The sequence below is a fragment of the Cetorhinus maximus genome, chromosome 2, assembly GCF_964194155.1.
Source record: "Cetorhinus maximus chromosome 2, sCetMax3.hap1.1, whole genome shotgun sequence".
Lineage (NCBI taxonomy): Eukaryota > Metazoa > Chordata > Chondrichthyes > Lamniformes > Cetorhinidae > Cetorhinus > Cetorhinus maximus.
This window is the reverse complement of record NC_135880.1, coordinates 132,588,490-132,876,074: the sequence shown is the minus strand read 5'-3', so window position 1 is coordinate 132,876,074 and position 287,585 is coordinate 132,588,490. Positions and strand designations below refer to the sequence as shown.

The 287,585-nt window shown below is 41.4% G+C and overlaps 1 protein-coding gene across 3 annotated transcripts; it reads right to left on the bottom strand.

Moving 5' to 3' along the window:
* Nucleotides 1-123,358: 123,358 nt before the first annotated feature.
* On the bottom strand, nucleotides 123,359-281,783 carry mllt3 (MLLT3 super elongation complex subunit). Of its 3 annotated transcripts, none has more exons than XM_078569575.1 (11): nucleotides 281,527-281,783; nucleotides 281,014-281,197; nucleotides 214,808-214,890; nucleotides 211,651-211,794; nucleotides 198,954-199,529; nucleotides 169,056-169,137; nucleotides 164,362-164,476; nucleotides 156,404-156,506; nucleotides 149,834-149,905; nucleotides 135,629-135,700; nucleotides 123,359-125,805 (listed from the first exon to the last, which is right to left on the bottom strand). In XM_078569575.1, exons 1-11 carry the CDS (start codon nucleotides 281,536-281,538, stop codon nucleotides 125,674-125,676), a joined length of 1,575 nt encoding a protein of 524 aa, XP_078425701.1. In that variant the 5' UTR covers nucleotides 281,539-281,783; the 3' UTR covers nucleotides 123,359-125,673. The 3 variants fall into 3 exon arrangements, with proteins under 3 accessions (XP_078425701.1, XP_078425720.1, XP_078425710.1); XM_078569594.1 differs by having other exon boundaries at nucleotides 281,551-281,688; XM_078569584.1 differs by lacking the exon at nucleotides 149,834-149,905.
* Between the last annotated feature and the right edge of the window lie 5,802 nt (nucleotides 281,784-287,585).

Here is a 287,585-nt window from a genome sequence, read left to right as displayed (position 1 = left end):
CTTCTGAAATATCGTGATGGCGTGCAGTGACATCAGGACACACGCCCGACGTCATCGCACGTCATTTTACACGTATGCGTGTCTGGCCTGCCCCCGCACGCCAACTGTGAAATTCTGCCTCAGGACTGCAACATTGTATCTATCTCTCATCCTGTTCCATTGGACATGTCCTTTAAACTGCAGCCATTGTAATTCTAATCCGCAGTCCAACAGAAAATAAAAAGATATGTTCCTTACAATGTTTATGTGCCAATCTTTCTTTTGCTTTCTATGAGATTTTAAAAAGCGAATGATAAAACTTGGTTCGTTAGGTGTGAAAATGTTGCAAGGTGATTGATTGCACAGCCTGCTTGATGACGTTACTTTTGCTGGACACCAGAGATGCCCTATAGCTGAAGCCAGAGTCAAAATAACGTTAGGGAAGGTGAAATCCACATGGCAGGATGTGCTAGATCTTTTTGGGCATTCTTGTTCGAAGTCAGTGGCAAGCACTGTCACTTCATAGCTGATTACAAAATCCAAACCATTGGACTGGATTTTATGTTCCCTCGCTGGCAGGTTTGAAGGTGGGGGGGCACATAAAATCCCGCTGCCGCCTACCCACCCACCCCAACCCAATATTATGCAGGGCAAGGCGTTGGTCCTATTGAGAAACTTCAGTGACCAATTAATGGCCACATGAGGGCCTCAACCCACTGCCCCCAGTATTTTACCGGGTAAGAGGCCCATGCCATGTGAGAAGCCTGCCACCTTTAGCTGCATGGGCTGGTGTTGCACAAGGGGGACGGACCTCCTTTGCAGGCTCTCTAGGCCATCAGAGGCAGGTCATACCACCTTTAGCCCTTCTGCCTGGCCTCTTGATCCTGACCCCTGCCCCACTCCCCTTGCTGAGACCCCCAATCCCTGAGCTACTCAGTGTGGTGGGACTGCCTGTAGTTCCAGCTGTGGTCAGCTGCTCTTGGCTGGCACTGTTGGGACTATAGAGCTGCAGGACGTCTGATTGGCCAACAGCTCACCTAAGGCGGGACTTTCTCCTGAGAAAGGGATAGAAGTCTCACCTTAAAGCAATTAAATGCTGCTTCGAATGTTAAATTGCAACGGGGCAGCCATCAGGATCATGGGTGGGCTCCCCCAACATTTTAGCCAGTGGAGCTAAGACTGCAACACCCTGTAAAATTGTGTTCAGTAGAATATTAGATACTTTGGGCCGGATTTTCATGGTGCTGATCAAGGCCAAATGGATGCGGGATTGGAAAAGATTGGGTGCCAAGCAAGCCCACCAGGATTCCATCTTTGTTTGTGCCCTCGGCCATTTTCACAAGGGCAGGAGAGAGGGTGGGCCCTGGAACTCACCCGGTCCTATGAAACAGGCAACTGACAGTGTTCTGGGCTCATTAAGAGCTTATCTCCAGTAATTTTTTAATTTTCATGGAGGCGGCCAGACTTTAGCAGCTGTCAGGTTTTATACCAGCTGCATGGAGTTATTAACCATGGATTGGAGGTGGGAGGAGTTTAAAAGGTAAGTAATATGGTTTGCCTACTTTACAGTTCATCATTAAATGTTGTAGCGTGAGTTGTACCTGTGTTCATTAAGGTGAGTTATGACAATGCTGTGATTGGAAGACGTAACTCCCCCTTGAACAATGTGTTTGCCAGATTGTTACTTCTAACAACTGACAAGCTGTCAAGTAAAAGATCAACATTGTGTATATGGAATGGTCTTCAGATAAGTTAAAAATGTCCATTTGAAGGATAAAATGGTAGAGTGCATTTCACACTATTGAAAGGGTAGCCTACTATGATAACAATGTATAGATATTTAATCTTTTTCCATTGCTGTTATGTATTCAGTCCAGACATCTATTAAGATAGCAATTCTGAAGTTTGCTTCTTTATTTGGGGAGTTTCATGGGCTCTTGGCTGCAATCCAACTGCCTAATCATATTAGAAATGCTTGATTTTGTTTACACAAATGGTGTGAAGAGTTTGTTTGTTTATTTTTATGGGCTATCCAACGGCTTCCAACTGTTATAATAGAGCTTATGAGTTCTGTTCATAAAGTGGATAGTAGGTGAGGGTGATGGGGTTGAAGGAGTGTAGGGGTAGAGGAGGTGAGGCTGAGGGAGTGAGGGGGTGAGGGAGTCAATGTAAGGAGATGAGCCGGTGAAGGGGTGAGAGTATGAGTGTGTGGTGGGTAAGGGTGACGGTGATGGGGTGATGGGGTGAGGGAGTGAGGGGTTTGAGGGGTGTGAGGGGGGATGAGGGTGAGGGGAAGGGGGTTTAAAGTGGTCAGAAGGTTCATAGATGAGCCACTGATGCATCGGGAGCTGAGGTTTTTTTCGAAATGGAAGCGGGCCTTTTAACCTGTCTGCTCTGAACTGGGCCTGCCTCTATTTCCACCTCAGATGTGGCAGGCTCATCTCCAGGCCAATTAGAGCCAGGATACCTAAAAGATCCCATGTGTCAGCAGTCTCAAGACAGGCAGGATTGCAACAGTGGGATTAATACCATCACCTGATTCCCACCTCAGACATGAAAATCTGGCTTCATTTCATCTTCATTCCATCAGGTTAGGCTTAACTTGAGCAAGGGATTCTGGCATGCAAGTACAGTGTGCTAACCTACTGCTCTGCCCAATCCTGAAGCAGTCCATGTCCAAATGCAGCAAGACCTGGACAATATTAAGGCCTGGGCTCACAAGTGGCAAGTAACATTCGATCCACACTGGTGCCAGACAATGACCATCCGCAACAAGGGAGAATCTAACCATCGTCCCTTGACATTCAATAGCATTACCATCGTTGAATTCCCCCACTATCTGGGGGAATTGTAACCTGGGGGTTACAATTGACCAGAAACTGAACTGGACTAGCCATATAAATGCTGTGGTTACAAGAGCAGGTCAGAGGCTGGGAATCCTGTGGGGAGTAACTCACCTCCTGACTTCCCAAAGCCTGTCCACCATCTACAAGGCACAATTCAATAGTGTGATGGAATACTCTCCACTTGCCTGGATGAGTGTAGCCCCATCAACACTCAAGAAGCTGGACACCATCCAGGACAAAGCAGCCCACTTGATTGACACCCCATTCACAAACATTCACTCCCTCCGCCACCGACGCACTGTGGCAGCAGTGTGTACCATCTACAAGATGCACTGCAGAAACAAAGGCTCCTTAGGCAGCAGCTTCCAAGCCCACAACTGCTACCATCTAGGACAAGGGCGGCAGATGCATGGGAACACCACCACCTGGAAGTTCCCCTCCAAGCCACTCACCATCCTGACTTGGAAATATATCACTGTTCCTTCACTGTTGCTGGGTCAAAATCCTGGAATTCCCTTCCTAACAGCACTGTGGGTGTACCTACACCACATGGACTTCAGCGGTTCAAGAAGGCAGCTCACCACCACCTTCTCAAGGGCAACTAGGGATAGACAATAAATGCTGGCCTAGCCAGCAAAGCCCACATCCTATAAATGAATAAATAAAAATTTTCTTTGAGACATATTTTCAACATTTTTACATATGGATTTGTTCCTTCTAACAAAGAATATGTTGAAATAACGATAAACCTGAAATAAGTTCTGTGATAGTATTCACGTAATTTGAGAACCCAGAATGAAGTGTGTCTGACGTTTCATTTAATTTGGACTTGAGTTTGTTCTCTTTACAGCAGGCTCCACTTTAACAGGCAAATCAACACATGTGCACAGTTCTTTGAAAAAATATGTAACAAACACTGGGTGTAACTTCTAACTGGCCTCTGGGGTTATTTCACACACCAAACAAAAAATCATAATTAAAGGAAAAATGACCATGGGCATAATGTTTTCAGTGTAAGTTACCTACTCCCATGTGTGTTCCACATCGTTAACTTTAATAGCCTCTTTTCTTTGAACAGCAATACTCAGCTGAAGAGCTTCTCCATAGAGCCCAGGAGACGACCATTTCATTCAAGCGGATGTGAAGCAGACTCTGTTGAATGTGAAGTTGGTGGATCCTCGAGAACACTGCCCACCAGCTAGGGCCCTCAGATACCACAGGGGTGTGCCTTAAGCAATACCCTGTTCACAGCTGGGTCTGCAGTGAGACAATTCCCTCCCATTGTCAGTCTAGCAGATGTGACCGACTCATGGGCTAAAAGCATGGTGTTTTTTCCAATATAAATTGTGAATAATAAATAGATATGAAATACACTATTGATTTTAAGATCATATTTGAAATATTTACTTATATTTAGGCTGTGTTTATTTTTTGATAATACACAGGTAAGGTACAAGGGAACATAGCTAAAGCTTAGATGGAATATAATGGCATATCTCAGAAAAGACAGATCATAAACAGAGTTTTTGAACTGAGTGCAGTTTATCTTTTTACACATTGATAAGGTGTTGTGTATGTCTCTTACTGCAAGCTTTATGGTGTATTCAAAATAATAGTTCATGCTGGTCTAGGGTATAGGTGCACTGAAGGTAGGTGGGTGATATTATAATATTTTTGATCGTCTTGGTGCCAAACCAAGCGATACATATAAAATATGCAAGATCCATATAGAATAGCCCATTAGTTGATTGTTTAAAAAAGCAGCAGATTCTATACTCCAAAGCCATGCATCAATTCACATGCACAGGATGGTGTAGACTGATGTACATCTGTATTGACATGGAGTGGGAGGATATTGGTTTGTATTTCAGATTTCTCCACACAGTGAATGCCTAACCATGGCCCAGCTATCAGCTGGATGAACTGGATTCAGGCCAAGCACATCAGGACAATGAAAGAGTGAGGAAACATCCGGAGAGACCAACAGGGCTGGAGAGGAGAGCAAATAAAGGTCGAAGCAAAGAGAAAGATCAAATGAGAGCAAATCGTCGAGAAGGGGTTCGTGGAGCAATAGAGTGAAAGAAAGCAAAAAGGAGTGCAAAGAAGAGGGTGAAATAAAAAAAGAAAGTGAAAGAACAAAAGCAAACTAGTTGATTATACAACAATTAGGGTTTGTTTTCAGTTTTTTTGCTGCTTTAATGAGGGAAAGATGTCAAGGCCATGGAGATGGCTCACAAAAGATAAAGGGAGATGATGCCAGGGAAGCTTTGGTTATAAAGAGAGACCCAACAACCTAGGGCTATTTTCTCTTGAACTGTGAAGGTTAAGAGGAGCTCTGATGGAGTACCCCAAATTGTGAGGAGCTTTTGTTTAAAACAAAATGCATTATTATTTATTATAGTGTAAAAGAAAGAATAAAAGTTATTTATTGCATATTTATCCTATGCATGTCACCACAACATAATTAAGATTCAGTTTCAGACCCTGATGCTTACGAGCTGTGGTCTCAGCTACTTGTGTTCATTAATTTTTCTTTGCTTCATGCTCTTAACTATAAAATTGAAAAAAAAAAGACACAAGGAATGCATCAGTGGAGTTCAAAAAGATTCACAAAAAATTTAGCATATTTTATTGAGTTCCATAATCCAGCTGTTTATAGTGTGATAACTGGTTTAATTCTCAGTGGCAGTGGCAGACTTTCTGTGCATTCTGATTGGAGCATTAGTGCTATACTAGTTCAAAGCTAACTGTGGTTGTTTAAAGGGGCGTAAACTGCTCAGTGTGTGTTCTTTTAACCCAGTTCCTGAAAAACCCGCTTCAAAACCTCCTATGTTGGTTGCCATGGCAAATTTGCTTTGCAGGAGAAATGATAAAAGCTGCAGTGTTAAACTTCAACTACGCTATTGCTTTACAATTTAAAAAAATCAAACATGGTTGATGATCAATGAAATAATTGCACTTTTCTATTTGCCTGGCAAGCTCCTTCATAAGGCAATTTGTCACAAGTATAACAACTTAAATTAGGGGGATACCTGTTAAAATAAAGAAAATTTAATTCATTCACTGGGGGTGATCAAGGTGATGAGTGTTTAATATGTACTTTCCTATACTTAGGTTTACTAATTTTTGAATGGGGTAGGGAGAGGAAGATTTACAGTGACATTTCCCTCACATCTCAAAAAGTTCTAGCCGTAGTGCCGAAAATCGCTATGGTCTGTATCCAGTGGTTATAAATATAGTTCCCTTTAACAAAGTCCTGCTTCATAGCCTCTAGCATCTGCTCTAGCATCTCTAACTCTTTGAACTTTCTGCTCTAGTTTTATCACGTTAAATACAAATCAAATTCCATAATGTACATTTGGAAAAAGATACATTCATTCAATTGTTCTTAACCCCGAACATGAAGACTTTATTCATAGAATCATACAGCATAGAAGAAGGCCATTTGGTCCATTGAGTCTATGCCAGATTTGTCCCCATTATGCAGTTTTCACTCCAGGATAAGTTGAAAAACACAACAAAGGTACCAATCTGCCTCAGTTTTGTGAAGCTTTACAGAAAACCTTGGTTGTAGTTTCAGGCTAAGCCATTTATAGTGTACCTGAATATTTCTAGTTTAAATGCATTGTCCCAGGCCGTCCAGACCACTGGTTTACAGTAACTGAATAAATCAAGTTAGACATTTTATAAAATGGTGATTTCAGGCTTCTGCTTCTATGATTGAATTCACAGTAAACATGAATGTTGTCCATACAAGGACAAATGCTCATTTACCATGAAAAACTGATAGATGTTAATAAACATTTCATGATTTCACTTTGAACATTATACCACCAAAAATCAATTATGAAACATTAAGAAAAACCTAAGGCACCTAAATGTTTGGTTGTGTGGTATTTAATGTTTTATTTTGTTACAATTTGTAGTTTACATCCACAATGAGTGTTCAAATTTCTTACTGTCCATTACTTTTACTTCTTCGTTAATAGATCTCCTATGGCATTGCTCTTGGAGTGGTAGAGGGGTGATTATTTCACAATAGGGTTGTTTATGCTATGACGAACAATGTATATTTTTTATATTTTTGTGATTATGTTGTCTGTGTAGAAAGCTGTGGGTGTGTGTCCAGGGTTAATTAAACAGGGGGAAGGTTACTAGAAACAGGTTGTCTATGAGGTCTAAGAGATGAAAGGTTAAAGGTGTTCGGTTTGTGCATTTGTAATGAGAGGTTATGCTGGGTTTGAGTTACAAGTAAATAGTTTGGATCTGACATTTTCATTGTCAGATAAGTGGAGAAATTGGTTTTCAGCTGTTGAATTTCAAAAGGGAGCTCAGAGGTGACAGAGATGATTTGCATCTTCCAGGGGTTCCATGAGTAAACAAGGGAAGGTATATATTAAATTTTATTGACCTGAAAGTAGAGGCGAAATAGAAAATATGAAAAAATTTTATATTTGGAGAAGTTGAGTTTCAAAGAGGTGTTTATGGAGGACAATGGAACCTGAGATGAAAGGGGGAAAAGATATTTAGGGAAAGGGATGTTTAACTGTTTAGCTGTTGCTGTGGAGGAGATGCCCACTGATGACAGCTTCTATGTGCTAAAGTACTGAAAAGCTAAGAAATATTTAAATTGAAGAAAGCAACTCAGTGCACAGCCAAGAAAATCCTCGTTTTAGGAAACAGTTTGTTTCTGAACCGCCTTTTGGAATTACACATCAAAATGGAAGTGTCTGAGAAGTTGTGAGGCACCTTTATTAAAGCAACAATAATTCCTTCACTTGGGTAATAGTTACTGGATTTTTATGGTTAAAATCTATAAAGGGTTGTTGCCATAAAGGTAGTTTAATTGTGTACTTTTAACCAAGCATGTTTTCTGGGGGTTGTTCTGTAAGACTGTTTAAACTGTGAAACTTTTATCTTGTGTGGTTATGTTCTTTTTTCTTTTTAATAATTTTTTAATTTTTAAAATTCTAAAGGTGTTAGGGGAGTTCTATGCTCTTGAGGTCAGTAGCTCTTCCTTCTCATTTTCACAATATAAAAAAATGTTTATGTCAGCAAGAGAGACTTCACCTGGAGTCTGGCTTGCTCAGCAATAACATCAGCTGTGGTCATAACAATGTCATCTAGAGAATGACATCCAGACCACTAATTCGAGATTCACTGAATAAGTCAAGTTAGATTTTTATTTATCCCTTTACCCACATGCATTACATTTCTATCCTTTGCATCTTTATAATTAAGAATGTACAGCAAGGTGTTATTTAAGATGCACCAAGTGGAGGTTGATATCTGGTGTTTAGCAATATTGTTGTGTGTGAATAAATTTTACCTGTACTTCATGGGCTTTGGTAGCAAAGGGAGATGGTCCTGCGGTGAGAGTCCTGGGGCAGAATTTTACATTCCGTGGACGGACATGCGTCCAACCTGATTGGGTGTAAACTCACGCGAGATGACGTCGGGCGAGTGTCCCGATGTCATCGCGCACTCACGCGATATTTCGTTCGGCGGGCACGTACAAAAATTGGAAGCACGCCTGTCGACAATTAAGAGAGCAAATAATCCCATTAATAATGCAATTGTCTCCGATTTTTCATGGCCCATCCAACCTTACGGTTGGCGGATGGGCAAATTGGCCAGGCGGCCATTACATTTTTCATCAAACCTCATCCAAGGGCGGGATGAAATCTCCTTTATGAAATAAAATAAACATAAATATCTGTGGACAGCATTTTTATGAGGCATATTTTCAGGGGCCTCATTGTAATGCATGGACATTTTATTGTAGCTTTTTAAACCTTCATTTAATCATTTGAAGGTCTGCAGTTCCCTGAGGCAGCTGTCTGCCTTCAGGGAGCTCTCTCGCAGCGCTTGCCCACGCCCATGGTGACGTCATCATCCCGCCCTCTTCCCGCCCCCACCCCAGCAGTGCTGAGCTTTTCAGCGCGCGTTTCATGCTGGCTGGCCATTAATTGGCCAGCCAGCGTGAAATCACATTTGGGGGCCGATCATGGTCAGTGGTCTATTTCCCAGCCAATCCCAGGCCTGCCAATCGTGCGCGCCCACCAAAGGTAAAATTCAGGCCCTGGAGCTGTCAGTACTGGTTTGTTTCTTAACATTGAGGTGAGGTTTGATCCTGCGTCTCTGCGAAAGGGGTAATCTGAGGTTTGCCAGGATTCTGGAGGGCACAACTGCGTTTGAAATGTAAGATTTGGCTCTCTGGTAGATTCTGAGTTTCTGTCAGCAGTAAGTGAGAAGAAGGGTGGGGCATGAATCTGACAGAAAGATTGAAATTCCATGTCTGCAAATACTGATATGTGACTTTCTAAGAGATCACTAAACATGAAATTTGGTGTTAAAAACAAAAAACTGCGGATGCTGGAAATCCAAAACAAAAACAGAATTACCTGGAAAAACTCAGCAGGTCTGGCAGCATCGGCGGAGAAGAAAAGAGTTGACGTTTCGAGTCCTCATGACCCTTCAACAGAACTGAGTAATATTAGGAGGGGGGTGAAATATAAGCTGGTTTAAAGTGGGGGGTTGGGGGAGAGAAGTTGTGGGGGGTGGTTGTAGGGACAAGCAAGCAGTGATAGGAGCAGATAATCAAAAGATGTCACAGACAAAGGAACAAAGACGTGTTAAAGGTGGTGATATTATCTAAGAGAATGTGCTAATTAAGAATGGATGGCAGGACACTCAAGGTACAGCTCTAGTGGGGAAGAAACGGAAAGGGGGTGGGGATGGAGGAGGGAGTTCAGGATCTAAAGTTGTTGAATTCAATATTCAGTCCGGAAGGCTGTAAAGTGCCTAGTTGGAAGATGAGGTGCTGTTCCTCCAGTTTGCGTTGGGCTTCACTGGAACAATGCAGCAAGCCAAGGACAGACATGTGGGCAAGAGAGCAGGGTGGAATGTTAAAATGGCAAGCGACAGGGAGGTTTGGGTCTTTCTTGCGGACAGACCGCAGGTGTTCTGCAAAGCGGTTGCCCAGTTTACGTTTGGTCTCTCCAATGTAGAGGAGACCGCATTGGGAGCAACGAATGCAGTGAACTAAGTTAGGGGAAATGCAAGTGGAATGCTGCTTCACTTGAAAGGAGTGTTTGGGCCCTTGGACGGTGAGGAGAGAGGAAGTGAAGGGGCAGGTGTTGCATCTTCTGCGTGGGCATGGGGAGGTGCCATAGGTGGGGGTTGAGGAGTAGGGGGTGATGGAGGAGTGGACCAGGGTGTCCCAGAGGGAACGATCCCTACGGAATGCCGCCGGGGGGGTGAAGGGAAGATGTGTTTGGTGGTGGCATCATGCTGGAGTTGGCGGAAATGGCGGAGGATGATACTTTGAATGCGGAATGCATTTTGCCTCTGCATTCAAAGGATCATCCTCCGCCATTTCCGCCAACTCCAGCATGATGCCACCACCAAACACATCTTCCCTTCACCCCCCCTCCCCCCCGGCGGCATTCCGTAGGGATCATTCCCTCCGTGACACCCTGGTCCACTCCTCCATTACCCCCTACTCCTCAACCCCCACCTATGGCACCTCCCCATGCCCACACAAAAGATGCAACACCTGCTCCTTCACTTCCTCTCTCCTCACCGTCCAAGGGCCCAAACACTCCTTTCAAGTGAAGCAGCATTCCACTTGCATTTCCCCTAACTTAGTCCACTGCATTCATTGCTCCCAATGCGGTCTCCTCTACATTGGAGAGACCAAACGTAAACTGGGCAACCGCTTTGCAGAGCACCTGCGGTCTGTCCGCAAGAAAGACCCAAACCTCCCTGTCGCTTGCCATTTTAACATTCCACCCTGCTCTCTTGCCCACATGTCTGTCCTTGGCTTGCTGCATTGTTCCAGTGAAGCCCAACGCAAACTGGAGGAACAGCACCTCATCTTCCAACTAGGCACTTTACAGCCTTCCGGACTGAATATTGAATTCAACAACTTTAGATCTTAAACTCCCTCCTCCATCCCCACCCCCTTTCCGTTTCTTCCCCCTCCCTTTTGTTTTTTCCAATAATTTATATAGATTTTTCTTTTCCCACCTATTTCCATTATTTTTAAATCTATACCTTTAATGCCCTGTTAGTCTTTCCACCCCACCCCTACTAGAGCTGTATCTTGAGTGTCCTGCCATCCATTCTTAATTAGCACATTCGTTTAGATAATATCACCACCTTCAACACCTCTTTGTTCCTTTGTCTGTGACATCTTTTGATTATCTGCTCCTATCACTGCTTGCTTGTCCCTACAACTACCCCCCCTCCCAACTTCTCTCCCCCACCCACCCCCCACCATGAAATTTGGTGTATTGTGACTGGTTTTTGGACATGTATCACTAGCTTGGGTTTTTACCTCTGCACTTGCCTGTCTGTGATTTTACGCCCATTCACTTTAATTAGAGTGAGGGACAGGGCAAGGACATAAATCATATGCTGCCCTCTGTGCCTCTCTGCTTCCAAGTGGTCTAATTACAAACTATTAATAAAACATAATTCAACTCATTTGTTTCTTTAAATGTAAAAAATATCTCAATTTAAGATAAGAAAAAACACATACCCTCTCTGTTGCAGTTTTTGGCAGTGGTTGGCAATTAGAATGTCTAAAACATAATCCAAGTGATTTTAAGAGTATTTGAGGTTGTTTGCTTCAACTAAAGTGTGTTTTTTTTTTAAAATCAGCCCAAATAAATGAGTAAAGAGAAACTGTAGAGTAAATTTTCATACTCTCACTTGGGCTCACAGCCATCTGACAGGATGATAATACAGCAGCGCTCTAGATTACATTTGAGGTCTGACAAGTTTACATAGGTAGATTCCATTATAATTTTGAGGTTATGTTTTTTTGTGCAAAAAATTGTTGCAAAAGTCTGATGAAAAGTTTGAAGTTGGGTTTTATAGACAAGATGTATGCATAACCGTAAGACTTTCAATAATATATCAACATAAATGGATTATTCAAATAAAGATGAGGAAAACCATTTGAGCCACGGATTATCCATTCAGAAAGACTCTACAATCTCACCTGCAGCAATTATTTAGAAGGATCTTCTTGGTGGTGGCCTCCAGAAGTCCCTTTAAGGACTGTAGGTTAAGTTGTGTATAGATCTGGAAATCCTGGATGCAGTAAGTCCGACACCTGTTGCACTCAGGGCAAACCAATTCCTGATATGAGTCCTAAAGTATATGTTAAGCCCCTTATTAGCAAAGACAAGAGATCTAACGGATGTTTGAGGTGGCCGTCAGGACTCTTCTGCAGAAGCCGAATCAAGATGAGGCAGTATTTTACAGGGTTTGTAGGCAGGTGGGCCTGTAAAGTTCCTCATATGGCATTCCCACTGGGCTCCTGCCCACCCCGACCTCTCTGCGATTTTAGAGTGGGACAGGTGAGGCTTCGATTGTGTCAAGACAATGAAAGAAAAACATTGAAATGCACCCGGAAATATTGGTCTTTAAAAATAAGACCTGAGTTTTCAAAAAAATGCACACAAGTCACTGGTTGGAATGCTGCAGGGTGACTCCCTAAAAGGTAATGGAACCCTACCCTGTTGCTAGACAAGGTACTTCTAAAGACATCCAGAAACTAATTGCATCCTCTGGTAGGGACAATGGGACATGTTAGGAGGTGAGTTTTTTTTTTATTCTTTCATGGGATGTGGGCATCACTGGCTGGGCCAGTATTTATTGCTGATTTGCATTTATCATCTCATCAAGAAAACCTGTGAGCAATGCCCAGACGGATTTGTGAATTCACCTCCCACTTGGAATATACAAAGGAGGGGTTAAAAGTGAGCTGAAAAGCTGCCCCAGTGTCTGTCTGTTGGTGGGTATCCTGAGAAAGAGCAAGTGCTGGAAGTTTGACTCAGAAGTAACAGCCACACACACAGTACCACTGCAAATCACCATTTTGCAGGTATCTCGATCTCTCTCCCTTTCTACCGAATTCAACAATACTGGAACCTCGAAACCCACGATCGTCTACCGGAGCCAATTCTACTGGAATCTCGAATCACAATGTTTGCAACGCAAAGTCCAATCAGCTACTCCCCACGAGTCAAGGACTTGCTCTGATATATACATAATTTATATGTTCATTTACTTCAAGCTATATTCTTACTTTTAACCCGTATGACCATATATGCATGTGTTTTATCCTTTCTTACCTTTAGTAGTTAATAAATTTACTCTTACCTTTAACTCAAGAAAGTCTGATCAAATTGGTTCCTTCAAAACCTGAACGATTGGGTCTCGGATAAAGGTATCCACGAAAGGGACCTTTTTAGATTAACTCTTGTTGTGACCAACAGAAGGGAGGGAGGGATGCTGAATAAAGACAGGGAGCCAGTTCATTCCTCCTCACCTGGGGATAACAATTTGGGGGTGTTCCAGCCAGGCGGTGATGAATTGAGGGGTCTCGCCTGGATCAACAGCTTTAAGGAACCTCACCTGGGGCTGGGTCGTAACAAATTGGAGCCCTCGTCCGTGATTTGAACGAATTGGGGGCTCAGAGTCTGGAATATTTTCTCCCAAAGGCGAAATGAATGAATTAGAGGGGGGAAAGTAAGTTGTCCTTTTGAAATCAATTTTTTAGAAACTGCAAAATGACTTTCTTGAGTCTATATTACTGAAGTGTTAAAATGTCCACTCTTGATGCCAGTACCAGTACTAGCAGAACCAGAAGAAGTTACTTTTGAGGATCAAAAGGTTCTGACCCTCGAACGAGGCTGTTCACTGCATTTAAATGTTTATACAGAGAAAAGCCAGACTGCAACACACTAGCCCTACATGATGTGGATATGGGAGAGGCCCCTCCCAAAAGGCAATACTCCTATCGTCTAGGCCCAGAAAAGCTGGCCCAGGTTTGGGAGGAGATTAACTACATGCTGGAGCACCAACTAATACAGCCTCGCAGCAGTAGCTGGAGCTCCCCAATTTTGCTCGTGCCCAAGCCGGACGGCTCCACAAGTTTCTGCATTGACTGCCGAAAAGTTAACACAGTGACCCGAGCCGACTCCTACCCGATACCCCACCTGGAAAACTGCATAGATAGGGTGGGTAAAGCAGCCTACATTACAAAGATAGATTTACTCAAGGGATACTGGAAGGTTGCTTTGACAGCCCATGTGAGGAAATCTCCACCTTTGTAACTCTGGGTGGGTTATACCCTTCGGACTCCGAAACGCCCCAGCTACCTTCCAAAGGCTGATGAACTAGATAGTAGTAGACGACCTCTTAGTGTACAGCAACACCTGGGAAAACCATGTAGAGCAACTGGAAGCCCTCGCCCAGAGAGTACAGTCAGCTGACCTAGTGGTCAATCTCATAAAGAGCGAGTTCACTAAGGCTAAAGTGACCTATCTAGAACATGTAGTAGGTCAAGGACAGATACTGCCCAGGGTTGCCAAGGTACAAGCCGTAGCCCAGTTCCCCATTGCCACCACAAAACAGGAAATCAGGAGGTTCTTGGGGATGTGGGGGCTCTACCGCAAGTTCGTCCCAAACATTAGCACACTAGCCTCCCCGCTGACAGACCTACAACAGAAAAAAGCAAAGGCAGTATGGACCAAGAAATGTCAGACAGCTTTTGAAAGGCTGAAGGCCATTTTAATAGGTGAGCCCATGCTTGCAGCCCCAGGCTTTAATGAAGCATTTAAAGTAGCCACCGATGCAAGTGACATCGGGGTAGGGGCTGTTCTCCTACAGAATGAAGTATCCGGAATAGAGACACCAATCGGGTACTTCTCTAAAAACAAAGAACAAAGAACAAAGAAAAGTACAGCACAGGAACAGGCCCTTCGGACCTCCAAGCCTGCGCCGATCATATCGCCTGTCAACTGAAACATTTTGCACTTCCAGGGTCCGTATCCCTCTATTCCCATCCTATTCACGTATTTGTCAAGCTGCCTCTTAAACACCACTATCGTACCTGCTTCCACCACCTCCTCTGGCAGCGAATTCCAGACACTCACTACCCTCTGCGTAAAAAACTTGCCCCGCACATCTCCTCTATAGTTTTCTCCTTTCACCTTAAATCTATGTCCCCTAGTAATTGACTCTTCCACCCTGGGAAAAAGCTTCTGACTATCTACTCTGTCCATGCCACTCATAATTTTGTAAACTTCTATCAAGTCGCCCCTCAATCTCTGTCACTCTAGTGAGAACAATCCGAGTTTCTCCAACCTCTCCTCATAGCTAATAACCTCCAGACCAGGCAGCATCCTGGTAAACCTCCTCTGCACCCTCTCCAATGCCTCCATATCCTTCTGGTAATGTGATGACCAGAATTGCACGCAATATTCCAAGTGTGGCCTAACCAAGGTTCTATACAGCTGCAGCATGACTTCCCAGCTTTTATACTCAATACCCCTGCCAATGAAGGCAAGCATGCCATATGCCGTCCTGACTACCTTATCCACCTGCGTTGCCACTTTCAGTGACCTGTGGACCTGTACGCCCAGATCCCTCTGCCCGTCGATGCACTTAAGAGTTCTGCCATTTACTGTAACAATAACAAGCATCAGAAATGGTACTCCACAGTAGAGAAGGAGACCCTGGGTTTATTATTGGCCGACACTTTGAGATATATGTCCAAAATGGGTACAGAGAGACCACCATCTATACCGACCACAATCCGTTAACTTTTGTGGAAAAGTTTAAGACCCAGAATGGCAGGTTATTCTGTTGGAGCTTGTTCCTCCAGCAGTACCACTTAAAAATCACCCACATTCCTAGAAAATCAAATGAGATTGTGGATGCCCTGTCCAGAATTTAATGCAGCCCAGTTAGAACCAGGAAAGTTAAATTGACCAATGCTAAAAGAATGAGCGTCTGTATGAGAGTGTTTTGTTGTTTATAAGTTTTTCTCTTTTTGTGAAGAAATGAGAACGAATCTCATTTCATTCTGGGGAGGAGGAGAAGTGTCATGATAATGAAAGAAAAACACTGAATTGCGTCCGGGAATATTGGACTTTAAAAATAAAACCTGAGTTTATAAAAATGCACACAAGCCATTGACTGGAATGCTGCAGGGTGACTCCCCAAGAGGTAATGGAACCCCACCCTGTTGCCAGACAAGGTACTTCTAAAGACATCGAGGAACTAATTGCTCCCTCTGATCAAGACAATGGGACATAATAGGAAATGAGTATAATTTCATCAAGAAATCCTGTGAGAAATGCCCAGACAGATTTTTGAATTCGCTTCCCACTTGGAATATACAAAGAAGGGGTTAAAAGTGAGCTGAAAAGCTGCCCCGGGGTCTGTCTGTTGGTGGGTGTTCTGAGAGAGCAAGTGCTGGAATTTTGACTCAGAAGTAATAGCCACACACCAATAACCTTGCAAATCACCATTTTGCAGGTATCCTAATCTCTGTCCCGCTCTACCGAATTCAACACTACTGGAACCTTGAAACCGACTATCCGTCTACCGGAGACAATTCTACTGGAATCTTGAATTGCAACGGCTCAATCACCTACTCCCCATGAGTCAAGGACCGTTCTGTTTACCTCTTTTAAAAAATACATATACTCACTTAATTCAAGCTAAATTCTTACTTTTAATTTGTATGGCTGTATATGCATGTGTTTTACCCTTTCTTGCCTTTAGTAGTCAATAAACTTATTCTTATCTTTAACTCAAAAAAGTCTGATCAAATTGGCTCCTTCAAAACCTGAACGATTGGGTCTGGGAAAAAGGTATCCGGAAAGGGATCCTTTTTAAATTAAATCTTGTTGCAACTAACAGAGGGGGTGGGGAGTTGGGGTTGCTGAATAAAGACAGGGAGCCAGTTCATCCTTCCTCACCAGGGGCTTAACAATTTGGGGTGTCCCAGCCAGATGATGATAAATTGAGAGGTCTCGCCTGGATCACCAACTTTGGGGAACCTCACCTGGAGGTGGGTTGCAACAGTTGGCACACCTACCCTTTCCCCAATTGGGGCTCTTAAGTGGCCAATTAATGACCACTTAAGGGCCATTTCCCACCCAGCCTCAATTTTCAGGCTGCCGGGAGCAGTTCAGAGATGCGGGAAAGCCTGGACAATGACCCTGCTCAGGCCTTGAGCAGGAAGGTAGGGTGGGAGCCTCCATAAACAGCCTCTTTTCAACGTTGGGCACCCACACCCCACAAGGTCTGCTTCCTGTGAGTGCTCCCTCCATCCCCCGGCCTCTCCAGTTCACCCACACCCCTCTCTGACCAGCACCATGCCTGCCCAGGACTAGCCTCCACACCCCCCTGCCCTGAGACCCCCAAAGTTACCTGGTCCTGGACTCCTGGGGACTTAGACTCTGGGACTGCTTGCAGTCCCAGTCCTGTCCACTACAGTTTCTGGCACTGCTGCGGCTAGGGAGCTGCAGGCCAATCAGATTGGCTGACAACTCTCTGAGATGGGACTCCCTCCTGACTGAGGGACAGAAGTCCTGCCTCCAGCAAATTAACATTCCTTGAATGGCTTAATGGCTGCAGGGCAGCTAGTATAGGTGGCAATGTCTTTTCAAGGGATTGAGTCTTATTTTGTCCCTCATTTTTTTTAAATTTAGTTTAGTTGGTTTCATCAAAAGAAAAGCACTGGGTGTCTGGTGTTAGAGTGGGGTATTAAGCTCTGTAATAAGCAATAAACTGTACAGGCGGCGACGCATTGACTCCTCAGATGTCAGGAAGAGAAACCCGGCCATCGTAACAATTCTGGCTATGGTGTCAGAGGTTCCCAACATGGAAATCTTGCCACCGTAATTTCATATCCAACTTGTCCAAATTAATGGCAGGCAATAGCTGACAAGTTGAGTTAGCAACTTGAAAACATGTACAAATCTTGAACATTACACAGAAACATGTATCTTGTGCTCTGAAACCTGTGTAGAACTCAGGTTAGACGTACCCTTCCTGTGCTGCCAGTTCACTATAAATGTAAAATAACATTTTCCTAGACAAATCTTATATTACTGCAGACACTATAAACATTGTTCATTATTTGAAGAAAATTCAAGAAGATTAGTAATCACTTAAAGAACTTGGCTCCCTATGGAGTAGCAACTATTTTCTCTTTCATTCCACATTGGTTTACTCCAGATGAATGACTTAACATGACACATCTGATTAATTGAATGGAAATGTTGGCAGATAAAACAGCAGACCAGCAGTGGGAAATACTTAAGTATGACATGGATAGACTACAAACTAAAAATATTTGAACCAGGGGTAAAGCATTTGAGACAAAGGACAGGCTTAGGTGAATAAGACTAGGTTAAAATTAAGCCTAAAAAAAAATTAAGTTGTGCAATCAAATTAAAGTTAACAATGCAGACCAAACCCAGCAGAAACACCAAAGGCATAAAAGAAGAGCAAGAAAAGGAGATTACAACATTAAAAGACTGATGGTCAAATCAAGAAATTTTGTGAAAACAGCAAAGGCAAGAGGACAGTCAAAGAAGGGGTGAGGACAGTAAAAACACAAATAAGGCAGCCTTTATAGTGGTGGCAGGATGAACATTGGAGCTACTTAACAAATATTCTACAGTTGCATTTACTAAAAAGGGTGAAGGAAGGTTTACAGGGTTGCCAGAAAAGTACTGTTCCTGTACTGTACAGAAAAGTACAAGAAGTTCCCCTCAAAGCCACTCACCATCCTGACTTGGAAATATATCGCCGTTCCTTCACTGTCACTGGATCAAAATCCTGGAACTCCTTCCCTAACAGCACTGTGGGTGTGCCTAAACCAAATGGGCTGCAGCGGTTCAAGATGACAGCTCACCACCGCCTTCTCAAGGGCAATTAGGGATGGGCAATAACTGCTGGCCCAACTAGCGACTCCCACATCCCATGAACGAATTTTTTAAAACTCTCAAATATAAAGGCTAAATACTGAGGTTGCCAGAAATCTGAAGTGAAAACATAAAATGCTGGAAATACTTAGGTCAGGCAGCATCTGTGGAGAGAGAAATAGAGGGTAGGATTTTGGATTTTGGGTCAGGACCCCTAAGTCAGAGTCAAATGGGCATCACAACCCATGTATGGGGAACAGTGACCAAGCAGAGAAAATCCTCAAATTGGCCAATTAGTGACCAGTGAGCCAGCTCGCCATCCAATCAAGGACAGCTGGAGGGCCTATAGGAGGGCCTCCACCACTGAAGAAGCAGCAGATTCACTTTTCAGATAAGAGAAAGAGGGTGTCTTAAGGTGGAGATGTTCTCTCTTCCACTTATTAAATTTTAAATTAAAATAGACTCAGCAGCCGGGCCACCGTTGTGAAGTATCTGCTGCCAGGAGACCGCCTTGGAAATACATCGCTGTTCATTCACTGTCACTGGATCAAAATCCTGGAACTCCCTCCCTAACAGCACTGTGGGTGTGCCTAAACCACATGGGCTGCAGCGGTTCAAGAAGGCAGCTCACCACCACCTTCTCAAGGGCAATTAGGGATGGGCAACAAATGCCGGCCTAGCCAGCGATGCCCACATCCCATGAATGAATAAAAATAGTAAAAGCAGCTGGACTACCTGCTTGGCGTGGGCCTCCCCCTGCCCCAGATAAAAGCCCAGTTGGGATGAGACACTTAAGGGCCTCAATAGGCCCAAAGGTGACCAAGCAATTCAATGCCTCCACCGCACCCCTGTAAAATGGGAGACAGATCAGAGGCAGGCGGGAACATGGCAGGCAGGTCACAGGAAGCATTTTACCACCTTCATACACGCCAGATTGGGGGCGTAAAATCCAGCCCACTAACTCTTTCTCACCACGGATGCGGCCTGACCTGCTGAGTATTTCCAGTATTGTCTGTTCTTATTTCAGGTTTCCAGCATCTGTAGTGTTTTGCTTTTGTAAGTAGAAAATAGATTGATGGGAACAAAGGGCAGAATCGTCCCAGATTTGCACTAAGTGTGGGAGCAGGTGGGGAAAATGACGTTTTACCTGCCAGCCGCAATGGCAGCTTCTCTCACCATAGGATCCCAAACCCGCCGCATTAATCATGCATTCCAGGAAAACACACCATTTCCATGGCGAGCTGGCTCTCATTCGCCCGCCCACGCCATCACCTCACTGCTTCATCACGCCAGGCACCATACTTAAAGTGCAGTCTCACATGCGCCCCTCAGTGCTTCCAGCCCACGACTGCTGCACAGAAGACAAGGCCCCGAAAGGCAAAGGGACTACAGCCCCAAGGTTTAGTGATGCGTTCCTCGAGCACCTTTTGCTGTGGAGGCCCACCGTGATGCCCTCTGCCCTCGCTCTGACCGCAGAATAGGCAGCAACATCACCAATCCAGCTTGGGAGGCGGTGGCAGCAGTGGTCAGCACCAACGGCCTGCAAAAGAGGACAACCACCCAGTGCCGCAAGAGGATGAATGATCTCCTTTCCACCAGGGTACGTCACTTTTCTCATCACTCTCAACTCACACATTCACAGGGCCCTCACTCACTGCCAGTTCAAGGGACATCACCATTCACTCTCTCACACACACCTTCATTGCCCTCATCCCATCCATGGGACCAATCACCACCCACACATGCCAGGCACACTTATCATCTGGCCTGGCAGGCATCCTGATACACTCTCCCCATCTCTATTCATGCAGAACAAGCTGGCACACAACAAGAGGGAGAGGTCACAGATCAGTGGAGGAATGCCTAAAATCAAGGTCCTTATAGACTAAGAAATCACAGCTATCCAGCAGGCTGGTGATGACCAGGACCGGTCCTGTGCTGACAATGAGGTTGGCGCTGCTCTACCAAGTGAGGATCCAGCAGTGCAACATCATCAGATGATCATGCTGTGAGTGATGTGTCCTGTTTCACAGGTCACTGCCATGCACTAATTATCTCTCCTTGCTTTCACAGTTACATCTGGGAAACAGCCAACGGAGTCCACAACCTGGGGCATCCAATCAAGCCCTGAAGAAACATCTGAAGAGGAATATAAAGGCACCCTCCCTGAAGTCCCCCACACCCTCCACCAGCGCAGACACACACACCTCGGTGGGACCTAGCTTTAGAGTAGCCTCAGGGTCACAATCTGGCGAGTACATCGCACTTTCTGATCCAAGGCCAATGGTGGCAGGGACTACCCAGATCCCCGGCACTCGGAGGACTGCCGGAGACCAGATATTTGCTGAGTCCGAGTCAGGTGACGAGCCTCTGGACTCGGTCATACCTCAGTTGCTGGAGCTGCAAAGGCAAGCTTGGGAACATCAGGAAGGGATGTCCGCTGCACTCCTCAGATTGCAAGGCACGATGGTAGAATCCGTTGGTCTTCAGGCTGAGGTGTTAGTGGCAACATGCCAACGCACTGAGGCCAACACTGGTAGGATGGCGACCACCATAGAAGCCTTGGCCCAAGATGGCGCTGCTATGCAGGCTGAACTCCATCACTGACGCCATAGTTGGCCTCCAGCGGTGTAAAGGCAAGAAAGGTGCGGGGCAGCACCATCTCACTTCAGCTTCCCCGTCTCCTCAAGCGGCCATTGCGCACTCATAGGGAGGGGATCGGCAGGTGCACACCCTGGAGCATCCGCCCAGGTGACTCCGGGTGTGTCCAACCCATCCGAATCCCCTATTCCTGTGACCCCAGCAGCTCCTGCTCCACAGGCCGAGGAGGGTGCCACTGCCACACATCAGGACCCCGAAAGCAGGCTGAGGCCCCCCAGGTCTCGGCCCTCCAGAGGATGCCCGCCAAGGTCATCACAGACAGGACATCGCAGTCAGCAGACTGCCTCCACCTCCGCTGTGGATGATTGGGGAGCACCAAGACGTAGCTGCAGCATTAGGAAAGCTAAGAAGATGTAGTTGCACAGCCTGGGCCCAGGTGTTAATCACTTGTACCGACTGTTCACTATTGTCAATAAACTCCCAAGAATGTCTCCCTGCCTATGGCTCCTTGTTCTCATGATCAGTGTTCATGTCTCTCAGATGCGAAACCTTTCTGCACAAGATAAAGACGGGTGTCTCGGTCCAGGGCCCCTTCCCTGTGCTCTGTGCAGCCTTCAGACCAAAGTGATGGTCCGGCCTCTCAATCCGTGAACACATTACTGATGCCTGCACCTCGATGGTGCTTGTCATTGCTGCCAGGATGTCGTGGGCAGGCGCCACAGAGTTCCATCATTCTCTCTGTGTGCTCTCAGCACCTTTAAGGTGGGGCTGGCCCCCATCTCTTCAGTACCTGTGACCACTAGTGCTGTGCTCCTGAAGGGGTCAGGTGCTGAAGGCGGACAAAGGATCAGATGCTTCTAAAGTTTCATGGCTATGTCTCTATGATATGACCCTCATCACAGAGCATAAGTGAGTTGCCCTCAGCTAGACAGATTCTCAGAGGCTTTGTGAAGATCTTTGGAGTGTCCTCGCTGCATTTCTTCATCATCCTCCTGCAATCAAGTGACTATTAGGGCCTCCACTGCATCTCTATGACAGGAGCATTATCACAGAGGGTACATGCACTGCCATAAGCCAGACTAGAGTCAAACGTTCACAGATGCAATGTGAGGATCTATGATGTCTCCTCACTGCATGTCATCATCATCCTTCACAAATCTAGCAGCTATGAGGGCTTCCTAAGCATGCTTGCCTCTCCTGGCCAGTGTGAACGCCTCATCTCCATCATCATCGCCTTTGAGGACCTGCTCACCCTCATCTCCATCGACATCCTCCTCATCGGAGGAGACGTGCAGCTCCCCCATCTCCTCCTCAGCCAGCTCGTCTCCCCATTGCATTGCCAGGTTGTAAAGGGTGCAGCAGGCGATGACGATGCGTGACAACCTCTGTGGACTGAATTGCAGGCCTCCACCATACCGGTCCAGGCACTGGAACCTCACTTTCAGCATCCCGATGGTTTGCTCCACCAAGTTGCCAGTTGCAGCATGAGCCTCGTTATACCGTCGCTCTGCTGCAGTCTGAGGCCACCACGGGTGTCATCAGCCAGATCCTCTGTGGGTAGCCCTTGTCCCTGAGGAGCCACCCCTGCAGCTACTGTGGACCCTGGAAGATGTCAGGGACCTGAGACCTACTGAGAATGTAGGAGCCGTGGACACTGCCTGGAAACTGTGCGCAGACCTGCAGGATGCGTTTGCGGTGGTCGCACACCAGCTGCACATTCAGCGAATGGAAGCCCTTGCAGTTGACCATTTGTTGCACCACATGAGTGCAGTTGATCACACCCTGCACCTGGGGGAAACACAAGATCTGGGCAAATCCAATCACCCTTGAATCCTGGCTCTCCTGGTACCGGGCGAAATGCACAAAGTTGTGTTGCCCTCGTGAAGATGGCATCCGTGACCTCATGGATGCATTTGTGGGTGAAGGTTTGTGAGTTCCCACAGAGGTCACCTGTGGAGCCCTGAAAGGAGCCACTGACATAAACATTGAGCGCCATGGTCACTTTCACGGCCACTGGCAGTGGATGCCCTCCATGGCTCCGTGGCGCCAAATCCTACAGTAGTTGGCAGATGTAACCGACCAGTTCCCTAGACATGCGCAGTCTTCAACGACACTGGTTCTCAGTCATCTGCAGGAATGAGTCTATAGACCCCGGGTCCAGCTAGACGCTGACCACTGACAGCTAACTGTGACTCTTCGGCGATGTCTGCAGGAGCCCCAGCCACCCCTTCTTCCTGAGGGTACTGCTTCTCCTTCTGCGCAGCCAGGCATCTCTGTCACTCTTTTCTCTGTCGTCTTCAATCTCTGTGAGCCATGAGGCATACAGCTAGTTCACCAGGCTTCATGCTCCTGATGTACTTCTCCTGCAGGATGAAAGAGAGAGATGTGTGGGTTAGCTTGGGTGTACCAAGAAGCTGTCTTGGTTAAGTCTGAAGGCCACTTAACACATCCTAGAGAGTGCTGGCCACCACTTAGATGGCCAGAGTTTAGTGCGCTGCATGGCTGCCCGAAACCCCACCCACCTCCAACCTACTCCATCTGACCGATTGGTGGCAGCTTTGCCCATTGGACTGCATGCTGTGCTCTCAGCTCTGGCACAGGCATTCTCCTAACCCACGCTGCAAGGCTGCACTGTTAGCCTGAACCATGGGGGAGATTGGTCCAAACCGGGATGCTGACATTGCTCCATGGCCAGCTTTAGCAAGGAGATTGTATAATGTGCCCAGTTGTCCAATTGTTCTGCAGTCCATTAAAACGCTCATTAGTTTGCAGTCTGTGCCAGAGGGGTGAAAAGCTCTGGAGCACTTGATGCCTCTGCGTTGCTTGAATGCGCAGATAAGCTAGAGGCCTGTATACTGTATAAACTGTATAAACCACTGGTTTAACTGTATAAAACGCTGGTTAGGCCACAGCTAGAGTATTGCGTGCAGTTCTGGAATCCGCATTATAGGAAGGATGTGATTGTACGAGAAAGCGCAAAGGAGATTTACCAGGATGTTGCCTGGGCTGGAGAGTTTTAGTTATGAGGAGAGATTGGATAGACTGGGGTTATTTTCCCTGGAGCAGAGGAGACTGAGGGGGGAAATGATTGAGGTGCATAAAACTATGAGGGGCATAGATAGAGTAGACAGGAAGGAACTTTTCCCCCTGGTGGAGGGATCAATAGCCAGGGGGCATAGATTTAAGGTGAGGGGCAGGAGGTTTAGAGGGGATGTGAGGAAGAATTTTTTCACTCAAAGGGTGGTGGGAATCTGGAACTCACTGCCTGAAAGGGTGGTAGAGGCAGAAACCCTCATAACATTTAAGAAGTATTTGGATGTGCACTTGCGATTCCATGGCATACAAGGCTATGGGCCTAGTGCTGGAAAATGGGATTAGAATAGTTAGGTACTTGTTTGACCGGCGCAGACTCGATGGGCTGAAGGGCCTTTTTCTGTGCTGTAGACCTCTATAGCTCTATGACTCTATGACCCGACTCCACACATGTCAACGTGGCTGCGTATGAACTGTCTCAGCTGCAGAGGAATGGTCACTTTATGCAAGGTTTCCTTAATGCGTGGCTGCTTCTGTCCCCCCCACCCCGCAAGTGCTTGTGCACTACCTTCAGCCACAGGGCAGCCCTTGCCCCACGCCCAATGCACCTCAACCTTGAACCAACTGGCGACCCTCGCAAGTGCTGCACAACGTTACTGTGCACTCACCTCCGGGTTCCCCTCAAAGTGCAGCCCACCAAGTGCACGCCTTTTATGTGCAGTTGTGAAAAACATCAGTGCGCAATGACGCCGACGTGGGCGGATGGTCCAGCGGGATGGGGGTGATTCCGGCGGAATGGGGGTGATTCCGGTGGGATGGGGGTGATTCCGGCGGAATGGGGGTGATTCCGGCGGGATGGGGGTGATTCCGGCGGGATGGGGGTGATTCCGGCGGGATGGAGGTGATTCCAGTGGGATGGGCTTTTAACAATTTGCAGATGTATTACTGTGGGGTTCCCGATTTCTGACATTGGGTAACGCAGCCCACCATCGACAAGCTGAGCAGACGATTGCAAACTGGTTTCAGGACATCGTTAAACCGATTTCTGGCCTTCTCACCATAGTGTCCGCTCACGCCACCAAGCATGCCCGACACCAGTGAGCACGGGAAATTCTGCCTAAAGAGTCAGAAATAAGGACAAATAGATGTTGCTCTGATTGGAGAAATGTTAAAAGTGGAATGCTGCAGAGATCAGTGCTGGTTCTGGTCTCTTGAGGATCCTCTATTTTGGTGCCATACCTTCACCTGCCTAGGACCAAACTCTAATTCCCTCCCTAAATTTCTCTGCATCCCTAGCACTCTTTCCTCCTTTAAGGTCCTTAAAGCTACTTCTTTGACAAAGACTTTTGTCATCAGCCCTATCATTTCCCTATGTGGCTAAGTGGCAACCTTTGTTTGATAATGCTCCTGTGAAGTGCCTTGGAATGTTTTACTATTTAAAATGCTGTATAAATGCAGGTTGTTGTATCTATTAATGATTTGGACTGGAGCATAGAGAACAGCAATCAAAATTGTGCTGAGGACACAAAATTAACAGGTTTGGTAAACAGTGAGGACTCTCAATGACTTCAGGAAGACATAGCAGATAAGTTAGTGGGATGAGTAGACAGGCGGTAAGTGCAATATAATATGGATAAGTGTGAGTAATACATCTTGGAAGGAGAATAAAAGCGGGGGTGCTAAACTGAAAATGGGAACAGCAATGATGATGCAGGATTACCCTGTGTCCACTGCTTCTGATGCTGGGTGACTGTAGCATCATGGCAATGTTACTGGACTAGTAATCCAGAGGCCCCATTTAATGGTCCGGAGATATGAGTTCAAATCCCACCACAGCACCATGGAATAATGGTGCCTGTGACATGACTGATTATCTTAAAAGCCTATCTGATGCACTAATGCCCTTTAGGGAAGGAAATCTGCCATCCTTACCCGGCCTGGTCTAGATGTATCTCCAGCTCCACAGCAATGTGGTTGATTCTTAACTGCCCTCCAAAATGGTCTGGCAAGCCAGTCAGTTCTATCAGAGCTCTCCCACAGATTAGTTTAACAACAGCCTGTCATTGTCATACTCACTGCATCATAACTTACAGCAAAAATCTGGGACTCCATCACCATTCCTGGGTATGTCCCGTACCAATGGCAGGCTGACCCACCAAGAGGTGGTGGCACAGGGCATGCAGTAGGGAGGGAGTTGCCTTGGGAATCCTCAACATTGATGCCAGACCCCATGAAGTCTCATGGCAGCAAGTCAAATATGGGAGAGAAATGTCTTGCTGATTAGTACCCACTGCCCTCCCTCAGCTGATGAATCAATCCTCCTCCATGTTGAACACCACTTGGAAAATGCACTTAGGGTAGCATGGGCAAAGAAATGTATTCTGGGTGGGGGACTTCAGTGCCCATCATCAAGAGTGGCTCCACAGCCTCACAACTGACTGAGCTGGCCGAGTCCTGCAGAACATATTTGCCCAGGCTGTGCATGCGGCAGGTGGTGAGGGAACCCACAAGAGGGAAAAACCTACATGACCTTGCCCTCACCAACAGTGCTGTTAGGGAGGGAGTTCCAGGAGTTTGACCCAGGGACAGTGAAGGTACGACTATATATTCCCGAGTCAGGATGGTGAGGGGCTTAGAGGGGAACTTCCAGGTGGTGGTGTTTCTATGCATCTGCTACACTTGTCCTTCTAGATGGTAGTGGTCATGGGTTTGGAAGGTGCTGTCCAAGGAGGCCTAGTGAGTTCCTGCAGTGCATCTTGCAGTTGGTACACACTGCTGACATTGTGCATCAGTGGTGGAGGGATTGAATGTTTGTGGATGGGGTGCCAATCAAGTGGGTTGCTTTGTCCTGGATGGTGTCAACCTTCTTGACTGTTGTTGGATTCTCTCTTGTTGGAGATGGTTGTTGCCTGGCACTTGTGTGGCATGAATGTTGATTGCCAGTTGTCAGCCCAAACCTGGATATTGTCCAGGTTTTGCTACATTTGGACATAAACTGCTTCAGTGTCTAAGGAGTTGCGAATGGTGCTGAACATTGTGCAATCATCAACGAACATCCCCACTTCTGACCTTATGTTGGAAGGAAAGTCATTGAGGAAGCAGCTGAAATGGTTGGGCCTAGGACACTACCCAGAGGAACTCCTGCAGTGATGTCCTGGAACTGAGATGATTGACCTCCAACAACCACTACCGTCTTCCTTTGTGCTAGGTATGACTCCAACCAGTGAAGAGTTTTCCCCTGATACCCATTGACTCCAGTTTTGCCAGGGCTCCTTGATGCCACACTCAGTCAAATGCTGCCTTGATGTCAAGGGCAGTCACTCTCACCTCACCTCAGGAGTTCAACTCTTTTGTCCATGTTTGAACCAAGGTTGTAATGAGGTCAGGAGTTCAGTGGCTTTGGCAGAACTCAAACTGAGTGTCAGTGAGTAGGCTATTGCTAAGCACTGTTGATGACCCCTTCCATCACTTTACTGATGATGGAGAGTACACTGATGGGGCAATAATTGTCTGGGTTGGATATGTCCTGTTTTTTGTATACAGGACATACCTGGGCAATTTTCCAAATTGCCAGGTAGATCCCAGTATTTTAACTGTACTGGAACAGCTTGGCTAGGGGTGCGGCAAGTTCTGGAGCAAAAGTCTTCAGTTCTATTGTCAGCATATTGTCAGGGCCCATAGCCTTTGCAGTATCCAGTGCTTTCAGCCATTTCTTGACATCACTTGGAATGAATTGAACTGGCTGAAGACTGGCATCTGTGATGCTGGGGACCTCTGGAGGAGGCCAAGATGGATCATCCACTCGGCACTCCTGGCTGAAGATTGCTGCAAATACTTCAGCCTTATCTTTTGTACTGATGTTCTTGGCTGCCCCATCATTGAGGATGGGGATATTTGTGGAGCCTGCTCCTCCAGTGAGTTGTTTAATTGTTCACCACCATTCATGACTGGATGTGGCAGGACTGCAGAGCTTAGATCTGATCCGTTGGTTGTGGAATCACTTAGCTCTGTCTATCGTTTGCTGCTAATGCTGTTTGTCACGCAAGTAGTCCTGTGTTGTAGCTTCACCAGGTTGACACCTCATTTTCTGGTATGCCTGGTATGGCATGCCCTCCTGCACTCTTCATTGAACCAGGGTTGATCCACTGGCTTGGTGGTAATGGTAGAGCAGGGGATATTCCAGGCCATGAGGTTAAAGATTGTGGTTGAGTACAATTCTGCTGCTGCTGATGTCCCATAGCACCTCATCGATGCCCAGTTTGAGTTGCCAGATCTATTCGAAATCTATCCCATTTAGCACGATGGTAGTGCCTCACAACATGATGGAGAGTATCCTCAATGTGAAGGCAGGACTTCGTTCATACAAGTACTGTGCGGTGGTCACTCCTACCAATACTGTCATGGACAGATGCACCTCCGACAGTTAGATTGGTGAGGACGAGGTCAAGTATGTTTTTCTCTCTTGTTTGTTCCCTCATCACCTGCTGCAGACCCAGTCTAGCAGCTATGTCCTTTAGGACTTGGCCAGCTCATTCTGTGTTGGTGCTAACGAGCCATCCTTGGTGTAGATATTGCAGTCCCCAAGGGTGCATTCTGCGCCCTTGCCCCCCTCAGTGCTTCCTCAAACAGTGTTCAACATATTAAAGCACTGGTGCACTGATTCATCAGCTGAGGGAGATTGGTACGTGGTAATCAGCAGGAGGTTTCCTTGCCCATGTTTGACCTGATGCCATGAGACTTCATGTAGTCCAGAGTCAATGTCAATGTTCTCTTCTGACTGTATACCACTGTGCCACCACCTCTGCTGGGTCTGTCCTGCTGGTGGGACATGGCATACCCAGGGATGGGGATGGTGGTGTCTGGGGCATGATCTGTAAGGTATGATTCCGTGAGGATGACTATGTCAGGCTGTTGCTTGACTAGTCTGTGAGACACCTCTCCCAATTTTGGCACAAGCCCCCATGTGTTAGTAAGGAGGACTTTGCAGGGTCGACAGGGCTGAGTTTGCTGTTGTCATTTCTGGTGCCTAGGTCAATGCCGGGTGGTCCATCCGGTTTCATTCCTTTTAAACGTTTTAGCATTTTGATACAAATGAATGGCTTTCTAGGTAATTTCAGAGGGCAGTTCAGAGTCAAGCACATTGCTGTGTGTCTGGAGTCACATGTACACCATGCCAGGTAAGGACATTAGTGAAGCAGATGGGTTTTTCCAGCAATCAACAATGGTTTTCATGGTCATCATTAGACTTTTAATTCCAGATTTCTATTGAATTCAAATTCTACCATCTGCTGTGGTCCCCGGTGCATTAATCTGGGTCTCTGGATTACCAGTCCAGTGACAATACCACTACGTGACCGCCTCCCCCACATGGGATCTCTATGGTGACCGTAATAAGTTGGGGGATCATCTGGGATTTTGACTCCACAAGATGAGACAGATACTCTGGGTTTGATCAGGGTTTAAGTGAACAAGATTTCACAATGATTTTTGCTGCGTTTATTGAAAAGTTAAAATGGCTATGTCTGTTGCTGAAGCTTTCCTCAAAAGAGAGAATTTGTCTGTGGGTGCCTTACAACAGTTAACAAAGGTTACTTTAAAAGCAATGGCAGAAAAGTTAGAAATAGAGTTAAAAGGAGGCACTAAGAAGTCAGAATGAGTGTTGGTTCAATGCCTGCGCCTTGAGGAAGAGAAGGCTGATCAAGATACAATGCAGTTCACTTAGCGAGGATTCAGTTCCAGATGACGTAACGTGAATTAGAAAAAGAAATGAAAAACTTAAACTCAAAAGAGCAAAGAAAGAAAAGGGAAAGGAAATGCAAAAACTTGAATTGAATTTCAAAGAGTGAGAGAAGCCAGGAAATTTGAACGGGTTAAAAAAAAAGGTTTCGATTATGTGAGCAGGGTCTAACAGGCAAACTTGAGAATGATTCACATTTAACTCCTGGTTCTGAATTTTGCATTCGTTGGGCGTGCGCAATCGGTGGGCCCATGAATGGCCGGGAAATGGGCCCTCAACCACGATGGGCCCCCATCCGTGATTTCACACTGGTTGGCCAATTAACAGCCAGCCAGCATGAAGCACACCGGCTCAGCACTGCCGGTGGGGGCAGGAAGAGGGTGGGCGCCAATGTCACCGCGGGTGCTGGTGAGCACTTCCACTGAGCTCCCTGAAGGCAGACAGATGCCTCAGGGAGCTGCAGATCTCCAAATAATAAAATAAAGCACAAAAATGCTGCAAAACATGTCCATGAGCACAGTCAAGCATCTAAAAGCATACCTCATAAAAAACAGTACCCAGATATTTATTTTAATTTTATATCCCAACAGAGATTTCATCCCACCCTTGGCTGAGGAAATGGTTAAAATGTGAATTCCGCCCACCCGTTTGCCCATGCGATGAGCTAAAAAATCACATGGGCAACGTAAAATAGCAGCCAATATGCTTTTTAATGACCTTCATCGGCCCTTTAATTGTTGGTGGGCGTTGCTCCCACTCCCGCGTGCTCCCGCCGACCTCCATGTTGCATGCGTGGGTGATGACGTCGGGAAGCACACCCAAAGTCTTTTCACGCTATATTACATGCGTTCGGGTCAGGCACACACCTGACTTCAGAATGCAAGATTCGGGTCCTGGCTTTGAATTGACAAGTAATATTTGCCTAGTGCATAAATTCAGTGAGGAAGGAGTTAAAATTTATTTTGTAATCATTTGAGAAAATTACTCCAAAGTCAGAGTGGCCACGAGAAATTTGGAATTTTCTATTACAAAGTGTTTTGGTAGGAAAAGCATTGGAGGTTTATTCAAACCTTTCTGATGAACAGTCTGCAGATTATGATACAGTTAAAACTGCTGTGCTCAATGCATATGAGTTAGTTCCAGAAGCTTAAAGACAAAAAAATTGGAAGTCTGGGGCTGAATTTTCCTCCTGTTGAGGGGGAGAAGTTGATGGGCGGGCACGTACGGGCGCGCTTCCGATCGGTGGCCCCGATCGGAGGCACGGCACCATTTTACATGGGCGAGCCAATTAAGGCCTGCCCAGCGTGACATCCGCAGGGGAGCGCTATGCGCTCCCTGTGCGAGCAGGGGGATTCCTAAAATCAAGAGTGCACTCTTTCACGCATGGGCACAAAAGAGCGCACTCATCTCCCTGAGGCTAAGTGCAGCCTCAGGGAGATCAGCTCTTAATGTGAAAAAGCTCAAAATAGAAAAATAAAATTTCCCTAACATGTCCCCTCATGTGACAATGTCACATGAGTTGGGACATGTTCATAATTTCCAAAGAAATTTTATTAAATTTTTTTAAACCCTACATGAAAACTCATCCCACCCGTGGATGAGGTTTCATGCTTTTTCTAGTTCGCACCAGGGCTCCTGGCCTGCCCGCCAACCTTAATGTTGGACGTGCAGGTCCACTAATTACTTTAATTGCTCTGTCAATGGCCCCATTTGGCCATTGACAAGTCGGCGGGCGCGCAGCTGATTTTGCTGCGCACCCGCCTTCCTGAAAATTTAAATGGAGTGCGATGACGTCAGGAGTTCTGCCCGACATCACCGTGCGTCATTTTACACGTTGGCAAGCGGGCCCCACCCCCACTCACCCACTGTAAAATCCAGCCCCTGAGGTAGAGACAAGATCTGACTTTTGTGGAATTTTCTGGAGAAAATAGAAATGGAGTTTGATCGATGATATAGGGCGATGAAGCTTGAAGCTTGAAGCTTGAAAACCAGAGGTGTTATTAATGGAGAAATTTAAAATAGTATTCTTTTGGGAACCAAGTCCCACCTAGAAGACCGTAAAGTTTCTAAAATAAGGGGAAACGGCAGTTTTGGCTGATTGTATGCATCCCACAAACACATGGATGGCAGCAAACTTTTGTTTGGAAACCCACACAAAGTGGAGAGACAAGGGAAGTGATGGTGAACAGAACACTAATTACCCTGAGGGGGATAGTAGAAATGAAAAGACAGATGCTTCTCAGAGTAGTGAAAGAGATAGCATGGGAGATAAAAATGATTCAAGGAAACCAACATGTTACTTTTGCTATAAAACAGGGTATGCAAAGGCAAACTACCAGGAGTTGTAAGCAAAGCATATAACTTTTGTGGGAGTCTTCAGTGTTTCTCCAGAAAATCCTGTACTTGTGAATGAAGCTTATGACAAATGGATACGATCTAATGGATTTACAGTGGGTGTTAATCGGAACATAAAAGATTATGGGAGTTTTGTATTTGAGGGTGAAGAAACTCCATTTTTGTTGGATAAGGGAGCCAAAAAGATTGTTATTCTAAGAGATACAGGGTCGTCTCAAAGCTTGATGCCAGCAAAAGACATGACTTTCTCTCCAAAGAATTTGCTAAATAAAAGTCAATTGATACAGGGTATTGATGGAAATTGTTCCATTGTGCATTAGTCAGTGGGTCTGTTATTGTTGCAATGGTGTCAAAATTACCTATTAATTATGTCAATTTCATATGAGGGAATGTCCTCGCAGGAGATAGAATGCTGCCATCTCCAGGGCTGGTAGGCAAGTCCATTAAAACTAACACTATACTAAAGAAATTAGGGACTATTTATAATCCTATTGTATAAAGTACTGTTTTAATTAAAGATGTGTCCAAAGAATCAAAAGCTAAGACTTCTGTGAGTAAAGAGACAATAAAACCTCAGATCGATAGCAAAGAGTTAAAACCAGCTGGAAACTGATTGGACCTGTCTCAATTAAACTTGCCAGCAGACTGAGTCACATATGTCAAAACAGAACACAGCAGCAGAATTCCAGGCTAATGGACAAACAAATACAGAAATTGCTTGAAACCAAAATAACTGACGTTGTTACTGTGGAACTATGAGGACAGGTTTGAGTCCAAGAGTGGAAAATTAACCTTCAAAATGAGGAAACTGTGGCTCTGGCTCAGAAGGAAATGGACAAAGCTCATGCTGTGTGGGAAGGCGAAAACAGAAAGAATGTAAAAGAATGCAAGAGCTGATTAAAAAAGAATATCAGGATTTTTCACAGGAACATCAACGTTACATCTTTGCGATTCTTAAAGCAGCGAAGGGAACAGAAAAAAGATGAATCAGATGATTAGCTAGCTGAAACTTTTCTTTAAATGTAGATTTTAAAGAACTTCTGAAAGTGAAGGGTGATCCAAAGTAAAAACAAAATGCTGGAAAAACTCAGCAGGTCTGACAGCATCTGTGGAGAGAGAAACGGAGTTAACGTTTCGAGTCCGTATGACCCTTCTTCAGATTTCCAGTATCCATAGTATTTTGCTTTTATCTTAAGGGTGATCCAAAGATTGAGTTAGAAAGTCAACACCCTGACAACAATGTAAGATCTGGGTTTTAAGGAAATACAAAAGGAAATACAAGAACAAAAGAATTCAGAGGCTAAAAAGCATTATAACAGAGAATAACATCCTGGTCCACAATTTACACCTGCCAGCATTCAAAAGCCAGCGGGATTATCAGAAGTCAGCAATGTTGTTCTTGACAAGGTTAACCAAACCAGGCCAAGGATAAAATGGTCTAACCAAAGCCATGGAAACAATGTGAACTTCAATCATCATGAGAAAGGAGATTTACTATGCCACACCTCAGAAGGTAAAGCCCCTATGAGAGAAACTCATGCATATGAGAAGAGGAACTTAAAACTGATATAAAGTGAACTTTAAATATTAATTGTTACATTTATTTGGGTGATTCAAGTTAAACATGATGATGCTTCTAAGATGGACTGTTTAATAGAAAATGTGACAGCATGGAGGAAAGAATATTATTTGTACTGTTTTTAGTAAGCTGGCTGTTAACTATGGTGATGGCTTTTCATTCTTTAGAGAGGTGTTACAATTATAAGATTTAAAAGATTCTTATGTTTTGGGACTGTGTCTTTTATTTAAATTAAAATGAAGGGATCACGTGACCTGTTCTGAAGCCTTCTTGGCAGCAAGCCTGAGTGGTTTGATTTTAGAGATTAAAGGCGGCCCAGATTGTTTTACTGGGAAGAAGGTGCAATGTGTATACATTTGGGGACAATGGCAGTTGTCTGTGAGCAACAGATGATAGACTGAGAGTCTCCAAAGTCCCAGAAGAGTGTGGAGAATGTCAGGTTGTAAACAGTTATGCTTTAAACTGTCCATTTACTTCCAAGATAAAAGGAGTTGGAGTCTCAAGGAAGCTAATCAGCGTTTCTACCTGGAAACAAGGTCCATGTAATTCAGATTGCCATGGAGATGTGCTTTCAAAGGGGAAATATTTGAGATATCCCTGGAAACTCTCAGACAAGGTTGGTCTGCCAGGGTCTTGGAGGGAGAGTAGCTGGAGGCCAAAAGCTTCTGTGGTTCACTGTTCAGGAATGCAGGTGGGAACTTGCACTCAGATTAAAAGACTAAATTTGTTAGGAGTTAAAATGAGGCTGGAAGATTGGCATTGCGTTAGTTAGAGAGACAAGTCTCCATGAAAACCTGCACCGGGAAAGACAATCCTGGAGTTAAAAGTTTCCAGGCTGAGAAAGATAAAGATTGGAAGTAAACCCACATGAGTTAAGAATTGGACTAGTTCCGGGAGAATTGAATATCTACTTAAGGGTCACTGTAACATGTACCTGATAGTAGGTTTTTTTGCTTGTATTAAAAAGTTCTGTTCTATAGCTTAAGCTGTAAGTTCCCTACAAAAGTGATGTTTAGTCGATAGTGCTTTTACAGCTTTGTTACAGTAAATGTCTTTTAAAATGTGAAATCTTGTTGTGTTATTCATTCAGCTATGAACTGGAAGTTCGAATTTCTTTTTTAAAAGCTATTGGTCTCTATGGGGAGTGTAGCACCTTGTGGAGACAAAGTCCCATCTTCACACGGAGGATACCATCTATCTTGTTGTGGAATAGAATCAGAACAGATCTAGTGGACATCCATGAGGCGCTGTGGGCCATCAGCAGCAGCAGAATTGTATTCAATCACAATGGGCAGAATTTTGCCCTTGGCGGGCGGGCGGGCTCCACCAGCTCGGCGGCGGGTGGACAGCCGACCCCCGCCGCTGAAGTGGGCCCTGCCGTCATTTTAAGTGGGCAGGACAATTAAGGCTCGCTTTGCGGGCCACCCAATGGGAAGCGCTATGCTTCCCCAACTGAAAGTGCGCTCTTTCGCACATGCACGTGAAAGAGCGCACATCTCCCTGAGACTAAGTGCTGTCTCAGGGAGATTGCTGAAAGTTTTTTAAACATCAAGAATAGACAAATAAAAAATTTGTTAATATGTCCCCCTCATGTGATGATGTCACTTAAGATGGGACATGTTAATAAAAAGGACATAAAGTTTATTAAACATTTTTAAAACGGACACAAAACCTCATCCTGCCAGTGGATGATGTTTCATGTTTTTTCTATTCCCAGCTGGGGCTCCTGGCCTGCCCGCCAGCCTTAAGGTTGGATGAGCAGGGCATTTAATTAGCTTAATTATCCTGTCAATGGCCTCAATTGGCCATTGACATGTCGGCAGGTGGACAGCTGATTTCGCTGTCCGCCCACCTTCCTCAATATTTAAATGGACCGGGATGACAGTTCCTCCCGATGTCATCCCATGTCATTTTCCCGTCGGTGAGCCGGCCCCGCCCCCAAATCGCCAACAGGAAAATTCAGGCTAATCTGTAACTTCATGGCCCAGCATATCTCCCACTCTACTATTATCAGCAAGCTAATAGTGCAATGTGAAAAATTGCACAGGTATGTCCTGTCCACAAATAGCAGGACAAATCCAATTCGGTCAATTACCGGCCCATCAGTCTATTCTTGATCATCAGCAAAGTGATGGAAGGTGTCATCGACAGTGCTATCAAGTAATAATTATACAGCAATAGCCTGCTCACTGATTCTCAGTTTTGGTTCTGTCAGGGCCACTTGACTCCACACCTCATTACAGCCTTCATTGAAACATGGACAGAAAAGTTGAATTCCAGAGGTGAGGTGAGAGTGATTGCCCTGGACGTCAAGGCAGCATTTAACCCAGTGTGGCATCAAGGAGCCCTAGCAAAACTGAAGTCAATGGGAATCAGGAGGAACATTCTCCACCAACTGGAGCCATATCTAGCACAAAGGAAGATTGTTGCAGTTGTTGGTGGCCAAATGTCTCAGCTCTGGGATATCTGTCTCACTCGCACCGAATGCCCATGACCCCATGAAGACGATGGACATTTTTACTTTTTAAAGAGGCTATTATGGCACAGCCGATCGTAAAGGCTGAAGTGTTCAAATCCCAGAGGGAAACTTGAAATATCTGTCATAACCTATTTTTGCAATTTGTATGTTTTGAGATGTAGGCTTTGAATTCAGTTGTAATAAGACCACCGAGTCTCAAGAGATTTTTTATAAAACCAAATTAAACATTTATTAATTGTTAAGAATTTGTTAAGAAAGATTGTAAACACATACATGCATCTACAAAATTACTACTGTAATAACTACCAAAATCCCCTGATTTATCTGACTCTCAATTATACCCCTGTAAAGGCAACAGTAAATCTCATAGACTTAACAGACCTCTGGCAAAGCACACCCTGGACAGTCACATTCAAAATGAGTTTCTTTCAGCTCTGGGTCCTCACAGACAGACTTGAGGCTTACAGGCTGGAGGCTTCTCACACTTGTTGGATCTTAGAATGCATCTACCTTACACATAACCTCCTTTATCCTTTATACATATCTTTCTCTTTGAATGTAAATTTTCCATTGTATCACTTTGTTTTTAACTTTACCTCTTCTAACAATAACATCCTTTCATCCCACCAATTTTATTAGTAGACTGAAAAAATAAACACATTGTTTGACCTCTTCTAGCTAACTGTAAGATTTCACCTGCAGTCTTGAATGGTTCCTTTTAACAAATTTACACTTTACCTTCTACCCTCCTTACCTTCACCTAATCAATATCTCACAAGTACTAAACGTCAAAACACACAGACTAGGTGGCTTTAATCCAATTAAAACACACACATAGACACAGGCCACTAGAACTCTATTTTTAAAAATAACTTCCAATAACATTATAGACATTAATATCTCTTCATGACAGAGGCAAAGGATTTGGACAATTCATCTCAGCAAAAAAGGCCAGGTGACTTCTTTTGTGGTTTCTGTACAGATGAGGACAAACATGTCTGAGCATACCTTTGGAAAGGCATTACTATGTAAATGACCTTAGCGGATCTTCCATTGAAGAGACTTAAATTAACAATGACTGCTAGACTTGTTGCCCCAGGAAGATAGAATTACAAATAAAGATATCTCGGATGCTATTCATGGCTGGAATATTGATGGGTTATCACCCATCTTCTATTGTGTGGCAAATTGCTCAGCCATCAACCCATTGTGTGGACAAGGGAAAACATTGATACTGTTATCACATGACAGAAACTAGCTGAGATGGCAAATATCTCATTTATTCTAAGAAAAGGCCAGAGAGGGCTAGTCTGGGATATGAAGGCCAGAGGAAAGCCACCTTGCCCATCACAAGAAAGGACACTGCCTGAAAAAATACGCCATGGGCAGAGAAATGGGGCTAATTAACTTTACCAGCAATATTTCTTCACTACAGACGCTGCGCCACAATTACAACTGAAAAGCCAGAAACCTGTTACTGCTTGGAGTACCATTGTGGAATCATCACCAGAAACCTTCGACCTTCATTTTTATTTCTTCAGTGAACTAAAAGAGATTTTCTAGGCCTGCAACATTTCCAATCTCCATCTTGAAGGATAAGGTCTTACTGATTTTCTCAAACTCTTTTTAAAGATATCAGTGCATGCTACCCTTTTTTATAATTATCTTTTGTGTGTGTGTATGTCTATGTAAATAAGGAATGGGTGTTTGTTGTGTACATTTTTGTGTTGTAATAAATGTACATTTACCCTTCCTTTTGATTTAAACTTACTAGAAAGCCAGTTTTTTGTGGCTTCTTAAAAGTCACAGCACTCAAAGGGTTGAAACACTTCTCTAAAAATACATCTTGCTGTGGTCAGTTGAGAGGTGGGAAAAAGGGAGAAATTATTCCACATCTCTCCCCGGTCTGTAACACATCACAGCAAGAGTTGCTCAGGGTGTCCTAGGCCCAACCATTTTTAGCTGCTTCATCAATGACCTTCCCTTCATCATAAGGTCAGAAATGGAAGGTGCTCGCTGATGATTGCACAAAGTTCAGCACCATTTGCAACAGTAGTAGGAAACATGTGGTTTCTGTCAGAATTCCCAGAGAGGAAATGCACATCCTTGCACAGTAAACAAAGGAGTCCATTTTGAGCATGAGTGTCATGATGCCTCAGGCATTTGAGCTAATGACCACCTCCATTGAAAGAGTGGCCACCCTCCTGAACAGTCAGATACGACAGGTCACCAAGTCCATGCTGACCAACATCATTGACCTGCACGCTATTGCTGCCAGTTTACACAACACTGATCAAATCATCAACTTGGTGGCTAAATACCAAACTGACATGCAGAAAGTATTCTCCAGCTCATGGTTAGTAGGGAAGTGTTGGTGGGTCCTGAGAGGGAAGAGGGAGAAAGGGTTGATGGCAGTGGGGGCTCTTCTGAAGGCACTCCCACTGCTTATTCCTTGTTCTCCTCAGACAGAGCCATGCATGCTGCCTCCTGTCCCAACGACTGAGTCTGCCCCGCATAGGCAGTCCTGGGCATGGCCAGCATAGGCTCCAAAGCTCAGAGGATGTCCACTACATCCATTTCAATTGTCAAAGCAAGGCAAGGAGCAGCCTGCCTCTAGCTCTGCTGAAATCATAAGTATAGTGCCAGGTAGAGTTATAGAAAGCATTAGGAGAAAATGATCTTTGTTGCACAAACAGAATCACTAGGGCACTTATAACATTGTTAATGTTCCATTGTTAATGTTCCATTGATGCTCTTGATTTGATTGAAAGCCATGTGCTCGCTGTACCTACTGCTCTCTGGTGAGAGAGAATTAAATGTAGTCAGGTCTCTTTGAATAGAGAGGGTCTTTATGCAGCAGTGGACGGCAAACTGCGAGATGTTGCAAATACTTCCAGCTCTAGCCTGGAAGGATTCAGATGCAAAAAAGTTCAAGGCCACAGTCACCATTACAACCACTGACAATGCAGTCCTCGGCCTGTTCTTTAGTGACATACAGATGTCTCACACACTATTCCTCACTAAGTTTCAGGTAGGAGAATTGCTTTCTTATTACCCTGGGTAGATATGGCCTCCCCCACCTCCTCTTTGAAGCTTGCCCTGTTTTGCATGCCCTGTGCTTATTCTCCCAATTATGCTGCAATCTAAGGGGAATGTCTAATGCTGCACCCATGTCTGATTTGTGCAGAAACCTTGAGGTCAGGACCCAAGTCCTTCAGCACCTGCCACACCACTCCCTGCAGACTTCTGCAATGTTAAACAATTCTAGAAAGCACCAAAGACTTGGACAATCATAGCAACTGCCAGGAGAAATCAATCAACAACTAACTTGAAAATAGTTGATAATTCCCTTAAATGGCTTTGGTTGGGGGAGGGGAGGGGATCCTTTCTGCTGCTGAATGTGTGTCAGATGTGCGCGATTAAGAGGTGGCATTAGCTGGAGCGTTGATCTCCAAAGTGGCAGCACTGGCATCAAATCAAGTTGCACGCCGATTGATGTCCTGATCTCCCTACTCCACATATTTATGATGGATGCTCCCTGTCGCTCACAAACATGGCAGCCAATGTGACTTACACCAGAAGTGTGCAGATGTGTTGTGGATGCTATTTCAAACATCTAAGACAATTTATGGCACTTAAAAAGTGGGCTTCATGTGTCTGAATTTTGAGTCCAAAAGTACACACTCAATTGTGAAATACTGAAGAGTATGGATGAATAGAAGCAAAGAGGGGTTCAAATACCTAATTCCCTGAAAGTGTGTGTGCAGGTCAATAAAGCCACGATAACACTCTAGGGGCATGGAGTCCAAAAGCAAAATAGTAATGATAAAGTGTACACAATATTGGTTTAATCGCAGTTGGGCTACTGTGTGCAGTTTTGAGCACTTTATTATGGGAACAACATTAAAGCCATAGAGAAACTAGATTCACCAGAATGATACCAGGGATGGGTAACTGTAGTAATAAGTATAAACTTGCGGTACTAGGACCATTTTCACTTGAGCAGATATATTGGAGATTTTTAATACTATAAAGGATTTTGATAGTGAATGAATACATTTCAAATTATTACTAAGAAAAAGAAGAGCAATTTCTTTACACAGAGGATTATTAGATCATGGAATGCTTGAACACAGAGTGGCTAAATCTGAGACCATTGCATGTTAAGGAAAATTGGATAAATGTTTGAAGTAGAATGATTTCTTTTGGATTGCTCTAAGAGCAGACACAAAGCCAATAAGTGAAATGGCTGCCATCTGCCACGTAATTATCTATAGTTTCTGCAATGGTTATAGAAAATGGTGGTAGCCAAATAGTAACTTTTTCCTTAAACTCAGGCCCCACTTGATTAAGGATTTGCAGATGAAATTACACATGAGCTGGCCCTCTCTGTTTCCGCTCTTCCATCACTTGCTCTACTTACCTGGACTCTGCGTCACCTGATACCCTGGGTGCCTGAATTTCCTAAAGTTGACATATCTGAAATGCTGTTGGTACAGGTGTTGTGGGTGACACTGACTGCTGTGAAGTGTTAGTGTCAGGGCTTCCAAGTGGACCTGCAACTTCGGCTTCAGAGATGCCAGTAAAACAGAAAAACCTTGCATGTCAATGGAGGCTGAGCTGCAGCCCATGAAGTATCATCAACATGATCAATTTTGTATTTTTAGTAGCTTGTTGCAACATGAGTACCAGATGTTTGTAGACAAATGAAGAGTAACAGGAAAAGGATGATATTAGCCCTGGTCCTCCAGGAATCCTCTGGCCTCCCGAGCATGGAGGGTTGTCCTCCTTCAGATGCCAGAACATTCTAGGCAGTGTGACAGAAGGCAGAAAATAGAGTCCACCATTTGTATCCACCATTGAGACCAAGAAGCAACTTTGCTCAACATTCTCTGGCACAAGCAAGTTCAGCGAAGTTGCTTGTTGTCATGAAGAGATTAATGTCTATAATGTAATTGGAAATTATTTTTTTAAATGGAGTTGAGCCATGTCTATGTCTATGTGTGTGTATGTGGATGCGTGTCTTAACTGGATTAAAGCCAGCTAGTCTGAGTGTTTCGATGTATAGAAAGAAGTAGGTTTGAAATGGTAATTAGATAAACATGGAGAAGTTTAGAAATATAGGAGTCAAGGGCGTACATTTACAATTGTTGAATAAACCATTCAAGACTGTGAGTGAAATCTTGTACCTAGCTGGGAGATGCCAAGCAATGTGTTTATATTCCTGATAAAATTAGTGGGATGAAAATGTTATTGTTAGAAGAAGTGACATTAAAAGCCTAGGATACAATGGAAAATTTACATTTGAAGGAAAAGCTAGGTATAAACAGAAAGGAGTTTGTGTGTTTAAGGCAGAGGCATTTAAGATCTAACCAGCCTGTAAGCCTAGAACTGTGTCTGCAAAAGAACCAAATTGCAAGGAAATTCATTTTGAATTCTTAAGGTCAAATATGCTTTGCCTGGGGTCTTTTTAAAATCTGAGTTTTACTGTTCCCTTAACAGGGGTGTAACTGAGAGTCAGATTAATTAGGAGATTTTTGTTGTTATTATAGTAGCAATTTTGTAGGCATATGTATGTGCTTACAATTTTTCTTGTATTAATAAATGTTTAATTTTTATTAGTTTTATAAAAAACCTCTTGAGACTTGGTAGTATTATTATTCCTAGAACAATAGAAACTAGGAGCAGGAGTAGGCCATTTGGCCCTTTGAGCCTGCCCCACCATTCAATATGATCATGGCTGATCCTCTATCTCAACACCGTATTCCCACTTTCTCTCCATACCTCTTGATGCCCCCAACATCCAAAGATTTATCAATTTCTTTCTTGAATACACTCAGTGACCCGGTCTCCACAGCCTCCTGTGGTAGAGAATGGCTGCCATCTGAGTGAAGAAATTTTTCTTCATCTCAGTTCTAAATGGCCTGCCCCGTATCCTGAGACTGTGGCCCCTGGTTCTAGACCCCACCAAACCAGGGGAAACATCCTCCCTGCATCCAAACTGTCTAGCCCTGACAGAATTTTATACATTTCAATCAGATCCCCTCTCATTCTTCGAAACTCTAGTGAATACAGGCCTAGTCAAACCAATGTCTTCTCATACAACAGTCCTGCCAACCCTGGTATCAGCCGAGTGAACCTTCGCTGCACTCCCTCTATGGCAAGTATTAGGTAGGGAGATCAAAACTGCATGCAATACCCCAGGGCTAGAATCTTCGGGTCGACGGGCAGGGGCAGCGTGCGCCCCGACGTCACGGCACATCATTCCGATTTTCAGTTCGGCAGGCGCACACCGGAGTCGGCTGCGCACCCACTGAACTGTCAAAGGCCTATTAAGGCCATTTAGATATCAATTAAAATACTTAACGGAGCTGCCCATCCAACCTTAAGGTTAGCGGGGAGGCAAAGAGCCCAGGCAGCCTTCACGTTTTTCATGAAACCTCATCCAAGGACGGGATGAGGTTTCATGAAGAGTTTATAAATTGAATAAAAGTTTTCATTAAATTTCATTGACATATCCCAGCTCTTGTGACACTGTCACAAGAGGGGACATGTCTTAAAATTTTTTTCTTCTTTATTTAAATTATTGATAATGAAACTAATCTCCCTGATGCAGCTCTGTGCCTCAGGGAGGTTTCTGCGCTCTTTCACGTGCATGAGCGCAAAAGAGCGCAGGCCCTGACTCAGCCTACTCCCCCCACCCACACAGAGAGCGCTCAGCGCTTCCGGGTGTGGGTCATGCTGGGCAGGCCATAATTTGCCTGCCCACGTAAAATGGCGGCGTGCAGTCGGTCGCGGGTGGCGATCGGCTGCGCACCCGCTCCCGCTCAGCACCCCCTGACAGGGAGAAAATTGGTTTCACCAAGGCCCTGTATAACTGCAGTAAGACGTCCCTACTTCTGAATTCAAATCCTCTTGCAATGAAGGCCAACATACCATTTGCCTTCCTCATGGCTTGCTGCACCGCCTATTTATCTTCACTGGCTGGTGTACAAGGACACCCAGATCCCTTTGAACATCCACATTTCCCAATATATCACTGTTTAAATAATACTCTGCCCTTCTGTTTTTCACACCAAAGCGTATAACTTCACATTTATCCATGTTACACTGCATCTGCCATGTGTTTGCCCACACACACAAATTGTCTAAATTACCCTGAAGCCTCCTTGCATCCTCCTCACAACTCACAACCCCGCCCAGTTTTGTGTCATCAGCAAGCTGGGAAATGTTGCATTTGGTTCCCTCATCTAAGTCATTTATATATATCATGAATAGCTGGAGCTGAAGCACAGATCCCTGTGGTACACCACCTGCCACCCGGAAAACTGCCCATTTATTCCCGCTCTCTGTTTCTGGTCTGTCAACCAATTCTCAATCCATGCCAGTATATTACCCCCAATCCCATGTGCTTTAATTTTGCCCACTAGCATCTTATGTGGGACTTTATCAAAAGCCTTCTTGAAATCCAAATACACCACATCCACTGGTTCTCCCTTATCTATTCTACTAGTTACACCCTCAAAAAACTCCAATAGATTAGTTAAACATGATTTCCCTTTCATAAACCCATGCTGACTTTGTCTAATCCCGTTAATGCTTTCCAAGTGTTCTGCTTTCACATATTTTATAATAGACTCTAGCATTTTCCCTTCTACTGATGTTAGGCTAACTGGTCTGTAATTCTCTGTTTTTTCACTCCCTCCTTTTTTAAATAATGGGGTTAAATTTGCCACCTTCCAATCTGTAGGAATTGCTCCAGAGTCTTTAGAATTTTGGAAGATGACCACCAATGCATCCAATATTTCCAGGGCCACTTCCTTTAATACTCTGGGATGTAGGTTATCAGGCCCTGGGGATTTTTCAGCCTTTAACCCCATTAATTTCTCTAGCACCATTTTTTTACTAATACTGATTTTACTTCAATTCCTCCCTCTCACTAAACCCTTGGGGCAGAATTTTGCCATCAGCGAGCAGGGGGCGGGGCCCGTTCACCGACGCATAAAATGACGCGGGGTGACGTTGGGCGGAACCCCCGACGTCATCCCGTCCCATTTAAATTTTCAGGAAGGCGGGCCCGCAGCAAAATCAGCTGCGGGCCCACTGACCTGTCAATGGCCAATTGAGGCCATTGACAGGATCATTTAAATAATTAAAGGACCTGCCCATCCAACCTTAATGTTGGGGGGCAGGCCAGGAGCCCTATCGGCAACTAGAAAAAACAAGAAACCTCACCCACAGGCGGGATGAGGTTTCATGCAGGGTGTTAAAAATTTTAATAAAGTTAATCTGTAAATTATGAACATGTCCCATCTCATGTGACATTGTCACATGAGGGGACATGTTAGGGAATTTTTCTTTTCTATTTTGAATATTTTTCAAAGTGGAAGCAATCTCCCTGAGGCTGCACTTAGCCTCAGGGGGATGTGTGCTCTTTCGTGTGCATGCGCAAAAGAGTGCACTCTCGCTTTTAGGGAATCCCCCCCCGCCCGCACACGGAGCTCCCGCCAGATGTCACGCTGGGAGGGCCTTAATTGGCCCGCCCACATAAAATGGCGCTGCGGCCTGCTTCACTGGCGGGGATCGGCTCCCCACCCGCCGGAGATTGGGCCAGGCCTGTCCGCCCGACAGGCAGAAAATTCTGCCCTTGGCTCCCTAACATTTCTGGGAAATTATTTGTGTCCTCTTTTGCGAAGACAGAACCAAAATATGTGTGCAATTCCTGTGCTATTTCTTTGTTCCCCATTATAATTCCCCCCCATCTCTGACTGTAAATGACCTACGTTTGTCTTTGCTAATCTTTCTCTATTCACATATTTATAGAACCTTTTACAGTCAGTTTTTATGTTCCTTGAAATTTTACTCTCATACTCCATTTTCCCTTTCTTGATCAATCTTTTTGGCAACCTTTGCTGAATCCTAAACTGTTCCCAATCCTCAGGCTTGCTGCCTTTTCTTACAATTTTATATGTCTCCTCTTTGGATCTAATTCTATCCCTAATTTCTTTTGTAAGCCATGGTTGTAAGCCTGTTTTATTTTTGCGCCAGGCAGAAATGAATAATTGTTGTAATTCATGCATACGTTCCTTAAATATTAGCCATTGCCTATCCATTGTCAACCCTTTTAGTAAGGTTCCCCAATCCATCATTGCCTCATACCTTCATAGTTCCCTTTATTTAGATTCAGGACCCTAGTTTCGGATTCAACTTCTTCGCTCTCCATCCTAATGAATAATTCTATCATTTTATGGTTGATTTTCCCCAAGATTGTGAATTAATCCTTTCCCATTGCACAGTACCCAGTCTGGGATAGCCTGCTCTCCCGATGGTTCCTCAACGTATTGGTCTAAAAACAATCACGTACACACTCCAGGAAATCTTCCTGCACAGTATTATTGCTAGTTTGGTTTGTCCAATCTATATGTAGATTAAAGTCACCCATGATTACAGTTGTACCATTATTGCATGCATCTCTAATTTCCTGCTTAATGCCTTCCCCTACATCTCCATTACGTTTTCTGCCCCTTGGTATTTCTTTTCTCCGCCCAGATTCCACATCATGATTTTCCAAGCCAATATCCTTCCTCACTATTGCATTGATTTCCTCCTTTACTAGCAATGCTGCCCCACCTCCTTTCCCTATTTGTCTGTCCTTCCTAAATATCCTGAATTCAAAGCCTGCATCTCAAAACATACAAAGTGCAAAAATGAGTTATGACAGTTGTTTCAAGTTTCCCTCTGGGCTTTGAACAACTCAGCCTTTACCATAGGTTGTGTCATAATACTTGTATTATGTGCAAGGTGCAAACTGAATGTAGGCTGTTCACTGAATTGGCTCTGCCATTTGTTGCTGTGTCCCACAGGGAGTACAGAATTAGAAGGAGTAGGCCATTTTACCCACCGAGCTACTTCGCTATTCGACAAGATCATGGTTGATCTGATTGTGGCCTCAACTCCACTTCCCTTCTGCCCTATAGCCCTTGGCTCCCTTGTCAATCAAAAATCTGTTTAACTTAGTCTTGAATATATTCAATGACCCAGCACCCACTGCTCTCTGCGAAGAGAATTCCGCAGAGTAACCACCCTCAGAGAAAAAAATGACTCCTTATCTCAGTCTTAAATGGGAGACCCCCAACTTTTAAACCGTGTCCACTAGTTCTAGACTCCCCCCACAAGGGGAAACAGCCTCTCAGCATCCACCCTGTCATGTCCCCTTGGGATCTTATATGTTTCAATAAGATCACCTAACCTCTAATGGGTATAGGCCCAACCTCTCCTCATAAGACAACAGCTTCATCCCAGAAATGATTCGAGTGAACTTTCTCTAAACTGCTTTTGTAACCTTTCTTAATTAATTAAGCCTCACTTATTTGATCCTCCTTTCCATGGGCGTAAGGACCCGTGTGCTATTCAAAGTGATGGATGCCGAATGTGTCCAAGGGGACCGTTGGGGGAGGGGTTTGGGACCAGCCGTACTATCTTCTGGCGACTCATCACTAGTAGTGTGGACAGGAGCCGCTGGAGGCCTCAGATGGGCCACTGTGGTTGGGGTGCGGCATGTGCGTGCAGACTACATTAGCGAGCTGCCCCAATAAATGCTCTTATGTGTTTTGCAGGCAAAAAGTCACCACAATGCCCGGGAGCGCCTGAGGACTGGTGGTGGGCGCGCCCTCCTCCAGTGCCTCATCCCATTCGAGGAGCAGGCCATGGAGCTGGGCAGGAGGCAGGAGGCCAGGGCGACTGGGGGTGGCGAGCTGGGGTCCAGAGGGCAGGTATTTGAGGTCCACAGTCCCATCCACTCTGTCTGCCCACGATCCAAACCACTAATGGTTGCTGCAATCGTTAATGCTGAAACAATGCTCATTCACAGACTGAGACATTCTGACGTTTGGGTCATACAGGAGGGACCCTCGTCCCCTTGAGGAATAGCCTCTCCACCACCTTCCAAAGTCACCTTATCCCATTTGTGACCACTATCACCATGGTCTCCCATGCCATTGGATTGCCGCTGCACACCCAAAGACTTATTCCATTTTCGGGGTTTGGGACCTCCTACACCCTTTCAGCCAGTGCGCCCCACATTACTTTGTCCAGAAGGTCCTCAGCACCTCATCTCATGGCACTCAACTTAAATTAATGCCACCACCTTACTCATCCCTGCGCTAAGGGGAAATGTTGCCTTCTGGCCACCCGGTCTATACTCCTCCTTACAGAATGAAGGGCAATAATATGACCTCGCAATCTCCTGAGTTCGGCAGAAAATGACACAACTGTTTGAAATGTTTCCTCAGCCGCGCAACTATCCAGGCAACAATGCATCCACATCAGGCACCCCTGCTCTCTCCCCACTCCTATGGTTCATAACATGCCATGTGGCATTCATGAGGCCATCTGACCAGCCTGTTTGCATGTGTGTTTAATGCTTGGGGCCCATCTTGACTCATTTGGACCTCACCAATGTTCTTCTTTTAAGGGTCTTTAAGGGTGAGCTACTTATGAGGGTGGGGGGGAAAGGGATGAAAGGTTGAAGTGAATGCACGCTAACTTGTTGTTAATTTCAGCATCACCACCAGAGCGACCCACACATCCTCAACGCAGCCCCCCCTCCACACCTGAGGGGCAACATGTGCAACTTGCAGCACATCATTTCAGCCAGCCAGGCACCAGCGCAGACACACACAACTCGGTAAGGACTTTACCGTCGGCTAGTGTCCCGGGTCACAGTGGAGAGGGCACATCACAATCGCTGAAGGAGATGGTAGGGGCAGAGAGTGCTGATGGCTCCAGCAGCTGGAGGGCTGCAGGGGACTAGGCACATGCTGAGTCCGGCAACAATGATGTGCCTCTGGAGTTGTCCCCCTTGCAGCAGCTGCAGGACAGGCGGCAGGAAGTGCGTTTGCATCTGGCAGGGTTGCATGAGGGAGTGGTTCAGTTCCTCTCTGCGATGGAGGAGTCCAGGCAGAGCGCACGTGAAGGTTTAGCCCTCAGAGCAGAGTTTCAGGCTTCCTCCAATGAGAGATTGGCGACTCTCATAGAGAGGGGTTTCCATCAAATGGATCAAAATATGATTGGGATATGCTCTGACCTGCACGCCCTCACAGCGGTACTGGCCACAGGTGATGTTTTCCATTGTGGGAGATGTTGCGGACACCAAGCGCCGGCACTCGGTGCCCATGCATCTGTGGTGAGCAAGAAGGTAGATTTGGACCTCACGTCGGCACAGCAGCTGCCTGTCGTCACTGCAGGCTCCTCTCAGGGCGCTCCGGATGAGGGCAGCAGCTCCTCCGCCCCTCTGCCAGTGACCGTTGCTTCCGTTGAGGCTGCGACAACTGGGAAGGTGTAAGTTCAGGAACTGGCCACCCCCTCCCAGGCGGGGCCATCACAGGCTCCACGGGCCAGAGGACGCCCGCCAAGGTAATCGAGGCCAACAGGACAGCAGAGTCAGTAGGCTGTCTCACAAGCCACTCCGAGCGATGGGGCGGCACCTAGACATAGCACCCGGAAACGAAAACACAAGGCACCTTAGGCACTCCCCGGGTATGTCACTGGTAATTTTGTGTTGGCCTTAGAATGGGGACCCCTTTTTGTAACATTGTTGAATAATCATGTGGGCTTTAATTGTGGACAGAATAAAGTCCACCTTTGTTACCATGGCTGAGCGTCTTTTCATTGTGGTGCTTTTTTCATTTTCACATAATTATCATGAGTGTTTGAGTGGACATTGATGTTTCTGTACTAAGGCCTTATTTGCAGCTGATCAGGTGGAAGAGGTAGCACTTAAGTGCCACATGTGGAAGTGCCAGGCAATGCTGGTCCTGCTGATCCATGTATGTGGAGCTATCTGAAGGTTCTTTGGATTAAATTGTCCCAGGTGTCCCTGCCTCCTTGGTGTAATAGTGGGTCGGCGTGCTGCCCCTCATCATCGCCCTGTGCATCCTCATCCTCTGAGGCACTGCTGGATTCCTCATGTGCAGCCTCATCCAGGGGGTCAAGTCTTCATCGTCAATTGCATCCCCCCCTTCCAACGCAAGATTGTGCAGAGCGCAGCATGCTACCACTATCAGAGAGACGCGATCTGGAGGGTACTGGAGTGCGCCCCCTAAATGGTCCAGACAACGGAAGCACATCTTGAGATGACCAATGGCTCTCTCCACCACAGCCCTTGTGGTGCCCTGGCTCCTACTGTACCACTGCTCAGCTTCTGTTCTTGGATGGCGGAGAGGCGTCATGAGCCACCTTCGCAGGGGATAGCCCTTGTCACCCAGCAGCCAACCATCTAGCCGAGCCGGAGCACTGAAGAGCCCCAGCACCTGAGAGTGTCTGAGGATGTAGGCGTCGTGGGAGCTGCCTGGGAACCTTGCACAGACTTGTAAAATCTGCATCCTATGATCGCACACTATCTGCACATTCATGGAGTGGAAGCCCTTCCCATTGACAAAGGCACCGGGCTCACCTGCTGGTGCCTTGATGGTCACATGTGTGCAGTCTATTACACCCTGGATGCGGGGTAAGCCAGCAATGGCCGTGAAGCCTCTGGTTCACTGTGTCTGACTTGCCTGGTCACAGCAGAAGTGGATAAAGGTGGATACCCGTCTGAACAGAGCGTCTGTAAACTGCTTGACACAAGTGTGGACAGCTGATTGTGAGACACCGCAAAGATCACCCACCGACCCCTGGAAGGAGCCAGAGGCATAGAAGTTGAGGGCAACTGTGAGCTTCAGAGCCGCTGGCATGGGGTGTCCTCCCACACAGTTAGGGGAGATCTCAGGGCCAATCATCTGACAGATATAATTGACTGTCTCCCTTGAGAGTTGGAGCCTCCTTCAGCATTGCACGTCAGTCATATTGAGGTAGCTGCTTCGCTGCCTGTATACCCTGGCAACAGGATGGTGAGGTCGTCTGTGGCCCCTTCCACCTTGGACAACCTCTTGGCCCTGCGCCCCTTGTGCCTGCGCCTGGACACCCAAAGGTGGCTCCCCTGGAGGCTGATTGTTCAGTCCTGTCCTCCTCCTGATTCTATCCCTCTCTTCCTCCTCAGGGGAGCTGCCTCCACTGGAGGGGTCAGAACCCATAGCCCCAGGCTAAATGGAGGCATCCAGAAAGCTGCAAGACCAAAAAAGAATGCTGTCTTCAGAATGCTTTCACTTTACACAAAAACCTTTTGGGCATCGATGAGAACGACTAACAATCATACAGGTATGTTTTAAACACTTTCATCAATTATAACTTCATGAAAAACATGAACAACCCCTCTGAGTCCACATATCCTGACATTGCAAAAGTTTTCTTAAATAATCTCCTACCTGCCTCCCCATTGGGCCCGTGCGCTGACCTGAAGTTCACACGAACCCCTCAAAATTGTACACAATTGGCAAGTTAAGGGGCTTAATGAACCCTTCAATTAATGGTGGGCGAACTGATCCCTCCTGCCCACCAAAATATCGCAATGGCGTGCACTGACGTCGGCACGGGCTACGCCATCTGCACGTCAGCCGGAAAATTCTGGCCTTGGTGTTTGTGGGGGGAGGGGGGGAGGTCATTTTTTCTTTTACAAAAAAGCACAGTTGCTTCTTGGTCTCAATGGTGGATACAAATGGTGCACTCTATTTGCTGCCTTCTGTCACGCTGCCTAGAAGAATGTTTTGGCATCTGAAAGAGGCCAACCCTCCATGCTACACTTCCTGCCAGAACGTCACAAAAAGAAGTCTCAGCAAATAGAGCCAAGAGGAGAGGGATGAGTAGCATCATAAAAATAAAGAGGATTGAGTATCAGAGAAAAATGGTCAAAAAGTTAGATAGTTGAAGTTTATTCCCCACTTAAGTTTTAATTAGCTCTGGCCTAGTGAAATATGGACTGGAGGCATGCAAGAAAACAAAGGAGTAAAAGTTCTAAATTGAAGGTAGACAAATTTTACAAAACTGAGAGGTGAGCTGGCGAGAGTGGACTGGCTACAGCTATTAGAAGGAAAAACGGTGTCAAATCAGTCAGAGGCATTCAAAGGCAAGGTTCTACAGGTCCATTGTGGACATGTCCCCACAAAGAAAAAGGGTGGCACTGCCAAATCTAGAGCCCGCTGGTTATCCAGAAGCATACAGGCCAAGATAAAGCATAAAAAGAAAGTTTATAACAGTCACAGAAGACTTAATTCTGTAGAAAGCCTAGAGGAGCACAGAAAGTACAGGGGTGAAGTAAAAATGGAAATTAGGAAAGCAAAGAGAGGGTATGAAAAAATATTGGCAGGTAAAATCAAAGAAAATCCCAAGATGTTTTACCAGCACATTATTAGCAAGAGAATAACTAAGGAAATGGTAAGGCCTATCAGAGATGTACACGGTAACTTGTGGGTTGACGCAGAAGATGTGGGCAGGGTTCTCAATGAGTATTTTGTCTCTGACTTCACTAAGGAGATGGATGATGCAAACATTCTAGTTAAAATGGATGAGTGTGAAATATTAGATACAATATGCACAGTGAGAGTTAAAGTACTGGGGGGACTGGTATTCTTGAAGGTGGATAAATCACCAGGGCAAGATGGATTGTATCCCGCTGTGGAAGAAAGCCAGGGAGGAAATAGCGGATGCTCTGAGGATCATTTTCCAATCCTCACTAGACACAGGCAAGGTCCCAGAGGATTGGAGGTTTGCAAACGTTGTACCATTATTTAAAAAGGGTGTGAGGGATAGGCCAGAAAATTATAGGATGGTCAGTCTGACTTCGGTGGTGGGCAAATTATTGGAAACAATTCTGAGACAGGATAAACTGTCACTTGGAAAGGCACGGATTAATCAGGGACAGTCAGCATGGTTTTGTTAGAGGAAGATTGTGTCTTACTAACCTAATAGAATTTTTTGAGGAAGTAACAAGGAGGATCGAGGAGGGTAGTGCAGTGGATGTTGTCTACGTGGATTTCAGTAAGGCTTTTGGCAAGGTCCCACATAATAGACTGGTCAGGAAAGTGAGAGCCCATGGGATACAGGGGAAGGTTGCAGGATTGATCCAAAATTGGCCCAGTGATAAGAAACAAAGGGTAATGGTTGATGGATGTCTTTACAAATGGAAAACTGTTTCCAGTGGTGTTCCACAGAGCTCACTGTTGGGGCCCTTGCTGTGTGCTGTATATATTAATTATTTAGACTTAAATGTGGGAGGCATGATTGGGAAATTTGCAGATGACACAAAAATTGGCTCTGTAGTTGACAGTGAAGAGGATAACTGTCGACTCTAAAATGATATCAATGGTTTGGTTGAGTGGGCGGAGAAATAGCAAATGGAATTCAGTCCGGAAAAGTGTGAGGTAATGCATTTTGGGAGGGGAATCAAAGCATGGAAATACTCAATAAATGGGAAGTTATTGAGAGGGGTTGAGAAAGTGAGAGACCTTGGAGCACATGTCCACAGGTCCTTGAAGGTGGCAAGACAGGTGAACAAGGTGGTCAAGAAAGTATATGGAATATTTCCTTTATTGGGTGAGGTATTGAATACAAAAGCAGGGATATGATGATGGAACTGTATAAAATGCTGGTTGGGCCACAGCTGGTGTTTTGTGTACAGTTCTGGTTGCCACATTACAGGAAGGACATAATTGCTCTGGAGAAAGTGCAGAGGAGATTTACAAGAATATTTCCAGGGCTTTAAAATTGCAGCTATGAAGGGAGATTGGATAGGCTAGGGTTGTTTTCCTTAGAACAGAGGATAAGGGGTGACCTAATTGAGGTGTACAAAATTATGAGTGGCCTAGATATCTGGAATTCACTGCCTAAGTTGGTGGTTGAGGCTGAAACGCTCAACTCATTTAAAAGATACCTAGATCTACATCTGAAGTGCTGCAACCTGCAAGGCTACAGACCAGGTGCTGGAAAGTGGAATTAAAATAAGCGGCTGCTTTCTTTCTTCTCTTTTTGGCTGGCGCAGGCACGATGGGCTGAATGGCCTTTCTGCACCATAACATTTCTATGGTTCTAAAAGAAGGGTGACAGGACTGAGAGAAGCAATGCATGCAATGGCAGAACAATAAAGCAGAGAAAGAGGTAGGAGAGAACAAAATACAAGGAGCAGATGGGAAAGAAAAGAAACAAACAGCTGAACAACAAATAGCTCTACATACCATTATGATGCTGTATAATTCTGATATTTAGAATGTTGTACCCTGTTCTATTGTAAAAGGATAGGTGCAAACAAGTAAAAAACAAATGCAATACCTAGATGAAGAAAATAATTAGAAAAGTATCACAGCTTTTGGAAAAGATAATTCTGCTTGGCAAAGTGAGGTAGTAACAGATATGTTGAATGTGGTGTACCACAACTTCCAGGAAAGCGTTTCACAAGGTAGATTATTGGAGAAGATTATAAAATGCAGAATTGGGAAAAGGGTGGCAAAATGGATTGTAAAGCTGGTGAGAAGGGAGAGAGTGAATGGACATTAGTATTGGTGCCCCGCAGAGTTCCATCCTGGAACCACTTCAGAGATTTGGATATAGGGCCAGGGGGAGTGGTATCCACAGTTACAAGACATGCCAAAATAGGAGGCACAATAAATAATTCTGAGTATCAAAGGGAGCTGCAAGGGGATACTAATAATATGGTAGGAAAGTGCAAAAAATTAGCAGGTGGAATTAATTGTCAGTCAGTATGAGGTGGTACAGTTTGGTTAAAGTAAACATCATAATTATACTTTGAGTAGGGAAAGGCTGGGTGATATGGAAGAGGAGAATTGGAAAAAATTGCAGTTTCTTTTGTTAGAACGGAGAACTTAAAAGGTAATTTGACAGAGGAATTTGAAATTAGGAAGGGATGGGGCAGAGGAAATGGCCGCTGACCATAATATTAACAGAAAGCCAAGAAGATTGCATCTACACCCCATGAATAATAAATAAAATGTCAAATTTGACTGAAGGCTAGGCATGGAGGCCCTGTCAATCTGAATGGCAGGACCTCATTAGTGTATCTTAGGACAGCCTGTTACCCAGGACACAAGGTTGCTGACTGGAAGGGCTAAAGTGGGAGTTTGAGGCAGGAGTTTGGGAATGGCAGAGCATTCCTGCTCCTCCTTACCCACAAGGAGTGCTAAAAGAGCCATTTACGTTAGGAAGCCAACAGCCCATACTTTGGATCAACTGCTGGGCTCAAGCCTTCTCTTTCCATATTACCATTGGACTGCAACTTTGCTATGGTTAATAGGACTCCCCTGCCTTTTGCAGGAGCCTTATCGATGGCCTTATTTCATCACTTTAAAGTTTAAAGGGGTAAGAATGGGGTCAGGTTGCCCAATCCTTATATTTCAAACTCCTATGCAGATTGGATTTTAATTCACTTTTAGAAAAAGTTGGAAAAGATGCTGCTATCAGTAAAATTGACCATAAAGTTGTCGGATTGTCGTTAAAACGCTGACTGATTCACAGATATATTTTCTGGAGGAAAACCTGTTGCCTTAATCGCTATTGGCCTATACGTAACTCAGTCCCACACCAATATGATTGGTTCTTAACTGCCCTCTGAAGTGGCCCAGAAAGCCATTCAGCTAGGGCAGCTAGGGATTGACAATAAATGAAAGCCTTACATCCACATCCCTGGAATGAAAATAAAGATGGAGCTTTTTGTGACTTCCCAGTTGTGGTGTGGTCAGTTTTCACAATGTGATTTGTAGCTGTCAAGAGAGGGCAGGATCAAGAGACCCCACCCCCACTAGAGCTATCTGTACCTTGCGTGTCCTGCTATCCATTCTTAATTAGCACATTCTTTTAGATAATATCACCACCTTCAACACCTCTTTGTTCTTTTGTCTGTGACATCTTTTCGTTATCTCCTCCTATCACTGCTTGCTTGTCCCTACAACCACGCCCCCCCCCCGCCAACGTTCCCCCCCCCCCCCCCCCCCCCCCCCACCTTAAACCAGCTTATATTTCACCCCTCTCCTATTTTTACTTAGTTCTGTTGAAGGGTCATGAGGACTCGAAACGTCAACTTTGTTCTCCTCCACCGATGCTGCTGAGTTTTTCCAATTATTTCTGTTTTTGTTTAGGATCAAGTCTGAGTTGGTTGTGATGCCTTCAATGGAAACATAGCCTTCTGACATTACTGGCTGAGTAGGCTCACAGATGGAGAATGATCAATTAAGGAACCATATTTCAGCCTGAGTCAGTGCTTTGAGGAGGCTAATATTGAAGAAAATGTACACTGACTATAACAAAAGCTAACATCAAAAGGTCAAGATAAAAACATTTGCACAGAACTATCCTTAAGGACCCATGCTATTGAAGGGGATAGTTTTCTTTGCAATTGTCAACTGTGTGATTGATTGGACAGCCATTTCCACAGGTGGACTTCACAATTGGTTCTCAAGGCTCAAGCTGAGATGAAAAATGTCCCTGACTGACCCACCTTCCAATGTCAAGCAGTCAGCTTCATGCAAGTGAATCCCAGATAAACGAATAATTGTGGTAAGTGAACAAGAATTGAATCCATACTTGCTATATTTAATGCTGTTTCAAAGTTATTTACTTATTAACAATTATGAATTTATATTTTCAAAATTTATACCCCAAAGTATAGCCTTCTGTCACATCTCATAACTTCTGATTATCCAGCAGGGTCCACAAAAATAAGAGATAACTACATGAAACCATTTACATTTTACAATGTGTTAAATACTTCCTAATATTAAAGGCACTATATAAATGCAGGGCATGAATACAAGTAGATCAAATTGTTAACCTTTGGGATCATTCTTGCCAGTGTGATATGAGTTTGTGGAAACTGGGCAAATGGATTCCTGTGTGTGGAAACTGGGCAAATGGATTCCTGGCAATATGACCTGGTTGTAACTGAAAGCTATCTTTCAAATACAATTTTCCTATCATGCTTACCTGTGTCAATGTGGCCAAGCTTCATTGTTAAACATAATATGAATGAGGACAAGGGGCAGAATCGAAGAAGCTCCCAATCTGTGGACAGAACTCCTCCACATCTATCTGTAGCTTTGGTGAAACTAGAGCTGTGAACTCAGCTTCTCTCTCTCTTTACATCATTTTCTTTTATTTATTTCATCCACAGGCTGAGTCAAATGTGGACCGAAGGACAGAAGCTGAACAGTTTTTGGGCTATTTAGCTCATGTTCATTTTTTGACTCTGGACAAGAATATTATGAATTGAACCTGACACTGTCCTCTTGAGCTTGTGGCTCTCACTAATGATTAAGTCCAGTTATGTTCGGTATTAGTGCAGTTTTGTTTCCTCCGTTTCATTGTTTTCATTTCTTGATCACACTATTTTCTGGACAACACAACTTCTTTCTGTATTTTCATTTATGTTTTAAAACACATTTTGCTTCCTTACAGAGAAATGAAAAGAAAATCAAGGAAACATTTTGTATATAGCTTGTTTCTGTGCATTTCTGCATAGAATTACAAAGACATTACAATTTGGAACAAACCATTCCACCTAACCAAGCTGTTCAGTCTTTACCCACCACATGAGCAATAGTCCTAATCCCATAGAGCTGCCCTGTTCCAATATTCCTTTATCCCTTTTCTCATCAGCCATCTATCTAACCTATTCGTAAATAGCGACATGGGGCTGAGTTCTCCAAGAGGCATTGGGACCCCAACATAGGGTCCATATGGGGGTCCCCAGCCCACCCATGTCACAGAGTGCCCACTGGGCAACCTTCCAGGAGGCAACCTCCTAATTGGCAGGCTCTGCGTTCACCATCCTATTAGGTCACTGGGTCGGTTCATGAGGATGGATGTCCAATTAGAGGGCCCCAGCGATGTCAGGCCAGCAGCCCTACTGGAGAGGTTTGTGCTGCTGGGGCAGGCAGGTGAGTGTGGGAACGATGGAGGCAAACTCAGTTGCCTTCAAAGAATTCATCAAATAAAGAGACTCGAAGGTGGGAGAGCCACTGAGATGGAGAGGAAATCTATCTGCGGGAGTAGTGACAGTTGCGGACTTTGATCCCTGCCATACATAGGAACATTGAGCCTCTGGCTGTGATGGCAGAACTTCCTGCTTCCAGGAGACCACCTTGATTAAGTTGAAGGCCTCCTTCAGTGGGTAGGGCCGCTCCAATGATGAGAAAATATCGGTGCTGTCACAAAATGGAGGCTAAGTGGAGCCTTAATTGCCCTAATTGGCTGCCCACCTCCGTGGAATGGGCAGTTAACCCTGGCCCCAGACGACCTCTGGGAAAGTCCCCAAGAGACCAGAATATGTTGAGAAGCCATCCCCGCATGGCTTCTCCCTACTTTCCCTTCCCCCCCACCCCAACTATAACCCCGCCTCCACGGGGCCGAGGAAATTCACCTTGTTGTCTCTGTTTCAATCATTTGCTTTGCTGGTACATTCCACACGCATTGTCTTTCACAAAGAAAGTTTCCCCTGCTCTCTGCCCTAGATGCCTTACATTTAATTGTGTACTGTATCCATGATCCTTCAGTCTGGATTATTCAACCACTAGAGGCAAGGGCCTTGATTTTAACCCCTGATTTTTACTCCATATCATCAAGGATCTTGAGTTCTCTGGGTTACTAATCCAACATAAGCACTACACTATCATGTCCCACTTCTGATCCAAGGTAAGACAAAATATTATGACGAGACATAAACCAGGGAAAGGTTTGGTTAACATATTGCCACCTCACGTGAAGCACAAAATTATGACAGTAATTAAGAAAAATAAGAATGAAGAGGTTCTACTAACCTCAGACTCAAGGGAGATCCAGATGTGTTTTTCAGACTTCTTTGTACAATTTAGAGTTGCCGGCTATATCCCAGCATTCTTCCATGCCTGCCTTCTCCTAACTCTTTCAAAAGGAAACTCAATCACTGGACTGTCCAATATCAGCTCCGGAGATTCACGCAGCAATACTTGTGGGACAGACAGCAAGCAGAATGGGTAATGTCTGATGGCACCTGGAGCTCCACAGCATCGAGGTCTGGAGCTTTTTTATTCAGAAACCCGCTCTTTGGCAATAAAAGCACTTTGCTATTTCCCAAGTGTATGAAAGGTGCCTTATAGATGCAAGTTCTTCATTTTATTTCTTTACTCTATCCTTACATACCCACTCATACAACTAAGCTGCCCCACAGGACAGGGACAATGGGAAAAACGGAAGAAAATATTGCACTTATAGAGCACTTATCACAACTTCAGGGTGTCCCAGAGCCCTTTGCAGCCAAAGTACTTTTTGAGCTGTAGTCGCAGCTGACACAATAGTTTTACACAGTCACAAGCTGGGAAGAATCATTTTCCGTTCAGCCCGACTGTGAAACACCCACATTTGAGAGACCTGCTGTTCAGGGACGTCCCTGGAAATCTCTCCGGCTCAACTGAACCTGAATTAAACTGACCCCACAGAGCATGCAGTTCCCAGCTTTCCCGTAACTGTGCCAACAACTTCAATGTGCCCCGAAAGTGCAGTGCAGCAATTTCACAAAATATACGCAAGCAATTTTTAAAAACTTTTAAACAATCAACTGATGCTGCACAGACTCCCTTCTGTGGTCAGTATATGTTAGTGTTGCACTGGGCAGGAACCTAATCTACGAAATCATTAGGTTTATTATTATTAGGCAAATTCTTGCCTGTGTGCCAGATTAATGAAGATAAAAGTTTGTGTTTCAATATAAATGGCATACACTTTGCCTCTTATTATTAGACCTCTTCAGATATGCTGCCTCATCAGTATGACCAGCAAAAAAATCAGAAGTACAAACACTTTATATCCATCTTCTTTCCCCATTTGTGTCAAATTTTTAAAAAAGTACTGAATGGCTTACTTGTGTTAAAGAAGTAGTTCAATATTTGCCTTTTTGGGGGGTGGGAAGTTACACCCCAAATACCAGTCTCCAAAACAAAGTGGAAACTTCAGCTGAAAAGACATTCTTCAATGTCTTTCACTGTTTATTCTCAAACTTCCAGTTTGTTTGCTATGCATGTGAAGTGAGACTGGAATCTCCAGTGTGCAGATTCACTACCTTTCTGAGTCCATCAGGCCTGTTCTGCATGAGTAAAGTGATGAAGTGAAAGATTTACACCTCATGCACCATGTCCTTTGAACTCCTTAGCTTTGAACATGATTTATCCTTGCCATATTAGGATGTCAAATGAATGGGCAGACAATTGTTTGTCTTCTGCCTCTCACTTATTTAGCATGAAAGACATGACAGTAAATGATCCAACATAAAACCTGTCCTGAAAAACTGGACAGTTCTTGCCATATTATAAAACTCAACTTGAATAATTAGACCACAAAGAAAGTAAAAAGGTTTAATCCTTTGTTTACTGGTGTAGTGCAGACTGTTTATTTTCATTTAAAAGCAATGACCAGGAATTTCCTTGGGTTTTGATACCTCCCATCTGGTGGAATCAAGGCTGTAGCACCCCGAAAATGGTGGGGTAGGACTCACCGCCTCATTCCTACCGACAGTGCAGTTGACACTTTGGGGGTAATCTAACTATCTAACTCACCAGTAGAGAAACTCACAGGGTCGTCTGGAACACCAGATTGAAACACCCCCACCCCACCACCCCCCACCCAATATTACTCTCTGATGGGCAGGCTAATTTAAACCTGCTCTCTCTATTCCCAAGGGTCAACCACTGGACAGCAGAGTTGCCTGCCCAGGTTGGGCGTTAGGCCTTTTAAGATGTAAATCAGAGTCTGGTGACTCCAATACCATTGTCTGATTGTCTACATTGACCATATCGAAATGATTGTAATATTCATTGATTGTATTGATGCACCTTGTGATCCATGTACAAAAGTTGAATCTGATTGTACTTTTGTGATGGTGATTTTGAAATGTTTTGGAATGTTCTTCCAGATATTTTATGAATAAAGTATATTTTTCAAAAAAAAAAATCAGAGTCTGGTGACATACATAGGTACCTGATTGCCATTTTAGGACTTGCTGGATGAAATGTATGTGATGCGCATTCTGCACAGATTCAGCTGCCGTTCCAGCCAAAGAGAAGCCCAGAATGTAGGTTGTTACTTGTTGTTGTAGGACCAGGAGTGCTCCTTTCGGATCCACAAAATCAAACTGGGCCATTGCCACATGCCGCCAGAGAGTAGTCAAGTCGCCAAATATTGAAGTGGCCCGGAGGCAAAAGTCTGCTTCAGACCGTTCATTTCCTGCCTCCACCTTTCCAGCCATGTCTTAATGAGGCCCAATCCTCAAAAATGGACAGCTGGCCGGCGACCTGAACACCACTGGGAGAGGAAATCTAAACATCCCCCTCCTCCTCCTCCAATGCCTCTCTGTTGTCTCGACTCTTCAGACTGCCCAAGCTTAGTTCCACTAACCAATTTATCTTCCTTTTCTTGCTTTATTACCTCCAGAGTCCCCAAGGATCTACCCTTGGTCTCATCTTTGTACTTGGCAAAGCTGAGGTCAGTTTTTAGCAGCAGCATCGTAACCCAAGAGACACTTAGCCCACTTGCTCATCCTTGAAAAGCACCCTGGCTGAGATAAATTATCTCAGAACAAGTCAGGAATTAAACTCAAGAATTTACGTCTGTATAGATTATTTATTGTGTAAATACATACTCAATTGTCAGGAAATTGCTTTCTAATGCTAAATTTGTATTATGAAACCACAACACCACCTATTTATTAATATTCTGGAGTGTGTTTTTTTATTCATTCATGGGATGTGGGCTTTGCTGGCTGGACCAGCATTTATTGCCCATCCCTAGTTGCCCTTGAGAGATGATGGTGAGCTGCCTTCTTGAACCACTGCAGTCTCCAAATTTGTTCTCACTCTTCAAATATTACATGAACTGGGAAATCAGATTTCTGTGATGTAGTCACTCTCAGACATCTGTTATTCTTTAAGTAAACTTCCTACCAAACAGCAGATATAGTGAGAATAACGTTTATATGAGACAGATCAAGGGGACCTTAGCAAGAGACATAATGAGAGATTTTTTTCCCCTGTACCAAGTCAACACACCACCAGTATAGGATGAAAAGTGATAAGCACCCACCAGATGTCAGGGGTGACATGTTATTGTTCTATGTCAAAAAATGTCGCACAACATTGGTTTGCCGATTTTCCTTTGAGTTACAAAGTGTATAATCTCTACACCATCACAGTTGCAATATATATGTATATATAAGAACTTAGATAGATGCATACAGTATGTTTACAAGGGTTCCCTGTAATTTAGAACAATGCATCAATGCAACAGATCTATAATGTGAGCAGAAATCTAGTATACAAGATGCAAAAAAGAGTAAGAAGTTCAATATATGTGCGCATTGTCTAATAAATTACTTACTCTCCTCTTTTTCACAAAAATGAATTAATATCCCAAATCTGATATATGGTCTTTGCCAAGTTGGCGATGTGGAAAATGTGTATGTATTTATGTATATGGGCACATGTGCATGCACGTATGCATGTGTGGTGATGGACCAAGGCAGTCAAGAACTGAATTAGGCTGTGCTGTCAGCAAGTACCCTAATGATGTTCAGGATCTAGGCTTAAATATGGCCACATTGTGGGGGCTGTAGTGGGTGTAATGATTGGCATTCATGGGACCATAGCCCAACAAGGAAGAAAAATTCTTAGAAAAAAAGGGGGAAAATTAGAAAAAGAATAAAATAACTTCAGCCTATTGAAGGAAACCATTGCAAAAAGCTTTGTCCCTTTCAAGCATACAACACCTGTCCCATTGTATCCATTACAAAATAGTGGCAGAATCGTCTTATGCAAAGGGGTTGATATTTTAGAACAAAATGGATAGATTAGTGATTTAGGTTAATGGTCTTTCATCTCTGTGACCTGGATTTGAATCCAGTCAAGACTGATGTGCATTTTCCTCACTGCCAACAATGAAACTCTTACACTAAAATAATTTGGGTAGTCTTAACAAAATATCCAATGACTTGTCAATAAAAAACACTAAACTGGCTAATGATAAGCATGGCTGGTGTGGGAAATGGAACATTTTTATAAGGTGGATTAGCAAGAGCTTGCCTAAATTGGGAATTGAATCATATGATTGACACAAAGTAGTAGAGGTTTTTTTTTAACTCTGTATCTAACAATGCTGTACTTTGGAGTGCTCGATGCTGGCAGTGGGGAAAATGTTTCAATTTTCAGTTCTTAATTGTTGATTATTCATAGAATCATTCAGAAGGAGGCTAATCAGCCCATCACTTGTGTGCTGACTCTTTGTAAAAGTTAGACAATTAGCCCCACTGGCCTGTTCTTTCCCCATGGCCCTGCAATGTTTTCCTTTTCAATATTCAATTCTCTTATGAAAGTTGCCTTTGAATCTGTTTCCACCACACTTTTATGCAGTGCATTCCTGATGATAATAACTCACCTCTTAAAAAGATTTCTCTTCATTTCCCCTCTGGTTCTTTGGCCAATTATGCCAATACTTATCAATTTTTAATTCTCCCAATATTCACCTAAACATATGCATCACTTCTGGCTGAGAAGATGCTGTAGCACCAGGTATGGACATGATGAAAATGGCTCAGATATGGCTTTCCCTCCAATTACCCAACTCTTTTCAGTTGTGGTTGCATTATTCAAGCTAGGAGCACATAGTGGAGCAGAATCAAAAAAAACTTACATTAAAAAAAATCTCACAATCATTTCCTTTGATACCAAGTCCATTTAAGTTTTAAATCCTCACACCTTGGTTACCTTGTTTCGGGAGCTGCATGTCTTGCTGAACGTGTATGCCATTTAAAGAAGTATAAGTACAATGAAGGTGGTGTGGGCTTGATATAGAAAACCCTACTCTCAGTGTTTCCTCATTTTCCTGAAAGCTTGCTTTCTTACTGGGGTTTCACATCAACCCATTGACTCTTCACTGAAAGTACCCAACTATCTTACTGAGTAGACAATGCAGCTGCAACCAATCCAACTTCATCCAACTATCCCACATGCTCACTATTCAGCAAGAGTCATCAGATGGTAATGTCAGAAGAGACTAATTCATCATCTCCTTAGCCCAGGGGTGCTGATATAGACAAAAGACCCAGGTCCAGCTTGAAACTGGACAGTGAATTTGACACAATCATCAAGAAGCAAATCATGATTATTTTAATATATACATACCCATCAAATCAATTATTTTAACTTATTTTATGTCACACTCAGCACTATCTATTGCCTTCAGAATGCAATTCTGCTTGTGACAGCTCCATTTGCCACTATTCCACTCGTGTTTTACCTCTCTCACAATCTCGGAGATGAAAGCCATTCTGTCACTGGACATTATAGTGTGCATATTGCGCAACTGCAGAACCTTTACGATACCTCAGTGTGCATGAGCAACTGATTGATGACTCTTTACTTGCATCATGAATTTTTATTATCTACCCACAGTTATTAAATCTTTCCTCACCTACTGTTGGATACCTCGGCCTTTCTTGTTACCAGACGCCCTGACGGTTCTCTAGGATTAGGTTTCTCTTTCTGCAAATGATCTGAGATGGTGGTGTAGGAGGAAAAAGAGAAGGCAACCCAGAAACTAAGTAATAAGTAGTGAATTTTCCCCTGCTTGCTAATTTTAACAAAATAAGCAGCTTTTATGTATAAAGTGGGGGCTTCCATTTCATATGCACATATACTTTTTTCCTAAAGTTAGAGGAAAATATATTACAACATCAAAAGATGCGTTAAACAAACATACAATAGCACAGTATGGTAGAGATTCTCCATGTGGTGAATTACTGATCACAGCTACACCATGGAGATTAGGTACATCTGCACATGGAGCAAGAACAGAATGCCACTCAAACTGGAAGAGTTCCACACATTTTGCACCTTTCACTTAAACAATAGTTTTTGTGAAGACCTAGCAGCAGATAACATCTTTCTTATTTGCTCTTTAATTTCATATAGCTATTTGTCTCCTTACACTTCACATCATTCTCAGCTACAAAGGAAGATGCAATTCAGTTGTGCAACTTTGAAATACATTGGTGATATTTATATATTTGCATAATCTATAAAAAATGTTAGAACAAGTGTACTTCTGTTATTTAAGAGCTTAAAAACAAGCACAAAATAGACAAGGTTTAACAAAAGCGCCTCACTGATACATTTTAAAATTGGCACAACTCCAGAACTTCTTCTTGAAACAGGTGCATTCTTATTTACTGAAAGTACAGAACTGTGACTTTAGGAAAAGCATAACTTGAGTGCAAGCAATTAAATTTATGTTGTCAAATGGACTTTGAACTAAAAAGAGGCAGCATTAATAACATATCATTCTAAATTGGTTGTAAATGACTAGTGCCTCTGGATCTCCAGTGTGCTATTTTCCCTTTGGTGCAATGAATTTGACACAGAAATGGCTTCATTTGTTCTTTGATTGTGGAAAATACATCATAATAATGACCTTGCCTGATGTTCAGGCACAAAGTTGTGATCATCTTAATTTGTGTGGTGCGGCTGAAAATAGCAGGTTTATAAAATATTGCAAAATTAAGAATTACAAAATGGATTTACTGTCTACAGCACATTGATGGATCAGTTTGAAATAAGAGTTTCTAGAGCTCTGAAGTGCACCAGATGTTGCTGTTAATCCAGTCTGCATTAATCCTTACCTAAAGAGCTTCAAATGATGTACAACAGGGAAATGTAGCCAAAGGCCACAGTCTATTTTCATTATGGTAAAGGGCACTGCCTTCATGTTTGACATTTTTTCTTATTTGGGGGGAAAAGGAAAATTTTCAAAATCCTCCATAAGAAAATGTAAAACAATATACAGTGAATACAAATAGAAATATTTCCAGAACAGAACACAGTAAGTCTCTAGGACTAATTTCAATTCAGTGTGAGAAATTGGCCTCGTTTTCAAGTCTCTGTTCACTCTTATATCAATTCTTAAAATCGAATTTGCTTTCTTTTCCAGAACTCCAGTAGTGTCTTGTGTACTACTTTGTTAAAGGTTTTCTGAAACTCCATGTATGCTACATTGAATACATTTACCACTGCCTACTAAAGAAATACCATCAGGTTTTCTCGAGCACCATCTTCCTTTCTGAAATCTGTGTTGCCAGTTTCTAATTACTTTCTCTTCATCGGGATATTTTTAAAAATCATGTTTAATTAACTATTCCAACATTTGTCTCTCACAAATGTTAGATTAACTGACCTGTAATTATCTGGGTTAGCTTTTTCCCTTTTCACAAATGGGTATTGCATTGGCCCCTCTCCAGTTCTGTCACACATATCACACTCAATAGAACCCTGAAATATAATTTCTAAAAACCATCAGCTTTATCATCCTCTCCCCTCATATTTAACAACTCTATTTGTAGAATACTTTCCTGGTCTTTGATACTTTTTGAAATTCTCTTCTCAGTTTTTTCCTTGCTTTCTGCTCGAGTTGCTTGAGAAAGGACACTTTTTATGAATTCCAATCCCTATTCACTGTCACAATCAATGTGTGAATCATTAAAATCTCCTAATTTATTTTGTTATTCCTATTCATTTCCCTGATCTATCTACAGATGTTGTATTCCATTTTCCTCCCATATTGCAGCCCCATTACTATATCAATTCCGCATTTTTACTTTTGAACTTTAACCATATTGACTGTCTGAACTGCATAGGTATACATTAATCTTTTGTATACATGTATTCTATTTTTACTTAAACTGCAACACTTCCTCATTTCTTTCCTTTTCTCCTCCTCCTCCAGGTACATGCCTGGAAGAAGGTATTGGCGACCATGGACTTCCATTTGATTAGGCCATGGTTATGCTTGGCAAAGTACTGCAGTGGTTTGCTGCTGCCTTCTGCAGTATGGTTGATCCAGAAACTCTCCCATTCTTACCGCCTGCCATCGCGTGTATTGGAAGGATTTACAGGCTGATAAATCAACCTGTTTGGCCAGGTTATGAATGCACCTTCTGAGGCCATCAAGCCCTGATGTGGGACTTGAATACGGAGCTTCAGGCCTGGGGGTAGAAGGTCCAAGCCACAACACCTCCTCTTCCTGTCTATCCTTCCTAAAAATACAATAACCCAACTTTTATTTTCCACTCCTGAACAATTTACAGCCACCTCTTTAAGTGTTATCAATTTATGTATCACACCTCCAATGTGCCAGCTCAGCCTTCAGTCAAATGAGGAAAAGAGTATTTGATGACCAGGATCTCAAACCTGACATTAAGGTCATGCTTTAGTGAACAACAGTGATCTCCATGCTGCTATATACTTTGGGGACTTGTACAACCTGGGCACCTCAAAACACTGGAGAAGTGCCACCAGTAGTGCCTTTGCAAGTTCCTCCAAATCCAGTGGCAAGTCACGTAGTCCAACAGTAGTGTCCTCTCCCTAGCCAATATGACCAGCATCAAGTCACCAATCACTCAAAATAAGCTCCTCAGCTCATGTCATTCGTAGGCCTGACACCTGACTCCTGAAGCAACTGCTCTACCCAGAACCCAGTCGCTAGGAGACTTCCAGGAGGGCAATAAAAGCACTTCAGGGGTGTCCTCAAACATCCGTGAAGAGGTCAAATGTCCGCTCTGACTCATGGGAGTCTCTGGCTTGACCGACAAAAATAAAGAAAGTTAAAATGGGTAGGTATTGAACACATCGAGAGACTTCATTGGGAACATGGAGGGGCAAAGTTGAATCATTGGAGAGAGTGCACAAACCTCTAAACAACTCATCCACCCGGCCCTCCAAGCACCACCTGCCCCGCTTATGGCAGAATTTGCAGATCATGCATTGGACTTATCAGCCATCTCAGAACCTATCAAACTGGAGAGAAGCAAGTCATCCTCAATCCCAAGGGCCTGCCAAAGGAGAAGAAGATTAGGTTTATATCTACCTGTGACATAATTACTTCTACCTCCCTCAGTTTATTTTGCACACTCTAATCATTGTAATTCATGCACTTTTTTGTTCATAAGTAATGTGATTTTTTTTCCTTTTATCAGTCCTTTCCCTGTCTGAATCTGGTTGTTTTGATTTTCCTCCTTGACTCACAATGTTCCTTTTACATGCTATCCCTTTTGCTAAATGCTTTTTAATTTTTTTTAACAGTTTGGGGTGTTGCTGGCAAAGCCAGCATTTATTGTGCAACTCTAATTGCCCTGGAGGTGGTGATGGTGAGCAGACTTCTCAAATTTCTTGTAGCCTTGTGGTCCTTCCACAGTTCTGTTAGGTTGGAAGTTCTGGGATATTGACGCAGTGATAATGAAGGAAAAGTGATATATTTCCAAGTCAGGAGGTGTGTAACATGGAGGGGAACTTGGAGGTGGTGGTCTTCCCTGGTCCTTCTAGGTGACAGAGGTCACTTGTTTGGGGGATGCTGTTGAAGAAGCCTTGAGAATCACTGCAGCACATCTTGCAGATAGTACACACTGCAGCCACATTGTGCAAGTGGTGGAGTGAATGGTTGAGGTGATGGATGGGATGCTGCTCAAGCAAATTGCTTTAGTCTGGATGTTGTTGAGTTTCTTCATCATTGTTGAAGCTGCACTCATCCAGGCAAGTGGATGGTATTCCATCATAATCCTGACTTGTGCCTTGTAGATGGTGGAAAGGCTTTGGGGAGTCAGGAAGTTAACTATTATCTATTTCCACTTTCTCCACATGCTCCTCAATCTGTACTATGGGGAAACTAGTATGCTTCAATCAACTTTACCCACTGATTCCCAAGTTGCCATAAATTTTGCTATTCAACTATTAACATAATTTCAAAAGTTTATAAAAGTTAGACCAGAAGCATGATTTTAAAATGGGGACTGAATTATATCTGCATGCCTTGGTTCAATTTCGACTGAAGACAGCATTTGGTCTTGCCTCTCCTTGTGCAACGTGACAGGAGATGAATAGTCTAATATTAAAATACTCGACTAGGAAACACAGTCATACCCCAACTGGGATGGTAGAAAACTGGCTTCTTCCATCTTTATCCTGTCCTTTAAGTTAGGTCAGATAGGCTTGAGAATAGATATCAGAAAAGTAAAGCATTTGATAAAACTTTACTCATCTGTATTTTCATAAATCATGTAAACACTCAAATACATGCAGTGAATATCAGCTTAGTCCCTGATATGAATTGAACTTCAGAATCCACGGAGAAAATCGTGGACTAAAAAATACTGATCTATGTAAATTATAATGTACAAGCAGCTCTGTACTGCATTAGACTGTCCTATCTGTGACCTGTGCATGTTTGCTGCTGTGCTGCTGGTGGGCAATGCTGGAATCAGTCTGCATTGTTTTCTTGAATTTATTATTCATTAATCTGTTTTTACATCAGGCCAGTTTGTTAATTCAATTAAAAGATGCTCCCCGTGACTAAAATGTTTGCTACCTCTGCCACTGAAGGTGGGCAGAGATAATACTTCTGCTCCTCTTTGTTAATTTGTTTGTCTGTAAACAATATATCTGAAGAGTCATACGGACTCAAAACAGTAATTCTGTTTCTCTCTCCACAAACACTGCCAGACCTGCTGAGTTTTTCCAGCATTTTCTGTGTTTATTTCCAAATTCCAGCATCCGCAGTATTTTACTTCTATCTCAAAATCTAATGAATGGATTACTACAAAACTTTGTATACATATAGGGTATGGCCCAAGGAAGAACTGATTAGTTTTTGGCAAAGATATGGATCCAGATTTGGATCCTGGAATTTTTTAAAGGCTCTGTTAAGATTGGGAGATAAGGTGAATTGGCTTTTTGTTAAAGAATGTTGTGGGTTGTTTTATAAAGAATGTTGTTGATTGTTTTAGAATGTTGTTTATTGGTGGAATTTGTCACTGCTTTCAAAGTGTGAGCAGAATTTTCTGAGCAGGTTGTTGGATGTGGATTGACAGAAGCCTACCAGTGAGATGGAAGCTCTTAATGACAAGATTCCTTTTAGCTTTGCAGTTACCAAGTATCAACCAGGCACGGAAAGTCTCAAGGAAGAACTGAATACTTGCAATAACATTGAATTAACACAGCGTGGGGGAGGCATGTACTCTACTGAGTGCCCCCTTCATTTGTTCCAGGTGAAATGATTTGTATATTTGATCTGAAAATTACTTTTGTAACATATTGAACGGACCTGAAAATGTTAGCGATCTGTATACTGTCTTTAATCCTGAATTATTAGTACAAGTATTTTCACAATCTTCTATGTTACCTCAGATTGCAAGAAATACTGTTTGATTCAATGAAAGAGAGAAAAATCAGTTATTTCCAAGAAGTATTGGTTTTGACTCATGCAGGGTGAAATCAGGCCTCATAGAAAAGTTTAGGAGTTCTTTTACAAACTGTTGTCTGAACAGCTTGGAGAGAATAACAAACTGTGTGGCATAGAAGATAAAGGGCCACTGATAGGAACCAAGGCTTGAGAAGGTGTACAAAATTATGAGGGGAATAGATAGAGTGGACAGGATAAAATTGTTTCCCTTGATGGAGAATTCTAGAACCAGGGGACATAGATTCAAGATAAGTGGCAGAAGGTGTAGGGGGGACATGAGGAAGAACTTTTTTATGCAGAGGGTAGTGGGTGTCTGGAATTCGCTGCCCTAGTTGGTGGTAGAGGCAGAAACTTTAAACTCTTTTAAAAAGTACCTGGATCTGCACCTAAAGTGCTGTAAGCTGCAGGGCTATGGGCCGGGTGCAGGAAGGCGGGATTAGAAAGGGCACCTGGGTGTCCTCGGGCTGGCATGGACAAAATGGGCCAAATGGTCTCCTTCTGTGCTGTAACTTTTCTATGGTTCTAAGGAGAAAGTAACAAAGCTCCTGAAACTAATAAATATACTGCAGTAACTAGAAGAGGGCACTCAGTAGAGTACATACCTCCATCAAGCTGTGTTAACTCTTAAGTTATTACAATTACATAGCTCTTCCTCGAGGATTTTCCCAGTCTGGTTGATGCATTGTAACTACAAAGCTGAAAAAAAAAATGTATTAAGAGCTTCCATCTCACTGAGGAGGCTTCAGGCCAATCAACATCCAACAACCTGCTCTGAAAACTCTGCTCACATTTTGCAGTTGCGACAAATTCCACCACAGCAGCTGAGGCAATCCACAACATTCTTAAACAATCAACAATGTTCTAAATTAAACAATCAACAATGTTCTAAATAAAACAACCCACAACATCCAAAAAAGGTAAATTTGCCTAATCTCCCAATGTTAATGGACCCTTTAAAAAACTTTGCAAAAAACTAACCAGACCTTTCTTGGGCCATGCCCTGTGTACAAAGTTTTGTTGAAATCTTTCCATTAGTTTCTGAGATATAGTGTTTACAGGCAAACTGGACAAAAATATTAACTCAGCCCAAGTTCTATCTCTTCCCCTGCAGCACCGATACATTGAAATGTACTAAAACCTTCAAAGAGGGCACTGGGAAATCATGACAAAAACTTGTATTTACATAACACCTTTAGCTTAGTGAAAAGTCCTGAGGTACTTCATAAGAGTGTGATACAAACATTTACAAAATTCTTGGCAAAAATTTACAAAATTCTTTACACTTAAGGACAAAAAGTGGCTACAGATGTAAGTTTTATATGAGCACCTTAAGGGAAGAGAGTGACGTAGAGTGGCAGAGAGGTTTAGGGACAGCTACGTATTCATTACATTAGAAAAAATGAATTTCTGGCAGCATCAGTTCTTCCTCAAACTCAGTGGGATAGGAACACCGTTTCCAATTGGCTTTAGAGTTCCATTGATCATTGTCTGCTCACAGATATTACTTTTAGAAGTGGCAGGGGTTTTTTGTGCCTTTCAGTTGAGTAATTCAATCCTGCGTTTCAGAAGATGTCAACATATATGTAATGCTTCACTTTCAATGGGGCCCTATTGTCTGTAATGCATTGAGCTTATTCCAAAAACATTACAGTAAAGACATACTGCCTCCAGTCATTATTTGAAACACTCAGTACAGCACAGCTGGGGGTTTGTATAACGTATTTGTGTTATATTAAAAGATAGTAGAGCTTTTGTTGGCTTATGTAGTCTGAACTTCAGATATCAGCAATCATGGTTACATCGTGCTTTTGTGTTACTTGGATTTGTTACGATTTTAGGTAGGCAGGCAGAGCAAGATTTTGGGCACTATTTTGCTTCAAGCTGTTCGCTTGATTTTATTGCAACTGTGAAGAATTTCAATGTCTTCATAACATAATATTGTATTTTACCAATCTACGCGGATTTGCTTCTTAAAACTGTGCATCCCATACATGGCCTGCCTAATCACATGATAAATGTGATATCGAACACGTGTGGTCAAATATGTCCTTCAACATCTAACCAACTGAACCGGAGTTCAATCCAACAAAGTGAACCTTCCTGCCAGAGTGTAATAGCCAATCACACACACTTCCACAACCACCCAGCAGCGACTGAGGCCCATGTTTGGGAATGAATACTGTCAAGTACTTTGGACCCATAACTTGAAGTCTGTGCACACAAAAAAAAACACCAAAATTGCACTTCATCGAAAGGAGGAGGGGGGAAGTTTGTGTTAAATGTATTAAGATAGCGAGAAACTGGAATTTATATAAAAATATTGCATTCGACGGTTATTGGGTAGAATTCTACCAGTGAAGACGACCTTATAACTCACTGGTCCTCAGCTACTGACGCAATCAACATCATGGTTCATTAAATTCCAAAAGGGTATCCTGGAAATTTCACACGTAAAAAATAATCAGTTTCACAAAGAATGGAAGCTGCGGATTTGGCGCCATTCAAGTATTTTTCGTAAGAGTTGGTGAGGCTCGCTTCCCCTTACCCAAGAACCTCAACCTGTCACTCGGATGTCCCTGTACACTTTTGGCCGCCATGAGAAGGGGGCGGAAGAAAGGTGGCGTTCGAATGAAGCAAAAGATAAACATAGATGTATATCAAGTCAGATGAAGTGAAACAGATAAGAGTAAATACAAAGGCATTTGCGGCCAAGAAAGAATCATTCACAAACGGAAAAAATCATCACCCTGTCACAGCTAGAGTTACTCGAAAACAAAACGTTTAATAAAATACCAACATGCCGGGAAGGTTTATCTGCTGCTGGTTCTGATGTGCGGTTTAAATAAGATAATAACAAGGACACAATGACGGGATATCTGGATCAACCTAAACTTCCTAAACCATTTTGCACAGCGCTAATAGATCAGAAGTGCTCCTCAACAAACCACCATCTGTGGTAATACCAACAGGTGTTGTTTTCAGGTTGATATATTCATCTCTAATTACCTAAGCGACCAGGTAGTTTACACTTATTTAAAATTAACAATCGCGTCTTCCCTTTTCTTGAAGAATTTAGCCATTATCTATCGCGAGAGAAAATTATTTAATTCAATCCATTGGCACGTGTTTCACACTGTGCGAAAAGACCTTTAGTTAATTATTTTAGTCTATTGAGTAACTGGTGATTGTATTTACAGATTTTTTTTAAACTTATGAAGTCTATTCAAAAGCCCGCAGCACACGTGCATCTACTCAGTGGAAATGTGGATTGAAGTCTCCCCAATTTCCGCTCATGGTTGTGCAATCTAATTAAACTGCAATGAATGGGAAGGTGTGCATAAATTATAGTTTCGTTTGTGCCCAGCTTGGTTGGAGCTCAAATTGAAAGAGGAAGCTTACACTGTGTTGAAGTGCATTAAACACCAATTAATCCACACACTGGTCACTGCCGCATGAATAAAGTCTGACTGCAGTTGAAGATTAATAATTGTGGCATGTACATGGTTCTCAAAACATAATCACTCCGCACTATTCATAATCTCTATTGTTATCTGCGTAATAACCGAGGATTTAATGTCCCTATTATAAAGTAGTCTCTTATCTCGAATTGTATTACACGATTAATTTGTAACATGACAACAACAGTGACGGAGCAGGCCTGCTGGAGGGGATGACTTTCATCTGCCCCAATGTTTCTGATAAATGTCCCGTCATTTGCAGCTAAATACATGTAATTCCAGTGGTTTATATATAATGGATTGATCTAAAGAAATATGGCTATATGATGATGAGGCATGGAGCGTAAATAAGGCTAATAATTTAGTACTCCCAACACAGCTTTGGACAGGAGTGCATATTGGAAATACAGGAATGGGATTGGGGGGGGAGTGCAGTACGGATTTTGAACCCAGATTCCCAACATGACTTCTTCCCATTGTACAAAACTCTTCACTCGGAGTGCTAATTTTAAAAATCTATTCCAAAATTTACAGAGCACAATTTGTCTAGTCTGATACCTTGTTACTCAAATCCTAGCTTGTGTTATGAGCGGGAGATAACTCATATCCATCCCACACTCCTCACTGCACTTTCTGTTTATACAACACACTCGATAAGTGATTAATGTTTGTACAATGATATTGGTACACTCACTACAGAGTCATTTTGATGTTTAAATCTCTGATTGATCATTAGCTTTTTCACTGCGTTATTTTTTGCAGATTCTGGCCTGTGCCTGCACTTTGAAATCATATTGACTTTCCACATGACTTTATTCAACCTTCCTCCGAACTCTAAAGTTACAAGGCATTAGTTTTTTTTAAATTATCTTAACCCCCTGTGTTTTTCAAAGTGTGGATTACATTTAAGTGAAGGGTGCAATTATCTGATTGGCTCCATTGCGGATTACTGCTTAATTAGTTTATACAGCACAGAGGCTCTATTTCTTTTAGCTTGTTCAGGTGATTTTTCACTTTCAGTTTAACATAATTCAATGGAGCCAAAGGTAAGACGGAATTGGACGGTGGTAAGTGAACGGAGGTAACACTAAAGTTACACCTATCTGATGGTATGAAGATTCTTTCATTGTGGTCTTAAACCCACTTTCTGATAAAGCAAGGGAATTTCACAGTAGCCTCTGAGTGAGATTCAATTTAATGCGCGCTTTTGTGTTGTGAACAAATACCATTAAGAATAGGGTTAAAATTGTCCAGATCCAATTCATATTGCACCATTTAAAGGCAGCAGAAAACAAGGCTTCAGTCTAACACAGGTCCCGGATCCATATAATTCAAAAACAGTAGATGAAATATCTTCGTTCCTCCCCTCCTTATGTCACATACTAATTACAGTTGTGTGGATAGACAGCTTTCCTAGCCTACAATAAAATTACTTCAAGCCTACCACCGGGGATATAAGAATGACCAGAAGATTCTGCAATTTCCCCACCCTCTATGGGGTAGTGTGAAGCAGAAACTAAGCATCTCTCCACAGCAGGAACACCACTTCAGCGTCTTACAGAGAGAGTATTCTAGCTCGATGTGCAATTTCCTGTATTCTTAATTAGGCAGAAGAAATCTCAGAAAATATTACACTACAGGTGTAATCAACATGTCAGCTCTACATGAAGTTGCAATAATCCGTTCTGTTCTGTATGCCACACCATGCCTTCCAATGAAGAGGAGTGGGATAGAGACTAAATTAATTAGAATATACCGTCTTTGCTCATGGATGGAATATGCTGTTAATTCTTCCTCACTACCCTCTCCCCCACCCCCCCGCCCCCCCAACAACTTTACTGGTCAAAGCTGGTATATAATCAATTCTTTTAGCAGTTTAGTCTCAGAAGCTCATTCAACAGGACTAATCGTTGCCATAGCACTTCAGCACAAGAAGGACTGTATCCCCACAGCTTTAGTTTGCTTAGTAAATTCTAAGGTGATTGTTTCCTACAGCACAGTGCAAACCACACCTGTTGCCGTCTAGTTAATGTGCTAACTAGAGGCCCACAGCTTCACGTCATTGGCTCTTGTATCAGCTTTCTCACATTTTATAACTTAGTCCACCTAAATGTGGCAACCATTGTGCAGTATCTTTTATAATAAACTCTTTAAGTGTGCTCTTTAACGTCTCATTTTATTGTAAAGTTAATCCAGCTTGTAAGATATTGCTGCACAAGACAGTGGAATAAACTAAAGAAATGTAAGGTGTAATTAGCTCCAGTGTTAATTCCCTGGAATAGTGAGCAGAAGTATCTACAAGGAAAAAACAATTTCAACAGCTTCACCTCTGACCCCTTACCCCGATTCTCTGGATGAGGGTGTCAATTAATATGAATAACATGCCAAAGAATTTTTTTAAAAATGAACAATGAATATTCAAGCTTTAACACCCAGAAACACGAACTTTAACCTTCAACTGTCTGGATGACGAAAATAAAACAACATCGTAAATGTTCTGCTTGGACTGCCGACAGGAAAAACAAACAAAGCCTCTTCGTACAAGAATGCTGTCTAAGTGACTGTGACTGAAGCCTCTGCACAGTCTGAAACCTAATCCTTCTGCCTATCTGTTCTCAGACTTTTGTTTATTTTGATTTTTTTTGTAGGATCTATAAACTGTCAGTTCTTATTATCCTCCTCCCTGTATTTGAGAAAAGATCTGAACCACCAAAGTTGATAGAGTACCCAAAATGCTTGCTTAAATGCATCAGGTGTGTTATTTCCAGAGAATTCAAAACTACGGAGAGCAGCTGAAAGTGTTTTCAAATCGTTTGTGTTTGACAATACCTTTATTATGGTGGTGCTGGCCCTTCAATGAAAATTGATAGCAGTGAAGATACAATATTTCCCATGTTACTGTAATGTATGCTGAATTTGGTGGTCTGTCCTGGATTAGCTCTGCTTCATGATCCAAGACAATGAATTTCCCAACAGGGATTTTATTACATCGAAACTAACAGCGGAAATCCCTGGGCCTCCGGATAAAGGGATAAGCCATGATGAACATGTATCCATTGCCTAGTTATCTGCTGCTGTAAGTCCGTGACCTTGTGGTGCATTACCTGGTTTGTTGTGACTGGCATCTGCTGCCTGATCCATTTTTATCTTCCATCTGCTGTTTTCCCCACCACTGTCCAAGTGTCACTTCCAATTTAACTACATGAATTTTACCTTAAGACCAGCAAGCAAAGTCCATTACAAATTTTCACAGTGCTTCTAGAAGACTAGGTTACATCAATACTGTCAAGCCTTGACTTTTTTATCTCCCTGGTGCATATTATGCAGTAAGCAGCTAGCAGAATGCTAAGAAAAATGTGATAAATAATGCAAGAGGAGTAACATTCTGGACTGAAGTTATGCTCGTTCATTCTTACATCCCAGTGAGACATTTCATCCAATTTTTAGTATTCAACAAGATGAAGATCTGTCTGTTGTATCATGTCAGCTTCATGACTGCAGTTCACATCACAAGTCAGTCGCATTGTTACGCTTATTCTCCTTCCTGTGCCAACATGGTTTTTGGTTAGTCAGGAAAACTAAGTCAATACTCCGGAGTATTAATAAAATTTTTCCTGTACAATTCCTCTGTTTCAAATGAAATATTGTACTCTGTAACCTCTCCAGTCTGGAATGCTCCAGACCCAGTCATTTCTGGATTTTGGAATTTTCTGGATTATACAATGATATTAGAATGCCTAACCACAACAGTGTGAACTGGAAAACATCATAGATATAAATATTACTGTACCTGAAACGATAAACAGTGATAAAACATTATAAGGCAGTAATACAAACTGTGTTACTTATCCAGATACTGTATTGTTCATATTTCCACTCCAAAAGTACTATACTAAAATGATGCTGAAGACATTGAGGGTCTGCTCAAAAGATTTCCACCCCACTTGATGTTTCTGAACAATAGATTTCCATAGTGGAAAGGTTAGTGTACTGAAGTTTCAGAATTAAATTGGTTTCCAAGTTAGAGTTTAGTTTTAACCAAAAGGTTGTACAGCTGTTTTCTGTCACTAGTAACATTACAGTTAACTCTAATTGCAAGTACTCTAAGGTAGAATTGAACCAGTAAAGTCACTTATTAAAATAACTTGGTTGGCAACAGTCATTTTAAAGCTAATTTTGTAGCTTTATTCAAAGTTATCATAACCTTAATTCCAATTGTACTTCGGTTGAAAGATCATTTAACATTTTGTCTTTTTTTTGTGTGTCTAGCCAAGCAGATCCACAATGCCATACCTCACCTGAGATTTTAAAGATTGGAAAGACACTTTTCTGCTTTTCATAATAATAATGTGGCCCAGGAAATCGGAATGCATTGCTTTCTCTGAGATAAATAAGGTTGACATGAATCAATTTGTGTAAAATAACATTCATAATGAGCACTTTATTTCTGCAGTAACTCAAGATCAAAAATAAGCAAAATATCCTATATTCCAATCTGTTATATTTTTAACATAGCTTACATATCCTTCATTCAAGGTGGTATTCAGAGTTGAGTTCCACAGTCAGTCTTCAAAACAGGACATGAGATAAGTACTGACAGGTAGAAAAGTTCTAAATAAACAGAACATCACTGCTCAGTCTATGCTCATAAAAATAATTTAAAAAGTGGGATTGTATACTTAAGGCCAGTTCTACTTTGCAGTAGTTAGTACTTTTGAATACTTTATATGGACTTTTATACAGACTGTATCATTCTGCGTTGAACAGATTCACTTTTTCTCCAAAAATCTACTGCATATTCATATCTTTTCTTTGTTTTACACTCTTCTCCGCAAAAGTTCTAATGCTCAAACTAATGATGGCAGCAGCTAATGTTCCAGATTTGGGTAAATCAGCTCACAATCTTCATGTACTGGGGACAGATGTAATTTATAAATGATTCTCACTGCATTTTCAAAGCAGCCAGCACAAACTATTTTATTAAGTTGTAGCAATCAACATAGTGATACAATTTTCCACTCCAACCCACCTTGGCATCATCTAAGGCATGCAGTCTCATGACTTGCATCGCCTCCACGACTGAATCTTACCCCTACTATTCTGCTGTACAGCATGAATTCATAATTCCTGCATTGTGCATCATCGGCACTGTGATGACTTGGCTATATTCCAATGCAACAACTGAATCTTTAGATTAATAACCCATTAATAACTTGCTCAAGAAATAGGTGGAAATGAACCCAAGAATAAAAGAAAGGATACAATCAGACAGTATTGGAGATCTTGGGGAAATGGCACAGCCTTGAAAAAAACAAAACATAGCGGGATATCAGAGAGGGGGAAAAAGAAAAATTTGCATTTACATAGCATCTTTCATGACCCCAGGATGTCCCAAAGCTCTTTACAGCCACTGACACACATTTTGAAGCATAATCACTGTTGTAATGTAGGAAACGCAGCAGCTAATGAACGCACACCAAACTCCCTCAAATAGCAATGTGACAATGACTAGATTTTCTGTTTTAGTGATGTTGATTGAGGGCTAGATATTGGCCAAGACATCAGAGATAACTCCCTTCTCTTGATCAAGATAATGTCATGGGACATCCAGCTTGTACAGCGAGTAGGGCTTTAGTTTAACTTTTCAGAAAGGGCACATCCAAAAGTGCAGCATTCCTTCAGTATTACACTGGGTGTCAGTCTAGATTTTTTACACTCAAAGGCCTGAATTTTTCCCGTGCTTGCGGGAGCAGGCAGGGCGATCGTAGAGCCAATCGCTGCCCACAATCGGCTCCGCACTGCCATTTTACGCAGGCGGGCCAATTAAGGACCGCCCAGTGTAATATGCAAGTGGTAGCGCTCAGCGCTACCTGTGCAGACGGGGGGAGGAGGGAGAGTCGGGCCAGCGCTCTTTCGCGCATGTGCGCGAAAGAATGCTTCAATCTCCCTGAGGCACGGAGCTGCCTCAGGGAAATTGAGGCACTTTTGAAATAAATAAATGGAACAAAAATTTATTTAAACATGCCCCCTGATGTGACTGTGTCACATGAGATGGGACATGTTTTTATGTTTCAGAAAAATTTTAATTCAATTTGCTAAAGCTTTAGGATACCTCATCCCGCTCATGGGGATGAGGTTTCCTAAAAACCATAAAGGCCGCTTTGCCTGCCCGCCAACCATTAGATTGGACGAGTGTAAATTTCAAATTAATTAGTTCCTTAATAGGCCTTGTAATTATCGGCGGGCATGCAACCGACTCTGGCGTGCGCCCGCTGAACAAAACATCGCAATGACATCGGGACGTACACCTGACGTCATCACGCGTCATTTTACATGCCGACATGTTGGGTCTGCCCCCACATGCCGACTGAAAAATCCTGGCCGAAGTCTCTGGCATGAGACTTGAAAACACAACCTTCCGACTCAGCGATGAGAGCGCTACCAACTGAGGCATGCCTGTCACAGCTCCAACGCAAGCTCCTGTGCAGGGCCATTATGCAAACTGATAAAGTTTAAACTGAAAAACCAAGATGAATGGATAAAGGTCATTAGCACACTGGCAAAAAAAAAATGAGTGGAGATTGTCGTACCACTTGGACTGTAAGAAAAGCTATAGAGGGTTCAGAGGAGATTTATGAGGATGTTGCCAAGAATAGGGAATTTTAGCAATGAGGAAAATTGGATTGGCTCTAGTTGTTTTCTTTGGAACGAAGGAAACTGAAGGAAGATTTACTTGAGATGTAGAAAATTGAGTGGTCTAGAAAGAGTAGATAGAAAGGGCCTATTTTCCTTAGCAGAGAAATAACCAAGAGGCATAATTAAGTCATTGATGGAAGGAATAGAGGGGAGCTGAGGAGAATTTTTGTTCACCCAGAGAGGATGGTGGAACCTGAGTTTACTTGCTGATAGGGCGGTAGAGGCAGAAACCCTCATTGCATTGAAGAACATATTGGATTATGCATTTGAAGTGTTATAATTTACAGGGCTCTGGACCAAAATCTGGAAATTGAGATTAGGCTAGATAGCTCTTTGCCAGCTGGCACAGACATAATGGGCTGAATGGCCTCCTGCTGTGCCATAAATTTTCTGTTTCGAAAAACAGTTTTGGAATCCAGGTCTCAAAATGAATTGATGTATTCAGATATTAAAAACAATGATTGTAATTATTAACTTCTGAACACATTAAAAAATTCTATGCTCTTCCACTTCTGCCATTTCCTCCATAGCTGCCTACTCACTTGCTTTCTATAATCAAAGTAGATAATTTGCATGTGTGCATATAAGAACTTGCATTTACACAGCACCTTTCACATCCTCTAGTTTTCTCAAAGCACTTCACAGCCAATGAAGTGTAGTCACAGCAAGTTCCCACAAACAGCAAATGGAGATTACCTGTTTTGTGGATGGTAGTTGAAGGAAAAATGTTACTTAGGACATGGGATGATTTATGCCTGCATGAACAAGATGTAGGACCTCAGCTTAAAAACTCATCTAAAGAATACCTTCAACGATGTAGTACTCCCTCAGGATTGTAGTGCAGTGTTAGCCTACAGTTCAACTCATGGAGTGGGGCTTGGACCCATAACTTTCTGAGTAAGAGACCAGAGTACTTCTAATGGGCCAAGCTGACATATATATCTGCACAAAATCACAAATATTATTACATTATAATTTACTAAAATTACTGGCTACTACACTATAGTACATTTCTGTAATTAAAGTTCATCCATCATAAATATTATACAAGATCAATTACAAATCTAATGAAATATTAGAGCAACATATTGGGAAGAATAAAAACCTAAATCTAGATGGACCTAAAGTGACAATGTTCCACCCCTAAAAACATATCTCATACAAACTGATGCAATTCCTGTTTTTAATTAATGGCACATTTCACTCTGTTTAATGCCATATGAAAAATGTAGTTCACTGGGAATCATACTAAAGCTAGCACTGCTGACAGAACACTCAAACCACTTCCCAGTAAGTGAATGATAATAGTAGTGCACACCAGGTATTAACTAATTATAGTCTCACCCGTATATTAGACTTGAACCTGGATTAGGAAACCAGCAACCTTGTAAGTAAACAAGTGGAGATTGTTACACCACTTGAATTGTGACTTTGATAAAGCAAAAATGTTCTTGAACCCAGACCTTTAATTGAATTGATGCATTCAGAAGTTTGAAGCAGTGAGTACAACTGCTGGTATTTCAATGATATCCATCCACTCATAATGCATTCTGTGGTAGGCAACAGTTTTACCTCCTGCAATTCCCTACACAATTTCCTAGCTTCTGCTGGGCCATCTGAAGAGTCACAGAAATAAGTCAAGGTATTTCCCTAAAGAGAGGAAGAGAAAACTAACTGGCTTTCTCTTGTTTCTTATATGTTTCTCTTGTGCACGTCCTAGGTGTGGTGTAGATATACAGTATCCCCTGTGAGTGCGTTCCCACCCAAACACCAATTTTGCAATGTGTCTATTCTCAGAGTAATCACGTCTCCGATGATTATTTTGGATAATGTTAACTCTACTGCTTAACTTAACAAAGGGAGACTAATGAGGTTCCACAGTGGAACCATCGAAATGTAATTAATTTAACCGTGGCATTTTTAAAAAACTACATGGGATTGACGTATGGTAGTGACTTAACTTTCATTGCACTTAACCTGAAAGCTCCCTTTTTAAATTATGGACCAGAGAATCTGCTTGGCCAGCATTAACATTAATTATCCCATTTCTGGATAAGGTGTGAAGTTCCTTGAAATGTGCGGGGTTTCTCAATTAATTGAAATAAAAATCACAAAATATTCCATGATTTTCAATAAGTGAATTCACAAAGCCCTGAACTCCCAGACATAAGTTGATTAATTTCGTTGTTAAAGAGTGCATTAGGGCATAAAGGCACTAATAGCAAAGTTGACAAATACTTTCAGGCCAGTGGAGTGCTGGTTTTAATAGGACATTGTGCATTGACATGATTAATTTTGTGTCTTTTTTTAACCTCCTTGTTCTGGAATAAAGGGGCTTTCTTTTTATTATTTGGTTTTGTTTAACGTGTTTGTGGAAGGCACAAGTTCTGTGTGGCTTAAAAGTATTTTGTGATTTTATCTGTCTTAACTAAATAAAGTTGGCTTTGCTTGCTGAGGTGGCTGCATTCAAATTAGCATTCATCAATTTGCTTTGCTGTCTGTGTAAACATCAAGTTTTACTCTGATTATTTATTTATGTTATATAGCCTTCCATGCTTTCTATGTAACTTGTGAACTTTTGAAGTCATTTCCAAAACCAAGGTTGTCAATAGTGCCATGAGTACCTGCTTGAGAGTACAGTTATGCAAGTATTTGCAGGGTGTGTGAGGCAGAAAGCAAACCAAAGCTCCATTGTGCGCACACTACTAGGCTACTCTTATTCAATCTCTAACAAATTCCTTTCTATAGCTCTGTAGTACTATGAGAGATGGCTATTTAGCCAAATTTATGCAGTGCACAAAATGCAAAACTGACACTTACACGTGATTCTATGTGAGTTAGTGCACAAGTGATATTCACCTTTCATATGGGGTTGGCAATATATATCTTGGATATGGCTGTTGGGATGTGAGATATTAGCTAAATGAATATAAGGTCTATCACCACCATTCTGGTATTTCCCAATTTTAAATATCAGCTGCTCTGTTAATATGGGCACCCAATGTACAGTATACACATTACAGGAATTAATAATGAGATCTTCAAATGTACAGGGCCAGGTATGAGTGAGTTATTAACTTTTACATTATGTACATGCAAATTCACTTCAATTAAACAGTCAGCAGATAAAACAGTACATATATGCAATTGATTTTCAAGGCTGTCAACCAAAGGTTTAAGCTAATGTCCTAAACCACCAAAGTTTAGTGGATTCTGAATGTCGATTGAATCTCAAAATAGTTGACATAGAAGGATAATACAGTTGATCATGACATTACACCTGAAGGATAAGAGCTTTGTGTCAGAGGCACTGTGTCTTTACAGCAACTTGTCAGTTACTTTTATCATTCTTACCACTTAAAATTAAGAGAATTAATTGATAACTGATAAGTTAAACAACAAAGGGATGATTTCCCCCGGATACTTTAGGTGTCCAAGATTTATACATAGCACACAAAATAGGAGCAGGAGTAGACCATACATCCCCTCTAGGCTGCTACATTGTTCACTCAGATCACGGCTGAACTGTTACATTAACTTGACTTTCCGGTCCTATCCCCATATCCGTTGATTCCATTAGTTGTCAAAAATCTATTAATCTCAGTTTTGAATATTTCCATCGACTGAACATCCACAACACTTTGGGGTAGAGATTTCCAAAGATGCACAACTATGTGAGTGAAAGAATTTCTCCTCATCTTAGTCCTAAATGGTTTACCCCTTTTCCTGAGACCATGAGGTATGTGAAGAGAAAAAGATTGGTGAAGACAAATGTATGTCTCTTACAGTCAGAAATAGGGGAATTTATAATGGGGAACAAAGAAATGGCTGACCAACTAAATACATACTTTGGTTCTGTCTTCACAAAGGACACTAATAACATACCAGAAATGTTGGGGACCACAGGGTTCAGTGAGAGGGAGGAACTGAAAGAAATCATTATTAGTAGGGAAATGATGTTGGGGAAATTGATGGGATTGAAGGCCGATAAATCCCCAGGGCCTGATAATCTACATCCCAGAGTACTTAAGGAAGTGGCCCTAGAAATAGTGGATGGATTGGTGGTCATCTTCCGAGATTCAATAGACTCTGGAACAGTTCCTACAGATTAGAGGGTAGCTAATGTAACCCCACTATTTAAAAAGGGAGGCAGAGAGAAAACAGGTAATTATAGACCAGTCAGCCTGACATCGGTAGTGGGGAAAATTCTAGAGTCCGTTATAAACGATTTAATAGCTGATCACGTGGAAAACAGTGGCAGAATCAGACAGAGTCAGCATGGATTTATGAAAGGGAAAGCATGCTTGACAAATCTACTGGAATTTTTCGAGGATGTAACTAGTAGAGTTGATGAGGGGGAGCCAGTGGATCTGGTTTATTTGGACTTCCAGAAGGCTTTCGACATTAAAGATTGGCGTGTAAAATTAAAGCGCATGGGATTGGGGGTAGTGTATTGAGATGGATAGAAAACTGGTTGGCAGACAGGAAACAAAGAGTAGGAATAAATGGGTCTTTTTCCGAATGGCAGGCAGTGACTAGTGGGGTACTGCAGGGATCGGTGCTGGGACCCCAGCTATTCACAATATATACTAATGATTTAGATGAGGGAATTAAATGTAATATCTCTAAATTTGCAGATGACACAAAGTTGGGTGGGAGGTTGAGCTGCGAGGAGGACGCAGAGATGCTTCAGTGTGATTTGGACAAGCTGAGTGAGTGGGCAAATGCATGGCAGATGCAGTATAATGTGGATAAATGTGAGGTTATCCATTTTGGTAGCAAAAACAGGAAGGCAGATTATTATCTGAATGGCTATAAATTGAGAGAGGGGAATGTGCAATGAGACCTGGGCATCCTTGTACACCAGTCGCTGAAGGTAAGCATGCAGGTGCAGCAGGCGGTAAAGAAAGCGAATGGTATGTTGGCCTTCATAGCCAGAGGATTCGAGTACAGGAACAGGGATGTCTTGCTGCAATTGTACAGGGCCTTGGTGAGACCACACCTGGAATATTGTGTGCAGTTTTGGTCTCCTTATCTGAGGAAGGATGTACTTGCCATAGAGGGAGTGCAGCGAAGGTTTACCCGACTGATTCCTGGGATGGCGGGACTGACATATGAGGAGAAATTGAGTCGATTAGGATACTATTCACTGGAGTTCAGAAGAATGAGGGGGGATCTCATAGAAACCTATAAAATTCTAACAGGACTAGACAGGGTAGATGCAGGATGGATGTTCCAGACGGTGGGGGAGTCCAGAACCAGGGGTCACAGTCTGAGGTTATGGGGTAGACAATTTAGGACTGAGATGAGGAGAAATTTCTTCACCCAGAGAGTGGTGAGCCTGTGGAATTCATTACCACAGAAAGTGGTTGAGACCAAAGCATTGTATGCTTTCAAGAAGGAGTTAGATATAGCTCTTGGGGCAAAAGGGATCAAAGGGCATGGGGAGAAAGCGGGCGCTGGCTATTGAGTTGGATGATCAGCCATGATCATGATGAATGGCGGAGCAGACTCAAAGGGCCAAATGGCCTACTCCTGCTCCTAGCTTCTATGTTTCTATGACTTCTAGTTCTAGACTTGGTAAAAGAAGAAGCCTCTCAGCACCTACCCTGTCAAGCTCCCTAAATTTTATATATTTCAATGAGATCCACTCTCATCCTTCTAAGCACCAGAGAATAAAGGCCCATTCTACTCAATCTCTTTTTATGGGACAGCCCTATCATCCTAGGAATCAATCTAGTGAACCTTTGTTGTACACCTTCCAAGGTACGCGTGATGACTGTCACTTTAAGATCAGTTCAACTGAGTAAGGGTCACGTGATTTGTTCAACCAATGTGTGGCTAGTGTGGGGGAATAAATTCTAGGGAGGGGTGCCCTAGGGAAAATGGCTGTAGGAGTGGCTGGCTGGATACAAGCAGCCATGGAAGCTCTCTCGTAAATAAAGTTTGTTTTGTTTGACTAAGAAGCCTCCCTGGGTGTGTTTCTACAGTACGTATATCCTTCATTAGGCAACAAGATCAAAACTCTACACAGTGCACCAGGTGTGGTCTCATCACAGCCCTATATAATTGCAGCAAGATGTTCCTACTTTTATACTCCAACCCTCTTGCAATAAAGACTAACATACCATTTGCCTCCTTAATTGCTTGCTGAAACTGCATGTTAACTTTCTGTAATTATTGTATAAGTACAGCCAAATCCCTCTGAGTATCAACATTAGCAAGTTTCTCACCATGTAAAAAATATTCTGCTTTCTATTCTTCCTACCCAAAGTTGTAATTTCACACTTTCTCACATTATGCTCAATCTACCGCTTTCTTGCCTGATCACCAGTCTATATTCCTTTGCAGCCTCTTTACATTCTTCTCACAGCTAACACTCCCATCTAGCTTTGTAGCATCAGCAAACTTGGATGTATTACACTCAGTCCCCTCATCTAAGTCATTTTTATAGATTGTAAATAGCTAAGGCCCCAGCACTGATCCTTGTGGTACTTCACTAGTTGCACACAGCCATCCCGAAACTAACCCATTTATTCCTACTTTATTTTCTGTCCATTAATCAATCATCAATCCTTGGTAGTATATTACCATCAATTCAATGAGCCTAGTTTTGTGTAACAACCTCTTGTGTTGCATCTTATCAAATATCTCCTGAAAATTCAATACATTACATCCGTTGGTTTCCCCCTTATGTACTCTGCTTGTTGCATGCTCAAAAACTCTAACAGATTTTTCAAACATGATTTCCCTTTCATAAAAACGTGTTGACTCTGCCTAATCGTATTGTAATTTTCCAAGTGCCCTGTTACCACATCCTCAACAGTAGATTCTACTATTGATGCCAGGCTAACAGACCTGAAGTTCACTGTTTTCTCTCTCCTTTTCGAACATTTGTTACATTTGCTACCTTCCACTCCACGGGGACTGTTCTAGAATATAAGGAACTCTGAAAGATCAAAACCAATGAATCTACTATTTCTGCAACCACCTCTTTCAAAATTCTAGGATATAGGTCAGTAGATCCAGGGGAATTGTTGGCTTTTGGTCCCATTATTTTCTCCACTACTTTTTCCTTGCTAATGCATTTATTTTAAGTTCCTAATTCCCATTAAATCCTTGATTCCCCACAATTTCCAGTGTGTTCCTTGTCTCTTCTAAAGTGAACAATTTCAAAAAATATTTGGACATCTCCACCATTTCCTTATTCCTCATTATAATTTGTCCTGTCTCTGCTTCTAAGGGATCCATGTTCACGTTAATCTCTTCCTTTTTCTGAAAATTTTTAAGTCCCTTACAAACTGTTTTTATACTTCTTGCTGGTTTACTCTCATATTCTATGTTCTTTTTGGTCATCCTTTGCTGCTTTTTAAAATGTTCCCAATCCTCAGGCTTACTACACTTGTTATAATATTGTAAGTCCCTTTTAGTCAAGAATATCCCTAGCTTCTCTAGTTTGCTGTGGCTGTACCATTTTACCAGCAGTCTTATTCCTCAAGAAATATTCAATGAGAATTATGAATTATCTCTTCAAATGTTTGCCATTGCTTCACAATATTTAATCTAATTTCTCAATCTAATTAGCCAACTTGCATCTCACACTTCTATAATTGGCCTTGCTTAAATTTAAAACCCTAGTTTTGGAATTAACCATATTATTTTCAAAGTTAATATGAAATTCCATCATATTATGGTCATTCTTCCACAGAGGATCCTTTGCTATAAGATTACTAATTAACATCTTCTCATTACATAATACTGGATCAAAAATAGCCTTTTCTCTAGTTGGATCCTGGCTGTACTGTTCTCAAACTGTCTCGAATTGATTCCATAAACTCTTTCTCTAAACCTATGATTGACACAAGATGCCATCTTGGTAAAGGAGGTGAAGCATCTGCTAGGAACGACTGCTCAGAGGATTGTTAAGGGACTGATTGACAATTAAATTGCCTACTATTAGAGAGGCTGCATGGCAAACACTTCAACAACCTCCCCTACCAGTGACCAGCTGAACAGGAGTAAAAACGTCATTGTTCAAGATTTTAAACACTGCTTCAAGCCAAGCTCAGCTTTCAATGTTCACTTGCTGCTGGAGATGGGCTACATTTGAAGACAACTTTTAAGACACAACAGGAGCTTTCTGGAACACTTTGTTAAAACTTCACCAACATTCTATCAACAATTTTTTTCTGGAAATTCTCTCCAGATTTCACCCAAGAGTGAGTTCTGTTCACCTCCTATCTTACAGGCACCCTATGGGAAGCAGCAGAAAGGAGGTGCTCAGCCATGGGCTTCTTGCTAGGAATCCCCCCTTGTTCTGCATGAGGACCTGGAGGAGGAGATGAGGCCCAGCGGAGCAGCACCATCTGCTCCAGGAGAAAGGGACAGGAGGATGAGGAGGGTTCTCAGCAGGAGGATCTATCTACCCAAATTCTTCAGAGTATGCCTCCTACATTTACATGACCCAAGACCCATACAGGAGGCTGCAATTTGCCAAGGTCATCACAAAATCTGTGGCCTTGTGGAATGAAGGCTCAGACCACACAGAAGCTAGGATTGCTTTACCTGTAGTAGTCAAGGACAGAATCGCATTTAATTTTTATGCTGCTGGAATCTTCCAGTTTGCCACTGATAATATCAGTCACATATCACAATTCTCTGTGAGCTTCTGGGTAAGGGAGATCTCTATGGCTCTACACACTCTGTGAAATGATTATATATCCATTCCCTATTGTCAGAGAATACCAGAGGCAGAACATTAGGATGCACAGGATTCCCCATGGTCCAAAGAGCCATTGACTGCGCACATGTGGTCATGTGAGCCTGAGAAGTGTTTGGGAACAGGAAGGGATTCCATTCCCTCAATGTGTAGCTCATGTGTGACCACTGGTCACATATCACGAAGCTGAAACTGCTACCCAGGAAGCTGCCACCATGTGTTTATAATGAGAGTCATCCATCCCACATATCTTTGAGCCCCAGTGCGGTGTGCATGGCTGACTACTAGGTGACAGGGTTATCCTCTGTCATGATTCATGACTCCCCTAAGAAAGCCCTGGACACCAGCGAAGCACTTGTATAGTGAGAGCTACTCAGCCACCAGAAAGGTATTTGGGCAGACCATTGGGGTCCTCCCATCAGAGGTCTGGATGCTTTGACCAGTCAGTAGGTGCCCTGTAATAATCAGCCAAGGTGGTGTACAGACTTGTGATGACTTACTGCATGTTCCACAATCTGATGATCATGAGAGATCAGCCATTACCACTGGCGATTGTTTCAGAGGGTGAAGCTCAGCGGCCACAAGAGGAGGAGGAGGGAGAACAAGGAAATACCAGAGGCTTCCAGGTTTATGGCATGTGCCTGGGAGTGTTTTTTTATTATTCATTCACAGGATGTGGGTGTTGCTGGCTGGGCCAGCATTTATTGCCCATCCCTAATTGCCCCTGAGAAGGTGATGGGTGATCAGCTGACTTCTTGAGCTGCTGCACCAACAGTGCTCACTGCCATTTAATCAAAGAGAATTTTGGGAGACATGCTGTACCATCAGGCTTTAGAGCACAGTTACCACATGCCTTAGCTTCCATGACTGTGGATCAATCAGGAAATCCAGCATCTGTACTCAATCCTTTCCAACTCTTCCTCATGAAGAACACAAAAAAGATGAACTCTTCCACCACTACTCAACTACCATGATCACTCTTTATCTGCAGTAAAATTGTAACCAGTGAATGTAAGAGATAAGACCATATGGAGCTTGCGAATGACGATAATTTGGGGAGATTCGGGATCAGGAATAGTTGTGCCACTGTAAGGAAGCTGGAGCGACCACACACCTCTAGGCGATATACCCCTTGCTCTGTCTCAGGCTGCAGCATCTCCCTCTCCCCTCCTGATGACGGCCACACTGCCTCCTCTAGGGGAGTGATATCGTGCAGGTGTGCTTCTCCCCTCTCAGTCAGGTCCTGCTGCCTGTTATGTGCTATTTTATTCTGGAAGGGAGAGTGTAATGATTGTGAATGAGTGTATTGACAGGTGTGTTTGTGCGTTTCTGTGTGTTTGATGCACCATGTGGTTGAAGAGCTTTGAGATGTGAATGGGGCCCACGAAGAATGCAATGGTATGGAGTGCAGTAATATCAATGTATGGATAGATGGTGGGTGAAATATATTGAGGTTGTGATACTGTTGGTGGTGTAGTTATTTGCAGTGTGTTTGTGAGATGGGATTTTACCTTGACCTGTCATTTCAAGTCATTAAATTTCTTGCAGCGATAGAGCCGTTTCTGGGGCCAGGGGTCCTTGCTGTTACTTCCAGTGATCTCCCGCCACGAGTCACTTAGCCGCCTCTGAGACCTCTCTCTCCTTGTCGGTGCTTCGTTAGGCCTTCTACTCCAGGACCTCCAGTGCTGTATCCAAGAACCTAGATGGCCACAGAGATACGGGGCAACTGGAAAACCTGGCTCAGACCAATATGACCAGATCTATGCATCATCCATGCTGACCAAAATTCTCCAGCATGTCTTTTAGATCAGCCCAAAGCGGTGTTGCTTCAATGGATTTTAAGTCATTAGATCATGTGTTTATGAACCAACAAAGAAAGATAAATAACTTTTCATGAGGAGAATACTCCTTTAAAAATACTACTTACCAGTCCGGTTCTAACCTTTAGTATTGTCATCTACAAAGGCTATTTCTTGTACTAAATATAAAACACTGAACATACTATGATAAGACATGTGTTGTTTTTAATAGATCCAGTAGAATAATATTTTGGTTCCGTTGCTGGAGGATCATTCACATACTTAGCTCTTCCATGTATAATCACCATCCTGACTTGAAATTATATTGCCTTTCCTCCACCATCACTGGGTCAAAAACATGGAACTCCTTTCTTTAACAGCACTGTGGGTGTACCTACACCAGATGAATTGGTGGTTGAGCTCACCAGCACCTTCTCAAAGGGCAATTAGAGATGGGCAACAAATGATGGCCTAGCCAGTGATGCTCAAATCCCATGAAAGATTTTTTTTAAAAAATCATGTTGTGAGTTCCTTCGTAAGTCTGCTTATAGTGCAATAATCTTGTTTGGTGGCCAGTGAGGTTTTCATTACGGACCTCATTGATAAATCAACTAAATGAAACCCATCCAAACGTGGGATGGTCACACAGGTGTTACTCATTAGTCAGTCCAATACATATAGTGTGCTCATTTTCTAATATTCTACACAGTGGAATGATGGGATGTAAGTTCACAACGCCCGATGTGTTTAAGATTCCCATCTCACATGATTCGTGTGTGAATCTGCTTCCTCCCGCAGAAGGGGAAATTCTAGGGAGGGGAGATAAATCTTGGGCAATCTTGAATACTTTCTAGCTGCAGGGGATTGACAAGGATTAGGAACAACTGACATGCTACCCACATCCTGGACAAGCTGTGTGATGCAAATGGACCTAAAGCAGGAGAAAACCTCTAAATTGGGGTTTGAAGATGAAGTAAAACGTGTTTTCTGGCACTTCTTAGAGCAACTTTAGTTTTGAGCTAAATCTTTCCTGTACAAACATTTTGAAACTCAGAGCTGGGTGCAGAATGTAAGTGGATTTTGCACAAATAAAAGACCACAAAATTCACTCCTATTCGTAGTTATGAGGCACGCATCTTCCACATAACGTATTCAGTGTGTGATGGTGGGTTATTGTGTAACTTTGACGGCTCATCGTTCATTACTGTAACATTAAAATGATCGCCATGTTCACTGAATTTTCAGTTTAATAATTCAGAAATTATGTCCTACAGCATTTTTTAAAGGCAAAATAAAACCAGGAGTTTAATAAAGCCTATTTTATTTGACTGAATTTTAATGATGCTGCACAGATGATAAAAAGATGAGCATGGAAGAGACAGGCTGCAAGATCAGGGCTCATTTCTGCCAATCAAGCACATTCAATCTGTCTATTACCATATCTGTCTTTTCATGGATCTGTGGAATTTATAATTATCTCAGGGGCTTTACAACAGGAAAAGGGTTGTGGCTAAAAACAAGCTAAATGCTAAGAGGTTCCACATTCAGCAGCGATGGGAATGGGGAACTAAATTGTAGTATTTTCTGCTTGTTTTCCTGTTTCAATAGAAAATGTTGCATACATAGACCACACCAAAATCCTTTCTTCCCTTTTCCCTTTCTTTGAAATCTTTTGCTGAACACTGCCTGTCTGAAAGGAGGACAAGCATGTAAATTATGCCAGACATTTTGTGAGCTCACATTTTCAGTACTGGAGGTGCACACATCACTGACTGACTAAAAAGGAACGAAGGGGTAAAAAAAGGAAACCTAGCAAGGTCAGTAATCTTTCTGAAGAGAGCCAGATTGCTTCAAAGCCAACTGGTGCAGATTTGCTGGCTGCGATTTTTGTTTTTTTGTCTGTTAGCTGGGCCAGACGTGGTGGGCAGGGAATGCTCACACATCAGTGAGTAGCTGAGAAATATCGAAGAGAACAAAGTGCTTCTAACAGCAGTCGTCATGAAAATGAAATCAAAGAACATGTTTTGAACGTGATTTGTTCTAAAAAGTTCTTTACTTACCAACAAAAAGATCCAGTATCTACAAATCCCATTACCTCTATGTAGTGTTGAGATTTCTATGACCAATGGCAAAATAGCCAATTTGCATGGCGTGTAAATTTTAATGGGTATTATTGCTAAAATAATGCTTCTTACACATCACTGCAACTATTATCACTATCAAAAAAAAAGGCTTTCAATGCTTCATTTGATGCTTAGTTTAAGAGTATTTCTTTACACTACAATTGTTTACATGAGATGTTTGTGAGGCAATTGTAAATGTATGTGTTAGACATCAAGAGATATACTTAACAAAATATGTGCGAAAACACAGGGAGATGTACAGTCATTGATGCTGACCTGCTTCTTCTGGTGTCCTGTGGTTTGGGGTCAGTATGCATGGTTTTCAGCCCCTACCATTTTCTTTATTAAACTTTTAAATTAATATTTTTTCCCTTTTTTGATACCACAGCTCATTATTACCTGTTCAAAATTAAGTTTGCTGTAGATATCCCTAGAACCACTCCCAACATTAACAGTCTTAGGAACATTTCAGTGAAACTTTGCAAAGTTCCACTTCCATCTTATGTTAACACATATTACCCCATCAACCTCAATTAAAAGTGACAAACAGAAAATGTCAGTAGTAATGAGTGTTTACACTTTGACATTTTCCTTGCCTTTTTCCATTAGTTGCAGTTTTGAAGAAAGCTGTTCATTTGCCTCTTTCTTTCTATTCTTTCTTCTCAAAATCCTTCCCTCCTCCTGTATCTATGCACTCCGTTAACATTTGCAGAATATATAATATATATGTTAAAGTGAACTATTAATTTGAACTGACAGCTCAAAGCCCTTTAGAGTAAGAAAGTACATGGAGAAACAATTTAACCCATCATAAAAACATCATAACATAATCATTTATGAGCTACCCATGATGTTATGCCAAACATTCAGAACTTGTGCCAAAATCAGCACTGTGAGATTATTTTAATTCAAATGAAATGCTTCTTCATTGCATAATTATTTGTATTGCTTCCTTAATAGCCTAGAGGATGCTTTTGCGGGACAAACTATCATAAAATGAGAACTAAATAAATGAGATTTTTTAATGACTTCCTTAGGTGCTGTTTGACTGCTTTCCAGTAGCTCCACAGGACCTCTTTCTGCAGCGCTGGACCTTTGCCAGTATGACAATCAGCAACTGAACAGACTCTTCTGTTGGAGATTATTTCTAGAGTTTCTTTTTTATTAGGGAACGGGGTTATTTCTAAACTGAAACAGGATGTCCTGCTGATGTCTCAGGCTGTGAAAGGCTCCATTTTTTTTTCAGCTGTGCAGGCTCTGTAAAATGGCTTAGCTTAATCCTGCATACGAGTACATCGCAGCCACAGATTTCTTTTATGACGGAGATGAATGCAGCCTGGCATTATGGATGAGCTTTTGTGTCATAACTCAAGCCACTTATAGCAATAACTTCATGCTTCCTTCAAAAAGAATACTTCACCGGCCCGAAGTGGCGACTGAGATTCCGAGAAACATTTATTCCGTGATGATGAATGTTCCTTATGCCTTATACCACAGCCACAAAATCATGTTATGCGAAATGAACAGGCAAAATAAGTTGCTGTTAAATTTCTCTGGAGCTAGAGGTAATGAATAGAGAGCGGGGGTGGAGGGTACATTAGAAAGGCTAACGTCTCATTAAGCCATTGCATTGTGGAGTTCCTCAAACTAAACTATGTTGACTACTTTTAACCCCAAAAAGCCTTTGTGCCATGTAGTCGCTTTCAGTTATAAAGGTGAGACCCGTGCAGGCTGTACACTTTTCCCGGGCTGCTACCAGACATCACTTCTGCCTTGTGACTGACTAGCTGCAGGATGAGCCTGACATTGCAATTTTATTAAAAAAATTTTTGCACAGCACTTTGGGTTAGTAGCCTGGCTAAGAACTGATGGAATTCTCTCCATTTAGCAAACAATGGGTGGACATGAGTGACAAGCAGCCACAGGAGCCAACTCTGTCAGTGTCTGGGTTATTGGCGGCAGTACTGTAGTGGACTGACCCATACAGAATCTCATCATAATTGGAATCCAAACTCCGCAGCTCCTTCAGCGAGCGGTTACTTTATGATGTTCTTTGAACCCAGAAAGGGAACTCTATCACTGAAAGTCCGAAAAGTTCGCCTTAGCACAGTTTGGGTTAATAAGTGTGCACAACAGGAATGGCTCTGTACAAATTATGTGAATACTAGTGGATGACTCATTGTTTCTGGATCTCTCACCTGTCCTCGCCAACTGTTTTTGTACTGATTGTGCAGATTAACATAACAGGGATAGCATCAGTTGAGGAGTGTGTACAATAAGTCAAAATCCTAATATCCTGCAGGTATGATTTCCTTCCTATACACCCTTGTCTTCCTCTGCCATCATGACCCTAGTGTTTTTCTCCCGCCTGCTGCACTGGTGTGGTGTCCCTGCGTTACAAACAAATCAGCGAACCAGCTTTCAAAGAAACATCTCAACATCCAATTAAAGTGTGCAGAATGGCTTTTATAAATACAGCCCAGTGAGTGGCATTACAAGAGAAACTGTTAGGAGGAGGCGGGTATAACATTAGCGGTCTAATGTCTCATTAGTCATCAGTCAAGAGCAGCACAGCACAGAGTGGAACTCAAGAAGCCAAAGACTTCACGCACAATGACATCGAAGGTGTCAAAAGAAATCGGTGTAAAAAGTTGTGCACATAAAGCCAAAAATGAGGAACATCTTATCTAGCATTAAGAAAATCTCAGGGTTCTGCTGAGTGTGCAAATTGTTTATTCATCACATTTTAAAATTACAGTATCAAAGCAATCCCAGGGAAAAATGAGAGCCATTTCGCTCATTGTATCTGTGCCGGTGCTAACTCCACACCAGAATAATTTACTCTAGCCCCATTTACTGCTCTTTCTTTGTGTATAAACATGAAAAAAACGTGTTTTGCTGTAATTCGAATCTGTATTGAGATCACACACTAGCCAGGGCGACAGATTGGCGCCTTGGAGCCCAGTGCTGCAAGAACTCTTTGATTTAAACTCTTTTTAACAAATTGCGCTCCGTCTACCATTCTTTTCAATAACGCGATGTGAAATTGAACCCGGGATCGCTTCAGTAGTTCGAGATGTCCGGCAGTAGCACTTCAGTTCTAATCATATGATGCGGTAACAAGCTCGCGGGCGAGTTGGGCTCAAATGGTCGTATGCTTACTTCTGATTGTTAAGGTTGCGAGTTCAAGGCTCATTCCAGGACTGAAGCACACCATGTAGGTTGATACCCCAATGCAGTACTAAGGGAGTATTACAGTCTAGGAGGTGTTTGTATTTTGGGTGAATTGTTAAACTAAGACCCCTATTCAGGTGGGCATAAAGGCTTCCATCACTATTTGATGAATAGGCAATTGTCCTGGACAAGATTCATATGAGACAATAGCTGTATGAAAACATAAACTACATGTCAAGAAGTCATTCATTGACTGTGAAGTGTTTTGGACATTCTGAATAAGTGAAAAATACTATATAAATGTATTTAAAGGCATAAGTGCTCTTTGAGGAGCTGGCACAGACTTGATAGGTTGAAGGACTTCCCCTGTGCTGTACTATTCTATGATTCAGTTATTTCTCTCAAACTGCTGTTATCTGGTGAGCTGTTCAAAAATGTACAAAGTCATAAAAAGGTAGACACCACTGTATAAAGCTCCAAATATATTAGCACTGCATTGGAAATATCTGGGCCAGAGGCTCAGGAATTCCCTCCCTCATCCCTCTCCATCTCCTCCTCTAAAACACTCCTTAAAACCAAGGCCAGAATTTTCCAGCCCATCATGCCAGTGGGATCTTCCCATCCTGCCAATGTGAATGGAGGTGTCAATGGCTCGTTGGCCCTGCCGCAGGGGAACCCACCTTGGTTGGGGGGTGTGGGGAGCTGGAAAATTCCAGCACAAGATTTGGTCTCCTGTCCTAACATCTCCTTATGTGCTCACTGTCAAATTTTGACAACACCCCTGTCAATTGCCTTTGGACATTTTACAATATTAATCGTGCTATAGAAATGCAACTGTTGTTAATAATAATATAATGCTCATTTCTATATCATCACTCTATTGTGTCACACACCAGCCTGTGGTTTCCTGAATGTAACACACCCCAGCTTGCATTGTAATCCATATGGTGTTAGAAACATATCTTCAAGAACTATACTTTCTTTTAAAATTTGGAAGGACATTGTATTATTTGGACAAGTGGGAACTGACCTGGGTTTTATTTAAAATGTCATAAGTTCATCTTAGACTGTGGGAACAGGCAGGCCTTTTCTAAGAAATCACATGACGTCAGCTAAATGACCAGCATGGCAATTGTTTATTTGTTTATTTGAACTGCAATCACTTTAATTGATGGGAAAAAAACTGTTTTGAAGGCAAAGGCCTGGTGATTTACTGGAAATCACCTGACTGAGGAGCTTTATGTTTTGAGCTTCTTGTTTTAAACTCAGTTGGGAATGAACTGAGAAGGGAGAAAGCTGCCCAGTTTGAGCATTCCTTGCCTTGCTTGAGATACAGTGTGATTATCGGTATTCAGGTAGGAATCCTCATCTTAGGGGAATATGTCTGTATTTGTAAATCCGAGAGGCTGAGATGAGAAGGATTGATCTGGCTCTATTTTCCTCCACATTGAATCTCCATTGGTGAGAACCTCCAGACGTCTACTGGGACTAGTGACCCATCCTCATACAAGTGAGCACCAGATCGACAGTGTCAAAACCCTGTGAACTTTATCCCTTTTATAAATTTTTTTCTTCAACTGCCCACCTCTGCAAGGACCTTATTTGTTTGTTTGTTTGTGTGTGTGTGTGTGTACGCACATGCGCACGCTGGGGTGTGCTGAGGAATTTTAAAAGGGATAGATAGTTATATTTCCAGATTACCAATTGTGTGTTAACCAGTTCTTGCAACCTGTTTTTCTTTTAAAAAGGTTTCTTTTTATAATAAATCAATCATCTGAGTTTATTGAAAGAAGCCTGATTAAAGTCTCTTTTATTCTGGATCTAACAGGAGCAAAAGTAAGTAATTGGCCATTTTGGTAAGCAAATTAAACACTTACACTAATGGTGCAATCTGTGGTGTAGTGGGGCTAGATAAACTGCACACTCCTCCCATCCTGGTCATAATAATGGTTGATTTTCCAATAGCACCCTATTTGTGTGGCGCCTTGCCTGTTGACCACATATATAAAATGATGGGAAGCATGCTTGCAATTTCCTGATATGTATGGCCAGGTGTTGGAGGCTCCCCACCAAGTGGTCTTTACATGTAAAGCACAACATTTTCTACCCTTTCATGCATCTGAGAGACAACTCAAAAACAACCAAGAGTAAGTAACAATTCATAAAAAGATGAAAAACTCTGCAAGTTTGGTGCCGCTGTTCAAGTTTATTGGGATTGTGTTGAAAAGCATCCTGCATTCTTGGTATTTTTATTTTTGTTTTTGTTTTGGATTTCCAGCATCCACAGTTTTTTGCTTTTATCTGAATTTAAGCAGGCTTGTATAGACAGCCTGTTAGAACAAAAGACTCACATTTATATAGTGTCTTTCATGACCTCGGGACATTCCAAAACACTTTACAGCCAATTAAGTTCTTCTGAAGTGTAGTCACTGTTGTGGTGTAGGGACCAAGGCAGCCTTTTTGCATGCAGCAAACTCCAACAAACAGCAGTGTGATAATGACCAATAGTGTACTGGAGTGTCAGCCTAGATTTTTGTGTATAATTTTCTTTCTCCTGGTGCATTTCCAATTCTCATTCCTGGTGGCAGTATGATGCCTGATTCCGAGCCATTCATTGACTAATTGTGATTTTATCTATAGCTAGAATATTGCAATATTTTAAAGCAGTAAGTAGTAAATTATAAAAACACTTAAAAGAAAGTTTTACTCACATTTTTATGTTTTCTTACAAAATGGAAATTACTTCTCCAAGATGTCTGGTCTACCTCAAGGTTAATCTAAATTTTAAAAAAAAGTTTCAATATTCTTGTTTGAAAAATTGAAAAAATATTGGTGACAATCTTCTTCCTTTTAGGCATCATAAAAATAACATCGAGCCCTTCTTAAGGCATATCTACACTGCTCTATATGATATATTCCACAATAAGATTTGGTTTACCTTAGGAATAGCAGGAGGCATTAAGGGGAGACTAAAGGCAGTTGTGTCCCACTGGTCGCTTGAAAGAAGTCAGAAAGAAGAAAATTTAAAAGGGATTAACTTTATGAGAGTAAATATATAAATTCAAACTGAGGGTTAATGCTGCGCATGAATTCATACATTACATTATGACACAGTTTCAAATTTGGAATGTTGGACAGGCGTGCTAAACCCGATTATAATCGCATGGCATTCTCTGCACATCCATCTGCTGCTCCCTAGTCAACAGGACAGCTGTTACCTTTCTCCATTTCAAACTGTTTGGAAAACTTCCGTCCTAAGATGAAAGTCCACTGGCTTTGTGCATTGCATTCTAGGAGCATTACATTTGACAATTTTCTATTGTTGATTAATAAAACAAATGATGTATTAGGTGACAGACAATTGCATGCAACTATTTGCATTGGTTAAGTAGTGCACCCTGGCCTACAAGAAATGTTCTGTTTACTTTAGCTTTTTGCTATAGGAGACAAATAAATTCCTCTGATCTGATTATGCCCCAGGGTAAAAATGTGCTAATTTATCACAGTTTATAGCATTTTTAAATATGTTCAGCATAAAACTTTCCTGACCTGTTAAAAGCAGCAGAATATTGCCTATAACCACTCTGATTGATTTCAAACTGATAGCCAGCCACTTGTATGATCTGTTTTTGAAATCAAAGTTACTTTACAGATATGATAGCTGTGTCACAGTGCCTATTAGAATGGAAATTTTCAGCAATGCTGATTAACTTGTTCAGCACTTTTTCCCTGTAAGTTAGTCACCCAGTTTCAAAGTAGTTGGAAGGATCTTGCTGAACATCTTTCGGCATATATCTTTAGACCCAACCCAGTTTTAGCGGTTGGAAAATGTCACTGTGCTCAAGCACGTCCAGCCACTGTACATCAGCATAACAGGGTGGAATGTGGCTTGTGCGGAGAATTGGGTTTGGAGAAGACATCTCCTGTAGTTGTCGAAACCATTATAAGCATACTGCATGGCTAAGGGAGCAATTGATATGTGGGTACACCAAGTTTTAATTTCACACATAGAATCTAAATTGAATAGCCCTCAAAACTGAGCACAGGGCACACAATCCACGATTACCTCATGCCTGTTTGACATAATGTAGGCAGCACGGTATCTTCCTGTTGCCTGCTCATTCTAATGATTTTCCTGGGCAGCTATTGATTGGCAATTGAGAGGCAGGCCCAAAATTGATACTTGCTAGCACTGCTTAAAGCAGGCCTCCACAAGGGAAGGTGCCTTGCAATTGCAGCAGGTACTGAGAATCTTTTGGGAACTGAGTCTGGCCTTGGAAACAGAGAAGAATGGCCTAACGTGGAAGGGAGTAGGCACTCAGAGTGGAATTTAGTTCTAACGACGTGTGTCCCCTCCCCCACCACAGGTTGCAGAACCTGAGGGAGCCCTGCATTGCTTCTGTGCAGGGGGCCCAACATTATTTAAGTGCACTCAGGCACTTAACTGGGCAGCGTATGGCCTCCCACGTGATTAAGGTCCTAGGAGGATGGAAATCCCACTCCCTGAAGCTGCTGGCCACTCAGAGCCTACTAGCTTTCTAAAGTTGGCAACGGGAGGGTGGCTACTGTCGGGGATGCTCTGTGGCCTACCCAGAGGATTGGTGCGGATCCCTGGATACAGATGAGTGGGTGGGATGGAAGTTGCAGGGATGGGGTTGCTGGCGAAGGGTTGGAGGGGAGTTGGATGCAAAATCCCTACTCTTATATTCCATTCCCCTTGCAATAAACAGCATTCCATTTGCTTTAAATAAAAACAGAAAATGCTGGAAAAAAACTTAGCAGATCTGGTAGCATCTGTGGAGAGAGAAACCGAGTTAATGTTTTGAGTCCAGTATGATTCTTCATCAGGACTGGAGAGAGAAATGTGGTGGGCTTTATGCCATTAAAAAGGGGGGGGGGAGGGGCAGCTGGAGCAAAATAGAAGTTCAGGGATAGGTGGGAGGGCTGGAGAGATTAAATGACAAAGATGTCATGGAATGCAAGACAAATGGAGTGGTGATAATAGTATTAAAGACTAAAGCAGGTGCTAATAGCAGAATGGGTCAGCATTGCCTGAAAGCAAAACAGTGGAGCAAGACTGGCACTGGAGGGTGGGGGAGCGGGGTGGTGGGAGGTGGTGTGGGGGGCATGGTGGCGGGGCAGAAAAAAGATCAAAATGATGGACAGAGTTAATTTGCATTCCTATCACTTTTTAAAAAATAATTTATGGGATGTAGGCGTCGCTGGCTAGGCCAGCATTTATTGTCCATCCCTAATTGCCTTTGAGAAGGTGGTAGTGAGCTGCCTTCTTGAACCACTGCAGTCCATGTGGTGTAGGTACACCCACAGTGCTGTTAGGGAGGGAGTTCCAGGATATGCTCTACCTGCATATTAACTTTGCGTTTCATGTACCAGGGCACTCAGATCCCTCTGTTGTGCAGAGTTCTGCTAAGTGTCTCCATTTAAATAATATGCTGCTTTTCTATTCTTCCTGCCAAAGTGGACAAGTTCACATTTTCCCACATTATACTCCATCTTCCAAGAAAATGCACATTTTAGTTGAAAGCTTCATTTTGCTGCATCATAAAATTATCTCCTCAGGGTGTTGAATGCTGCAACTACAATTTTAATGCTGCAGCTAATTTCCTACCAAGTGCTATTCTGCTCTCAAGGTAGAATGCCAATCTGGGTAAACTATGTTTTTTCAAATTATGCATTATGAAAACAATTTTTCTGATGCAACTCACTAATTATTAAGGAGAAGCATTTAAGATAATACATTTTAAGTAATTTTCCAATTTCTTATACATTTTACAAAGGTTCTTTTGAAAAGTTCCCCATACAGTGAGGAAATAGTTGAAATGTGGATTGATAAGAAATAATCGGAACCAAATCTGTCTTTACATGGTCAATGAAAATTAATGATCCATCTCAGTGGCAGTATTGCAGTATTACTTGCTGCCAATGTCAAATCAACTAAGCAGAAAACTTTCAAGTCATGCGTCAAAATGATAAATCTGTTACTTAACTGAATAGAATTTTACATCTCTCTGGACCTTTTTATTGTTTACTTTGCAATAACATTTTATTGCTTTGTGCTATATTAAATATAAAGGCAAAACAGATGTGGAGCTAGGCTAGAAGACTGAAGATGTATACAATGCTCCACAATGCTCCATAGGCTGCAACCAATTCCTGAGGACCTAAAGTTTTACTTAATCCCTCCATTTGTGGAGAACTTATTTAAACTGTTAATGTCACAGTTTTAACAAATCATATTCAGCCCTGCAGTAAAACCTGAAGTGCAGACATGCTTGACAAAATGCAGGTTGTGGAAGTGAACAGAAAGAGCATAGTCAAATATCTGTTTAAAATTTTTGTAATTTTGATTTTTTTTGCAAGAATGGACTGTTGCAATTTTAACATTAATAGTAATTCATTGTTTCTTTTAAATTAATCATGAAGAATTAAGATTCCCCACAAGTTATTTTTAACATAAATTGTATTCTGGATAATATGAAAGACATATTAAAAAATATGTAAATATTGCGAACAGCCAACTAATGGACATTTTCTATTTACCAATGCAATGCTACAGAAACCCAGGAAAGTGTAACAATGTCCAATTCCTGTATCTTTTTTACTCTGACTGCCTATACTATAATTTCAGGGTGTGAGACTCTGAAAATACTTTGATGGACAGCACCATTTTTGAAACAGATTCATATAAGTTTTATTACCTACTTTGTTGGCTTATATACATTCCTTCATTGTACCTCCCGTGCTCCCTGTTTCCTCTCAGGACACCTAGATAAATACAGTGAATGATTCAAAAACTCCTGTCAAAACTATTTGTGTCGCACCAACTCTCAATTCTTTCAGAAGCAAAATTAAAAGCAAAGGGTTTGCTAAGGTTGTGGGGCCAAGTTGCCATCAACCCTCTCAAATAGGTTTTCTTAACCTATTTGGTGTTACTTGAACTAGGCCAATGCACTAAACTGAAATTGATAACTCCTTAAGAAACTACCTATGGAAAAGAAATCTCTCACCATCCAGCATGTTTAGTGTTGACAATTTTTGTATCTTACCTAGATTGCACCCATCTGGTTAACCTTACAGACATTTAGGGGAGCACTTGAAAAGCTAAACCAACTCTAATAGTACAGAATAACTGCAGCATAAAAGATTTCCGAGTTAGGATATACTTCCTCAGGAGTTCAAGTTCAAATTTACTCTAAAGTGTGTGAGTGGATATCTTACATTTCATGTAGCTGGTGTCACCTCACAGAATGTGCAAGCGGGTGTTGTGAAATTGGCCAAAGATCCATACCCCCTCGTCCCTGCCCATTTTGCAGAGTGTTCGGTCCCATGGCTGACCTTTTAGGTTGGTCTAATGTGCTCTCACATAAAATATGTAAGAAACTCATTTAAATATTATACATTATAACAAGTGCAAGCACAATTTCCCTACCTTCATGCGGGGAATCTGCTGTGGGCTTACTTTGCCTATATGTAGTGGATGACGAAAATCTAGCCAAATCAGAAATAAATCATTTCAAAGAGCTGAATTTGTCTCGTGATGGCTCCCAAAGTCCAGCAGATTTCTGAGAGTTCCATAGTCACTGCCATACCTTTTCATGACATTTGCTGCAGTTCCTAATGGCAACAAAAAGGGTTGGTGCCCAGACAGCATCCCTCTTCTGGTGCCATGACATCTGAAACTCAAGGCTCTGCATCTGAGGAAGCATGCCAACTAATCTGCCAGCCAGTAGGTTCCTGCTTCTCCCCTGTCGCCATCACATGCTTCTGCTCACTTGTACGTTCCACTCAGTGCACTCTTATTAAGTGAACAACTCAAATCTCCAGGACAGATATAGCTGTGTTGGTACTGGCTGTGGATGAAATATTTGACACAGGGTCCCATGAGCTACAAGGTAAATCATGTTGTTCCTGACACTATTTCAAACAATGCTTATTTAGCCAGAGTGTGTCATACCATTGTGCAGGAATCCATGCATGTGAATGAATCATACACAATTGAATAAGTGTATAAACAAGTGAAGAAAGAATAAAGGCCAACTTCAGGTCCACTCCTTTTCTGTTTTAAACTGTCAAGGGACATAAGAGGTTATAAATAATCTTCACTCAGAAATTGAACCTAAGCTTAATTTAATAATTGTTATAGATTTTAATTGACTAGTGCTGGCACCAAGCCACTCAATTTGACTACAAACATCTTATTGGATTTGTTCAAATATATGTTTGATTGGCAGCTTTTTTTTTTGAAGTTAACAGCAAAGTATTTAAATCTGCTTAATCCTGGGAACTTTAAGGTATTTATCAATATATCTTGGTTAAGTTGTTGATTCTATCTGAAGTGTTTAAAAAGAGCATAATCAGATCATGTAACTGCCATAGACTGAAAGAAAGGAAAAATAACTGCAATGTCAGAATACATCTTATATAACAGCAGTTGTGAACTTGAATTATTTTCTGATCCACTGGGAGATTGAAATAGAAATAGTTAATGTGAATTACTATTTAGTAAATTTGTTTGGCAGCTAAAGCTTAAGTCAAGGTCTCGTGTCATCAGTTGTCTTCTGAAGACAAGTAAGATTTTGTAAAAGCTTGGAATAAAACCACTAGCTGAAACAAACTGGAGAGGGTTCCCTGTTAATTCTTTGGGCATGCTACAAACCTACCTTGATGTCAGGGCGAACTAAAATGTTCTTTCTAGGGTATAGTGTGCTAATGCACCTAGGAAAGTGGTCTGAAATACAGAAGTAAAACATATGTACAGTAAAAAAAAATGTTAAGATACCCCCAAAATGTAACAACAGTAACGAAAAAGAAACTGTAGAACAAGTTTTCCATGTTTTGTCACAACACCTTCTTGAAAAATGGCTCCAGCTCTTTTCTCCATTGAAATGCAATGGAGTGCTGGTTAATGCACTCACTTCACTAGTGTGACCAGCTCAAATTCTCTCCCAACTTTAGCAAAAAAATCAGAAATTAACGTCCCACTCCAGGACTCGCTTATAATCTAGGCTGACACTTCCAGCTGTACTGAAATTTACATGGGCAGTTTCTATTCTAAATGTGGACATTGAAATGGATAATGAAATTAGGGAGTGAACGTATGCCTTTCAAATGGGACCGAATTAAGTTTGCACACTCTTGTCCAAATAATCCCTGCTTCCAAACCCATTTCACCTTAAAATTATGCTTGTCCTTCATTCCCCTTGTGCAACACCACGGGAGAATGACAAATATATCAAATTTATGTTACTTAACTGTTTATAGTGGATAGTTCTACTGACCACATCATGGGTTCAATCTTAGGTATGTGTTATATGGTTACAAACGGGTTGGTAAGGCAGATATGGACAAATTTAGGAAGAAAATATCTTGCATTTAGGTTGCAGTTATACTGCCATTTCCATGTCATAAATAAAATGGTCTTAAGTTCTCTGAGGGGATATCTCACTTAATTTGAAGTTTATACTGGTTGCTGTTTAACTCCAGTCTGGTGTGAAGTTGATTTCAAAGAGATCTAAGGCAGTCTACTGGAGTGCTTAGGAACCTTTAACATTTTGAACAATTTTGTTTTGTTAAGAGGAAACAGATGCTGCTGCCCTTCTCTCTCAACATTAAAAAATAGCCGCAGAGAGAGATGTCAAACAACGGATATGCAGAGCTCTTCTGTAACTGTCAGTAAGATTCAGATCACGCTGTGATATAACAGTATAACTGCAGCCTTAAGGCTTGTAGGTTAGGCACAATAGTACAGTAAATGTAGAATCGGTTGAAATCTTGGAAAAGAAACAAACTGATTCCTCATTCAACAGTGCATGGAGAGATGTAAAGCAAGAGAAAAAATACTCTGACTAAGTCCTGTATGAAAATAGTCTGATAGATTCTTTACATAAACCAAAATGACATGGGAAGCTCGATACATTTAACGGGCTTTTTCTACCCTAAATTCTTATATTTTTATATAACTCTTGACATTCATTGGAACAATCCATAAGAAATTAGGATACAATTTTTGAAATATCTAACTTTCAATAAAATATTAACTTTTGAACACTGGATTTTACTGAAGGACCCATGAGCTCTCAGCATTCCAAAAGGTCAGGAGCTTTAAGCAGATAAAAAAAAAACAAAAGCATTAAGTTTATAATTGTTCTCAGAGCAATGGGAGAAACACTAACCCTCTCAAGGTAAGTGAGCCTGTGCAGTAATGGTCTTTTTATGATTTAAAGGATTAGCGCAAGTTAAAATAAAAGCGTTTTTTTGCAAAAAAGAGAAGAAACAAAACTCTGTTTTATGCATCTTGGAATTCAGTAACACTGTTAAAAGTCTGCTAATAGCATCTTTCTCTAATTCTCCAAGACTAAGCCATCTTGCTGCACTTACCACTCGAGACCACCCACATTGATGTACATACAAAAACCACATGTGTAAGGAATGTCTGCTGTTAATGGAAATCAATATCAGCATTACGACCCTATTATATGCACAGGCTGGCTCTCAGACAAGATCACTTGTTTCATCTTTTGGGTATCTTTGGTTAGTTTTATGTGGTTGCATATAAACACAATTTACTGTGCTGGTTTCTTATCAGATGTAGCTTGATTCTAACAAAGAATAATGTCTGTTTGAAACCTAATATCAATTATTTGTCAATTCACTTAACTACTTTTTGACATATTGATTGTAGATGAGAATATAATACTATATTGTGTATCCCACTACATCTGATTTACGAGAAGGTAAAGACAACACAAACATAATGATAATAGACCAGAAGGTTCTCTTACTTGTGCTCTACTTGATTAAATTAATGTATAGACTGCTGTTCCTCCTTACAAAGTGAAGCCAATGATTTGTTGCCACAATAATGTGTTATTTCAGGGAACAAACCAAGATGTTTGGATATACCTCAAGATTTTTTGTTTCAAATATTAAATAATCAAGGCCACCAACTTCCATCAAATAAGCTCCAAATTTGGTTTTATACTGAAACTGAAGGGTATATTAGATACTTTTGCCCTCCAGCCTATATCAGGACTTTGGAGTGCCTCCAGAGCTATGTTCAGTGTGGGTACCAGGCAGGACATTGTGGTATTTCCAGTGAGGCAGGTCAATGTGGACATTTCAACCCCAATCATGCAGTTTAGGGACAAGAGTAGCACATTGATGTTTCCCTTTCCCTACCACTGTCACTGTTACCAGGAGATGGGTAGAAGAAGTCAAAAACTCATGTCAGCTTTTATATTCTGATGACACTGACATGATACAGATAATCGTGGCAGAGGTGTGATTTATGCTGGTAATGGGGACAAGGTTTACAATGCTAAATTGATTCCAGGCTAAAGTCTGTGCCATATTCTTTGTCGTGTAAATATACAGATCAAATATTTCCATTGTGGCAACTTGTAGGATCTGAATCTATTCTATGATAATGTTTAGAAATCGGATCGAATCAAAAAATTACTCCAAGTCCATTACTCGAAACAGAGCATATCAAGATGATTTATGCTTTTTAATTGTAAACAGGACCACCCTTGGGAGCTGGTTTAATGCCAGGCCCACTATAATTTACCAGTGGAACTTCAACTAAATCCCCTCCTTAAATATTCAATGCTTGCTTTATATTTAATCCATTCCCCTTTCTATCCCTTATTGTCTCTGGCCTTCTTAAGAACCCAATTATTATTTGAACAGTGAGCAATTGTTACGCAATATGAACAATTACAGCATTTGTACACATTTGTACAATAGAAATAGTAACTTAGGACTGTGATATCCAAACAAGAAATCATTTTATATGTCCATTTTTGCTGTGGTAGCAGTCTTCGTTTTTAAACAAGTGTAACTTTAAAATAATTTTCCTTCCCATTGGTTAATTTTGTCCTCTCTCCGTATTCCTTTCGAAATTCACCAGGGTTTTTTACTGTCAATTCTGTGCACAGTAGAAATTGTAGACATCTCCAGGATTGCTGCCAATACCACACTGTATTGACAGAAGAGGGTGCTCAAGTACAATTCCTAAGGAACCCTACTGATCTTCCTTTTTGCTCGGTGCTGTATCTGATGTGGGCAGTTTTGCCATCCGGTGGAAGCCAAAATATTAAAAACAAAAACAGAATTACCTGGAAAAACTCAGCAGGTCTGGCAGCATCGGCGGAGAAGAAAAGAGTTGACGTTTCGAGTTCTCATGACCCTTCAACAGAAATATTAAGCCTGGTGCAAAGCTGGAGCCTGCTGTTTCATGGCACCAGGCACTGATGCACTAGAATACCATGCCATCCAACTACCCAAAATTGAAAATATTTTCAAAACCAAGTTGTAAAGTATGTACATTAATTTGCAAATGATGGCCATTGACAACATTAATTCAGTTCAATAAACAAATCTCTGGAAACAGTTTGTGGAATTTCTGCATGTGCTAATGTACAATAGTTAAACTACTTATATTGCTGTACTTCTAAAAATTAAGAATGTTTAACTTTAAAAGTATTTCTAATTTTATTCCTATTAAATCATATTATAAACAACTTCTTTTCCTGTTTAATAATATAGTTCTGTGGTTTTGGATACACAGGGATGAACTTTATTGTGGGTTCTACCCATCAGTTGCTGTAACTTTAACTGATGAACCACGGCAACCCGTGCACATTACCACAACGGGAAACATTTGACACATATTTATACTAAGTTTACACAAATGGATCTGATATGTACTTCACTCAGGAATGAATTTAGTTCTCTAAGTGCCTCCCCCTTCACTATCATATCTTACCCTTCTGGGCATTGGTTTTATACTGTTTTCATTGATTACCATAGCTCTTTCACCAAACTTATGATCTAATTTTTGGAACTTGGTTTTAAATCCAGTCCAAATTATTGAACGTAAAGGTTCAACTTGAAAGAAGTTGGGGTACTTTCAACCTAGCTTGCAGTAAACATAGGTCCATAGCAGTAATTCTGTATTTCATTGGCATTAGAGTGGGAATTATGCTCAAAAAGGCCTTGGATGGCTAGTGTGGGGAATGGAAAGCTGAATGCATTTGTGCAATAACAAATGCTGGGAGAGAGGAAAGGGACTTCAAAGTCTTTTACAACAGGTAGAAGTACCTGATGCTGCTACAGGGCTTCTAAATTTGAAAACGTTCCATTGTCCAGATTTGAAAGTCCTTATCTTCACAAGAACTGTTTTCAAGGTTAAGCAGATTTCTACACAGTTGGAAGTTTTTGATGGAGTAACTACAGTAAAATCCTGATGAGTTGAACCCCAGGGGATCCGCTCACAAACCTGTGTTAAACGGAGGTTTGAGATAGCCAAGGAAGCCCCATTTCAACATGAATGTATCGTGATGTAACCTGATATGCTTACAAACATAGCCTACATCAAAAACAAAGGATTCAAATGACAAATGAAAGCATAGTAAAGAGTACATGTGTGAAAAAGTGTTTATTCAATTTATTCACACCTTACAATGGGCCTGCCCTTGTAAAAGGATTGGGCCGAGAACATTCCTCTGCTCAGGCTGCCTTGAACCACATTAAGCAGAGCTTCTTCAAAGTCGGGATAGGCAGCCGTTCTCATCCTCTTCCTTCCTGGAGAGAATGCCCGCTTGTTAAACTGTTCCAAGATGTTCACCTTGTGTTTCATAATGGTGGACAATATTTGATGGTGGAATCTCCCACTCCTTCGAGATGTCCACTTTCCACTTCATGCCACAGTGTTCCACTTGCTGCATCATCTTCACCTTCTCTCCAATCAACAACACTTAACTTTCTCACAGGTTTAGCCATACCCATAGGCTTTCCACATCCTTTCACAGGGAGATCCCGATGTCAAAATGATGGCTTGCTCCATGATTCCACACTCTCGTGTGGTCCAACTCTGCTCCGATCGTTCAGCACAGTCATATGACAAGCTCAGACAAGTTTGGCTAACCCAGAGTAATCAGTGTGGAATTTTGACTTATCACAGACATCTGTTTTATGGCATTTGGTATTCTGCCAGTAAGAATAGGAACATAGGAGCAGTAGGCGGCTATTTGGCCCTTCTCTGTTATTCAATAAGATTGCGACTAAACTGGTTGTGTTCTCAGCTCCACTTTCCTGTCTGCTCCCCATAACCCTTGTCTATCAAAAATCTGCCTAATTCTGCTTTGAATAAATTCAATGACCCAGCCTCCACTGCTCTCTGGGGAAAAGAATTCCACATATTAACGGCGGTCAAGAGAGAAAATTTCTCCTTCATCTCAGTCTTAAAAGGGAGACCTCCTATTCTCCCTCTGGATTCCTCCCTCTGGATTCTTACCAGCTCTTGATCTTTTCATTGAGAACTGTCAGTGTAACATCAGTCATCTCAATTTCTCTGTTCCTCTCACCCACTCTAACCTGTCTCTTTTTGAACTTGCCGCACTCCGTTCTCTCAGGTCCAACCCTGACTTTGTCATCGAACCTGCCGACAAGGGTGGTGCTGTTGTTGTCTGGCGCACTGACCTCTACCTCGCAGAGGCTGAGCGTCAACTCGCAGACACTTCCTCCTACCTCCCCCTGGACCATGACTCCACCACTGAACATCAAGCCATGGTTTCCAGGACTGTCACTGACCTCATCTCCTCTGGAGATCTTTCCTCCACAGCTTCCAACCTCATAGTCTCCCAACCTCGGACGGCCCGCTTCTACCTCCTACCCAAAATCCACAAACAGGACTGTCCCGGCAGACCGATCATGTCAGCCTGTTCCTGCCCCACGGAACTCATTTCTTGCTATCTTGACTCCATTCTCTCTCCCCTTGTCCAGTCTCTTCCCACCTACATCCGCGAATCCTCTCACGCTCTACATCATATCAACAATTTCCAGTTCCCTGGCCCCAACCGCCTCCTCCTCACCATGGACGTCCAATCCCGCTACACCTCCATCTCCCACCAGGTTGGTCTGAGGGCTCTCCGCTTCTTGCTCGAACAGAGGCCCGAACAATCCCAATCCACCACTACTCTCCTCTGTCTGGCTGAATTTGTTCTCTCACTGAACAATTTCTCCTTAAACTCATCTCACTTCCTCCAAATAAAAGGGTACCTGCATGGGCCCCAGTTATGCCTGTCTCTTTATGGGGTATGTGGAACATTCCTTGTTCCAGTCCTACTCCAGCCCCCTCCCACAACTCTTTCTCCGGTACATCAATGACTGCTTCAGTGCCACTTCATGCTCTCGTCTGGATCTGGAAAAATTTATTAATTTTGCTTCCAATTTCCACCCCTCCATCATTTTCATATGGTCCATTACTGACACTTCACATCCCTTCCGTGACCTCTCTGTCTCAATTTTTGGTGATAGACTGTCCACCAATTTTCATTACAAGCCTACCGACTCCCACAGCTACTTCAACTACTGCTCCTCACACCTTGCTTCTCACACCCTGCTTCCTGTAAGGACTCCATCCCATTCTCTCAGTTCCTTCGCCTCCGTCGCATCTGTTCTGATGATGCCACTTTCCAAAACAGTTCCTTTGACATGTCTTCCTTCTTTCTTAACCGAGGTGTTCCACCCACAGTGGTTGACAGGGCCCTCAACCGTGTCCGGCCCATCTCCCGCGCATCCGCCCTCACACCTTCCCCTCCCTCCCAGAAGCACGATAGGCTCCCCCTTGTCCTAACTTATCACCCCACTAACCTCCACGTTCAAAGGATCACCCTCTGCCATTTCCGCCAACTCCAGCATGATGCCACCACCAAACACATCTTCCCTTCACCCCCCCCAGCGGCTTTCTGCAGGGATTATTCCCTCTGGGACACCCTGGTCCACTCCTCCATCACCCCCTACACCTCAACCGCCTCCCACGGCACCTTCCCATGCAACCGCAGAAGGTGCAACACCTGCCCCTTTACTTCCCCCCTCCTCACCGTCCAAGGGCCCAAACACTCCTTTCAAGTGAAGCAGCACTTCACTTGCACTTCCCTCAATTTAGTCTACTGCATTCGCTGCTCCCAATGCGGCCTCCTCTACATTGGAGAGACCAAACACAGTCTGGTTGATCGCTTTGTGGAACACCTTCGGTCTGTCCGCAAGCAGGACCCAGACCTCCCTGTTGCTTGCCATTTCAACACACCACCCTGCTCTCATGCCCAGATGCCCGTCCTTGGCCTGCTGCAATGTTCCAGTGAAGCTCAACACAAACTGGAGAAACAGCACCTCACCTTCCGACTAGGCACTTTACAGTCTTCCAGACTTAATATTGAGTTCAACAATTTCAGATCATGAACTCTCTCCTCCATCCCCACCCCCTTTTCAATTCCCCTTTTTCCAATAATTTATAATTTTTAAACAAATATATTTTTCTTCTCCCAACTATTTTTAAATTTATTTCGATCTATTGTTTCATTTCCACCTTTTAGCCCATTTCGATCCCTTCTCCCCACCCCGCCCCCACTAGGGTCATCTGCCACTAGCTTGTCCTGCTTGCTACCCTTAATGTCCCCATTAGCACATCCTTTAGTTAATATCACCACCGTCAACACCTCTTTGTCCTTTTGTCTATGACATCTTTGGCAATCTCTTCTTGGCCTGCACCTATCACTGGCCCCCTATCGAGCACTACCTCGCCCACCCCCCCTCTACCAGCTTATGTTTCACCTCTTTTCTATATTTTTTAGTTCTGATGAAGGATCATACGAACTCGAAAATGTCAACTGTATCCCTCTCCGCAGATGCTGTCAGACCTGCTGAGTTTTTTTTTGTTCCTCCACTTAGACTGCTTGTCTGACATCCTGTACTGAATGAGCAGAAACTTCCTCTGATTGAATATTGGAAGCTATTGTCTTCAGTCCTGCTGCAATATTCATTCCAAAGTCACTGATTCCATCCCTCTCCCTGGTAATTGCCTGAGCCTGTCACACACCGTTCACAGTCTTGGTGTTATATTTGACCCCCAATATGAGCTTCTGACCATACATTCGCACTATCAGTGAGATCACCCAACCCTGCCTCTACTCAGTTCATCTGTTGTTGAAACTTTCACCCATGCCTTTGTTACCTTTAGACTTGACTATTACAACAAAAGCCTGGCCAGTCTCCTATATTTTACCCTCCATAAATGTGAGGTCCTCCAAAACTCTGTAGCCCAGGTCCTTACTCGCACCAAGTCGTGTTCAACCATCACCTCTGTGCTTAATGACTGACAGTGGCAACCAGTTAGGCAACACTTTGATTTTAAAATCTTTATCCTTTGTTTCAAATCCCTCCATGGCTTTACCCCTTCCTACTTACTGTAATCTACGCCAACCCCACAATCCTAAGATATCAGCACTTCTCTGATTCAGGTCTCTTGGGCATTCCCAATTTTAATCACTCCAGCATTGGTGCCTATACCTTCAGCTGCCAAGGTCCAAAAGCTGTGGAATTCCCTCCCTAAACTTCTCTACCTCTCATTCTTCCTTTAAGACACCAAACTTTTATTCAACCACCCTAATATCACTTCATATGGCTGAGTGTCAAACTTTACTGTATAACACTCCTGTGAAATACCTTGGGATTTTCTTTATGTTAAAGGTGCTATATAAATACAAGTTGTTGTTACCTGACTTTCCTCATGAGGAAGATCAATTGTTGAGGAGCAATTTTGGAGGGACTGCCTCTTTTGCGCATTAATTCTAGTGAAAGTTGAAGTGTGCTTGAAAAGTATGCATTTATAATATATCTGCGAATATCAAGCAGGGGAAGACCTTTTCCTCCTCCAGCCTTTACTCGCTCTGTTTGCATGATCCCATATGTTGCAAATCACTACTATATTCTGCTGCGAGATTGTAAAATATAAGAAATGTACCAAACTCTTAAGCAAAAGATTTTTGACATAACAAAAACTTGCATTTGCGTAACATTAAAGCATAAAATATCTTACGGTGCTGATGGGAGCAACCACGTGGTAACAATTACATTCCAAGGTGTCTCATGCATCCACACACACAATTCCAAAAGCATCAAGTTAACATGACTACCTAAGTGTCAGCACTTGTGCTCCTGAAGCACAAATTCTGGTTTCAATCCACAATAACGGATGTGACCACCTGATCTAGTCTAATGTTTGAGCACCATTTTATTCATTCTTTCATGGAATGTGGTGTTGCGAGCAAGGCCAGCATTTGTTGCACATCCCTAATTGCCCTTGAACTGAGTGGCTTGTTAGGCCATTTCAGAGGGCAGTTAAGAGTCAACCAGGCTGCTGTGGGTCTGGAGTCATGTGGACCAGGCCAGGTAAGGTTGGCAGATTTCCTTTCCTAAAGGACAGTAGTGAACCAGATAGGTTTTTACAACAATCAATGATAGTTTCATGGTCACCATAACTGAGACTAGGTTTATAATTTCAGATTTATTAATTGAATTTAACTCCCACCGGCTGCCATGGTGGGATTTGAACATGTGTTCCCAGAACATTATTCTAGGCCTCTGGATTACTAGCCCAGTGACATTACCACCACACCGCCATCACCCCAACATAGAAAGAGTGCTCTCTTATTGGAAGTGCTACTTTTTACTTGCAATGTTGACTGACACAGATCCCATCTGACTGCTCAGGTGAATGTAAAAAAGACCCTATTCGCTATTTAAAAGAGTAGGAGAGGTTTATTTTTAACGTTATAGGTGACATTTATCCCTCGGCCAATACCACGAAAAACAGATCAGGTCATTTATCTCATTGTTGTTTGTGGGACCTTGCTGTGTGCAAATTAGCTGCCATATTTGTCTATATAACAGTGACTAATCTACAAAAGTAATTAATAGGCTATGAAGCACAGTGGAATGCTGAGAAAATGAAAGTCACTACTATATTTGCAAATTCTTGATTCCTCTAAAAGATAGAGATGGAAAGGGCTTGATTGTAGACGATGTCAATCGTCCCACTAAGGCGATGGTGAAAACTAAAAAAAACTAAGCCAGTTTTGAGGTGGTCTTCTCAGAATGCACTATTGGAGAACATGTATAAATGGTTGAATAGAACGCCAGGTTATGCAGCTATCCCAATTACTTATTTCATTGTAATTATTCTTCCCAGAGAACTACATATAACTAAGCAAAATCCTATGTCCAGATCCTTGATAATCTGATGGATCAATTTGAATTTGTTCAAAACAGGGAATTTTTTTTTTCAAAAGATGCTTTTGAAATATGAAGGCAAATTTTACAAATTAGGACGCCCCTCCCCGCCAGATCTGTAGCTGCCAGAAGGGTATACTATAAATTCAGAAAGCCATACTAGAGTGAAAGAGAAACATAGTTAATAACAAATCTGGAAATGCCAAGTTAAATGTTCTATCCATTTATGGCCAGTGGTCAGAAAATGATGTCTTCTTCAATAATGTTGTCCCAAAGCAGTAAACAACACTCTAAAATGAGAATATGGTCCATCTAGAAAGAATAACTAGTCTCACCTGATCATGTGACAAGGTGAGGCCTGTCATATCTTAAAACACAATGTCTGATGGCCTCTTGCACTGGCAAACTTGTCAGTACTGGGAAGGTAGCAATACAATAACCTAAGCACTGAAACAATTTACTAAGTAATTTTATATTGTCTGCCTTTCTGACATGATTATATAGCACCAAAGTAAAATACTGAGGATTATGGAACTGAAATAAAAACAGAATATGCTGGAAAGACTCAAGAGGTCTGACAGCATTTATGGCGGTAAAAACTGGGTTAACGCGTCAAAGTTCTGATGAAAGGTCACAGGCCTGAAATGTTAACTGGTTTTTTCCAGGACCGGCGTTGGCATAAAATACCAGAGCACCATCTGAGATGTGGCCACTGGTATCAACTTAATCTAATAATCACCAGACGACGTGATTTCTTTAGTGTTCTTCACACCTGGATCTATCATGGCGTGGATTACAATACTGATCACTCACTTGCCAGTATCTAGTCAAGGTACAACCACAGAAAATACACAAGTCCAAACACAATGGAATTCCACACATCAACATTCCACGCACGAGGACGACAACAAATGTCAGACATGCTCAGGGACTCTTGGGCAGACCCGTCCACCTGAGGGTTCACCATAAAATGCTGATGAAGCCTGGAAATCTCTGTGGTCAATCATCTATGAAGCTACAGTAACTGTATTTGGCAAAGGAAGAAAAAGGAACAAAGATTAGTTTGAGACTCACCTTGCAAAAAGGACTCCTATCATGAGTGTAGTTCACCTGGCTTACAACCTGTCTCGTAACCCTAAAGCGCGTTATAATCTCATGCTGAGCAAGGAAGTTGGGCAAAAGAGATCAAGGTAGCGTGCTAACAAATATTGGATCAATCTATGTTCAAAGCGCAAACTGCTAGTGACAATGGTAATCATCGCGCTATGTATAGCAGTATTGTTTTGAAGTTGTTATATAAAATATTACTTTAGAATGTCATCAGCTGCACATATATTACTTTATAATGTCATTGGCTGGGTATGCAGAAGTATTGGCCTTTTTGAAAAGAACTTTTTTCCTAAACAAAGGACGCTGGCTTATAGCTGCCAAAATGTTGCATTAGCAAAAGAACACAAGCTGCTTTTATGGAGCATTCAGGGAGAGGTCACATGATCCAGCCCTTAGGTTTAAAAAAAATACTGGATTTTTGGAAAGTCAGAGAGAGGCTGCCACATGAGCACCTGAAACCTCTCTCATCAAAACTGAGCTTTGTGATTTCAAAAATCCACCAGAAGACCTCATTGCTGTAAACCAAGAGTTCTTCAAGGAGAATTCCAAATTAATACCACTGTCTCCAAATAGTCATTTGGTAGAACAGAGCTTCAGTACTGCTGAAAAAAGACATTTTATCAAAGCTTTTTGTCTTTACACTCATCAGGACAAGACCAATGCAAGGGGAAGCAACAACTTTATACAGTATGAGAAGAGAGTGCTGATTGGCTGGCAAGTGGACTCTGAGTGGTAGGGGTGTTGCCATGGAGAATGCACCAGTCAATGGTGACTGACGGTTAACCGCCAACCATTTTATGAAATTTAATCCAGGCAACTTGTCTCTGATTGATCAAGGCGTTGTTTTGAGGAATGAATCATGACTACTACCATCTAGAAGGATAAAGGCAGCAGACACATGGGAAAGCCATCACCTGGAAGTTCCCCTCCAAGTCACTCACCATCCTGACTTGGAAATATGTCGCCATTCCTTCACTGTCGCTGGGTCAAAATCCTGGAAATTCCTTACTAACAGCACTGTGGATGTACCTACACCACATGGACAGGAGCAGTTCAGAAGGCAGCTCACCACCACCTCTCAAGGGCAATTAGGGATGGGCAATAAATGCTGGCCTAGCCAGCAACACCCACATCCCTTAAATTAATTTAAAAAAAGGTCAGCTTTAAGAAAAGTGCAGAGATGGGCAAACATCTCACAAAAGCATTTGACACTGAGCAGGACAGGCCTCTACCAGATGCTAGAGGAAATTGGTTGTCCTCCTAAACTTCCCAGTCTCATTCACCTTGCATGATAACATGCATGGCACCATTCCATTTCACGGCTCCATCTGAGTTTTGAGATCAAGAATGGGGCAAAACAGGGCTGCATCTTAGCCCCAGTTTAATTTTGTTTCTTTTTCTGTCCTGCTGACCTATTTTCCTGCCGACATGGAAGGAGTCTACCTCCACAAATGATAAAATCGGAACCTTCTCAACCTATCAAGACTGACAGCCAAGATAAAAGTGTGGCACGTCCTGATCAGAGAACTCCTGTATGCTGATGATGCTGCACGAGTTGCCCAGACAGAAGACCAGTTTCAAAGGCTCATGGATTGTCTGTCCAATGCTTGTGTTACATTACCCCTCGCTATCAGCATCAAGAAAACTATAGTTATGGATGGGGGCAGGATTTTTACTTCGTTGGACAGCAAAACCGACCACCACCTGAGATTGGGCCCCGACCGCGATTTCACACCGTTTGGCCAATTAACAGCCAGCGTGAATCCCACGCTGCAACATTGAGCGCTGCCAGGGTGGGGGTGGGAGGAGGGGGAGCGCAGATGTTTGTGCGTGCACGCACTGAAAGCTCCCTGAAGGCAGAGCTGCTTCAGGGAGCTGAAGATTTTTAAAAACATGTCCCTGCTCATATGACAGAGGCACATGAGCAGAGACATGTTACAAAAGATTTCAGCATTTTTATTTTATTTTTAATTCATGTTGGAAACCTCACCCACCCACGGATGAGGTTTCATGAAAAATACAAAGGCCGCTTGGCTAATTCACCTGCCCGCCAACCGTAAGATTGGACAGGCAGCTAAAAATTATATTTGTGACTTTAATGGCCTTAATAGGCCTGTTAATTGTCGGCGGGTGCGCTGCCAACTCCCACGCGTGCCCGCCAACTGAAATGTCACGCGAGTGCATGATGACGTCGGGACACTCGCCCGACGTCATCGCACATCATTTTACGCTCGAGCGGGTCAGGGGCCCGCCCGCTCAGTGAAAAGTCTTGTCCAGGGTGTTTCGTCTCCTCCTGTGATCAGACTGAATAACACACCTTTGGAAGTAATCAGAAAATTCTACAGTGGATCTACAGTGACAGACAACTGTCTCTAGACCAAGGACTCAGCATATGCATTGGAAAGAGAGTCACCAAACTTGGCCAACTAACAAAACGGGCATGGGCTCACAGAACCAACATGCTTATCTAAGGCCTGTATCCTCAGCACATTGCTATATGGCAGCGAAGCCTGGTCAATTTACACCTAACAAAAAAGGCTCAATAATAAAGGCTCAGTGTCGTAAGTCTTTGGAACTCTCTTCCTCAAAAGGTGGTGGAAGCAGTGTCTTTGAAGGCAGAGCTTGATAGATTCTTGATAAGCAAGGGGGATGAAAGGGTAATCTGGAGATAGGTGGGAATGCGGAGTTGAAGTTACAATCAGATCAGCCATGATCTTACTGAATGGTGGAGCAAGCTCCAGGGGCCAAGTGGCCTACTCCTGCTCCTAATTAGTATGTTTGCAACTTCACGTCATGTCCGGTGTCTACGATGCATTGTTGGCATCACAGAATGACAAAGTCACCAATGAAGCAGACCTTTCTACAGCAAATATGCCAAGCATGCTAGTACTAAATCAAACAAAAAAGGCTTTGCTGGCTTGGGCACTTGCACAGAATAGAAAATGGACACGACCCTAAGGATATGCTATAGTGGGAGGTAGCCCGTGACAAGAGACCAGCAGGGAGCCCAAAGCTCCAATTTAAAGATGCTGTCAAAAGAGACATGAAAGCCCTCAACCTCAAACATGACAAGTGGGGAACTCTAGTCGACCATCAATGCAAATGACAACACCAGCTCTGGGCAGGAATTCGCCGCAACATCTGCTCCGAAGCAGATGCTAGCCCTGCAAAAAGACATCAGCAGAAATCATCCCACACCACCAGCATGGGATAACTTCATGTGGCACTTGTGACAGACTTTGCCATTCCAGCATCTCCTTGTTCAGCCAGAAGTGAAGATGATCCCATCTGACCTCACCAAAGATCTGAGGTTGCATTCCCATCATCTCACAGACGGAAGGATGTCAAGCTTCTGACTCTGAGCCAAGAGTGCTTCCAAATGAGTAATGGCTGACACAAAGAATTATCCCAGGTAGCATCCACGGTTTGAGGAGGATATAGTTCTCTGCAGTCAGAGCAAGTGTCGAGGCAGTGTTGCATGCCCAGTGCCGGGGTCAAGGACATCTCTTCCTCCAGCTGCAAAGGTACTTGGGAAAGGGAGGGGAAAATCTAATTGTCATGATCCACTTGGATAACAACAAACAGAATCACAAAGGTAATTATCTCTGGATTGCTAGCTGAGCATGAGCAAATTATTAAGAGAGAAGTTGCCATCATCAGCTGTCCCTTGATTCAAGGATGATGTCTAGTCAGGGTCACAAATTTCTGCTATGGTTCCTCATCTGACTGAGCATGCAGATTCTGAATGCACAGGTCTTTGGGCACATCGGACAGGACATCCCATGAGGTAGTGGATCCAGAGTGCAGGATTTGCTTCTCTGCCACCGCTCTGCCTTATCATTAAGGGCTTTGGACTCAAAGCATGATGCACCGTCATGGACAAGTTGTTACCATTTTTGAACAGTTGGTAGCAAGCTCCACTCAGTCATTAATGTCAATGCTGCTGTGCTTCAAGGAGCTTCAGAAGCATTTTACTTGTCCTCCCATGGAATGCCTGCCATTTGAGAATTGCGAAAATAGGACCTGGCGGGGGAAATGGTTTACCATCTAGACACAGTGTCTAGACCATTGGAATCAATTTTGCAGGAGATTTTCCCGAATGCTTGTGGAGCTGGCTTCAAGGAGGACACTAGCGTTTGTTTGATGGTCCTCCCATTGAATCTGGAGGATGCAGCAGAGGCATTTTCTAGTGCTCTTATGAGTCGCTGATACACAGTCTAGGTCTCGCTGCAATACAAGAATAGGGTGATGACATCTGCTCTGTACACTTGGACTTTTGTTGACTTGGAGATCTTTGTTGTCAGACACTCGCTGCCAAGGTTTGTAGAAGGCTGAGCTGGTGCAGCTGATCCCTATGGACCTCCTTGTCAATGGTGGTCCTTTGAGAGAGGTGGCTGCCAAGCTATGGGAAGTGCTTAACATATTCCAGAGTCTCTCCTTCAACAGGTATGGGAGGTGCAATATTTGACTGACCAGGTATGGGTTGCTATGAGTCTTGTTTTGGCAACATTCAAGCACAGGCTGATGGTAAATAAGGGCACAGTAAATAAGATTAGTTGAATTCATTGCTCAAAGGAGAGTTTTTGATTCATGGGGCACTGGCACCAGTAGCCTGCGTGAATTATATAACTAGAGCTGCAGACACGACTTTAGACTAAATAGTGGTGGTGGGGAAAAGGCTAGAATCACAGAATGCAGAAGATGCCCTTCGGCCCATCGAGTCTGCCCCGACACGTGAGAAACACCTGACCTATCTACCTAATCCCATTTACCAGCACTTGGCCCATAGCCTTGAATGTTATGTGCCAAGTGCTCATCCAGGTACTTTTTAAAGAATGTGAGGCAACCTGCCTCCACCACTCTGCCAAGCAGTGCATTCCAGACCATCACCACCCTCTGGGTAAAAAGGTTTCTCCTCACATCCCCCCTAAACCTCCTGCCCCTCACCTTGAACTTATGTCCCCTTGTGACTGACCCTTCAACTAAGGGGAACAGCTGCTCCCTATCCACCCTATCCATGCCCCTCATAACCTTGTACACTGCGATCAGGTCACCCCTCAGTCTTCTCTGCTCCAACAAAAACAACCCAAGTCTATCCAACCTCTCTTCATAACTTAAATGTTTCATCCCAGGCAACATCCTGGTGAATCTCCTCTGCACCTCCTCCAGTGCAGGGGACATGAGGGGAGATTTAGAAAATTAATGAGAAAGGACAAGACAATAATGCAGGGTAGCAATAAAGGGAATGATAATCAGAGTCTGATAAGAAGAAACAAACATGAGTGCACCAGAAAAAAGGGTCAAGTGGGGACACATGGTAAAAAGGCAGAATTAAAGGCTGTTGATCTGAATGCACACAGCATTTGTAATGAGGTGGATGAACTAATATCATATTCTCATTTATTTTTATGTGCTACGATTGCAATCATGTCTCTGTAATGGGCTAAGTGACCATGGCTGGGAACTGAATATTCAAAGGAATTTGACATTTTAGAAGGGTAGGAAGAAAGTAAAAGAAGGTTAGGTAGCTCTTGAGGAGATCAATACAGTAGTGAGAAATGATCTTGGCCTGGAAGATCAAGATGTAGAATCAATTTGGATTGAGGTAGGAGATAGCAAGGAAAAGTAGGCACCAGTGGGAGTAGTTTATAATAGCAGCATTGTAATACACAGTATACATCAATAAATAATGGTGACTTATATTTGAGGGTGAGAACCTTGGGTCTGAAACTTGTTTTCTAAACTTAAATAAAGGCAATTACAAAGGTATGAAGACAGATTGGACCGGAAAAATGGGTTAAAACGGTAAGGCTGTAGATAAGCAGACATTTAAGGTGATATTTCATAACTCTCAACAAAGATATATTCCACTAAGAAAGACTCCACAAGCAGAATACGTCATCCATGGCTAAGGGAGTTAAGATGATATCAAATTGAAAGAAAAGGCATACAATGCTGCAAAGATTAGTGTTGGTCAGAAGACTGGGAAATTTGTCTTCCTTTGCTGCTTTCTTTAAAAATAAATAAAATTAGAATAAGAGAGTGAACTAGTAAGAAAAACAGCAAGAACTTCTACCAGTACATTAAAAGGAAGATAGTAGATCAAGTAAACAGTGACCTTAGTCACTGGCATTTCCTTGCTTGCCATTATCAATTCCCCAGTCTCAGCATCTTTGAAGTATTTTGAATGTCTTCATGGTAAAAGCCACAAGAAGCAGCCCAAGAAAAGTATAAAATCAAGGGGCAAAACAGAAGGAGGAACTTAAAATTTAAAAATAATTATCAGTAGAGAAAAAGTACTAGGAAAACTAATGAGACTAAAGGCTGACAAGTCCCTGGATCTGATGTGATCATTTCTTGCATCAAGGAAAATCAGATGTACAGTACTTAACTGATACTGAGAGCTGCAAAAGGATGGTGTGAGCCACTACATAAAAATCTAAATGGGTTACAAAGGGTTTGCTTTTGATTTCACACAAGATTATGCATTCCAGCATCTTTATACTCATAAATACTCCCTGCTGGTAATGTGGGCTGATTGTAAAAAATAGAAAACATTAATCAATTAACATGTTGCTGAGACTTGATATCAATTTTATACTGTGGTGGACATTTGGAAATTGCACAGATACAGTTTCTTGATAATTCCAAACATGATCATCTTTGTGAACATTCCCCAAATATAGGGGGAACTGGAGGGGCATGTGTTCTGGGTAAGGTCCATACAGGCCACCAAGATAAAAAGTGCACCGTTGACTCCGGTGGATGAACAACCCACCTGTAGGCAAAATCTAAATAGTAAATCAAGTGTTCGTATAGTCTGCCATTTATTTTTGCTGTGGGACTCCAGAGTCATAAAATTAAACTATTTTACAAGAAGAGTTTCACAGTCTGATAGGATGGCCTTTTGCAATGTACAAATGTAGCTTTGAAGACATACCCTATTTCAGAAAATGCAGTTGAAATTATTTTGTCTATTACATTAATTGGTGGGAATCCAGTAAATCATTTTACAACTAAATACAATAGTAGCACTAGTGCCACATGACTAAGGAGGGTTCTAATTTTTGGTTCAGGGTCAGAGTCCAGAACAGCGACTTGTTGAAAGGCTGTTCTTGCAGAGCTACCACAAAGAAACTACTTGCAGGTTAAAAAAAAGTTACTTTAGCATTATTCCTGTAAAATTGTTTGACACATCTCTTCCTCAGTATACAAGCATCTATAGTGTCCAGAGCAATATTCTAAAGCTGGCAAGATAGAAAATGAGATCCAGAAAGCAACATAATACTGGGTCTGCTGAGGGTCACAACATTAGTTAGTTAGTTCTTAAGTGGCCTCTTAACACAGTTTCAGTATCACTGATTAAGCTTAGCAATACCAGTCTTTCACCCACAGTACTTAAACTGCAAGCAATGACAAAAGGGTTCCTAGTTCATCATATTGCAGGTGCTGTTTTAATAATGTATAGAGTGAAAAAGTGTTAGAAACTGCTCATTAAAAATTTTTCATTTAATATTTGAAAATAAAATAGTAGCTATTTTAAGGGAAAATGTCACAATCTAATAACCCCAGACATGACTGGCATGTTATCTAAACAAAGATACTCAAGAAACAGCACTAAGAATATTAGAAAATAAGTACACAAGTGTTAGTTATTTTAAAAAAAGGATTTATTTTGTTCTCGAATACAAAAGGTTGATGGAAAAGCTAATGCAAGTATGACATTTGTTCTAATTAAATATTGTGGCAAACTCAACATTGCAGCAAATTCTCCTTGGGATTCAAGCTTGAAATGTTAGGTCATATTTTATATACATGATTTTTGCAATAAACTAATTTAGGCTGGCGTCCCACGTTTACACAGTACAACAGATGGTTATATACCGATTCATTTCTTTCTTGGTTTAACTGCAAAATAACATTTACTGATTTAAACCACAAATTTCCATTACCGTGTATTTTTCCTTCGAAGCAGCGCAAACTGAAACTAATATTTATTTCCTAATTCATGGAGCATAGAATCCTGCTGAAATACCAACAGCTTTCACTGTATTGCATTTTTGAACATCTTGTCGTATGAAGTATATGCAAATGAAGAATGACTAGATGAATCACAGGACACATTCTCTTTCAAATTTAATAAAATATTTTTGAAAGTTTGAGTTGTACCACAAAATTTAGCCACAACAATCAAGATGGATTAAGCAACTACATTAAATTAAAGGGACTCAAAGTACCAAGTTAAACTTCTGAAGACTGCTTTTTTCCCTAGAATGAACAGTCTTGGTTTCACCACTGACACGCCAAAATCAAAGTGTAATGGCAATTGAAAACACACACTGAACATCACATACATGAAATGAAACAAGTTTTCTTTTTCCCTCTTTTTTTCTTAAAAAAGTCTGCTTCTTCTGATATGAATTGCACATTAAAAGTATACTAACAAGGTAACATTTCAAGTAATGGACACAATGACTTATTTGAACCTCGTTATCATTGGAAAGTACACTTGTTCTGCTGGAAGCAGTTTCAGAACCTTCAGTAATAAAAAAAGTACTAAAATTCATCCCATCTTTGGACTGAAAGTAACAGTTGAGGTCTCTGGAAAAAGATGTCATTGAAACATGGTTTTACTGCAACATACTTGCTAAAGAAAGTTCTATTTTTAAGAAATATAATTTTATTATCCAAAGGATGGACCGATAAGCACGCACATTTTCCCAGATGGCAAAACCAGATTTGGCAGTGAAGGGAATATTTCAAATAAATAATTAATCCCAAATTAAGAATTTTCTACAACAAACTTACAGAAAATTGGGAACAATATTTTAGACAATTCCACCCTTAAAAAAAAACAATTTAAATACATTTGATATGCCAAAAGCTTTAAACTAGTGATCAACCAGCCTGATTTATACCAGTTTTTTTTCTGTACTTCAATTAGTTTTGTGACTCTTCAGGTGTATTCACTCTTCACCTAATCTGTAGGCCTAAGCAACAGGAGGGTGTGCACACTAGTTTATACCAGGAAACCAAAGAAAGATTTAAGAATGTGAAGGAAGGCCAATGCAGGCAAAACATTTGTGATGCAACTGTGCTTGCAGGTGACTAGCATTACATTTTTGTTAAAAAAAAGCTGTAGAGTACTTTAAAAGGGCAAGGAATATTACACCACAAAAATCCCTTCTTGCTCCCTGTAAAAAGTTTGAATTAAATCTGGAAGAAATTTTTAAAAAAAACTCTGCTTAATAGCATGATTGTGCAGACAATATTCCTCCTAGTATAAGTACAGATCTGATCATTTGTATTGGTCGATCACTAATTAAAACATATCAAAGCTGGTAATGTTTCTGCGAACAGTGCACAGTAATAGGTTTTAAAGCATTACAGTTCAATTACTAAGGCTAGAACATTGTGTAGTTACATAGTGTCCCTATGATCGCAACTATGATCGCAGCTAGTTTACAAAGGAAATCAAAAAACTGGAGTTGAATTCACCAGACATCTGGTGAATGATTCCTACTGCATTCGTAAGCCTTGGTCATAAACGTGACCACAGTGCTCAATTTCTGGTAGTGTTCCAAAGATCCAAGATATTTTTCATGACTGGACTTTTTCAATAAATAGATAGATCTACATAATAAGGCAGTGCTGCACATACATCATTCGCCATGTGGACATGGACACCACAAAGATACACACTACCGCAGAGATTCATAAAGAGCAAGTATCCAGGGGATGGGAGGCAAAGGAGGAGGTGAGCCACACAGGTCCAAAACTTCCAGAACATTCCTCAGGCTGGTAAGGATCTGTTGAATCTCTCGGCATTTTCCTCCAGCAACACGTTCAGGAGAGAGAAGCATGACTGGCTGGAAAAAAGCTGCAGTTAAGTAGCTCTATAGGGCTAGTTGTATTGGTTGCATCGCTAAAAGTTCAATTCTCCAGCTCGTAGCCGGGATCAATGCCCTCATGATGTTCCTGAAGTCTCCAGATAACTCTGTAGTTTTCGGACTGTGGTTTTATCCAGTGAGCAAAGGTCAAAGTCAAATGTTGTGTTTGTGATGTGAAAATGTCCAGTTTCTTCTATTAGGTTAACAATCTGAAGACAGATAAGCAACAAATTAGCAGATTGCCAATGCTATGTATTATTTATTTATGATACAGCTGCAAATGTCAGCTCCAATCAAGGTATCTTTATTATCAACGGTACATCAGCAGGTAGAGGCAATATTAGGTAACTGCGGCTTCTGTGCTCCCTTTGAGCCACAGCCAGAGGACAATCTTTTCCCCAATACTGTAAATACCAAAATCTGCTTCCAAAATTGCTTTTTTAATTATCTCTCTTATATTTAAAGCAATCTTCCTCTTCAGTTGTATTTTTGGTCTCTACACCCTAACCCCCCAACTCCAAATCTCTGTTCAGTGTCCACTTCATCCAGGCATTTATTTACGTGAGCAGCACTGCGTCAATGAAAGTTACCATGAAAGGATAGATGCTGAGCACTCCCTTTCCAGGTCCACTGTTGCCAACTTAGTTTTTTTTTCAATTCAGATGTGAACTAAAAGTGCACATAACTGGTAAACAGAGACAAAATGTTCCAGAGAATCACTACCTTCCTTCAAGGAGTTTTTTTCTAAGACATTTGGATTTCAATCTACCATATTTGTATTGTGGGGCAGATTCCACAGCATCACAGCAACAATAACATACCATGCAGTTTAAGTAAATTTCCTTCTTCCCATTAGATCTTCCAAGAAATGGAAACCTTTCGTGAAAACCACTTGAGGGGAAAAATCTCTCTATTGCAAAAGATCCAATCCTCGACTTTGGATCCATTTGATTGCCAATTCAATTAGATGGATTAATCACCTTGCACATGTACCAAGTTCTTCTGTTTCAGAGCATAGTAATAACACATTGGATAATTATTCAAGGGATTAAAAATCTGCAACAGTATAATAAACTGCTCAGTGCTGACCATATTAAAGGAAGGGGAAAATGTTTCAGATTCTTAAAACAGTGTTATTGGTTAGAATCCCTGGAAATTTAAATCTAAATTTGTGTAATATCAAATCTACACAAAATAATTTTTAATACAATGCTAATGTTCACATTCAGCCCATCCTGAAGCAGGATCTAGTGATTCAAGTTGAAAGCAGCTAGCTGCACACTGGCTACGTAGAACTTACAGCCAAAAAATGGCCGTTGAGCTCCACACAAGCTCACTGTTTCATCTCGTCCCAACATATCCTTCCATTCCTTCCTCCATCACGCACTTATCTAGCTTTCCCCATAAATATTTTTACGTTATTTGCCACAATCATTTCAGGTAGTAGCAATTTCCACCACTGCAGAAGACAAAACTTTGATCAATCTTTAGGGCCCTTACAACAATTTTGAAGCCAATTCATTTGATGATATAAGGGCTAACTTTATAAATGCACAATACCAGTGGGGAGCCTAGCTATAATAGCTCATCAGAAAATCACAGGCTTGACTACACAATTTTCTATTCACTATCATTTCTACAATCAGCCCTACAAAATATACTTCGGTAAAACAGCCATGTGACCCTGGAAGGTCCCTACGACGACAACCTGCATCTTTTGGTGTATGAACTCCCTATCCAGAGGAATAAGGTTTCTGATGTCATCTGTTGGATTGCCCAATCAATTCTATTGATCATCCAGTAGGTTAATGCACCACATGCACTGGGGTGCTACAGCCACATGGCCCCAGCTTCAATTTCAATAAGGCAAATAATGAGGACACCAGACAATTGGACTCAGAGCCCTGGACACAATTTTTAAAATTACACAATTGGAGAACATAGCATACTATTTACTAACTGAACAAAATTGTAGCGCTCAAGATTTGTACCTTCAACAGCCCAGAAGGAATTATCTGCCACAACTTTCTCCAATGAGATAGGCCAGGCTTAGAATTCTGTTACAGAACTGAGTGTTTTGTGGTTACCTTCTCAGCTTTAATGGCTTCAAAGTCAAAGTCAGTCACTCACATTGTATTTGTAATATAAGCACCTTACTTTTATGGGAATTAACTCATTCTATCTACTTGTACAAAAGCACAACTCAAATGAAATGACAATCTTGTGATTTGGACTCAATAATATCTTTTGTATGAATGCTACTTCAAACTCCAAAGGCTGGCAAGTTACCAGCAGACGAAGCAAGGTTCCATGCAAATTGTTGCGAAGTTTTATTTCACATGGTAAACAACAGTTATGATCAGATACACCTAGTTTAAATTGGTAAAACTAATCTTGATCTAATGAGAGAACATTAGCATGTTACTGAACTAGTAACTAGAGGCCCTAATATTCCAGATACACAAAATCCCATCATGACAGCTGGGAGAAATTTAAAATCATTTAATTAATTATGCTGGAATAAAAAGCTAGTTTTAGTAATGATAATGAAATAATGGGATTGTTGTAAAAATCCATTTGGTTCACTCATGTTCTTTAGAGGAGGAAATCTGCCATCTGTACACCTGACTGCAGACCCACAGCAATGTGGTTGACTTTTAATTGCCTTCTGAAACGGCTTAGCACACCACTCAGTTGTACTAAACCACTATAGAGATGTCAAAGAAGAATAATGGACCGAAAAACCACCATCAACCTAGATGCGAGAAACAACAAAGGCCCAACCTGCCCTATCCACTCTGCAAAGTCCTCATTACTAACATCTGGGGACTTGTGCCAAAATTGGGATAGATGTCACATGGGACTAGTCAAGCAACAGGCCCAATAGTCACACTCATCAAGTTATACTTAAAACCAATGTTCCAGACCCCTCCGTCGCTATACCTATGTTCCATCTCACTGGGAGAACAGACCCACCTGGGGGCAGTGGCAGAGTGGTGTACAGTCAGGAGGGAATGGTCCTTGAAGTTTTCACTATTGATTCCAGATCTCATGAAGTTCCATGGCATCAGGTCAAACTATGAGCAAGGAAACCTCCTACTGATTATCACGAACTGCCCTCCCTCAACTGATGACTCAAACCACTACAGAAAAGACAGATAAAATTGCAAGGACCACCTGGCATCAACCTAGGCACCAGAAATGACAAAGGCACACTCTGCCCAGTCAACCATGCAAAGTTCTCCATGTTGAACATCACTTGGAAGAAACATTAATGGTAGCAAGGGCACAGAATGAACTCCCTTACCCAGAGTAACCAAGGGTGCCTCAGTAGCATCACTACTGACCATGGTAGCAGAGGCCTGAAGGACTCAATTGTCAGTCTGGGCCTGCAGCAGGTGGTGAGAGAATCAGAGAAGAAACCTACTCGACCTTGTCTTCGTCAATTTATCTAATCATGACAGTGTTGGTGGGAATGAGCATTGCATGGTCCTGTGGAGACAAAGTTCTGTCTTCGCACTGTGGATACACTCCATTGTGTTGTGTGGCACTATCGCCACACTAAATGGCATAGATTCAGAACAGGTCTAGCAGAAAAAAACTGGGCATTCATGAGGCAGTGAGTGCCATCAGCATAATTGTACTCAACCACAATCTCTAACTTCATGGCCTAGCATATTCCTCATTCTAAAATTGCTATCACGCCAAGGGATCAACCCTGGTTCAATGCAGCTTGTAGAATGGCTTGTGAAGAGCAGCACCAGGCATACCTAAAAATGAGGTGCTAACCAGGTACGGCTACCTTAAAAGGATTATCGGCAGGCTATAGATAACTAATCAATCCCCCAACCAACGGATCAAAGCTCTGCAGTCCTGCTACATTCAATCAAGAATGGTGGTGGACAATTAAACAACTAACCATAGGAGAAGGTTCCACAAATTCCAATCCTCAATGATGGCAGAACCCAGAAGCTAGTGCGAAAGATGAGACGGAAACATTTACAATCATATTCAGCCAGAAATGCTGAGTGGATGTTCCATCTTGGCCTCCTCCTGAGGTCCACAACATAGATGCCAGTATTGCTGAAAAAAGAGACACATGTCAAAGCTTTTTGGCTTGCACTCATCAGGACACATCGCAAGAATGCCAATGCAAGGGGAAACAACAATTTATACTGTATGAGAAGAGGTGCTGATTGGTTGGCAAGTGAACCCTGATTGGTAGAGACATTGCCATGGAGAATGTACTTATTGATGGTAACTGACAGTTAATTGCCAAGCATTGTTTGAAATTTAAGCCAGGCAATTTGACCCTGATCAGTCAAGGCATTGCCCTGAGGAATGAGCCAGTGAATGGCTCTCACTTATTTTGTTCAGCTGAAACAGTCACATGTGTGTACATGTTCTTTCTGTTCGCCAAGAACAGAGCCCTTGTATTAACAAATTTAGCTTCTAGTACACTCAAATTTGCCATGCTGCAAGCCCAACTGAATCTTAAATTGGTAGTCCACATAATTCTTAGCGCTAAGAATTATTTAGCAAATGTTGTCCAATCACAGAATCACATCTAATGTTGGACATTGTGTTTTGAGTTTTACAAGCACAGGCTGATTGGGCACTGTCTGTACCTTGCCCATTGCAAACAGCAGCTGGGATATGCTATTTGATACGATCCGCCAGCTTTTGAGACATACAACCTATACACCTAGCATCGCACTTACAATAAAATACACATACCACATTACTCATTAGTGAAATAGGCAGAATGTCTTTTTGCTTGACGGCAGCATCCTGTTAGTGGCCGATACCACTCCTGTTGCTACTACATAGTAGCAGTGTGAAATAGCTAGCTTCACCTGTTGCTCAAATTTTTGAGATACCTTGCCCTTCCAGGGTAACCTGAGGTAGGCTGGGCACTTTTCAGGGCTGAAAGTGATAGTCTTAGGCCTGTTCACGTGTTTGCATGATCAGATCGTTTTGCGCTGTATATCATGCAAACTCATGAACGAATTTAAGATTGTCCGTCAGGCTCACAACGTGGTGCATTTGTGTATACTGCAGGCTACATATATTAATACACAAGGTCCTGTTCTTTGCAGACAGAAAGAACATGTACATACATTGCGCCTGTTTCAGCTAAACAAAATAAGTGACAGTCATTTGCAGAATCATTCTGCAGTGCAATGCCTTGACCGATCAGGGTCAAGTTGCCTGGTTTAAATTTCAAACAATGCTTGGCAGTTAACTGTCAGTTACCATCAATAAGTACATTTTCCATGGCAATGCCTCTACCAATCACAGTCCACTTGCCAACCAATCAGCACTCTCTTCTCATACAGTATAAATTGTTGTTTCCCCTTGTACTGGTATTCTTGCAAAGTGTCCTGATGAGTGAAAGACAAAAAGCTTCGACTTGTCTCTTTTTTTCCAGCAATACTCAAGTTCTGTACTACCAAACGACTAATAGATGCCAGTCTTAAATAAATTCGATTCACTCCACTTATGTCAAGAAATGGCTGAATGCACTGGCTGCAGCAAAGGTTACGGGCCCAACAACATCCAAGCTCTAATACTGAAGACAAAAGCAAAATACTACCGATGCAATCTAAAAAAACAAAATGTTGGAAATACTCAGCAGGTCTGGCAGCATCTATGAAGAGAAAGTCAACAGTTCAGGTTTGTGAGTTTTCATCAGAACATGGTATTCAACATGAAGAACTATCATTAGTAGTACTGAAGACTTGCACTCAAGAACCATTTGTGCCCCTAGCCAAACTGTTCCAGTGCATCTACAACACTGAAACCTACCTGACAATGTGGAAAAAGCAGGACAAATATAAGCTGGCCAATCACCACCTTATTAGTCTAGTCTCAATCATTAACAAAGTGACGGAAGTTGCCGTTGCCAGTGCTATCAAACGGCAATTATACAGTAATAACCCACTCACCAATTCTCAGTTTAGGTTCCACCAGGGCCACTTGGTTCTAGACCTCATTACAGCCTTGGTTCAAACATGGGGAAAAGAGCTGAATTACACAGGTGAGGTGAGTGACTGCCCTTGACATCAAGGCAGGATTTGACCCAGCCTCAGTCCCAGGACATCCCTGCAAGACTCCCTCAGGATATTGTTCTAAGCCCAGCCATCTTCAGCTGCTTCATTAATTACCTTCCCTCCATAAGATCAGAAATTGGGTTGTTCACTGATGATTACTGTGCTCAGTACTGTTCGAGGCCTCAGATGCTGAAGCCTTGGCAACATTCAGGCTTGGGCTGATAAGTGGCAAGTAACGTTTGCACCAAATGGCAGGCAATGACTGTCTCCAAAGTCAGCGAGGGTGAGGGCGAGAATCTCACCACCTCCTCTGGATGTTCAATGGTATTACCATCACTGAATCCCTCATCAACATCCTGGGGGTTACCAAAGACCAGAAATTTAACTGGACCAGTCTTATAAATACTGTAGCTACAAGAGTAGGTCAAAGATTGGGAATTCTGCGGAAAGTAACTCACCTCCTGACTCCCCAAAGCCTGTCCACCATCCACAAAGCAACATCAAGAGGGTGACTGAATACTCTCCACTCACCTGGATGAGCTCCAAAAACACCAAAAAGTTGAAAACACCATCCAGGACAAAGCACCCTACTTGATTGGCATCCCAACCATCACCTTAAACATTTTCTTTCACCACTGGCACACTGTAACTGCGTGTGCCATATATGAGATGCACTGCAGCGACACACCAAGCCTCCGTCGACAGCATCTTCCAAACCTGCAACCTCTACCACCCAGAAGAACAAGGGTAGCAGATGCATGGGAACACCACACCTGCAAGTTCCTTTCCATGCCACATACCATCCTGACTTGGAAATGTGTTGCTGCTCCTTCACTGTTGCTGGGTCGAAATCCTGGAACTTGTTCCCTAACAGCACTATGGGTGTACCTACACCAGATGGACTGCCGTGGTTCAAGAAGGTGGTTCACCATCACCTTCTCAAGGGTTTGCCAGCGATATTTGCAATTGGCAAAAGAAGGAATGGCAACATGCAGCAAACCTTTTGTTTTGAAAAATGCAGAGGGTGGTCAGGATCTGGAACGCACTGCCAGAGAGGGTGGTGGAGGTAGATTCAACCATGGCATTCAGAAGGGAGTTGGGTCATTATCTGCAAAGGCAAGATCTGCAGGACTATGAGGAAAAAGGCCGGGGAGTGGCACAAGGTGAATTGCTCTTGCAAAGTGTCAGCAAGGACATGATGGCCTAAATGCCTCCTTCTGTGCAGTGACCATTGTGGTTTTATGGTTCCTCTTGCACCATGGTAATAACTTTATGCAAATCTCAACATGAGGGGACCCCAGTGGTGTCTGTTTTTTGGGAAACCCCCAAGGTGACGTAACATCTTGTATTTGCAATCAACCCAGTCAGCACGATACATATGTTGTTTTAACACATTTTCACAACTGTCTGCAGTCTTGTGTTTTAAACTTGTGGAGATCCACTTTGTTTCAAAGCCCAACGCTCAAGCAATTTTTAAAAATTTTTTCTGTGGACAAACGGCCAAAACATTGTGAAGTTCAGCACATTCTTTAGGCATAGGGGTGATGAGTATTGCAATTTTGCTTCTAAACCTAGATTTAGAGTTAAAATAAAACTTGCACATGATGATTTAAGGTTAACTCCTCTTTATCGGTAGACAGGATACAGTAGATGGGAATGGAACACCATATATTTCAGGCATGCTAGATGACAACAATAATGATTGTGTTGACTTCTTTTGTAATATGCCAATCTGGTACAATGGGAGGTCACTGAAGAATTTTGCAGTAGATTGAGAGCCAGTTCCATGTCGCTACAATCAGCATGACTGAATCTCAATGCCTTGCAACAACAGCAATGCCCAGTCAAAATCCTTCACTTTTCTGACAAAGGCGGGGAGGGTCAGTGGTGGGTTGTTTACTCACAGAACTTTTATGCAAGGGATGTGATATTTGATACAGACTTAAAATCCAATATTGATTTCAGGAAAAAAGTCAGACTCCACGACTCTTTCCTGATATTTCTTAGCTGCTTATCCCTTATAGAAATGAGGATGATGACTTAAGGTCAATAAGCTACGATTCTTGAACTTGGCTACAAAGAGAGTCACTATTACAAGACAGCTTAGATGCAATCAACTTCTCACTGGTTAAGAGATTCCTGCAGTTTAACCTGAGTACAATGTTTGCATGTCCACAGAAATGATTCAATGGAAAGCATCAATCAGAAAAAGTTTCAATTTACTTGGTATTTATTTTGGTGCTGGAACCTGGCATGCACTAATAAAACTTAAAATCAAAATTCATAGTTCTTAGAATAAAATAATTAGGAAATCTCAGCTTGAAAATGAGACATAGTTTTATCCTGAAGAAAATGCTTCCCCTCTTACCCCCTGCTGCCCCTTCCATTTAGAGAAGTAATAGCAGAAGACAATGGATATTAATAGTTGTTTTGTCCTCCAGAACTCGAGTTTCGCTGAAAAAAAGGATATGTCGAAGCTTTTCGTCTTGCACTCATCAGGACACTTTGCAAGTCTACCAATACAAGGGGAAACAATTTATGCGAATGTGAAGAGAGCGCTGATTGGTTGGCAAGTGGACTCTGATTGGTACAGGCACTGCCATGAAGAATGCAACAGTGATGGTGACTGACAGTTAACTGCCAATCATTGTTTGAACTTTAAACCAGGCAGCTTGAACCTGATTGATCAAGGCACTGCTCTGAGGAATAAGTCAGCAAATGGGAGTCACTTATTTTGTTCAGCTGAAACAGGTGCAATGTGTACATTTTCTTTGTCTGCCAAGAACAGGGCCCCGTATATTACCATATGTAGCTTCCAGTACACACAAATGCGCCACACTGCAAGCCCGACTATCTTAAATTGAACGTCAGTGTAATTCTTAGCACACAGAGGATTATTTAACAAATGTTGTCCAACCGCGGAATCACATCTAATGTTGGACGCTGTGTTTCGAGTTTTGCAAGCACAGGCTGGTTGGGTACAGTCTGCAACTTGCCTGTTGCAAACAGCAACTGGGACACGCTGTTTGATACAATCAGCCAGTCTTTGGGACATATGGCCTGCATGCCTATTGGTACAGAAATTCATATACCACATTACTCATTTGTGTGATAGGCAGAACATCTTTTTTGGCTTGATGGTAGCATCCCATTAGTGGCCAATACCACTTGTGTTGCTACTGCATAGCAGCAGCGTGAAACCTGTTGTTCAAATTTGAGATACCTTGCCCTTCCAGGGTAATCGGAGGTAGACTGGACACTTTTCAGGGCTGAAAGTGACGGCCTTTGGCCCGTTCATGAGTTTGTGAGATTAGATCATTTCACACTGTATATCATGCAAACTCATGAACAACCAATTTAGGATCATCAGTCGGGCTCACAATGTGGCACATTTGCATGTACTGGAAGATACATATATTAATATACAAGGCCCTGTTCTTTGCAGACAGAAAGAATATGTACACACACTGCTCCTGTTTCAGCTGAACAAAATAAGTGACAGCCATTTGCTGACTCATTCCTCACGGCAATGCCTTGACCAATCAGGGTTAAGCTGCCTGGTTTAGATTTCAAACAATGCTTGGCAGTTAACTGTCAGTCACCATCACTGGTGCATTCTCAATGAGAACGCCTCTACTAGAATCCACTTGCCAACCAATCAGCACTCTCTTCCCACACAGTACAAATTGCTGTTTTTCCCTTTTATTAGTTTTCTTGCAAAGTGTCCTGATGTGTAAAAGACGTAAAGCTCCGACATCTCTCTTTCCTCAGCAATACGCAAAATGGATATTATATCAGAAGAGCAGAAAGCATCCACTTGAGGCTGAAAAAGGAAAGCCAAGTTGACTTAGACACAGGTGTCCTTTGTCATGTTTCGCATTGAACTCCCAGGTGCGACTACAGGAAAGCAAAATGTGAATCGACAATGTTTTTAACATGGCATAAAACAAGATGAAGTGTACATCAATCAAAAACCTACCTGTTGTAGTATGTGCCTTTCGCGAAGTGTCATTAACCTTCTATGAAGCTCAACCAACTCATCCAGATATGCCTGAAGACAGATGGTCAAATGCAGAATTACTATTTGACACCTTTTGAATGTTTAAAAATGTATAACCCTAACTTAAATATAAAACATTGCTCCGTTACCCTGAAAAAGTTTTGTCTCACATGCCAGTTATACCCTTGGGAGATCAACATTTAGTGAAAGATCATATTTGGTATACAAAAGTGTTTTACATTCAGCTGCGACATTACTGACGGTCATCATTTTGTGAGCAGTACTCATAAAACCTGATTAAGGGCGGAGTCATCCTAGGTTTGCACTTAGTATGGTAGTGGATGGGAAAAAGTATTTCACTCGCCAGCCACAATGGCGGCCGTTCACGCCGTATCGTCCCAATACTGCTTCATTAATCATGCATTCCCGGGAAACACGCCGTTTTGCTGGTGGGTAGCCTCCAATTCGCCCGTCACCTCACCGCTTTCTCACACCGGGCGCCATATTTAAAGTGCAGCTACACGCACACCTCCGCTCCCAGCCTAGCATTGCTGCACGGAAGACATGGCCCCGAAAGGCAAGAAGACTGCAGCTCCCCCCGATTCAGTGACACCTCCCTGGAATGCCTTTTGGATGCCGTGGAGGCCAATGATGTCCTCTATCTCCACTCGGGCTGCAGGAGGGGCAGCATCAACCCGGTTTGGGAGGCGGTGGCAGCGGTGGTCAGCGCCAACGCCGCCCTGCAAAAGAAGACAGCCGCCTAGTGCTGAAAGAGGATGAATGGTCTCCTTCATTCTGCCAGGGTAAGTTACTCTTCTCATCACTCAATTCGCACACACTCACGCCCATCACACATCCACAGGGATCTCACTCACTGCCAGTTCAAGGGCATCACCATTCACACTCACCTTCACAGCCCTAAACTCGTCCATGGCAACACTCACCACTCACACACGCCAAGCATACTTACCTGACCTGGCAGGCGTCCTGCTTACACTCTCTCCAACTGTATTCATGCAGGACAAGCTGGCACATGAGAGGAAGAGGTCGTAGACTGGTGGAGGAATGCCTGACATCAAGGTCCTCACGAACTTTGAAAACAGAGTTATCCAGCTGGCTGGCGAAGATCTGGACCGTTCCTGTGCTGATGGTGAGGGTCCAGCAGTGCAACATCCATCAGACAACTATGTTGTGAGTGACGTGTCCTGTTTCACAGGCCACCGCCATGCACTAATTATCTCCCTTTGTTTTCGCAGGCACATCTGAGGAACAGCCGTGGGAGTCCACCACCCAGGTCCTCGACTCAGGCCCTGAAGTCACCTCTGAAGAGGAACCTGCTGAAACCCTCACTAAAGACCTGTCACAGCGCTCACCCACACCCTCCAACAAAGCAGAGACACACACCTCAGTGGGACCTAGCTTTAGAGTAGCTTCAGGGTCACAATCTGGTGACCACATTGCACTGTCTGATCCACAGCAGGTGGAGGCAGGGCACTTGGCAGACTGCTGGATATCAGAAACCTGATGAGTCCGAGTCAGATGATGAGCCTCGACTCGGTCATACCTCAGCTGCTGGAGCTGCGAAGGCAAGCTCGGGAATACCAGGAAGGAACAGATGTCCGCTGCACTCCTCAGATTGTGCCTTGCAATGGATGAGTCCGCCCACCTTCAGTCTGAGGTGATAGGGCTGGCATGCCAACACACCAAGGTCAATGGATGGCGGCGTCGTGCAAGCCTTGGCCCTGGACATCGGTGCTGCGTGGGTTGAACTCCATTGCCAATGCCATAGTTGGCCTCCAACAGTGTCAATGCGAGAAGGCCGTGGGGTAGTTCGATCTCACTCCAGTTTCCCCTTGTCCTCAAGGAGTCAGCCAGGGGCCGTCGGGAGAAGGATCAGCAGGTGCACACCAGCCGTCTCTCCACGTGACTCCTGGATGTCCGGCATATCTGAATCCCCTCGTGACCCCAGCAAATCCAACTCCACAGGCCGAGGAGAGTGTCACAGCCACACAGCAGGACCCCTAAAGCAGGCCGGGGCCCTCCAGAGGACGCCCGTCAAGGTCATCACAGACAGGGCATAGCAGTCAGCTGGCTGCCTTCAACTCTGCTGTGGATGTTGAGGGAGCACCAAGACAGGGTTAGGAAGGTCAAGATATATTTGCACAGTCTTGGTACGTGTGTTAATCACTTGTACATAACGTTCACTCTGTTAATAAACTCCTAAGAATGTCTCCCTGCCTGTGGCTCCTTGTTCTGATGAGCAGTGTTCGTGTCACTCAGCTGTGAAACCTTGGCCCCTGCACATGACAAAGGCAGGTGTCTCAGTCCAGGGCCTCTTCCCTGTGCTTTGTGTAATCTTCTCAGCACACTGATGGTGCACCTTCACTGTTACTGGACACATCAGTCATGCATGCATCTCGATGGGGCTTATCATTGCTGCCAGAATGTTCTGGGCCAGCAGCACAGAGTTCAATTGCGGCTGGCCCCCGATCTCACCAGCATCCGTATCCGGTGACGGTGTGGCCCTGAAGGGTTCAGCTCACGAAGGATATCATGGGATCAGAAGAAGTTAAAGTTACCCCGCTGCATCTCCATATGACATGACCCTGTTCACACAGCGCAAACGAGGTACCATCAGACAGACAGGAGTCAGACATTCACATGAGCTATTAGAGGATCTATGGAGGAATGGAAGACCAGAATTTAGTTCGCTGCATGTCTGCCCAAAACCCCGCACACCCCCATCTGACCAATTTGTGGCAGCTTTGCCCACTGGACTGCATGCTGTGCTCTCAGCTCAGGTGCAGGGATTCTCCTAACCCACACTGCAAGGCTGCACCGTTAGCTTGAACCATGGAGGAGACTGGTCCAAACCTGAATGACGACATTGCAAGGGTCTGTGAACACTTCCACCAGTGACTGCTCCATGGCCAGCTTTTGCAAGGAAATTGTGCAACGGGCCCAGTTGTCCAACCGTTCTGCTGTCCACGAAAACGCTCATTAGTTTGCAATCTGTACCTATGGGGTGAAAACCTCTGGAGAATTTGGTGGCCCTTTCAGTCCTCTGCATTGCTTGAGTGGGCAGATAAGCTAGAGGCCCGACTCCAAGCATGTCAATGAGGCTGCGCCCGAACGTCTCAGCTGCGGAGGAATGATCACTTTATAAAGATTTCCCTTAATGCGGGGCCGCTTCCCTCCCCGGCCCCCACACACGTGCTTATGAATTGCCATCAACCACAGTACTGCCCTTGCCCCCCACCCCAACCCACCTCAGCCGCAATGCAGCCCTTGCTCCCCAGCCCAATTCACCTCGGCCACAATGCAGCCCTTGCTCCCCACCCCAACTGCAGTGCAGTCCTTGCCCTGGCACCACACTGTCAGCCAGCTGGGAAAAATGCAACTTGCCTGTGCCCGGGCCTGAATCTTGTGGTCAAATAATCAACTCTCCTGAGCACTGCGCAATGTTACTGTGCACTCAGCTCCAAGTTCCCCTGCCTTATAAATGCTGTGTGTAAAACACATCGGCTTGCAATGACGCTGACATGCTCGGTTGATGCAGCTTGAGGGCAGGGGATGATTCCGACGAGCTGGGCTTATAGTATACATATGTATTACAATGAATTCCTGACATGTGGTGGCGGGAAATGCAGCCTGCCATTGACAGGCAGAGGTACGATTGTATACTGGTCTCAACAGCATGAAACCGATTTTTGGCCTTCCTGCCTTAGTGTCCGCTCACGCCTGCCATGATGCCCAACTCCAGCGGGCACAGAAAATTCCACCCTACAATTTTTTCCACCCCAGAAGTGGTGCAATTGTCAAGATTCAACTAGAGGTATTCCAAGTGCTTTTATACTAAAGAAAACAACAACAAAATGCTTGTTTTATTTGCACATGTTCACATGATTCAGAATCCTGAAAATATCTCCATAATATTGTAACATTCTCAGACCAGCAATGAAGCTTCTGCGAGCTTATATTACAATAATAGATTTATTGAAATTGGCACCATTTGCACTGGCCATTTTGGCTAAGGTATGTTCTAATACAAATGGACTAAATTTGTACAGAAAAAAATTGGAAGTTAATGTATCCCTCAATATAAGTAATTCTGAAGATAGGCACCCACTCTCAAATTTACAGATTAAACTAATCAAAAATAATTTGCAAGATTTACAACTGAATTTGCAGTAAATTTTCCCGAAAGAAAAACTGCAAGATTGATGAAGCATGGAATGGGTACAAAAATCATTCAAGAAGCTGTTGAACAAATAACCATGGACATGTAAAAAAAGCAGTTTTAAAGATGTTTGTTCCCATAAATAATCATCATTTCTATTAATATGGTTTAGCATGCACAAGCTTCAAGGTTGATTTTTCCTTTGGTAGATCATGGGTCAAGTTGGAGCAATAACGATCCCAGGAATGAAAGGCTTAACATATGAGGAACGTTTGAGGACTCTGGGTCTATACTCGATGGAGTTTAGAAGGAAATGGAGTGGGGGGGGGGGGGGGGGGGGGGGATCTGATTGAAACTTACAGAATACTGAAAGGCCTGGATAGAGTGGACGTGGGGAAGATGTTTCCATTAGGAGAGACTAGGACCCGAGGGCACAGCCTCAGAGTAAAGGGAAGACCTTTTAGAACAGAGATGAGGAGAAACTTCTTTAGCCAGAGAAGGCTGTGGAGGCCAGGTCATTGAATGTATTTAAGACCGAGATAGATAGGTTCTTGATTGGTAAGGGGATCAAAGGTTACTGGGAGAAGGCGGGAGAATGGGGTTGAGAAACTTATCAGCCATGATTGAATAGCGGAGCAGACTCGATGGGCCGTATGGCCTAATTTCTGCTCCTATGTCTTATGGTCTAATATGATTTTAAAGAATGACAGTCACATTGCAGTCCTCACTTTTTCCTCTTAGGTATGTTGCCATGTAAATTATAGTTACCAGTGGAAAAGCTTGTCAAACTACGATTTTATGATTCTATAACCTCCCAAATATCCCATTGCAGAGATTATAATAGAACAAACAGGTGAAAGATAAACGGTTAAAGAAATATTTTTCATTCAATTTTCTCCACAAATTCATAGAACTTTTCATATTGGTGGAACAACAAATTAATCATCTCTCAAATGCTTTTCTGTAAACAGAATCCTCCATTTCTTTGCACCAAAATCAGGTTCAGCATAATGCAGGCTGATGCCACTGCTGCAATTCATATCAATTGCTAGCTCCAATTTTTGGCACAACAAATCCCAGAGAATTCAGATTTTATTTCCTCCTCTTCTAATTTGAGATTCTGGCTAAAGCGGTGTGGTGTCTGCCTCATTTTCCAAAGAGGGTTGGAAGAAATGCAATTATCTGGTTCAACTTCACTGTGGCTCATACTGAATCTCAATCGTCACATTCATCAACCAAACAATACAAGCCCCTGACTTGATTTCTTGAGGAATAGCGATATTTCATATAAATTATGATTTTTAACAAATCATTTCTTTGAGAAAAAAAAAATCGATAATCCAAGTGGGCTGTGGGAAGCTTTGACTCGATGAACCTTGACTTCTTGAGTTCCACAGGAAAGTTGCTGGTATTTGGGATAAACCCTGGGAATGGAGAAGAATCTGGCTCAAGGTTAGAAAATGAAGAATACAATGCCTCAAGGATCAGTGTTGGGACGGTTATCGTTTTAAGTTTACATCTGATTACTTGGATTCAGAAACTACATGTAAAGTAATCAAATGATAAAATCTACAAGTGGATTGAAATCCTAAAACACCACTCAGAAATTTCAGAATAATTTGAACAAAGGGGCAGAACAAGGAAGACAAATCTTGATGCATACATACACTCATGCATACTAATTAGGAGGAGTAGGCCACTTGGCTCCTCAAGCCTGCTCCACCATTCAACATCACGGCTGATCTGATTTTAACACCTCATTCCTGCTTGCCCCCGATAACCTTTCACCTTCTTGCTTATCAAGGATCTATCAACCTCTACCTTTAAGATATTCAAGGACTCTGCATCAACCACTGTTTAACATGTGTAAAGTGCTATGCATAAGGGAAAACAAAACAATAAAATGACCACTCTATTGAAAAAGCAAACAATGAAGCAGAAAATAGCCTAGGAATCTTGTTAGCTTCAACAATAAAAATGCCCAAATCAATGCAAGGGCAGCATTCAAAAATGCCAATAAGATTTTAAGCTACATTGCCAAACAGTGTACCAAGTCATAAGGAGGAAAGAGTGATCACACTGGTTAGATTGCACCTCGAAAACTGCACACGGTTCTGATCACCGAGAGAGAGAGTGATGTTCAAGGTACTGGAGGCAGTGCATAGAAAAGCCACAGGGATGCTCTTGTGTTCAGGGTCTGAATTATATGGAAAGACTGGAGGAACAGAAAATTATTGGGGATTGAGAAAATGTTAAACTAGATTATAATAAATTAACTGACTGGGTAGAGCAACAAGAGGGAAAAACATATTTGATATCATCTTCACCAACCTGCCTGCCACAGATGCATCTGTTTATGACAGTATCAGTAGGAGTGACCACTGCACATTGTGGAGACAAAGTCACACCTTTCCATTAAGGATAACCCCCATTGTTTTGTGTGGCATTATCACCATGCTTAATGCTATAGATTTCGAACAGGTCTAGCAACTCAAGACTGGGCAACCATGAGGCACTGTGGGCCATCAGCAGTAGCAGAATTGTACTTGAACAAAATCTGTGACCTCATGGACCAACATATCCCCCACTCTACCATTACCATCGAGCCAGGGGACCAACCCTGGTTTAATGAAGACTGATGGCGGGCATGCCAGGAGCAGCACCAGTTCATACCTAAAAATGAGGTGTCAACCTGATGAAGCTATAACACAGGACTACTTGCATGCCAAACAGCATAAGCAGTAAGTGATAGACAGGGCTAAGCAATCCAACAACGGATCAGATCTAAGCTCTGCAGCATGTACATCCAGTCATGAATGGTGGTGGACAACCAAAGAAATAACTGGAGGAGGCGGCTCCACAAATATCCCCATCCTCAATGATGGGGGAGCCCAGCACATCAGTGCAAAAGATAGGGCTGAGGCTACAATCTTCAGCCATAAGTGCCAAGTGGATGATCCATTTCGGCCTCCTCCGGAGATCCCCAGCATCACAGCTGCCAGTCTTCAGCCAATTTAATTCACTCCACGTGATACCAAGAAAGGGCTGAAGGCACTGGCTAGTGCAAAGGCTATGGGCCCTTACAATATTCCAGCAATAGTACTGAAGACTTGTGCTCCAGAACTTGCCATACCCCTAGCCAAGTTATTCTAGTACAGCTACACCTCTAGCATGTACCCAGCAATGTGGAAAATTGCCCAGGTATGTACTGTATACAAAAAGCAGGACAAATCCAACTCAGCCAATTACCGCCCCATCAGTGTACTCTCGATCATCAGTAAAGTAATGGAAGGGATCAACAGTGCTATCAAGCAGCACTTGCTTAGCAATAAGCTGCTCACTGACGCCCAGTTTGGTTTCCGCCCGGGTCACTCAGCTCCTGACCTCATTACAGCCTCGGTTCAAACATGGACAAAAGAGCTGAACTCCTGAGGTGAGGTAAGGTAAGTGACTGCCCTCAACATTAAGGCCACCATTTGACTGAGTGTGGCATCAAGGAGCCCAAGCAAAACTGGAGTCAATGGGAATGGGGGAAAACTAGTTGGGATCATAGCTAGCATGAAGGAAGATGGTTGTGGTTGTTAGAGGTCAGTCAGCTCAGCTCCAGGACACTGATGAAGAAGCTGAAGATGGTTGGGCTGAGGACACTACCCTGAGGAACTCCTGCAATGACCTTCCTTCCATCATAAGGTCAGAAGTGGGGATGTCCACTGATGATTACACAATGTTCAGCACCATTCATGACTCCTCAGATACTGAAGCAGTGCATGTTCAAATGCAGCAAGACCTGGACAATGTCCAGGCTTGGGTTGACAAGTGGCAAGTAACATTCGTGCCACAAGTGCCAGGCAATAACCATCTCCAACAAGAGAGAATCTAACCATCACACGTTGATGTTCAATAGCATTACCATCATGGATTCCCCTACTATCAACATCCTGGAGGTTACCATTGACCAGAAACTGAACTGGACTAACCATATAAATGCTGTGGCTACAAGAGCAGGTCAGAGGCTAGGAATCCTGTGACAAATAACTCACCTCCTGACTCCCCAAAGCCTGTCCACCATTGGCAAGGCACAAGTCAGGAGTGTGATGGAATACTCCCCACTTGCCTGGATGAGTGCAGCTCCCACAACATTCAAGAAGCTTGACACCATCCAGGACAAAGCAGCCCGCTTGATTGATACCACATCCACAAACATTCACTCCCTCCGCCACCGACGCACAGTAACAGCAGTGTGTACCATCTACAAGGTGCACTGCAGGAACTCACCAAGGCTCCTTAGGCAGCACCTTCCAAACCCATGACCACTACCACCTAGAAGGACAAGGGCAGCAGATAGATGGGAACACCACCACCTGGAAAGTTCCCCTCCAAGTCACTCACCATCCTGACTTGGAAATATATTGCTGTTCCTTCACTACCACTCGGTCAAGATCCTGGAAGTCCCTTCCTAACAGCACTGTGGGTGTACCTACACCATATGGACTGCAGGATTCAAGGCAACAGCTCATTACCACCTTCTCAAGGGCAACTAGGGATAAGCAATAAACGTTGGCACAGCCAAAGCCCACATCCCCTGCATGAATTAAAAAGACACTAGTTCAAAACTAATAAAAAGGGGATTTTAAGACTGATATTACATAAGAATTATTCTTCTGTTAGGAAATCGAGATAGTTTAAGTTATATTTATATTTGTGGGGGTTAGGAATGAATTTTAGCTTTAATGTTTACGTTTGATTTGTATTTCTGTGTGTGTGTTAAGAAAGGTCAAATTGAGTTTTAGTTTCACTTTAAAAGGTGCCTACATTTCTAATGAGAGTTTTACAACTGAGCTAAGTTAAACAAGGAGTAGAGAAGCTGGGTTGTTGCCTCGCAACAGGGTCCAGAGAAGCAGGTCCCCCGCCCCCACAGAGAGAGACAGAAGAAACTAGAAACAGCAGGTTAAATTGAAAGCTGTTTGAGTTCAGTTGGTTTTGAAGACAGCTGCCAGGAGAGACTGGAGCCAAGGGAACAGATAGTCAGTCCTAAGCTAAAGAAATTACCCCAAAATCCAGGGGAGTGGAACAGGAGAAAGTCCTAAGCAGTCCGTCTATTCAAAGAAAGGACAGGAAACTGGAAAAGATCCTGTCAAGTGAAGTTAAGAGTGAGGGGCACAGAGAAAGGCTCCAAGCTTCAGATTTAAAGAGACAAAAGCTGCAGATAGCAGATTTAAAGTGAGAACAGCTTGCAAGAGGCCAGAAGGTCCAAAGAGACAACTGAAGGTCTGTAACTCTTTGCCAAGGGCATGTGAAGCAGTGATGTACTGTTAACAGCTGAGTCCGTGAGAGAGAGTGCTTGAAAGAAAGCATGAATGCACGTAGTGACCCAGGAGAGGGGAACATCGGAAGGAGTTTGAAACCCTGGAGGCGAACCCTTGCGGAAGGCATCTGAGAGAAAGCATTGGTTTGGTAGAAGATTCCAAAGCGAGTTCTTGGGGAGTGGAGATTGGAAACCCTCGTGTGAAAGTCGGAGTGCAGTGAGACCGGTTGCTCATGGTGTGACAACTGTCTGGGGGGGGGAGCGGAGTTGATGAGAGATCCATAGCACCTGATTGAGGTGGCATCTGTTACTTGGTTTCAGAGTGTGGTATATCTGACCACAGTGTGCCTATTGGTTTACATGGACCTTGTACTTACTGTGAACAGTGGAGCATAAGATAGCTTTTGTAACTTGTGTTATCCTTACAAATCTGTATATATCTGTAAAGGTATACTTGTGGGTGAAAGTGTTGTAATATAGTTCATCTTTTCTTGTTGAATAAATGTTTCATTCTTTTGTTAAAAGTTCATCAGCTGACTCTGTGATTCTGTTCAGTAGCTACTCTCCACATATCTAAACAAACAATAAAAGTTAGGATCTATCAAGCTGGACTCCACAGGGATCAGGCTTGTCTAGTGGTAACCTCAGCTGAGGATCATAATGCTTCACACAAAGAATGAAGAACGTGTAAAATTGACTTCTGATGGAGTAGTGAAAGCAAATATCCTGGAATCATTAAATAAACTGGATGCTATAATGGAGAAGGTGTTAGGATCTTTCCAAAAGGGTCAATCAAATTAGGCCAAGTAGCCTTCTTCATCCCTTAAAATGTTCTGGTCCAGTTTTCCTCCTCCTAGATTTTCCGTTCATTATTTCCTTTGCTTATATATGCTAAAACTAGAACCTGAAATACTACAGGATTAAAAAAAAAAGATACTAATTACTTAAAAAGGTTTAAAATGAGAAGCACTATACTGAAGTTCGATCTGGCTTGCATTCATATTTGTTTAGCAACTGTGACTGGACATCGAAGGTACATCAACAACCACCACCAACTTATTTGTATCGTACCTCTCATCTGAGAAAATTTCAAGATGCGTCATTGTTGGAGCTCAAAACTGTCCAGGAGGGAGCATTAATGTAGTTAGTGAAAAGCTGCAAAGGAGGTGGTTAAAGGAGGTTTTTGAAGTTGACCAAGTCATCTATTAAGGATAGAGGATTTGAGAGGCAGGCCCAGAATACGTGGATGAAATAGTTTAAATGTTCTGTTACTGATGGTGCAGTTGAAGGGGAAGTGGAGGGGAGATACAGAATAGACCACAGCTGGAAGAGTGGAGTGCGTAGAGTGGAGGTGGCTCAAGGTGAGGAAGAGTTGAAGATTGAATACAAGGATTTTGAATTCAGTGCACAGAGATAGCCAGCTAAAAGAAAAATCAAAAATATTCGTACAAAAAAAAATGTTAAGTGGATGAGAATTGCTCACATGTGAGGTATTCCACAACTATTGATGTTGGTCCAATACACTTTGTGAAAGCCATCAACCTCCTAGCTCAAATAAATATAACTTCTCCGTTCAGTCCAGCAATACATTTACTTGATATGGTTACCAACTGAAACAACCAGCCAGCTAGATGGTTATAAAGCTACAACAGATAGTTGGCCTCCAAAATTGTAACTGTGGAAGAATGTGTATACTGTATCTCAAGAAAAATGTAACTCAAATTAACTGGCTGAGTGGTGCAGTGAACCAAGTACACGATCCTTAGACCTCTGGAACCTAGGTTCAAATGAATCCCAGCCACTTGCAACAAGGGTGTAAAGTGGGTTTCTTCAGTGGCTAAAGTGACACAAAAGCTATTAAGAATAGCTTTGCTTTTCTTGAACAACATTTTCAAAATTCAACAATTGGGCAAGATCAGAATGATCAGGAAATGACACTTCTGTAGGTTAAGTGGCAAAACTTTCTGCTCATGCAGACTGAACTCCTCATACAACAGTGGGTGGAATGGATATATATAGTGTGTATAAGACCTACTTTGTCAGATCAGTGAAAGGTGTCAAAACACGAGGTCAAGATTCCCTACCAAGTGTCAGGCATCTCGCCATGGCTGTTAGTCTGCAAATATACTCGAAAGCACTGTAAAATGGAATCAAATGTGTCCTTAAAATTCCGTATGCTTTGTTTCATTAACACCTTTGCCCCCATATTAAAACACAAATCCAGTTAAATTGCATTGTCTAAATATAATTTTCCTATTAAGGTTGCTGATCATTACTTTATTGCAGCAGATGACCTGGCAGTTGTTCAAGCAGTATTTAAAAAGCCGTGTTTGTTATGGCTGAACATGCCAAAAATTGAACATACATCCATTAATTCTCACTGATCTAATGGCCACTGACTTTTAGTTTCACAGAAGATTAAAAATTATATAAATTCAGTTTAATTATTCAATAATTAATCCACCTCTACTTCAGAATGAGATAATTAAAGCTTGTGAAGCCATCCTTGTTCTCACTTTTCTGAAGTTTTGCTGTCAACTTAGTTTCTTGCTATTTCTGTTGACATAGTTACACAAAGGATTTACAACACAAACAGACCATTTGGCCCAACAAAATAACTTTTAGCGAGTGTAATAGCTGGTGACTTACTGGTATGGGCCTGTTGGGCCAAATGGTCTGTTTGTGTTGTAAATCCTTTGTGTAACTATGTCAACAGAAATAGCAAGAAACTAAGTTGACAGCAAAACTTCAGAAAAGTGAGAACAAGGATGGCTTCACAAGCTTTAATTGTCTCATTCTGAAATAGAGGTGGATTATATTATTGAATAATTAAACTGAATTTATATAATTTCTAATCTTTTGTGAAACTACTTAGAACAAAAAAAAACAGTAAAAAGTGGGAAATAGGGATACTGGTCTGAACTGTTTTTTTCCTATTGGGTAAGAAGAAAGTCAGTAGACTTTGGATCATTAGTGAGAACTAAATTAGTATGGGAAACTGCTTTGCTCTGCATTTGTGCCCTGCACCATACCAACTCTCTCGTCCTTTTTCTCCAAATATAATAAGTATCCAAACACAGTATCCAAAATCTTACATTTTGGGAAGATAGTAAAAGCGAATGCCATTCACTTTAAACCATCAAAGCGATAGTCCTTCCCAGCATATAAAACAGAATTAGACAAGCTTGTATCTTAAGCATCACTGTCAGCGGTTGTAACTGTGGAGGCCACTAACACTCAAGTTAGTCACTCTGGCTAAAATGGAGAAAGAAAATTACTCAGGCCTTTTGAAATCAAGCTTATGATGGATCACAGAAGGTGTAAAAGGAAATAGAAGAAAATCCCAAATGGAGATGAGAAACTCCAAAAACTCCTCAAGTCTGCCATACTCCGTAACATCATGTCCATGAACCACAATCTGAAATGTCAAGGACTGTACATAAAGGTAGACCTACAATTATTATATAGTCATAGTGAGAGGGGACAGAGTGAGAGAGGACAGACACACAAATTGATGGTATTTAGGAATAGGAACCAAAGGATTCAAAATCAGAGTGGAGGTTAAAGCAGCACAGATATGGATAAGAAATTCTGAATAGCTGGAGCAAGAGGCAAATCTTTTTGGTTTGAAGGATCCCAGTAGGAAAGTGTTGGTTGTGGACTTTCCAGAGCCAATAACTACTTTGTGTAGTCAAACACGATACAGCCCAAAGCTCCCAGTCAACAGGCTCCATGATTCCAAATTAACATCTTGAATGATGCTTTTGCCCATGTACGGTTAGAACCTTGGTTCCACCTGAAAGCTCAGGACCTTGTTTCGACCATTAGTGTGGGTCAAGGCACTTGAAACTTCAAAATGCATTTCTCTGCCAACAAATACCTAGTTTAGAATAGTGCCAGTTAGACCTAGTTTAGAATAGTTCTGTCTCCTTACTCAGGTAGGTGTTGAAACATATACTCTTACAACATTACATAAGAGCCTCCTTAATGCCAGCTTGAGCACAGAGGTCTTTCGGCAAGAGCATGCCTTGACCAGTGCTCCTAAAACAGTTGATCCAACTTCCCATATCCTTCTGTGTTGGAGGAGTTACTGGTAATCTGCAGACTTCAAACTCGATGCTGAAGAATGACTTTTAGCAAGTGTAATAGTTGGTGACTTACTGGCATGGGCCTGTTGGGCCAAATGGTCTGTTTGTGTTGTAAATCCTGTGTGTAACTATGTCAACAGAAATAACAAGAAACTAAGCTGACAGTGAAACTTCAGAAAAGTCAGAACAAGGATGGATTCACAAACTTTAACTGTCTCATTCTGAAATAGAGCAGTCTGTTCAAGAATTGTCCATTGGCAGAACAACAGTTGTTGACAACAGAAAGAAGAGGGGGCTAGTCTACGGTGGAACTCATGATCTTGGGGAAAAAAATCATGACACAAGAAACTTCATAAAGTATTAAACACCTGGACTGTTCCTCCCTCAGTGACTTTTCTCCATTGGGTTTTTTGAGGTGCATGAAATAAATGAGGCAGGGTAATTGTACCAGTATCAGGACTTAAAAAGAATAAAAATGCCAAAGTTCTGTGGCTTTACTTTGAGTGGCACACAAAAAAATACGTGTACACAAACACTATGCTGATAGAACCTCTGTACTGTTATATGCTGCTGTATGAAAGAACTTCAAGAAAGCAAGAAACACAGCTTACCTTGTCATATTCACCATTCTTTATTGTTTTCTCAGGTTTGCTTTGCTTTAATGGGCTTTTGACTTCTAACACCTGTTACAACAGAGGCGTAAAGACTTCAGCTACAAATATCCTCAGTGCTCTTCACTTTTGGCTGTACTCGGGTTCAATAAAAACGGCTACATTTTATTAGAATCTACTGGTCTTAAGGTTTCATCCACCACACCTTGGAGTAACTTCCACAATTTCCCCATCTCAATCCTACACTTCCTCCTTTGAGGTTTATCAGCTAAGCCATGGCCTTTTCTACATCTCCATCTGTGCTATCGACAAAAACCTCCCTCTTCCAGAAATGGGGCACTTCAATGAGCAGTTTCTCGGCTACAAACCAACATATTTTGTACAATTTCAATGCCAGTTTAAGATAGTGATAGGATTGGGGTCACTTACTAGTTAGTATTTAATTGCTATAGTTATAGGAGGAAGCCCTGTAGAAAATTTTGGGCAAAAACCTTAATTTATCTAGAAGCATTTCCTGGGTTTTCTTGACATACTTGCATTTTATGAAAGATATTGCCTGATGTTGTTCACCAATATTCAGTCTTTTCTAATAAAAAATTAGGAAATGCGGTAAAAATTCAGTCCAGTCAAAAATGTCATCCATTATGAAAAAGATCATACATTAGTACTTAAAACCAGTTAGTTTTCATTTTGTAATTGGAGCATCAGCTAAGAGAGAACTTTAATTTGTATCACATATCTTTTAAGATTTACTTCCTGCTTATTAATGGTGCAAACATTTGCCTAAATAAATAATACTTATTGTCCAAGGGGGGAAAATATACTTGTGACTAGTTGCTTCTCCCTCTCCCATAGATAGAAGTTATCTTTGTCAATGTATGTGGGGGCACACAGGTTGACCCATGGCTATAAAAAGCACTGTTGACAAATAAATGCAGATAAGACCAAACAATACATTAATGATCTAGATGAAGGAACTGAGGGCATTCTGGCTAAGTTTGCAGATGATACAAAGATAGGTGGAGGGACAGGTAGCATTGAGGAGGCGGGGAGTCTGCAGAAGGATTTAGACAGGTTAGGAGAATGGGCAAAGAAGTGGCAGATGGAATACAATGTGGGGAAGTGTGAGGTTATGCACTTTGGTAGGAAGAATAGAGGCATAGACTATTTTCTAAATGGGGAGAGAACTCAGAAATCTGGAGTGCAAAGGGACTTGGGAGTCCTAGTCCAGGATTCTCTTAAGGTTAACTTGCAGGTTGAGTCGGTAGTTAGGAAGGCAAATGCAATGTTGGCATTTATTTCGAGAGGACTAGAATATAAAAGCAGGGATGTGTTGCTGAGGCTTTATAAGGCTTTGGTCAGACCACATTTAGAATATTGTGAGCAATTTTGGGCCCTGTATCTCAGGAAGGATGCACTGGCCCTGGAGAGGGTCCAGAGGAGGTTTACGAGAACGAACCCAGAAATGAAAGGCTTAACATATGAGGAACATTTGAGGACTCTGCGTCTATACTCGATGGAGTTTAGAAGGTTGAGGGGGGATCTGATTGAAACTTACAGAATACTGAAAGGCCTGGATAGAGTGGACGTGGGGAAGATGTTTCCATTAGCAGGAGAGACTAGGACCCGAGGGCACAGCCTCAGAGTAAAGGGAAGACCTTTTAGAACAGAGATGAGGAGAAACTTCTTTAGCCAGAGAGTGGTGAATCTATGGAATTCATTGCCACAGAAGGCTGTGGAGGGCAGGTCATTGAGCGTATTTAAGACCGAGATAGACAGGTTCTTGATTGGTAAGGGGATCAAAGGTTACGGGGAGAAGGCGGGAGAAGGGGGTTGAGAAACTTATCAGCCATGATTGAATGGTGGAGCAGACTCGATGGGCCGAATGGCCTAATTTCTGCTCCTATATCTTGTGGTCTTAATACCTAATCTTACCTGAGCACCACTGCTAACTTTTAGAAGTCAAAGATGATTCAGCTACACAAATCCATCAGCCTAACATTTCTTACCCCTGGATTTCATACTAAGTTTTTGAAAAGCTTACTTTGGAAAGCAGCAATACTGGCCTATTACCCGAGTATACCACCTGTGTTCAAAAGAGAAATGGGCATAATTTACCAGAAATATACCCTCTAGGTACCAATTCATTTAAATATGACATATCATACATCAAAAATCACTTTTTCTGTTTTAAAATGGTTTTCTGTACAAAGATATCAACAAAATCAGTTGAAAATGAAAGTGGGGAGGAAGGCAGGAAATTGAAGCTTAAGTGTTATGTATTTGTTGCAGAAAATAGTTACACTATTGCCCTTATAAATATGAATTAGGCCCACGTGTATTTATTATAACTCAAATCATTTTTCAGAGGTCATAAAAGATGAATTACATAATCTCTTTATTGTGTTAAGAATTCACAGTAGTGGCTATAGTTCAAAGCACTTATCTTCAATGCTACCTTTTTTGCAAATAAACACCATCACTAGGTACTGCATTGAATCTAAACATGCTGAGGGTACAAGGTGACTAAACACAACCATTGAATCTAGGGATTATCTGTAATTTTCAACATAGATAAAACTTGTCTTATTTGAGCACATTTAGTGAGAGGAACTACATATTTTTAAAAAATGCACTTGATCATCTTTTCAAAACCAAGAAGTTAACAAAGTTAAAAAGCTCAACAGGCCAAATTATGCTATAGGTTTGAAAATAATTTCTAATGCAAAGAGCACTTGTCCTTTTCTGCAATTAGCTTTGCAGCAAGGTAACTTATTTGTTAATATAAAGCTCTGAAGTCCTACATTTAATGCCAAAAGATGCAACAAAATAATTACACTTTAGTATACCAAAGTTAAACATTTCCCTTGAATTTCACAAACTGTATAGTTTGACTTTCACTTTTTTCCTTATTTTGACTAAATATATGCAGTAGAATATTTGACTTCATTTCAAAATGAAGCACGGAATATAGTTCAACCTTGAGAAGACAGCTTTTGAGTGATCAAAAACAAAAGAATCTCAGGTAAAAACTGCATGTTAAGACATTCACAGCAACACAGTTCCAAGGAACCAGATGGTTTTAAAAAACATTCCGAACTGAATTCTCTCAAACCAAAATCAATATGGAATATAACTACATGGATACAAATGGCAAGTCATCACACTAAATTAAAAACAGAGGTACAGGCTAAATGAACAGGTTAGGATTAAAATACGAAGAACATATTTACAGTTGGCACCCTGATGATTCAACTGGATAGGAGAGAGATACTTTCTCGCTCCCACTCAAGTTTTTTTATTTGATGCCATCTTGTTCTGACCATGGGGCAAGAGGAGAACAGATATTTCCTTGCAAGGAGGGAGAAGAATAACTACAGGATGAGTCATCACCACCTCCTAGAAATCTACTGTACAGGAATCACTACTGCCAATCTGGCATAGGCTTTTTCATGGTAAACCTACAAAATGAATTTTTATAGCACCTTTAAAGTAGAAAAACACCAAGGTGTCTGACAGAGACTCACTCAGATAAAAACAACCCAAGTCAAAAGAGTATGTATTAGGAAGGGTGACCAAAAGCCTGTCCAAAAGAATTGGGTTTGAAAGAAGCTCAAATGGAAAAAAGGGAGGTGGAGCAGCTTAGAGAGGGAAATCCACAGCATGCAACATAGATGGCTACAGGCACAACCACCAATATTGGGAAGAAGGAAGGGGAGATACATAAAAGGTAGAGTCAGGGGAATGGAAAGTTATTGGAAGGAGTTTCCAGGGCTGGAGAGAAAGAAAAGCTGGATCACAAAAAGGATTTTAAACTTTTGTGTATGAGGAATTTTAAAACTATGCACTGAGGGACCAGGAACCAATGTCAGTCGGCAAGCACAGGGGTAGTAAGTGAACAGGGTTAGGTGCAGAGTATGACATAGCAGCAGGATTTTCAATGAGCTGAAGCTTATAGAGCTTGATGATTGGAAGCTGTCTAGGATAGCATTGGAATAATCAAACATGCAGGTGAAAGAGATACAGATAAAAGATTCAGAAGAAGATAGGCTGAAGTATGGCTGTAAAGGCCACAATGTGAAAACAAATGAGAGCAGTTCTACTGTGCTGGACAACAAAGGAGAGCTGTTGGAGGGGGATGGTGTGATCAACCATGTAAAAGGCTACAGAGGGAGACAAGAGGAGAAAATGCATACAGTATAGCTTCTATATCTTTTTTAGGGTTGTTTCAGTACCATGGCAGGGGCAGAACTAGTTTCAAGAATTTCAAACAGGGTTGTGGAAAGATGAGCACGGACTTGGGAGGTGGCAACATATTTAAGGATTTGAGGAAAGTGAGGGTGGAAATAGGTTGGATGCTGACAAGAACGGAGGGGTCAAGGGTAGTCTTTTTGACAAGTGGATGATGACAGCAGTTTTGAAAAAGGAAGGGAACTATATCAAGAGAAAGAACTTGCATATATTACGGGGCCTTCCACAATCTCAGGATGCCACAAAGCACTTTACAGTCAATAAAGTACTTTTGAAATCTAGCCACTATTGGATTGTAGGAAACATGGCAGCCAATTTGTGCTGTTCATGGGACCTTGTTCTGCAATACGATTGATGACCAGATAATTTTTTTCAATTTATTGTAAGCGATGGTAGTTGAGTTATAAATGACTCCTGTTGTTCAAAGTAGTGCATTGGGGTCTTTCATATCCACCTGAAAGGGAAAGATGGGGCCTCAATTTAATGCCTCATCGGGAAAACAGCACCTCTGACAGAGCATCACTCCCTTAATGCTGCATTTGAGTCCCAGCCTAGATTTTTGTTCAAGTTTTTGGAGTGGGACATGAACTCAATCTGCTGACTCAGATGAAAGTGCTACCCACTGAGACATGATTCACACATGGAAACCATTTACCAGCATGCGGAATAGGAGGTAGATTCCATGAACAAGAATCGTTCGAAGAAGGCATAAGGTGAGAAAAGGAAAGAAACCGGAAAGACATACAATTCAAGGACAGGGCAAGGGAGGACCTGAGATTAGAGCTGGAGTGAGGGGAAGCAAGCTAGATGGGTAGTTTCAATCCTAGAGTAAGTTTTTAAAAAAAAGCCCATGACCTCTTCGCAATTGTTGGATAGAGGTGGTAAACAAATGGGGTTGAAGGAGATGCCTGGTATTGGAGAAAAGAAGCTAGCAGCATCTTTGCATTCCAGGTTGATTCCACAGTAGTGGGTGCTTTTGGCAAAAATGCATGAGGTCCACCAACACATGATTAGTCCAGTCAGATCTAGTGATAGCTGGCAAAGTCAGCTGTATACCAGATATGCTCAGGTCTGCATCCTTGGACTTGAGCGAGTGAAGGCAAGGGCTATTTCAGTGGTATGTGCAGGCAAAGCGAGTAAAGGTTTTACTGGGGGCAAGGGCATTCAGGGTAAAAGAGAGGGAGTGCTTGAACAGATCAACAGCAGCATAATTATGACAAATGGAGGGCTCAAAAGGTTAAAAAGTAGTGGATAATTTTAAGTGCAGTTGTAAGTGACTTGGGTGAAAACTTTTTCCACGGGCTGATGGAGAATCAACTGGAATTGAGAGAGGCTGGGGATGTGGCTGGTGAGGAATACAAGGAGGTAGGTGGAGATGGTTTTGTCTTTTATCAAAGCCATGGTAGTAGCAGGGGGGCCAATGAGATGGCTGTGAATAAGGATGAGAGTTAATACAGAAAGAATTTTATGGAGAACAGGGAGGCAGTGAATTGGAAGTGGGACAGGGAGAAAGCGAGAGAGATTAAGATTGAAATCGCAGGGGTGAGTCACTGCTTAGTACAGAGACTGGAGGAGGAACCTTCATGGAAAAACTCAGCACGGAACAATAGTGAAGTGGCATTTTTAAAAGGAAGTGAAAGTGGGTGAGATTCTAGAAGGTGCCAAAGTAGTGGGAGAGGAGAAAACCAAGCTGTAATTTGATAAGAATCATACCATCAAGACAGTTCAGAGAAGGTAGGCAGTATAACCAGACTCAGTGAGGGGCCCGAGTCAACATGTGTAAAGACAAGTTTCAAGCAAAGCCATGATATCAAAGCAATAATCAACTACAGTCATAGATAGAGAAGGCCTTGCCCACAAGTTAATAGACATTCTAGGAGAAATGCAGAGAGGGGCAGGGGTGTTGATCCGATGCAACAGCTGGAGGTGGGGGTGGTGTGATTAGCTTCCAGCACTCTTGATGGGCTGAGGGGGGAAGAGGGGCAGTTGAGGTTACAAATCATAAGAATGTACTGATGGGTGCCTCACTAAAAAGTCTTTCAAAAACTGTAAATCACAATTGGGTTTAGTAAAATATTTTAACTAATGAACATGCATTACAAATATCATCTTACTCACAGGAGGACCAATAGTACTGAATAAGATACATATTCATGAATTAGTGCAATTACCTAGATTTATAGCATGTGAAAAGGAACATAATTTAAAAATATGAAATTTCACAGGCCCCAATTTTGAACAAAGCGGTTTTAGGTTCAATTTTCTTGAAATAATTTGTGGAAAGATGTTTGCAGTTTATTGCATGGCTTTTTATCATACCTGGTTATTGCTGTTGCTGGTTTTTAATATTGGAGGCGCTTCATTTCTGGGTGGGGTAGAACTGCTACTGTTCTCACTGTCACTCCCATCACTCAAACTCATTCTGTAAGAAACACCACCACAGTTTAGGCACAAACAGGAGGTGCAGGAAATTCTATTTCCAACAATACATTCTCATACGGACATGGATTGCTCGATAGACTTCACATCTTAAATGTGTTCTTGTTAAGTGCTAATCTTCACTGATTAAATATTATTTCTCTTCTTCCCACCTTACACAACATCACTTCCTGATCAAGAGGATGAATCCATTTTTAAGTCTTTGCTAGTAACATCTCTTCAGATTAACTTGTGTTATAACTCTCCGTGAAAGATATTGATTAAATGGTTGCAGTCAAACTCTTCAAGCATTTTCTAATTTTGAATGAATGTGCTTTGGAGTGTATGAAAATCATGTGAGAAGACTCACTCTCCAACTTTTCAGTTATTCAGGAAGAGACTGCTTCTGTTCGTCTTCTGCAGCTCCACAATTGCCATCCAAGTTTCACAGCCTAAACTCACATCATGCAATGGTATTGAAATCATCTAAAAAAAGTGAACTGAAGGAACTACAAAGAGGTCCCCATAATGGAAGAACTTTCTAATTGAAACAAAAAAGTAAAATATTGCAGATGCTGGAAATCTGAAATGAAGATCAGAAAATGCTGGAAGGAGGTCTGACAGTATTTGTGGAGAGAAACAGTTAACATTTTGGGTCGCAATGACCCTTCACCTGTCAGTTCTGAAAAGTGGTGCGGAATTGTCGCAGATTTGCACAAAGTGTGGTAGCAGGTGGATAAAAGGATGTTTTACCCGCCAGCCACAATGGCAGTTTTCCACACCGTATTGTCCCAATCTTGCCTAATTAATTATGCATTCCCAGGAAACACGCCATCGGCAGCAGATGGGCTCTCGTTTGCCCACCATACCATCACCTAGCTGCTTCATCACGCCGGGTGCCATATTTAAAGTGCAGCCATGCACACACCTCTGCCGCCAGCCCACAACTGCTGCAAAGCCGACATGGCCCCGAAAGGCAAGATGACTGCAGCCCCCTGGTTAAATGACACATCCCTCGAGCGCCTTTTGGACGCAGTGGAAGCCCACCCTGTTGTCCTCTATCCCTGCTCTGGCTGCAGAATTGGCTGCAACATCACCGCCACCCATGCTGGATTAGTGATAAGTGGTGGACAGTGCCAACGCCCTACAAAAGAGGACAGCCACCCAGTGCTAAAAGGAGATGAATGAGCTCCTCCGTTTGGCTCAACACTCAACTCACACACTCAAGCCCATCACAAATCCACAGGGGTCTCACTCACTGCCAGTTCAAGGGACATAACCATTTACTCTCTCATGCACACCTTCATTGTCCTCATCCCATCCGTGGGACCACAACACCCACACATGCCAGGCATACTTATCATCTGTCCTGGCAAGTGTCCTGCTTACACTCTCTCCATCTCTATTCACGCAGGACAAGCTGGCACACAACAAGATGCAGAGGTCACAGGCTGGTGGAGGAATGCCGGAAATAAAAGTCCTCATGGACTTTGAAAATAGAGCCATCCAGCTGGATGGCAAGGATCTGGACTGTTCCTGTGCTGAGGGGGGAAGTTGGCGGTGCTCTACCAAGTGAGGGTCCAGTAGCGCAACATCCATCAGACAACCATGCTGTGAGTGATGTGTCCTGTATCACAGGCCACTGCCATGCACTAATTATCTCCTCTTGCTTCCACAGGCACATCTGGGGAACAGCCGACAGCGTCCATGATCAGGTCCTTCAATCAAGCCCTGAAGAAACCTCCGAAGAGGAATCTGAAGGCACCTTCATTGAAGACCTGTCACAGCGCTCACCCACACCTTCCACCAGTGCAGAGACACACACCTCAGTGGAACCTAGCTTTAGATTAACCTTGGGATCACAATCTGGTGAGCACATTGCATTGTCTGATCCACAGCAGGTGGCAGCAGGGACTTCCCAGGTCTCCAGCACTCTGAGGACTGAAGGCCAGAAATCTGCTGAGTCCGAGTCAGATGACGAGCCTCTGGACTCAACCATACCTCAGTTGCTGGAGCTGCGAAGGCAAGCTGGGGAACATCAGGAAAGGATGCCCGCTGCACTCCTCAGATTGGAGGAGCCCATCCACCTTCAGTCTGAGGTGATAGCACCAGCATGCCAACACACTGAGGTCAGCACTGTTAGGACAGTAGCCGCCATGAAGACCTTGGTCCAGGATATTGCTCCTGCACTGCTGCGCGGGCTGAACTCCATCGCTGACACCATAATTGGCCTCCAACAGCATCAACGTGAGAGGGGTGTGGGGCATCTCAATCTCACTCCAGCTTCCCTTCTCCTCAAGGAGTCAGCCAGGGGCACTCGGACACCCATAGGGAGGAGGATCAGCAGGTGCACATCCCGGGGCCATCCACCCAGGTGACTCCGGGAGTGTCTGGCCCATCTGAGTTCCCTCTTCCTGTAACCCCAGCAGCTCCAGCTCCACAGGTTGAGGGTGCCACTGCCACACAGCAGGACCCCGAAAGCAGGCCAGGGCCGTCCAGATGACGCCTGCCAAGGTCATCACAGAAAACAGGATGTAGCAGTCAGCAGGCTGCCTCCACCTTTGCTGTGGATGTCTGGGGGGCACCAAGACATAGCTGCAGGGTTAGGAAGATGTAATTGCACAGCCTGGGCACAGGTGTTAATCACTTGTACATAATGTTCACTGTTGAAAATAAACTCCCAAGAATGTCTCCTTGCCTATGGCTCCTTGTTCTGATGAGCAGTGTTCGAGTCACTCAGATGTGAAACCTTGGTTCCTGCACAAGATAAAGGGCAGGTGTCTCAGTCCAGGGCCTCTTCCTTGTACTTTGTGCAGCCTTTGACCAAAGTGATGGTCCAGCCTCTCACTCACTGGACACATTACTAATGCCTGCACCTCAATGATGCTTGTCATTGCTGCCAGGATGTCGTGGTCAAGTGTCACAGAGCTCCATCATTTTCCGTGTGGTCTCAGCACCTTTAAGCTGGAACTAGCCCCCATCTCTTCAGCATCTGTGACTGGTGATTCTGTGCTCCTGAAGGGGTCAGGTGCTGAAGGAAGACAAAGGGTCAGATGCTTTTAAAGCTTCATGGCTGCATCTCCATGACATAACCCTGATTACAGAGCATAAGCGAACCGCCCTTGGCCAGACAGGAGTCAGATATCCACACAGGCTATGTGAAGATCTATGGAGTGTCCTCACTGCATGTTGTCATCATCCTTCTGGAGTTGAGTGCCTGTTAGGGCCTCCGCTGCGTCTCCATGGCAGGAGCCTTATCACAGAGGGTATGTGCACTGCACAAGCCAGACTGGAGTCAAACATTCACAGGTGCAAGGTGAGGATCTACGATGTCTCCTCACTGCATGTCGTCATCATCCTCCACAAATCTACCAGCTATGAGGGCCTCCTGACGGCTCTTGCCTTGTCCAGCCAGTGCGAGGGCCTCATCACCATCACCTTCGAGAACTACCTCACCCTCAGCCCTGTTGACATCCTCCTTATTGGAGGAGACATCCAGCTCCTCCATCTCCTTCTCAGGGAGCTCCTCTCCCTGTTGCAGTGCCAGGTTGTCAAGGGCACAGCAGGCAACAACGATGCATGACACCCTCTGCGGACTATATTACAGGGCTTACCAGACTGGTGCGGTCACCAGAACCTCATTTTCAGCATCCCAATAGTTTGCTCCACCAAGGTGCGAGTTGCAGCACGAGCCTCGTTTTACCTTCGCTCTCCTGCAGTCTGAGGCCGCCGCACGATGTCATTAGCCACGTTCTCTGCACGTAGCCCTTGTCTTCAAAGAGCCATCTCTGCAGCCTCTGTGGACCCTGGAGGGCATCAGGGATCTGTGACTGACTGAGAATGTATGAGTCATGGACACTCCCTGGGAACCTGGGATGTGCAGGTCGCGTTTCTGGTGGCCGCACATTCAGCTGGTGTGCGACCACCAGAAGCCCTTGCAGTTGATGTAGTTGTCCGCTTGTTGCGTCGGAGATCTGAGCGCCATGTGAGTGCATTCGATGGCACCCTGCACCTGAGAGAAACCAGAGACCTGGACAAATCCAATCGTCCTTACATCCGACTTTCCTGGTCCCGGGCAAAATGCACAAAGTTGTGTGCCCTCACAAAGATGGCATCCGTGACCTCCTGGATGCATTTATGAGTGGAGGCTTATGGTATCCCATAGAGGTCCCCTATGGAGCCCTGAAAGGAGACACTGGCATAAAAATTGAGCACTGTGGTCACTTTCACAGCCACTGGTAGTGGATGCCCTTCATGTCCCAGTGGCACCAAATCCTGCAGCAGCTGGCAATTGTGACTGACCAATTCCCTGGACACGCGCAGTCTTTGGCATCGCTGGTTCTTGGTCTATAGACCGTGGGTCTAGCTAGGCGCTGACCAGCAACGACTCACTGTGGCTCTTCGGCAATGTGTGCAGGAACCCCAGCCGCCCCTTCTTCCCGAGGGTGCTGCTCCTCCCTCTGTGCAGCCTCCGTCACTTCCTTCTCCTTCGCCTCTGCTCTCTGTATGCCACGAGGCATACAGCTAGTTCACCAGGCTCCATGCTCCTGATGTACTCCTCCTGCAGGGTGAAAGAGAGACATGCTTGGGTGTTCTAAGAACCTCTCTTGGTTAAGTCCGAAGGCCCCTTAACACAGACCGGAGAGTGGTTGGCCAGAGTTTAGTGCACTGCATGGCTGCCCGAAATCCCACGCACCTCCGCCCCACTCTACCTGACCGATTGGCAGCAGCTTTGCCCATTGGACTGCATGCTGCGCTCAGCTCAGGTGCAGGCATTCTCCTAACCCACACTGCAAGGCTGCACTGTTAGCTTGAACCAAGGGGGAGACTGGTCCAAACCAGGATGATGACGTGGCGAGGGGCTATGAGTGCCTCCACCAGTGACGGCCTATGGTCAGCTTTTGCAAGGAGATTGTACAACATGCGCAGACGTCCAACTGTTCTGCAGCCTGCTAAAATGCTCATTAGTTTGTAGTCTGTGCCCAAGAGGTGCAAAGCTCTGTAGCATTGTAGTGGCAACTTCATGCCTCTCCATTGCTTGAGTGGGCAGGTAAGCTAGAGGCCCAATTCTAAGCAGGTCAATGTAGCTGCTTCTGAACTGTCTCAGCTGTGGAGGAATGATCACTTTATACAAAGTTTCCCTAAAGGGTGGCCACTTCATGCCCCCCCACCCCCTGACGCCACATATGCTCGTGTACCACCTTGTCGCACCACCCCCCACCTGCAGGGCAGCCCTTGCCCACCAATCCCCCCAAACGCACCTCAACCTTGAAGTCTAACAGGCGACCCTCACAAGTGCTACGCAATGTTACTGTGCACTCACTTCTGAGTTTCCCTCAAAGTGCAGCCTGCCAAGTGTACGCCTCATGTATGCTGTTGTGAAACACGTCAGCGTGCAATCACACCAGTGTGCTTGGTAAGCCAGCATGGGGAGGATGATTCCGGTGGGGAGGATGATTCCGGTGGGGAGGATGATTCCGGTGGGGAGGATGATTCCAGTGGGGAGGATGATTCCAGTGGGGAGGATGATTCCAGTGGGGAGGATGATTCCAGTGGGGAGGATGATTCCAGTGGGGAGGATGATTCCAGTGGGATGGGCTTATAACAATATACAGATCTATTACATGGAGGTCCCCGACGGCGGGAAACGCAGCTCGCCATTGACAGGCAGAGCGGATGATTGCAAACTGGTTTCACGACGTCATGACACAGATTTTTGACCTTCTCGCCATACTGTCCACTCATGACGCCAAACACGGAAAATTCCACCCATTAACTCGGTTTCTCTCCACAGATACTGTTTGACTTTGATTGGATTAGATCTAATGTAATTGGGAGGGAGGCAGCAAGTAGTTTATTAAATTAATAAAGCACTTAAAATGAAAATAAGTTACATTGGTAACAGATACCCAAATGCAACACGAAACATTCAGCTTTTACACCAAAACTAGTAATATAGGATTGTTCAATAGAGATGCAGCTACATGGGAAAGCTTGAGTAAATGTAACAGGCGATTAGCAACTTATACATAAACTAAAATCTATTCAGTTGGAGAAAAGTTGGATTCAGCAATGTTACCAAGAATCTTATGGTCTGAAGTCAGTCTATTTTTTGTGTGTAGCAATTTCATTAACAAACCTACAAAAGGCACTAGAGTTCTCCTGAGATTTTCCTCTTTCCTACTCATGTAGTTTAATTTCTCTCATGAAATCATCGTCATTGGTATTTCCTCAGAGAAAAAATGCAGAATCAACAAGGTTTGCTGTCTGGTACTGTAGTTATTGCAGTTTTTGAACACTGGCAATCTTATAAATGACTAGTTCTACATTTAGTTTTCAGAGTAATTATGAAAAAGTCTACAGTTAATATTTATTAATATGGACACCACAGTAAGAAGAACTATAAATCAGATTCTTTATGCATTATTGCATCACTTCAAGTGTTGAAAAGTTATTTCAAGTCACCTCTCAAACTGCAATGTGGAAAGGAACATTACACCAAACATCAATGTGGAGACAATGTGTCTTTTACCTTAACAGAACTTAATGCTATGGCAACACATACTAAAACCTAACTTCTGATTATTTTACTTGTATAAGTAGTTGTACACAATGAATCTGCCTTCATTTCAAAGTATATTCATGGAATAGAATACAGGCACACCTGTAACACTGTCGTACCATTTATTACAGGTATTTAAAAAGCCGAGTTAGAGAACATTCATGCAGATGATGTAGCAAGCTAATACTTCCAATGAAAAAAGCTACAAGCACAACCCATGGGGCACTGCTGACGAACAGCAGTCTAATGATGTGCAGCACCACTCAACACTTTGTGCACGATCTTCAATTAACACCTGTATCATGCTTTGTTTAAACTAAAGCATGACTCGGGATATTCTCTTTTACAGTTACTATTGAATAGGACAATGGGCAGGATTTTGCGATCATTGGGCAGGCACGCACCCAACTCGAACAAGTATAAATAACATGCAATGATGTCAGGCGAGCATCCAGATGTCATCCTGTACTCGCACGATATTTCAGTCGACAGGCGCACGGGAGTTGGCAGCGTGCCAGCCGACAATTAAAAGGCCCATTAAGGCCATTAACAATCCAATTGATTTAAATTTTGCTCTGCCTGTCCAACCTTACAGTTGGCAGGAAGGCTAAAAGGCCTTTGCATTTTTTGCGAAATCTCATCCACGGGCGGGATGAGGTTTCAATCCGTCATTAAAAAAGAAACATTTTCATACTAATTTCTAACATGTCCCTGCTCATGTGACAGAGTCACAATGAGGGGACATGTTTTATTAAACAATTTAAAATTGTTTATTTTTAATTCTTAAACTGTTCATCTCCCTGAAGCAACTCTGTGCCTCAGGGAGCTTTTCCAGCTTGCACCCAACTCGCATGTGCGAACTTGCGCATGCGCTTGTCCTCCTCCCCCTTCCCCAACAAAGGCAGCGCTGAGCGCTGCTGCACGCATTTCACGCTGAGTGATCCTTAATTGGGTCGCCAGCGTGAAATTGTGGTCCGGCCCTGATTGCAGGTGGCAGTCAGCTTCCCAACCGCCCCTGCACGCCCGCCTGATGAGGGCAAAATTCTGCCCTATAAAATACAATCCGTATCATTCCGTGAAATAACCAGCTTTTAAGTAACGCTGAAGTTTTGCATAATTAGTTTTGGATCTTTATAATAAATTTAATTTTCTCAATAATTCATGCACTCTGTAGGTAACAGCGCAAAATACAATTAAAGCTTTTGGTGCAAATGAATATATGAACACAGCTGATAGAAGATGCCAAATAGATATTTATTTAAACCTTGTTTTTAAATTAGCTCATTGCAATACTAACCTTCTTCCACAATGATTATTTAATGATCTCTCTACATCAGACAGGCTTCTGTTCTCATCTTCATCTGACTCATTGTCTTCAGAATGGAGGTCCTCCATTATAGATCTCAGCGGGCCTGCTCAAAAATAAAGGCAAGGAGCTTCACAGAATCATTACAGCACAGGAGGAGGCCATTTGGATGCTGCAGATGAACTCCAGGAGAAGCCAAAGTTATTTTATCATTGAAGATATTACATTACAATCATATCCAGTCTTTTACACATTCCCACATATACATTTCCCACAGGGGTGAACATTTGGAAATTAAGAACAGAAACGTTGGCCAATTTGTTCTTCCTCTTGTGGTTCACCTAGCCAAGAGGCACAATGACAAACTGCAGCACTGATCCCAGTTAATTCAGCAGAGAGTGGGAATTAAACATGCTTTTAAAGCCTTCGTACGGCACTTGGCAACACTTGAACCATTATGGAAAACTGGAAAGTTGAGAAAATGAAACCATAATATAATTCTCAAGTTTTCTGCACTACACATCATCCAATTAATCACTTGGGCACACACCATGATTTTGTTTCATGCTAGTTGTTCCTTTTAGGTTGAATTTAAAAGTCAACCTGATTTTGATTAACCTAGAGGCAAATACATGAAAACTTGAGATCCTTGAAATAATGATAAGTAATTTTTATGTACATTCACCACAGTTCAAGCCACAAGAATCCATAATTAATTTCACTGCCCAAAGATAAATTGTTTTATACCATTTCTCATCTTTTCATAGCAATAGTAGAGGATTAGGAAGGTTAAACAACAGGGCAGATGTGTTATGCATAGGGCCAACTCTAGGCACAGAAGATAAATTTGGTTAGGAGAGAAAAATTCAGAATTGAATCCAAATATGAGCAGACTACATGACTTCTTGTTTCACATCTGGTTTCAATTCTGAGCTACATTGAAAACTGGTAGCACACAGTCAAAAAGGTGTTGATTTAACCTATACAAGCATTTGAGCATGTAATTTAGACAAGCTCTCAAAAGTGTTGCACTGGGATAGTGCTCTATGGTGGCATCCATCAGATGAGGCATTAATGGACACCACAGATCGTGGCACTATTCAGAAAGCAGGAAGATCTCCGTCCTGGCCAATATAACCAAAAATAGATCATCTTACTGGTGAGAGTGGGTGCAAATGGAGTTCATTGTAAACAGTCGAAAGTTGGAAATTTGGTGCAGAGTGGGGAGGAAGCACTGCTTTTTTTTCCCCTTTAAACTTGTAGTGGTTCACAAAAAGCTTAAGGCAATAAGTAGTGAATTTTTTTGCAGAGTGTTTTAGTGTTCAGCTTAAGTCAATACGCAGAGAAAAAAAACCTTACAAACTAAAAAATCCTTGCCAAAAGTATAAACTAAGTTAGGCAGAGCAAGTGCGCTTAGACTGCAGCATGTGGGAGTTTGTGGACAGCAAGGCTGTCCCAAATGAACACATCTGCAATAGATGTCTCCATCTTCAATCTCACCAGCTCAGAGTCAGAGCTGGAGTGCAAGCAGGAGATGCTCTGACATAAGGGAAAAGGAGAAGTGTCTGCCCAGTTTGCTCCAGACTTCTGCCACATCTTAGAGATGCAGGATAAGAACACGATTGATGTGACCAATAGTGTGCAGAGAAAGGGGACCACAGGTGGGGTAGAGAACAAGGCTCCACAGAAACTGATCCTAACCAACAGTACAATGTACTTGCTATCTGTGAGAATAAGGATTAAAATTAAAAGGATAGCGAGATTGCAGACTCTGACAACTTGGAGCTGGAGGCTCTGCTAACTTTGTAGAATCTGGATAAGCATCCTTTGTACGCATATTTGAGAGATCCACACTGTATGATGCCTACCTGGTGCCACGGTGAGGGACAACAGGTAGAGAGTATGTAGAAAATGCCTGCTGTTTTTGCATAAACAGCAGTTAAAGTAATTCTTCATACGTAAAGCAATTTAATGAATTTTGAAACAAAATGCCATACAAATGCAAATTTTAAAAATAAATCTCCCAATGGCTGATAAATAAAAGACATTCAAATAACCAATAATTGTGTATTTACATTGCAAAACAAACTTGGAAGGGGTGGCTCGCTTGCAATTCAAAGCCACTTTAACAAAGTGGGAGCAGGCGTGACTCCAAGTCAGTCCTGCTCCTCCTCCCTTATCCTTCATATTCTCTGCCACATTTACTATCGGCTATATGCCACTACTTCTGCTGTTCGCCTACTGTTAAACATTGGCACAATTTAAATTTATAAGTGAAAGAATAGTTTGTCTAGTAAACTATGTAATGTAGTGAGGCCCTGCTAAGAGTATACCATTTGCTAAATTTTATACTGAACCTGGACGATGGCACCTGGTTACAGAACAATGGCACTCATGAAGTTCAAGTATGACTGAACCTATCTTGGTCAATTAATTTTTGTCACATTTCTTTTCTGCCATGCACTCCTCTCATCCATCTATTTTCCCTGCAAGACTCCATGCAAAAGCAACCCAAGTTGAACTGCACTAACATATTCCCCATATTCACTCCTTAAAAAGTATCTGGTTACTGTGGGCCACACAAGCAAACAGTCCACCTATGTGAAACAAGGCTTTTAAATGACCATGAACCTCAAAATTATGGGATACAAAGCAACATTCGCTGCAAGGAGAGTTCATAAAACAAAATAGCAGTTGTCAAGTGGCAGGCAAACTGATGTGAAAATGGTGTCATGTGTAGTGCGAAAACAGCTCAGTGGTAGCACACCTGCTTTAATCAAAAGATTTAAGCCCCAGTCCTTGATTTTAGCATAATGTAGGCTGACATTTCAGTTAGTATCATAGGAGTATGACAGAGAGGTGAGATGTGCCTGTATGCAAAGAAAATTGAACAGCAAGTTCTTCCGATGAGCTGGCCAACATTCATCTCAACCAATAACCAGCGAAACAAAGCAGAACAATTGGTCATTTACGTCACTTTCTGTTTGTTGAACTCTGACATCCGAAAATCAATTCCCAAATATGATGAGAATCAGTGAATATCTAAAACATAGCTAAAGAGCTGTCCAATTTAGCCCCAAACCCTAGCCTTTTGCCCATAACTGCAAATTCTTAATTTGTCCAACTGCCTTTTGAATTTCCTAAGGAATCCGAATCAGCCACCCTTCTAGCAACTGTTCCAGATTATGACAAACATTTGAAAAAAATTGTCTTCCATTTTCCCTCTAATACATCTTCTAATTAGCTTAAATCTGAGATGCCTGGCTACCTACCCACTTGATAGAGCAGTTTCTCTCTACTTATTCTATCAAAACCTCTCAGCATTGAACACTTCTATTAGGTTTCCCTTTTACCTGCTCTGGTTTAACGAGAATGAGCTCATTTCCACCCCCCCCCACCCCGTCCCCCGTCCCCCGCCCTGAGTCTCTCCACAACCCTGGTGTCATTCTGGCAACCCTCCTCAGTACCCTCTGAGGCCTTGTCATCCTCCTGATGTATGGTGTCCAGAAACACAATACTCCAGCTGAGGCCTTACCAGTGACTTGTGAAGGTTGAGCATAAGTTTGTCTCAAAAAGTAATTTGTTATTTGCAAGATGCTTCAGGTATTCAGGGTGTAAAATTCAATTTATAAGTAAAATACTTTTTTCTGAAATTAGAAATATCAGGACAGAAACGACTAGTATAAAAATTACTGTCTGCATCTAAGCAAAACATTCATTCATGAGGAATACTGTGGTTGAGAATGATTTAAACTTGATAGGCTTGGGGGTTTGCGGGAGGAAGCGCATTGGTGGCAAAATCCAGAAGAGATAGATCAAAAAGTAGAAGACATCTAACTGACAGGTACAAATACGGCAGAGGAACAAGGAGACTAGGGATGAGTAGACTAAAACAGGCAAATCCATAATCTGGCGTGAAACACTTCAGAGCCTACCAAGGACATTAAAGGCATAGAGAAGCATTAAAGTAAGATACCTGAAACAGGCTGTTGTGGTAACAGGAACAAAATGGTACAAAAATACAGCAGACCACAGTGAATGGTAAGGAATATAACAGAGCAATACAGTGCTCAGGAAAGATAAGAGTACGGAGTGAAAGAGGTGCTTGGGACAGTTTTAATCTCTCTGGTAATGAAAAGAAGTGATTCTGGGAGAAGTGAAGAGTTACACAATTAACTATTCCTGCTGGACATCTTTAAGTGCAAAAAGACAAATTGATATTCAGGCCATGCCTCAACTTGCACAACATATTCAAAGTTCTTCACAATATCCTAACAGTTTGATTTAAAGCAATAACCATTAAGGGGGGAAAAATTGTGGGGAAGAGGATCAAGTGGCATGCTCCAGAGGCGTGTTAATAACACCACTGCTTCTTTGACAATCAAATCAGGAAAAATATAAAATGAGTTAAACAAAATATGAAAGCGGCAGAACAATGACAGATGAAATGCTATATTGCTAAGTGTTAAGTATTGTACCCAGCTCACACCTGGACTAGAGTGTTCAGTTCTACAAAGGCACTGAAGCCCTGGTGGCAGTTAAAGAGATGAACCACAAGACTGACTTCTCACCTTAGAGGACAGAGAAAACTTTGAGAAAATTAAATTTTTATCCCTGTAGGGCTAACAGAAATGACATCACAAGGCACAGAAGATACATAAATTGATAATGTTTCAAATCTTTACCTTGTCTATTGTTTTGAGATGGAGTAAAGCTTGAACTGGAATTTGAACTGGAACTGGAGCCAGCAGGACTTGGCTGTTGAGACTTGAACAAAATAAAAAGCAAGACAAACAAACAGTTAATATTGTTGCAGTTGCTGTCTAAACATTTAATCAAAATAATTACCAAGAAAGCTATTCTAAAAGCATATTTGCCTGCTAGAAATATCAGCTTATACATTATTATACAGGTTCCTTATTTTAAAATGTTTACAAAACAGAATTCAAAGCTCTTCCCCTCAATTTAAAACATGAGGCTGCAAATCATTAAGCTCCAGGACTGAGAAATAATAGGTACAGTCTAAATAGAATCAAAATTATGATTTGACAGATATTAATATTTTTATATCCAGGGATACTTAGAGCAATAGTTTCAATCAAGTGTAAAGATGACTAATATTTCAGGTACAGACAGTTGTGTCTACTCCAAATATTAACCCGTCTCTTCATTTTTGTGTACTCCCAGCATTTGTCTCATCTTTATTTCATAATTTACTTTTTTCCCCCCATTTAGTTTTAGTGAAGATTTCACTCCAGCAGTCAAAAATCGTTGCTGGAATCCTTAAAATAAGATCACAGCCCTTAAACCACCTTGGTCACTCAAAATATATATATATATATATATATATATATATATATGTGTGTTAATGGGGGTATGCAGGTCGCCTAACATATTACATAATTGCATTGCACTGACACAACAGAAATAGGTAATTTGGTTCAACAGGTCTATGCTGGAGTTTATGCACTTCTGGTTCTACATCGGTCTTTTGTTTGACCGATTATAGGTATCATGACCAAAAGCAATGACCAAACACTGCAGGCAATTGATTCCCAATGAATGAACTTAATTGCCATAAGTACAGGAGGATCCTTCTGGAGTCCTCTGGCATTCAGAATTACTGGGAGATGGTAAAATTTAGTTGAAATTGATATCAGTCTTTAAAAGTAACCCATTTAAAAATAATGGTTATAATAATAATGTAACAGAAAACAAATTGAATACATAAAGAGAACTTGGGAATAAAAAGCCTTCTGAAAAAGAAAGTCAAGAATTCTCAGACTTAAGTGCATCACATCCTAGGACAACACTTGTGTTTCCCCTGACCTTCACTGAAAGCAGTTTCCTGACCTTTGTCGCTGTGCCAGTCAATTTGGTCCCACAGACATTTTGTTTTTATACACGGCATCAGGTAATTCCTGGCAGTTCACTGTTACTAGGTCAGTAACAAAAATACCACCATGAAAACTGGACTATTAAACAAACTCTGTTCTGTGGGGTGGCAAATCATTCTGCATGGATAACTGAGTCACGTTAAAACGGTGACATTTATGGCATTTAAACCAAAGCCATGAACCAAAACCACTTACATGCAGACATCTTTGATGATCTTAACAGTTGCTTCTGCTCATAAATCAAGCAATTGTACTGTTCTAATGAGGAGAGTGATTTATAACCTGTAATTGCTTCACCCCCACAATACATCCACCCACCCCGGGAACAATTCAGCTAAGTCTATGGGGTAATAAGGACTGCTAGGTAAAGGAGGGGGCAGGGAAAACAGACAGAAGAAAGGAGATGAAACATATTGAAACAAACATTAACTCCCTTAATTTTAACTGCTCATAACCAAAAAACACTAAATGTAGGAACCATACAAAATGATAGCAACCTTTCAATTGCACATAATTCCAAGTGACTCAGGTCACTTTGACAGTCAGAGCAAAGAGTGAATTTTTGGAAATATATGTTTGCTTTAGAAGAAAAGTTATATGGCCCAGAACTGGCCACAACCACAGAGACCAGAATTTTCCTTTAATTTGCAAAATTAGACTCCACAGACCATTTATTATGTAATTTCAACTGGTCATAGCAAAAGGCATCACAAGAAAACACTACTTGTTAGCCACTGAAGCCTTGGAAAATGCCAAATCTTCTTACTTAGTCCGCACATTACTCAAATAGGCAGAGCAGCCGAAATGCAAAATATGAAAACACCCTCAGTAAAATGCATCCAGTGTTTGAGAAATCAGGACTAAGATTATCAAGATGGAATGCAAAAACTCTTATGGCATTGATCTCACCAAGTCCTCTGTTCACCTGATATTTGTGCCTAAATTGTATTGCTCTGAACTCTCATGCCCATACTGTTTTCTTCCACCAAGAAATGCGCTTTTCTTCAAGAATCTTGATCTTTGCATGCCAGTCAACATGCCCACATTTTGGTCTATGTTCATCTGTGCATGTCCACAGATTTCAGCATTCTTGTAGCCTCATTTCTGCATTACCATTGTGTGTGTATCTCCATATTTTCTGAATGTCCCTTTCCTCTGCTTTCTCCAGTGGTCTCCTTATTACACTTTTCTTCTAGACTGTTTGCCCATATATCCCTGCATCCTTAGCCAGCTAATTTTTCCTCTGTTGGTAAACCAGTTTCTCTTTTGACACAATCTTACATTTTTAAACATCGTTCCAACATTTTTCTTCCTGTTTTTGCCACATCTCTTGTTCATCTAACTTCATTGTTCCCATAATGTGTCACTCAACTTCTTTCTGTCCCCACAATTTCTTGCAATAGCTTGCATTTTTAGTGTCTTTAATGCATAGAAGGAGTGACAGAAAATTGGTCTGGGATCAGTTTTAAAGAAGATGATCTTAAAGGGAGGAGAGGGTGATGAAGAGGCATTCGTGTTTAAAGAGGGATTTCTTGAGCATGGGATCAAGATGGCTGCAGGCACGGTCAACAATGGAAGAACAATAGGAAGGAAGCAAATTTTTAATTGTAGGACATGTGTTTCAGACAAGCGGCTGACCAAGAGGGCACTGGAACAAGTGAGCCTGGAGGTGGACAAATGCATTGATGAGGGATTCAGCAGAGATGGCTGAGGCAAGGGCAGAGGCAGCCAATGTTAATGGTGGAAGAATGCAGTTTTGTGATGAATTCAAAACCTTAGGGTGGAATTTTACAGGCGGGGCTGGAAAATGCAGCAAGCCGTTCAAAAGTCTATTGACCAGAAGATCCCACTGGCAGGAGGGGCTGTAAAATTCCACCCTTAGTTGCTGATTGAACAGGTTAAGAAGTCTGAAACAGCCTGATAGTGGTTCAAGAGGAGGACAGAATTGGTGGCAAGGGTGAAAAGTTTGTGGCAGAGGCAGAGAACAATATTTCCAGTCTTCCCAATGTTTAACTGAAGGAAATTGCAGTTTGTCCAAGACTGGACAGGTGATTTTGGAATATAGAGGTAGTGAAATAGGTGAAGCTGGGTGTCATTAGCATATATATATAGAAGTTGCCCCATGTCTTTACATGATGCTGTATGATGGCAAAAAGAGGACTACTGACTGACCCTTGGAAACTTGTGCTAATGGTGTGGGGACAGGAAGAAAAGCCATTATACTGGAATTGCCCTAACAAACAGGTCAGATCATCAACCCCCTGATGTAAACAATACATTAGAGGACGATTTAGTGATCTATGTTGAAGTTTGCAAGGCATCACGGTTATAGTCAAAAAAATGTCTATATGACTTTGGTTAGGGCCATTTTGGTGTGGGCCATTTTGGTGCAGTGAGAACAATGGGTATGGATTTGGGAGGTAATAACACATTTAAGGACTTGATGGAAAGGAAGATTGGAAAGGTAGACGTGTGCAAGGGCAGAAAAACAGATGTTAAGTTTAAAGAGTTGATGATGGCAGTGCCTGTTGGAAAGGTACCACTTCTAACAATCAGCTGGCACTGAAGTTAGAAAGAGAAGTTCAGTAATAAGCAATTTAGTAGGAATGGAAGTCAAGCAAGCAGTTGCTCAGTCTCATGGGCAAAATGGGTTCAGAGAAGATGGGAATGAAACTAGACTAATGGAATTCATGGCAAGGGTAGAAGGTGGCCCGGCAGCCAGAGGGGTGTGTGGAAGAAGGTCAAAGACCAACCCTTGGCCCCATTTCCAAATTCCCTTTCCTCTCCCAAGTCCTTTAACATTTTGTCACCTCCCAAGTTCATGCCCATCTTTTGTGGAACTCCATGTTTGAATTCCTCCAAACTGGATCAATTCCTCCAAGAGTGTGGAAATGGTTCTTATCAAAAGGTCACAAATGACATCCTATGTGACTATGACAAAGATAGACTTTCCCAAACTGTCCTTCTGGACCTGTCCGCAGCCTTTGACACAGTTAATCACACCATCCTCCTCATCCACCGTCCAGCTGGGTGGGGCCACAACTTGTTTAGTTCATTCTTATACATCTATCATAGCCACAGCCAGAGAACTGGCAATATCTTCTCTTCCCAGTCCTGCAGTTACCTCTGGCATCCACCAAGGATCTATCCTTGCACCCCTCTTATTACTCATATGCATATTGCCCTTCAGCGACATCATTCGAAAACACTCCGGTTTCCACACCAATGCTGATGGCACCTAACTCTAACTCAGTCCTGCTGTTTCTAATTTGTCAGACTGGTTATCTGACAACCATTAGCTGGATGAGCAGAAATTTCCTCCAATTAAACATTGGGAAGACTGAACCCATTGCCTGTGGTTACCACCACAAACTCCACTCCATCATCACTGACAGCATTACTTGCCCTGTCAAATATTTGAGACTGAACCAAACTGTTCACAAAACTGTTCACAACCTTGGTGTCACATGACCCAGAAATGAACTTTCAACCACCTACCTGCATCATCACGAAGAGTGCCCATTTCCACCTTTCTAAAATCACCCCTTTCGCTCCTGCCTCAGCTCACTTGCAGACAAAACCCTCATCCACCACTTTTTCCTACTTTGAGATACTCCTTAAAACCTACCTCTTTGACCAATCTTTTGGTCATCTGTCCTAATATTTCCTTATGTAGCTCAGTCACGTTTTGTTGTATAATGTCTCTGAAGAACCTTGGGGTGTTCTTTAGTATTAAAGGTACAATATAAGTTGTTGTTGAGCTGAAAACAGTTGAGTAGCTCAAAGTTGTCTAGGTCATGGCCACAAAATTATGAGCTCGATGGGAATGAAACAGGCAGGCAGAAGACCTCAAGACAACAGTTGGTTTTAACATAAGGAAGCCAGAAGCAATTTTTGCTCCAGGAAGACCTTAGAACTATTGAGTGATTTACAGAGAAGACAGCAAGTCTTGGTAGAGCTTGATGTACTCAAGCCAGATGTTTTGATGGGTAGCTAAACCAGTTTTGCTCCAAATACACATGCATAGTAGGGCACTTGCAAGATCCTCCAAATTTGGTGATCAGAAATGTGGTCCAACAGCAGAGTCCTCACCCAAGCCAACTTGAAGCAAGCAAGCAACTATTCTGAGTCATTAGTGCCTCAAATCCAGTGAGGCACTAATGACTCAAAACCAGCTCTGTTGGGTGGGACATGTCATTCATATGCCTGATATCCGAAACCCAAAGCAACTGCTCTATTCTGACCTCAATCACAGAAGAGGACTCCCAGGAAGACAGCAGAAACACTTCAGGGATGTTCTCAAACCATTCCTGAAAGAGGTCAAACATACCAGCCGACTCATGACCAGCTCATGACCAACCAAAACGGAGATTGATTTGGAAAGGCATGAAATACATTGAGACACTTCGTCGGGAACATACAGAGGAACTTGAGGCATTGGAGGGAGTGCACAAACCTCCAAAACCACCCATCTACTCAACCCTTCAAGCACCACCTGCCCCATGAGACAGAGTCTGTAGATCGCGCATTGAACTTATCAGCCATTTCAGAACCCATCAAATCAGAGAGGAAGCAAGTCATTCTTGATCCTGAGGGACTGCCTAAGAGAAGACACACAGCCTGTACTTCTTGAACCTGAAGTGATTTTGCATTACTGGGAATGACCAGGCTGATAGACAAGTGAAAACTTTGCTGAACCTTAACTTGGAATTGAATTCATTCTAGGCAACTTCAAATATACTAATTACAAGCAGAAACAAAAAATCTGATGCGTTGGATTATATAGAAAACACTCAATGATTACAAAACAATAATCCTATTTGGGATTCAGATAATGAACAGCAAATCTGAACCACTGGAAGCAACAACTCTAATTCTTTAAGTGATGTAGACCTCATAAAATAATGGTTCTTTTGGATTATACATTAAATAAATCATAACTCTTACTATAACAAAATGTAGTGTTTGGGAATTGAAAATTGTTTATAGTATAGCTATATGGATTCTACAGTATATATGGTAAATTATAGAAACTCATTAAGAGTGAGTATAGGGGTAGTGGAATAAAGTTAAGGCATCAAGTTAAGGTAGTCAATTAAAAATGTACTTCATCTTAAAGTCATCCAGTAACTATCACAAGTCATTCTCTATATTAAAAAATTCTAAACTTGAGCACCTTTCTTTTGTCAAACCCACCTGGGGCAGAATTTTACGGCCCCGTTGCAGCAGGGCGGGGTCATAAAATGCGGCGAGCCACTCAAAGGTCCACTGACTTCAGTGGGACCAGAAAATCCCACTGGCAGGAGGGGCCGTAAAATTCCGCTCTGAGCAGTTACTGCCTATCAACAGCAAAAATGCACTTATTTGGTAGCAATTAGTATAAATTGAGATAATAGTGGTATTAAGTAAATTTTATGCAGAAAATAACCAATTTGAACCCAGTAAGGCAAGCCCAAAGTAAACTTCTTGTTGGGGAGGGAATAAACAAGCAACTATTTTGGTGGCAGTTAGCAAATCATGGACTAAACTTCCAAGATGGAGTCATTTTGGACAAATCACTGATAAAATGGGAATGAAAAATCCAGATCTCTCATTTAAGTTTATTATTTCCCTCTCAATGAAATTAAAGCCCTTTTATCAATTAATGTTAAGGACTCAATGATTACAAAACAATAATTCAATTTGGGATTCAGATAAATGAACAATGAAAATCTGAACCCCTGGATGCAACAACTCTAATTCTTTAAAGTGATGTAGACCTCGTGAAATAACGGTTCTTTTGAATTATACATTAAATAATATCTTAGATCTTAAATCAGTGAAAGCAATTTAGCACCAAGCTTATAGCAAAAAGATTTTGCCTGCTATGAAATCAACAGGCACTCTGTTCAGTAGTACAAGTAGTAGTTTAGTGTCCTGTTGGTTCTAGATGTAAAAAAGGATTACCATTCTGCTGGCTTTGACACCTCTAGAATGCAGAGGCAATCTTCAGCACTAAATGCGTTTGACAGTTTTACAATCTGTTATCCCAAAGACTGTGGTATTTATGGCATCATTCACTTGGGGCATTTGACCACTTACCCTGTGGTTACTAATCACCGAATGGATAGTTCATGGACCAAAATTAGCGTGAAGGCGTCCTGCAACAAAGGAGGACTCGTTTCCCTCCCTCCCCCAAAAAATAAACAAACGTTAGGATAGACCCTTGACAGCGGAAACTATGTCTTCTTCCTGTTTTACTCATTTTCTGGTCCCAGACAAACTAATGAGACTTGCATCATTTATGCACAGGCCCACTGGAAGATTTATAGCTTTCCAAGGCGCTCTTTTTCTTAATACCCTCCTGCTGATTCGAAAGGAAACCATGGCATCATCTTCATCATATCCACTTTACAAAGTCTTTTATGTGCGGGGGTCTCAGCAGATTACTGCTGCCATCTCTGTTTCCACAGGTCAAAAAATATTAAGAAAAAAAAAGAAATTCCAGCAACCTATGTAATGTCATGCTCCATAATGTACACACAAGAAAATCTAGCCAGATATATAAAAATATTTAAATACTAGTGCAAGTTCTTTTATTTCTTCAGTACTGATTAGTGTACTTATACGGATTAGGTTGTGATCAGCAGCCTACAAACATTGATAGAAATTAATTCTAAAGGAAAACAATCCGGTGGAGGGGTGGGGGGAAGAAAAACAAACTCATTTATGCCACACCTGTAAAAGCCAATGTGTTCTCTCTAGTCCAGTTGAAAGATCCTCCATTTTATAATCAGACAGATTTTAACATTAAGGATGGATTGTACACTTGGCGATCAAAAGCTACTGCAAATCACAATGGTGCTAAAGCTAGACCATTACCAATATCTGACCATTGTGAAACCTAAAGGACCAACTAGGGTGGTAAACCATTGTTAAGTCTATGGACTTCTGGGAGAACGAGATGTGCTTTGATGTCTTTTTAATGCAATTTACAGGCTGTTTGTCTGTCTGGGTGTCTGGCTGACAGTAAACACATGGTCAAGCATCTTCAATAAATCACAAACCTCTAACACATGCTCTGGCTAGCCAGTCATCACTAAGGAACTCAAGAACAGAACCCAACACGTATACCTCTCTTTCTGGTTCTCATTTCTTGAAAAAACATTTAAGATAGTTCTGTCTTGCTTTTTTATTTTTTTCATTTAAATACCAATAAAGCATTATTTCAATTGTATTAGTAATATTAATATAGCTATTAATATAATTATTTATCAAAACTAGGCATTTTCAGGCAATACTTCTAAACACTATAAAAATGTAACATGATAATTCAAAAACAATAAGAATCCAAGATAGTAATGCAGTAATCTTGCTGTGTTCAAGTTAAAAATAGTTACTTTAATCTTAAATAGACAACTCATGGGATTATATTTGGAACAGAGTGTGTAATATTTCCTACCCCATTTAAGAAATTCCTTGGTACTTTGGCAAGAGTACAGAGGAGAACAACGAGAATGATACTGGGACTTTGGGTTCCATGCTAAAATGCAACCACCAGAACAAGGACAATTCTGACCAGTAACTCTGCCCTCACTTCTCCGGTCAAATAGCTTTCTTAGAACTATATATTTTACAGGATGCAAAATAAAAATTAACAAACCACAAGATATGTGGTTAGAAAGAATCTATTTCCCCCCATCATAAAGTAGGAGCTATATGGAATAGGCGCCAGTAAAGCTGCTTAGATTAAAACAATTACCTCCTTTCAGGGGAAATAAAATAGAGAAATATATGGCTAGAATCAGGAAGCAATAGGGAAACAATGATTTCCTATGTTGCTACTTGGCGGGGGTGGGAAGAAGGGGCATTGTTGGGAGAGGGTGGGAAACAACAGGAAGAAATGTCCATTATTGGCAGGACAGAATAGAAGAGGAGGGAACATGATGATAAAAGGAATTTTGTTCAATAATAATTGCAACAACTAGAAGAAGTCATTTATGTAGAACTTTACTTCAAAAGAACCTTGAGCCCCGTCACAAAACGGGTGGACTGTTTGTATTCTGGGAAGGAACAGATCTGGTGAGCCAAACTGCTTGTAAGTCTTCCATGTCTCAATGATATTTTTAAACATCTATGAATTGTACATAATCTTTAAATGTTATAAAGCTCAACCATCCACGATTAATTAGATTTTACTTTAAATAGGAAAAACAGCTTTATCCACAATGTAGCTCCTGAAAAATGTTTACTCCTACATTGCAGGAGTGCAAACAATAGGTAATACACAAAAGTTAGCATCTAAAATATCAAAATCAGTACATTAAAGGAAAGTGAAATGTAACTTTAATATTTTAACAAGCATAAACAAAAAACATATTTCCCAGTGTAGGAATCTCAACGTGACCATGAACAGATTATTTGACATTGGTACTCAAATCAACATCAACATGTAAATGTACAAGTGCTACCAGCAGAACAAAAAGGAGTGCATATAAAGTTTCTGGGAGGATGACATAAAAGGCCAGTTTTTTTTTGTGCAGACTGTGATAAATTGGAATTTTGGTAACTTTCAGTTTCAAACACTGCTTTTTAAACTTTGCTCTTGAAACGCATCTGAGAAAATGATGAAGAGGAAGTAGATCATGGAGTATATATTCCAATGGTTTTGTATCTTGTAACGCAAAAGATTTCTCTAAGGTCAAATGATATTGCCAACTTTAATCTTGGAAACAGGCACTTACTGAAAAAACACAATTGAAAGGAATCTCAGGTTCTAAAAGCAAATTACTTAAATAAGCTTCTAATAATGCTTTCCTTGCAAAAAAAAAACAAGCAGATCTATCCAATTTCGCACTGAAAATATAAATTGCTGACTTTTTGAGAAGCTCAATATAGTTTATGTACAATAATCTAAAACTAAGTGTAACTTTGCAAATTAGGGGAAAAGAAAAGATGGCTTAAAGCATGCAAGAAAACCCATTGACTAGCTTTGCAACATACTTTTTAAGGAGACAGAAGTTGGACAAGATTTTCAATAGTACAAACAGAAAAGGAGCATTCAGTTCTCCTGGTGTCTTCGCCAACATGTCCCTCAACTAACTGCTCAAACTTGTGGCCATAGTTCCCAAATAAATTACGCATTGCAAAAAGGAATTTATTCCGACAGCCATATGAGACAATGAAGCCATAATGAAGCATTATTTAAATGCAATACTTTCAAAAACTATTAGAAAAGTTTTAGAATTAGAGCAGAAAATCAGTGCAACAGAAAATCGGAAGATTCTCAGAAAAAGACCAGAAAACTCTAGGATTCTCAGTTGCCATCTTTAAGAGATGAGAGTAGAGATAGAAAAGGCAATTGAAAGTTAATTAGGATTCACCATGAATAGGACATTGAATATAAAAAGCAGTGAAATGAAAATTAAACTTAGTAATCGTCTAGGTCATAGATCAAGTATTGCATTTAATGCTGGACACCCTTATAGCAAGGATGTTAAGAGTCATGGAAAAAAGGTACAGCTGAGAATCACCAGAACAATATCAGAAATGACAGTAACTGAAGAACCAAGGAATGGCATGGGAACAGCAAAGATTAAAGGTTGTAAGCAGGTTCATAGTGAAAAATCATTTCTGCCAGTTAAAGTAATGGTAACAAGGTGGTAAATATTCAGGATTAAATAAAAGAATGAAGGGGGAAAATCAGAAAGATATTTGCCACAGAGAATTTATTAGATTATGAATTGCTTTAAAACACTGAGCTATTAAAGCCAAGACTATATAACTTCAAAGGGATTAAACATGTATTTGAAGAAAATACAAAATAGTATTGGGAAAGGGTGAGAAGAATGATCCAAGTGGATAGTTCTAGTCAAGAGTAAGCACTGGCAGACACAATAAGTCAACACTACGTTGTTATTCCTATGGACAAAACTTCCAATATCAGTGGGGATGTGAAACAAGACTATAGTAGATTGGCAGTTCATTATATACCCTGTCCTATTTTCCTGCCCACTGACTTTGATATGCTATCACCCACTTTCCAACCAAAGTGGGAAGTTTAACCGTACGATTTTATGTTGAAAAATCAAGCCTGGAAGTTCCAAAGCTGTCAGCTCAATAAATGAAACAAAAACAATGACCACACTTGAAAATCTACACAAACTTACAAATTATGACAAACCAGTGTAACAGCCAACAATTAAGACTCTAAAAATGTACATGTGCTCCATATAAAAAATAAACCTCAAATAAAGTTGCTGAATCATGCAATTTACTGCTGATAGTACTCATCCACATTTACATGATGGTTTGAATCTCTCCAGCCACACAGTGAAGGGGAAGAGGTGAGGAACCTATTTGTAGACCTTTGCCAATACTTCTCCAAACCAAATCACTAGGTGTATAACAGTTGTGCAGGGATAATATTCCCCATCTCAGAGGAAGTTGGCAACAGACACACAGAACCTAGACAGGCAGTGCCTGCCATGTGGAATTTTCTCTGTTCGAAGAAAAATTGGGCAGAAATCTAACTTGCATTTGACCTGGTGCAACAGTGAACCAACAGAGCTAACCTACTTGAAATAGAAAAGTGCAGGCATTTAGAATATATTTCAATGAACAGATCTCAAAACCATGGACCCAAACTCCAAACTGTTACTACAATAAAGTTCTCTCATACCCAACTGCATTAAGCTCAAGGGCTGAAATTTCTTCATAATAAACACAGCTCATTAGAAATTGTTAGCCCACTGAAAATATTTCCTGCTGAATTTTGTAATGCAACATTAAAATGTTAGACAGAAGGAAATATTATCCAAATAAGATAAATTATATATTTTTTAAAACGTGGACACAATAAAGTCATCAAAAAAAAAGTCAGTCAGTCTCTGCAGCCTGAGGGGCTTGGTTGTTCAGGGAGGGAGTGGACAAAAGAAAGGAGGAAAAAGCAGAGACTTTGGTTTTCACACAGACTGCACTATTATTCTACTTGCACCATAAAGCTATAAATCTGTTCCAACTTCTATCAATAAAACTGTCACTCCTGTGTGAAGGTTCTTCTTCCTTAACTTTTTAATGTGCGCGCATGACTTAAGAAATCCAGATTTCATAATTGAATCATTCTTGGATCTAGTCAGACTTCACCTACAGTTAAGTACTAAAGAGAGTTTGACTAAGTTTGGAGCAAGCATTTTAGGCCAAGTAGGTTTTAGAATTACCACCCCCACCTTGACACATAGATTGCTCATGTCAGCAGGAACATAAACAGGAAATAATCAGAACCCTGCAATTATCAATTTCCTGAAACAAACAAAAGGAAAACAAAAGGGCACAATAAACATGGCACTCTTTGGTGGCCGTGTGAGTTTCCTGCCGACAAAAGGCACATTAATCGCTAACTGGATCATAAAAGCTTGCACCTGCAGGACACTGTTTGAAGTCAGTAAAAATACAAGCTTCATTCATCATTACAAAAAAGTTACTTTTCTTAAAAGACCTTGTAAGAAGCAATATAGTCGTCATATCAATACATTTTACAAATGTGTTTCAAAAAGACTTAACACAACTTAAACCAGCACTGCTTTGAACACTTCAATTCATCTTGCGGAAGCTATTCTCCACACATGGTTCCATTACAAAAAAGGTATCAACCTGATTACATACCACAAATTGAATGCACAAGGAATAGTAAAACAAAACACAGCCAATTAATTCAGTTTTGAATGGCAGAGTCAATGATACAGAAGCATGATATCTCTAAGGATATGCAGAGCCAAGCCAACACAATTGCCACCATATGTGTATGATTGATTTATCAGTATCCTAATTTCAATTGTGTATTTTATGAGACAGTTTGCTCTTTGCCAAGCTAACCTCGATTTTAAACTGCAAGTCACTATGTAGATCAATTAACTTTGTTTCCATGAAGATTTATATACAGAAGTAGAAATGATGGAATTATTCAACTAAAAACAAGCATCAACATGAATCATGTTTGCTTATGAAAGCCTACAGAGTTCTACAAAAACAGCATAAATGCTAAAGGCCATCAACAGAGCAGGCACAAGAATTTTGGGATGGATATTCCTCAAATTGTTACTATTTCCTTAGAAAATCCAAAAATGGAGAAAAAGCAGTTCAGCCAAACAAATCTTTGCACAATATTTTTATACTGTGCACTCCACAACCAGTGGAAAAATGTCTGCTCAAGACTTGTATTTTAGGATGTGCAAAGCTTCATTAAGTATGCAGCAAAAGTCCTATACTGTTAGCAAATAGTCATCAACTCAATTATGTAGGCTGTGTCAAGTTTTTATGGCAATTAACGAACTGTTGCATTAAAACATCAAAAAGAACACATCTTGAAAGATTTGCAATGTCATTTTCCTTCACTTTATTCCGATAAGATAACGGCACTTGGTTGGAAGTGAATAAAAGCACTCGAGAAGCCAAAATTCATTAGAAAATAATCCCAAGTAGAAACTGAAATTAAAGCATATTAAATGGCTCTATTATTTGCCATGTTAAATGGATATTTAGGATTTCACACGAGTTTGCATACAAATTGCTTCCAGTTCACATGGTTCATGAATCAGATGATGCTAATTCCTGACTTGCAATTTCCCAATTATTCCTATGTAATTATTTTCTCATTGGTAAAAAATGGGACAGCGAGCAGAGCAATCTCACAAAAGGGAAGCTGATTTAGTAACATTCTGCAATATCTTTCAGAATAGTGTTCTGATGTCAATGTAAATGCCTAAGTGCATGCACAAGAAATCCAAGGTAGGGAATATAAAAGGTATATGATTTAATCATAATGAGATTTTTAGCATCCCAAACTGAAAATTTCATTTTTCCACATCTTAGATTTATAGGTGCTACTGAATATTTTGGGAGTTCTACAATACACAACTGGAAAATATTGCATGAGATATTTTTGAAATAAAAACTTTGGCAGTCTTTTCCCCTGGCCAAATGAATCATAAAATCAAACACAGGAGACCATCATTCTGTCTATTGAGTCCACCCCAGCTCTTTGAAAGAGCAGTCCAGCTAGCCCCATTCCCCTGCTCTTTCCCCATTTCCCTGCATTTTTTTCTCCTTCAACGATGCCCTTCTTTTCCAATGTCCTTTTGAAAGCTACCATTGAATCTGTATCAATTACCCTGCCAGGCAGAGCATTCTAAATCCTAACCACCTGCTACGTAAAAACTGTTTTTCCTCATATCAACTGGGTCTTTTGCAAATCACATTAAATCTGTGCCCTCTGGATACCAGCTCTTCAACCACTGGATGTAATTGCTCTATTTACCTTGTCTAAATCCTTCACGATTTTAAACACCTCTATCAAATCTCCACTAGGGCTTCTAGCTGTTGAAATGACTTGACTTTCTATAGCAAGTTTACTTCATATCTACCACAAAAGTACGGAAACTGTGTGACATACAATGCATTTTTTATTCCTGTTCAAATGTTACCAGAAAGCACATCAATTTACACTGGAAGCACTGCTTTTGAAATGCAACCTGTTTACATGAGAACATTGGTGTATGTAAAACATTCAAAATTGTTTGTCAATTGATTCTACCAGAACATACACATGTCAATAGATTAAAAAAGATAATATGGACCTCACTTCTGCAAGATGTTAACTGCATTAAAGTATACGTCTCCTTTTAATGTTAGAAAATAATTAATACAACTTACTTTGCAACTTCAACCTTTCCAATTTTACGAGATCGGCAATGTGAACTTAGTAAGGCAGTCACTTGAAAACACTTCACTCATTAAAAAAAGATTTTGAAATTCTACAATGTTGCTATTAAGCCATGAAACCAACTAAATTTGCTATGGTGCACAGCTATCACTAATTCAGGAAAGATCTAAAAACAAGTACTTGCATCTGAATTAGGAGGAGGAGGAGTTTTAATCTCAAAAAGAACTTAAGTTATAAAATTAAACCAGATTCAACACAAAACACACAATTACTTGTGTGGGCTTACTTTTATAAACATCACAAATGTCATCTGTACACGTTCAATTCACAAAATTAAGCTCTTGGCAATAGCAAATGTAGTATTGGGGGTAAATTTGTACAGTCAATCAGCAGCTGCTTGCTGCAAGGCTAGAGCACCAATTTTCTTCATAACAAATATTAGAAAATCTCAATTCCTCTGTTAATCGCCTACAGAAGATAAAGATTCAGAAGTGTTGAAGGCATTCCCAATGTTGGAAGCCCAACACAGCCTTAAAAAGCTGCATTCCTGTCTCAGCAGCTGCTGTAAATTAAACATCCTGCAGTCTTAACAGCACTAAAATTGTTGTTTCCATGTAGTCAGCGATGTAAAGATGGGACGTAGTAGTTTACTCTCAACTCAAATGATCAGAATTATTTAAAGCATCAAATTTTCACCTCTATGCTATGACGCTCAATTGAAGTACAGAAACAATCAAATTTCTTGGAGTAGACTACTACAGTCTCTTGTCTTTAAGGTAACTTTATTGCAAGAAACATGGGCAACACTCAGTTCTTCTGTAAAAAGAACAGTTTCCTTTCAAAAGCTCAGGATTGGGGGGTGGGGGGTGCATGGGCAGGAGTGGTTTCTGCTTGCTGTTAACAGCTACCACATTTCAGAAGGACAATAAAGCTGATAGAATACTGGGAGATCAGATGAAGCCACCAGTTCTTTTCCTTCTTTTTCTTACATTATATTCCATTTTCTGCCCTGCTTTCTATTTTCCAACTTCTCCCGCCATAAAGAAAACAGTGAAGCTTTTAACAAAAGTGCTGATGCGTGCAAGAGGCAAATCTTTTTCTGAAGGGAAAATGATCAGACAAGAACAAACTCACTTGCCAAGTTGAAGCTAAAGCAACGATACAGCAGCTAAACTCTCGACACAGTACTTGTTTACCATGGATTCAGCTCCAATTGTAACATTAATTGGCTGCTAGAATTGGTGGGTGAGGATCTAGGAACACCAGGCACCACCAAGAGCACCTCCAGCTTCCCCAAAAGGAATGGCTGTTGGAGCTTTTTAAACCAGTTAATTGTGCTCAGCTCATTGGCACTTAGCAGCGTGTACCCACAGGCTTTTTAAACAAAGGATCAGTGCACTACTTAGTCAACTATTTCCTTCCACCTCATGGGAAATTGAAAGTCGAGTTTGTATGTAGATTGTTCCCAGTGCAAAAAAAATTTAAACATTGAGCTTTTGAATGCAGAATTTACAAAATTTGTGGTTGTGTCTTGATTTTGGATTTCAAATCTCACAACAAATGATTTGGTTCCAATGCCATAGCTCTAAACACGTTTTATATTGTACAAACTCACTGTTATGGTTAATTTCCAACAGTTTTCCACTGTCCAAAGCTGGATAATTGTCTTTAGCCATTGCTCAATGAGTTGAAATGACTGTAAATGCATAAGACATGAGATTTGCATTATTATAGGCCATTTCAAATTGGCCAGGTTTCTAACAGAAAGGCAGACATATCTTACCAAATTATCAACAAGCAGATAACAAACAATTAGTGTGAACTATTTGCCGACTTTAAAAGCAAAACAGCACTGACCCACTCTGCAGAGTAGGCCTGAGGGGCCAAACGGCTTACTTCTGCTCCTATTTCGTATGTTTCCCATGTTCCTAAAAGTAGGAAATGTACCTCAAAATCCAAAAACTACTGAAGCCTTAATGTTGATCTCAAATACAGAGAAGCTCCTCTAACACCTCTCATACATTCTTGGAAATAAAAAAGGCTAGTCTTCCAGACAGAGAAAAAAAAAGTCACTTCATTTTTAATCTCTCACACTCCACTGCAACTGCTCAATTTTTTAATGTTTTATCCTTGCTATGTACAGTGCCCACGAGAACTTTCCATTCTTGCTCCTTTAAGCTCCTTCTTTCTCATGTGATCTATGTATTGAGATAATAAGTAATTGCAGTTTCTTTCTCCAATTTGTTCTCTCAGGGCCTCAAACTATGGAACTCCTTCATCCCTTTCCTTCATTCTGTAATCTTCATGTCTTTAAAACTCAAGTTTGTAATTAAATCACAATGTCCTGATTTCCTTTGATCTTTTATGTCTTTTCAATCTTGGCGGTGTCCTGCATTAAAAGTCTTGGTCCCTCACCTTGGCTTCTCAATTTAAGACATGTAAAATTTGTATTGAGTTACTTGCAGGGGAAAATGTTAAGGTTTCCATTTTAGGTTTCATATTTTATCTGCATTCTGTACAAACCTAATGTACAAGCATATTTAGCCTAGTGCAGGGTTAGGGTTTTAGTAATAGAATGTTAAAAACTAAATTCCATGTTCTGAGAACAAGTCAAGAAGTGTGGTTAAAACCCAATTTACTGGTGTGAGAAAAATTCATGCTCATTAAGCAAACATGTGAAAATAATTTTCAGTTCAATGTCAAAAATGCAAAATCCATATCTAAAGGAACTGATTTAAGGAGGGGAAAAATTGCCTCAAATCTGGTGTTTTTTTAATCCAATTATTGAGGTGATAAATTAATTTGCCAAGTACAGACTGTCCATAAGTATGTGGTCCAAAGCACAGTCCTAACAGTCCTGTTTTTGACTAAGGATGAAAAATCAATCAAGTTTGGTGCTAACAGAAAAGTGAATACACCACTGCTTAGAGGTCCAAATGGCATACATGGGTAGATCTCAGGTGTAACAATTTTTTGAAAGGAACATAACGGTTAGCATGGAGGACGCTAACATCTGGAGAAATCTTTAAAAAAAAGTTGACTGGGGAATGGGGAAGAAACGCAAAGAAAAGGATGTACAGCCAAACCTCAAGACCAAATTTCTAGCAGAAGCATGCTGCTAGATTGAATTTTGTTCATCACATCTTTGAATTACAAGCTTCAGTGTTATCCTATTGAGGCATTCAGGGAAACTGTGATTCACCATCAAGTTAGTTATTTATGGATAAAATGTATTTTCAATTTTAAAAACAATTCATAGGAACTTAGTTTATAAAATGCGGTTCGAGGTGTTCCTGCCAGATCATGCAACGGGCATTAAAAACACTTGAGAAAATGCTGACACACAAAATCTTTGAACATCTGAGCCATAACCACATACAAGTGTACACTATAGACTTGACGGCAGGCCAAATGAAGTTGATAACACAACCATTAATTTATAGAGAAATATTTTTTATAAATTGCAGAAGCCTATGTTTGTAGTATCCTGCTGGTTATTACATTTATCTTAGGTAGTTTGTAGTAGTGTTCAATTGTAATACCAAGGAAAAGCTGGTATTACATGAATATCAATCATGATCCTATGCAGCAAACCTGCACCATTCACCTAATAAACCACACACGCACACACACAAAACTACAGTAATAACAAATCAGCCATGAGAAATAAAAGGGTTGGTAGAGGTCGAAAGGCAAATCAAATTTAAGGTACTCGAATTCAAATTAGAACAGACACAATATAAATGTGAAGGACAAAGATAGATGGATGCACAAAAACACAAAACAAATCTTTAAACTGTTGCAAAGAAGTTAATGAAGTGATACAGCGAGTTTTATTAAATTAAGTACAAGGTTCAATTTTTAAATGGGACTACTGGTGTGACTTTTAAAAAGCCTTACAGCAAAACAGTAAGCTGGCTAATTACAAAAAAATTAAACTACTCTACTTAGCTTGGACTTTCACTAGCCTTGATCACAGTGGTAACTGTTGCTCAGGAACAAAATATACTCATGGCGTTTTGTTCTTGCTGCAACACCGTCCCATTAACAAAGGATGCACAGTATTTCAACAAATCCACAGTACTTTTGAAGTTTACAACGCTGGTTGCAGGAAGTATCCAGCAACTCCAGGGCTCTCCTATAGATGGCTTGAATGCTTTGCCTGGCCTTTGTTACATAAGTTGCCATTCTAATTGTGAAGAATGTCAGCTAATTGTGCCCTGGCAAGATGTTACAAAGCATTACTGACCAATGTAAACTATTATAAAACCTAAATATAGAAACATTAGTCCAGAGATTGTGGCCGAAGCAAACCAAGGGCTTTCGCTGCAGAGCTTGAAGAAACCTTCACTGAGGGAATCGAGCAATCATTGTGGTGAGAACTTTATATCCTCTCTTGACGTGCAGTGGATTGCAGTATTCTTTAATGAGGATTCCCTGCATGGTGCTGCAGGGATACCATCAAGCTGTCCAAGGTGTCAATCGCATGAAAGAATTATCATAGACAATCAACCAGGAAATGAAAAGCACTAAAATGAGGTTACCTCAAAAAAACTTATATGGAGCAAAATAAAGTTTGGGACATAAAATGTGTTGAAGGTAGAAGCTGAAAAAGACTTAATAACTAGAACTTTTAAACTTTAAGCATAATGGAGACATTAACACCACTCCACAGATATAATTTTTTTTCAGGGCCAGATCTGTTGCTTAACAACAATTATTACTCAGCTCGCTGTTAAAAATCTAGTTACACCTGATGGAACAAATTAACTTTTTCTGGAGTTTCTGGCACATCAACTGATTTCACCAATTGTGAGCTGAGATGGGGGTGAGGGAGTTGTGGATGCAATAGAGAGACAGATTGCAATTTTAGGAAATCTGTATTATTCTGCTCATGCACTAAATGTTGAAGTTGTGGTCACTGTCAGAGAGATAAATGACAGTGAACGCTGACAGTTTGCTGTCAAAAAGCCCCACTGAACTCAGACCAGTAAAGATCAGCCTGAAGATTCCAAAGTGTGTTAACTCAAATGCAAGATGCCAAGAGGGTCCCAACAATCAACATCAGTGCCCAAAACCTTAGGTGGTCAAGGGGTGACATCAATGATCAGCTTTTCTTTTTCTGATGACTATGCAAAAACTGTAGAAACTCTCTATAGACAATCAGAAATTCTTGTTACTTTCTGTAAATGCAGAGTGAAAACAGAAGCAAGTTCAGCTAGGATGGTTTCTGCAGTTGAACAACCCACTGATAATCACTGTCCATGAACAACTGGACCACTTGCATAAGTCACCAAATGGCAGGACGGGTGATCAGTCAAGTTTCACATTGACAATGCTCTGGGAACTGGCCACCCATTTCAGTCATAGATTGTGTATGTAGAAGAGAACCCAGTAAAGGTAAGAGTAGCAGATGGAAGACAGAGACAGAAGAAATTGAAAAAAAGTTAGTTAAAATAAAAAGACAGCAGTTGTGCTGTTGAAAAATCCCATATCACATATGGAACTTGGTGCCCCAAATCTGATACTCAAAACACTTGGTTCTTATTTGCAGATAACTTTTGAAGTTAATGCTATTCATGCATCAGCTGAATTTTCAGGCCATCTGTCAACATGGTCTGAAGAGACAGTCAAAAGAAATAAGAATATTAAAGCCTTTTCTCATGGCACAGAATCACACATCACTCATTTATAACTTAAGTATTGCATATTACCAGTTGTTCAACCTAAAGACCAATTTGACATGCTCACACCATCAACCACTCTTTAAAGAGTCTTCCTGGCTTTCAGGAGCTGCACATCTGGATCTGCATTCAAATCATTTTAGCAGATGTCGTAGCATATTACCATATTGAATTACCAGATATCATTAAGATTAATGATTAAGCAATGAATCAAAAGTTTCTTTGTTTGACATAAATGGAACCAAGATGCTTTTTTGGTTAGTGACGTCAAAAACGTTTGAGAAATTTTATTTCTTTATATCTCATTTATTTTTCTTTGCCCTTTTTAAGATTCGCCTTTCCACACTTCCAACCAGGGACAGGAAAAAAGACAGGCTTCAGTGTCAGAAATGTAATAAAGTAACCCAATTTGATTTCCTAATAATTCAATAGCTCCCCTGTGGCTCAGCTAAAAGCAGACATCCACATTGATGAAAAGGGCAATGTCCTTGGTAAATGCTTTCATTTGTGCACAGCCTGATAATTCAAATGTGTTATCTTAAAATTCTTTTGCACAGATTCTTAAAGGGGACAACTTGGGAGCAGCCTGCTTGGTGCCTTCCAGATGGTTGTGCTGCCTTCCAGCTTCCAGTTCTCGGGAGCTAAGAAGCGGGGGACAAGGCAGCTGGGGGGGGGGGGGGGGGGTGAGAGAACGGGGGAGGGAGGAGAACAGGGTGCGGTTGTGTGAAATAGGTGAGCTCTACATATCCATGGAGGAATGCAACACCCAGAAGGCACTTATGTTGGTGCACCTATTTTAGAATACTGGAAAAATATGCACATAAAGAATTGGCATCTTACATCAGCCCTACTTCAATGTATAATGACAAAGGTTCATGGTTGCATCAAAAAAGCATTGAAATTTTGAATACAAAGCATCCAGCATTCAGTGCCAAGTTGTAGAAAGTAATTCATGGATTTGCATAAATATAGATTTTTTTTTTGCTGAAAAAACGGAAGTTGTACAAGGTTTCGGTTTTCTCACTTGTGTAAAATTACACTTGGTAAATATGTACTGTGCAAGTTTCAAGGAGCAAACACTTGAGTTAGTAATGCCATGTCAATTTTTCAAAATAAAAATTATACTGTCAATTTTTAAACAAGGAATTATAAAGATTGCTAGCACTTAGCAGACATTCAAGTATATTTATACTCTTATGCTACTGTTGCTCTCCAAATAGCTTAATTTTTCTCTCCCTTTTCACAAATGTTAGCTTTTTTTGTTTTCACAGCATGCATGAAAATGTCTATTTATGGGATATGGTTTACTCATTTTAACATTACCTTCATTCACTGCACTGAAAAGTAAACATTGTGCTTCAGTTCAGGTTAGTACTCCTTATGGCCCATAGGCAGTGCTCTTCAAAAAGCACTTACCTGCTGGATCGTGTTACTTTGGCTGTTGCATTCTCCAAGACCGGGAAACTATTTTCCCAGTATTAAATTCAAATGGCTATCAAAATCGGAGGAAATGAAGCCTCATTCAAAAATTACAGACCATTGTCTCCACATCAAGTTGCTCTGATGCCCCAAATTGGCCATAAGCCTGAAGAAGCAGACACATTCACAACTGGCTGGGGCCAAGTTTCAGGTAATTGACAATTTAGCCACACCTCCATTTATCACCCCCTCCCTGCTCCCCAATGGAATGGAGGACAAGGGTAGGGCCAGTTAACCTCTTCCCTCCCAACTAGTGTTTTATTTTCGGGGGGGGGGGGGGGGCGAGAAAGAGAAAGGCAAATTAAACTCTCTTCCTTACCACCCCCCAACCACCAAAACGTGTTTGGTTACTTTGGAGAGAGAAGCAGAGCTGATGGAGGCGAATATGGTTCTTCAGAATAGGTCCAGCACTTTGTTTATACTTGAGATCTCCAGCAACCGCAGAATTTTGCTTTTATGTTAGAATAAAGTAATCAATGTGCGTGATGAATATCTTCACTTTCCACAGCATGGATTGACAGCTGATTATGACAATTCATTATAATACATGGGTTAATACTTTGGTCAGCAAAAGAACACAATGTTCCTGAATTCACTTAATAGGAATGTGCAGTCGCTGAACAAAAAATGTTTCATGCATTGACTTTTCTCCAGGCATTGTGCCTATTATAACAGACAAGGGTTGCGGGGACTTAAGTTGTACGGTCTATCAGACTGGAGAAATGTTACTGAAATTTATCTATTAGCAAGGTATCAGTATCCAACTTCACATTCAGAAACACTGCAAAACCATTCTACTTTGAATCATTTAATACTTTCTAGCCACTTACAGAAAATGCAACCCTACTAGCATTGCACCAAGCTCATACAACATGAGCACGAAGGAATGATATGTCAGCTGAATTTTATAGAAGACGGATCCTTCTCTTTTCTTCTTAGATCCTTTTTCTTAGATCCTTCTCAAACATAAGTGCAATATCACATTAGTATGGTTTTAACTCCCTCCAGCATGTCTTCGCCTATCAACACTCAGTTAAAAGGCACTTGCTCGTTCCCTCCTACCTTCCATAAGTGGCTTCCAGTCACTTCAGACAAATAGTTAATAAACTTGGGGCGGCAGACAACCAGGCCTGCAATACATTTAAAAACTAGCAGTTTAATAAGGAATATTTGTTTTTATTTGTTTGTGGGATGTGGGCGTTGCTGGTTAGGCTAGTGTTTATTGCCCATCCCTAATTGGCCTTGTTCAGAGGGCATTTAAGAGTCACCACATTGCTGTGGGTCTGGAGTCACATGTAGCCCAGACTGAGTAAGGAGGACAGATTTCCTGAACCAGGAAAATGAACTAGATGGGTTTTTACAACAATCAGCAATGATTTCATGGTCATGGTTAATTCCAGATTTTAATTTAATTCAAACTTCATCTGCCATGGTGAGATTTGAACCTGGGTCCCCAAGGTCTCTGGAATAGACAAGGGTTGTGAGAACTTAAGTTGTACAGTCTATCAGACCGTGCAACAGTTATATGAGGTAGTCCTTAGGTTATTTATCTTTAAAAATTAACCAGATTCAACAATGGCAAAAACTGAAGGATTAGTTGTTCAAAATACACTGGGGGAAGAAGGCAAATCTGCCCTCAAAAGCCTCCCAAGCGTCTGGGAAAATTCAATCACGGGGCAACCAGAGGAAGCCATCCCTATACATGGAAATGACAGAACCTGTGAGGAGCTACTTCTCCAACACCAGACTGTTTCTATTCCATTCTTGCTGATTACTTCTCACTAATGAGCAGCAAATGCAGGAGAGAAAACATGGGCGAGAAACAGTCTAAGTGGAGGAGCAGTCAGCAGTTAGAAAGTGAGTGGCAGTGTATCAGCCAGAGGGCTGAGAACCAGCTGCGAGGGAGTGGTGGCCTGTCAGGGGAGTGAAGAGCAGCTGCCAGACATGGGAGTGGCTGCCTACCAGGGAGAAAGAGGCCGTGAGGGACAGGCTGCCCTTGAGGGACAGGCTGCCCGTCAGGAGTGGCGTTGGGGAGAAGGGGGTGCCGGGAGAAAGATAAAGGGAGGCTGCGCTATTGTGGTGCAGGGAGTCTACATGCTCGAGGGAGAGAGATCACAGAACACTTCCTCTTTCTGCAGAAGAAGTGAGTAGGTCTCAGCACTGCTGAGAATTGACAGGAAAATTCCACATCTCTTTACATCTCGGTTGAGGACAATGAAGCAAATTTGTGGCCTCAATCTGTCAATTTGGACTGGAGTTGTGTACCTTTCATGCAATGCCAGGAAATGGCTTTGTGGGTCACATCTGCCTGGAGTCTGTTGAGTCTACAAATATAATAATGTCCTTATTGAGTTATGTAAATCAGCCAAACAACTTCTGAAGAAATCAAGCGATTCTACGGATGTTGTATTATTTTCCTTTTGTGTCTGCATAATTAATGGCTTCCATTTTTAGTGTTTTTTTCTATGACCTTAGGATGACCCAAAGTGCTTTACAGTCAATGAAATATTTTGGAAGTGTAGTCACTGTTGTAAAGAAGGAAATGTAATGGGGTAAATGATCAATTAATTTCGGGGAGTCTTGGACTAGGGTGCATAATCTAAAAATTAGAACCAGATCTTTCAGGAATGAGGTGGTAGAAGTTTGGAACTCTCTTCTGTTGATCTACTGAAGTTAAATCAATATCAATGCAAGATCATTTGTTAAATTTAAATCAGAGATGGAGATCTGAGGTGCAGCAAAAAGGATAGGAACAGCCTGGTTAAAATCTTCCAGCTTTGTAGATATGCAATGAAAACGCATTAGCTGTGGCCTCACCAGTCTGTGGAAGGCATGTTTAGGTAGATGGCTTTTTATGTGCAGAAGTGTGTTAGTTATTCTGAAAAAAAACTTTTGTTGCTAATTTATGCCTATTGTTTTCATGGTATTTAAACTGGCACAAGGTGTCTAGGAAATTAGTATCTTACTTGTGTGCTGTGGCTTTAAGCTTAATGGAGGGGTGATGAATCACAGGATTGTTGCAGTATAGGAGATGGCAATTTGGCCCATTGAGGATATTGATGGATTCCTCGAGTTCTGCTTCTGTGCGAGTCCAAATAACACACATGTCAACACAGATGTCACTATGTGATTGCATTACCTAATAAAGGTTAGCAATGCTCAAAATAAAAGCAGAAACTTTAATCACATGGCTTCCTTCAGGCTAGCCTGTGTCTGGCCAGGATAATAAAAGTGTTAGTGAGAATGAAAAAGGAGCCCCCGAAAAACAAAAAGTAACGACAGAAAATCAAAAAGTAGCACTCAAGAAAATCTCAAGTAGATCCCTTAAAAAAAATATATTTTCATCCCTGGAAGTTGCTGGCGATTTCCTTGCAATACGCTGAAAAGAGTCATTTGGTAGTACAGAACTTTGAGTATTGCTGAAAAAAAAAGACATGCTGTTAAAGCTTTTCATCCTGCACTCATCAGGACAATTCACAAGAACAAAAAATTGTAAAGGAAACAACAATTTATGCTGCATGAGAAGAGTGCACTGATTGGTTGGCAAGTGTACTCTGACTGGTAAAGGCATTGCCTCTGGAGAATGTACCAGGGAATAGCTGCCACAATAAACCGTTGTTCCCCTTACAGTTTGGTATTTTTGCAAATTGCCCTGATCAGTGAAAGACGAAAAGCTTCGACAGCATGTGTCATTTTTCAGCAAAACACAAATTACTCAAAAGTTACCTAGATTAAATTGTGTGCCTTTAGGTCTACAAAAAAAATAGAAAAAAAACTTACCTGAAAGATAGCTGAAATAGTTTTTGGGATGGCGGGGGGGGGGGAGCAGCACAAAAGGAATATATTCTTTAGTGAGCAGAAAAGGCATGAAAGAAAAACAATACACAAATGAAGATTATCCTAAATATTTTTCTAAATTCACAGAGATAAGTATCTCAAATAAAACTCAACAACAATGCAGACACAATGCGAGTTTTATAACTAGAAAGTCAGTGCAATTCTGGACAGTCCCAGTGTGACTCCAGGCCACAGAGGTGTGTAATTCCTCAGGTCACAGAGCCTAATTCTGCTAAAGATTGATATCAGTTGAGGATATAACTCCAGTGCTCAGGCAGTCTACTGTGCTTGAAAAACAGAAGCAGACTTTTTAAAAATGTTTTGAGAACCACTGGAGAACATGGCTCTCCAAAGTGCCCTTTACCACTCCCGACTGTTAGCTTATTACAGCCTCAACCTAAAAGTTTAGTGAGATTTGAGGAAAAATACAAGAAAGCACCAATTGAAAATCAGTTCTTGTGTTCTTGTGCAACGGTATAGGGAGTGTGGAAAACCATCTTCTGAGGAAAACATTGAGAGATGCTGCAATATTTAAGCGTACTATTCATTTAAAATTTATTTATATGAACTTGTTGGGTTTTTAACTGCAATCGGTCATCCTCAGCTGAAACACTGGGCAGAGAGAAGGTCAAATTATATGTGAAAACATAAAAGTTAATTACTGGCCTCATTGTGAAGATACTCCTAGGTGTAGTGACAATAAGATTGAGGGAGAGAAGAGTGTTTTAAACTTAAGTACAATTATGAGGGAATGAGACAGGGCTGGCTAAAGTAAAATAGAAAATTAGGTTAAGGGATAGGTCGAGATTCAGTGGTAGACATTTAAGGAATTGTGTCAGAATATATACAATCCCAGTGAGAAAAAGACTCTTAAGGGAAGGATATACAATCCTAACTAAGGAAATTAAACATAGTATCAAATTGAAAGAAAAATCATCTAAAGAAGAGTGACTTGGACAGAATATAAAGAACAGCAAAGAATGACTAAAATATTAATTGAGGGAGAAATTAGAGTATGAGAGAAAGGTAGTTAAAAATATAAAAACAAGTAGTTAGTTTTCTCTCTAGGTATTTGAAAAGAAAGAAAAAAAAGGAGTAAGCAAAGTGAGCGCTGGTCCTCTAGAGAGTCTGGGGAATTAATAATGGGAAATAAGGAAATGACAGATGAATTGAACAGATGTTTTTTATCTGTCTTCACTGTAGAGGATAGAAGTAACATCCCAGAAATAATTGTGAATCAGGAGGTGAACGGGAGGGAGGAACTAAGAACAATCACCAGGGAAATGGTACTGAAAATTTTTTTTAGAGCTAAAGGATCACAAGTACCCAGGTACTGGTGGACTGCATCTTAGGGTCTTAAAAGAAGTGGCTGCTGTGATAGTAGAAGGAATGGTTTTAATTTTCCCAAAATCCCTAGATTCTAGAAAGGTCTCATCGGATTGGAAAATAATGAATGTGACTCCTCTATTCAAGAAAGGAGGGAGACAGAAAGCAGGAAACCACAGGCCAGTTAGCCTATCATCTGTCGGGGTGGGGAGAGGGTGCGCGCGGTGGTGTAGTGGTATTGTCACTGGACTGGTAATCCAGAGACCCAGGGTAATGCTCTGGGGACCCGGCTTTAAATCCCATCCCATTCCACCATGGCAGATGGTGGAATTCAATAAAAATCTGGAATTAGAAGTCTAATGATGACCATGAAACCATTGTCGATTGTCGTAAAAGCCCATCTGGTTCACTAAAGTCCTTTAGGGAAGGAAATCTGCTGCCCTTACCTGGTCTGACCTACATGTGATTCCAGACCCACAGCAATGTTGTTGACTTTTATGCCCTCTGAATGAGAAAAATTAGGGATTGGCAATAAATGCTGGCCTAGCCAGTGACGCCCACATCACATGAATGAATAATACAAAAAAGAGCTTATAGTATAGGGGTTAACATATTAGCATGGATAGAAGATTGGTAGCTAACAGGAAATGGAGTAGACATAAATGGGTCATTTTCAGGTTGGCAAGATGTAACAAGTGGTGTGCCACCAGAATCAGGGTTGGGGCTTCAACCATTTACAATTTATATCAATGGCTTGGATGAAGGTATGTACCATCAGCAGCTTTAGCAACCAAAGATAAGTTGTGAAGAGGGTGTAAGGAATCTGCAAAGGGAGATATAGCTAGGTTAAATGAGTGGGCAAAAATTTGGCAGATGGAGCATAATGTGGGAAAATGTGAACTTGTCCATTTTGGCAGGAAGAATAGAAAAGCAGCATATTATTTAAATATAGAGATATTGCAGAACTCTGCGATAGAGAGATCTGGGTGGCCTGGTACATGAATCAAAGTTAGTATGCCGATACAAGAAGAGATGAGGAAGGCAAATGGAATGTTGTTGTTTATTGCAAGAGGAACAGAATATAAAAGTAGGGATGTTTTGCTACAGTTGTATATAAGGTATTGGTGAGACCACATTAGGAGCACTGGGTATTGTTTTGGCCTCATTTAACAAAGGATATAAATGCATTAGCAGCGCTTCAGAGAAGGTTCACTTAATTGATACCTGGGATGAGGGTTGGTGGTTACCTTATGAAGAAAGATTGAGCCAGTACCCATTGGAGTTTAGAAGAATGAGTGGTGACCTTACTGAAATTCATGATTCTAAGGGGATTTGACAGGGTAGATGCTGAAAGGATGTTTCTCCTTGAGGGAGAGACTAGAACTAGGAGACAGTTTGAGAGTAAAGGAGTCTCCCATTTAAGGCAGAGATGAGGAGAATTTTTTTCCTACAGAGGGTCGTGAGTCTTTGGAACACTCTTTCCCAGAGAGCAGTGGTAGCAGGTCAATGAATATTTAAGGCAGAGGTAGGTACATTTCTTGACTAACAAGGGAATCAGAGGTAATCAGGGTTAGGTGAGAATGTGGAGTTGAGGCCACAATCAGATCAGCCATGATCTTACTGAATGGCAGAGCAGACTCAACGGCTGAATGGCTTGCTACTGCGCCTAATTCGTATGTTTAAAAAAGTTAATATTTTTATACCCTTCTCTCTCAAATGTGGATTGGCCTGTACAACTTCAGTATTTTCATATTTCACCTCTTTTCTATTTTTCCTTAGTTCTGGTGAAGAGTCATATGGACTCAAAACGTTAACTGTATTCCTCTCCACAGATGCTGTCAGACCTGCTGAGTTTTTCCAGGTATTTTTGTTTTTATTTCAGTATTTTCTGTTTTATTTCACGGCAAAAGGTGGCTTATCACTTAGCCATGAAGAGTGAGGAGACTGTCAAACAAACAAAACCAATCCAATCGAAAATGTCATCAACAAAAAAAAACAAAATGTCTGCTCCAGTTGGTGCAACACCAAAATCCCAGCAGCTAGTCAGCAAATTTATATTGGCAATGACCCATTTCATGGTATAATGCATACATGGGGGGGAATGGCACTGCTTGTTACTTGTAGCAAATGTGAGCACATGTACAATTTTTAAAAAAATTACCTGAATTCAAAATTTGCCAATTAATCTTTCTGCATTTTTCTCACATAAATACACTAACTTTAATAACTACACATATTTCGTTAAACTAAATTTTATCTTTCAAAGAAGGAAAGGCAAATTGTGTGAGCTTTTTGATTATGAAGAAGCAAGTAAGAGAAATAGAGGCTGCAACTAAACACCTTATACGAGATAAGACAATCCACATGTACTTCAGTTTTGCTTTTCTCCACAAACTTTGAAGGATTGTATTAACAAAGTTTTAGGAATGGTCAGAGTTGACTGATGTATCAATTTGTAGATCTTATCTTTAACATATTTGCAGTGCCCTTTGAAGCCTATTGTCATTGTCTCAAAACAGCTTGAAAATTGGCTTAGGTCTCATGGAATAAAATTTCCTACTTCCCCATTTTAAAAGACATGAACTCTAGCTTATAATGTAAATTTAGAAAAAGACGCCCCCTCACCCCCTGGCACTATTGCTCAAATTACATTTTACTTACCTCAGATTTAGAAGACATATCATCTAATGCAGAGTCATTTGGATCTACAACATCTTCAAATGGTGGTAAATTAGGCTTCTTTTTCTCTATTGCCTCATTTTCCATTTTGACCTTTCCTGCCTTCGCATGCGATTTGTCCTTCATTTGTTTCTTTTCAGAAGGAGAAGCACTGGAAAAGCTTTTAAACAAAAATTCAGAGCTGCTTTTCTTCTTTTTCTTTGCTATAAGTTCATCAGAGTCCATATTAGGAGGCCTCTTGGTCGGAGCCTTAATGTCCTGTTGAATGCCTCCAGTCCCACATACAGCGTTGTTTTCCAATGATTTTGGCTCTTTTGACATTGGTTTTGGTTCCTTAAATGCTGTCTTAGGAACAGTTTTCTCATCTTTTAGTGGCTTGTTTTCTTTGGGTTTCTTTGAGAGCTCTTTGGAAATTTTACTGTGTTCCCTGGAAGGTTCTTTGAAGGCACTTTTGTGCTCTTTCGAGTCTTTAGATGGTTTGTCCTTGTGCTCTTTCATGGATTTATGGGGCTTGGAGAAGCTGTTGCTATTATTAGTGCTGCTGCTCTTATTTGGATCCTAGAAGATAGAAAAAAAAAACAGCTTTATAAACCCAAATATGAAAATCTACCTCAGTGCAACAGTGCTGAGTTACAGAGCTGTAGCAGGAGAGCTACAAATGAATCTAGATGCCCTGGCACCAGTGAGGAAAATTGCACCGTACCTCAGCTTCTTCTGGAATGTATGCATATATGGATAGAAGGACAGAACACGATCATACACCATTGCAGCATGTATATAAGGCAAACATTTTCTTGTTCACACTTACAGTCAAGTAGTGCACATAAATAATGGTCAGTTGGGAAAGGTAGTGAAGGGTGCTTAGTACCCATAGAACTATGCCCCATTAGATGTGTCTTCAGGAGATGAATAGACAAATTTAACGGGAAAAAAGTCCTCATTGATTTAGTCAATTTTCCAGCATTCTTAACAATTCCCATTCAGATACATTCTTGATGTCACATTTAAAAGCAACATTAATGGGATTGTGATAAGTAGCACTGCTGTAGTGCACTAGCTGACCTGTGATTTTGTCTAAAGGCTGATCGTATCTACCACGAGAGGATATGGGGAAAGCAGGAAAAGAACGGGAAATGATTCCTGCTTCAATTTAAAGTTTGCTCCTTGTTATGCCTGCTATAGGAAAGGGAAGCTTAGCATTGAAATAGGTTAACACCCACTTGCAGTATATATTAAAACATTTAGAAATTATAAAATAAAATTTTGTTGCTGCAACTGATTGGATGCTAGACTTCTGTCACTCTTCCCATAAAAAAAAGTGAGCACAATTCACATCTGTTCAAAAATTGATTAAAAAATTTCTAGTTTCCCAGGAACATCATATCACCACCCGGCCTCAAATTCTAAAGCTTCTATATCTTGGTAACGCCACTGAATAATATCCTCTGGTAATAAACCACCAGACTTCAGACCACACACAGAATGCAGTTGTTGTGCAGGATTAGCACTTCTAATAAAAATCAAAGCCTGTAATTATGTCGTATTAATGGATTTTTTTTAACGTTATTGAAACTAGAGTATCAAAACATATTAAATATATTTTTTTTAAAAACAGAAAAAACGTCGTAGGAAAGCTTTTAAAAAACCTCAAACCTTTGAGGTTGAAAAGGCTTGATTTTAAGGAGGGAAGAGAGTTTTCCATTACATTGGATTTGTGCAATGATATTAAAGCATAAATGAAGGGCAAAGAATATGAACAAATTACAAACATGTTAAGCACAACTAATTAAAATATGGTTACATTTAAATGGAAAAAACTGTTCCAGCTATTTTGGAGAGGATACAGGAACAATCTAGCAGTCTTCCTAGACCAAGTCTACTTCAATTCCCTTGGCTTCTGTACTCAGAAATTGCATTTCTCCTCCATCCACTCCCACACCTTTCCTTCAGTAGGAAACTATAAATTCCAACCACTCTCAGTGCCCGCAATGATATCTGATTTTTAAGAATTCATCAGATCGATGGAACTATAGTTAGCAGGGAATTAGTCCAAGGCTCTGCATGTCTGCTTCTGGGCATCTCACCATGTTGAACAATTCTTGATATCTTGAGCTCCAGGTTTCAGAGCTCGAACAGCAGCTGGTTTCATTGTGGTGCGTCTGTTGAGAGCTGTGTGGTCACCCCAGAGCTCGAGTATAGAGGGACATAGGGAATGGGTGACCACCAAACAGTGAAGAAGCCGACAAGTAGTGCAGTCCCGAGTGCATCTCACTCTCTCTCCAGCATTCAGTTCAGAATACTGATGAAAGTGATGGTTCATCTGGGGAGTGCAGCCAGAGCCAAGTCTATGGCACCATAGATGGCTCAGCTATACAGTGGGACACAAAGACGACTGGAAGAGCAATAGTGATAGGAGGTTCAATAGTTTGGGGAATAGACAGGGCTTTCTGCAGCCACAGACATGAATCGGGGATGGTATGTTGCCTTCCAGACGTCGGTGAGTGGCTGCAGAGCACTCTAGGTGTGTGGGGAGAAGTGGCTGTAGTCCAGAACACTGGCAGAAAGAGGGATGTGGTCCTACATTCAGACTTTAAGGAATTAGCTAGGAAATTAGCAAGTAGGACATCAAAAAATAGGAAGAGGAAAGCAAAATACTACTGATTCTGGAAATCTGAAATAAAAGACATGCTGGAAAAACTCAGCAGGTATGGCAGCATCTGTGGAGAGAGAAACAGAGTTAACATTTTGAGTCTGTATGACTTCTTCAGAGCTCTGAAGAGTCACACGCACTCTAAACTCCGTTTCTCTCTCTCCACAGATGCTGCCAGACCTTTTGAATTTTTCCAGCATTTTTTGTTTTTACCTCAAATAATAGTAATCCCTGGGTTACTCCCAGTTCCACACACAATTGAGTACAGAATTAAGAGGATAGAGAAGATGAACACATGACTGGAAAAATGGTACAGGAGGGAGGGCTTTAGATTCCAGGGATATTGGGGCCACTCCTGGGAGAATTGAGACCTGTACAGGCCGGACTGGTGGTGCCTAAACACAGAGTTGGGACCAAATTTCCTTGCGGGGCAATTTGCTAGTGCAGCTGGGTAAGATTCAAACTAACTTGGCAGGGTTGTGGAAACCAGGACCTAAGATCAGAGGGGAATACCAAGCTGCACAGAATACTGGGAGAGGCAGATAGCATTGAGTAGGAAATACTAAGTTATTAGGTGGGTTCAGTTAAGGGAGAAAGTAATGAAGTCTAAAGTGAGGTTACTGTGCATGCATGGAGTGCGGCAAGATTGGTGAGTTACAGGCACAGATTGGCAGGTGGAAATCTGATGTAACTATAACAGAAGCCTAGCTCAAAGAAGGACAGGACTGGGCAATAAACATTCCTGGATGCAAGTTGTTCAGGATAGGAAGGAAAGATGGCAGTAATGATCAAGGAGGACATTGCAGTGTGAGAAAGAGAGAGGATGTCCCAAAGGGATCAAGGACAGAGTATTTGGCTACAGCTAATGAACAAAAAAAGTGTAATTATATTGCTTGAAGTAATCTATGGGCCAAATAGTAGGAAAGATGTAGACGAACAAATTTGCAATTAAATTACAGAGAGGGGCAAGAATTACAAACCAGTTATAATGGGGGCTTAAATTGTAAGAATAAAGGGCAGAGAGAGGCAGGAGTTCCTAAACAGGAAAATTATCTACAGCAATATGTTTCCTTCCGATGAGAAAGGAAGCACTGCTAGACCTGGTTCTTGGGAATGAGGTGAGCCAAGTGTATTAAGGGAACATTTAGGGGACAGTGATCATTGTATCATAAGGTTTAGGTTGGCTCTGGAAAAGGACATTGAACAATCCAGAGTAAGAATAATTAACTGCGGGGGTTGGGGGTGGGGAAGACAACTTCCAAGAATGGATCCAACCCAGATAAATTGGAATCAAAGGCTGGCAGGCAAAACCGTAACTGAACAATGCACTGCCTTTAAAGAGAAGAGTGCTTGGGTACAGTCAGTGTATATTCCCATTAAGGAGAAAGGCAGAACAAACAAATCCAGACCTCCCTGGATGAAGATAGAGATAGAGATTAAGACATGGAATAAAGTGTGCTTATGACAGATGATGTCAAGTGGATAATACAACCCAAGAACCTGGTTGAACATCGAAGGTTATGGGGAAACAAAAAAGCAAATAAGAGAAACAAAGAGTATGAAAAGAGACTGGGAGCCAACATAAAAAGGAATCCAAAAGTCCTCTATTAGTATATAAACAGGTAAAGGGTGGCAAGAGGAGGAGTGGGGTCAGTTAGGGACCAAAAAGATTTATGCATGAAGGCAGGGGGCACAGCTAAGCATATTAAGTGAATACTTTGAATCTGTCTTTACCAAGGAAATGCTGAACAGGCCTTGGTGAAAGAGGAGGCAATTTAGGAATTTGAAGATATTAAAATTAATAAGGTCGTGGCATTGGATACATTGTCTGTAATTAAAGTTGATGAAGCATCTGCCAGATGAGACGCATCCAAGAAGAGTGTGTGGAAATTGCGAAGGAATTGGCCATAATTTTCCAGGTGTCCTTAGAGTCTGGGGTGGTGCCAAAGAACTGGAGAATGGCAGATGTCACACCCTAGTTCAAAAAGTGTGCAAAGATGAGGCCAGCAACTACAAGCCTGTTAATTCGACCTCAGTGGTGGGAGTGCTTCTAGAAATGATAATTCAGGACAAAATTGTCACATGGGCAAATGCAGGTAAATTAAGGAAAGCCAGCATGGATCTGGCATGGGCAAATTATATTCATTTAGCTTGTTTGAGTTTTTTGATGAAGTGACAGAATGTTGATGAGGGTAATGCTGTTGATATGATGTACATGGACTTCCAAAAAGCATTTGTTAAAGTGCCACACAACAGGCTTGTGAGCAAAGTTATTGCTCATGGAATAAAAAGGGACAGTAGCAGCATGGACTTGAAATTGGCTGAATGACAGAAAACAGTAGTAGTTAATGGGTGTTTTCAGACTGAAGAGATTGCAGTGGAGTTCCCCAGGTGCCAGTGTTAAGACCCTTGCTCTTCCTGATATACATTAAATGACCTCAACCTTGATGCACATGATGTCAAACTTGAAGCATTGTGAACAGTGAGGAAGCTAGCATAGAACTTCAAAACGAGATACACAGGTTGGGGAGAAATGGGCAGACAAGTGGTAGATGGAATTTTATGCAGAAAAGCATAAAGTGATTCATTTTCATAGGAACAACACGGAGAGATGATACAAAATAAAGGGCACAAATCTAAAAGGTATACAGGAGCAGAGGGACCTAGGTGTACATATGCATTAGCCATTGAAGGTGACAGGGCAGGTTGAGAGAGGTGTGGTTAATAAAACAGTGTCCTAGACTTTATTAATAGAGGCACAGAATACAAAAGCAAGGTGGTTATGTTAGACATGTATTGAAAACTAGTTCGGCCTCAGCTAGACTACGTAGCTGAGTCTACGTAGACTGCACTACGCATCTAGTTCTGGGCACCACACTTTAGGAAAGATGAGAAGGCGTTATAGAGCATGCAGAAAACGATTCACACAAATGGTTCCAGGGATGAGGGACTTCAGTTACACAGATAGAATGGAGAGATTAGGACAGTTTCCTTGGAGAAAGCTGAGAGGAGATTTGATAGAGGTATACAAAATCATGAGGGGCCTAGACAGAGTAGATAGGGAAGAAACTATTCACATTGGTGAAAGGATCAAGAACAAGAGGACACAGATATAAAGTAACTGGCAAAAAAAAAAGCAACGGAGGCATGAGGAAAAACAATCTACACAGCGAGTGGTTGGGATCTGGAACGCACTGCCTCAAAGTGCGGCAGAGGCATGTTCAACAAGACATTGAAGAGGGAATTGGGTTATTATCTGAAAAACAAGAGTGTGCAGGGCTATGGGGAGAAGGCCAGGAAGTGGCACTACGTAAATTGCTCCTTCCGAGAGCTGGCACAGACACGACAGGCCAAATGGTGGTCTTCTATACTGAAATTATTCTGTGATATTAGTGACCTGGACTTCGATGTGTAGGGCACAATTTCCAAGTATTGTCATCTGCAAATTTTGAAGTATTAAATGACCTTCAATACTCCTGTACACATCTCTATGACAATGAACAGGTCTCATTAAAAGAGTGGATGAAAGATAGTGAAACAGAAATTAAGTCATTTCCAAGCTGCTAACAGGGCTTTCACCTCACAATGAATTCACTGCATTGAATTAAATTAGCATTATTGGAATTTAAACAGTTGCCTTACCAAATGACATTTGTACAGAAAATATTTGCAAGGAAAACATCAGCTTGTGTCAGTGCCTTCAACAAGATTCCAAAAAAGGAACGTGAAACACTGCAAATCTCATGAGATTTATATCTTGATTACTGAAAAATAAACTATTCCCATTTGTTGTCTACTTAAACAGTGAGCAGCCTCATCTGCTTTTGCCAGGTGATCAGGGCGATCAATCATATTGATTTATTAATTGCAACCATCAGCAGTGACAACAGCTTACACTTATATAGCATCTTTAATGTAATTTTAAAAAGTTTCAAGGTACTTCACAGAAGCATTATGAAGCAAAATTAGACAGAGCCACAAAGCGATGGCCAGAATATGCACATTATATTCTAAGCAATAAAACTTTAGCTCGTCTGTTATCTGCCCATTTCTCATTGTAGCTGATTAATTAATCCTAATGGTTGAACTCGATTTTTTACATAGGTTAGACTTGAGTTGTAAACCAACTAATGTGATGTCCTCACTCTTTCTGATGTGAAAAAAAACATGAGCTTACTGAGGAGGACTGGAGTTGGGGGGTGACAGGGGTGAAGATGTAATCCAGAAGGGGCTGGTGTTCCATCTGGCATCATGCTGATCTATCATAAAAGTTAGACAAATAGCAAATACAGGGTGGTTGACATTAGCCACTGTCTAAGATAGAAGGACAACTGAATGTGAATTGTGTTACAAGGAGGAACTTGAGCACATTATCTGCTGTCATTTCAAGGTCTATGGAACTGACCATTTGTTAGCTTGAAGGAAACAATTTTATATTAATATTGAGACCAGGGAAGGAAGATCAGAAAACCAAACATCAGATTTTCACATTTCCACAGGGGGGAAAATTGCTAGAGTCCTTTTCTTAGGCGAAGACAAGAAATTTTTAAAAATAAATAAAATGAAATTTTCCACTTTATATTGTCTACATTTGGTTTGCAATTTGAAGTTTTAGCCATTGGTAAGCCTGGAGATTCAAATGAACTGCAGTTCAACTCTTTAAAAAAAAAAGGAGAAACGAGCAGTCACAGGATACAGGACACAATCATTTCTGCAATTTTACAAGGCTCCAGAGAAAAAAGAAATCAAACTACTGGGAATAAAATTGATACGATTGTGTTCTGAAAAAATAAACTAGGCATCTTAATTTCATCTATTAGAAGCCAAACTATCATGAAAAGTGTCCCCAATGAAAAGCCTTGCCACAGCAGAGTGCATGACCTCAATGTTAGGCTGTAACTGATATAATTAGCAAGTAAAAACATGCTTTTTTCAGGTTTTTAATGTTCATAACTCATTTCGTTTGATCTTATATATATTTGTAGCACAGAAAACAAACCATTCAGCCCAACAGGACTATGCTTGTTACGCTCCACACAAGCCTCCTCCCCCGCTTTATCTAATCCCATCAATATAAAACTTTGTATTTCATTCTCCCTCATTTGTTTATCCAGCTTCCTCTCAAAAACGTCTACACTATTTGCCTCAAATTGTCTTGTGGCAGTTGAATTTCACACACTCAGTAAAGAAGTTTCTCCTGTTTTCCCTAGGATTTGTTCATGACTACCTTATATTTATGACTCCTGGTCCTGGTTTCCTGCCACAAGCGGAAACAGTTTCTCTATGTCTTCCCCATCCAATCCTCCAAATCTTAAAGACTATTAGATTATCCTTCAGTCTTTTTTCCAGAACCTGTTTAATCCTTCTTGATTAGGCATAACATCTCAGTTCAGGCATCATTCTACCAAATCCCTTTTCAACCTCCTCTAAACCTCTCTATTCTTTTTATATTATGTCATAACTGGTCATAGTACTACAAGTGAGGGCTAACCAATGTTCTCTAGAAGTTTTAAACGGCCTGCTAGACCCCTCTCTATCAACATGCTTCCTTTCACTTCTGCACTCTGACGCTCTGCCCTCCCAATCCCCTACCCTTCAATACTCCTCGACCTTCCTGCTCTCTCGTTGCCATTCCAGACTAAACACCCTCTTAGATAGGCCTACAGCTCCCCTCTGTGACTTTCTTGACGTCTTCCTCATCATGAGCAGCAACCCCATTTGCCCACTCAGCTCTCTCATCAACCTTCCCACCCAGTGAACCTGCTGGGGGCTCATCTTGCCAACCAATTCACTTCTCCCACTGCTCCTATTCTAGACTCCAACAGTTCAGCTCCGCCGCCCCCCCCCTCCGCCTCTCTTATGCATCACCCTCTAGAATGTCCATTCATTTGTGTACAGAAGGAAGTAGGTTGGGGCAGGGGCAGAGGATGCTGAGTGATAGAAGGAAGTGATCAGAGATGGTGAGACTAGCAAGACCACTTGAAACAACAAGGTAAAGGGCGCGGCAGTGAATATGGGTTGGGAGTTTACATGGAGGGAGAGAATTAGGGGGGGGGGAAAGGAGGAGAAAAAGTGTGATGAGTTGAGATGAAATTTGAAATCCAATGAGGATGAGAAGTCACCTGGTGCAGAGGCTGAAGGAAAAAAGCAGCGAAGCATCTCGGTGAGAGCTTTTATCATACTTTGGAGGGCAATAGAGAATGAGGATTTTGAATGAGAGTCAAGATGAGTGGAACATAAGATACTAGGGAGAAGGTAGGCTGACCAAGATATGATTTGGTGACGAATGCCACACTTCCAGCTTGACAGGGCAAGCGGTGGGACATATAGCCAGGCAAGGATACTTCATTAAGTGGAAAGGTGTCATCACCCCTCAACCATATTTCAGTTAAGGACATGATGTTGATGCAATCATTTAATAAGTTAATGTATCTGCCCCCAATTCACTTAAGTACTTACAAAATTCGCAACTGTCCAGCCTTTGGCCTTCCATTCACCACATTTCTGCAGCTACTGATTTGATCAACTGCACCCTCTTCTCCAGCTTTAATGGCCGAGTTCCCCCTAGTCCCATTCCTCTCTCACCCTGGCCATTCCCTTGGTATGACTCACCTCTACACCTCAAATTCAAGGGGTGCATATTGAAAGGACAACTAGTTTAGTCATTCACTGATACCAGATCTGGCTCGACCACAAGGAAGTTTTGAGTCCTGCAACTCATCTACTAAAACTGCTCATTATTCCAGGATCATCCTGGAATGCAAAGATAACTTCTGACTTTTCTCTACTGCAAGCCATCTACTTAAAACCCTCTCCTGTCTCCTTCACCCTCTTGTCTAACACTAAGTGTGAGGGGCTTGTAAACATTTGTCATTAAGGCTGAGATCATCCAATCAACTGCTGTGTCCCTCCCTTCCACTAGCCCATCGGCCAAACTTCCCCTCAAGTTCCTCCCTGGCCGAAACCTTGAACTTGGATAATTCTCTGGTTTTTGTCCCATTCACCCAGTGCTTTCTCCAAGCTCATCTTGCCCGTGAAGCTCACCTCCAATTGTTTCAATCCCATTCCCACTAAAGTGTTGTTCACTAACCTTCCTGTCATGGCTCTGATGTTAGCTGATATTGTTAATCACAGGAGGGGGATGAACACGAAGCCAAAGGTGAGGATTTTATGAGGGGCAATCAAAAGCTTCAAAGGTGCAAGTTTTAAGAATAATTTTAAATCTCTTCACCTGAGCTGGGGTTGTTTTATTTGGAACAGAGGAGGCTGTGGGAAAATTTAATGGAGGTCTATAATATTATGGAGGGGCATAGACTGTATGTGTAGGAAGGACCAATTTCCATTTGTCAAAAGGTCCGTGACTAGAGAGCATAGATTTAAAGTAATTGGTAGAAGGATTAAAAAAGGTGTGGAGGGGTACTTTTCTCACCGAGTGTAGTGGAGGTCTGGATCTCACTGCATTACATTTAAACAACATTTCTACTGGCCTACAGACCAACAGCTGGAAGATGGGTTTAGGCTGACAGCTCTTTTTTGGCTGGCATGGAGATGATGCGCCAAATAGCCTCCTTCTGTGCTGAAAATCTTTCCATCTTTCCACTTCTCCATTTAGGAAGTGAATTCTAGAATATAGGGACCATACAGGAAACTACATGGGGTGGGGGGGCAGGGGTGATGGAGTTGGTGGGGAAAGCACATGACTCTTTTGTAAGGAACTGAAAACGTAGGTGTGGGTGTAGAGAAGAGGTCAGAGACATAGGGAGATGCAAGGCTCTGGACTGATTAAAATGTAAGAAGAGAATTTTGAATTGAGGCATTTTGGACCAGGAGTCAACAAAAGGTCAATGGGGACAGGTGCAACTGGCGAGCAGGAATTTGTGCACAACTATAACAACTGAAAATTATTGTATTTGGAGCACAGGAGGCCAGCCAGAAGACCAGTGAAATATTTGAAATATGATGTGACAAAAGCATGGGATGAGTTTTTTTGGGTTGGGTGCCTGATACAATGTCAGACCTCATTCATCTTATTCCCTCTTCTTCCTGTGAAATATACAACATATGTGCCACTATTTCCATTTCTAGGTGCAATATACATAAAGTTAGGATTTATGGAGTGTTCAGTAGACTACTTACTTACATTAAAAGTGGGATTTCAGAGTTTGTTTTGAATTTTCCTCCAAACTTCATCTAAGCCACAGAAAAGTTCATTTTCTAAGCTGCAATATTTGACTGCATAATCTTTTCCATGGTCAGAAAATGCCAGTTTACCAGCTGTAAAAGCATTTCCTTTACACTAGAGGAAAAGCAGCATACTTGCAGTGTGAATTGGTATGCTTCAGTTTAAGCAATGAGATGGAGCATAAAATTTATTTAGATCTTCACCAACATGCACAAGAAATGGGAATGAACCATTTACTCCATAAATGGAGTTCTACCTAAGCCATTAAATCAAGATTTAACTTTTACCAGTGCTGATATCTATTAAAATCACTGATTGGTCTATGTAAATCGATCAACATTTTTAGTACCATGTTATATTGCTTCCACTATGGACTGTGGAGATCTTAACAAAAGCAGACTTCAAGTTTTATGAAAGATTGAGAAATTGTAATCCAATTTCAGAGTTTGTTTTGCCATTTGGAACATAAGTAATGCTGTTCTGTAATTTCAAACTGTTTTAACCTTGGCTATCAGCTTAGCTCAGTGGTAGGGACTCTTACCTGTCAGAAGCTTGGTGTCCAATATCCACTCCAGGACACAAATTTAGCTTGGCACTTCACTGCATTACTACAGATGCACTGCAATGTCAGAGGTGCCATCTTTTCCTGACATATTAAAATCAAAATCCATCTGCTTGCTCAAATGATCATTAAAAGATCCCATGGTACTTTTTTCTGTAGAAGAGATGGGAGTTCTTTCAAAGCCCTGGTGAACATTCATTCCTCAACCAACACCACCAAAACCAAATTAACTAGTCAACTGCATTCTTGTTTCTGGGGCAGTACAGAGAAAAAAAGTGCTTGCCATGTTTCGTCTACCAATAACAAACTTTGAAAGTTACTCATTGACTGTGAAACTCTTTGGAATGTCTTGGGGAGATAAAAAAATGGGGTGCTTCAAAAATTCAAATTAATTCATTTGATATTTTGAATATTAGTTGAAAATAATACCAACTTGCTCATGAGCTAAATATTTAACCAAGGTGGAGTTACCTAAAACTAAGAGCACATGTAAAGAATGAGCAACAGCCATTCAATCCTCTTCTACAGACTAAATATAAATCATCTCTGGATGCTCCACTGAGCTGCCTTAAAGTTGGACAGATTGCTGTAGTAGCATGGCACCTAATGGCCCTGCATCCTTCAGCTCAAAATGTTTTCCCCACAAAGTTGCTGGAAGTGTGAGGTGTTAATAGCAGAAGAAGGGAAACAAAGCATCTGGGACTTGAGTGAGCACAGCAACTAACAGGGTATCTCCTTGACCGATGAGATTTATGATTGGGAAATAGGAAGACTAAGAAGGACAGCGAATTCAATGTCAATTGAAAAGGTACAGAAAGAGTGGTTATGAATCTGCAATGAACATCCAATTATTCTGCTACTCTGCAATCTTATTTGTTTTCAAGCTTCTTGATGATAATGGGGAAAACAAAAAGGTGTGCACATGCACTGTTCCAAGAACTCTACTAGTGACAGCTTGAAACCACTGCTAAGAATTCAAAGCAGTGTATAAGCAGTACATCGCTAATTTTTCATATGCATTAAATCCTTTGTCTTTTTTAAAAACATACATTGCTTTGCCTCTTGTTCCAGTGTGTTAACTATCTTCTAAAAGTTGACTGTTCGGATCACCTGGTAATTATCGACGCACACATCTTCAAACAATGATTCCTCACAAAGACAAGCTCATTTTATTGGCTTGTAATTTACCCATTCAGTACCTTTCAGCAAAAGACAAATGTACACGCTCATTTATCAATACCGCTAGCTTCCTAACCTCCAATATTTTTAAATTAAAAGAACATACCCCTCCTGCTTTCAGCAATTTTCGACGGAATTCCTCAGTTGGATTGTTGAAAGTGAGTTTTTCACATCGCAGGTGATTTACAGGTGGATGCCCCTCAAGGTGCAGGAATAAGTCATAATCAAAGCGTACCTTCTTGGGCTCTTCCTAAGGAAAAAAACCACGTAAAACTCAATATTAGTTTTGAAATTCCAATCTCAGCAGACAATTTTTGGCTTCAAGAGAGTTAATTTTCTTAAGACTTTTTTCAAGAACAATAGCTCACTTAGTCAAAATAGTCACTAAACTGGGTCAAAGCTATCAAACAATTTGTTTTAAAAAAAACATCCAAAAACTTGATAGTCAGGAGATTTATGCTGCTCATCACCACAGTATTATTTAGAGCACTGCATCCCGAGTACTCAGGGTGCTGCAAAGAGAAAAGCTACTGCAAAATTGGTTGACAAATCAATACAGCAGAACATTAATATACCAATATCCTGGGCCACAGCTTTACTCATGGGACAATGGGACACAGGCTTTTGTCCATGATCTTTTATATAGTAAATCTCAATCCCTTTAATCCTCACTGTCCTTAGCCTCTTGCAATGTTCCAAGGAAACACAAAGCAAGCTTAAGGAACAGCACCTCATCTTTTGATTAGGTAGAACGATGCAGCGTTCAACAATTTCAGACTTTAACTTCCGTCCCTATTTTGTTTTCTTTTTCTTTGTTGGTTTTACTTGTCTTTTTTTTTGAAAAAAAACTTTCAGGCAGCAGCTGTTCAACATTTTGCCATTCACACCTCCTCTACTCATATCTTTTGTTTCTATACTTGTTCCATTACCACTTGCTTTGACCTTGCAACTCCAAACTTTTTGCCATTCCATCTTTGCCTTTCACCCCATCACAGACCATTCCTTTGGTAAAAACCCTCCCCTTTTGCTTGCTTAAAACCCATCACATTTTCCCAGTTCAGATGAAAGGTCATCAATCTGAAACATTAACTCTGTGTCCCCACAGACGCTGGAAGACCTGATGAGTATTTACAGCATTTTCTGTTTTTAGCCAATAATGCCATTCTAAAAAGATCAAAATAACAGATAGGAGGCAGGCTAGTGGTGAATGGTTGCTTTCCTGAATGGAGATAAGTATGCCATGGCATCTCTCAGCGCATCAGTATTAGGACTGCTGCTTTTCTTGTTACATACAAATTACCTGGAACTTCAGCATGGAGAGTACAATTTTGAAGCCTGCAGATGACAGAAAACTTGGCAATGTAGTAAATAGTGAGCATGATAGTAGCAGGCTTCAGGAGGACAGACTGGTGAAAGGGGCAAACAAATGACAGATGCAATTTAAGGTGACTAAATGTGAAGTGGTGCACTTTTGGAGAAACAACATGGAGAGGCAGTACAATCTAAATGGTACTTTTTGAGGAGACGACAAATTCATTAATCTTTGAAGGTGGCAAGGCAAGTCGATAAGGCAGTTAAGCATACGGGATCTTTAGCTTTGTAATTAGGGGGATTGAACAAAAAAAAAGCAAGGAAATCTTTCTAAACTTTTAGGAATCTTTGGTTAAGCCTCAGCTGGAGTATTATGAATAATTCTGGGTACCACATTTGAGCAACGATGTCAAAGTCTCAGAAAGGGTACAGAGAAGATTTACCAGGATGATATCAGTGGTCAGGGACTTCAATTATGTGGAGAGACTGCAGAAGCTAGGATTGCTCACCTCAAAGCACAAAGTTAAAGGGCCACTCAATAGAGGTATTCAAAATTTAGAGGTTTTGACAGAGCAAATAGGGGGAAACTGTTTCCTCATGGGTGGGTAACAAGAGGTCATAAATTTGAAGTCACTAGCAAAACAAGAACTAAAGGGGATATTAGAATTACCCCACCCCCACAACACAGAGGATTAACAGGAACTTTCAAAAGGCAGTTGGTCATGTAATTGAAGAGTTATTTTGCAGAGTTATGGGGAATGAACTGGCACAGATGTGAGGCTTAAATAGTCTCCTTTTGTACTGTGAGATTCTATATAGAAATGGAATTGAAAAATAAGAGAAATAGGGCAAACTCTGCTGACTTTAGCCACAGGATATTTACCATTCAAGCTTTGTCTTACCAGGCAGAGCTATTTTGTTGAAGAGCATCTCTCAGAAAGTTAGGTGTGCATTGCCACTCTTTGCGGGGGGTGGGGGGGAAAGAGTTGCGGATGGCAAGTGGTGGAAGAGAAAGAAAATGCTTTGCAATGTATAACAAACTGGCCTGCTCCAAACCCTTTACAGGCTTATTCCTCCTTTAAACTAGTAGTTTTCATATTTGACCCATCATTTATATTAGTATTGCTGTATTAAAAATTTAGACTGGCTCCAAGTGTACCAATTGAAAAATCCACTGCTGTCATCTCCAATCCTTTTGTTAGCACTTGCAGATGTTCTGGTCTGCTAACCAAATCCTGAGCTGAACTACCACAGCAACAAGGCTCCTGATTCCATTAGCGACTGAACAATTATGCTTGTCTAACAGCTACACAATGAAATTAAATTCAGCCATTAATTATTCACCGCAATGAGTCATATTTTTAAAAAAAGTTAAATTACTTGATCATTGTTTTTCTATTCCCCTCCCCCATAAACATTGCCTTGAAATTTGCTGCAACTAAAGATAGAAACAACTACAGCAATGTTGTAGAACAAGGTGAGAAGTGCTGAATATGGGTGCCACAGTATTATTATATTACTAAAAAGGAGCACTATTTATGCATGCTTCATCAGTTTGTAGACATAGTGCAATGGCAATTTTGTAAGACATTTCATTGTGTTAAGTAGTCGTTTAGAAGGCTTCTCCTCCCTCCCCCAACCACTGTGGGCTGATTCCCCTTTTAAAACTATTTTGCTAGGCATCAAGTTGAATGTGTTCAACCAATTCTGGTAAGAATGAATGGAGGAGAGAGTTAAATTCTGTTGCCAGTTAAAAGCTTAAAAGTTATGCAAATCTTATTTGGGGTAATGTTACATTGCAAACTTGAACTGTCGACCCATTTCAGCATACAGCCAACTTCACAACCCCTGCTGCAGTGCACACTTAAAAAGCAGTTGTCAACTTTATCCTGCTTTCATTCCAACTGCAGGCTAAGACAGCATACTAAAATTTCATGCATTAACTTCTTTACCTTGTTTTTGAAATACACTTCAATCGGCATTATAAAACCAGCGTATCCTGACTCCTCCACTTTGTACGGTGGATCCTTGCACACTGCACTCAAAAAAGAAAGAGATTACGAAATAGTTCAGAATAGAAAATACTCACCCAGAGGTATAGGTAATAACCTGTAACAGAGTGGAGTTTTAAGTAAAATAATCTACCAATGTGATACCAAAACATTTGAGAATAACTCTTCCTAAAACACAAGTCATGCCCATAAAAAAAACTCAGCAAAACAAATACAAAATGTGAAAAATTGGACCTAAATTGCTTTTCTAGATTCTCAGCATCAAGATTTATAGAAATGACAAGCTCAAATGTCACATTTTTCTCAGCAAAGGACGACAATAATGTCTAGCATTTCGGATGGAGAGGATAGGTCAGGTAGGATCTTTTGCAATGCTGAACAAGCCTCAGAAACTGGAGCTTACAACAAAATAGTCCCTTAGAGAAAACCTTTCCTTTTAACTAGAATATATCAAAGAGAAGCAAATTCATAAATAAACAGATACAAGTCTAGAATCTTCATGTACCAAGCAAGTTCCCCTTCATTCACCAAGTGTAAAATTCTCAACAAATATGATTTCGTTCTCCATTGAAAGAAAATAGATGTTCGAAACAAATGTATTGTTAACCTACTGCCAGACTGTACCTAAAGACAGCAGTACAATAGAGACTTGATTTACTGACTTGTGTCACATTTGTTCCAGTTCGCACTGCAAAGCTGAATGAGTAATTGGTTGGACTTGGGTACAGAGCTTTACAGATTGGAAACAAAAAACCTAACCCAAGTATAAAATTCCTTAACAAAATCAGTCGTTTGTTTCAGAATTAAATTGTATTGCTTAAAGTTGCAGAAAAGAGCCTTTTGGAATCAAAATGCTGGAAAAACACTGAATGTCAACATCTGACAAAGGTTAACATTTGATAAAGGTGCTCAAAACCAGAATAAATGAGAAACTATTTCCAGTGGCAGAAGGGTCAGTAACCAGAGGACACAGATAAACAAAAGTACCAGGGACGATATGAGGAAATACTGTTTTCTTTTTTTAAGTTGTGGTAATCTGGAATGGCTGCAAGGATGGTGGAAGCAGATTCAACAGCAAGCTTCAAAAGGGAATTGGATAGATACTTAAAAGGTAAACAATTCACAGGACTATTGCGAAAGAGCAAGAGAGTGAGAAGAAAAAGTGTATAAATCTAACAAAGAACTGGCACAGACGTTATGGATTGAATAGCTTCCTTCAATGGTGTATCATCCTTTAAACATCATTGAAGGTTTTCTTTATTTCAAATTTCAAAGACTTTTTTTTAAAGTTAATATCGAGTCAACCTTAGGAAATGTGTACTACAGGTAGGGAGCTTCACCCACCTGGTACATCTATGGGGAGAACATTAACTTGCATTTGTAAAATTGGTTCCAAAGTTTTGTTTCCTACATTATAACACTGACAATATTTCAGAAGTACTTTATTGGCTGCAAAGCACTTGAGCCACTGAGCTGTTAAAGGTGTTAAAAGTTTTAAAAATCAGTAGTGGGACAGAAAGTTAGGGGTACCACACCTCCCACCCCACTCCTCCATTTATCATCAGTCAGGCAAACGACACACAACACACAGGTTTCTGCCTTTACAGGAAGCAGTTCGGCACAGCAAAAGGTTTTTAGTACAACATGCTATTCACTGGAATTGCTGGCGACCAGAAATCATTATCGAGATTCAAAATTTCAGATTGAGAAATGCATGGTATCACCTTTTATTTTGACGTACACATTAATTTGGCACCTGTCACTATTAATTTGATTGCCTTTTTATTCTCCTTAATTCCGCTACCTCTTGCTTCTTTCCATCTTGGGTTGAAATGATTTTACTCCTTCAATAGTTTACACATCAGTTTTCTTTCTGTACTAAAATTAAATATATAAAAATGCAAAAGAAAATTTTACAATAGAGACCAAGAAAACAGTTTTAACAATACATAAAAATTAAGCAATGGCAATGAAGCTATTGGTGGGTTAGTTATAATCAAGGGGTGAATCGTTTGAGTCTTGATTTTAGCCTTCCAATAGACTCCATAGATTTATAGACTAGGTTTAATGTACTCCTATTAAATATTGATGCTGCAGCTTGACAACGCATTTAGAGATTAGGAGTGTAAGCTGTGTGTTAAAGCCTAAACTGACACCAAAACGAAGTGGAATAAAATTACCAGGGATCAATGTTGGGACCAGTAAAGTTTCTATTTTACATCAATAACTTGGACTCAAGAACCCAATACAAATAGTTTTCCCAAAATAGCGGAGTTGGAGAACAGAGAGCTCCAATATTGCATATGTTTTGTCCAACTTATTCTGCAAGTGGACAAAACAATGGAAGATGAAAAAGTTAATTCAGATAGATGTCAAGTACTGGCAGGACAACAGGCAACATATATATACCTCATTACAAAACTAGTGAAATAGTTCAGGTTGAAATTGAAGAAGATTGGGAGTTTTAGTAACTTGATGTTTAAAATATCTAACCAAAGCAACAATTTGAAAGTCTGAGTATGTTGACAAATAAAATTACTGCGCTCGAGTCAGACTGCAACTTGCACGCTGTTCCAGCCACCAGGACAAAAGGGTGCCACGAGGCTAACCAGGAAGGAATGGAGGAACTTGCACTTCCCGATCTTAAAAGACAATATTCATGGGATATTCTAGTAAAATAGTTACAAGAATAGTGCTACCCAACCCCACCCCAGTGCGCACAGCCATTCAATACGAACGTGACTGATCTGCAACCAAACTCCACATACTCGCATTTGCCTCAAATCTGTAATGAGTATTTTTTTAAACCAAATCCATCTTCAATTTTAAATTTAAGAATAGATTGAGCATCAAGTGCTGCTTGTGGAAGGAAGTTCCAAAACACTCACCACCCTTAGTGTATATAAATGGTTCAGCAGAAAAATTAGGAAAAGTCTGGCTGTAATTTCTAGGTGTCCCCAAGCCCTAGACTCCCCACCCAGCAGAATTAGGTCTATGTAATCTATTTGCTCCCCTTAATATCTTGAAAATTTTTATCAAATCACCCCTGAAACTTCTAAATTCCAGAGAATACAAGCCTAGTTTGTACAATCTGTCCTTGTAATTAAAGCCTCAGAGCCCAGGCTATCATTCTGGTAAATCTACACTGCCCTCACTCCCTGGCCAATATATCCTTCCAAATTGCCGTGCCCAGAACTGCTCACTGTATGCCAGGTGTGTTCTAATCAGAGCTTTGTAGAGCTGAAGCAGGAGTTCTACCCCCTTGTATTTTAGGTATAAAATCTAGCCTTCCATTAGGCCTCTTAGTTAAAATATGAACAGGTACAGGGGTCCCAAATCTCTCAGGACCTCCATTGCTTCTGGCTCTTCATTTAGAAAGTATACTCTTCAAATGAAGACACATTCGTCTACACTGAAATCCATTTGCTAGTTTTACACATTCACTAAACCTGCCAATATCTAGTCACTTGATAGTAAAGAACTTGAGTATTGCCAAAAAATGTGGCATGCTATTGAAGCTTTTCACCTTGCACTCATCAGGACAGATGCAAGAATGCCAAATTTCAAAGGGAGCAACAATTCATACTACATGAGAAAGGGTACTGATTGGTCAAGGTTTGCCATGGGGAATGCACTAGGAAGTATTATCCCCAGGCTTTTGTTTAATTCATAAAAAGGCACAATATCTGGATATGTTCCATTTGCCTGCAGAGGTCAAGCCCCTGCGTACAAATATATGTAGCTTCCAGCAAGTGTAGATAAGCTGGATTGTAAGCCCAACTGAGTAGTTCTTAGCACACTCAGGATTATTGAGCAAGTGCTGTCCAATAATGGAATCACATCCAAGGTTAGACATTATATTCTAAGTTTTACAAGCACTGTCTCGTTGAGTATGGTCAGTACTCTACCCATTGTGAGCAGCTGAAGGGATGTGCTATTTGATACGATCTGCTCGTCCTTGGGACATATGGCCTACTTACTTGGCATTGCTCGGATGCTGAAATTTAGATACCACATTACTGATTTGTGTGGAAGGTAAATCATCTTTTTGGCTTGACAGGTGCATCCTGTTAGTGAAAAGTACCACGCGCGCTGTTACTACAATCAAGTGGTCTGCTTTGTCCTGGCTGGTGTCTGGCTTTTTGAGTGATGTTGCAGCTGCACTCATGCAGGCAAGTGGAGAGTATTCCATCACACTCCTGACTTGTAGATGGTGCACAGGCTTCGGGAAGTCAGGAGGCAAGTTATTCACCTCAGAATTCCCAGCCTCTGGCTTGCTCTCATAGCAACCAGTACTGTTATGGCCGATCCGGTTCAGTTTCTAATCAATGGTAATTCCCAGAATGTTGGTCAGGGATTTAGTGGAGGTAGTCATTGAATGTCAAGGGGTGATGGTTAGATTCTCTCTTGTTGGAAATGGTCACTGGAACCATGCAAGTGCCAGGCAATGTCATTTGCAACTTGAGCCCAAGCCTGAACGTTGTCCTGATTTTACTGAACCAGTTTGTGCGGGCATGCAGCAAATGAGGATTTGCAAATGGTACTGAATACTCAGGCCATCACCACTTCTGACCTTTTGAAGGAGGAGGGAAGACCATTGATGAAGCAACTGAACATGGTTGGGCCCCAGGCACTACCAAGGAACTTCTACAATGATGCCCTGAGGTAGATATGCTTGGCCACCAACAACCACAATATTCATGTCAAGGTCAGTCATCTTCGCATCACCTAAAACTCAACTCTCTCATCCACGTTTAGAAGTCTGGAACTAAGTTCTGCCAGGGTCACTAGGATACAAATTGATAGCACTCAACAGCACCTTCCAGCACATTGCTGATGACATAGTAGGAATTGGCTGATTTGAATTTGCTTTTTCTGTTCAATCTCAAAAAAAGGACCATCCTTCACACTGTTGGGTAGATGTAGTGTTGTAGCTGCACCCTGAGCCAAACTGTTCCAGTGCAGCTAGTTATATAGCACAAATCTTCAGCACTACAGCAGAGATGCTGTCAGGGCTCATAGTCTTTGCTGTGCTGCAGCCAGTGCCTTCAATCACACAATGTCAAATTGGCTGAAGACTGGCATTTGTGATTCCGAGGACTTCAGGTGGAGGCCGAGATGGATCATCCACTCGGCACTTCTGGCTGGCGATGCTGCAAATGCTTCACTCTTGCCTTTTGCACTGACTTACTGGGCACCACTCCCCGCCCCCATCCTAAAGGATGGGGATATTTGTGGAGCCTCTATCTCGTTTGTTGTTTAAGTTGTCCAGCAATATTCACAGAACTTTGATCTGATCCACTGGTGGTTGGATCATTTAGCTTTCTCGCTCATGCTGCTTCTGCTGTTTAGCATGCATGTAGTCCTGTTCTGTAGCTTCAACAGGTTGGTAGCTCAATTTTAGGTGTGCCTGGTACTGCTCCTGGTATGCTCTCCTGCACTCCTCACTGACCAAGGGTTGGTCTCTGGCTTAATAGTAATGGCAGAGTGAGAGATACGCCACAAAGGTGACAAACTGAATAAAATTCTGCTGCTGGTGGGGCATCTCACAGAGTCTATGGGTGTCCCGTTTTGAACTGCTACATCGGTTTGGATTCTAGCCCAATTAACATGGTGGCAGTGCCACACAGCATGACGAAAGATCCCCTTCATCTTCACAAGATGGTGTGGTAGTCACTCAACTGTCAGAGACAGATGCACCTGCAACAACTAGATTAGTGATGGAGAGGTGAACTAGGTTTCTCCCATTTGTTGGTTTTATCACCATCTGCTGCAGGCCCAGTTTAACAGATATGTCTTTCAGGACTCTGTCAGTGGCGGTGCTACTAAAGCACTGATGGCAATGAACATGGAAAAGCCCCACCCACAATACATTCTGTGCCCATGCTCCTCTCAGTACTTCTTCTAAGCAATGCTCAAAATGATGGAATTCTGATTCATCAGCAAAGGGAGGACAGTAGTTGGTAATCAGCAGGAAACTTCCTTGCCCATGTTTGTCTTAACGCCATGAGATTCATAAGGTTTGGAATCAATTTTGAGGACTCCGGAGCCACTCCCTCCTGACTGTATACTACTCTGTCATCAACTCTGCTGGACATACCCAGAGATGGAAATTCGCTGAAAGGTATGATTCAGAGTATAGCTATAATCAGACTGTTGCTTGACTAATCTGTAGGACAGCTTTCCTAATTTTGGCGCAAATTCCCAGATAGTTAGTGAGGATGACTCTGCAGGGTTGTCTGGACTGGGTGTGTCTTTGGAGCTTCCAGTACCTGGATCGATGTTGGGTGGTTTGTCTGGTTTTATTCTTACTTGACTTTTCAGTGGCATTTTGTTGCAAGCGAGTGGCTTGCTAGAACATTTCAGGGTGCAGTTAAGAGTCAACCACATTTCTGCAGGTCTGGAGTCACAAGGCCAGACCAGATAAGGACATCAGATTCCCTTCCCTAAAGTACATCTGTAAACCGGGTGGATTTTTACGACAATCGACAATAATTTCACGGTCACCGTTACTGAGACTATCTTTTTAATCCACATTAAATTAAAATTCCATCAGCTGCTGTGGCAGGATTCAAACTTGTACCTGTGAAATACATTAGTCTGGGTGTTTGGATTACTAGCCCAATAACAAAATGTCACTGTGCTACCATTCCCAGAAATTTTATACCAGCTTCCTGCACTGGTAACGATCATTGTTTTTTGAGCAAAGAACTTCACAAGGACAATGCACTGTTGATTAAGTGGCAGAAGTTGGTCAAATTTAAAAACCAGCTGGTACGTCTAGTTACAAAATTTTACTTGCTGGATGGTGTGATAAAGTTACTTGAATTGAACAAGTGTTTCCCCAGCCAAATTAGCTAATAATTTTGTTAAGAGCATACTAATTTTTAAAAACAAAAGTCCCGAGTCTCTCTCCAGTCACTTAGAAGTTCAATTGCAATAGCTGTACCAGTGTGTGCGCGGTGATGAACAGCAAGTAGACAGACTACCAAAATTCCCCTAGCCTCCATTTTACAACAAGGTTTTAAACTGTATGCAGAAGTGACTGGATTGAGCTGCTCGACAAATTTACTTTTAAATTTTGGAAAGGACTCTGCACTATTGCTGCAAGTCTTGTTTTATTTTCTGACTGAATATTACAATTTCCCTAGAGAATGCCACAAATCAGTACAACTCATACAACGACTCTCCACAAACTAACCCGGAATTTAAATATTGAAGCACTGGTGATTCTAATTTCCCCAGTATAAGTTTTTTTTAAAAATCACAAGGTGATTGTTCTATGTTGAAGTGCCATTACTATAAAATAATAGAACAGTACAACACTGAAGGAGGCCATTCAGCCCACTGAGTCCACCCAGCAACTTTGAAGTGCAATCCAGTTCGTCCCACACCTCCACTATTTCTAAAGTACTCTGCAATTTTTTCTCCTTCCAAGTATTTATCCAATTCCCTTGTGAAGGCTACTACTAAATTTGTATCAAACACCCTATCACGCAGTGCATTCCAAATCCCAATTTACCAGTTGCTGGGTAAAAACATTTTTCTCGCTTCACATGGTTCTTCTGCCAGTCACCTTGAATCTGTGCCCTCTGGTTATTGATCCTTCACCTTACAATTGCTCTTTATAAAATCATGAAAGGTTTATATAGAGTAAATATATTTCTATCAAATCCCTTCCAAGCTATCTTGCTGCTGAAATGACAACTTTCTGTTGCAAGGTTACTTCATAGCTACCATGTAACTTCATGCCATTCAATGCATTTCAATGCTGGGGCAGACAGCATGATGCTGTTTTTGCCAAGCTAAAAGCGGAGCAGCCCAATTCAGGCACGACATTTGAATATTCACATTTAACCTATAAAAGATGCAATTTGTGCATAAATAAAGCTCCGACTGCCTCATTGTTACAATTCAACAAACACTGGCCAATTATTATAACAAAGACACCACAAAAAGTGCATCCACTGCCCTATGACAAGAACTTGGTTCTACAAATATTATGCCTGCCAAGATGCAATAAATGAATTAAGATGTTTTCCTGGCAATATAATGGATTACATTTCCCAATAAACAAATTCAGTCAATTCAACTTACTGGCAGGAACCAAAATGACTAGCTGCAGGCATTTGCTGACACACAAGACTACATGGAAACTCTGAAAGTAATGAGGCTGCTTCAATATTCAACCTACCTAGAACAGATGGGCAATGGAGCTCAAATCCAACATGGTCAGAACTTAATTATGGTTGTTGGTACATCATTTAAGTGTACACACTTTATTTGGTAGAAAATTAGAGACAGATAAATGTGCATGCTGTTAATACCTGTCAAGACGGAAAGTACAATGTGTTTTTGATTGGAAGGGGCAAACTGTTTCAAGGTCACAGTTTCTTTTTAAAAAATTTGGAAAAGACCACTATGACTGATCAAACCTAACAATCTTCTCAAACCTCACTCATTTCCTTCCTTCTTCAGAAATGGAGTTAGTTGCCGTGAACTTAATTTTCAACAAACACTTAAAGTGGTAATATGAATGCACTGTATTGTGTATTGCTCTGTCAGTTTTGCTTTTGTTGTTGTTTCTAATTCAAATATTTATGGTACATGTATTCAACCCTTTACCATAGTTAACATTTTGCCTGGAACAATCTTTCCATTTAATCCAAAATTTTGAAAGGTTTAATTAGATCACTTTATTCTCCCTTTCCCAACAGAATAGTTGTATGCTACTTTTAAAACTTAGGGAATTGAAGAAAGGCAAGAATTATACGTCCCTGAATCATGCTTGTATTTTACTCTCTTCTGGATATGAAAGAAAAGGCATAAATAGCAAAAGCAGACAAAAATCTACTTCAAGGGTTAATTTTGGCTCAACTTCATTGAGTATCTGTACAGCTATATACAATTGTTAACACAATGATATTTGCATTGCAATGCAAAATCAGCAAACTTCAGATAAATTGAGACCACCCCAAAGTGACTTATTAGTAGGATATGCCACCTGGATCTTACTCAAGAGCAGGCATTCCTATTCCATTAATGCAACAAAAATGCCAAGCAAAAAAAATCACCAAATACATGAAGATGAGCATCTAGGAGACTACATACCCACCATACCTTGCTGCAGCATAAGATTGATCCTCAATATAAAGGAGCATACAAAAACCTTAAGGTTCAGGCAAGAAATTACATTCTTTAATATCCTCAAGCGAGGTGCAGATACTGTACAGTTTAGCTATTGCTGAAGTACAATAGCCAAATAATGCAGCCTAGTCTGTAGGCATTCTGTCATGCCAGATAGCTGAATGCAAGAAAAACTGAATGAAGTCCATGGACATTACTGACTGTCTTGGTATTTATTTTTTCGCCAGATGTGTTTGTAGGCAATGGTGACAGCAAGGCTGCATTGCAATTGTTTGCACAATGGGGCAAATTGCTGGGTAAATTCAGGAGGGTTTTATGAATAAACCATCTAATGTGGTCCAGACTCAGGTGCAGATCAAAAAGTAGAAGCTGCAGAGTCCTTTAATTGAAGCATTTTATAAAAACAACTGATTCATCAAACATTTGGTAGCTTTCATGGTATTTTTTCTCATGGCATGGTGGGATTTGAACTCCTGGGTTGTTAAACCAGTAAGGTAACTGCTGCATTACTGTACCAAAGAGTGTAAAGATACCTTACTCTGCCAGAGGCAGCTTCTTTTGTTTCAGCACTGGGAATCCAACTGGCTAAAGGGGAACTGAGCGAACAATATCCTCGCAAACTTGTAATCTACAGCCAAATTGGATTCTTTGATCTTTGGCCATCAACTAGTTAAGATCAGCCTGGTGTGAACAAATGGAAGAGTTGTGGCACTCGGTCCCACCTTTGGAAGAACCATAAGAGCTTAAAACCCGTTAGAAAAAAAAGTAATTTTGATTCATCATGTTCATTCCAACTGTCTAAGTAGCAGTAAACTTACCACTTACAAATTGAACTATGACTGACCTTACTCCCTTTTAAACTTTCACTGGTTAAGAGATTTCTCAATCACTACTCCAAAATTCACAAGACAAAGGGTAGATATGCCACCAGACACAAAATGCTCTAAGACACCTCCAGCGTTGGAGTTTAAAAAAAGAGACAAATTCACTTCAATTGTTTGGAGCCGAAGGCAAGAAATGGGTCAACACAAGCGAGGCATCTGAAACAGAGGTGTGCAGTTTTTGATCACAACTAAACTACACATCTTATTGTTTCATACTTTTTAAACAAACGGATCAATACACAGGTTTAGACTGAAACTTTGGGCCTGAAATACACAATACCTTCAGTGAAGCTTCATATGGACTGTGTATATGGTGCTAAGAATATCTGACTGCTCTTTGATGTTTTAATAGATTTTCTTCCCAACTGCACTTTTAAGCCTCATGCAAAGCTAAGTTTTTCCTTGTATGGGCCCAAAAGTGCATAACTTGATGTCAACTTTAGTGAAGCTACCTCCACGTTATTGCCCTTTATTGATATTTCTTCATAATGTCTGCAGCAAAACTGAAAATGACATAATGTGCATTATTTTATTTCCCACCTGCAGCTTTTCTCTCAGACGCAGAGAAATAATGAATTTCCACACTGCAGGTAAGCCAATAGTGACAGTAACTACCTTTTGCTCTGTACAGATGAGCTAGATTTTGCAGGGTGCCACAGTGCCCACACCCCGCTAAAATGTCACCCACAAGCCTGACAGCTGCCCCACAGCAATTTAATTCAGTACAGCAAATCATACCCAAAAAGGATAACTTGGTATCAGCAATACCCCATTAAACAAGGCTTTCCGAGCAACTTGGGGAAACAAGAGGCAGGCTTTTCAATTTGTGCTCAGCAATGTCACAGCCAATGGTGCACAAACAGATGGTGTTACAGATATTTCTTCTTTTTTGAACACCAGAATTCAAGAGAAGTTCTCTGTATGATTTCTTATAATATGATCTGACTCCCAAATGTACATTATTCTGATACTTTGTGAAAAGAGGGCAGAAGTTAAGTTCTGTGGCTAATTTTTTTTTTTAAAAACAGAACTTGTTTAGCCTTCCAACTGGAAACACAACTATCATCTTGAATTTCTTGTGTTCAAACTTTACTTGAAAAAGTTGAATGCACACAGTTTTTTCTTCCTGTTATTCAAGTTCATCATGGTTAAGAATTGGAACATATCCACTAGTTTTGCATTCAGCATTAGAATGCCAAGGGCTCTCCAGGCCAACTGAAAGCAGGAACAGGGAGGGTTTCCCTTTTACTCCAAGAAACCTTAATCTCAATTCTGGAAAAGAGCCTTCTCCAGCATGACTGCAAAATGAAACTGGCTTAGATCCGTTCCACAAGAATAGTACATGTTCCTAATGCAGTCTGTTGCAAGTTGTAGCATCGACTAGGGACTGGACAGATTGCTGTAAACTGATTTGGCTTCTGATCCACAGTCAGAAAGAAAATACCATGCTTTCAGAATGGGCTGGATACAAAGAAGGCAAAAAGGTGAATGCAATTGTAATCCACTGTACCAACCCAGCTTTAGAAAAATCAACAAGCTTAGCAGACAAATAGATGCAAGATGACAAACGGCCAGTGATATTTTTGGCCTGAAAACTGAACTAGCAATCTGGTCTGTATTAGCTTCTTCACGTTACCAGTAGAACTGGTATTCGACTGTGTATTCGACAAAATTAATAATTTAAATTTACACAGGTGGTCTGGTGATGCTTTTTCCTGTAGCTGCATGCACCAATTAAACAAATAAACCCAAGCTTGATTTCAGAAGTTACTACTTTCCAAGTTAGGGTTCCTTCCCTTCACATCCGTTCTAGTGATGTCAGACAGATTCTCTGGAACTTGGGATAGATGGTAATTACAGGAATAATGGTAGTTACGGGAATAATTCAAAACTGCCAATCAAACAGAACATTCATATTCAAAAAAAGAGTCAAAGATTATTTTCTGAAATGTAGTCAACATATATAGATATTTGGATGAAATGCCATTATTTAATTTTTTTTTTAAATTACTGGATTTTGAGACCTCAACAATTCAAGCAGTTTTTTTTCCACACGTACCTGCCAAGAGAAATGTCGTGCGAATGCACAATGACATCAGGACACTTGCTCAATGTCATTTTGTGCAATTTTACACCCGATCGGGTCGGGTGTGCCCCTGTGTACATGCCTCCCCGAACCATGGCCATCCCATCTGCCCAGTACTGAGCCAGGCCAGGCCATAGACTGTGAAAGCACCCTGCACACCAAGTGTGCTTTATCCCAATTGGGCACACAGTCCTTTCCCCTTCCTGGAGCAGGAGTATAACATGTGTGCCATGCATAGCCTTGTAACATGGCCCACCAAGTCCCAAGACCGCCTTTAATCTCTCACCCTGACTGAGGGGTTCACAGAATCCCAGGACTGCCTTTAATTTCTCACTGTGATAGTTGGCCCCAGACCAGGGGCTATGACTGGCTTTCAATGAGCTCCCCTGGTCCTTCATGAATGATCACAACACGGTATCCCTGCTCCCCTACCCCACCTCCAAAAGTCTCTGTGAGACATCTCCTTGCGCCACAGCAGAAACCCAAAATCCTGTTCGCAACTGTCATTAGTCACCAGGATATCAGAATTTCTTAGCACAAATTTGAATGATTTGATTTTTGCCATGCTGCATTTTGAATAATTCTTTAAAAAATTGAGGCTGAGCAACTTTTTTTTTGAAGATGATTTTTATATTTAAAACTCATAATATTAGCATGGTTAAAGCACAGAGGACATTCTGCTTGACTGGCTCCTTGCCAGCTCTTTGCAAAAACAATGCAGCTAGTGCCACTCTCCGTAGCCCTTTCAGGTGCTTATCAAAATTCCTTTTGAAAGCCACAAGTGAATCTGCCTCCACCACCCTCTCAGACAGTACATTCGAGATCCTACCACTTACTGAGCAACAAACTTTTTCTCAGGTCGCCTTTTATCTCTTTTGTCAATCATTTTAAAATTGGTCTCCTCTGTTTCTCAACCCTTCCACTCAAAGGGACAGTTTCTCTCCTGTGCCCAGATACATGATTTTGAACACCTCTATCAACTCTCCTCTCATTCTTCTCCAAGGGATGCAACCTCAGCTTCTCCAGTCTATCCACATAACTGAAGTCCCTCATCCCTAGACACATCCTTTCTAAAACCTGCTTATCCTTCCTAAAGTATGGTGTCCAGCATTGGACACAATATTCCAGTTAAGGCCGACCCAGTTTATTTCTTTTATAAAAATTCATAATTTCCTGGCTTTTGCACACTATGCCTCTAGTCTAGGATCCTGTATGCTTTGCTTTCCTGTACCCGCTTTAGAATTATACCCTTTAATTTTTATTGCCTCTCCTCATTCTTGCAACCAAATTGTACCATTTCACACTTCTCTGCATTAAAATTTCATCTGCCACATGTCTGCCCATTCCACCAATCTATCTTTGTCTTCTTGAAGTCTTTCACTATCCTACTCATAGTTCACAAGGCTTCAAATTTTGAAATTGCGCCTGTAAGTCCAGATCATGATTTAGTTGTTTTCTTGATATACATTAAACGACAGATGTAAAAGTGCTTACTGAGTTTGTTCTACTAAATTCTCTGTTCCACTTTACACAAATTCAATATTTCTCCCTTTCAAAATTCTTTTGGAAAACCAAAACTTGTACAGGATAATTAAGAGTAAAACAGAAAGAGACTAATTCTAGGACATCACTTTATATTCTTATGAAGATCTTTTTAATTCACTTGCAATTTCCCCTTAATGTATATGGTTTTATTTATTCACACAAATAGAAATGGCATTCTACAGATGTCCCATCAATACCACTTAATTTGATGTTGTGAGAGTGTTCATAGGAGTGCAAGTCAACATTAAATGTTTTGTTTTAAAAAGGGTGCACTACAGCCAGTGCAAAATGTGATGCAATAGAACCTCCTGGAGGTAGTCTCACATTTATTGCATTCAGTGCAATCTAATTCCAGTTTCCAACACACATGACTAGTTTTGAGTTGATCCGTATCCAAAAACAATTTCACATTTGACACAAAGTAGTAACATAAAATGGCCAGTTACACTTTCAGCCTGAAAACTGAATGAGCAAACTAGTCAGGCATGTTCTATACAAGTTTCACGTTACCAGCAGAGCTTTCCTGAAGTACAATCTACAAAATTAATTTAAATTTACACAGAAGGTTCGGTGACACTTTCTCCTGCAGTTGTATACACTAATTAAACCTAAGCTTGCTTGAAATGTTTATTTAGAAGTTACTACGTTCCAGTTTAGGGTTCCTTCCCTTCACATCTGTTCTAGTGATGCCGGTAGTCATGCAGCTGCTTGCTTCTTGCTATGTCTAAAGTGGGGAAAGATTGTAACAGTTTCACTGACTTGGGAGTCAATCCAGAACCACTGACCCCAGGAAGTTCTCTACTGGCTGAAAATGCAGTGATACAAAGGCGTTTCTAAATAATAATTCAGAACTTCTTATCTGGCTCCCAGTGCAAGGCCCACAATCTGTTCAGAGGCCAGAAACTGGGAAACCATATCACGAGAGTGCACAGGCAAGCTGAACATTCAGAAAAATGCCAGCCTCCATCTGTGAAGACAGCACTGAAAACCTCTTCTTAGGTGACTTTTGGCACCTGAAGGTAACAGCTGCATTTTATTTACTTTACAGCCTTGCCACCGACGTTTAGGCAGCCAACAACAGTTCTGTAAAGTGAAGGGGAGATTATTTTGGAGCGAAAGACCCAAGGATTACAAACAGTACTGAGAAGTAAAATAAGCATTTGCTCAACAGTAAAACAGTTGTGTACTGCACAGAGAAATGATTAATTAACATGTGGACTCTCAGCCAGCAGTAATTATTAAACTACCTTGATTTACACCTCCCCAGAGAGGGCTCTCATTGCACTCCCTCCCAAGTTAAGTTACAATGGTGCAGGTAAATAATTTGCCAGAATATTATATGACTAAACCAATATCAACAATACCTGAAATTTAACAGGCTAGGATTTTTTTTTAAAAACTGTAAACAACCAAAACATAGGACTGAAATTACCAGAGTAACTTATAGGTTAAAAAAGATGTTTTCCTTAACACCTGTATGTGTTATCCAAAATCATCATTTGACAAGAAATAATGAAAACAACTTATTTCCTTCTTATATACTTTCAATTAATCCATCTGACTTTTCTCTGATTATCTGGGCATCTCCTTCCATTTCCATTAGCTTCTCTCTGCTCTCAACATCCCGGTGTCAAATCTGAACTTTAAACTACCAACTCCACTTATTAGTCGGGACTGTGACATTGATTGATTCACCCTAAAGACCTTGACTCACTTGTCTACCAGTGGATTCCATAATACTGGCAAACTTGCAATTTCTTTCTGACTTTCACTTTGGGTTGTAAGAGGTATTTGGACTATTGGGGATTTCTCCTGCTCTCCCCTTGTCAGGTTTTCTCTTTCAAGCAAATGACCTACATGATACTGATAGAGTCTCTCTCTAACCTTCACTAGAAATGCGAATGCACCTCACCTCTTTACAACAACTCCAGTCACATACTTCTCATCAGCTCGGTGGTGTTTCTGACCAGCACTGAACTCCCTAAGTTTCATGCCTGGCATCTCATGTCTCATCTTCACTTTGTCTTGCTTTTCTCTTATTTTGCTTTGACATCACGGTTAAGCGACCTAAACCTTGTCCGAGGAGCATGTTTGAACACTAACTGGTACAGTGACCAACCTGTTGTAGGCTGTGGGGTTATTCTGTAGGAAAACATAAAATTGTTTAGCCTGTGTTGAAACATGGAAATTATTGCCTGTCTCTTCATTGAGCAAATATTTCTGCAAAGGCCTCTTCCACAATTTGTACACTACTTTCTGCAGTACCATTTGATGCTGGGTGATAAAGATAGTATTAGTGTGTTTGACTCCATTCTTACTCAAATATTTCAAACACCTCTGACAAACTCTGGACCACTATCTGATACCAATATCTCTGGCAACCCCAAAATTGCAAACCAACTTTTCAAAGCCTCCATAGTTTTTGCACTTGTGGTATTGGGCATAGATTCAACATTTATCTGTTTGCTATAGCTATCAACCAAAACAAGGTACACTTTTCCTTTCACTTAAATCAACATGTACTTGTTCCCAAGGTTTGCATGTGTTTGACCATGGAATGAGGTCATTTCTCTTGAGACACACTTCACAACTTTTCACCAACTCTTCAATATCTCGACCTGTCTTTGCTGCTGCTTTCACATGGACGAACCTGTGTGCCCTTGATGAAGTTCCTCTAACATTCATTCTCTAAACCATAGCAGAATAATGGCTCTTAAAGCCCACAGGAGATAACATTGATCTACATTCAGTACATTTCTACATGTGAAATGCTCCTGCAATTTCTCATCTTTGCACTCATTAGGCCTGCCATTCAAGACATAACTGAGTACTTAATTGACTCCAAGTCTGAACTGTGCTGCTATGGCCAGGATCCCACTGAAATCTGGTGGTCCTTCGCTGCTGGCTAATGGAAAGAACCCCTTTGGCAGGAAGCTGCAAATTGCAGTCTGTGGTCTCAGTGAAGACCTCCTGTCATGTGAGCTTATTACATTGGCTCAAAAGCTTGGCCTGGATTTTACTGTAGAAAGTTGATGGAACAATGGATCTCTAAAGTTGATTACTAAAGGTTGTATCATACTACAAAAAGTCTTGCTTGGCAACTACTTCCTTTGCTGGAATGCATCTCAATGGAATCACATTCTTTGTTGTGTTATAAAATAAGTCCAGAATCTGCAATGAGTGCAGGAGGGCATTCCAGGAGCAGCACCAGGCATACCCAAATATGGAGGTGTCAACCTGGTGAAGCTACAACTCAGGACTACTTGCATGTCAAACAGCACAAGCAGCATGCAATAGACAGAGCTAAGCAATCCCACAACCAACGGCTCAGGTCTAAGCTCTGCAGTCCTGCCACATCCAGTCATGAATGGTGGTGGACAGTTAAACAACTCACCAGAGGGAGATAACTACACAAATATCCCCATCCTCCTGGAGGAGCCCAGCACAGCAGTGCAAAAGATAAGGCTGAAGCATTTGCAACAATCTTCAGTCAGAAGTGCCGAGTGGTTGATCAGACCTCCCCCGAAGGTCCCTAGCATCACAGATGCTAGTCATCAGCAATTCAATTCACTCCACGTGATATCAAGGAATGGCTGAAGGCACTGGATACTGCAAAGGCAATGGGCCCTGACAATATTTTGGTACAGTACTGAAGACTTGTGTTCCAGAACTTGCCATGCCCCAAACCAAGCTGTTCCAGTACAGCAACAACAGTGGCATCTACCCAGCTATGTGGAAAATTGCCCAGCTATGCCCTGTCCACAACGAGCAGGACAACTCCAATCCAGCCAATTACTGCCCCATCAGTCCACTCTCAATCATCAGTAAAGTAATGGAAGGGGTAATCAAAACTGCTATCAAGCTACACTTGCTTAGAAATAACCTGCTCACTTTAGGTCCCACCAGGATACTCAGCTCCTGACCTCCTTGGTTCAAACATGGACAAAAGAGCTGAACTCCAGAGTTGAGATCAGAATGACTGCACTTGACACCAAGGCAGCATCTGACTGAGTGTGGCATCAAAGAGCCCGAGCAAAACTAGGGAATCAGTGGGAAAACTCTGCTGATTGGAGTCATACCTAGCAAAAAGGAAGATTGTTGTGGTTGTTGGAGATCAATCATCTCAGTTCCAGGACATCACTGCAGGAGTTCCTCAGGGTAGTGTCCTCAGCCCAACCATGTTCGGCTGCTTCATCAATGACCTTCCTTCCATAAGGTAAGTAGTAGGGATGTTCGCTGATGATTGCACAATGTTCAACACCATTCACAACTCCTCAGATACTGAAGCAGTCCATGTCCAAATGCAGAAAGGCCTGGACAATATCCAGGTTTGGTCTGACAAGTGGCAACTAACACTCATGCCACACAGGTACCATGCAATGACCATCTCCAACAAGAGAGAATCTAACCATCACCATTATCATCGCTGAATTCCCTATCATCAACACCCTGGGGTTACCACTGACCCGAAACTGACATAGACTAGCCATATAAATACTGCGGCTACAAGGGCAGGTCAGAGGCTAGGAACCATGTGGTTAGTAACTCACCTCCCGGCTCCCCAATGCCTGTCCGTCATGTACAAGGCACAAGTCAGGAGTGTGATGGAATATTCCCCACTTATCTGGATGGGTGCAGATCCAACAACATAAGCTCGACACCATTCAAGGCGAAGCAGCCTGCTTGATTGGTGCTCCATCCACGAAAATTCACTCCCTCCACCACCGATGCATAGTGGCCAGGTGTACACCGTCTACGAGATGCACTGCAGGAACTCACCAAGGCTCCTTGGACAGCACCTTCTAAACCCATTACTGCTACCATCTAGAAGAGCAAGGGCAGCAGACATATGGGAACACCACCACCTGGAAATTCCCCTCCAAGCCACCCACCATCCTGACTAGGAAATATGTCGCCATTCCTTCATTGTAACTGGGTTAAAATCCTGGAAATTCCTCCCTAACAGCACTGTAGGTATACCTATACAACAGAGACTGCAGTGGTTCAAGGCAGCAGCTCACCACCACCATCTCAAAGGCAATTAGGAATGAGCAAAAAAAAATGCTGGCCCTGCCAGCGACAACCACACCATGACTTGAAAAAAATCTCAATTTCAGAATTTTCCATAACACTGGGGACTCATGGACAACACTGGTTAATAACTACATCATTAAAAGCATCTGGCGCACCATACTGAGGAAAACATTTACTTTATCCTCATCTCGTTTTGTTCTCTTTTGGCCAAATGTGTAACCTTAGTTTGTAATAACAACAGTCCTCTTAGCTAGGGCTGAATTCCCCCATTATCCCCAAATATGCTTTCAGTGTCAATTTTTCAATTAGATGCCAGGCTGGCTCACCATGTCCCTGAATACAATGGGCACACAAAGCAATCATCCAAACCACTCAAAAGGTACTCAAAATCAACTTTAGGAGTTAAGAAAAAATGTCACCATGTTCTTCTGTCCTTAAATTTGTCAAATGAAATATAAAAGAAAACTCCATCCCAGCCTTGTCACCATTTTCTGTTGTGTATTGCATGGAGAGAAGATTAACATGTGAACTCACAGCTGGCGGCCATTACTGAACTAACTTTATTGCTCACTCCCCAAAGAGAGCAGCAGGGAGGGCTCTACACTACAGAGTCTGATAAAAAGAAATACTGCAAAGATGTTGTTGGCATTGCAAGTCAGATTTTTTAAATTGAACCATCTTTCACTATGGATTAATGGAAGTTAATCCAAGAAAATGTAGTCTCGGCTAACTGAAAGCTATAACTTTTTCACCTTCTTGGGTTCTTCCTCTGCTATACAATGCATGACATAGCATTTACAGCGCAGAAATAAGCCACTCAACTGAACTGGTCTATACCAGTGTTTGTGCTCCCATTCAAGTCTCTGCTCACACTGCTTTATCTAACCCCATCAGCATATAACAGTCATATAGCATTTCATCTTAAATCCAGCCTCAATTTATGCTAATGGAAAAATACCATTGTCCTTCCAATTCTCTCCTCTCTTCTCCTTCCTTCTGCTGTCTCCCTGCACCCCCCACCATGATTTATTTTAATGTGATGCTCAACTCAATCATTTTATTGCCTTTTCAAATGAACATTCATTTCACAATAACTCATCTGACAGACAGTTAAATTACTCCCAAGATACATATTGCCTTCAGCCATGGTGCAATCACAACTACAAACTGGAGATGCCCATCATTATATCAATTCAATTCCCATGGTGGTACTCTTTCATGAGTTCTTCCACTGCAATAACACACTCCAGCCCATCATTCTATATTAATCCAAAAGGTCCTAACACAAGATGTTCTTGTCTATGCAATCCTTGCTTAGTTCATTCTAAAAAAGGAGAGTTGGCAGGAGATCATTAAAATTTCTAAACCTTTTCCTGGGTGGGCCAAATGTCCTCCTTCTGCACCGTACTATGATTCCAGACTGTAATCTAGATTTGCCACAGTCTGTGCTCAACAAGTCAGATCAATCGGACATGGAGACAGATTGCAGTGTAACTGGCCTACCTATGGTAATTGTCAAAACTACAGATGTGAAACGTCTGTACTTCTGTTTACATTAAAAGGAAAATAGTGGGTATGGATTTCTTTGAAGAATCAAAATGATAAAGACAATTGGGAACACAAATTGAAAGCAGAATACTAAAAATCAATCCTGAGGCAAGTTGTATCCTTATAGAACCAAAAGACTGGTGAAAACAGCCAGAATAGTTTTGTAATTTGTAAGATTTTGCAAATGCTTCCTCCATGAACAGCCCACATGACTCTATACTTATGCTCACGGACTATAAAATGCAACTGTTTGCAGGAAGGCACACAACACACTTTTACATTCCTGTACAGTCAGTACCTAACCAGTGACTATTTTAATAGTCAAAGTGTGCTGGCAAAAGCACCCCCCGTTCTCGAGAGCCACTGCATAGAATCTAAGTGGGCCAACAAACTAAGCTGCCTCAGTATTTTTTAAAACCCAATTTAACCCCACACTGGAATGTCAGCCCATACTGGATCAGGAATGATTAGTTTAAGGACAGCCTTCCAGAAGCAGTCTCAAAATTGCAATTGAGAATCTAATCAGGAACAATTTGAAGCTATGTTACAAGATGATTTTTGAAGTGATGAAACTTCAGCAAATCAACATGAAACAGTTTAACTACATCCTTTTATATATTAATGCTCAGGCCACTCAGTTTAATATAAAAGCAAAATACTGTGGATGCTGGAAATGTGAAACAAAAACAGAAAATGCTAAAAAAACTCGGGTCTAGCAGCATCAGTGGAGAGAGAAACAGAGTCAATGTTTCGAGCCCATATGACCCTTCTTCAGAGCCCTGAAGGGTCATATAGAGTCGAAACGTTAGCTCTGTTTCTCTCTCCACAGATGCTGCTAGACCTGTGGTGTTTGCAGTATTTCCTGTTTTTGTTTCACTCATTTGTTTAGTTTACTACCTTCGGCACCATTACAAAATTGGGTTGGAGTTGGCAATGAGGTCCTGTGATATATGAATGCAAGGCATCACCGTGTTATTCCGCACCATGCTGCTGTTTGTTAGCATTGGTGCCAGGCAGTGGGGGTTGTCTGTCTGTCTGTCTATCTATTCCCTCTTTAATTCAAGGTTCCCTGGTTTCTTTCCTATGTTGCTTAGCTGAATGGGGCTGCACTTGATTCCCAAAAGTGCTTGACCCCACACTTGCACCCATCCAATTGTAGCCAAGCATTTCTAGTAATGGCTTCTCTTCCCATCTTTATACAATCATGTCTGGAAACCAATACCCAGCCCTCCACAAATCCATCTGATGCTCCCCTACATACTGCCCCTGAGCAGCATCATCTGAAAGCATGGACTCAGGTTTTACATGTACTCCAATAAGACTCACCTTTACTTCACCACTACCACTTTCAACCCCTCAAATTCCATGTTGCTGGACTTAAAACTCTCATCCTTTTCGAAAACCCTCCCCCCATCCCTACAATCTTCTAGACAGTACAATCCTGACAACTTTTCATTCCTCCAACCCTGGCCACATGTGTATCCCTCACGCACATTGTCCCAGTGGCAGCCATGCCTTTAGACTGTAAGCTTCAACATTTCTTACTCAAACCTCTCTACTCAGTTCTCCTTTAAGGCCCCCCTTGAAACCACCTCTATTACCATATCCTTCATCATGCTTCCAAATACCTTTGACCTAGTGTCAATATTTTACTTACAATATTTAAGCAATTCTCATTTATCTCACTCTCTAAAATGGACTTTAAAAAAGAGAATGATTATCAATGCATTTCAATTTCTGATTTGCCATCAGAGAATTCTTCAATTCAATTCTTCAATGGCTGCTTACATTGCTTAATGACATCCAGATGTACGGAGATCCCCTGGGCTTGGCGCCAGATTGAAATATACGTCAGGAAAAGCAAAATCCACACTACACCGGAGAAAGACTGCGAGATATTTGTGGGCAGCTCTGGAGATCAGTGGTGAGCACCTTCACTGCTAACCTCAAATCTGGGCCATACTGGATGAAAATGTCCCCAAATACACATTTTGTTCTATAGCCTCAAACTAATGCCTTTAGTGGGAAGACTCAATTATCACACAGCTGTAGTTTTACCCTGTTGTACATTATACACAATAGCTAAACACAAGCTTTCAGTCATTTGCAGGAATTAAGTATCCCACCACTGGCCATCTTAAATGATCAGATCAAAACAAAAATGTAAAACACCTCTGAAGTTTTAAATGGTCCAAAAATTTAATACACGGTCATTTCAAATTTTCATCACAGTTATAAATGGAAAAGTGAAGAACTTGTGTGTGAAAAAAATTGGTTATAAGGTATGCTCTCGGCATATTTTAATGTAACAGCATGTCCAAATCTTTTTTACACTTATTTGTACATTAATTCTTGGGATATAGGCATCGCTACCATTAATGCCCATCCTTAGTAGTGTCATGATCCCAACTGATGTTACTACTGCACAAGCCAGATCTCAAGTTGAACCCAACTTGATAGATCCTAACTTTAAGTTTTTGTTTAGATATGTCTAGAGTGGCCACTGAACAAGTCACAGGAGTCAGCTGAAGACCATAACAAAATAATAAAACATTTATTCAACAAGAAATGATTAACTCCATTACAATACTCCTTCACCCACAACTATACCTTTACAGATATATACAGAATTGTAAGGATAACACAAGTTACAAAAGCTATCTTATACTCTTAATGCTCACAGTAAGTACATGCAAACCAATAGGTGACCTGTGGTCAGACACACCACAATCTGAGACCAAGTGACAGATGCCACCCTAAACATATGCTATGAATCTCTCAATTCCCCCCAGATGCTTATCAAACCATGAGCCAAATGGACTCACTGAACTCAGTCTTTTACATGAGGGCTTTCAATCTCCACTCTCCAAGAACTCACTCTGGAATCTTCTCCCAAACAATGCTTTCTCTCAGATGTCTTCTGCAAGGGTCCACCTCCAGGGTTTCAAACTCACCTTCCTCTCTCCTGCATCTCCACATGCATTCAAACTTCCTTCCATGCACACACTCAAATATTCAGCCGTGCCAACAGAACACCTCACATGCCCACAGTAAAGAGTTACAGACCTTTGGCTATCCCCTTGAAGCTTCTCGCTTCAAACCTGCTTCCTGTAGCTTTCTCTTTAAGCCTGAAGCTTGGAGTCTTCCTCTCTGCTCCTTCACTTCCACAGAAGGGGACCTTTTGCAGATTCCTGTCCTTGTCCTTTGACTAGACTCTCCTCTTGGTTCTTCGCTGTTCCACTCCTCTAAATTTGTGGACTTTCTTCTTTATAGTTTCTGGAACCTGCTTCTGCAGTTCCTTCTCCCGCCCTGCTTCTCCTGGCAGCTGGCTTCAACTCTAATTTGGAACTTGCTATCTGTCCCTCTGCTGTCCAGCCTTTCTGGAATCCTGGCTTCATCTGAACTCAAACTGAACCAAAACTGCTTTTCTAGTTTTCTGTCTGTGTGCGTGCATGTGTCTGCGTTTCCCTTTGAATCCCTGTTGTTAGACAACAGTTTTCTTTTTAAAAAAAACCTCATTTTAACTTTCCTTAACCACTACCCCCACCCCACTTTGATAACACAGCTCTCCACTACCAACAGTCATAAACCTCATTAGAAATGCAGATAGACAAAAAGAACTTTAAACCTGCCGTCTCCACTCAAAAATGAAACTAGATCCCAGATTTCACCTTTTAACCCACAAATAGAAAAAAATATATAAATTGAACTTAAAGATGCACCTTATTCCTAACACACCCAAAGACAAATAACAAACTATTTCCTAACAATAGCCCCCAGAAGTTTGTAGTGGACTATCTACTTCCAACACTGTTATTCATGTAAAGGTCCCATTCACTGTTGTGGTTTAATGCAAGTTTGACAGGCCTCTCTGGAGGATGGTTAAGCTGTTGTGGGCCAGATCAGGTAAGGATGGCAGGTTATTAATCAAGACAGGTTCACAGTCGTGTTGGATACCAGCTTTTTACTTCCAGTTTTTGTTTTAAATCTACAAATGCAATTCAAATTCTAAAACTGCCATGGTGTGATATGAATTCTGGTTACTCGTTCAGTAGTTCAGTCCCTATGCTACTGAACTCACCCCTTTCAGGTACTATTCCCCTTCTCCTTCAAATCTGACAGCATCATTCTGCTCCTCACACTCAAACTACCACCCCATCTCCAAGATCCCTTTTCTTTCCAGCATCCTCAAACATATTGCTGCCTCCCAAATCCACACCCATCTTCCCCAGGACTTCACATTTGAATCCCTCCAATCAGGTTTCTGCACTTGCTACATTGCCAAAACAGCTATTATCAAAGTCACAAGTAACATCCTACACAACTAAAAGGTAAACTATCCCTCCTTGTCCTTCTCAACCTATCTGCTGCTTTGGATATGGTTAACACCACCCACCTCTCCACTGTTATCCAGTTGGATGGGACTGCACTAATCTGGCTCCATTCTTACCTATAGAGTTGCAGCCAGAGAATCACCTGCAATGGCTTTTCTTCTCACTCCTGCACCATTACCTCTGGTGTCACCCAAAGATCTCCTATTTACCTAGGACTCCTCCTATTTCTCATCTACATGCTGCCTCTTGGCAATTTCAAAAATGAAGCACACATGGCCTTGCCACTTTTCCAGACTTATCCATTGCTTCTAGGTTTCAGACAAGCAGCCTGACAATTCATTACTCAATGAGCTGAAATTTCTTCCAACCAAATTCTAGGATGACCAAAGCCAATCTTTGGTCCCCACCATAAATCCTATTCCCTAGGCACTGACTCCATCCCTCTGGCAACTGTCCAAGGCTGAACGAGTCTACTTGAAGCCTCTTGTTATATTTGACCCAAGATCAGCTTCCAACCACGTACCCGTGTTATCTCCAAGGACACCTATTTGCATTCCATAACATACAGCAACTCTGCCCTTATCTTAGCTCATCAGATGTTGAGATCTTCACTCGTGCCTATGTTTCAATGGACACCTGGTCAGTCGCCATCTGCCATCTTCCATAAGCTCTTCTGCTGGTATCCTGACTTGCACCAGGTCTCAATCACCCATGTGTTCGCTGACCTATTATGGTTTCTAGTTTAGCAATACCATGATTTAAAATTTTCATCCTTGTTTTCAAGTCCCTCCATAACATGGTCCCTTCGTATGCCTCTAGCCCGACATCCCTCCGATATCCATACTCCTCCAACGCTGACTTCTTGAGCATCCCTAATTTCCATCACTCCACCATTGGCGACTGAGCCTTCAGCTGCCCAGGCCCTATATTCCGGAATTCCCTCCTTAAACCTCCCCACCTCTTCTTTGTCTTTTAAGGCACTCCTTAAACCCTATCTCTTAGAGTAAGCTTTTGATCATCTTTCCTAACATTTCTTTACACGACTGTCAAATTTTATTCAGTAACACTCCTGTGAAGCACCTTGGGACATTTTATTAGGTTAAATACAAGTTAACATGGCCAGAATATTGCTGGTGTGCGGGGGCCGGCCCGACACACAAAATGATGTCGGGCTTGCGTCCCAACATCATCGCGCATCATTTAGATCTTTTGTTCGGCAGGTGTGCGCCCACCAAACTGTCAACGTCCTATTAAAGGTCATTAAAAAAAGTAATCAAGCCTATTAACAATGCTGCCCATCCAACCTTAAGGTTGGCGGGCAGGCGAAGAGGCCTTCACGTTTTTCAGGAAACCTCATCCACGGGCAGGATGAGGTTTCCGGAAGGTTTTATAAAATAATTTAATACATTTTGCTACACTCATTTCCCAGCTCATGTGACACTGTCACATGAGGGGACATGTTTAAATAATTTTCTAACTTTATTTATAACAAGATTTTATCACCTTCATCTCCCTGAGGCAGCTCCATGCCTCAGGGGGATTGCTGCGCGCGAAAGAGTGCAGGCCCTGATTCTCCCTCCTCCCCCTGCCTGCACAGGTAGTGCATTACACTGGGTGGGCCTTAATTGGCCCACCAACATAAAATGGTGGCGCGCAGCCAACTGTGGGCAGCGATCGGCTTCGTGCTCGCTCCCGCCCAGCCCGCCATTAGTTAAGATTTAGCCCCATGTCTCCAATTATAGATTTAGTATTAAAGTGTCACCAAAAAACAAAAATGAATTCAACCTTTAACTGTAGTCTTGTGAAAATATTATTCCTTAAGAAAGCAGCCATCCTGTTATCTACATTCAGATAATTGTGGTAATTTTAAATAGGGACATATCTAAAAGACAATTACTTGAACTTCAATATCCCTAAATAGGTAGCTAACTTTTGACACTAAATGCATTTTTCCATTACAATTCCAAACTTGAAAACAGCTAATTAAAATGTATAAGAACCAACACTGCAAGAGTACACAGTTTTAAAAAAAAAAACTCATTTATTGCAAAGCGTATGTGGTATGATGAAATACAAGAGCATTTACATGCCAACACAAACAGATCACAGGTTTGACTGCGGCAAGTCAGTGATTTCAGGTTTCCAATTGCAGTACTACAAGACCTGCTAGGATATATGGAACTGAACAAGCAGTTGCCTTATTCAGTCGGTGACACTTTTGCCTCCTGATTCATAAGGTTAGGGGCTCAAGCCTTACAATAGCCATGAGCCCACAATCAGAGTGGTGCAGCACTGGGCAATACTGCATTGTCAGAGGTATTGTTTTCATAGCAGGTGTGAAACAAAGATCACCTCTGCCTGCTCAGGTCAACATCAAATGTCCACCTGGAAGTATTCAAAGGGTAACAGGGAGTTCAGTATCCTGGACAACCATCACTATTTGATCAGTCATTCATTTGCAGTTTGTAGGACCTCGTGGAATTGACCGCCACAATTCAAAACCAATTCACTGCCTGCAAAGTGACCTGAGGACGCCAGTACAAATTATTTTCCTTTATACAAGAGTATCTTCTGGTGAGATTGAGGGGGGCGTCAGTGTGTGGGTGGAGATGGCGAATAAGACAGAACAGAGCATCCTTTAGATATGAAAACACAAAGTCATTACAGGTCAATTTGAATAGGTGCTGCACATTTAAACAGGTGTGGTACTGTATAATTTTTTTCTCAACAGCCTTTACAGCACAGCTTTGAAAAGTTCTCTTTTCATGCTTAAATGTTGCACCTGAAATCTGCCTTTTAGGCAGAAAGAATCAGAGTACCTTGTGCTTATGGGTACATTGGTGACACAATGGAAAACAGCAATACCATTCTCCTTCTCTTTCATCAATCCTGAGGATTGAATATCTTCTCTCCCCACATCACCCCGCCCGCCAACCAAGAAAGAAAGCTGTGAGAAAACTTTTGAAGATTCAATTTACAAAAAAAAACATTTTCCAGTATTACGTCCTTTATAAAAGGGGTTTTACAAAAGTTAATTTAATTGAGCCAGATCATCTTTCTGCATTAAATGTTGTGCAGTCTTCCTACACTGCAAAATGTATACAATGAAAATGGCCACTAAGAATTGTGTGCAGGGTTGAAGACCTCACCCTGCATACTTTTTTATAAAACAGATATCCTCATGGCTATTTCTAAAATTTTAAAAGCTGGACACAGACCTTTTAAAATGGCTGAATCTGTGTCAGTCTGTGACCCCTGAACAAAAGGAGCTATCTGGCAGTTTCGGAGAAAATTATATCTCGTTAACTGTGAAGGAGACACAAACGATATTGAATTTGGTCTGTGCAGCCCACAAAGAGAACTATACAATGGCCATCTGCATTTCATAACTCAGGCTGGTCAACTGGAGTTTATTCGTCTGCTGGGACAAAGGATCCTGCAATCTTCCTTTCAATCCTTAATGGGTGAGACAATTAACCATCTCGGGGACCGAGACAAGGGTTACATATCCTGTTGTTAGGAAAGAGACAGAGAGAGAGAGAGTTTAATTAAGTTATATTTGCATTTGTGCATGTTGGGAATAAGTCTCACACAAATGGGAGAAAGTCCCAAGACAACCTTCCAGTCAAAGGACAGGAAAAGAAGCTGGAAAAAAAAGGTCCTGTTAAGTGAAGTTAAGAGTGAGGAGCAGAGGAAGGCTCCAAGCCTAAAAAAAGGAATAAATGCTGCAGGAAGCAGATTTAAAGCGAGAGGCCAGAAGGTCCAAGGAGACAGCTAAAGGTCTGTAACTCTACCATGGGTATGTGAAGCAGTGGTGTACTGTTGACGGCTGAGTCGGTGAGAGACCGTGCCTGGAAGAAAGCTTGAATGCATGTGGTGGCCCAGGGGAGGGGGACATCGGAAGGAGAGTTTGAAATCCTGGAGGTAGACCTTTGTGGAAGGCATCTAAGAGAAAGCGTTGGTTTGGGAGAAAGCGAGTTCTTGGAGAGTGGAGATTGGAGGCCCTTGTGTGAAAGATGGAGTGCAGTGAGACCGGTTGGCTCACCGTGCAACAAGTATCTGGGGGCTTGTTAATGAGAGATTTATTGCAACTGTTTGGAGTGGCATCTGTCACTAGGTTTCAGAGTGTGGTGTGCCTGACAACAGGTTGTCAATTGTTTTACATGGACCCTGTACTTACTGTGAACGGTTGAGCATAAGATAGATTTTGTAACTTGTGTTATCCTTACAAATCTGCATTTATCTGTAAAGGTATAGTTGTGGGTGAAGGAGTATTGTAATATAGTTCATCTTTTCTTGTTTAATAAATGTTTTAAGCATTTGTTAGAAGAAGATCAGGTGACTCATGTGACTCTGTTCAGTAGCTACTCTCCACATATCTAAACAAACAAATACAAGTTAGGATCTATCAAGCTGGGTTCCACCCTGAGATCATGCTTGTCCAGTGGTACCATCAGCTCAAATCGTAACATTCCCTTGTGGAGAGGTGAGAGTCATGTAGCATGAACCCAGCTTGTGGAACCAGTAATATTGCCTCATGGAGCTGTAAAGCTCACAGTCTGACATTTTACCATCTACAAGCAGCACCACAAAAAAAAGGAGCTCTGCCCAGATTGAATACCTGGCCCCATCTACACTGATTTCTGCTGGAACTTCTGTCCGATCGCCTACAAGATGCATTCATCTCTCCGTGCATATCTCTTTGTGGGAAGCCAACTGCACTGGCAAAGTGAATTATACAGCATCGGTTTACAGCCTGCCAACCTCACAGGGGGTTACGTTGCAACCCTCCTCCCACATTTGAGTGTGTGCAAATAACTAACTCTTTGAGCTCATTCTATCTCAAGCTTGCTGTGGGGTTATTAATATGAAATTGGATCACACCAAGACTGAGGGGCTGGGAAATATGCCACCATTAATAAAGGGGAAAGCAAATCAAAACACCTGTTTATGAATGGGTGGTAAGAGGAGAAATCAGGGCTGTCTAAATTAACCTCCCTCCTGTCCATAACAAGTGGATCAAAGTTCTAACATACCTTTAGTTGTGTTGTGGCCAACTCCCAGTCATTATTTTAGGACAAAGATATCAATTGCTTCAAGCCACAATTGCTTGCAAATGTAAAAGTAAAATCCCTTGCATTTCCCTCAATAAAATCAGCAAACATACCATAGAGTGACACAGAGCCATCGAAATCAAGCAAGTCCTAGCTTCAATCCCTGCTCTATGCAAATCAACTAATCACAACCAGGATGGCAGCAGAATTGATACATTCTGGCCTCAGTATCTCCATAGTTGGCAGAAAAAAGGAAAACCTGTCAGAGGTCCCACTTGTTATTCAGTCATCAATACTGGAAAATGTTATCTGGTGCAATGAGGCACATGCTTTGCTGCCTCATCAGAATCTCAAAGCATTTTGCAATTGCAGAACATCTATCAGCAAAGGGAATCATAGTATTTTAATTCATTTTTGTTGCAGCACATTAACTAAAAGCAACCAGACAGGAACATCAGAGAAAAGGGAAACAAATTAGTATCAAAAAGCTGCATTCTCCACTATGACCTGGAACTGAGCTAATGTATTGAATGAGCAGTCAGTAGTTTTAATCGCTACCATGGTACCATTAACAAATGGTAATTTAAGTTTTCCACCTCCCTCACAATACATCTAAGCAGTGTATGTTTCAACTACTTTTTTTCGTTGCACTCTATTCAGATGTCAATGTTTTGGTTTATGCGATTAAAGGAAAGAAAATTTGCATGCAAATGAAGTACAGTGCTGGCATTTAACCTGTCTGTCTTAATTGACAAACAAAATAAATGCATTATAAAAACAAAAAGCTAAAAGCTACTGCGGATGCTGGAAATCCAAAACAAAATAAAAACAGAATTACCTGGAAAAACTCAGCAAGTCTGGCAGCATCGGTGGAGAAGAAATCAGTCAACGTTTCGAGCCCTCATGGCCGTTCTGCTGAAGGGCCATGAGGGCTCGAAACGTTGACTGATTTCTTCTCCACCGATGCTGCCAGACTTGCTGAGTTTTTCCAGGTAATTCTGTTTTTATTTTGTTTTGAAATAAATGCATTAGGTTGCTGTCGAGCCAAGGTCAAAGCTATAGCTCAAAATATAAAAGCATAGGTAAAGATGGAGTGTAAAAGAAAACCTCATAACGCCAACATTTTAGGACGGAGTAAATCATTTTAAGCCTAAACTGAATCCCAACATGTACTTCAAATTTCAATCCTCAAAAGCAAATTAGTAGAAGTTGCTGAAACAATAACTTCAAATTATTCTCATTAAAAATCAACATTCCAAAACAATAACTTCTTTCCTAGAAACATCCTTGAAGATAGCAGGAACATCTTCCCCAAAAACTTTGCTGGAGGTCACAAAACTCCTTTGCTTAAACTAAAACAAAATAGATGTAAGTTTTTCCACAGAGAGCCAAACATTACAAAAAAAATACTAATTGTTCCAATGACCTACTTTCCTATGTTATGCAGGTGATGTTACTTATTGTCAGTCTACAAGTCAACTAACAACCAATTCTTTTCAAGCCTCAATACATTCATTCTGTGGGAGAGCTCAGCCCAAAATTGCTAGGAGATCTACTGAAATTCTTCTGAATATGCTGAATGGAAAGAAAAGGAGCGTGGAGAATTTCAGCTAGCCAACTCAGTTTAGAGGGTAGAGTTTACTTCAGATTCTTTCAGCCAGAACTGTGCCTCTTGCTTGAAGGCAGATTATGTTCATTTTAAATGGCTGCTGTGTCTAATGGTGTGTTACTTAAATCCTTTACAAGCACATCTATGTCAATCTGGTATGGGGCTGTAATCCAAAAATAAATTTAAAAAACACTGGTGGAGTATTCTAGACCTGAAAGAGGAATATTCAAAAATATATTTTATGGAAATTATGACTAATTTTGAGGAAAAGGGCCTGAAAATCTTGAAATGATAATTGCCATCAAGTTAGAGAGAGTGATGCACATTCATAAGTTTAAAGAGTTGTTTGATAGTACAGAACTAGAGTATGGCTGAAAAAAAGAGAGACATGTCCAAGCTTTTCATCTTGCACTCATCAGGATACACGCAAGAATACCAATATAAAAGGATAAAAACAACAATTTATACTCTTTGTGAAGAGTGTGCTGATTGGTTAGTAAGTGGCATTGTCATGGAAAATACCCCAGTGCTGGTGACTGACAGTTAACTGCCAAACATTGTTTGAAATTTAAAACAGGCAGCTTGACCCCGATTGGTCAAAGCATTGCTTGCCCTGAGGAATAAGTCAGCGAATGACTGTCACTTATTTTGTTTAGCTGAAATAGGCGCAGTGTGTGTGGATATTCTTTGTCTGCAAAGAACAGGGCCCTGTGTATTAATATCTGTAGCCTCCAGTACACATAAAATGTGCCACACAGAGCACGACTGAACCTTAAATTGGTTGTAAGCGTAATTCTTAGCACACGGAGGATTATTTAGCAAATGTTGTCCGAATCGTGGAATCACATCTAATGTTGGTCACTTTTTCGACTAATATTAGTTTAACCAACACTGTTTTGAGTATAGAGTGTGGAACTCTAACATTGGCCTTATCAGCAACTTTGTTAATAGCGCTCAAGCCATTTGCTCACCATGCAAGCTTGATGCTAAAATAGAGCAGAAAGGCATCCTGCAGGATAATGGCGCCCCTGATCAGATTGTTTCACACTGTATATATCATGCAAACACATGAACGGGCCTAAGGCCATCATGTTCGACCCTGAAAAGTGCTCAGTCTACCTCAAAGTACCCTGGAAGGGCAAGGTATCACAAAAATTTGAACAACAGGTGAAGCTAGCTGTTTCACACTGCTACTATTTAGTAGCAACACGAGTAGTATTGGTCACTAACAAGATGCTGCCTTCAAGCCAAAAGTGTGTTCTGCCCATCACACAAATGAGGAATGTGGCATATGGACTTCAGTGCCTGTGTGATGCTAGGTATGTAGGCGGTACATCCCAAAGCCTGGCGGATCATATCAAACAGCATGTCCTGGCTGCTGTTCGCAATGGGCAGAGGGTACAGACTGTACCCAACCAGCCCGTACTTGCAAAACTCAAAACAACGTCTAACATTAGATGCAATTCCACAATTGGACAACATTTGCTAAATAATCCTCAGTGTGCTAAAAATTACGCTGACAGCCAAGTTAAGCTTCAACTGGGCTTGCAATGTGGCACATTTGCGTGTACTGCAGGCTACATATATTAATACACAGGGCCCTGTTCTTCGTAGATAGAAAGAACATGTACACACATTGCGCCTGTTTCAGCTAAACGAAGCAAGTGACAGTCATTCGCTGACTCATTACTCAGAGAAATGCCTTGACCAATCAGGGTCAAGCTGCCTGGTTTAAATTTCAAACAAAATATGTTTGGTAGTTAACTGTCAGTCACCATCTCTGGTGCATTCTCCATGGCAATGCCACTTGCCAACCAATCAGCACTTCACATATACAGTATAAATTGTTGTTTCCCACCTTATATTGGTATTTTTGCGAGTATCCAGATGAGTGTAAGACAAAAAGCTTAGACATGTCTCTCTTTTCAGCAATATTCATAGGTTTGTGCAAACACCAACTACAATTAAGGTCAGTGACCACATCTCAAAATTACATAAATCGGCAGTGAAGTGTTTGGGATGCTCCGATGTCTTCAAAGACACTATGTAAATGCAAATCTTTATTTGCTGTACCAATTTGTCACCAGTGCACATGAACCCCAATACTCCTGAGAATTGGTTTCTATTTTGTCACTCAATTTCACATCCACCCAAAAGGGCAAACAGGGACTTTATTTAAAGGCCTCAGTGAAAGATGGCATTGACCACCATACAGAATCCCCTCATACTGCGCTGTAGCATCAGCATGGACTTGACGTTTAAGATTCTAGAATGGAACTTGAACCCATAATCTTCTGACTCGGAGGCAAGAGTGCTGCCACTTGGCCAAAGTTGATGCCTTTATTAAAATTGTTGCTGGTAAAACTGATAAAACAGTAAAACTCCTCCAGACAGAATTTGGTGCACTGTCATTATGGACCTATTGTACGTCAATTCAGATCTGATACCCTTAAAAACAGCCTAAGAGGGACATGGGCAAGACTGCTTCTTCATGTCAAATGTAAGGCACAATAACACAAGGTAAAACTGATCCAAGTTGATGTCTGAGTTGAGTTTGTTGAGAGGGTGCGTGCTGGAGGCTTTCAAACCCATCCAGCTGAGGGAGATCATGCATTTCCTGTGACAGGAAGACTGAGCTTTACACTCAAGTGAGCTGCACACAAGCGGCTCCCTGCTCACCCTCGCCAACCGCTCTTTCAAACTGCTGTGGTCTGCAAGATAGAAAATGTGGCTTGAACAGGTTGTGGAACTCCCTCACCCCACACCAAGGCAAATAGAGGAGTTAATTCAACAGGAAATCTAGAAGCATGACAAATACAGACTGAAGGGAAGGGAATTACCTTCCAAATTTGGATCTTGTACTTGCTAAAATTTGAAAAAGAAATGAGCTGCAGAAACAAGCTGCAACAATCCTCACCTTCACGCTGCCATCATCAACATATTCCTCTTTCAAAAGCAGAATTGGAAAGTTGAGGCAAATTAATATAACGATATGGCAATATATTTTAGATGGCTGTTGTTGAATGGTAGATCTAACATGTGCCAGTGGGAGCAGAAGCCCAGAAGCACGAGCCCAGAAGCACAAATATTAACAGAATAAAATGCACTTAGATAGTTAAAATGCATTTACACAGCACTTTTCTTTCACATTCCATAGCTCTTCCAAAACTGTTACAGGTAAAATTTATACAAGCATTATTTTATTTCCCATACAGAGGATGATGCAAATATTTTTTCAAAATTAGCTTTCACTAAGGATACATCAGGAACTCGGACGTGGAAGTCAGTGGGCCACATAATTGTGTTAATCGATTCTAGTTTTAGTGAGCAGTCACATTGGGAAAGGCTGAATTGAATCCCTAAATTCTCAAAATGTACATCCTTGATGTATGAAGTTCTACAGCAGCAGCACTAGTTTATAAAATCTACTCTTACGTGCTTGAAGCTGTGGGTGTTAGTGCACAGTGACATTCCACAGATAAGTATTTCACAAAATACTATTTCATGCAAAACTTTATTCTGTTGTATTTAATAGGTAGCTAACTTAAAATGTAATACTGTACAAATTACTGAAATGGTTAAAGCCCCTGGGCAGCAGTGGAACATGGGCAAAGATTCTGGCAAGTTTAGGAGAGGCCGTCGCTGATACCAATACTTATGGTCGCTATCTGATGCATACCCACACCTGCCCTGGCACAAGACTAGAACTACTTTAGGCATATTAACTGGTCAAGTTCTTCTTTTTCTAAATTACAGAAAAGGTAACTAAAAATAAGTTTGCAGAACACAGTAAGATATTAACCAAGGTGCTCATTTGATACAAGTGGGACATTTTTTCGTTGGTTCCACACCAAATTTTCTTCTCTCCTGAATTTCTACAAACACTGGGCTCCAATTGGTACCTTGACTCATTGTACTATTCATGCAGGAACTTTGACACTGTGAATGCAGGCTATTAAACAATGGCAGTTTTGTTCTCCAGATTGATCTTGTTCATATTTTCAACAGGGGTCACTAGATAAAAATCCATGGTCAACTTTCTCCTAACCTAGGAGGCTGCTCAGACCAACTCCTGTCATCGGGTTAAGATTAGCTATCAAATCTCGACTTTTACTAGATGAAGTCCCTGAGGCTTTGGAAGAAGCCCACAGTGCTGTTAGACCATGAAACAACCAATATGAACATCAGAGCTTTTTAAACCAACATAACCTCTCGGGTTTGCTCTTCAATTCACTATTCAGCTGCAGTGCAACTCAGGTTGGCTCAACCTAGAATCCATTAATCAATGTGAAGATCATTTAATTAAACAAATGGGTGGGCAGTAAATATAAGAGTCTGTATTGTCGTAATGTTTACTCTTGTTGCCACCAGAACAGGTCTAGAGCCATTACCAATATCAAGCCCCAGCATATTATGAACTTTCAGCCAATACTTTTATAAACTGGACACAAACAGGCTATTAAAATGGCTGCTGCAAATCATGTGATCTTTGGCCTTGAACTACAGACAGTGCCACATCAAGCAAATATCTAATTAAATATAGGCCTTCACAGCACCCAGGGAATTCACGCATTTCTTTGTTTAAGGATGGGCCAAAGCAACCTTCCAGACTGATGTGATTGTGTCCTTCCCTGAAACCAAAAAGGGTATTTTCAGATTGAATGGGACATTCACGAACAAAGGCACTGACTGTCTCAAACCCTCATTGGTGTTAACCCATCACACAGGTTGTGGAATCAACATAAACACCACCCTTTATTTGGGAAAGGACTTGGACTGGTGAGAAAGCCATGTTCTTGCCTTGCTTTTAAAAATCAGCTGTTTGTAGCAGTTGCACCAAAGCCATCGAACCAACAGTTCAGTGGTCAGAGAGCCAGACCACAAACTAGCAAGTCACCAAGCAGCCAAGGTAATTAACAGCAACGCCTTGAAAGCAGGAGATCCCAGAGAGTCCCAACTTCAAATTCACCTAAGGACCAACCTCCTAGAAATTTGACTACAAAAAACCTCAAAGCCTGCTGAGAAACATTTGCTATATAAAGTTCCTCATTTCAATTCAAAGCTATTCAAAAGACCACAATCCCACCACAGGGCCAATCAGACTTTGTAAATAAAACTGAGATAACTAATCTGTAAAAGTGCATTATTTTATCTGTATCTAATATTTGTGTGTGAGAAATGCTGTGTTTAATTCAGGTAAGTCTGCGAGAAAAACCTCAAAAGCTTGCTACTGAAGGTTTTTAAATTGGGAGCCACACTCCCAAGGGTAAGAAATCACACACCTCTTTCCATACAAAACATAATGATCACAGGCAGTACAAAAACACAGATTGATGCGAGATTGGCGTCACCGACAGAATGTAAGCTACACAAATCAGAATACCTAGGATATTAATTCCGGAAAAACTTTCATTTTCCAGTTGCAGCTGGCTAGCATTTTAACGCATCTATAAATGTTAAGCTGGCTGCCTAAGACAGGCTTGTAAATACAGCTGGCATCAACTTCCAAAGAAAAGGCTGATCAGATTCCACTCCACCACCCTCCCACCTGACAATCCAACAAAAAAAATTGCACTTTAAAATATCCTATAATGACCATATTATCATTAATAGAAAAGTTATGAAGAAAATGCAACTTAATTCTGCTACATGCTTCAGTCTTTTGAATCATCCACTGCAACCATTAATTGTTTAGAATTCCAGGTTCACAATTCATAATTGACACACTAGGGAAATCTCCGTTGCCTGGTAACATCCCATTATACAGCCCTCATTAAAACAGCATTAATCATTGCAATCAACTCAATTCTACTTCCTTTCTGAGTGATTTAATTTCCTGTACAGTATTGTTAATTCTTAAAAGCCGGTTCTGAAATTTTCTTCACTTGAACACCCAAAGGTTTTCATCTTCATTTTATTACAGACATGATTTTACTTTAAAGATGAACATGACAGACAGAAGAATAATTCATTGCGTTTTATATTTTGAACAACAGTCAAAGCCATCTCTTAATATCCAGCTCATAACAGTTTAAATTCAAATCGGCACTAGAATTTAGAGGCCTGAATGGACTTTAGCTTCCCAAATGATGATTATGACTCAAATGGTGCACAATTGAAACAATGGACTCAACTTTAAAATACGAAAGTGATGTTATAGTAAGTCATCAGGCAATAGCTTATATGCTAAACTCCTTATCTTAGAAAATGGGCCTATGAGCACAAGTCTTGCCCCCATCAACTATACAGTAAAAAAGACTTCAAGGCATCAATATACCCTTTTTTGGTCAGAGCCCAGACGGATAGCCAACATTTAGACAACCTTGCAGACAATTTTACTGATCACTAAACTGGTTCATAATCGAAAGGGTCCGTGTAAACCTGTCACCAGTTTCATTCAACACTCCAGTGTTTCGGGCATTTGATTTCGATTAAGCCTGCATACAATTAACGGTGATGGGCTGCAGGTTTGAAATGGACCAAAGATTTAGCTTTTAAGAAGTACTGGAGGTCTTTGAAATCATCCCATATGGAAAATTCTTTTACAAAAGAAGAAAGCTTTGCCTCTCCATAAGACTTGGTGTGTGGCCACTGTAAAGTAGACATCATCTCTCTCTCTCTCACTACAACATTAAATTCAGTACAACTTCCACAGACAGGAATGCATTAGTACTGTTATTCAATTTTTAAATGGGGAAACATATGGGCCTCTTGGAAGCATGACTAAATTATTAAAATTTCTGACTTTCTAACTAGGCCTTTAATTGAAAATCACAGGTCAAAATTGCTCGTAACATCACCATCTCTTCACTGGAACTAAATGTTTCAAACACTAAGAGTGAAATTATTGATAACCACATATCCTGCTCTGTGCAGAGCTGATCCACCAACTATTTGCTAAGATGATTAAATGTTAGATACATTGAAAGAATATTAATTAACAAATGGTTAATCCATAAAGAGGGTAAAAAAATTCTCATCTTCCCTCCGTGTCATATTGTGTGTGGGGTTGAATTATTGGCCCTACTAATCTAAACATTTAGTTGATCAAGACAATCTGAAACTAAACAGCATGGAAAGGGCACTGCCAGAGTTCGGCAGAAAAAAAGTTTCTGCAAGAAAAAAAATGTAACAAAACTCTGATTTGAATATCGAAAATTGGATCAGCTTACTTGTACATCAAATGGGAAATTCAAAAAAATGTTCAGTGGCCAAGAGGAAATTTTTAAGTTGAGCTTTTTGATAACTATTGTTCCATTATATGATCACACAGATGGTGTTTTTCTTTGCTCGTTCATGGGATGGAGGCGTCGCTGGCTATGCCAGCATTTATTGCCCATCCCTAATTGCCCTTGATAACTGAGCTGTTTCAGGGCATTTAAGAGTCAATCACATTGCTGTGGGTCTGCAGTCAAAATTAGGCCAAATCAGGTAAGGACAGCAGATTTCGTTAGTGAACCAGATGTTTTTTTTTGCAACAATCAGCAATGGTTTCATGGTTATCATCAGACTTTTAATTCCAGATTTAAAAAAATATATATGTAATTGGATTAAAATTTCACCATCTGCTGTGGTGGGATTCAAACCCACCATGCCACCACCTCACTGCTAGTTGGTCATATTATGCAAGCATACCTTAAATATGAAAAAGTAAAATGTTTGTTTTGATGCCCACAATATTATTGCAGAACTTGGAAAAAAAATATTAATGATCATTTTTAAACATTCTTGCTAAACTAAACCATGGGTGGTCAACCACCCAAATGATTCCCCAGGCACAACTGACAGAGTTTGCACACTCATCGTTAAAATGGACAAGCAGCAAATTCAAATTTTGGGTGGGGCAACTTTCAGGTATAAATGGCAGAGTACACGCTGAGTAGGCTCCACTCTCTTGTACCTGACCGTGAACATCCAAATCAGCGGTTCTAACAAGGCCCAGATTTTTTGGGGCAGAACATTTGTGCAGCCAGCAAGAGCAAAACTGCTCCTCCCTGGCTCTTTAAAAATACTGCGACCTATTGCTGACCAGTGTTCAACCAGTCAATTCAGCTCACCCTCCCGCAGCCAAACTACTGGCCAGCTCAGCATGCTCGTTGGTCATTTCTTAGAATCAACAAGTTGTAGTGGGGAGCCGTTTCATGCCGATAGCTCACTGGTAGCAATCATAATATATGTCTGCAGCAAATACATCTTGGGCATCCCTACTCAAACTTCAATGTGATTGCGTGGCCACTTCACCAAATTTGCACCCGTTTTGGGTAGAAGTCAATTTCTCTCTACCATCGTCTGGTGTTAGAATACCCCTTCTCTTGCTCAAATCCTTAAAATTTACAACAAAAAAGATCGCCTACCTTGTAGAAGCTTCTTCTTTGAATGAAAGGCATCCTTGCCACATCACAGCAGCATAACCTTGCTTAAATTCTGGGGAACCATGCACTGAGCATGTATATAAATGCCATGATATTGCATACAAGTAGTGTCACACGTGGTCTCCTGCATCATATAAATACAAACGTGCACTTCAGTTTCAACACTGTTAAAGATACCAAACTGATACTATATAGGACATGTGCCAATGGGTTTTTGCCTGAAGGTGTATGAAAACTAAAACAAACAAACTCCATCATTAAACTATGCCTCTGCTATGTCTCCAAATAGTTTAGATAGAGGCCTGGTGTCTAAAGAATGCATACTATTTGAAGAATGAAGCAAACCTGGAAGGAAAACCCAAGTTGTTTCATGATTTTGCATCCTTCACACCCTGTACTTTAGCCTCCTAAAGTGCAGGGGGAAAGAGAGAAAACACCAGCTGTTGAGACCAATGTGGCAAAGGTAGGTCATAGAGTACAATCACATCTCGACAGTAATGTTCACTGTGATTGTAAATTGCTCCATGAGTTGCATTGTGTATTTTATCAACTGGAATCCAATTGAGAGTTTCCTAAGGAATAGTCATAAAATGGTAGTTGTTACCCTTAAAAATTGACCCCCGGCTTCTTCCTGCAAGATACGATCGAGTGAAGAATGCACATTATCCGTTTGGCTACCCATTCTTTTGTTGTCACCTTACTCTGGATTCTTCCACAACAAACCAATAGTTGCAGAGACCAATTAAAACATTTCTGCGGAAGCATTTACATTGTGGAAAGGGTGTTCTAGCTCTGACTTTTGCTCGAGGAATAAACCCATTGTACCAACTTTAAAAAAAATTCCTACAGAACATTAAGCAAGACATTTACTCACATTCACAAATTAGTGGTACAACAATTCCATTATCTCAAATACAATGAACATGAATGTGAAGTATTGCAGGGCAGTATTGATTTCTTAGTTTGTATGAAATAAGTCAATGGCTGCTCCCTCAACAATCAAAAACTTGATATAGCTGCAACACAAACCCAAGCAGAACAAGGTTGTAAACCAATGTCTAAGAATTTTGTTCTGAAATATAAGTCCTTGTGAGATGTTTTAAAATGTGACTGCACATTTTTCATGTGAACACTATTCAGAGCATCATCTTTCAATAATCAGAGTCGTCTTTCAATAACCAGTTCAAAATGTCTTCAAATCCATGTGTCATATTAGACCCCAATGTGTGAGTATAACTTTGAAACCACTGGAATCAAAAAAATTATGGAAACACCTCATTCCAAACATGAAAATACAGACAGTTATCTGAAGAGGAAAGCTTGTTTCTCTAGCACCAATTTGTGAAAACGTCCTTATCTTTCACTTGGGGTGAACTCATGCCAATTGGTGTTCTATGATGCCTGGCTGGGCATGGTTGGATTTCATCTATTGTGCTCAACATATTTTTGTGGGAAAAAAAAATTCAGGCATTCATTATGGGTGCATTTTTTTGAATCCTATGCAAATTTGGCAAGTTACAGCACCACATCAAAAAAGAACATTCTATTCAACACTTGGAATCTGCAATAATTGTGAATGGATTATTGCATTTTCCATAGTATTTAAAGCTGTTGGCAGATGTTGGCATTGGCACTTAATGTATTACATGGGTCAGTGCCATATAGTAAAACACATGCCAGCTGGGACAAAGTCTGATAAAATCCAGCTTTGTGCCATGCATTCAACTGCTCATTTGTTTTTGCCTGCTTCATTTGCTCTCTACATAATTTTGGAGCACAGGGATTAGTCACTGGTGTTGCGGTATGACCAAAAAAAAAGCACAACATTTCTGTATGCTTTTCCAGAATAGGACAGACTCTGCAGTTGCTATTTCTCTTGGAATTCATTGGTATCAGTTTCCTGAGGAACCTGAAAGAAGCACAAAAGCTTGGACAGAAAAGATTTAGCAATACAATATTTGATACTTTGTCAGTTTAGCCTAATTTAAAAAGACTGGAGACTTTGTCACAGTCAGTCTGACACAAGTAGCAAGGAACATTTAGTGAGAAAAGCCAGTGTCATCACAGGTTCCAGGGTATTGGGACTGATGTTAAGTGACCAAAAATGTAGCATAAAGTATCTGCATGTGCATTTTTAATGCATTGTTTCTCCATAACCTTTGAGTTAAACTATATTCCCATGTGCGCTGGATGTGGAATGATAAAAATATCCTAGTTGAAGGCAAAAGCACTTCTCTCCCCCTTCCTAGCTTTTAAAAAAATATTTCCTCTCATTTCTCAACTGAGTTCTCCAAGACAAATGATTGTTGACAGGGTGGGAACCTACTTGAATGGCTTGGTGCTACCCACACAGATATGAGGTTATTCCTTGCCATCAGGCACTAGTGTTTTTATGTGCTGCATCCCCCATGCTCACTAGGTTTACCTACATTAACAACCCCCCTAAAAACAAAACTTGAGAGAGCCACTGATGATATATTTACCAGTTTATAACACTTTCAAAAAAATTTCCAAGGGTGTAAAAGTTATCCCCAAAAAATAGTGTCCTGTATAAAGATTTACTTGTAATATAATCAGCAAGATTAAAGAACAGGCTTACTATAGAAATCTTTCAGAACATCGGTCTACAATGCAGAAGCTTTGTATCTACCATGCTCAAATCAGTGCTATGCCTATAGCACCAATCTGCTTCTTGCTCCATTGGATTAATGAAAACTCAAATGGAGTTTTGCCATTCAGAAGTGACATTTTCTAAACTTGATGAAAAACAGCAATGTGCGTGACAATCTTAAAAAACATAGATTGAATTACAAGACATTTGTGCTGCTTTAACACCTGAATTCTGGAATGATCATTTAAACTTGAACCTTTCCAATGTTTTACGTGACAGTTGCTGATGGTGTACAGGATCCTCAAGTCAAAATATCCTTCAAGGTTTTCATTAACTGTGTAATAAAGTATTGCCATGTCTACTACACAAGATACAGACTTCTCAACGTTTAGCTTCATTCATTTCCAGTCCACAAAAACTGTGTATTCATATTAAATTGCCCAAGACCAACAAAGCCAAACAACTGCAGTCAATACAACTACATAATATTTACAACATGGTTTGTGGGAGGATGGTATAGACAGTAAAAAGCCAGCTGATGAGTTAAACTTTTCCCAAACCTGCAGGAATCTCATTGGATAGGCAGCAGGATAGGCTTCATTAGTGTGATGGTACCAATGGATCTTCTGGGGTCAGGCTTATTTCCATCAGGTGTCAGGCCCCCAGCAATACTTATGTCACTTCAGTTGGGAAAAACAGTTACAGCCATTTAAAAAAATAAACCTGCTTTACCTAATAAATATAGAATTGTTCTGTAATCAATTTCACTAGCCAAACTGAAACTTTAAATCTGATAGCCTCTCCACACAATGGACAGAAAGAAAACATGGATGGGAAATCTCAAATGATGCCTGATGTCAGAGAACCAGAACATTTTTCCAACCCATTTACTACCTATCTCGTTTCTGTCCAAAATCAGACAACAGGTCAGGCAGCCCAAGCTGGGACAGCAGAAAGCTGTGTATTCACTGATGACTGTAAAGAATCCATTCAAGTGAAATTTATGTGAAAGCTAAAAGCAAAAAACTGCGGATGCTGGAAATCCAAAACAAAAACAAAAATACCTGGAAAAACTCAGGTCTGGCAGCATCTGCAGAAAGGAACACAGTTGACGTTTCGAGTCCGTATGACTCTTCAACAGAACTAAGTAAAAATAGAAGAGAGGTGAAATATAAGCTGGTTCACTTTAAACCAGCTTATATTTCACCTCTCTTCTATTTTTACTTAGTTCTGTTGAAGAGTCATACAGACTCAAAACGTTAACTGTGTTCTTCTCTGCAGATGCTGCCAGACCTGCTGAGTTTTTCCAGGTGTTTTTGTTTATGTGAAAGCTCTTTGGTGTGAAGGGATAATCACAAGGGAGAATTAGTCCTAGTTTTTCCTTGCTTTGACGCTCAGGAAGTAGGATATGTAGTTCTGAGCAAGTCTACTAACCTCAATTTCGAAGACATGTAACATTATATTGTGCAGACACAGATTACCACATAAATGCACTGCACAGTTCATTCCAGAAATCAGGTGACACAAAATGGAGTACACCATCCAGAACCTACACCAAGCTGCAATCACATGGCAGTAAAATCTTTTTCTTCTACCCAAAAAGAAATTCTTTGAACAAAACCAGTGTTCATTTCTCTGCAGCAGTTAAGCAGTACACAATCGTGGTTGGATTACGCTTCCACTGGCTTTTGTCCAAATAGTCAAACCATTCCAGCTCTGAAAAAAATGTAGTACGAGTATACAGAGAGTAAAGAAGGATCATAATGATCCTTCAAATTATTTAACTTACAATAATGCAAGTAATTTAAGTAATTTAACTTTGCTCGAGGATGTGCAAAGTTTCCTTCACCAGTTTGAAGTTTTGCTCTTCTAATCCAGTCACTGCACGCAATGGATAGAGTTCGAAGTTGTATAATTTTCCTTTTTTTTTGAAAAAAGCAAAAAACTTATGTTCGAAAATTCCAAATGCCAGTACCTTTATTATTTATTTCACAGAGCACCAGTGCACAATTGAATATTCAGAAAAATCTGTACTTTAAAAATAACATTTACTTGGACACAGGCTAAACTGCTCTGAGAGAATTTGCTTACTTGGGATCATCTGGCCTACCATGGGATAGAGAATCATTAAGAAACATTTGCTGATATCGCCTCATTGAGGTTCACTTATTGCCATGTAATTATACAGGTTTACAAACCTTAGATTGCATGATGTTAAAAATCTGAGTGATTGGTGTGAAGTGGTGGGAAGAGAAGGTTTAATTTTAAACAGTGCCACTTAATAAAACTGCAGCCTGGCATTATAAATATGGATGCCAATCCAGAATTTCAGGGCTTCAGAACCTTTCCGTGCATCTTTAACTGTTTAATCACAGGCAAGGCAAGGCGAGGAGCAAGAACAGGGCTGAGAGAAACTTTATAAGCAAGCATTAAAAAACTGTACTAAAAAAAGGAAAGCCATTAATAGCACTGAATATTTACTCCATTCTCTTGAATGAAATGAAAAACGTTCCTCAAAATGAAATCTGGATACTATTAACTGAAGCAGGTTTGAAAGATGCCATTCATAATAAAATATCAGCACTAAATATGTATCACTCTAAAGGCACTAGCAGGAACTCAAGTAAGTTGAAGGGAACTGGTTTTGATTAGGGCTGACATCTAAATCCAAGCTTAAATGGTTTCAATCTGCCTACAGGATGTGGGCATTTTTAAGATGGACTCACTGTATCTGAATCAAGGGTGTTTGAAATATTTATACTTCAAACCAGTTTGTCCACTTAAACCATTGTTTTTAAACTTGAGTCACCAGATGCTAAGGGGCTCCTCAAGTTCATACTTCTGTGCCTGACAAACTTTTTTTTTGCAATTTTGGTCACATTATAAAGCAAGCAACATTTTCTATAGCATTGTTTCTTTTGAGTCATATCTTTAGGAAGTTAGGATAAGAGTTCCCAAAGAGAACATTCTGCAACCTACCCCAACATCACACAGAAAATTTAAAAATGGTTGGGTTCACTGAACACAGGTTTTTCTTAAAAAACACAAAATCGTTATTTCTTTTTACCTAGAGTATCAGAGCACATAAGTGCAAGCGCAGTCAAACTTCTCAAGCTCGTGAGCATATGGAAGCGCAAGTTAATTTTTTAGTAGTTTAATCCTCACAGCCTACAGTCAAATTTGGACAATTCAAATCTCTACATAAAAAAAAAGAGAAGTTAGTTTCCGACTTTGTATTCCCCAATGGGAAACCTCGCTCACCAGGAACACATCTGAAATGCAGCCACTTGTGTGCATGACTTGCTGACCACAATGGTTGGAAAATCATGCAGAGTATGTGCCTGAATTTCTCAGCACCCATTTCCAGCAGGCAATCTTCTCGCTCTGACGCACAAAGTCAGAAAATTACTCAGAATATGTTAATTATATTCCAGTTTCATTAAGCATTGAAGTCATAACATTTGTTGGCTGTTTGCAGTGCAAAATTGTTGTCGATTACAAAACCAAACAAACAAGCCAGCAGTAAATGTAGTTTTTTAAGCATTTTCAGCAGAAATCTAAACTTAGGTATCAATGTTAGTATTCCAATAAGCTTTTTATGGAAGAAAAGAAAGCAATTCTAAAAGGTGCCGTTAGAGTTGTGTATTTTCTAGTGCATAACAGCCAAAGACCAACAGGGACCCAATCAGCATAATGCACAGAGATAATAGTAAGGTACTGCAAATGGCATTGACCTTTCTGCAACCGGGGTTTAAAAAGAATGGCTTTTTAAAAAAAAGTTTCAGGCTTCTTCCTCCCATGATTTCAATAGGGAAAATCTAAACTTGCGGTGTGGAAATGTCATAACAAATCCGTTTCCTCAAATTGAATTGCTTTTTGGCAATTCTCGTCCAAGTTCATACGTGTAGAATGGTCGCAGGGATAAAGTACTGGAAAGTAGTCTGCATTCATGGTACTACACCTGGCACTTTCAAAAGATAGATGAAAATGAAGGGAAAGAGAAAAGTGCAAGTGGGGTTGTGGGGTGCAGCAGGGAGTTGTTTGAACAAAACTTTAAGAGTTACAATGAGGAATAAAAATCTCCAACATGAGCCTTTAACCCCAGCATTAACATTTAGCAGGTTTTCAGAAATGCCCAATTTTCATAGTGTATGATCATTTATTGATGTTTAAATAAGCTATTTTACATGAAGTCACTCAGTACAAAATTATTAATCTGATTTGAAGTCTGACAGCTGAATTGATTGAGTGTAAAAATTCCCAAGAAAGACTTCACCTAGTTGATAGACAAGCATTAAGACACATTTTTTAAAATTAAGATCACCATAGTAACAAATTTGATTTCAGAACTGCATCTATTAGTTAAAATCAAATCCCATTTAGAGACACCATAAGTATTAAAAAATATGGTTTGTGCTCAAAACTTACTTCCTGCGCAAAGCTTTACTTTTTGTCTTTGTTATACTAAAGTTAACCCTGTAACCTCAAAAACTCAGATTCCACTAACGCAGCACTACAGAATGCTGCACACATCACCTATTTTATATAGAAAAAAAAGTCACGAAGCCTTAAATGCAAGTTACTGTTGGTCCCACCACTAAGCAGTTTGAGGGAAAAGAAATAAAACATAGGCCACCTGTTTCCTTCGCAGATGCTGACTGACCTATTGTGTGCACTTCCATCTTTTTCTGTCTATCAACAGGTTTTAGTTATCAAAATAGATGAAATTTCAGTGAGAAAGTTAGCAAAGACTTATTCAATTAAATGACCACTTACGTTATTTTTTATTCATTCACAGCATGTGGGCTTCACTGGCTGGGTCAGCATTTATTGCCCATCCCTTGTTACCCTTGAGAAGGTGGTGGTGGTAAGCTGCCTTCTTGAGCCACGGCAGTCCATGTGAAGTGGGTACACTCACAGTGCTGTTAGGGAGGGAATTCCAGGATTTTGACCCAGCAACAGTGAAGGAACAGCGATATGTTTTCAAGTCAGGATGGTGAGTGACTTGGAGGGGAACTTCCAGGCGGTGGTGTTCCCATGTATCTGCTGCCCTTGTCCTTTTCGATGGTAGTGGTCATGAGTTTGGAAGGTGCTGGCGAAGAAGCCTTGGTGAATTCCTGCAGTGCATCTTGTAGATGGTACACACTGCTGCCACTGTCCGTCAGTGGTGGAGGGAGTGAACGTTTGTGGGTGTGGTGCCAATCAAGCAGACTATTTTGTCCTGGATGGTGTCAAGCTTCTTGGGTGTTGTGGGAGCTGCACTCATCCAGGCAAGTGGGGAGTATTCCATCACACTCCTGACTTGTGCCTTGTAGATGGTGGACATCTTGTGTTGATTCCTAGCCTCTCTGACCTGCTCTTGAAGCCACAGTATTTATATGGCTAGTCCAGCTCAGTTTCTGGTCAATGGTAACTCCCAGGGTGTTGACAGTGGGGGAATCAGTGATGGCAATGCCATTGAACATCAAGGGGCAATGGTTGGATTCTCCCTTGTTGGAGATGGTCATTGCCTGGCACTTGTGTAGCGCGAATGTTACTTGCTACTTGTCAGCCCAAGCCTGGATATTGTCCAGGTCTTACTGCATTTGGACATGGACTGCTTTGGTATCTGAGGATCCGCGAATGGTGCTGAACATTGTGCAATCATCAGCAAACATCCCCACTTCTGACATCATGATGGAAGGAAGATCATTGATGAAGCAGCTGAAGATGGTTGGGCGGGCCTAGGACACTACCCTGAGGGGCTCCTGCCATGATGTCGTGTAGCTGAGATGACTGACCTTCAACAGCCACAACCATCTTCCTTTGTGCTAGGTATGACTCCAACCAGCAGAGAGTTTTCCCCCGGATTCCCATTGACTCCAGTTTTGCTAGGGCTCTTTGATGCCACACTCATGCTGCCTTGATGTTAAGGTCAGTCACTCTCACTTCGGGAGTTCAGCTTTTTTGTCTACGTTTGAACCGAGGCTGTAATGAGGTCTGGAGCTGAGTGGCCCTGGTGGAAACCAAACTGGGCATCAGTGAGCAGGTTATTGCTAAGCAAGTGCCGCTTGATAGCACTGTTCATGACCCCTTCCATTACTTTACTGATGATGGAGAGTAGACTGATGGGGCAGTAATTAACCAGGTTGGATTTGTCCTGCATTTTGTGTACACGACACACCTGGGCACTTTTCCACATAGCCGGGTAGATGCCAGTGTTGTAGCTGTGCTGGAACAGCTTGGCTAGTGGTGTGGCAAGTTCTGGAGCACAAGTCTTCAGTACTATTGCCAGAATATTGTCAGGGCCCATGGCCTTTGCAGTATCCAGTGCCTTCAGCTGTTTCTTGATCTCACGTGGAGTGAATCGAATTGACTGAAAACTGGCATCTGTAATGCTGGGGACCTTCGGAGGAGGCCAAGATGGATCATTCTTCAGTCAGAAATGCCGGATGTTTGTGGCAAATACTTCAGCCTCAGCATCTTTTGCACTGCTGTGCTGGGCTCCTCCATCATTGAGGATGGGGCTATTTGTGGAGCCTCCTCCTCCAGTGAGTTGTTTATTGTCCACCACCATTCACGACTGGCTGTGACAGGACTGCAGAGCTTAGATCTGATCCGTTGGTTGTGGGGTCGCTTAACTCTGTCTATCACTTGCTGCTTATGCTGTTTGGCATGCAAGTCGTCCTGTGTTATAGCTTCACCAGGTTGACAACTCATTTTTAGGTATGCCTTGTGCACCTCCAGGCATGCCCCCCTGCACTCTTCATTGAACCAGAGTTGGTCCCCTGGCTTGATGGTAATGGTAGAGTGGGGGGTACCCCGGGCCATGAGGTGACAGAGTGTGGTTGAGTACAATTCTGCTGCTGATGGCCCACAGCGTCTCATGGATCCCAGTTTTGAGTTGCTAGGTCTGTTCGAAATCTAACTCATTTAGCATGGTGGTAGTGCCACACAACACGATGGATGGTATCCTCAATGTGAAGGCAGGATTTCGTCTCTACACTGACTCTGTGGTGGTCACCCCTACCGATACTGTCATGGGCAGATGCATCTGTGGTAGGCAGCCTGGTGAGGATGAGGTCAAGTCTGTTTTTCCCTCATTGGGTCCCTCACCACCTGCCGCAGACTCAGTCTAGCAGCTATGTCCTTTAGGACTTGGCCAGCTCGTTCAGTAGTGGTGCTGAGCCACTCTTGGTGATGGACATTGAAGTCCCCCACCCAGAATACATTCTGCGTCCTTGCCGCCTTCAGTGCTTCCTCCAAGTGATGTTCAACATGAAGGAGCACTGATTGATCAGCTGAGGAAGGGCGTTTCGTGGTAATTAGGAGGTTTCCTTGCCCATGTTTGACCTGATGCCATGAGACTTCATGGGGTCCGGAGTCAATGTTGAGCACTCCCAGGGCAACTCCCTCCTGACTGTATACCACTGTGCTGCCATCTTTCCTGGGTGTCCTGCCAGTGGGACAGGACATACCCAGGGATGGTGATGGTGGTGTCTGGGACATTATCTGTAAGGTATGATTCCATGAGGATGACTATGTCAGGCTGTTGCTTGACTAGTCTGTGCGACAGCTCTCCCAATTTTGGTACTAGCCCTCAGGTGTTAGTAAGGAGGACTTTGCAGGATCGACAGGGCTGCAACTGCATTGTCGTTTCCAGTGCCTAGGTTGATGCCAGGCAGTCCATCCCATTTCATTCCTTTTTAGTGACTGTTGTAGTGGTTTGTTACAACCGAGTGGCTTGCTAGGCCATTTCAGAGGGCATTTAACAGTCAACCACACTGCAGTGGGCCTGGACTCAAATTTAGGCCAAACCAGGTAAGGACAACAGATCTCCTTCCCTAAAGGACAGTAGTGAACCAGATGGGTTTTTTACAACAATCGACAATAGTTTCATGATCATTATTGGACTTCAATTCCAGACTTTTATTGAATTCAAATTCCACCATCTGCCGTGGCAGGATTCAAACCCAGCTCCTCAGAGCATTACCCTGGGTCTCTGGATTACTAGTCCAGCGACAATACCACTACGCAATCACCTCCCTAATTTTTCCTCCTCAGTTTCTCCCCTTTTCAAAGCACTAACTTACGCGAGGGTATAAAATCCTCTAGTGCTACTAGCTCTCCAGTAGCCAACCAAGAACTCTTTTGTCATTTTGAGACTGACCTGCTGTCTACACACTCCATCTAGGGCGTTGTGAATGAGAAGCAGGATCTGGCTGATATGTATCCCAGCACTAAAAAGGGAGAAAAATTGTAATTATACTGTCTTCCTACTGAAATCAGCTAACGGAGTACAGATCAAAGATCAAATCATAAACCTTCCAAGTCTGTGTGGCTCAGTACGCAATCACATCATCATGTTCATTTTGATCAAACCCCCCCCACCAAATATCTGTATTGGTGTTAAACCCAAAGGGAAATTTAGAAAGCTGAAACATTTCTGAGTAACTTCATATATAAAAAAAATTATAAGCCTGGACAGGGATTTCAGGCAATTTAAAAATATTAGGCCGTGACACCAAAGTTTCATAGTAGTGCAAAGCCAAAGCAGAATCACATGGACACTAGACATGTAGTATGAATGCACCTTAAGAGTCCTCCAGGAATAGGGATAGTTTCAACCTGACTTCGTGTGGAACAAGTCACAATATAACATTAGTAGAAACTGGTGCGTGTGCAATGGCACAGAGGGAGAGGGAGAGGAAGACGGAGAGAAGAAAACATCAAACCTAAAATTCTGCAGTAAAACGTTTTGGTGAATGAGTGAAATGTTGTCATGTGTTGAAAGCAACAAAAGACATCAGAATTATTTTTCCCACCCTCAGCGATCATCAATATAACTTTCAATTTTAGAAGACAAATGTGTTACCCTCGCTAGTTTTTAAATTGGAGTTCTATCAAGAGAAGACATCAATTTACATTAAGGATATACATGGCAGAAGCAAAGCCTAGTGGGCAAAAGCAGAGTGTAGTAAAAAACCACACAGATCAAGTCTCAGGTTTGTACTTAATTGGCTGTTCTCACCCAGGAGAGCAATGAAGGTTCTAGAACTAGGCTCGGTACATGGGTGAGTGAGGAACATGGAAAAAAACATACAAGTCTCTTTGCTTTTGATTGTTATTTATGGTACTCTGCTTGTACATAGGGTAAAGTAAAATAATTAATATTTTGCAAGTCTCAACATCAAACATAATCCAAAAGTAATTTTATGATTATATGAAATTAAAGTAGGATTTCCTGGAGACTGCTCGTTTGACATGCATTTTGAATAGCTGAAAAGGTTTAATGGAAACTAAAACATTGACACCCAGAAATGTGTTGACAGGCACGTGGCTATTACGAGATGATTGTGCAAGGAGAGGGATAGGATTGGCTGTGATGGTCTCAACTGCTGAATGTCCTGCCAACACTCACCGTCTAGGCCTGGCTCGTTTGTTGAGTTCAGTGGTGAAGTAGCTGATGTTCTGGCATCCTTGAAACATAACCCACTCCTCCTCTCACCCTGCAGCTTCCAGAAAGAGAGTAGAGACAACTGAGGGATAAAATAAATCGTATCATCATTTGTGGTGTGTGTTGAAGGGGGGGGTGGGGGGCAGCGAGAAAACTAAAGTAATCAAGCAGTACAAAATCCAGCACCATTCTTCTAAGGTCAGTTCTGCATAGGTAGTCACTCTGAAAGCAAGGACACCTGTCTAAATTGAGTTTGTTACTGCTTTAACAGGTTTCAGTGTATTCATTTGCCTGTGTGTAAAAACAAACAGGAACAACACCCCCCAATTGGGAGTTGTAAAGATCAGAGTAGAGAGAGAGAGAGAGAGAAAAACTGCTGGCCCTTTGTAGTTACCAAGTTGCTACTTCCCATTTGGTTAAAAGTACGTCAGCAAGATTGATATTTTGAATAATCAGATGTGTCTAAAGACAAGCTTAAAATTCAAGTTACTGGGGTCTAAGCAACACAACTCAACTGCTAAAAAAAAAGTTGTACATTAACAAGTTGTATTGTTTGCACTTACATTCAACAACTTTTAAAAACACATTGACTGGTTTAAACAAATGCCATTTGTTTTACTCTAGTGAACAAAGCACAAAAACAAAGAAAAAAGTGTGGGAACCAAAAAACAAACAAAATCATGCAATTCCAACAGTAGGTACAATCTTGCTTCCATTTGAACCCAAGTGCATTTAAAATGATTTTTAAACTCAGAACAAAAAAATTCTTGGAATAGTTGCTGCAGAAAACAAAACATTGACGCAGTTATAGGTTGCCCTTTGTCATTAGCTGGAAAAAACTACGTTTCAATTGTTCTTGGCTATAACACAATGGAGTAGGATACCTGGGATAATGTACATCTCACTCTGCTAGACATCGAGCTTTACTGAGGGTGTTCATGTGGCAATGATTGGTCAAAAACAGGTAGCTTAAGACTGCAATTAAACAGCATATTTTGCAAAGGTGCAAGTAGTTAAAATAAAAATCAACAAACAGCAGCCCAGCTCAATTCAGATTGCAAGCAAAATTCTGTGGATGCTGGAAATTGAAAAACAAAAAAAAAGTGGAAAAACTCAGGTCCAGCAGCATCCGTGGGGAGAGAAACAGAATTAATGTTTCGAGTCCGTATGACTCTTCATCAGAGGTCAGGCTTGAAGATTTTAAAATTGCCACCGGCAAGAGAGGGAGAAAGAAATGCTCAGTGCATGCACATGCAGGATTCTACTGCTGACAGTGAGGTTCAGCCAACAGGACAATTCCAATCCTAAAACACAGGGTCACAAATTGTGGAACCACAGCCGGTAACTGCAACCTGACAACTATTTGTGAAATTGGGGTTAATTTTCCAGAGGTTCAACTGAAACTGTACATTTCTGCAGCTTATGAACAAGACAAAAATTCTTAAAAAGCCAACTTGAGAGCCAACAGGTCTCGCAGGACATAGCCACTTGTATCAAACAACCAGTTATCTAGAAATTCAACAGTGAGGTTGCAAAAAAGAGAGTGTTCCTACTAACACAATGTAGCAACTGTTCTATTCCCAACCATAGCATTAAGCTCCATGAAATGCAAATCAAGGAAAATATTACTTCAAGCTCATTGCAGCTTCCAAGTAACTGTTTTATATTCACATATAAATCAGAAACCATTTTGTCATTGAGACTATTACATCAATGAGCTGTGACTCTTGTACTCCAGATGTTCACTGTCCTAAAAGCAGGATAGAAATGTTACAAGAATAAAGTTTTTTTTTTGCAGCAGATCACGATTTAAAGAGGAAGTGACCCAGCAGCAGACGACCTTATTAACTATGCTTCAATAAACTACTTCCTGAGAAGTCCTTTCATTGAGAAAACCATATAAGAATTTGCATTTATGGTGCAGTTCCTGTTTACACGTTCTTTCCAGCTCCCTTTGCTCTCCCATTTCTTTTTTGTGTTTCTTGCTAGCAGCACCAACCTGTCACTTCAAAGCCATCCTTTGTGCTCTACCTATAGAAGTTAGGTATGATTTCTGGCAAGTCATAAAACAATTACTGCCAAATTCTTGGCTTCTCTTTGATTTCTAGGCTTGCCTTGAGGTTCAAAGCAATTGGTGAGCTCTAACCTCAACATGTTACCCTGGGCATACCAATTCTTTTAAACATGTTTTTGACAGATTTAAAAGATAAAGTATTTGCCATTTGAGGAAGAATTTAAGATTCAAGGATAAGCATAAAGATCCTCGAAGACATGAAGGATCAGTAATTGTGTTCGGCATTCAGAAAGTGCCAAAATATAAATAAACATTCCTAATACATAAAACAATTTAAAATTAAAACATATGTGCAAGTGATAGTGAAGAATCTTGTTCAAAAAATGAACTTGAAGGCACTTTTCAGCCAAAAAGAGTGATGTGATTTAGTTTCAAATAGTTATAATATTACCAACAGTTCTCCATGACTACTGAATAACATACAGGAAATTTGCATTCTATAACAGCTCAAATACATATGCTACATATTAATGAAAATCTATTGCCAGAATTCTCAATTTAAAAAAGAAACAAATTTAGGCTGTAAGTTATGTAAAAATCAGCTAAATGTGGACCTGTGTAATTATAAATTTCTCAGTACAACAAAACTATTAGCACATTGCATAATTTCAACTATTTAGGTCAACCTGTCCCCATGTAAACCAGGATGTATTTGTAGCCTAACCCAAATTGGTTATTGTTGTAAGGAGGTGGGATAGGGAGAAAACAAATTAAAATGAAGTTGCACAAATGCTGGCCACAAACAAGTTCCATGTTATTTTTGTAGCTGCATCACTAAGCCAGAAAACTCGAAATTCTGTACATTTGAATACCCACATAGGGCAGTAACTTCAAGTGTATGCTTATGCACGTCTGCGCTAAAATGGAAGGAATGAAAAAATGCTGCCTTACAGATTCAGGTTTTGCATGCCAACTAAATCAATTCAAATTGCTCCTGTTATTTTTGCTTTGGAACAACTGCTGTGGTTGTGTTTACATATAGACAATAAACTGTTTCATCTTAAGCTCAAATAAAGTATGATCCAAATTGAAGACAGAAAGATGTGCATTTAAGTCGCGCTTTATGCAACCAGATGTCTCAAAGCACTTGAGTCAATGAAGTACTGTTTTTAAAAAAGTATATTCACTGCTATAAAATGTAGGAAACGCAGCAGCCAATTTGCACCCAGCAAGGTCCCACAAACAGCATGTGATAATGACCAGATAATCTGTTTTTGTGACGTTGATTGAAGCAAATTCTACAGTAGTTGAACAAAGCAAAATAATGGAGTAGAAACCAGTTTCTCTTCTATGTAAGTGTAAAAGTTTATCTTGGAGCATTCCTTCAAATGAACTCTGCTACCATGTTTCACATACTTTTAAAAGGATTTTTTTTAAAAAAAACTTGCATTTCTATAGTTCTTTCATTGCCTTTGAATATCCTGCAATGTTATACAAACAATTATTTTTGAGGCGTAATCACTATTGTTATGTAGGCAAACACAGCAGCTAATTTACACATAGCAAGATTCCACAAACTACAATAACAATGAGATGACTGAATCAGTTAAATCTGTTTTAGTGGTGTTGTTGGAGCAGGCAGTGCCAACAGGAACGATCCAGCAGCAGTCAGTAAGTGAGCAGGAGCGTACAGGCAGAGCACCCTCCTCTCCTCACTCTCTGGCTCCAATTGAAGCGACAACAAGCAAACGTCACTCTTTTAAAGCCAACCTAATAAACTAAATCAACAAAATGAGGGATAAAGGAAACACTGTCCCTAAGTCAGGTTAGTGGTGTTGTTGTCTAACAACTGTTGACCTGGACGCCAGAAGAACTCAAAACAATAACAAAAATTGCTGGAAAAACTCAGCAGGTCTGACAGCATCTGTGGAGAGGAAGACAGAGTTAACGTTTCGAGTCCATATGACTCTTCTTCGGAACTGAAGGAGTCATATGGACTCGAAACGTTAACTCTGTCTTTCTCTCCACAGATGCTGTCAGACCTGAGTTTTTCCAGCAATTTTTGTTTTTGTTTCAGATTTCCAGCATCCACAATATTTTGTTTTTACCAGAAGGATTCTATTCTTCAAATACTGTCACAAGGCCTTTTTACATTCATTTGAACAGACAGCTAAGACCTCAGCATCATAATGCATCCAAAAATGGCAGTGATTGCAGTATTCTACTGAAATAGCGATGATATGTACATGTCTTGGAATGGGACTTGAACCTAAAATTTTCTAATTCACAAGCAAGAGTGCCACCAGCTAAGCCAAGGTTATCCTTCATACTAGTCTTTGAAGGGGTCATAAAGACTGACAATTTATTGCACTAAAAGTACCATCATAAAAAAGGAAGCTTTGCTGACTAACAATAAGACAAATAAAATATTTTTCCCCACAAATAAGGACACAGTCATTGCAAGACACTTAAGTATGTTTCATCCAAATAAAGGAATAAATATTTCCAATTATATAAAATTTTAGCCTCAGGTCAATTACTGTTAGATTTTACATAATTCCACTCAACTTCAGGGATCAAGGAACTCAAATGCTTTGTGGAACCCTCCATTCAGTCCGCAAATGCAACCCTGAGCTCCCAGTTGCCTGTCATTTTAATTCTACACCTCGCTCTCATGGTGATCTCTCTGCAAGGAATAGCACCTCATCTTCCAATTGGGCACTTTAAGCTTTCTGGGCTAAGTAGTGACTTCAACAATTTCGAACTGTAACTTTGGCACCCCATTTTGTTTCCCTTTCCTTTGCCATTTTTGAGAGAAAAAAGGCACAACCATTGTTTTTTTGACAGCAACTGTTCACACTGGCATTCACATCTCCTCTGAACATATTTTGGTTTTTACTTGTCCCATTAACACTCCCTTGGCCTTGCACCATGAACCGTTTTGTCACTTAATCTCAGTTCTGATGGAAGGTCACGGACTTGAAATGTTAATTTGTTTCTCTCTCCATATATGCTACTTGACCTGCTGAACATTCCCAGCATTTTATTTTTATTCTGTATGAAAACTCAAGCCTTGTTTCACAAGTAAACGCAGCACTCAAAGAAATGCTCTCCAACTGTTTTCACAGCTTCGTTTTCTTAACTGGTCTGAGTTTTTACCTCAACTACCCTGCCCTTTCTGAAAGTTTGTTCCATTTGTTGATCGGTATGAAAGAGTCTTAAATTTGCCTCTGTGAATTTAACTTATGCAACTTTTGTCTTCATCATAGAATAGCTGCATCACAAAAAGGAGGCCATTTCACCCATTGTGTCCATGCTGGCCCTTTACGAGAGTAACTCAGCTAGTCTCACTCCTCTGCCATTTCCCTACAGCCCTTAATTATCCAATTCCCTTTTGAAAGCCACAACTGAATCCGCCTCCATTACACTCTCACACAGTTCATTCCACATCTTCAGCACTTGCTACTTATAAAAAGATTTTCCTTCATGTTGTCTGGTTCTTTTGCCATTCAACCTTAAAATCGTTGTCCTCTGGTCCTCGACCCTTCCCACCAATGGGAACAGTTTCTCCCGACATACTCTGTTCAGACCACTCATGATTTTTAACATCTCTATCAAATCTCCTCTCAATTTTCTCTTCTGAAGGAGGAGAACCCCAGCTTCTCCAATATATCCCCATAATGGAAGTCCCTCACCAGGAAACTTTTCTCTTAAATCTTTTCTGCACCCTTTTTAAAGCCTTCACATTCTTCCTAAAATGTGTCATCCATAATTGGGCAAATACTCAGTTGAGGCCCAACCAGTGTCTTATAAAGGGCAAGTATAACCTCCTTGTTTTTATACACTGCACCCTTATTTATGAAGCCGAGAATCCCATATGCTTTATTAACTGCCTTCTCAATCTGTCCTGCCATCTGCAACGACTTGTGCACATATACCACCCTCCCTCGCCCTCCCACCCCAGTTCCCTCTGCTCCTGCTTTAGAATTACTTTATTTTCGACTGCTTCTTCTCATTCTCCGTATGAAAACGTATCACTTCACACTTCTCTGCATTAAATTTCATCTGCCACATGTCCACCTGTTCCACCATCCTGTCCACGTCCACCTAAGTCTATTATCTTAGCTTTGAAGAGGAATCATATGGACTTGAAATGTTAACTTGGTTTCTCTCTCCACAGATGCTGTCAGACCTGAGTTTTTCCAGCATTGTTTTTATTTCAGATTTCCAGCATTCGCAGCATTTTGCTTTTACCTAGCATTATCTTCCTCAGTGCACAATACTTACAAGTTTTGTCATCCACAACTTTTGAACTTGTGCCCTACACACCCAAGTCTTAGTAATTAGCATAAATCAAGAAAAGTTATGGTCCTATCAATGATCCCATAGAATCCCGCTGGACACCTTCCCCCCCAGTCCGAAAAACAATTCTTCGCCATTAATCTATTTCCTGTCACTCAGCCAACTTTATATTCATGTTGTCACTTTCCTTTTTATTTCATCAGCTTCAACTTTGATAAAGTGCCACATAACAGTCTTGTCAGCAAAGTCAAAAACCTCAAGCAAGGTAATTAAACACAATTTGCCCTGAACAAATCTGTGCTGGCTTTCTTTAATTAATCCATATTTGTCCAAGTGAATATCAATTTTGTTAAGGCGGGGAGTGAAGAGGTTTAGGTAAGGGGGTTGGAGATGTGAAGCGCAGCACATAAATTGCTAAGAGACAGAACCAAGTAGTATCAGAAGGATACATGGCTAAAGTTATAGTAATAGGACAGGACACAATTGAGGGAGAGTTTTAAGAGTAGGTATGTTCACCTGCTGTCCCAGCCAGCAGGTATCCCTCAAATCAACATCAAAATGCAAGATCATGTTTCTCACTGATGTTTTGAGACACCTTGTTGTGCACAAATTGGCGGCCACATTGACATTTTTAAAAAAAATAACAGCGACTACACTGGCTGCCAGGTGCTTGGAACATCATGGTTGTTGTCAAACACATGCAAGTTCTACTTTTACTAAATGCCCAATTATGCTTCCAGGATGGGTGGGAAATGGAAAGGGTAGGCAAAAGGTGCAAACAAAAGCAGTAAAACAGAAGAGTGAAGAAGAACAATTAAGGGAGATAAGTGAATATGTAGCCCAAAAAAAAGAGTTGAGAAAGCTTTTGGCATAGCAAGGCAAAGGAATTTAAAAGGAAGAGATCTGAATGTTGGGGCTTGATGGCTAGAAATTTTAATCATGAACCATGTTTTTCCTTGGTTAGTCTCCTAATAATATCATGGTCAGTAGCTTCACAAAACCTTGGCATTAATTGATGCTCAGAAAAGCAAATGTAACACACACCAGAGTTTTGTTTGTCATCCAAACTTCCAAAACCTCTTTACTTATTCAGTGAAATCCAGAAGTCAAAGCCCCTTAAAATAGAAATATAACTAGCATAGAAAAAGTTTTCCACCAGAATGGAGAGTCACAATTTATGCAGGTTCCTGAAGTTCTTTTAGGACACCCACCAATTTGGGCCTCTCATTAGGCCATAGAGGTGGTCTACATGGTTCCTGGGTATCCATTATTGCTTACATGAATGGCCGCTTGTGGTCAGCAGATTCACAGAGGTTACTTCTTATTTGGACAAGGAACACTCCCTACTTTAATATTAATCTTTTAAAAATCAGGCAAAAAAAATGTTTGATTTAAAAAATGTGCATCTCCTTTCTCTTCCAGAAAAAAAGTAGCAAAAACACCCCCACCCCCCAAAAAAACATGTAAATTCTTTCAAGTTAAATTCTCCATTCAAAAAATAGAGAAATGAAGAATTGTGGAGACGTAACATTTAAAAGCTTCTTTTGAAAATAAACACGTGCTCCTTTTCCACCCACATCGCGCTAAGTGGTTAGCAGATTTTGCCATAAAATTACATCTACTAGAAAGTTGCACCAATTTTTGGAATGCTTAATTAAAATTCATTTGATGACTTATAGACAAGTATCATGTATAGGCAAAGATTTAAATAAATTTATATGCAAAGCCTTCAAATGTGGAATAGACTGCCATCTAGTTGCGATGCAACTTAAGAAATGAGGCAAAATCCTGAATTAAGCCAGAGCCCGAAAGTTTAGCATGAAGCTCCCCCTCTTCCCTTTCAGTTTTGGCAGCAAAGATGAGGGGTTAACAGTAGCCATTTCACACCTTGCTCCACCATTTCCCGTACACAAAGCATATTTTGACAACTTTACAGGAAGGATGGCACACATAGCTTCCAAGAGTATACTATGCCAGCTATCAAATTCTTGCCTACCCAGGGCTGCGAGGATAGAGTGCGGGTAATCTTTTGCATGTTTGCACCCCATTAACAATAGATATTCAGTCTCAATGTGAACATGCCAACAATCAAGTCCAATTTGCAATGCATCCATATCCTTCTCTGTTCTCAGTGTTGCTTTATGCCACCCTAAAAACAGACTTAATATTAAAAAAGCATTTCTAAATCAGGTTGTTGCTGTAAGTAAACCAAAAGCTATTTAACAACACTCAAAATCAGCATATCCTAAAGACATCAAGCCCCTGTCTGAAGTTTTAGAAATGTGACAAAGGGGCAGTTATGGACCAGGGAAGCAAGTGCAAAAGGAACTTAAAGATATGCTCCTCTATGTAAAGTTAGAGATGATTTTGTCATTGCTAAAATTCCATCGCCAATCAAAGTGATAAGTGTAAGAATTTCAATGCTGCAGACTGCATTTTTAAAATGTGTGCGCACAGAGAATGATTTACTTTGCATCTGGCTGCATTATGCTTAATCTGGGTACATTCAATGCCAGCATGCAATGCCTAGAAAGGGAAAATGTTCCATTTACAGCTGGAATTCCTCACGAGGATTAGTAGAAACATTACACGGCTTATGAAGTCTGGTGAAAATCAAGGAGGTTTGAGGACACCCTAGTATGCATAAGTGGAGGTAAGGGAAGGATGATAATTTAAAATAGAAGCATTAATACAGCATGTCCCTCCTGACTTGCTTCAAAACCCAACTAAATACACTTAGGCAAAAGTGCAGATAATGCAAATCTAGAACAGAAACAGAAAATGCTGGGAACACTCAGCAAAAATTAGCATCTCTGGTTAACATTTTAACCATAGGCCCTTCATCAGAACACTGATAAGGGTCCACACCCAAAACATTAACTTGTAGACTTGACCTGTCAAGCATTTCTGGCACTTTGTTTTAAATATTTTTAACATGCCAAAACTAGCTCACTACACAATTAAGCACACCCTGATTCAGATCTTAAAAAAGATAAATTTTACTGATTCACCTCTTCAAGAACCAAAAAGACAGTAATGCGCATAGAAAAACCTTGTCAGAGGCCTCCAGACAGCACAATGAGATTACTGAAAACCACCAATGCTTTTGTTAACTTGGTGATTCTTTTAAGAATAACAGTCTGCAATACCACATAAAACAATTCATTACAGGAATAGAGTTAGAATGTAAGAATGTCTGCCCAAGAAACATTATTAGTGAAATCATAAGGCCTATTATTACTACCAATTATCTGCCAGCAACACCAGAATTTGATGCAGTTGGCCTATAGCTACTCTACAGATGAGATAGAAAAGCAACTTCAATGTCTCCATCCTCTTCCTACCAATCACAAGTCTAAACCTTTGACGGCCTTGGGACATGCTTACTTCCATTCACAAATCAACTGTGCCTTTAGTCCCAAGGTACAAACCTAAAACGCATCAAAACCAGCCCGTCTTTCTCTTAACTGCTGATTGACTTATGCATTTCAAGCATTTTGGTTCTCAAACCAAGTGCGCAGTTGAATGAACAAATCAGTCCAAGACACTAACTACAATCATTGTTAAAGGAAAAGAAAAATCACTATTATACTTGTCAGATAGTTCATATCGTTAAAGGAACACAAGATGTCAAAGTCACAAAAGTATCCTTGGGTTTCATCTTTAAAAAAATCTCACGCATTTCCAGGTCATAGTGCCATGAACCAATAAAGTTAGATGTTTCAACTGCTCAGCACTGGGTGTACAAAGAGGATGAGCCAATTCTTAAAAATTTACAGAACAGTATTTTAAGATGAACTTTTGATGGGTGAGCCCAAATTGCAGCCTTGCCAAAAAAACAAACAAAATCCCTTAAAACATTTGGCAGCTAAAAGTCTCAAGCTTGTCAGCTCTCCCTCCTACTCAATTTCAGTCAGAAGTCAGAAAAAAAAGTTAAGAAAACCATTTCACACAGGTAAAATCTTATTTTAAGCAGTGAAAACACTGATGAATTTTCAAAGCCCTTTCCTAGATTTTTCCACCAGAACTTCTATCCAGCATATCTCTCAATAAATGTAAAAGGACGTGAAATGATTAAGTTTTTTTTTCAAAATATCAGCTGGAACTTTCCAAAATACATAGGTACTCCTCACAAGGGAACTTTGAAGTGACTATTTCTGGTAAATGCAACAACCCGTGCAAAGTCCAGAAAGTTCAGTCATATCAGGGTCAGTACAGGTCTTTCTGACAAGATGCTAAATAAAACACGATGTCTGCCTGTTTAGGTAAACACAGAATTCCTGTGGCCCTATTCAAAGGACAGCAGGGGAGTTCTCCTGGTGGCCTGGCCAATATTTATCCTTCAACCAACACCATCAAAACAGATTATCGCATTGTTAAGCAAGTAAATGTGGCAGTCAATGAATACTCTTCAAAATTAATTAATTAACTGAGCAGCACTTCAGGACATCCGGAAAACATCAGCACTATATAAAAATAAGTGTTTGTGCTTCCTACAGATGACTTTTACACTCAAGTGTTGTATTCAAGTTACAGTACTGTTTATAATTTCTTACATCATTAACAGTTCCAGACTTTGACGTATTTGAAATAAATGAAGTATTTCATATTTTTATGAATTGCAGTTCTTTGTACAAATCGATCAATTTTAGCAAGATGACAGGGTTATCCTGCAGTGTGTATATAAACTGCAACTTGTGGATCTTCAGAGGCATCATTCACTCAGACAGAGAAAGTGCACTTTTAAGATGCAGACACCCCAAGATCTGATATCTTTCCCCTTCCTCACAGGGCTGGATATACCTTCCTGAACTTCCCCACAACCCCAATCCCAAACAGCAATTATCTCTTGAATCTTCCTTAGCAGCGCATTTCTTCTCTACAGATTATATTCTCTTGCATTCAATCTTCTTTCCCCCAACATTCCCCACCCCCACCATCCATGGCAGTCTGCCTATTTCCTTCAAGAAGGTAACTCAGTGCTAAGAAGCTTCTCCCTCTGTCAGCCTCTATTTCCCCCCTTTATAATTCCCCCGAAATAAAAAATTCTGGAATTCTTTCACAAAACAAACCAGAAAGTCGTTGTGGTTAATATGAAGCAGGTTTCATTTTACAAATATTGGAGCGCAACTCTGTACATTTTCCCCAAGCCTCAGATCCTATTGTATATTTCCACCTCTGCTTCTACTCACCCTCCAATGAAATCCATATCCATGCTTTATTGCCTGAAGACTCAATTACTCAGACAATCTATATCTCAGGTCCTCCCTAAAAAACACCAACAAGAGCTAAACTCCACCACCCTCATGAAGTCCTGCACAACCATCATTCATTCTTCACCTCAAAAGAGGACATTAGATTTTTAAAATTCTTGTCGAGCTCTACAAATCCCTTCAGGGTTGTATTCCATCACAACTCTGCAAATTTATGTTCCTGCTTTAATCTCTCCTACCTTGCTTTCTTTTTAATTCATAAACCTTGGAGCGCCCTCCCCAAACCTATTTATCTTACTGCTTCCTATCTCATTTTTCAAAACCTAACTTTTCCTTCACCATATTTTCAACCAACTGCTGCCGCTTGATTCAGTCTCTGATAATGTGAAGTGCTCTGGGTCGACAAAAGGAGATATTCCACGAATGCAAGTTATTGTAAAACCAGGCATCTACTGTTTATTTTTAATTACTACCACAAGCTGCATATGTAATTGGTTAGCATACAAATTGCTTTTCCTGTCACTTTCAATTTTATAGGTTTGAAGACAGCAACTAGGCTCACTTTATGTGACAAAATTATATCAGGTGTTATTTATCAAAGTATACAACATCAGAGGTCCTTTGACAAGTTCAAAAGGAGTTAAGTTACCATAACAAACAAGAGTGAATGTAGAGCTGTCTCAGATTTACTATGCTATTGTATGCCTCTGAAGACCTCAGAATCAATTGATAATTAATCAAGCATGGTTACAATCTAATTTAACTAACATGGGATGTCAAATACCACATTTCATAAATGGACGGGTGAATGAGCGAATGAACAAATGAATGAATATCAGAGGCTCTCTGACCTTTTTATGATGCCTTGAATCATTACAATTCATCTATTCATCATAAAGTATATACACATGAATTGAGGAGCATGTGATTTTACCTAAACAATGAGTCAACTGGTTGACACCAAAGTAAGCATTCCCTATTGACTTACAATAATGATTTAACTGAGCTGCAAATTTGTATACCCATCCCATTCAAATGCAAAAATCTTGAGCATGACACCCAAAGAAAAAAATTGAAGTTTTTGAACAGCTATTGCCTTCTCCATACAGGGACATTAAGTTAACTCCCAAGTACCAGATCTTGAAGGAAAAAACACTAATTTTCTTAGGTTGGCCCATGAGAAAAATGAGAGTGATATTTCTGTCTGCCCCCATAAGGTCAAATGGTCCCCAAAAATTAACAGTTGCAGAATAGGGAAAGCGGAGGTCAGAACCACTTGAGGGTGGTGAAAAACAGATACAATCAATGACTTCAAAAAGAAACTGGATGGACACCAGTGAAATAAATTTGCAGAGCTATGGGGATAGAGTGGGATGATGGGATTGACTGGATTGCTCCAGAGAGAGAGCCAGCATGGACTCAAGGATCGAAAGGCCTCCTTTTGTGCCCCAAACTCCATAAAATAAAATGAACGCGATCAAACTTAATTCAGGAGACTGTAGATTTTGAACAAGATGATGCTATCCTTTCCACCCAAAAGATACACCAATTTTGATGGCAGTTAATAGGGAATGTGTTAAAATGCTGCTTTGTGATCAAAGGTAGTTCTGACATTTAAAAAGGGTAGGGCAGGGCGCTGTTCCTGATGGACGGCTTCCCCCTCAATCCTGCTTCCCAGTGAACCCGTTTCCTTAGCGCTGGAACACAGCAGCAACCAGCCGGGACTGCGCTGGGCGCTTCTCCACAAACCAAACACCGGGACGAGCAGGAAATACACCAGTTAACACATTTCTCGAGCACTCCAGCAGACTGAGAGACACACACACAAATTGTATAAATTAAACTCCGGGCTTGTTAAACAGTGACTTTAACCTTAATTCGCACTATAATGACCAACGCACCAGTTGCGCAACCTGGCAACCTCAGCTCAGAATACTTGGCAGAACAAGGAGCAGCCCAGCCAAGGCATTGCAAAAAGAGACGTGCAATTATAAATGAAATTGCAAAGTCTTTCAAGCTCGGGAACATTACGGACACTTCCCATCATGTTTGCTGTGTAAAATGACACTTATATGAAGTTTTACCTGAGTGAACAGTTCGAGTCTGATTAAGGGGCTAGGTTCAAAGCTAACTTTTTTCGGATGCTGAGTATTTCCAGATTTACCTACGAAGTTCTGGTATTTTACATCTACACCTTTGATTAGAGAAGTTAAGCTTTGCAGACAAACGCAATGTCTAAATGCAATGTCTATTCGCACTTGTGTTTGTCACTACCGCGCTCAGTGCAATTTTAACTCAAGTTTCCGACCGCAAGTGGGTGTTTCTTAAAAGTATAAAATTGACGAACCAAACGCAGACTGAATGGTTGTTGCCTGCATTTATTTGACAATAGGCAATGAAAGCAATTCCGGAAGATTAACGGAAAATGCCCAGTTCTAATCCCAGCTGTCTAATACTTGCAGAATCACAGATCCGACCAACAACAAACGTGTAAGGTAACACTTTCTGCCACCATCCCAAAACACATGCTAAATTTGGGGGAAAAAAATGTTTCAGTAACTAATGCAAACTCAATCTACTGCTACCAAAACAAAAAAAAATCAGCATCATTTCAATATTTTAAAACAAGTTTGTTTGAAATATCGTTACTGCCTGTTTAGTCTAAGGCTGATCTAGGTAGCAGAGAATGTGAAGCTCAATGCAAAGGTTATATCACCACATTAAATAACAAACACGGCAACATTTAAACATTATTGCACAAGCTTATTGCAAATGCCTTGCTGCTATTGTTTCATAAACCCACCCACTCCCAGCGGACTCTGAAGACACCTGAGCTTAACATGAACGCAGAAAAGGTTATGACCCGCAGCAAGCAAAACTCAACAGAAAACACAACCGGGTCTTTAAAAAAATATTTATATATGTTATATAGTTCTGTTGCTGAATTCTTTCCTTACCACGCTTAGGTCTGGGGAAACTGTCGTGCAAGTGAAAGACGACTTTCTCCACAAAGTGCTGAATATTGCTGTGCTCCGGACCCCTGACAAAGACCATCCAGTCGTGGGTGAAACCTTCCACCGTGGGTTTTTTCCGAACCTGGGCCCGATGGCCTAGCTCCAGTTTAACCTGAACAGCGGCACACTGAAAGGGAGAGAGAGAGAGACAGCACATTAAACACGAGCAGGAGCCTCGGCGCCGGGAGCCCGGGATATGGAGAGAGAGAGTGGGGCGGGGGGGGGGTAGGGGGTCCAACGGCGACAGGAGCGGCGAAAGGCGCCAGGGCTCCTCCGAGCCTCCCTCTCTCCCCCTGCACTTGGACACCATGGGGGAAGCTGGCCGCTTTTTGCAATCTTCAGGCATGTGCCAACAACAACAAAAAAAAAACTCCGGGCAAGAAAATATATAAAACACCCTGTCAGCTACGGGCCACTTGGCAGCAGAGATGTTGTGTCTTTTTGCGGGTTACTTACCGAGGCGGCCATCCTCACACACACACACAGAGAGAGGGAGGGAGGGAGAGACAGGCCTCAGAGGCAGTTGATGCAAAGTGGAGAGTTGCTGTGGGGGTTTGGTATGAGAGTACAGACGGAGCCCCCGCCGATGGCGGACATTGTATATACACTCACTCACACTCTCTCTCTCTCACTGTGTGTGTGTGTCTCTGTCTCTTATTACTGACTGAGAGGGAGTCCGGCCGCCCCGAGCATGCGCGTTGCCCCCCCCTCCCTCTCTCAGACAGGCAGAGCACCTTCAACACTGGATACAATCAGCTCTCTCACTGAGAGAGCGAGCCCAGTGCACAAATACCAGGGTAAAATCAACCCCATGCCCACACAGGTACACATATATACAAACACTAAACACAGGCACTGAGAAGCAAGTACATATTTATTGTTATTGCTGTGAAAGACCCAGCTGGAAAGTGTACAGACAGAAAGGCCAGCTCGAAGGGAAAATAAACCTTCCCCGGCAATTGAAAGGACTTGTAAACAATATTTGCTGGGGGTAAGAAGAAAAAATATATAATCCCATCATAGGGGAGGTGTGATCATTTTTATGGAGAATGATAAAATGCACAGCCAGCCTCTGTGAAAAGAAACGTGGGCGGTTTCTCTGCTAAAGTCACGCCGTGTGGATGGTCGGCTATATTTCCACAACAGTGACATCAGTAGTGTGAACAGCTGGGGAATACTGAGATCGGATTTATGCCGACAAATCCCAGAAAGAAACGAATCCCTTTCTTCATCCCTTTGCCTTTCTTGTCATTTATTGGTCTTGGTGCACAGGACACAGGGGATCGGAAAGCGTGCGCTACAAGCTCCGCATCACTGCCGCTATTCAGCCCACAGGGGGCGGCAAGCGGACGATGTGGAAGGACACTCCGCACAAACATTGCTTTCAGAGCAGCAGAGATAAAGCAAAACAATACGCTTTTCTGTGGGAAGCAATGATCTAACGTATTCAAACTCTCACTAGATGAAAAATGTAAATGAATTTTAACGTGAATTAATAAAGTGCATTTCTCAATGAAAGACCTTGCAAAAATACAGGAGGTAAATCTGCCAGATGAAAGACACCTGAGAATCCTGGAGCAAAGGGACCGAAAGATATTCCCCTCACAAGTAAGTCGTCTGAGTCTGAACAGGAACCCTCTCGAAATGTCAACAAAATATTTTCGGGTCATAAAAGCGGCTGTTCGTTATTCATTAGGTTGCCTAAGAGTATTATTTCGATTCTGGAACAAAACTCGGCAACATGGCTCATCACATCATTGGACTGACTATCAGCACATTAAATCAGATATGATCAACTCAATGGGCTACATTTCAGAATTTGTAAAATAGTAGAAACACCGAAGAAACGTTCGGCACCGCGTTTTAAATATATCTATTACATGAGTTTAATATTCATCCATCAGTTGGTACGAAAGTAGTTTATTTATTTCTACCCGCATTTTGTACGAGCTGTTTATTTACTGGAATAGGAAGAAGTGCCGCTGTGTAACAGTCTTCACCGTCCGGGCCCTTTGACATATGTAAATACTGATGAAAGTCTGGCGCTTGCTGACTATACGTCTGAAATGAGATTTATAAACTGAATCTACTTTTAATCGTACGGTCCTAATACTGAGCACGATGCATCCTTCAAAACATTTTCTGCATTTGTCGGTTCGTTTCCACGCACTGGCTGCTTATTCTGCGCATAAGTCAACACTTCCGGTCCGTATACTTAGATGTATTTATTGGGCGCGTCAATAAATCGATAACTATTAAATTGCAGTCTAGTTCAGGCCACAGTTCTTCAACATAACATTCTGCATTCGACGTTATTATTCCTGGTTTAGCCGCAGTGCACTTAAATCAACGTTTAATAACTTTGTAACAACTTTCTTCATTATGGTAAACTTCTTTAACCGCCCGCGACATCCCCCAACCAGCCGCAAGCTGAGAAGATAAAGTGAAGAACATTTATATAACGCCTGTCATATGTTCTCATGACCTCCCAAAGCGCTTTACAGCCAATGGATTTCTTCTGACGCATAGTCCCTTATTATCTTGTGGGCAAAGGACGCAGCCAATTTGCTCCCATCGAAGTCCCACAAACGTCAATAAAGTGAATGATCAGTTAATCTCTTTATTTCATGTTGGTTGGGGGATGCCAGCTCGGGCAGTATTTTGCTTCGGCGTCATTAGCGGAATCCCCTGTTCTTCTTAAAATGGTGCCATGGGATCTTTTGCCTATACCTGGGTAGGTAGACAGTACCTCCAGCATCATTACACTGGAGTGTCAGTTTAGATTGTTGTTTCACAAAGATGTTGCCTCTAGTTCTTTTGATAATCACTTTAAATCTGATTATCAACCTACCTTTCTGCCACTGGGCAAATTCTCTTTATTTATTCTATCAAAACCATTCATGATTTTGAACACCTCCTTCAGACCTCCTCTTAACATTCTCTAACTTCTACAGTCTCTCCAGACAACTGAAATTCCTTATCTCTTGTACCATTCTAGTAAATCCTTTCTGCACCCTCTTCAATACTCTTCCTGATGCATGGTATCGAGAACTGACACATGTTATGCCCACAGCCAATGTTAATTGCTGCGCAGACCAAATCCCAGAGGGAAACTTGGCTTATGGGCCACAACCTTTTTTTTGTATTCTGAAACGGAAAAGAAGATGTACCAATCTCAGCAGTAAGAGATCCAGTAACACTTGTAGGATTTTTACAAATTAAAAATAAAAGTTTTATTAATAAAAAATAAAAGAAAATTTAAGCACACAAGATTACAGTTACACAATTAAGGCTCGTCTTACAAAACATTCCCTGGAAAACTCTCTACTTGGTCAAACCCACAAGTAACCACTTTCCAGGCAACACTCCCTTGTAGATGTTTATATTTGAAATCCAGTAATATTACACAAGACAAACTGCTGTAGCTTCAATAAAGGTGTACCACATGACCTTTACCCTCTTGCACTCTGTGGTGGAATCCACTTCAGAATAAAACTGCTTACTGCAGCCCAAGACTTTTCCAGTTTGCCTGGATAGGTGATTCAAACTGCATCCTCTCCCAGCACAAGGCTCCAGCTATCTCAACAGCTCAAACAGCTTCAGCTATCTCCAGCGCAATAGCTATTCAGCTCAACGGCTATCTCTAGCTTAACAGCCTTACACAGTAACTCTAATATATGTTTTTTTCCCTTTCATCTCAGTCTCATTGTTCTTTTGAAACTCAAATCCTTCCAAATATAAGATATTTCATGTTTCCATCTTGCCTTTGTGGTTGGGTCAATAAAATATCATATCCCCACCACTTGATTACCTATGGACTTCTGCAAGATGGAAACATTTTACTTGGTACCTCTGACTCCCCTTTGATATTCAAACAAACTCTCGATTTACCTAAAAATGCAAATGTTAGATCTAACCTATTTACTTGTGCTCAACTTAACACTTCTATCCTTTTCATGTTTCCACAGCCCCCAGACAACCTGACTGTTATCAAACTCTTGCCCAGCCTAATTAAATCACACACACACAGATACCCAGACTTCTTTACAGAATAACACAATATTCCCCAAAATTAAAAAAATAACATCCATTCTCACACAAAGCACTCTAGATGAAGTCTAATCAGTGTGTTTTATTAAGGTTCAGCATAACTTTGTTGCTTTTGTACTCTACTGTTTTATTTATAAAGCCAAGGATCACATCCAAATGCTTTTTAACAGCCTTCTGAACTTCTACCACATTGAAGGATTTGTGTACACACACCCACAGGTCCCTCTGTTCCCGCATCTGCTTCCAAGTTGTACCATTTGGTTCATATTGCCTCTCCTCATTAATTGAAAGTTTATTTTTTAAAACCGTAACACACATGAGACATTGATCCATGGAAAAAAATACAATTAGCAGACCATCAGATAGACCACTGCCACTGCCAACTGCACCCCCCCACCCCCACCCCTACCATTCAGTTAAAGCAAACTAAGCAGTGAAGAGGCATATCAGGATGCATCATGGTATTACCCAGGCTTGGCTAAGTTGCAGATGTAAGTTTTAAAAGGGCTTGAATATCACCTTGAATATCTAGCCTATGGGTCAGTTCATGATAAAGCTAATGAATGTGACCTTGGGTCAGGATAAAATAAATTGATGAATGGTCTATGAGTTATACTGTAATAAGCCAGATTGCTTAACCTCAGGGTCAAGCCAAGTCATGCAGATGACTTGGCACAGCAGCAAAATATCAGGATAGATAAGCAAAGTTTACTTTTTGGAATGAACTGTGAACATTGTTTGTGCTAAAGGTCAGGTCATTCCGTGATTGTTTTACAAATTCCTCTATAATTGCAGAGGTGATGAACAGGTCATTCCATGTTTATGTTGTAGCCTCATTTGTAATTAAGGATGTAACAATTAGAAATACAAGATATGAACACATTGTGAGTTAATGATGAGTTAACCCAAAGATGGTATATTTACCGGCAGAAACTGTGTAACTTTGAATTCCCACTTGTGCACATGTGTACTAAATAAAGAACTGTTGCTGAATCTACTTACAGTCAAGTGTCTTTTAGATACTCCACAACAGCAGTTGTCAGTAATAATTTATCCTGGAGATGTTGTCCATATTTTGATACCTTTCAGCAGTATTATCTTCAAACCATTTTAACTAGCTACATTTATATTGTTGCAACATTTGAAATCTTTTTGTGTTATATTAGAATATTGTTTGAAATTGGATGTGTTGCCAAGGGGACCCAGGAAATTGCAGTAATTCACCAAGCTTATCTCAACATCACCCTTCAGACTTCCATCTCTACCTTCGAGGAGTAGGGGAGCAGCAACATCATGTGAACTCATGCATTTTCCTGACTTGGACACATAACAGCAATTATTAATCATTGATGCTTCAATATACTAGAATTCTATACCAAATACCATGGTGCAGAGATTATCACTATGAGGACTGCAAGGGCTCAAGAAGAATGCCTACCAGGTTTTCAGGGCAACTAGGGTTCGAAAGCAAAAGCAGCCTTTCCAGCATTGCCTATACCCTGAGAACAAATTTCAAAAATATGTAACTGCACTTCTTGATTCTATGTAGGAACAAGAAATTAGCTTTATTGCAGAAAATTACATTGTTATTTCAAATAAGAACATAAGAACTAGGAGCAGGAGTAGGCAATTCAGCCCCTTGAGCCTGCCCTGCCACTCAACACGATCATGGCTGATCTCATTTCGGCCTCAACTCCAATTTCCCACCCTCTCCCCATAACCTTTCAACCCGTTACTAATTAAAAATCTGTCTATCTTCTCCTTAAATTTATTCAGCGTCCCGGCATCCACTGCACTCTGAGGTAGTGAATTCCACAAATTCATATAAATAAATGTTTTATTTGTGCTTACAAGTGCATTATTTTTACAGAAATAGATCTGACATTGCAAATGTTCAGAGTGCACAGATGATTGCAAAGTTGCTTTAAAATGTGGAATTATGTTTAGTTTTAGTAGATCACATTTTCAAATTCTAAAAAGTAATATTTTAATTTTTTTATTTGTCTTTTTAATCATTCTTAGGGCAGATATGGAATGGGTACATGGAGAGTAAGGTCTTCTCTAAACTACATCAACAATGTTTCTTTAGCACAGCCTTCGAAGTGCACCCTCTGCTGCACAGTGTGACACTTCCATTTCCTACACCTGACACCCTGAGAAATATCACTAATGTCTCATTAATTACTATAGGAATCTAGGCAATTTTGTGCCATGGGTTTGTGCCCAAGCTAGAGTGAACCTGCTGAAAATCATTACACATAGCATTCTTATACCTGGGAGAGACAGAGATATGAACCTCGTATTTTAGCAGTGTGTAGCGGTGTCAGATCCAATTTCCGGAGGTAACAGTGCTGTAGTTTTACACATTGCAGCAAGTAGTCACCCCAAACTATAAATTTTAAATATAATCGCAAAATGGTGAAAAATATCAAAATTAAGCTGTTCAAAGTGATGAGGTTGACATG

Coding starts and splice junctions, on each gene's coding strand:
- mllt3 (XM_078569575.1), bottom strand. Junction 211,795..214,807: donor AAGTGTATTTCAAAAACAAG/GTAAAGAAGTTA, acceptor TTTTTTCCTTAG/GAAGAGCCCAAGAAGGTACG. Junction 169,138..198,953: donor ATATGTCTTCTAAATCTGAG/GTAAGTAAAATG, acceptor ATTTTGTTCAAG/TCTCAACAGCCAAGTCCTGC.